Source organism: Plectropomus leopardus, chromosome 23 (genome assembly GCF_008729295.1).
Source record: "Plectropomus leopardus isolate mb chromosome 23, YSFRI_Pleo_2.0, whole genome shotgun sequence".
Lineage (NCBI taxonomy): Eukaryota > Metazoa > Chordata > Actinopteri > Perciformes > Serranidae > Plectropomus > Plectropomus leopardus.
The window spans coordinates 700,405-929,972 of NC_056485.1; the positions used below are offsets into that span (position 1 = coordinate 700,405).

Sequence of the window (229,568 nt, forward strand, 5' to 3'; positions counted from 1 at the left end):
CTCTAAATCTTGGTTGGGAGCTGAACTGCTTTAAAAAATCACTGTAGAGGTTGTTGGAGCTGATGGTGAAAACAGACAGTATAATGAGAGGGTGAGGGCATCCCAAGCTCAGGCAGCAGAGGAGCTGTCAAAGTGTGTATATTTCAGCTCGTTCACATTCCAAGCTTTTTCCTTCGTCAATGTGAGGGTCTAAGGACAGAGGGATGTCGTATGCTGTAAAGCCCTCTGAGGCAAATATTGATTTTTTGATAATGAGCTTTACATAATTATATATTATAAAAATTGACTTGACTTTACAGAACCTGTTGTATCTGCATTAAATTCAGCAGGTCAGCATCAGGTTGAAACACTTCTAGTAAAAGGCTATTTAGAAAACATTGCTTTGGACACCCAGACCTAATGATGAAACTGGAGGGGACACAGAATGACGATGAAGAACAGAGGAACACACACACACAAACACACACACACACACACAGTTTAAAACATCAAAATACGCAGAGCAAATCTTTCATTAGAGCGACATCACCCTCGAGGATTATTATCCAGTGTGGGCCAAACAAACATACAGGAAACTATCCTTCTACTCTGAGCTGTGACCCACTCTGCAGCATAATGTGATGAGAGGAGTACAGGCTGTTAGCAGCAACTTGTAGGGTAAGGTGCAGGTTGTTAGAAGTCTATGTTTAAAAGTATTCGGTTGCCACAAAGTTGTGCTGTAGTTGCTGCAGTAACCACACATTCTCTTAAAGCACCGAAAGACAGAAAAAAAGCTTTCCCAACTTCAGCTCTGTATTCACAAAACTCTAAAGTATTCCTTGGTTTATGTCCTTGATGTGACATGATAGTATAAGTCAGCATCCTCCGCTCAGATGTCTTTATGACAGGCTGCTTTTCCACATGCTCAGAATGGAACCAACCCAAAACACACACAAGCACACAATACAGATCCAGTGGCCAGTTCAAACAGGAGCAGATGTGAAATTATGTCGCGTAACCACACACAAAAACAAACACACACACACACCATGACTTCTGACAGGCCACATGGCTCAGTGAGGGATGAATGTAGAGGGAAAGAAGGGTGGATGAAGGAGGATGGAATCAAGGGAGGCAAGGCTAATGAAACAAATAACTCCTATTTAGTCTGTGGTACAAAACATATTTCCTGATTTTACTAATAGAAGGCACTTTGGGCGTCATTCTGTCTTCATCGCTTCTGCATATTTCAATTTGACTTTTTTCCCAATTTGTGTGTGTATACTTGTTGGTATTACACCTCACACAGTGGTTGCCAACTGTTGGGACTTTACCTCGAAAAGGGTCACCAATTGTTAATAAAACAATAATTTCTTAAAAAAGAAATAATTATAATTTTTTTTATATAAATAAATTATAAAAAATAAAAATAATAAATTAATTATTTGTTTGTATGTTAAGTAATGTGACAATTTACATTAAATCACTTCATTGGGCACCATTTCCAAAAGGTTAAAATGATATCCAAGGAGGCTGGCTAGTCCTGGTGTCCTTACAGAGACAGAGCTCGGTGTCACGTCTGCTCCACTGCAGCCTCCTTCATCCACCTGCGGTGCCTCCCTCTCTCTCTCCCTCTGCCTGGCTGCACCCTCGTCAGCGGTAATCACCTCCACCTGTTGCTCATTTCCTCTTCCGCTACATAACCTGCCTTGTGTCTCACCCTCATTGCCAGATTGTTTTTTGTGATGAGAGACTATCCAGCGTTCTGTTCCTGCCTGCCTGTTGCCATTTCTGCCTGTCCCCAACTAACCTGCTCTGTCTCTGCCCCGGTGATCCGACCTGCCTTCTGAATCACGACTCCGAGTTTGATCTGCGCCTTCCTCCTTCCTGCTTCCCGAGAAGAGGAGGAACTCAGCGAGCCTGCTCTCCAGCAAGATCCGCCATTGTTGGAGTGGACTCGGCTGCTCTGCTCAACTCACCTGCTCTGCTCTTCCAGTGGGTTCCCTGGCTGCCAAACCACGCCATTGGTTCAGCCCGCTCTGAGGTTCAGCTCGGTGGATCACCGAAGTGGACATTCATCCTTGTTGACATTGTTGAGACTGAGAATTGCTCCGTTTGTGCTAATAAGCCTCTGAAAGACTCTGTCCGGTCCCTGTGTTCCTTTTGGGTCCTACAACTAGCCCTGACAGTTTGGTGCTTACTCGGTTATAATCTCCTTGTTGTTGAGAAGTTAGTTTGCAGGCTTTCTAACTTATTCAAGGTCTCTGTAGGCTTGAGAGTAGAGCTAAGGCCAGGCTGCAGCTTCTGCTGTGAGCTTAGGTCTGAGAGTGGGGTAAAGGGGGTAGCAGGTCCTCCAGGAACCACTTGCAGGGACTTGCAGGGTAGCATCTCTTCTAGCTTCGTGGACTTGCAGTAGTAAGCCAATCATGTTTCAAGATGGGTCCATGGGACGGAACTCACACTAAGGTGCAAAAGATAAGCACCCCTGGGAGTTGAAGGCACATGGCTGTACTTTTGTTCCAGAGAACAGAGGACACGCAGTCTCAGCCACCATTTCCAATGGAGCTGAACTTACATGAGATGCCTTCACATGTTGGGCGGCACGGTGGCTTTGTGGTTAGCACTGTTGCCTCACAGCAAGAGGGTCCCTGGTTCGAATCCTGGTTGGAACAGGGTTCCGGTCTGGGTTTGCATGTTCTCCCCGTGTCTGCGTGGGTTCTCTCCGGGGTCTCCGGCTTCCTCCCACAGTCCAAAGACATGCAGCTCAGGTTAATTGGTTACTCTGAATTGCCCTTAGGTGTGACTGTGAGTGCGTATGGTTGTTTGTCTATATGTGTCGACCCCGCCTTCCGCCCGATGACAGCTGGGATTGGCTCCAGCCCCCCCCACGACCCTTACCAGGTCGTGGTACAGAAAATGCGGTTACAGAAAATGACTGACTGGCCTTCACATGTTTAAGTGGCACACATGAACAAATGATCTGTGCACTCCCATGAATCCCAGCATATTACATATTAGGGATCGACCAATTATCGGCTTGGCCGATAATATCGTCCAATATTCGGCATTTTTGCGTTCATCGGCATCGGCCGTTTTTTTTTTCACCGATAACCGATAAAATTAATTAATGTGTAAAGCGCATTTTATGTATTTTAAAATGCGCTCCTTCGCTCCTTCTCTGCCTGAAGTCACCACTCTCTTGGTTGTGTAAAAATGTCCCGCCCACATCCCTCACTGATTGGCTACTTGGCACAAGTGAGCCAGTGACAGCCAATCAATCAACACTGAAGCCTCTACATGCAGTGCCACAGACACAGAGGAGAAACAGAGGACTGCTTCGGTGGCTGATCCAGCAGAAAAGGTAAGGCAGTGTCAGTCGAAGTTTCAAAGCCCTTAGGATGATTTTAAAAATACCACAACCTTGATCAATATTAGTGATAACATGCAGGCCCAGAGTCGACATTTCACCAACCTATTTGTCTAGTCACATCAAGCATACGACTTTGCAAGATAGGACTAGTATCACTCACGACAAAAAAAAAAAAAAAAAAAAAAAAGAGATGTGAGTGAAGATGACCTGAAGTCCCTTGCTTAATTAAATAAAAATATGACCATAGGTAGGCTGTAGCAAGTATAAGGGAGGAAAACCTGCAGTTTGGCTGTTGAGATTAAACTTTTCACAACTTCAACATGGGGTAGGCTATTTAATGATGGCTCACCGCTACATTATAATTGACACGACCAGCCGCTTTAGAGCTGGGGCCAGACGCACAATAATAATAGGAGACACTTATGGTTATCATTACTTTGTGGGAATAATTAATCTCCTAACGTGTCTCAGCCTGTGGGGCAGCTCCTGGTTTGTCAATAAACAACACGAGGCGATTATAGCCTATAAGTTTAACACCACACGCTAACGTGTCCTTGTTTGTTTATAGTCGCCTCTCCCTCAGCGCTCATGCTGTCACTACACAATGATCACACAGAATAGATGTTAAATATTCGTCTTTTTGCCGGTCACTCGTTAAGTCCAGGGAAATGATGGGCCATTTCAATGAGTCAAGCAGAGAGCACACGTCGAGTTTTTTCAATCAATAAATTTACCGTCGCGTTTAGAACCCACTTGTGTAAAGTAGCCTTTATTGTTTGCATTTACAATTGCCAAGTGCCTTATTCTTATGTAATATGACATACACTTCTAAGCACAATAGTGTACATTTAATGCCAGAAGGCCCCTGCACTTTGTTTTAATATAATTAAATGGCATTTCAATTTATAAAGCCCATTATCACAAAACACAGTTTCCCTTAGAGGGCTTTACAGCATATGATAGCCCATTTTTCCCCCCAAAAAAACCCTGTAACGGGGGGAAAAAATGGTAGAAACCTCAGGAAGAGTGACTGAGGAGGGATCCCTGTTCCAGAATGGAAAGACTTGCAATAGATGTTGTAAATAACAATCAAAATACAGTAATGACTTAAAGGAAGCAGAAAGAGAGAGGGGAAGGGAGAGGGAGAGAGATGCGGAGCAATAATGGTAGGCACAGCAATAACTGTCACTAACTAACTGTTGTCAAATTGTTTTCCTCTCTGCTGCTGTCAATTCAGGATAAACAAATGTGACCCTTCTCCCCATTCACCTCCAGTCTTCAGCACATCAGCTGCTCAGTCCTGGTCCTCATTCGATCATCCTCATCTGTCAGCATCTCTCTCTCCACCCCCACCATCTGGGGAAATGTTCCTAAATTACCCACAGCATCTCTACCCCCTAAATATACACACCATGATGGGGTCTAATCATCAACTTTTCACTATTCATCCAACATATTCTAATACTCGTCAACTCGTCACATGGCGCCGCCTTGTCATCTGCGTCCATATATGACATTTTAGTTTTCCTTCTTCGTCAGCTGTTTATTCTCCAGGATGGCACTAATGTGATGTCAACGACTGGACATGGTGGATTTATGCTGCACATATAAACTATGTATGTATGTATGTATGTATAAACAACATGACCACATGGCAACCAAAGCGGACCATCAATAAAAAACATGCAGGCACGGATGGTTAGGTTTAGGAATAGGAGGCACCTCGTAAGATGCAGAAAAAAAGCCTCACATTCAGACTGGATGCGTACACCAGACTCCCATGTGAAAGTCAGTTGTTTGTTGTTGTCGTTTCAGTTGTTTGTTCAACCTCTCCTGCCCACCCCATAAACGCCCTCGCAATCCTTATGTTGTTGCCGGCAGTGTTTCAACCTGACTCCATCCTTCCATGTTTCATAATTATTATTATGTTATAAATATAAAAATAGTGTTTTTTTTATAAAAACAATGAATTTTGATTTGAAAGTGCAAACTTGATCTGGGCTTGGCTAGCTGTTTAGCACCCTCATTTACTTCTAGCCTTTGAACCCATTTTTAATGCCTGTGAAATACTATAATAAAACCAACGACAGAAGTAATGAATCATCTGAGTAAATAATCAAAAAGTAACCAACTTAAATATAGTCATGTTAGACAAATTAATTTCTTCATCCACCTATCCCTTAAACACAACAAAGACTATTACTTTACAGGGCTAAATATACAATGAGTCAGAGTTTTTTGTGTGCGTTTATTTCACAAGTTGAGTTTGCAGTTTAAAGCAAAAGAATCAAACCTGAACTTTCACCCAGGGAGAAAAAAAGACTCAGATCCTGAAGAAATGCAGATGAGAAAGAGCTGGTAAACATAAAGATGCCATATCTGTTGTGTGGGCACAATACAGGACAAACAGTGCTACATGTATCGGAGACAGGCAGGTGAGCTGGACGTCAAGTCAGCAGTAAAACATGAAGCTAATGGTGAATCTTTGGTGTGAGCTACAGTTTGTTTCTGCTAGACTGCTGAAACTATTTTCGTGTCCCGTAGAGAATGTTTGCATGTTTTGTGTAATCTGCCCGCCTTTTTCAATTAGCCTTTACAGAGACCAATGATCTAACTACTTAAACAAATGTTGAGTTTTCACCCTGCTCACACACACACACAAAAACAAGAAAATAAATACAAATTAAGGCCACAGAGCAACACTATAAGCATATAAGCCCATGTTCACTGTCCCTAGACAGGATCAATACAGAGGTTGAATTTTTTTCACACAGAAATGAAGATTATTTTCAAGGCAATCCTTAGATCCTGATTCAGTGCAGTAGTACTAATGTTTGAAGATTTGGGCATCCCTTCTCTTTTGTACACACTACAGCTTTCTTTCTTGCTCGTCCAAGAATTACTGAGAAAATGAAACACCAGTTTAAAGCTAAAAATCTAACCTTAGACACCATACAGCTACTGCGATCAACAAGAACACAAAAGAGAGCTAAAAAACCCAACCCACAACAGAGCTGGGACCATGTAAGACCAAATCAGGACACATGATTCATGTTAGGAAAACCAAGCGTGTTCAGCCCTGAAACACTATCTGATCAATAGCTTCAACTCCTTTACTTCTTGCTATTACTGAAACCTCACTAAGGCTCTTCTCCTTCTAAATTACAGAAAAAAAAGCTATATGAAGGGATTGACTAAAGAGTTATTTCAGTAATTCAAAACATGTCTTCCTCTCACACAATATTTGGGTGGTGTATGGGAACATACATTCTTTTCAGACACACAACCCCTCATACATTAGTGGAGTAGGAGAATAGATTCAATGTGTTGTTGCAGTGGGTATGCCAATGAAGAAGAAAAGCACTGTCAGACAGCAACACAGTTCAGATTGGTTTAATTTATACCACAATACAGCTCTACACTTGACAAATAAGTATATGCAAGAGTGCATTTCATGGTGCATGGTGGATTAGGGTTACACAGGTACACACACACACACACACATATATATCACACATGTATATATGTGTACAACATACAGATGAATTCTTTAGCAGCTGAAAGAGAGTGGCAGGACATGAGAATAAATGCACACCTTAAGGGGAACAGGCGTACAGTAGTTACTTCTGAGATGACTACATCCACCAAGAAGCCTGCAATGAAAAGAAAGAACCCCAAAACTTGTTATCTGATCAGAGGCAATTAAGTCTGCAGGAATACTTTTCAGTTTCTTATGGGATGAGTTTTCATTAACGTCCAAGTTATCTACGTTAAGTTAGAGTTCATTCAAAGTCACATACAGGGATTACAAACTGTTTTTCATGCTTAAGGCTATCTTTTAATAATCCACTGTGAGTTTCAGTCATGTCCAAGTTATCTAGCTAGCTAGCTCAGTATTGTCATTTTAAAATGCAATGATGCGTATTTTGAAACTGTGAGCATCTGCTATTTATTTGAATTTATTATTATTTGAACACACCAACCTGATAATGTGCTTGAATAATGTGTGAATAACACACCCATGGGTACATAAATAAAGTATTGACTGTCCTGTGGGTTAACAGATGTCACTGATAGCTAGACCAGTAGGGGGTTGGATTTATGTAAATGTAATGCAAATGAGCAACCACTGTTACCTGGCTCCCCAGGTAGGTGAGAGTCTTTCAGAAACTTTGAGGCTGGATTTCTCACAAAACTAGTTTGAGGAGTGCCTACATTAAAATGGCCACATCTTCTTTAAATATTTTCAGATTTCCATGTGTTAGACATCATTGGAAAGCTTAGAAACTACACTTTCAGAAACTGTAAATAACTCAAAATGCCCCTTTGGCGACTTGTTCCTGGTTTTTGCTTGACTGTACACATATGTCTGCTGTTATGTGCATTAGTTGATTTCAACTAATGCACATGGTGGGATGACACTGCACTTGGTTATGTTTTGAATACTCATGCTGGCAGGGATGGTTAGGTTAAGGCAAAAGGGCACATGGTAAGATACAGAAAAAAACACCACATCCATAAGGGGAGGAAACATCTGACTCTCACATGAAAATCCATGGTTTATTGGATCCATCCACCACCCCATAAAGGGACCTTTGTGCTCCTTATATTATGTTGTTATCGCTAGCATTTCTACCTGACGTCATCTGACGGTGTATCATGATGAAACAGCAGGTACCATCCAGCCATTCACTGGGTATGGCAACACTGTAAACAGTTCGGTTTGGCCACATTCTCAGCTGATGACATCCAGCAGCATATCATGCAGACGCAAAAGGTGACTTTTGGTGTCGGGATCTTACACCAAAAGCACTGCAAAAGTAGCGGTATATGACGACTTTGGATTGAGAAAGAGCTGGCCATTGGCATGCTGACTGCAGGAGCGTCCACCAGAGCTGTTGACTGTGAACTGAATGAGCAAAAGCGTCCTTTTTTTCTCTGTTTTCTCAGGCCAATTTTAAAAGTATTTGTGTCTTTCTACTGCATATAGCCTTGTTTTATTAAACGGCCATCTTCAAGCAATGAAACACCATTTTAAAGATATTTTCTTAACATAATCACCCATGGCAGCACAAAAGAAAGGTGCATTTTTACAGATGCCAGTCGTGACTGAATTATGAAGTAAAGCATTGTGAGGATAAGGGATGAGCAGCTGAGAACAAGGAATGGACTCATACAGATGGCTGGTGAAATTTAATGAGTGACTCAGCGCAGCAGGACGTGACATAAATCTGTCACAAGCCATTTCCTCTCATGGTCACCAATGACCCATTGGGTTTAAACAGCCTTGAGTGAAAATTTCCCCTTTTCCTTCCTTCTCTTCCTCACCCAAAGTTATATTGCTTTCATTTAAAGCAGAACATTTGGTTTTTGGTTTTGAAAATTATGTTCAATAGTGTTTAATAATATTTCACCAATTTCATGCAAAACAAAAGACAAGTAATGAAGTTTCCATCCCCCCAAATATGAAGAATACAATAAATGACAGAAAAAAGGAAGAATATCAAGAGAAAGAGACATGCTACACTGCTAGTAGCTACAGAAAAGAAATTCCAGTATGAACTGGATATGAGACATGTACACACACCACACGCATGCACGCACATACACACAAACACACACACCAATGGACAGCTGGACAGGGCAAACCTAAATAAGTTGGTGTGCGCATAGGTAGAAATGTCAAAAAAGAAGAAAATGTTGGACAGAGAAAGATAAAAGAAGAGAAATCTGAGAAAAGGAAAATCTGAGGTTCTGAAGACCTGAAGTTACAATAAACACCTGCGTCTCACACACACACTTTTATACACACACCCAGAGAAATTCAGGCCGGCCTTTTATTCCCATAAAGCAGTGGGCAGGAAGAGTTTCTGACCACAGCATGAATGTGCCTCATCACATTCCATCCAGTCAGTGTAGCTGCAGCCTTTACAGAAACTTCTATTCTGGTGTGAAGGAATGCACAGGCAGTAGGTATGAGCTGAGCTTTGTGTGTGTGTGTGTGTGTGTGTGTGTGTGTGTGTGTGTGTGTGTGTGTGTGTGTGTTTGTGTGTGTGTATGAGTGTGTGTGTGCGCGCGCGTGTGTGTGTGCGTCTTGTCCCGGGCTGGCTGTGTGTTGCTTTGTCTCCCTGGGTGTTATTAGGGTTAAAAGTCTTTCTGTGTGGGGGAGTGATGCTTGCTTCTGGTGTCTTCACCCTGCAGGCTTTTTAATAAACAGCCTTTATCTGTGATCAGACTAAAACAACAAGGCAGAGCTGCCGTATATCCCTTATAGAATCCCACTGGCAGTGGAGCAAGACAATGAGGCAAACCACTGAACAAAAGATCTAAGTGAAGGAAAATCAAAGGAACCCCATATGAGGACAAAACTAATCAAATTATATAGTATGTTTAGAATCTGTGTGGTTTAGGGATAAATATACAGTCTGCCTGTACCTCAAAGTTGAATTAGCCAATATTTTTTAGATCAATGATAAATACAATTATTAAATCTAATGTGAAAGGTGTCCTACAAGGTGCCAAACCAACACATTCTCATCCCAGTCATAAGCTATCGCTGCTTTGACTTTTACATCTACATATGATATGCCCGGTATCTCTAGCATCTGCTAGTTACGCTCCGTGACAGCATGTCAATTTATGCCTGTAATATGTATTGTGACTTTTCAAAATACACTTCAGTTTTCACAGGAGTTATACAGTTTCCCCTCTTTAGATTCATCCAATCTCATTCAAAATAAACATACATCGGTAAAACACCTTGTATTTACGTTTATTTCCTTGTTCAACAACAGGACAATATTAGTTTTAGAAACAAGCATCATAGTTTGGCCCTACATTAATAAGTGAAGTGAACACCAGGCTCCCAGGTGAAAAAAAACTGCCTTTGTTTCACTTTGTAACAGCAGTGGAATACACAAACTACTCTCACACCCAACTGGAGCCTCTGATCACCTGAAAAATCAATATTATTTCTAAAACACCCTCTCCCAGTCAAAAGGGAGCTTTGGAGCTGTTGGGTGAGGGGAAGCAGATGTTGTTTGGAGTGAGGCATTCAAGGACCTTATAGTGTGCCTGTTAACAAGTCTAGGCCAGTGGTCTGACCTACATTGATGCATTTGTGTGGCTGCGAGGAGACAGGAGAGGGGTGACTGAAGGGTCAGATGATGCCTCTACTTTTTATTATCTACATTCTTTATTTTACAGTTTAGGAGGCAACTTCTGTTTGTGTATGTGTGTGTGTGTCTGTGTCTGTGTGTCTGTGTGTGCGTGTATGTTTGCATTAGCACGTGTGCATGTGTGCGTGTGTGCGTGTGTGATATGTACACTGAACACCCAAAGAGAATAACAGCTGTGTATGAGGCAGCGCAGAAAAAATGTGATGACACAATGTAAATCTAACACCTTCCACGTCTATCAGCCTTTTAGACTGTGACTTCAGGCTGAGATGTGCAAGGTACAAGGAGGATTCATTAGGCATTTTTTAAAACAAAGTTTAAATTCCTGCAGTGCATTTTTTTGAATTAGCATGATCATCTTGCATCTTGTGTCCTGTTGGCTCTGAACAAGGTCTGCCCATCCATTGCAACAGCTTGATCCGGGATAGTAGGGGCTAACCATGTCTCTGTGATGATATGCACAAAGCATTACCTGATCTCCTGTTGTTAAGTGAGCCTCAATCACATCTCTATTCTCCTGCGACCAGACATTAGCCAAAAGAAGGCTTGGTAGAGGAACAGCTCTTCGTCCCAGTCGGGTTAGCCTCACCCTGTTGCAGGCTTTCCTCCCTCTCTCCGTCCGGCACTTTCGGTTTCATTTCTCCCCTCTGGTCTGACTGGCCGCTCAGCATATGCGGATGCTGGAGATCCTCTAGCGGTCTGCTGCATTCAGTCCAAACCCACACAACTTTTCCCAATTTTTATAAGTGCTTCTTTGTCGTAGAGTTGTGTGTCAAATTAAATTAAAGAAAAAAAAAATAAATAAATAAATTATAGCAACGTAGCAATGTAGCCTAGTGGAGCGACACATCACACGTGAGCAGATTTTGCACTTTGTTTCCGACATTGACTCAGCAGATACAAATCTCTAAAATAATGTAGTCCACTTTGATGAAATTAATTTTATTGGTTGGGGTGACTGAAGAGCTGGTTGGTTTGTTAGTTTGCTGGTTAGTTGATTACTTAACATTAGTTAATCAGTCAGTCAGTTTGTTAGTTAGTTTATTAGGATATTTTGGCAATTTTTGTTAGTTTTGCTGAATGGGTAGGCACTGTTGGGTAGCAACAGCTTTAATAGTGATGCTTTTTTGTTCCTGCAGTGTCAGATTAAGAAAAAAAAATCCAAATTAAAGCTGTAAGCAGCGATGGATGGGCCCTCGCACCTCGCGCATGTCGAGGCTACTGGCAGGACGTCAAGTGATGCGACCATGTCTCTCTGAGAAAGGGGAACACTGCACGTAGTAGTGAATTAGTGTTGCCTCCATGTAGTGCTGCGGGTGGAGATGTGCTAAGACACTTTAGCAGGTGTGTGTGTGTGTGTGTGTGTGTGTGTGTGTGTGTTGTGATCTGCCACTTACAGCGCTGATCTGCGGTTACTGACAGCAACAAGCATGGGAAAAAAATTACAGAATATTTCTCCTTTTACCCTGATGATCTAAATAAATTTAAAAAAATAATTAGTAAATTAAACAATCGGTCTGGCTCTACTAGAAAGAGAAAGAAATTGCACTAAAATTTAAAATTGTTTGACTTTCTTTTGGGTTTAGGGCATGGCTCCAAGAGGCTTTTCTGTAGGTCTTGGTGTGTTACACATGCCTCCCAAGATTCATAGCTCTAGGTTAAACAGTCCGTGGGGGCTGCTTCGTTGAAAATTAGTAGGGGGTGCTACATTTTGGCACATCAAAACAAAAAAGATCATATCAAATATCACATTTCAGGACTTTTGATGTGTATGCCAAGTTTCGTGAGCTTTTAAGCATCCTTAGCCCCTCAAACACAACTTACTGTTTTATGGTGAAGATTGTCAGAACAGCAACAGCTTTTGATGAAATCTAAAATGGCTCTCAATTTAACATCACCAACTTTAGGAAATACTGCTGTCAGATGAAATCTGTAGGAGAAGTAGGTTAAGATACAAAGGTTAAAATTACAAAAAAATATGAATTCAAAATTTAAAATGGCGGACTTTCTGTTGGGTTTAGTGCATGGCTCCAAGAGGCTTTTTTGGAGGTCTTGGGGTGTTATGTAACAGACGTGGCTAAGGCACATATGAAGGCTGACACAGGGACTGGTTTCCAGAATTTAATTTGGTCTGCAGAAGACACAAAACACACAATTTGCCCTCTGTTGATCTGTCTGCACCTCAGCTCCCTCATCAATGCGAAGCAGCATTGTCTTTGTCTATTAACGATATATACATATGCAATAAAATTACATATAAATATGTCATTATTATAACAAACAAATTGCTTATTAAATTATTTGCGAAGCCAGGCCAAATATGACTGAAAACCATGAATTTTCTAATTAATTATTTTAACAAATCACCCAAAAACATTTAAGAGTATATTCATGAAACAAACAGTGACACCTGGTGGACAAGGTAAAAATGCACAGATGAAGGGGGGGACTAAACAGAAACAACAGAAAATACAACATAAATCAAACAAAAACATATCTGCAGAAGACACAAAACACACAATTTGCCCTCTGTTGATCTGTCTGCACCTCAGCTCCTAAACAACAAATTTTTAACAATGAATAAGGTGGAAAATCTCCTGCTCTACATTAGGATGTGACTTCTGGCGGTACACAGTATTGCAACGGTTACTATAACGGCAATAACGGTTACATGAAAACATCGTGCAAACTGCTAATAAAACTGTTCTGAACAGTACAAATCGGCTGTATATCATTATATTAACAACTGTTAACACCACACACCAAGGGTTACGGATTATATAGCTCATTTTAACATGTAAATAGCAAAATAATGTTGGAGCATTTTCTCACACAACTTACCCTCATCAATGCGAAGCAGCATTGTGAGGGCAGAGAGGAGGAGCTACGGAAGCTCAGGAGGTACAGTAGCCATGAAGGGCAAAAAGAGGCAGTTTCTACAGGAAAATTACAATAACAACAAATAAAAACAACTAATTGAGATAAAATTCACAAACACCCAATAAAATGTTTAAATAAAATAATTAAAAATTTTCAAATATAGATTGAAAATATATATTGAGAATGAAGTGCATTTTTAACTTCGTTACATCTACACATGCCTCCCAAGTTCCGTAGCTCTAAGTGAAACAGTCCGCTGGGGCTGCTTCATTGAAATTTTGTATGGGGTGCTACAGAGCACATTCTAGCACATCAATGCAAAAAAATCATAGCAGATATCACAATTAAAGACTTCTGATGTCTCTTTTGCCACACTTGGTGAGTTTTGGTGCATGCCATGGCCCTCAAAAGTGCTTCCTGTTTTATGGCGATTAATGCGTTACCATGGCAATGATGAAAATTCTTTTGATATCTGTGTATCATGAAGGTCTTTGCAATATACAAAGTGAATTTGAGGTTGTTGGGGTTATCCTGCTACAGGGGAAAAATCGAAGTGTAAAAAAAGTTACTTCCTGTTACCACTAGGTGGCGCTATGATTTTGATTCAAAATTGTACTGCAGATGTCTTCAGGCCCAGACTCTCATCAAATGAGTGAAATTTGGTTAAGATCTGACCATCTGGGGTCAAGTTATGGCACTTTTTTATGTAATGTTGCAGCATCAAAATTTGCCGTGGCATCACAGGAACACCATTTAACTCACATGATTCATTTTTAAGCATCAACTTCTTAAAGACTTTTTGACACAATTTTGAGATCAATCAAATCAACCTGCTAGGAGCTGGACCTCTTAGTTTAAAACTTTAAAACTTTCCTGTGCCAATAGGTGGCACTCTCACTATAGCTTAAAATGATCATGTAGATGTGTTCAAGGCGGGACTCTCATCAAGCATGTGAAGTTTGATGCAGATTGGATCATGTACAACGGGGTTAAAAACTACTTCCTGTTTGGTAGCGAAACATAACTTCATGACCTAATAAAGTCCACACTATTAAACGAAAACTCAAATGATTCACAAACTAGGGTCGCCCCCACCTGAAGATAGGATTTACAAATTTTGATGTCAATCCAGCAAAAGCTGTAGGAGAAGCTCAATCAGAAAAAAATTATTTGTCATGTGATGCTTCAGACACCTCCCAATTTTTGTATCTCTACATGAAACATACCGGACTCCTTTGTTGAAGTCTTCTAGGGGGCGCTCTTGAGGCATTTTGCAAATTTTGGTGCGTTTTTGAGTATGTTAAAGCCCTGAAAAAAGCAATTCAAAGAGAAGAATTCCTTCAATTTCAATAGGGTCCTCGCACCAGTCGGTGCTGGGGCCCTAATTACTTACTTTATTCCTCACTTACTTTAGAGGCAAAAACTGCTACAAAAATAATATATATAAATCATGTAACTAGTTAAATCTTTCAACCAACATCAGTTAGTCAGATTGTATATTCATTCATTATCAGAATTTTAACCCTTTAATTATCAGTTTTTCACATGATGCCTGTTAACTTGGTCCATGTAAAATGTTCATTATAAGGGTTAAAGCTGGAAAGGCTCCTACCTGATCGAGTTTGTGCCGGTTTGTTATTATTATTTGTTCCTAAAAAACCATCATGCTCTAGGGGAAAGTATAGTGTCATATTTATTGGTACAAGTGGGCGTGGCCTATAATATTTTAGCTCATAACTCAAGATCACTTCAACCAATCCTGAAGAAACTCACTGGAGACGTGTAAAGATGTTCAAACAGACCTGTCAAGTTTCCTTAGAATCCAATGGATGCTGCTCAAATTGCATAAGTTTGAAAGTGTGATTGTTGGGAGAAGTATGTGATTAATGTCACTTTCTCATCCAGAATTGAGCTAGTTGAAGTTACTTTCCCCCACTTTGTTTATAACTACTAATTGCTGCTTGCGGCTACATTTGCTTTTTTAATTATACCTATTACCTATTACCTATTACTTAATGTGTGTTTTGGCTTGTTTGATTTGTATATAATCCAAATATTGGTCGAGTTAGACTTTGATGCTTTGGTAAAATTGTTTTTTAAAGCTCTCATGCCAATAAAGCCTTTAAATGGAAAAAAAGAAGTTGAGTTGATGTACATGTAGTCAAGTTGAACGGGCACAGTTGACAATGGCATCTGTATCAACAAAACTGTATCAATTCCTATCCTTACTGAGCATGTGTGAATCATTCAGCACAGCCGCTTTGAGCAGGAGCTGGTGAACACCACCCTAACTGCTGGCATCACACTGCTCCTTCAAGATAAGTAAAGAAAAAAACCCATCCGCTTTTCTTTAAATCTATCTACTTTGGATGAAACCCAAGCCACACCAATTTTCTCTCTTTGCTTTTCCTTGGATGTGGCTGAGGCCATCCATTGCTCTCTCATCTCTCTATCTCCATCTCCTCATCCCTTACTCCCAATCGCTTACATGTGGGAGAGGCTTAGTGGTCAGGTTTGTGGTGTGTGTATGAGTGTGCGTGTGAGTGTGCGTGTGTGTGAGCATGTGTGTGAGTGTGTGTTTTAGCCCAGATTTTGGATAATTCTGTCTCTAATCATGACTTTATAGTGTTGTATCTCCCTGTGAGAACAGAATGCAGGAGAGATAAAGAGAGGAGAACACATGGCGATAAGAGGTGACACTGTGTATCAGCAACTGCTGCTGCTGTGTAACTATAACAAGTTATTTCTGTTGCTGCAGTTAAACGACAGACTGTGGGGTTCAGTTTGTGCCTGAGTGCTCCCTGCTATTTAGTGTGAATTTTTAGAAACCGTCTGTAGGGACGATGGACAGACATATTTTATAGAGTGGATGAGAAAGACAGAGGAAGAGTGAGACAAAGACTCCCCTGTGAACCTGTGAACACCTAAGCAAGCAGCTCATACCCCCTCAGACAGTGACTCACATCACAGGGGATTCATCTGTTACATCTCTTGACATGATCGGCCTTTACACACACTTCTACTCTCACTTCTATCTATCTATCTATCTATCTATCTAGCTATCTATCTGTCTATCTGTCTATCTATCTATCTATCTATCTATCTATCTATCTATCTATCTATCTATCTATCTATCTATCTATCTATCTGTCTTTTCCAGTGAGTTAGTGTTGATGTTGTTGTTGTTTGTGCATGTGTGTGTGTGTATGTACATGTACAATTATGACATAAATAAATATATTAATATATTACCGTAGTTGTATATCCTTCTTGTGTGGTGATAATAATTTACTGCCTGTACACTCTTAAAATAAAGGTTCAAGTTAGAACCATTAACCCATTTTTTTTAAGCTGTTTAGGTTCATTGTGGAACCTTAAAACGTTCTTCTTTTTAGGTTCAACAAAGAACCTTTTGTCTAGAGGTTTTCTAAAGCACTTTGGTGCTTTAGATAAATTCCTGCTATTAACTGAAATGAAACAGCACATAAACAACCATGATACTACAATCATCAGCTTTAAGAAGATGTCTTTAAAAACACCTTGTTAAACATCAAAGTGTTCTTCAAAGTGCTGAAGTGCTGAGGTGTGACTTTAAGAACAAATTGTTTTGCATTCAGTTCTCCAAAGAACTTTAGACAACAAGAAAAGGTCTAAAAAAGTTCTCCAGAGCACTTAAAATGTTTTTCCTAGAGTGTAGGCCATATCACTGAATCTTTTTAGGAATTCTACATAAAAAATATTGCTTAATGTTTTTTTAGCCATTTAGAATACCAAAGACAGTCGTATCCTCATTTCAGGCAAATGAAAAACTAAAATAATCGACTGTAAAACATATACACACTTCTGAGACTATCTTGCAGAGAGAGAACAGGCGGAATGTCACAACATTTTCTTCAACCTTCTGCGAGGTACATTGAGAAGCATCCGATCTCTGTACAGTTACAAGAACATACACAATCACTCTGCACCACCATGTTACCTTAGAGCACGAGTCCTCATCTGTCTAATGATTTCTGCTCTGTGTGTCTTGTTGAAGAAGTGGAGGATCACAACAAGCAGCCAGTGCCAACACACTCCAGTCATACATAACAGCTTTTAGGTTCCTGTTATATCATGTTTTCATCTCCTGAGGGGTATATGTGGTGTTAGGTGTAGGGCCTAGGGATGTGTTTGTGTCTGTACACACACTCTATGTTATGTGTATTAATATGGGCTTGGTTGAGCTTGTTTGGGTTCTTTAAAAGTATTTTAAAAATGACAAATACAAATACTACAATTACTCTCCAGTAGAGGTCAAGATTAGCCGCCATATAACTGAAATGCTAAATGATTGCTACTGACAGGTTACTGGTTATTGTTATTGTATAGTAAATGCTGCCAACATAAATCTTGTATGTCAGACAAGTCAGTTTATGTCGAAACTGCTGTGTTTTGCGATGCCGGCATGCTGTCTAAAATCACATACTGGAGGAGCTTGATATCGCTGTTGTTTGGTTCTGTGTAAAAAAAACCCACAAAAATGGCACAAAGACGGGACCTTGTAAACTTATAGCCCCATCTCTGTGGAAAAAGGGGATACTGACAATGGTATGAATGAATAATATAGTGGGATATCAGCGACTCAACTAGTATAAATTAGCTTACAGTGAAGGGTAATAAGGAAGAGTCTCCTCAAACTGAAAGTCCAATGCAAGCTTTTCCTTTGTAAACTGAAATGATTTACTAGATCCTCAACTTACTTTCTAACTTAAATGAACTCTCCTTTCCCTTTTTATCTGGGTGTAGAGTGTGTCTGATTTATGCCTCGTCAGAGTAAATAAATAAAAACTGAAGTTTGATACTCCCTGAGAGAGGGCAGAGTGTGAGCTAAAGAAAGGAACTGATGGTTTGCTGAACTTGTATTGACAGACGCTAAACTATCCAAACATATTAGCTGTGCACTGCAGATGCCAGCCGTGTCCCGACTTGAAGTTCAGAACCTCGGCTTGGTAACACAGGCATTGCAATCATGCATTTCGTCTGTCTCCTTACAAGCTCTGACAGGCAAAAAGAGAGAAATCCAGACACAGCATTCACATACAGCCTGTCTGTTCACAGGGACCGTATCAGGCCAAGACTTACTCAGCTATGTAACTGAAATTTAGAAGCAGACTTCATCATTATGTTTGACCTCTGATGTCAGATCGTCTGTGAACTCTGCGCAGTTATTTCATCACAGCTGAAGAAGCAGCTGTGTGGCAGGAACAGACAAGATGCAGCAAGAATATGATGACTTCCCTCAGTGCACAGCATGATGAAACCTTTGTCTGTTAAAACTAAGAAAAACAAGGAAAATCCAAAGTTAACAAAATAAAACAGGAAGTGCAGAGTCCATGGTGGATTGTTACAATGTGCTCTGAGTGCACATTTATATGAGTTAAGTTAGTTTTGTGTAATACACGTTAATACTTTTCATTTTCATTATCCAGTCATGCTGACATCAGAATATCATAGCATGTGTCCCATATCATGTGCCATGATAATTAGGATGAAATTTACTGGCTAGCTAATGATAGACACATATAATATGGGATCTGTTTATTTAAAGGTGCATTATGTAAGATCTGGACATAATTTTAGTTAAAAACATTCAAAAAATTAACTAACCCTATCAACAGTGGGAGAAGTCACACATTTAACGTTATGTCCAACATGCCTATGTATTGTACTGCAGAGATCTCTCTGCTAAACAGCCAGAGACAGGCCCTCCCAATCTGTAATAATACCTCCTGGCCTGAGGGACGATAGTGACTCACTGTAGCCTCTAGTGTGCTGCAGGAGAGGATGAACAAGTTGAGCCAGTGTTGTGACAAAATGTGTCCCCCTGTCAAATACTGCCTCCTCCCTGTTAATGCATAGCATCCCCTTTGGTGGTCAAAGTTAGGGCTAAGAGTCTGGGTCAAGTTTAGATGGAGTGGTAACACATATCGACAGGGAAGCAGTCCTGGCACAACACCAGAGTCAATGATTGAAGTTACAGTCTCAGTGAATAAGTGTGTAAGAAATACAACGATGGCAGAAGCTCCAGGAAAACGAGCGTTCTCCCCATCACTAGCAGCTAACCAAAAGAAGCAACAATCCTCGGCAAAGAAAAGAAGCGACATAGTAAGTAAATATTGGTGTGGCTTCCAATGCTGGAGACAGCTCTTGGAGAGTAACAAAAGTTACTACTTGATGCTGAACTCACAACGTTTCTTTAGACTGGTAAGTAACATCTAACGTTTGCTATCTACCAAAACATCTTTAGTGTAACGAATGACAACACAAGTAAGTCACATAAAAACACCAATAGGTATAAGTGCATGTGCCAATGTAAATCAGACACACACACTCACATACGCACACCACAACCAACTACCCAAATGAGTTCTCCTCCTTCATGACTTCTGACTATACAGGCAGTGTCGTCACCTGCAGGCAAACACCTGGGCCTGTGACAGTAGAGAGAGGTTTGCACACAATGAGAGAGTGGGAAACAGAGAGAAACAGAGACAAAACAGAGAGACGAAGAAAAAGAGAGAAAGAGAGTGAGAGCGAGAGAGGGGGAGGATATTGACTGGAGACAGACAGCAGGTGGGGAATTTTGGCCTAAAGGGAGCCACAGAGGGAAACAAATACAGTATGAAGGAGAGGGGGGAGAGGAAAACAGAGACAAAAGGAAAGTGGAGAGTCAGTTTGAGTGGATGAACACTGAGCTGGAGGGTGGGGCAGACAAAGGGAGGAGATGAACAAAAGGAAGACGATGGGGATGGTGAGGGAAAAAAGAAGCTATGAAATCTGCCCCATGAAATCTGCTTTAATTTTTTAAATATCAGCTTATCTCTTGCTTATCCATTTTTTTTTATTTAAGATTATTTTTTTTGGCATTTTAGCCTTTTTATTAGACAGGACAGATCAATAGTGTGAAAGGGGGAGAGAGAGTGGGGATGACATGCAGCAAAGGGCCTTGAGTGCCTTCATTCATGGGGCTCCTGCTTTATCCACTCAGCCATCAGCACCCCAGCTTATTCAATTTTGACATTTCGCTAGAAAGTATGATAATATAATATAGAAATCTCTGCAGTGTGAAAAGTTGGTCAGAGGAGGGGCAGTCCTGAAAACAAAGAGTTTTTCGGATTTTGCCGATATCCGATATGCTGTTATGTAACAACTCATTTGGCAGATAACAGATACAGATATCAATATATATCCAGTTTTTCCCCACCTAATGTTACTGATCATCAGGTCTCTTCTGTTGTGGAATTAAAATCATGTTCTGCATACTCTTATGAAGATGGCCCACTAGCAGATGGAGACATGAAATACAATGCTTTCCACTACAGTATATGTAATATCAATTCACTGTGCAAAATAAAAAAAAATACTTTAAGTTGGAGTTAATGTTTTGTACATGTTCACTTTAACAATAACTATGAAAACAAACAAACAACAAAAAAACAAAAACAATCAGAAATCAGAATGTCGGTTCCAAAAGCCAATATCTGCTGATACGACGTTCTGATATTATAATGCATCCCCCAATACTTTATGTATGTCACCATATACCTGTCGATCGGTGTATGTCATATAACACACCAGTGCAGTATTTTTATCTAAGTGCTTCAATATAATTATTAAACAAAACACCTTAAAACATACTTTTTTTTAATCAAGGCCTTTGCATCTGAGCTTCATAATCAGTCTGCTCTGGATTTAGCTGCTAGTGCTGACTACCTCACTTTTGTCGATGACTTAGCATCTCAGAGGGCCTCTTCTACATATCTGCGGGGTTTATCAGTGACCTTCATTGTCAGGAGTTTTTGTCCAGCAAACCAACATCAAAGAATAAAGTCATTTCCCTCACAAATTAGTGGGATTTCAGAATCATAAGGGACACATTGGATGAATGGATGGATTTTTCCCCCCACTTTATCTAGCACTGGGCTGATTATATTTACTGGCTTTAAATAACCATTGTAACGGGTGTATGGAGGACCCAGATGCAGTACAGTACACTTCACTGGCAGTTGGTAATAACTTTTATTAAAACCAACACGAATGGAAAACAGGATACAGACTGAGAGTTCGTTCTTCGAGCTGTGAGCCCTAGCTATGTCTCTGGGAATCACACGAAGCGAAGACACGAAGCTTGTACCCACTGTGGCTGGTGACGAGGAAACCCCGTAGCTCCGTGAGCCGACAACACGTGTGTGAGCGTTGTCGGGGATCGAGCGGAGAGGTGGTCGAGGGCAGGCAGGGGTTCGGTTACCGGGAAGTCCGTCCACGGAAACAACAGTACCAGCAGGGATCAGGCAGGAGAATCGTCGAAGCAGAGCAGAAGGTCTTTACCAGGGAATCCGTCAGATTTCCGGAATGCCGAAACTGAGCACGTGGTTCGGGGACAGAAGGCAGGTAGGTTCACGAGGAGTCAGGTGAGGAGAGCAGGTCGGGGACAGGCAGAGTCGGCAACGGATGATCTGTTTGGAGAGTGCTGGAAAGACATGCATGCTGCAGAGGACGATCTGGCAATGAGTGTGTGGGCTGGAGTGTCTTAAATACCGGGTAGATTGCTGATGAGCTGCAGCTGTGTGGAGAGCAGGCTGCAGCAGTGGGCGGGGCTAGCAGGTAGAGCAGGTCAGAGGAAGGTGAGTGGAAAGTTACTGGCAGGGAGGGGGAGGAGGAGAATGCAGGAATCATGACAGACCCCCCCCCTCAAGGGACGGCCCATGACGTCCCAAACCAAGGACACCGAAACCGGGCGGGGGGAGGGGGCCAGGAGGAGGGCTAGAACTCCTCGGACCTCATGGAAACAACGTCGCCGCCGTCGTCGTCGTCGTCGTCATCGTCCGAGGACGGAACAACCCTCATCGGCGAGTCGGGACCCCTCGTGCAGGACCCCAAACCAGATGGACCGGGAACTGGAGAAGGAGGAGGAGAAGAGACAGAAGACCCACCTCCAGGAGCGGCACGGGAGGGCTGATCAGGATGGCGACGGTGGAAGTCCTCAATCAGCTGGTCGTCCAGGATCTGCCGAGCCGGGACCCAGGACCGCTCCTCCAGGCCGTATCCCTCCCAGTCCACCAGGTATTGCAGGCCACGTCCCCGGCGACGAGAGCGAAGAAGGCGCCGAACGGTGAATGCTAGGGGCGCCATCGATGAGACGAGGAGGAGGAGGCCGGGCGGCGGGCTGCAGAGCGCTCTCCCTGACAGGCTTGAGCTTGGAGACGTGGAAGGTCGGGTGAATGCGCATGGAGCGGGGCAGCTTGAGACGGACTGCGACCTCATTCACCACCTTCTCGACCGGGAAGGGACCAACAAACTTGGGAGCCAGCTTCCGGACTCCACCCTCAGGGGAAGATCTTTGGTGGAGAGCCATACTTTCTGTCCCACCTGATATGGAGGTGCCTGGGAGCGGCGACGGTTGGCAGAGGAGGTGTAACGGGCGGCGGTTTTCAGGAGTGCAGACCGGGCTTGGGACCAGGTTCGGCGACAGCGGCAGATGAAGTTATCCACTGACGGGTAAGCAGTCTCAATTTCTTGGGCCGGGAACAGGGGAGGCTGGAAGCCATAAGCACACTGGAATGGTGTGAGTCCGGTGGCAGAACTGACCAACGAGTTGTGGGCGTATTCCACCCAAAGGAGCTGGGAGGACCAGGAAGTGGGTTGGTTGGATGCCCTGCAGCGAAGAGTGGTCTCCATATGCTGGTTCATTCGCTCTGTCTGGCCGTTGGACTGGGGGTGGTATCCGGATGACAGGCTGGTGGACGCCCCCAGTAGGTGGCAGAACTCCTTCCAGAATGCAGACGTAAACTGAGGCCCTCGATCCAACACCACGTCAGTAGGCAGGCCATGCAGACGGAAGACGTGGAGCAGCATCAATTCTGCAGTCTCTTTAGCGGAGGGGAGCTTGGGCAGAGCGATGAAGTGAGCCATCTTGCTAAACCGGTCCACCACCGTCAGGATGGCAGTGTTGCCGTCTGACAGTGGCAGACCGGTGACAAAGTCCAAGGAGAGATGGGACCAGGGGCGATGAGGGACCGGGAGAGGTTTCAGGAGGCCTGCAGGAGCTTGGCGAGGCGTTTTGCTCTGGTTGCAGACCGGGCAGGCATTTACAAAGTTCTTGGTGTCTTGATCCAGAGTAGCCCACCAAAAGCGTCGCTGCAGGACCTCCCTAGTCCGAGCGACCCCTGGGTGACAGGTCAGACGGGATGTGTGGGCCCACTGCAGAACCTCAGACCTGAATTCCTGTGGCACAAACAGCCGGTTCTGTGGACAGGAGCTGGGACCCGGTTGTTCTTCCAGTGCTGTCTTGATCCGCTCCTCCAACTCCCAGGTGAGAGCGGCCAGGAGACGGGAAGCAGGGAGAATGCTGTCGGAACGGGAAACCTCCTCATCCTCCCCCACCAGGAACTGCCGGGACAGCGCATCCGGTTTGACGTTCCGGGAACCAGGTCTGTAGGAGAGCGTGAAGAGGAACCGGGCAAAGAACAGGGCCCACCGGACCTGGCGGGAATTCAGTCTCTTGGCCGACTTGATGTATTCCAGGTTCTTGTGGTCAGTCCAAACCAAGAACAGAACCTGGGTACCCTCCAGCCAGTGGCGCCACTCCTCCAGGGCCAGCTTCACCGCCAGCAGCTCCTGGTTCCCGATGTCATAGTTCCGCTCAGCCGGGGATAGACGTCTTGAGAAGAAGGCACAGGGATGCAACTTCCCGTCGTCGGCCGAGCGTTGAGAAAGGACGGCCCCCACACCAACGTCTGAGGCGTCGACTTCCACCACGAACTGCTTCTCGGGTCAGGGATGAGGAGGATAGGTGCCGAGCTGAAGCGTTTTTTCAGATGCAGGAAAGCTTCGTTAGCGGCCGGGGACCAGCGAAACGGGATCTTGGGTGAGGTGAGTGCAGAGAGAGGCGCTGCCACAGTGCTGTAGCACAGGTGTATCCTGACAGGGGGAGAGACTGGAGGACATGCAGCAAAGGGCTGTGGGCTAGAATCAAACCTGTGGCCGCTGCGGCGAGGACATAGCCTTTTTCCATGGGGTATTTATTTATTTTTTTAAGAGTTTTGGGGGCTTTTTATTGCCTTTATTTGATAGCACAGGTGTATCCTGACAGGGGGAGAGACTGGAGGACATGCAGCAAAGGGCTGTGGGCTAGAATCAAACCTGTGGCCGCTGCGGCAAGGACATAGCCTTTTTACATGGGGTGCACGCTCTATCAGGTGAGCTACTGCACCCCAGGATTAAATAAATTTAGCCTCAATCAATAAGCAGAGCACTAGACTGGAAGTTAGATATTTGGCTAACAAAAGTTAGCCATTATGCACTGCAGTGCTTGGGCATCAAAAGTCTCTGGTGCGCCTGCTCCATGGGCCCGCATAGTGCAGGAGTAGTACCAGTCATCCCTGCATCATCTGGGTACTTTTATATGCAGCAGTTTAACCACTCTGACTTCATGCGCCCCTGACCAACTCACATTTCAAAGAACAGCGCCCTGTATCCAATGCTCTATCCAGTTCTCTAAACACATCCATGCAACACAAGCAGAGGACAAAATTTTGTCAATAAAGTGCTGTCTGTGTTTTTTGCACCCCAGAAATCCTCGTGCCCTTTGCTACAGTGAAAATAGAAACGTTCCGTAATACCAATTATTTATGTTAGGACTTTGACAATAACACCACAGTGCTACAACTTGAGAACTAGGCTATAAAATAATCCCTCTTTCTGTATGATGGAACTCAGAATATTTTGGGCAGCAGCTGTTAAGTGAACACATCATGGGCTACACTGACAATGGGACTGTGCATGAAACCTAAGCTCACATTATTACCATAACATCTCAACACACACACATTGGAGCCAGATGTCCAGTGGTGATGATGTCATCAGCAAGGCCAAATGTATTGACAGGTTTAGAATAATGCAACCAGCTGTCAGAACTCAAAGCTTATGTAACATACTCAGAGCCTGTGGCTGTAAATACAGAGTTTTGCAAGACCAAATATTTCATGTTGATTTATCGATAAAAATTTGTTGTTACTCAAAGTGAGATTTTCCCCCATCTGAACTCTGATATAACCAAGGTCACTTCAGCAGCATGTTTGTGAGTGTATGGTGGGTTATCTTAGATCTATAGAGAAAAATAGATTTACAGGGAGATTATCAGATGGTCCAGAGAATACAAGTGAATACAAACAAAAACCTAATTATATATTAGACGAATTAGTACAATGTTGTTCAACAGGCTTGGGTGGTATCACAGTATCATGGTATACCAGATTATTTAGAATTCCCAAAGGTATGTTTCTCAATTCCATTATAAATGCAGGCACTCCTCTTTTTATCAAACTCATTGTATGTAGTGCACAGCAGGCACCACCGAAACTCAGTCTGTGGTTTCTACTGGTGGAACAGGCAGCTGAGCTGAAAGACACAGTGACACCTAGTGGTGGAGGAGAAGTTACAGAACTGTAAACAGCTGGCGGCCAGCAGGCAGATAGACTGTGGGGAATAACAGCATGTTTTTTTACATTTAACTTGGTAAATTAAGGATTTATTTAAACCAAACCGCAGCTGGTGATTGTTGGAACAGTGGACTTCCTAACTAGATTACTAGCGAGAGTTACCAAGACAGTTTAGATAACTTTCGTTTTGTTTTTGCCGAGTTTGAATGAAGTGTGTTTTATGATGAGTTAATGAAGCGATTAATCCTCATCCGTCTTCTGTGACTGAGAGAAAGTTGAATTCAAAGGTGTAGAGTTGTATTTCTCTGTTTAATAAGGAAAATAGCATATTACTTTCCATAACATTTTATGGGTTTCTATTGTGTATTTATTTGTCCAAAAAGATGAAAGTCAGTAATGTACTCAAAGTAAGGGGGGTAAAGGGTAGCGCTGCACCCTGTGAAATTTCAGTAAGGTATGAAGGTATAAAATATTATATCCAGGCCTACTGTTCAACATGCTATGGATGAAATATTTCTCTGTTCAAAATAAACACAACTGTATTCAGTCCAAGTAGTACAGTTAAATGGGATTGTCCTGACAACTCACACTGTTGATTTTGCACTTTATTTATTTGTCTGTTAGCAGCATGCTGTCCGCTGTGAGTTTAATATTTAGATGACTAAGCACTTAGTTAATTTCTGCATGTTGTTGTTACATTGATAATGTTGACATATTTGAGGTTGACCAGATCTGATATACAGTAAATTAGCATGTTTATATGTTGTTTTGTTTTTGTATGGTGAAATGGTGATTTTGGTGATTTGCCTGCTCAACAAAGCTGTCTAATGTTAGAGATTCCCAAACTTTAAATATGCTTCAGTGTTAAATGATCACCTGTTTTTTCTGCTATGATATCAACATTAAAGGGACACCACCTAAATGAAGATTTCCAATATGTTAGTTCTATGACCTAGGAGAGTTAAGTCAATATGTGTGAACGTGAACTACTTGATCTCAAAGCCAGAAACCAAAGCAGGAACTCTCAAACTTGTGATGTCATCTAGTATTTAGTGTGGAGCTGCTCCATAGACAAAGGAAGGAAGGCTGATTTTGTGGACCCACAGAATGCTTGTTTTCTTTTTTTTAATACTTAAATGATTTTTTTTTCCGTTATGTGTTCTCAGGTCTGAAACAGAAGATGTTCCCATGCACTCCGGGTATTCCCCAATCTGCTCTCAGGATCACCCAGAACATCTCTCACCATTCATTGTCTATTGAGCAGCTCCACACGTTTTACCTGATAACATAGTTTTTGGATTTGGAAAAGAGTTGTCCACATTTACTAATATTTTTTGTCCATCGAAGACTATAGGAAACATAAAACCATAACGTATAAACTATTCTACATGATCCGTGTGCACACAAAAATACAGTATATCACTAATCTCACTTTATGCCAGACAGGATGGAAAAAACAAAAACATCATTTGAACTACAAAGTGTCCACTGAACCTTTGGTCTCAGCCTATCTCTTTCCTGTCTGGCTTGGAGCTCCTCTCTCCTCTGTGTGTCTGCAGGTCACACTGCTGGCTCACAGCTCTGTTTTCTCTGCAAGCCACCAGGATGTATATAATCTGTCTGCCTGCTATTGTCCATTGTCACGTACTGAGTGGCTGTGGTGAAACTGGCCTGGCCTTCCAAGCAACCAGGAAATACCTCAGCGACACACACACACACACACACACACACACACACACACACACACACACAATAAAGGAGGAATATTAAAAGACAAAAGGCTGAACAAGTAAATAGTTCTTAGAATTCATATTGAGGGCAGAGCCAAATCAGCTAAGGTATATGACAAGTGGAGACTATGGAACATATACCATCCAAAAAGTATTCTACAAAACTAAATCATTATCCAAAAGGTTTTTTCCTGCATAGTAATTTTGGAGACAGCTGCCACCGCCAATTTCAAGGCCACCACCACTTAAAATGGTCAATATCGGCAAAGACTCAAGTAATTGCGGAGTATGCAGACGACACCACCATCATTGGCCGTATTATAAACAACGCTGAGAGTTCATACTGGAAAGAAATCAACAATCTTGCAGAGTGGTGCACAGAGAACAACCTACTGTTCAATGTCAGTAAAACCAAGGAGCTGATTGTTAATTTTAGAAAGAAGGAGCAGAAGACACACACCCCTGTCTACATCAGTGGAGCTAAGGGGGAACAGGTGAACAGCTATAGGTTCCTTGGAATTACTATCACTATCACCATCAAGGTTAAAAAAGCACAAAAAAGGCTCTACTTCCTAAAGAAATTTAGGAAGGCTAAATTACAGAGCAAGATCCTGGTTAACTTCTACAGAGGAGCAATAGAAAGCACACTGACTGGAAACAACACAAACTGGCACGGTTTGTGTATGGTCCAGGACAGAAAGGCCCTTACAGCAGGTGATTACAACTGTCTAGAACATCACTGGTTCCCATCTACAGAGCATCAGTGACCTCGGTGAAATGAGGTGTCTGCACATAGCCCAAAGGATAGCAGCCACCCCAGCCACAGTCTGTCCACCCTTCTGCCATCTGGGAAAAGAAAGAAAGAAAGAAAGTATCTACTGCAGATCCACCAGACTACAGAGCAGCTTTTTTCCCCAGGCTGTGAGACTCAACTCCTCCTTCAATGCCAAAAAGATGTAGCAGGATTTGGGATCAACTTTAATTTAATTTCTTCTTAAATTACGTTTAAGAAAAATGACAAAAATCTACCTTGTACCTTGTACCTTGCAATACAGACATTCCACATCAATTTTCTTTTAAATGCAATGACCGCAGTTGTCCATTGCGGCGCTGTCGCAGTGTCTGACTATGTCTGCACAGACTTAAAGCAGAGGAAGAAAATAAACTTCACCACTTCCTGCCCTCCAATAAACTTTAATTTTCCTTGACGAATATACTTCCAGTCTATCGTCAGGCATCCTGATATTGTAACAGGTGAATATTGTTTCTTTTGCATTTCTTAAAATGATTGCCTAAACTATATCATTTCATCATTATATCAATAAGTGATTGCCTAAATTATAGATGATCAGTGATGATATGATATATAATATAAAGTCTTGGTAGTTGGTAGCTTCAGCTGACAGCGAATTAATGTTTTTGAAGATTCAGTCCTACCACAAACATAACAAGGAATTGTATTTTCTGGACGTTGTTTAGATGTCTGTTCTGGACATCATATAGATGTCTGTTCTGGACGTCGTATAAATGGCTTTTCTAGAAAGTGTTTACATGTAATTTCTAGTGTAATGTCATTTCTGGACAATGTATACATGTCATTTCTAGGCAACATATGGATGTCATTTCTGGACGTATAGATTTTTGTTCTGGACGTCACATAGATGTCTTTTCTGTACATCACATACATGTCCTTTCTGTACATCACATAGATGTCTTTTCTGTCCATAGTATAGATATCTTTTGCAGACATCATATAGTCTTTTCTGGACATTTGCAGGAAATTTTGTATAACATTTGTTGTCGGAAACTACTACATTTGTGGGAAATTTATTACCTTTATGGGATTATTACAATAAAAGCTGCAGATTTGTATTACATTTGTGGTTTCTTACGTTTTCTGGCTCTTATTATGTTTACGGATGTTACAACCCCTACATATACAGTATAAACTCGTCAGTTAATTGCCAACCTTCATATACGATGGGATGCACACTTTAATTTCTCATTTTAAGTTTTCTGGCATTTCATAGAACAAATGATTCACTGTTTAATGAAGAAAATAACTGGCACTTAATGAAAATCATTGATGGTGCTAATGCTGCAGAAGTCATTTTCATTGTCTTATTTTTTTGATTGCTATCAACAGTTTCAGTCTAATTACTCTGCATCCCATGCTTTTGCTGTTGGCTTGTTCTATTGTATTTGACTAATTGGATTTGAGCTGTTGGCACACCCTCCTCCATCCACAGTCTGTTGCATTAAATCAAGGGGGGGTGGGGTGTTGCTTGGCTCACTCAAAGGCTTGGCAAACCCTCACAAATTGTCATTAAGTCCTAAAAATGAAGATATCCATAATGACTCAATACATTCAATGTGTTTATTTTTCCCAATTCCTCTCAATAAAGACCTTGTGCACTGTTGTGTGGGGGTCACAGAGGACACAGCAGGAGGAGCAGACAGAGATCCAGCTCTCAGCTGCCTGCCTCCCCCTCCTTTTGCAGGCCAGCTGATGCTGGGAGCAGCCTGCAGTCTCCAGCCCAGGGCTTCACACACCCTCTGGTTGCCAATTAATCACACTCCTCTTCCTCCTCCTGTCCTCTCCTCTCCTACAACATGGTCCTTTGTACCACTTAGAGTCCCCTTCTCAGCACTGACACGTCTGTATTTTGGACTGACTTATACTGACTGTCTACTTAGTCTGTACTCTCCAACTGCATCTGATCAACACAATTTTGAGTCAGATGCATGAACACAATATCATGAAATGAAACAGCCTGGTTATGGTCATTAGGTGTTGTAGTGATATTGTAGTAATAGAATCATGCTATTAACATACACAGACAATATTTTCACCATAAAAGTCGCAAAATAAAACCCACACAGACCTTCTGAAGACCTGTAATCACACCATGGGGTTATTAATGAGACCAATAAAAATACCAAATTACACTAAGGGGACTATAAACCATTGCAGACTAGCTCTTCACGCACAAGTCCCCACAAGAATATAATGTATGCAAGATAGGCCAGTGTTTACATTTGGACATGAAATAAAAGCCAACATGCATCCTCTCCATCCCTTAACTGAGTCAGCACACACACACACACACACACACACACACACACAAACACACAAGGACGGGCCAAAAGCTCTTCAACAACAAACCACACTAAAAACCAACAAACAGACAACCTCAGAGTCAAACGTGAAGCAGTAAAATGAATCTCAAAGCAGCAGCAGCAGCTTACCTTTGTCGTCGGCCTTTTTCTTTTCCATGTTGAATAAATATTCCTCTCGCGCCGGTGACAATAGAGGCAGGGCGGGTGCGCCTGTCAGCCCCCAGCAGTGACTGACGCCTAAGTCAACTAATATGAGGCGGCGCTTCAGGAGGCGGGTCTTGTCTGGTTCAGAGCTATGAGGGACCCTCTGCCTTCATTCATGATGTAGTATTTCCAACTTCCCCACCTTCACACGCCTGTCCTGTACAGTTTCAGTCCAAATTATCATAGATCAACCATGGCATAAATCATCAGAAAATGATTTTATATGGATATTAAATTACCTATTTTCTTTTCTTTTTTTCTTTTTTTTAGTTGAAACTAATCAAGAATTGCCGCAAAGGCTTTATGGGGTGGATCAAAAACTTTATTCAGGTGAATATTGGAATCAGTGGTTTTATCAAATTACCTGTCTATCTATAGATGAATTACAAGGTCTCCATATTGTTCTAAAAACTGAGTCAGGTGTGGTACCAGAGTATCAGGATGTTGAGCCTGTCACCTGTAACAATGGGATTGTCCATTAATGTTGTTTACACATGGACTGCATTAGTTGAAGCACGGCAGATGCGCAGTTGATGTACCTCATGGATTTATTATAAGGAAGTCTGGATACAGCCGTGTGGGTGGGGCCTCATTCATTTCTATGAGGGCTGCTCAGTGGCGCATGAAGCAGAGAAAACTCGTTTTCCAGGTTTAGAAAAGTGTAAAATTCCCGGATCTACAGGCCCATAGAGCATGCGTAGAAGTGATTAACGACAGCCGAACACGGCCGAGTGTACCCGAGCATTGACTCCGACTCACTGGCTCGCTCACACAGATGACCTGAGTGGTCTAAGTGAACAGCGCCGGTGCAGGCTTATTCCTCTCCTAGTAGCTTAGCTTATTAGCAACAGCAGCTAATCAGCGGTATAATGACAGCGGTGCTGTCTGTTTTAATATTTATGTGATTATCAGATAATAGTATATTTATCTCTCTTTACACACACACACACATATACATACAACTCATCAGGGAATCATATTGTAATCTCGGCCGGAGAAATCAAATTAACAGAATCGGAATGTGTTGTGCCCATAAAAAGGTAATAAAAGATGGTGCCTTGTAATGTTGCCCCGTGTTGTATTACACAGCTCAGCTTTAAAAAAAATACTACATTCAGTACCTTTTAGTAACTGTCACTAGAGCTCCGCACTGCTCACTGATTACTGGTAGTTTGAATACAGACTGTAGACTGTATATACGGTCTCTGATACAGACATGGTAAGACATCCATATTACAGGCTTTACAGCCAACAGCGTATGGATGTGTTGTAAAATCTTAAAAATGATTAATTGTGATAAAAAAATAATGAATTACAGCAAAAATATCCATTACTACGGCCGGTACAAAGCCTGTGCTGTCAGAAACTCTTAGAGTTACACGCGCATGTCCGATGTGCATTCATTTTATGTCTGGAGAAACACACTTAATTTTTTTAATAATGGCTATAAAAAAATGTGTTCTAAAAAGTCAACATGTCTCAAAAAAAATTATCCAGTGATTTAAGGAGGTCTCTTTCCCAATGTTAACAAATGGGGAAAAGTCTTTCTGGGCCAGTGTGCATCCCATGAGGCAGTAGTTCCACTTTCGGCCACTATATAAATTTTGCTTCAGGGGGTGGCGCACTTCCTGGGGGCTTGGTGTACCTGCTATAAGAAAGATTGTATTATAAGAGTGAGTTGCAGAGAGTGAATAAAGTTCCCTGTGAGTAAGGGTAATACTCAACCGTCCAGTTTGTATAGTCTGGAAGAGGCAGAGCAAAGTGAAAAATGGTGGCAGCGGTCCAGCTGACGAACAGCTGATTTACAGCGTGAAACACCGTAACTATGGAGGCGCGGTCCAGACGAGAGTGTGGAATAAGACACACGTGTTCACGAGCGAGACATGGAGGGATTAAAACCGCCTGCACAGTGAGATATGGACACAAACAACCTGGCGAAATCTTGGAAATTATGGATGGAAATTATGGAGAGGAGCTTACTCTTTACATGGGACTAGCAATGCCAGACGTGGACGAGACTGCCAGAGTGATGCTATTTCACTACCTCATCGGGGAATGTGGGAGAGAGCTCTGCAAAATGCTAATGAGCGGTGTGAGTACAGCAAACAGGACTGTGGATCTTATGATGGCAAGGTTTGATGAACATTGCACACCTAAAATCAATGAGACTATGGAAAGATAACGCTTTTTTTTTTTGGCAGAAATCAAGGTCGTTTGTGGCACACACAGTTCGAGTTGGAGAGAAAGACTGCTCAGAGAGGATGGTTTGACTCTGGATAAATGCCTACAGGTGTGTACAGCTATGGAAATCTCCCATGAGCACAGCAAGACTATAGAGGGACAAGTGGTGGAGGTGGTTCATGCTTTCCAGCGGGAGTTCAAGGATGTGTTCACAGGGGATGGATGTTTGGGAGGAGAGTACAAAATAGACACTGACTCCACTGTCGAACCTGCGAAACTCCCAAAGCGAAGAGTCCTTGTAGAAATGATGAAACCCCTACGAGAAGAACTACAGAGTCTTCTAGGCAGAGAGATTATTGCACCATTTGACTGCAGTACAGATTGGATAAGTGGCATGGTATCTGTGCAGAAACCAAATGGAAAGCCCAGAATGTGCATCAACCCAAGACCCTTAAACAGGGCTCTGAAACGAAACCATTTCCCATTGCCTACTATAGATGATATTTTGCCACACATGTAAAGGGCACAAGTTTTCACTGTTTGTGATGTAAAACATGAATTCCGGCATATGAAGCTAGCAGCAGAATCAAGCTACTTTACTACTTTTGCCACACCTTTTGGGAGATATAGATGGCTCAGGCTGCCAATTGGTATCAGCCCAGCGCCAGAGGTTTTTCAAGGCAAGCTGGTGCTAGCACTGGAAGGCTTGCCAGGCATCCACATCATAGCGGATGATGTTCTCATGACAGGAGAAGGTGAAACAGTGCAGAGTGTGAGTCTTAGACCATGACAACAAACTCAGACAGTTCCTTCAGAGAAGCAGAGAGAGGAACATCAAGAAAGCAGGAGGTGCCTTACATCGGACACCTTCTCACAGCTGAGGGTTTGAAAACCGATCCTGAGAAGGTTTGAGCCATCACAGACATGCCACCACCTACAGATGTTAAAGGCGTCCAGAGACTGGTTGGGATGGTGAACTATTTAGCCAAGTTTTATGAACAGACGACTGCGAGATACTGAGGCAGCTCACACACAAGGAGAGTCTGTGGGAGTAGTCTGATGTGCAGGAGAGTGCATTCAAGAGATTAAAAGACAAAATAACACTGGTCTTAAAATACTATGAGCCAGAGATGGAGCTGACACTGCAGTGCGACGCCAGTGGAACCGGGCTGGGAGCAGCTTTGACACAAAATGGCAGGCCTGTGGCATATGGGAGCAGGGCACTAACACCAACAGAAAGGGGTTATGACCAGATTGAAAAAGAGTGCCTCGCTGTAGTATTTGGAATGGAAAAGTTCCATCAGTATACATATGGCCGACCTGTTAATGCACAATCAGATGACAAACCACTTGCAAATAACATCAAAAAACCACTGTGGAATACATCGAAACAACTTCAGAGAATGTTGTTGAGACTGCAAAAATATGACCTAAATGTCACCTACGTTCCAGGTCATGACATGCTACTGGCCAACACATTGAGCAGAGCATGATGGCTTTTGTACTAATCTTAGCAGAGAGGCTGAGTGATGTACATGCTGCAACACAGACAGACAGAAAGCTGCAGACCCTGATCAACACCATACAGAAAGGGTGGGAACAAAACAAGAAAGATGTACCTGTTGGCATAATACATTACTTTTCCTTTCAGGATGAACTGAGCACCCAGGATGGACTTGTTTTCAGGGGAGAGAGAGTTGTCATCCCTGAATCACTACAGGCGGACATCATCCAATGGATTCCCTCATTACATCTGGGGATTGAAAAATGCTTGAAAAGGGCAAGAGAATGCATTTATTGGCCAGGCATGAATGAACGCATGAAATCATTTGCGACAATGTGTGACATATGCAGGTCAGTAGATCGTAAGCAGCAGAAAGAGACAAAGTGGGTACTGACCTCTTTAGTGTTGAAGGCAGAGACTATCTGATAACAGTGGACTACTTTTCCAACTTTTGAGAAATTGATTACCTCCCAGACACAATGTCCAGCACAGTTATGGCACACTTTGCCAGACAGGGGGTTCCAGATGTTGTCATTTTTTAAAATGGGCCCCAGTATTCGTCCAGAGAGTTAACAAAAATTCAGCCAAAATTGGGAATTCACTCACATTACGTCCTCACCTGGCTACCCGTAAAGTAACGGGAAGGCAGAATCAGCTGTGAAGACAGCCAAGCAGCTCATGAAGAAGACAAAAATGTCTGGACAGGATCCATACCGGTCCATACTGGAACATAGGAACACCCCAACACAAGGGCTGAATGCAAGTCTAGCACAGAGGCTCTTAAGTAGAAGGACAAGGCCTCTGCTGCCCATCAGAGAGAGTTTTTTGAGGCCAAAGGTGATGGACATTAAAGCAGCACTCATACATAACCAACAGAGACAAGCAAAGTACTACAATCGTACAGCAAAGGACATGGACACACTAAGAACTGGAGACTGTGTGTGAGTTCAGCCACTTGAGCCAAACACAACCTTGATGAAAGCAACGTGTTGGAGTTTCCCGAAGAAATAGTACATCCAGTTTAGATTTACTGTAATTAGATAAAACAAGTTCATGAAAATGTGGTTATTAGGATTTTAAAGCAGGATATTATGAAAGAGAAACAAATTAAGCCTTGAAAGTAACCAGTTGCATCGAGAGAACATGACGAGAAAACATTTCATAATAGTAATAGTAATATTTTTGAATAATATTTCTGTGGATTTACATGTGTTCTTAATTCATTTTCTGATCATTATTTAAATGACAATCCTACAAGAAAGGTCATTCCAGCCAAAATATATCATATGAGAGTCAACACTAAATTTTAGAATTATAACAAGACAAACATATTTCTGCAACTTAGAAACAAATCAGCCATAAAAACTAAAATCATTTACTAGACCACTGTCTAGACACTGTGCTTTGTTTTTGCTTATTGATAATAAATGTCAAATGATTACAGAAATATATTTCAAGACCACAGATCTAAAGACAAAAACTTTCATTAATGTGGTTTTGTGACATGTACATTCATTCTTCTACAATTACCATATATTTTATTATATTATGCACTCTGTCCCTGTGAAGGTTAAAGAACTACACTCTGTGAATGTTACAGTACAGAGTGTGAGCGGTGTCTACATGTCTCAGGGTCAGAGGCCTGTTTGCCTTCACAGATGAAAGGTCTCTCTGCCTGTGTCATCCAGTCTGGGTGGGTTGTCCTTCACAACCCACTGTAATGTAGCATCGCATTAGCTACATTCCCACTGTGGGCTTTGCTGTATAGAAACACATCTGTAGCATGGCAGATTTTCTAATGACAGTTTTAAACATGTTTGAACAAGCTCAGACTGGGTTTTACAGACTCTCTTAACTTAAAACTTTGGTGTATGGGTTTTATTTTTGTTGTCTGACCATTGGATATCAGTGATGTAACACTGTGCTCACCAAAGCAATTGCTGACATCTGGAAACATGGCAACATTGCTAAAAATAGGTCCATTGATTAAGAACCAGACAGTCAGACACACATGTTGCAGAGAGGTCAGTAGGTTGTCCTGATACGTTTCTACTTTATTTAGTCCATTGAGATCCCCCTTTCATTCCAATGGTCATACATTTTCTAGGATCTGACTCCACCCAAATGCACAGACTTATTTGATGGGATATCTGTAAGCTAATTATAGTGTTCTACATCATCCACAGTGGACTTCAGGAGAGACACTGCCCCTTTATTAACAAGCATGGCCAACCATGAGAAAAGGAGGAAATGCAAGGCAGAGTCTATAAATTATATTGCTAAAGTACATCACTTTTGTTTAGTGTGTTGAACATAAACTTGAGATATTCTATCAATGACACATATTTAATATCACAGATTAAGATTTATAGCTTTTACTCAGGATTTCTCAAAAATATGCGTCCATAGGAATGGGCATTTTAAAATGCAACTTATTGATTACGGCTGTTTGAGTGTTTTAAGTGCTTTTAATTATACTTCTTCTATCTATACTTCATACTACTTCTACACCATAAAAATATGTTATGCTGTAGTTTTATTTTTAGCTGTTTTGTTTGTTTGTTGTTTTGTATGATTTTATTTCTATTTTAACTGCTATTTGTTTGCATGTGGATTGTTTTTAATGTCTTTGTTCATGCTCAGCATAATTGAAAATAAGGGTGTCCCTCTGTTGATTTCCCAAGTTGTATATAAAGATTTGAATGAATTATGCTCACAGAATAGTCATCAGTGGAGGTTTTCAACATAATGTTTCCCAAAAATACTTCAGAGATTTAGGATATTTTGATTTGCAATAACAAATACATGCAATGTGTTTCAAAGCATCACTTTATTAATTGGTATGAGTTAACCATATAAATAATCTCACATTATTTTGTTGATAAAAGGTCTGTTCAGACCATTTTTTGTCATTTTTTATATTTGATTTTTATTTGATTTGGAGAAAAAATCCTACATAATAAAGTCCCTTAATATTAAAAAAGAAAGATTTATGAGTGTATTTAGAGTAGAAATCCATTATTAATCTGTGTGTGTGTTTGGAACATAATATCTCTACAATCAGCACAGTTTTAAGGTGGACACCCAAGACTAGTCACAAAGTCAGTAACTGACCAGATGTCTTCTCTTCTGTTTCTGAGATGTACATTTTAGGAATGGCAGGAAAACAAAAAATGTTTTGCAGAACATTATGATGTCACACTTGACCTTTGACCCTTTTGTGTACGAAATGTAAGAACTTCATCATTATATCGTACAGGATATTTGTGTGAAATTTAATTGAATTAATTCTTGAGTTAGGGCCAAAAACATATTTTATAAAGTCTTGGTGACCTTTGACCACCAGATTTGGATAAGTTTGTTCTTGGGGTTTAGTGGACATTTGTGCTACATTTTAGGAAACTTACTCACAGCTATCTTCAGATATTGCCTTCAAGACAATGAGACGGATGCAAGGTCACCATGACCTTGACCTTGGAACACCAAATTCTAATCAGTTCATCCTTAAGTCCACTTGAACGTATGTGCCAAATTTGAAGAAATTCCCTCAAGGTTCCCTTGAGAAATCCTGTTCACAAGAATAAGATAGGTGAGGTCACAGTGACCTTCTTAGTCAAAGCATTTTAAAGCTATCGCATTCATGAGAATTGGCTGGATGGACAGACATACAGAGGAACAACCAAAAACACTCTGCCTCAAGCCTCCAGCCTCCAGCCTCCAGCCTCAGCTATCTCCGCTACAGAGACATACACATATCCACACACCTCTATGTTACACACTTTGATTGAATGTATTGTCATTTCATCAGTAATAAATACTTGACATTCATCGAACAAAGTCAAACACTCCAGGCCGTAGTGACTCAGTATTTTGGATAAAGCACTTTAATAGCAGATGAATATTAGAAAGAGGACATGACGCTTTATAACAACAGTTAGTGTGTTACTTACAGGAGTAAAATTGACACTCAGATTAAACTCAAAATTTGATATGTTTCTCTTCAAAAGCTCTCTTCTCTGTGATACTAGTCACTGAACTACACCCTTATGTTTTCAAAATAAAATCCCATCCTTAATGCTATTAAATAAATATCTAACACAGGTTAATGTAAGCAGCTGACCCAGGCATTTCATTTGATTCAGTTTAACCACAAAATAATCACTCAAACCACACTGATGATAACATTTTCATACATTTCTGATCTGAGGTCAGTGGACAAACCCCATTTTCCAAACCTCATGCATGCCCAAAGAGTTATACACCATGGCTTGTACACAGACAGATATATCTGCTATATGTCCAGTATATGCTCACACACATCTTGCAGTATGTAGGTTGGCAAACTGATCCATGTACGGTTCAGGAATCATCGAGCAAAGCTGATGGACTTCAGCTTAAGTGGAGCTTTTACTGTACGCAGCAATGCTCTCATATAACAGACACAGAAAGAGTTAAATCTCTGTCCGAGAGGATATGACACACCTAGAGAGTAATGAGGTTGAAGTCAAGCAAGACCCCACTTGTTATGCTTAAGTGCCGCTGCAGGTCTGTGAAGCTTAACAAAGTATGCTTGGGCTTTTCTTTCTGCCAACTAAATCATGATGTCTCTCAGCTGCATCTCATGATTTGTTTAACGCTTTGAAATCTGAGCAAACTGGCTTGATTTTTGTCAAAAACATGAAAAGAAGGAAATTAGCAATGGAAAACGAAATGACCCAAAAAATAGTAAGAAATCAGTAAAAAGTAAGTTAAAAAAATTACCTGAATTTAGAAAAAAAAAGGCACAAACTTGGAAAAAGTGCTAAAAAATGATAATAATTCTGCAACATAATTTTAAATTTGTAATTATGATGATTATATTTTTCCCCTAGCTTTTTTATAATTTTCTGAATTTACTAATTTCTTGCAATTTGTGGAACATTTCTTACCAAGTTGCTCATTGCCTTCATTTTCCATTTTTACAAAGAAATTGCACCAATTTGCTCAGAAGTAAAAAGGTTCAAATTTATGAAAGCATCTGAACACAGCACAAGAAAAGTTATGTTGCTCCAGCTTTCAAAGGGTTAACGATCCTTTCCAGAAGTCAAAAATAGCTTATAAAAATAATTTAATTTGTTGGTTGATGTGAGTGCATGTCACACTGGCAGTCCTGCATGTTTGACATCTTTGCACACCCTGAAACCCTGAAACTGTATACTTTGTGCAGGGACCCTCCTTATCCTCCCCTCCCATGTGTGATTCACTGCCATGTTGTGGCCCCTATCCAGCCTGTGCTCTGCTATCTGTGCTGATTTACGAGATGCTTGTGGAAGATATGGAACCGCGTATCAAAACAACCCGGCTAGTCTTTCCCAACTTCTCTGATAGAAAAGAACATGAAGGAAAACTGAAAACAAAAGTGTATGATGAGGTGCTTTTTGACAGTTTTTGCAAACAAAGATCACAGCTGGAGTTGTTTCCTATCCCATTCTTTGGCCTTGACATGCCTGAACAGTAAGTGTGTACAAGCCTGCAGTTTCTTCACTGTCCTTATGTAATGGCAGGGCTTTCAATAAAATTAACTGGCTTCAGTCAATGCAGGGAGGAAAACATAAAATGATGTAGAGACAGCAAGAGAGAAAATCGGAGCAGCAAACAGATGATATATAGAGACCAGTCAGATCATAAAAACAAACTAATGAAAAACTCAGAGATAGAGAGAGGTGAGATAAGAATAACAGAGTAGGAAAAGGCGCACAGAAACCAGTCAGAGGCACAGAGCTATGGGCGAAGGACTGCATGAAAATTTGCTTGTAATTCGTAAGCAACTGTTTTGCCACAATGTGAAATCTGACATGTTGATCGTACTTTAAATAATCTTTACAAAAGGAAAAAAAGAAAAGCTATTAATTCTAATTTATGTTAACTTTATATTTAATTGTTAAATACAACTGTGTTTACTTAATATTGTGAAGTTGTTGCAAGTGAAATTAACTTGTTCTTTGTAAGTGTTTGCAACTTCAGTAAACCAAATTAGTGTGACTTAAGCTTATCCTGACAAAGAGGATTTTGCCAATAATGAAGTTAGGAGCTCTACAAGTTTTACTCTAAGTTTTTCTCTACAAATTTGAGTTTGCAGCCAGAAGAATATAATATAAGGCACAGTAAACTTGGTTTACTGAAGTTGCTAAAACTTAGAAAGATTAATTTAATTAAACTTTTCATTTTGAAGTTCACAAAATTAATTAAATCACTTTTTAAGTAAACTTAAAAAAGTTAACATAAATTAAGACGACTAGTTATAGTTAGTTGCATTTTTTTGCAGCAATCAGTTTCATAGATTTAAAAGTAAAATCAAGCTGTCAGATTTTACAGTGCAGGGTGTATGAAAGCATTGGAATGGGTGGGGGAGGATGCAGAAACCACACGGAAGGCAAGGAGTATCAATACAGGCCATGCAAACGCAACTCCTCGTCCTCTTCTGTAAAGGTTGTCAGTCAACAGTGTGAAAATGTTCCCAAACGGAGTGCCTCTCCGTGGCATCACAGGCAGATGGCATGGCGTTTTACAGGTGGAAAGTAGGGTTATCATGGTGCTGCATATATAGATATGTCAAATGGGTTGGTTTTTTTTATCTGCTTCCTCCCAGACAGGACGGATGCTTGTTGAGATGCTTTTTTTTTCGGTCTAAAATAGGCGTGCCTTCTTCTTCAAGTCGTTCTTCTTCCAGAGAGCCAGACGGTCAAACTGCTCCAGGGTCATGCCGAAAACCTGCTGGAAATCCTCAGGAGATAGGTGTCTCTGACAAAGCAAAACACAGCAGGAAAATATACTCAGTGCAAAAGTCCTACATTAAACATAAAGCAGGTCCTAATTTTAAGAAACTGTCCTCACTGCTTGTTTGGTGTTTGGTGATGGTGTTTACACCACTATCAATTAGACTTTAGGGTGGATGGATGGTTCCACTTTGAGATTGGAGACCAGGATTAACACACTGCTTTCTACCAGCAGTCAAGATTAGTGTCTTCCTGCCACGATGGTGATCCTTCTCTTAACTTAACAATGCGGTTTTCGTCCTGGTCGTGGAACTGTGGACCAGCTCTGAACCCTTGGCAGGATCCTTGAGGGTGCATGGGAGTTTGCCCAACCAGTCCACATGCGCTTGTGGACTTGGAGAAGGCATTCAACAGTGTCCCTCGGGGAGTCCTGTGAGGGGTACTCCGGGAATATGGGGTATCGGACCCCCTGATACGGGCTGTCCGTTCCCTGTACGACTGGTGCCAGAGCTTGGTCCGCACTCGTTTACAGTTAGGGTTGGACTCTGTCAGGGCTGCCCTTTGTCCCCGACTCTGTTCATAACTTTTATGGACAGAATTTCTATCAGGGTGTTGAGGGGGTCCGGTTTGGTGACCTCAGGATTGGGTCACTGCGAGTGTGAAGCGGCCGGGATGAGAAGCAGCACCTCAAAATCCGAGGCCATGGTTCTCAGCTAGAAAAGAGTGGAGTGCCCTCTCCAGATTGGGGAGGAGATCCTGCATTAAGTGAAGGAGTTTAAGTACCTTGGGGTCTTGTTCAAGAGTTGGGGAAGGATGGAGCGGGAGATCGACAGATGGATCGGTGCAGCATCTGCAGTAATGCGGACTCTGCGTCAATCTGTCGTGGTGAAGAGAGAGCTGAGCCGAAAGACAAAGCTCTCGATTTACCAGTCGTTCTTCGTTCCTACCCTCACCTATGGTCACGAGTTTTGGGTAGTGACCAAAGGAACAAGATTGCGGGTACAAGCGGCCGAAATGAGCTTCCTCCGTAGAGTGGCTGGGCTCTCCCTTAGAGATAGGGTGAGGAGCTCGGTCATCCGGGAGGAGCTCAGAGTAGAGCCACTGCTCCTCTGCGTTGAGAAGTGCCAGATTAGGTGGCTTGGGCATCTTATTAGGATGCCTCCCGGACACCTCTCCGGTGAGGTGTTCAGGGCCCGTCCCACCGGTATGAGACCCTGCAGAAGACCCAGAACACACTGGAGAGTCTATGTCTCTCAGCTGGCCTTGGAATACCTCGGGATCCCCTGGGAGAGTGGCAGGGGAGAGGGAAGTCTGAGCTTCCCTGCTTAGGCTGCTGCCCTACCCAACCCCGGATAAGCAGAAGAAAATGGATGGATGGATGGATGGATGGATGGACGTCTGCTGTTCGGTAAATCAGTAGCAGCTTACCCTTACATTGAACTCACATTGAAGAAATTAATCTTAAGATCATGTTTGTGTTCACAAACAAAAGCAGGCGTTATAGTGCATTCTCTACTGAGGTTTAAAACACCAAACTCTGTGCCTCAGAAGTTCTTCCAAACAAAACTGTTATCCAAAGCCCAGCTTGGCTCATGTTGAAAACATAACTCCTCTGTAAATGTCAGAAACATACCATGGAACAAAACATGCATGGGACTGATTAAGACCCAGAACAAAAGCAGTTGGCACGTTATTGTAAAGCTTAAGTTGCACTGTGCACAGTAGTTGTGCGTTGCTATGATAATAGTGATAGAGGCAGGTTACTGCTGTGTGGTAGCCAATCACCTGGTTTCCATTCTGACCAACAGAGGAAGGAATGTGAAGTGAAAAACATCCATAACTCTTTCATTTGTTACCTGCCATGCTGACAGGATAATAACGTGAGTAAAATGACAGAATACAATATATAATACTGCTAAATTTAGATTTCTTTTAAAGTGTTACACAACAAAGTTATTATAACTAGAATTTTTGTCTTTCCTTTCTATCTGATCTACTCTTATTGTTTTAGTCTTTACTTAGGCAGGGTAAAGTATAACTCAACCCTCAGTAAACCTGTGATTGTTAAACCACTGCTACACTGCTCATATCACTTTAAACTTTCAAGGATGCGGCACTTGCGGCCACACTGAGTGTGGCCAGAGGTGGAACAGGCTGAGATTGAACCCAAAGACAGCTCGAAAAGCAGCTTTAGTGACCCAAGACATCTTATGTGCATGCTTTAGTCTTTTGGAGCATTCATATTGTAGGTTACATTACTGACAGGGCAACTCACTGAATGATCATCAGCCATTTAAATATCATCCTCACGGTTCACTAACATATTACATGAAGAATGTCTGGGAACCTGCAAATTGGGCAATTAGTGGTCTCTTTCCTCGGCAGGAACTGTGGAACATTTTCTCACACTTTGTATGGGTTTGGTTATAGTTTCTGCTCTACAACAGGTTCCTGCTCCAGAGGCCAGACTTTGTGATGACCCAGAAACTCTTAAAGTGGACTCTGCAGTACTGATATTGCAGCGTTTGGACTGTAAGCTAGCACTCTTAGTTGCTTGTATCTTTATTAGGACTTGGGACAGGAATTTTTGTTGATGTCATCAACACTCATTTGTCAGATATGTTGCTGATTTCCCAGCAACTCAAAAGGAGCAGGAAAAGAGAGGACCTGAATAAGCAAAAACAGAAGTGGTTTTTAATATCTTGCCAAGTGTCTGTCTCTCTGTCTGTGGGCAGATTTTGTCACTGCGATCGTGTCACAACCGTGTAAGAACTTTATAGGTGTTTGGCTGAGGCTAGCTGACTGTATTTCTATTTGTATTTTTGTATTTATTCATTTTGCACGGTTTAAAACATACAGAGAAAAAAATAACAAGAAGAAGGAGGGGATGGGAGGTATGGAAGGGCCCATTGCCACCTAAATTCTACACTCTTATTTTAGGTCGCAGATTGCTGTAACATGGCCGTGATCCTATTGCAAGATGTTCTCTGGTTATATTTTGTGTCTGGACTCACTTTTGACATAGAACTGCTCAGACTCATGATGTTACATGTTACATGATGTTAGGAAAAAGCAAATTATTATGTTAGCCTGACTAAAACTAGACCTTTAAAATACATGTAAACATGCTAGTCCGCCTGAAATTGTACTAAACAAATTTCTTGAAGATGGACTAACACACCTAGATAATGGTTGACGGTGGATTCACTTTTTCATGTGTACGCCTCGACTGAACTGGCCTATATGCCCCCTAGTCCCCCCCGCCAGGCAATAGCAAAAATTCTTAGAAGAAAGCTGAGAAAAACAAAAGAAGAAGAAGAAAGGAAGAAAACAAAACAAGATGAAGGTACAAGTAAAGCTTATAGTACATAAGAAATGTACAGTGCCAAAAAGTTAAAAAGTCCATATTTTACTGTTGGACATGTAACCTTTTTGCTGCTTGCTAACTGCTTGTCAACAGTAAGAAGGTCTAATTGCAACTAGCTGAAAGGGGACATACCTCCACCTCACACGGAAAAAAGGAGCACACTCCCAAGCGCAACTGAAAAACTCTTCCAGGTACATGACACAAAAAGCAATGTACAACAAAACTGACTGACAGTCTTCAAGAAGACTGTTGGTTCAAACGCATTCGTCATGTGGCTGTCACAGGCCCAGAATTAAAATCATCTAAAAAGGATATTGTTGTTTGACTGATGGTCAGTTTTGTTGGACATATCTCCAACTGCCATGGTGGAGTCAGACATACTTTGATTAATAACTGGATTCTTTGCTTGTATACTGGGACAAGGAGCTACAACCGAAGCTCCACTAAACTGTGCATGGAAACAAACTGACTGCGCCCTTTAGAGGCCTACCTAATTAAAATCATGAAAGACAGCTCGAAACAAAATGTTAACTAAAAACATCCCTGTCCACATACCTACTTTTAAATGAACTTCTTAAATTAAATTTCACCTCCCTATGCTTTGGATAGTACTTTAATCCTATGTGGCTTGGCTGTGTGGCTGCTTTACCCAAACTGCACAACTCTGATTGAGGTCACTCAACACAATGCTTTTTAGTGCCTTGTGGTCAGAGAAGGGAAACAACAGAGCAGAAGATGAGAGCTTACCTCCAGTCTGGTGCGATCCACTTCTCTGGGAAGCTTCACTTTCACTCTATGTGTCACTGCCAGAAGTTCATAAGGGTAGATCTGGCACACACAAAGTAAGCATTGTGGGGATATACAATTATAATCCATTGTTTAAACAAAGCTGCCAAGAGTATTATTTGTAAAGCATTAACAAATGAGGGAAATTTTACCTTGTATTCTGAGAGGGAGGAAAGAAGAGAAAGAGAGAATTAATGTGGTGGAACAACATGTTTTTATTAAAATAGCAGACCTATTATGAAAACTACCACGAGAGCCTGAAAATAAACCACACCTTGTGGACTCAAACCTCCTCAGAAATATTGGGTTTCAAAGATTCAAAAGCATTACAAATACCACACACACACACACACGTACACACACACACACACACACACACACACACACACACACACACACATACACACACACACACAAACACACAGTTATGAGGCTGGCATCCTTTCAACTCTGTGTCTGCCTATGAAACAGCTGGCACTGTACACACACACACACACACACACACACACTTGTAAACATATGCCAATAATTTTGCAGCTGGAAAAATGACATCACCGCTCTACACTGTTACCGCCGGTACTGTAACTGATCTGGAGCCAGAACTGCAGGGCTCTGCAGGCCTGCTCACAATGTAATCAGGGATTGTAAACTGACCTTAGATCTGTAATTAAAGGAAGGACGACACGGGCCGTCTCACGTTAGTTTGGGATTTTCGCTAATACTATTAACTAGAGATAGATAATCTCTTTTGGGATTGAATTTGTGACCCATTACACCAGTATAGTTGTCAAGTTATTCTAGTGTTATTTTGAAGTAAGAGAGCTGTTTTCTTCTGTATGGACAACTTTTGGTGACTAACGCCAGAGCTCATCTGAGACTTGGAGGGAAATTAACTGCTCCTGGTTGATTCATCTGTACAAAAGATGATTAATATATCTGGTTCTTTGTTAAAAAAAAAAAAAATCATAGGTACAAAATCATGCACATAGAACCTAGATAACAAAAGCTGTGGTTGGGGAAACCAAGTTCATTTACTCAAGTGCTACAATTAAGCATGAATTTGAGGAACTTTTACTTTACTCAAGTCTATTGTTTTCCCACCAATTTATACTTGTACTCCACAAAATTTCAGAGGGATATATTGAACTTTTTACTTCACAACAATAAACTCAAAGCTTTGGTTTACAAATTAAGATTTTTGCATTTAAAAAACACAAGAGTTTATAAATTTGATGTTTTGTTAAAAATTAAATGACCAAACAGTTTATAGCACAGCTGAAATGATTAGTCAGTCAACCAATCTGCCAAATGTTTGAAAATTAATTGGCAATTTAAATAATTTTGAATCTTTTTGTGAGTTTTTTTTTTTTTTTTTTACCTACATGCTTTACCTGAGTCTAATTTTCAATGCAGAACTTTTACATATAACAGAGTATTTTCACAGTTTGGTATTAGTACTTTTGGTATTAGTAAAGGATCTGAATACTTCCATGACCACTGAACAAAAGTAACTTTGACTTCTGCATAGCATTTTCAAGAAAAACATCCATAACTAGATTAAATGTGAATAAAGTGTGAAATAAGTACAGCACAGTCTGATTCTACAACTTGTAATAAGAAAAGTGTCAAGTTTGGTTTGGACTTGGTTCCAGTGAAGGGGGCCAAGATCTTTACAATGACATCCAAACCTCATTCCCTCCAAGTGGAAAGTTGTTAAACCAGTGCCATACTGAGGGAATCTCTGATGTTTTCCAGAGCTGAAGAAGAACTTTCTTTGGAATAACAAGGCCAGAATCAAAAACTGTCTTTGTGGCTTCCATAATGTGCTGAGTGCCTCTGCTGTGCCAAGGATAATCAACCTAGGCTAAGGACACAATGTAAGACCAAGCACTTTGGTAAAGATGCTCTCCTCAGTATGAAACAGCAGGTCAAACTATGAAACACTGTGCACACAAAATTGTAGTCTTTTTTTGTGTGTGTGTGGGGGAGGGGGTTCCTGCCCACTGAAAGTGTCTGGGCAGCAGATAGTCAAAGATATGATGAACATTGAGTTGTAAAGCTTAAAGTCAGAACTTTAACATCTGACGTTCGTATCCAAAGTGCTGGAGTAGAGCCAACAGGCTAAGAATGTCTCGCTGTCCAAATATCTGCAGACTGCATTGTATGTATTTTTGGCAATTAGCTGATGCGTCTTTCAACACTGAAAAAGCTTGCAAACCACTAAATTTAGCTTAAACAGCACAAAGACAAGAGATAAACACATTTAATTAATTTTCAGTCCCACCTCTCATCCCTCCCCAGCTCTGGGAGTCTGGGTCCACTTCATCCTCCACCATCTCAGGAGCCTATAGGAGCACAAACACATGTAAACACAGAGCAGCTAGATCATTCTTCATATGTCCTGCTCCATTTTGCCAAGAACAGTCCTCATTAAAGCCAAGATACATCTGAAACTTTTGGTCGCTGCTTTGCCCTTCGTTTGCTCCTATTCTTTTAGGCTGACAAATATAAATGTGAGTGTGACACATCACTTTGATAGTGAGTTTACGTCACTTAGAGCCCCATTACTGCTTAAATGTCGAATAATCTTGGCATAAAGTAATGCACAACGGGCAAAGGGATTGCATTTATTACCTTAAAGGTGGAGTCTATGATGCTAGTGACAGACTACTGATAATTAAGGTCAAAATTATAACAGACACTCATGCTCGTTCTGAGGATCTGCCCCAAAACTCATGGATATGTGGGGGGAGAGACACTAACTTTCAGTCATCTGCTGTAGTGACTCACATCCCTGTGGATGTTTGTTATGTAGCTCATTCAAAAATCCATTGTGCAAAACAGGACCTTTATGGCATTGCATCACCACGTGCCGAATGCCAAGGCCTGAGCCCCTTTTGGAGGAAAGAAGCATTCTGTCACATTAGATGAGAAACAGGAAAATGCAGAAAAGCTTTTTTGCTGTTTATTAACCAATGCTTTACACAGAGATTTCAGGCATATGACATGTGAGTATTCACTGTCAGTGTGGTAAATGGCTAAATGATACTGCTTAAAGTTACAACTAATAGATAGCTGCTGTACTACAGTGTAGGGTTGGACTGGTTGGTTTGATATTAACACTGGACCAGAGTGGTTTACAGCATTTTATCAGATTTCCTACTTGATTTAGCAGCTGCTTCTCAGTATAACATAATGATTCTGAGTGACACCTGGTAAAATTCTGTAAACCGGTCAAGTGTTTGGCTTAATATCAAACCGCTTTAAAAATGTTAACACCGTACTGCAGCTTAGCATCCAGCTTCTCCAGAGATGTATTTCAGCTCCTAGCTTCTTTAGGTACAGTGCCAGCCTCACATGTTAACTTCCAGGTTTTTCAGCAGTGAACTGCAATGCATTTGGGCTTTTATATTTTTCATGAAATTCATCTCACATTTCTGTATTTTTAGCAATATTGCAATGTATATTAGCACCCAGTATTCACATGCATTTTCTGCAGGTAGTGTATTTTCTAGTTCTGCATATGAGTAATGTGCTTGCACAAAAAGATAAAGTGTATTGCATGTATAATGTTACTTAGCTCCACATTTGACCAAAAAAAAATCGCCCTTCCCTACATTCATCTACATACATCATGGCTCCTGAGCTTTAATTTCCTTTTCTATTCTGTTTTGTCTGCCTGTCCTTCCCTGTGAAATATGATACTCAAACTGTGAGAGAACAGCTTGGTGAAGGTGTTTTTCTTTTTCAATGGAGGGAAACTTTGAAACTTTGAAACTAACTAACTTTGAAACTAACTTTGAAACTAATGCCCCCTAGCCAGGGGGCATTAGGACAGTTTCTGGGCTGGTGGATGTGCAGGGGAGTAAAGTGTGGTCTAAACATACACTATCAGGATGAAGGCTGGTTTATGTAGTTTAGCAGGGTTGGTGAGAGCTGGAATAAGGAACAGCACCGCCCGGTGGTCTCAAACACGACATCAGACCCTCCATACAGCTCAATCAATGACAGCTCTCACTGATGAAGCAGCCAAATATTTAAAGCTCCTCTAATCAGTGGCTGTGCTGGGTTTGGTGATGGGCACACCCCATTCCCCACAATAAATTACATAGGGAAAACTCTAGAAACTCTTTGAGTATATAGAACGACTTTACTGTTACACATGTCGGTGTTCATTGGGGTCAGTCAGTATGATTTGATGAACAGTTAAGTGGAGCTACAGTTAATCAGCGATTTAATTGGGCTTCTATCCTTGTCCCAGTATACAAGCATTGGGAAAGAATCCATCTGTTGACAGAAGTATGTCCAACTCTGCCACGACAGGTGGAGATATGCCCCCTTTCAGCTAGTTGCTATTGGACCTTCTTTAGGTTGACCTATTATGTCACACACCAAACAAGGTAGCCAATGGCAAAAAGGTTCCATGGGCGAAGAGTAAAACATGTCTTGTTTAGTTTCTTTTCCCCGTCTTCTTCTTCTTTTTCTTCTTCTTCTGTTTTTCCTGGCTTTCTTCTATGAATTAATGCTGTTTGACTTCCAGGTCAAAGCATAGCTCGGGGACTATGGAGCATGCCCAAAACACCTAGGCCAGTTCAGGTCCGATCAAGGTGTATACATGAAAAAGTAAATTTCCCCCAACTGTATTATCTAAGTCAGTCAGACTAACACAATAATTTGATTTTTTACCAACATCATATAAATGAGTGTTTAACCTCATTTTTGCCGTCTGCAAGCACCTTGGAAGGAGCTGAGGTTGGCCTGGTGGAAATATGTATATCCTGATGCCAGGTAGGATTTTCACAGGTTTAGATTACAATTTGTATATGGTAAAAGATGGGTTTTGAAAAAAATATGGTTCATTACAGTTGTGATTTATATTAATAGCTCTGATCAGTGTTCCTTTTAGTTTGGATAATCTTTTAACTACTTCCTAAGATCTCAAAATGCAGGAAAAATAAGTCAAAAGGGTCAAATGATGAGACAGATTAGTAAAGCCCCTAAATTAGTCAAATTTTTTTGGAAGAGAAAACAAAAGCAAACAAATTGTGTGTGATAAACATCATCCAAAGTTGAACCACTTCTCTACTTATCTTAGTTGTGAGCACATTGTTGTGGTTGAGATAATCAGGGGCAAACTGACAGCTCACCTTGTATATGCCATTCCTTCCATAGCCGGGTAAGGATGCAGACTTATTGTAGGGGAAATCTGCCAAGATAATTGAAAAAAAAATCTTTATCCATTCTCATGTTATGCTTGTGAACACTGAACCTGTGATTTGCAACTCACTAGGCTGGGAGGTGTCAGTAGGCAGACTGCAGGTGGATTTACGGGGGTCCAGGTCTTCTGGACCCATCTGTCCGTCAATCTCACTCTTTAAGATCATCCAACTGGTCCTCTATATAGAGACAGAGCAAGAGAGACAGACAGACAGACAGATAGAGAGAAGGACAGACAGAAATATGGAAAGAAGTGATGGATGATGGCAAAGTACGAGTTAGTTTATTAGTAAATGGATGTACAGTATTTGTAAAGGTCATGAAAGTTACTTGATAAGAGACAGATAAAGACACACACACGCACACACACACACACGCACACACACACACACACACACACACACACACACACACACACACACACACACACACACAGACCCACCTTGCTATCCTCCCCATCCTGCCAGGAAGTTCTAGAAGCTGTAAAACAGTCAGATATTAACGTGCTGGATCATGTGCACTGTAGTATTAACTGGACAAAAAAATCACAACGGACCATGACGTCATCAGCTGCAAACGCTATCTACTGCGAACATTTGTGTCAACATTGTACTCTGAAGGCTGCACTGACATTTAAGGAGTCTGACCCATTGGTCACCAGAGCAAGATATCTTAACCCTTTGAAAGCAGGATCAACATCAATTTCAATTTGCTGCATTCATATGCCTTTTTTCAGGCATTTAAACCTTTGAAACCTCAGTAAATCAATTTGATTTCTTTAAAAAATGTGGCAAAAAAAGGCAGTTATCAATATGGCATAAAATTAAAATCAATAAACAAAAAGAAATTGTAAAAGGTAACTTGAATATGGCCTGAAAATTAGCTTAAAAAAAGAGAAACAGTGAGCGGGAGAATAATATATTTTTTAAATAAATTAATAAACTATATTTATAGTTGCTAAAATTAAATATTTAAATTAGGTTAGGAAAAATATATTTTTTTTTTATCAAAATGTTCTTGCCCTTTTTTTAGGTCATTTCCTGTTTTTGTTCTTTGACATTTCATTCTTTTTTGTTGCTAATCTCTGGTAATTTTCTTGTAACTTTTAACTAATTTCTTACTAATATTTGGGTATAGTGTTAATTTGCTTATTGCCAGCTTTCTATGCTTTCTATTTCTAAGAAATCAAGCTAATATTCTTAGGGTTTAAAGGGTTAACTAAATGATCACCGAACATACTGCATGTTAAAGCATTAGCATGTACAGCGCATACTAAATAGGAGCATAACTTCAGTGAAGTCTGTCTTATCATGGAACACATAACTTGACCAAAGGGCCACATTGCCACAAAAGACAGCGCAGTCCATTCCTTAGCTCCAGGGTGACACTGTTAGAAATGCTCTATACTTGAAATAAACTAGATTTTTTTCTCCCTTTTTTTGTGAAAGACAGCACACACCTTGTCATGCTGACAGCCAGTTTATCTGTAGGAAGATGCAATATGCAGCTGATTGACTTGTCATATTCCATAAAGATAAATATTTCTCTGGATGATATCAGTGATAAAAATTGCTTGGAATCATCTGTGATGTGTTTAGGTGACCCTGTCACGCACACCCTGAGGGCAACTACAGTGAAAACCATGCACCAAGTTACAACACGCAGACAACAGTTAGGGAGAAGACACTGAAACTGTGATCTGTAAAACACAGCCACCATACAAAGTGAATCATATACCCAAACACTCACAGTGGACACAGTCACAGCATCACTACTACAGAAAAACAAGTGAGCTGGTGAGATGAGTGCAGACATGCAGCAACCAGGTGGGTTAATGAACAACTGAGAGCCCAAAATCCAACAGCTGGTCCCAAATGGGTTGGATTATAACAATGAATAGTCCCAGTGTTGCTGTGTTGCATTGTCACATCAGATACTAAAATAACATTAGAGGGAAGAGCTCTCTTTTCTAGCAACACCCCAGTCAGTAATGTCACAGAGTCACCTAATGAAAAGCATCACTGATAGGGTGTGGTTAGAAATGCAACCAAGTGAAATGTTTGAGCCTGCAGAGGCTCAATGCTCTGCTGTCCTAGATCAAAACTTTTGTGTTGAAAAATTCTGTTTTATTTTTTTAGTTTGTTTTATCATAATGTTGCCCACAATCTTAAAGGGATAGTTCAGATCTTTTGAGGGAGAGTTGTATGATCCATAGTCAGTTTATGACAGACATTAAGTGTCAGTCAGTTGTTAAGAGAAGCAGGCTGTACTATGGTGGATGGGTCACCAACAAAACATACTTCTGTAGTATAGCACTACTAGAGCAGTGATCCACCCAGCTTATCATATATATCATATCGGGCCCCTGATAGGGTGGCCTCCAAACATTTTTCTTATTCACAATAAGAATAAAGTGACTTATACTGACAATTTTTATGTACTTTTGGTATACATACGGTGCCAGAATCCATAGAACAGCACTGAAATAGAGCTTGTTTATCAGTGAAATAAACAACAAGCAAATATAAAAGTGGAAGTGGAGGTTCCCCCACACCCACCGACAGAGGTCCTAGCTAAGCCCCTAATGCCCTAAAATTGTAGAGATGTCCTCATTTCCTAGAAATGTCCAAAAATCATAGAAATATCCTAAACATCTAGAAATGTCCTAAAATCCTAGAAATATCCTAAAATCCAAGAAATATCCTAAAATCCTAGCGATCTCCTAAAATCCTAGCTATATCCTAAAATCCTACCGATGTCCTAAAATTCAAGAAGCAAACTAAAATCCTAGAAATTAACTAAAATCCGAGAAACATGTATGGGGCTGCTGTGACTGGCCCCTGGCCTCCTGTCATTTTGCAAAAGTGGCTCACAAGCAATGCAATTTAAGTATCCCTGCTCTAACAGCTACCTGGTTGGAGTGGGTTTCTCTGAAGGTAAGGTAAAGCCCTGACAATACTCTTGATATTGTGCATATTGAAACTGTTGACTTCTTTAGGTGGCTAATAAATGTTGTTACTGACCCCTCCACAGCAGTACAATGCTGAGCTTCCATGTCAGGCCCCAACCTGCTTCTCTAAACTAGGGTCTACTGACTGACATCTATCGGGGCGGCTGTGGCTCAGAGGTAGAGCTGGTCATCCTCTAATCAAAAGGTCAGTGGTTCGATCCCTGGCTCCTCCGTGCAACATGTCTAGGTATCCTTGGGCTGAACCCCAAATTGCTCCCGATGCCGCGTCATTGGAGAGTGAGTCCATGTGAATGATTACTGAGTAGCAGGTAGCACCCTGTGTGTGTGTGAATGGGTGAATGTGACAGTGTAGTGTGAAAGCACTTTGAGTGGTCAATAAGACTAAAGAGCGCTATACAAGTACAGTCCATTTACGGTAATTGATATACTGACTATGGATAAGTAACCCATACAACCACACTTCAAAAAATCTAAACTATTTCGTCAATGTTCAACCTTGATAGACTGAGCACTTGTCTGGGTTGTAACATAGAATGGGTGCAGTACTCTTGAGATGACAGACAGGCAACATGCAACACATCGTGCAGAGACCAGACCAGAGTGGGAAGTGTTAACAGGAAGTAGACTGTACCATGCTGTTTGTAGATGGGGGGTTTTCTATAGATATTATCTTTGACCAGAGTCTCTGAAGATGTGAACAGTAGCAGAGGGAAGAAAATGGAAGAAGCCAACATGGGAGGGAGAGAAAGAAAGAGAGAGAATGGGAAAAAATAAGCATGAGTTAGCAGTTATTGAGGGATGAGATATTTTGAAGAAGCAAAACGGGGCTGCAGTATAGTTTGATTCAACACAAGACATTTTTCATTTTTAATATTGCACAGCAGAAACATCAGCACTTTGATATTATTCATGCAATATAGTCCAAATATATCAATGAATTGTTCTTTGTTGAAGTGTGGGGGGGGGGGGGGGGCGTTATTTGGTGCAGAACAATTCAATGACGGTCGAAGAATAATATCAGAAACCGCACGATCATCTTGTATTAATATTCTTAAGTGATTTTCAATCACTAAAGAATATTTTTAGCAGTGCGATTGATAGATTAAGGTCCAAATGTTGACATTTGAGAGCAAATTATTAAGATTATACATATTGTGTATAAATATGCACCTTGGCTGCCCTCTAAAGGTTTATACCTGCTTTTGTAATTGAATTTTGCTATTGCCTGATCCTGACAGCAGGAGTATGCCCTCATCGCCGCCCGACCCCCCTGTCGCCACCCTGTCACTACCCCCTCACCAGCTGACTACTTATTGTGAGTGGGGGGCAGGAAGGTGCTGAGGATCGATAGGTGGCACAACTGGGTGACTGGGTGTGTCTTGGCCCCCTCCCAGCCCTGCCCATTTTTGAGATTTTCTTCACATTCCAGGAAGGAGGCACTCAAGCCAGAAGTGGGGGGTTGAGTTACTATTAGGTAACAAGTGGCACATATTAAACCACAGCACAAACATGACTCATAATAAAACCACCCATGTGGGGAACTTTCCTGGCCTGTTCCAGATTTTCCTCTGTGGGAATGAATGTCATGAGGGATATACTTTTGTCAACACCTGTCTCAATGCAGTGTCATTCTAATTCTAAATTATTCATTTCATGACAGATCATTAATGTGACAAGAAGACATGCTTTAAAAAAGTAGGGATACTGAGAATAAAAGAGTCCTAAAGACATATAGAATACAATCCATAAAATTAATGAGAACAAATTAGTGATTAAGCAAATTCAGAATATGTACACTCATATTCTCTAACTCAGAATTACGCTCATAGGTATGACTAATTCTAGTCCTGACTTGAACAAGTCATGTGCAAAAGTCTGTCTCTATCAAAAGCGGAAAAATAAACTCTGACAAGACCTGACCCCTTCTTAGGTCCCGCCCCTTGAACACTGACTGGCCCATCATAACGTAGCACCGGCCAGCTCCGACAAATCTTACCTTGTAAATCACCTTCGTATCACTGGTGACAGCCAGTCACTAACTATGTGTACAGATGTAGAAAAAATTTAAAGTTGAGCTTCAAGCAAAGCTCTGCGGTTATAGCCTACCTGGTACGTGGAAATGGCGGGGAGCAGCCACGTATGTAGAAGTAGAGGAAGGGGATTTGCCATCAGAATAGGTGGATAAGCTGGGGGTACTCCGACCACTTTCACTACCTCCAGTGGGGGATGGAGTTGGGTACATTAGGTATGAAAGGCAGAAGGGAAAGGGTTTGGGAGGAAACAGTGGGTGTTGGGGGGTAAAAAGTCAGTGTTATGGTAAGCATATTGATAACACTCAAATATCAAGCTGTGATTATTACACTGATGCAGGTGACTTGATAACCCAGCCATTCACTGTGATTATATTTACTTTGCTGAAACATATTCACTGATTTTCTGGTAAAGAATACTGCCGGACTAAAGGAAGACAACAGGAGCTCTTCTGGTGTCCCTTAAACCACTGGTGCAATGGACCCTGAAGAAGGTGCGAGCTGATACACGTTGGTGTAATTGTAACGTTTCTAGCCCTATTAATTAAAGGCATTTTCTGCTTTTGAAACCATCCTGAGTGCCTAGACCTGGTTCTTTTACACTCCAGTTTTTGGTTACAAGTTCTTACCTTTTTTTAATCTTATTGGACTACTGGAGTTCAGTGATGAGACACAAAAAATCATCCTGTAGAATCTTGAACGCTACCACTTTTATATAATGTTACATTATAGACGTCATGCCTCTTTTGCTTCCAAAACATCAACATGCTTCTTAAAAGTCACAACTGGGGCAGCATTCTTGTTAAACTGGTATCTCAAGAACACCTTCAGGGAATTCACTCATATTTGGCACAAACTTCCACTTGGACTCAAGAAAGTATTGGTTGGAATTTTGTTGTTGAAGGTCAAAGGTCAAGATCACTGTTACCACACGAGACATGTTTTTGGCCATAACAGTAGGAACTCAATCACTAGTTATGACAAAGTTCACACAAAAGTCTAATAGGATAAAATGAGAGAGAGAGATGACATCTAATATGTCATGTTCGTGGTAACACTAGGTCTAGAGCAATGAGTTATCTGGAAGAGATGGATGATCCTGGATATTCTAATCAAATAAAAGTTTACACTACAAAGTCACAGTCTTTCTGATTTTTTAAATTTTTATTATTATAATCTTATTTTGTTATTATATGAGGGAGCGGCTATGGCTCAGAGGTAGAGCGGTCGTCCTCTGATCAATGGGTCAGTGGTTTGATACCCAGCTCCTCCAGGCAACATGTTGAAGTATCCTTGGGCAAGATGCTGCCTAAAATTGCTCCCAATGCTGCATCATTGGAGTGTGAGTGCATTTGAATGGTTACTGAGTAGCAGGTGGCACCTTGTACGGTAGACTCGGCCACCAGTGTGTGAATCTGTGTGTGAATGGGTGAATGTGACATGTAGTGTGAAAGCACTTTGAGTGGTCAAAGAGATTAGAAAAGCGCTACACAAGTGCAGTCCATTTATTAAGTGTTGGTATCAATGTAATTTGACAAAAAGTGACCTGTTATCCTGTCTAAGGCTTACATTACATGTGTCCTGTTTGGATGTGTTTGCTGTGTGTGAGTTTGCTGGCTGCATGCATGTGTGTGTTGTATATCTATGATCACAACTAGGGTCCACCCTATTGTGTTACATCACAGGCAGGCTGGGTGATGGAGTCACTGACACCATAAGGGCCAAAAGCGATAAATGCTCTACATCCAGAGATTGGAGGAAGAAACAAGAGTGTTAGCTGATTGAACACACACTCTCCTCCCTTCAGACACAGAGGAACCATTGGCAGTGAACTGGGAGCAAGGGGATGAGATCACTGACATACAGAGCAGTGCTGTTAGTGCTGGTCTGAGTGATCTCCTACACAAACACACAATCACACACACATGCCCACACACCTACACAACGAAGTAGTGTAAGTGTAGGTCTAAATGTAGGGCAGGTACTCCATCAAACATCTGGAGCTAAAGGAGGAATTGTTGAAAGCTTGGGGAGTTTAGGGAGGAGATGGCTTATAATTCATGTCAACATATTATACATTCAACAAAAGGTGGAGGGCAATCATTCATCAAAAACCACTGACAAAACAAGATATAACAGACGAAACACATGCATTATTAATCTTTGGTCCTTTCTCAAACTTTCCCTCAACACAAGTATTAGGGAACACATCTAAGTAATGTCTTCCTACCAAAGTGACTTTTCTGAGGAAACCTGATAGCTCATTAAAGCAAGAGTCTGTTGCATGTAAACAAATAGTCCTCTTCACGGTGTGTTAGGAACCACTAGGGCCTAAACCAGTCCAGTGGCACACTGCCTTTCATGCCACTGCAACTGGCAGCCAGACCCCAAATTACTACTCGGCCTGCTCTGGCTATTTCATTCCTCTGTCCTCTCTTCTCTTTCATCTTCCCCATTGGAGAACTCCCCTCTGAGCCTCTCCACCCTGCAAAACCCTGCACCGCGTGTTCATAATTTTCTGTGCAAATGTTGGGAGTGGAAGCTCATGCTGTTTCCCTCTCTACCTCTTCCTTTTAACCAGCAAAGATCCAAGCAGGCATATGTTAGAAAAATGTGTTCCTACTGTAAGGTAGAGTACATAAATGAAATGTCTTTCCAGGCAAAAGTTCTCACCTTACATAAGAACTTTGTTGGTACTAGGAACGGTTTCACTCTCTGAATTAGGGCTCTTACTTTTTATCCAAGATTTAAAATACCACACTGTAAAAACAGAAATCAAACAAACAAAAGAAAAAAAGTAAATTCCAAATGTAAGGACCTGTTTCAATTCAAAATGTAGCATCTGAATGCAATGGGCCTTGCTTTGTACAGTCTTGTGTGATAAGATAATTGCTTGCCCTTTTACCCTGTCCATAACTAAAGCTGTGCTCACTTACACAATGGGGAAAACTAATGAGCTGCACTAAACGGGTAACCGTGCCATAAACTAAAGTAATGTGAGGAAACATCTTTGTTTGGACAGTACAGGTGGAAAAATGATCAGTAAAGGAAAGACAAATTTTAAGGTTAAAGCCCTACTTCAAATGTTTGACATTTAAAAGTAGACTTAAGACTTTCCTCTTTGATAAAGCCTATAGTTAGGGCTTGCCTTGGAACAGCACCTAGTTAAGCTGAAATAGGCCTAAACTGTGTCCCAATTAATGGACTGCATCCTTCGGAAGCTGCATTCGAAGGCCAATTACGTCACAATGCTACACGAAGGCTGTCCGAATTCGAAGGCTCCTTCAAATGTAGTCCACAAATGCAGCCTTCTTTTACCTCTGTTTGGAGGATACATCGCTACTATCCTTCGTGGCCTTCAATTTCACAAAATTCACAGATTTAACTCAGAATTTTTTTTATAATATGTGACGTTAGTATTACTAACATGTAATCACCTAGCATACTAGCTATGGAAATATAGAGACAGCTCGGTGCCACACTGTGCTGCCAGGAGTGCTCTACCCGCTGAGCGAGGCTCTGCTGCCCGGAGATAAATCAGCTGCTGAAGCCAACAGAGGTGCTTCTCCTTCTCCTCCAGCGAAATATAAATTCAAAAAATAAAAGCAACAGTTCTGGCTCCATCATTTCTTTCTTTTGTTGGTTTTAGTGCTTTTTTCCCCTCTTTCTTTCTCTCTCGCTGTCTCTCTCTCTCTCTTTCTCTCTCTCTCTGGCAAGCCTTGACAGCAAAAATCAATTGTGACATGAGGGTAAGGGCGGGAACCACTGTTGCCAACTCCTCTGTAAGGACAGTCGCTATTGGCTCTCCCAAAAGTTGCTAGAAGCAGCTAGATGACATCATCAACTAATTTGCATAATATGAAATTCTGAGAGAGGCAAAATTAATAGCAAAGGCTGACCAGGTAGTTTACAAACTATTACTACTATGTATTTACAAGCTTGTTTCTTTTGCCATATAACTATAATGCTAGCTTTTTTTTTTTTTTTTAGTGACCTAATGAATGCAGAGCAAAACAAAAACGTGGTCTTGTAGCTTATATTTGGCCAGAGGAGGAGGGGGACAAGAAACTGACTGAGTGTGTGAGTGAGACTTACTGAGACAGAGTGAACTGTGTGATGGATTTTGGGGTGTGAAACTAAAAAAAAAAGAATATTTAAACAAAAAAATAACGTCTCTGCTGTAACTGTACAAAATCTTCATCTGTGATTGGTCGTAAGCTGTACATGCGTGATTCATTTGCAGGGCTGGCAGCTCTCGGTCAGAGCGGTCACGGAATCTGGTGCAGGTTGGGACTGTGGGGCTGCTGGTCAGACTGGCTGCATGAGTGCTGTGTGAGTGGAGAGAAGGAGACGGCAGCCGCCCTTGCTGTACTTGGCTCTCGTGAGCTTGGTTGTAATGTGAAACGTGGAGCAGGATGTGTTAGATGCTTTTTGCTGTAACTTTGTCAATACAAGTCGTTATATTTGCTTTGTCAACACAATCATTCTCCAAATTACCAGAAAAAAGTCACTCGATTTTTCGCTGGTCGCTTTTTACAAATTAAGTCGCCAAGGGGGTTTGGAAAGTCGTTAGATATAGCGTTAAAGTTGCCAAGTTGGCAAAACTGGCAGGAACCAAGCCCCCAGGAAGTGCACCACCCCTTGAAGCAAAATTTACATAGTGGCCAAAAGTGGAACTACAGCGTCACGTGATGCACACTGGCCCAGAAAGACTTCTCCCCATTTGTTAACATTGGGAAAGAGACCTCCTTAAATCACTGGATCATTTTTTTTGAGACATGTTGACTTTTCAGAACGCATTTTTTATAGCCATTATTAAAAACATTAAGTCCTAAAGGTGTAAAAAAAGACTTGGAATTCTGTGTTTCTCCAGACATAAAATGAATGCGCATCGGACCTGTGGGACTCCACCATGAGAACGCACATGTAACTCTAAGAGTTTCTGACACAGCACAGGCTTCGTATCAGCCGTAGTAATGGCTATTTTTGCTGTAATTCGTCATTTTTACCATCTTACAACACATCCATACGCTGTTGGCTGTAAAGCCTGTAATATGGATGTCTTACCGTGTCTGTATCAGAGACTGTATATACAGTCTGCGGTCTGTATTCAAACTACCAGTAATCAGTGAGCAGCGCGGAGCACTAGTGACAGTTACTAAAAGGTACTGAACGTAGTATTTACTTAAAGCTGAGCTGTGTATTAATACACGGGGCATTTTTCCAAGGCACCACCTTTTATTACCTTTTTATGTGCACAACACGTTCTGATTCTGTTAATTTGATTTCTCCAGTCATGATTACGATATGATTCCCTGATGAGTTGTATGTATATGTGTTTGTATGTGTGTGTGTGTGTGTAGAGAGAGAGAGAGATAAATATACCATTATCTGATAATCACGTAAAGATTAAAACCGACAGCGCTGTCGTTATACCGCCGATTAGCTGCTGTTGCTAATAAGCTAAGCTACTACGAGAGCAATGCTCGTGCACCGGCGCTGTTCGCTTCGAGCACTCGGGTCATCTGTCTGAGTGAGCCAGTGAGTCAGAGTCAATGCTCAGGTACACTCAGCCGTGTTCGGCTGTCGTTAATCACTTCTACGCATGCTCTACGGGCCAGTAGATCCGGGTATTTTACACTTTTCTAAAGACGGAAAAAGAGTTTTCTCTGCTTCATGCGCCACTGAGCAGCTCTCATAGGAATTAATGAGGCCCTGCCCACACGGCTGTATCCAGACTTCCTTATAATAAATCCATGGCGGGAACATCAGGTGACGCAACCAGGAAATTCTCCGAAGGCTAGACTGTCCTGTTTAACAACTGTTGATGCGGTGCCTCCGTAGACCACATAGACTACGTCCTCCAAAGGATGCAGACCTTGAATTGGGACACAGCTCTAGTCTGCCGGGGACTTCCTATGCACTTCCTACACTGAGCTCCTCTCTATTTGCAAACATTTATGTCCTATTTCTCAGCTATAACTCAGCTTGTTCTCTGGGGTCTTTGTGCTTCCTTGTCTCGCAGGTGTCTACAGATCATGGCTGCCCCTGGATTTTGGGTCGTGGTTATGCTGGTGCCGTGGTCCTGCCTGATGCCTATACACAAAATCTATTGGATTTCTCTCCATTCTGGAAAAGGTATCCCTCCTTACTTGCTCTTCCTACCATTTTTTTCCTCCTGTCAAAGTTGTTTTGTGGGAAGTTTTTCCTTATACATTGTGATGGTCTAAGGACAGAGGGATGTCATATGCTATACATCGCTTTGAGGCAAACTGTTATTTGTGATAATGGGTTTTATTCATAAAATTGAGTTTAACTGATTTAAGAAATAGATCAAATAATCAAAAATTGTTTTTAAAGCCACGCTTACAAAACATCACAGGGTTTTTAGAGTTTGTTTGGTCATTTAAAGAACTTATTTACAAATTTAGTTATAAGAATAAAATTTTATAGTTTCCTCTAAATTGTGTCATTATGTATTTTTACTAATTCTACTGTTGTACAATTAGTGATGATGACATTTGTAAATGGCTTGTGTTCAAGGTTCACAGTCTCTGTAATGTGTTTCCAATCCCTGCATCTTATCTCCTCGGTTCGCAGTTAAAATAATACATTTTTTTCCAAGGAATGCCTTAACTGATAATGTACTCACTTGTAGTTCTGCCAAAGCAACAGACTTAACCAATCATTGTCATCATCTTGCCTGAAAATCTCAATGTGTCTTTTTATCAGTCATCAAACACAAATCCTGCCCTCTCCTTCGGATTCACATCAAGGACCAGACAAGGTTAACAGCAAAGAAAAAAAGGTCAAACAAGCAATCATTCAGGAGAAACAGCAGGGCAGATTAAATGTCAAAGGCAGGCAAACACTTATGTCAACAATTGGAACAAACAAGCACAAAAATTAAACCCTAACCTTTGTCCTAATACCAGATGTATCAGGGTCGAGTTAAACCATGCACAACAACAACCACGTCCACAAACACATCTGGACAGGGCAGGCAGAATGAGAACTCTGAGTGGTCCTGCCAATGTTCCTTGATGCACCCCATGAAACCTGACAACACCACGATACCGGACAACATCACAAAACCTGTTAACCATTCCACTAGGGGAGGGAAGACACAGAGAAGAAAAGGACTACTGGTGGTTTTACCGTTAGGAGGAGGTAAACTGAGATGCAGGGATGTCCTAGGTTTAAGGTCAGGTAGGGGGTCCTGTTTGAACCCTGAGGGGTGAGGGAGATCAGGGGATGGGGAGAAGATGAAGTACCGGATAAGCCTTTTATTGAAAGCAAGGGGAATGTGCACTGTACTGGTTTGTGATGTTGATTTCAGGAACGTGTGGTATCGTGAACAGCATCAGCATTTTCATGGCTTTGGTTCAGGAATTAAGGAAAATAAATCTTCACAAGTGATCAAACAGTAGTTACAGACTAAAATGTGGCACGCACCAAGTCAGGCGTTCTGTTTCCCATTATGACGCATTGGTCTATGGTGAACCCAGAGACCCAGAGTGTGAGTTTCTAACACATGGTTAATTTGGTGCTTCACCACAGCCCATGTCAAGTGAGGTCAGTTCAGTGGTTGTATCACAGCAATCCATTCTTTAGGACCTTTGGTCTCAGTCAAATACAGAAGACCGGCACTTTGCTGCTGTGGAGAAACCTGTTTCATAATGGTTTTGATCCTACATTCAATTTTGTATGCATCTATTCTGTGTCAATTCTGTTCTATGTACACATTGGAAATCAACTTTTGGGGCACTTTGACTCTCCTTTCAAATACAAGCTTTTTGGTAGTTTTTGAAAAGGCGAACAACTAAGGTTTGGCAGCAGCAATGATTCCAGCCACACAGTCGTCCACTGTCTGTATTGGACCAAGTATCAGTCTCAGTGTGCTTTGATACCTCTGAAGTACGGGATGTAGTTGTGCTGTTGCAACATGGCCAGGGTGGTGGGGTTAAGTTGATAAGACAAGCCTGCACTGCCACCTACTGGTGTGGGTGAGCACTTGCCACCACCACCACTGCCCCCTTCAGCTCCAGCAGAATAGTACACAGGGAGGGACGATAAGTCCCTGGCCCAGATTGAGGGGTGCTTATTGGACCCCATGAGGGTTGGAGGTAAAGAGTTGGAACTGGAGTCACGGGCCTGGCTGCTGGGTCTACTGCCAAGGTATACCTCTGGCCCTGAATGTCCAATCAAATCACAAGAAACATGCTAAGTGAATGGATACAATTGTAAAGGCAGCCTACTATTCAAATGGCACATTTAGAAATATGAAATTTATGATATGCATTGATTTTTGCATACTATTGCTGCACACATAACCTAGATAATTCACCACATTTGCATATACAGTATAAGTAAAGCCTACAAAAATGTTCTCATTTTTGTGTTAATTTCCCCTTTAAACATTTGCCAGTAAAACAGATAACAGAATAACTTCTACTCTGTGGTTTAGTATGTCATAAAGCAGCTTTGTCACCTCCTGTCCCAGAAACATCCTCCTTTCTGCCGACAAATCTGTGCGGGAAGCTTCATCATTAACTATAAAGTCCTTGAATGTAGCAAAATGTTTGTAAGTCTAGGTCAGTTCAGTTTTTAGAAGTGTTTCTGAGACACTTGAGAAATTACCAAAAACATAATTTTAATTTAAGCAATGATAGGTGAATGTTTTTTTAGTACTTGTACACAATGTATCAAACAAGAATGAACATAATTATCAGATCATGGCTTTTGGCAGTGTAATGCAAGAGTTGCCATAGAGGACCATACCAATTAATGTCTGGTTTTGGGTTTGGTCACTGGCAGGAAATACTCTCAAAATACAGGAAGTAGTAAATCATTTGGAATGTTTGCAGCACATGTTTTGTCCTAAATACAGTAAGCAACCATTTTTTTTCCCAAAACCATCTTGTTCCCTATTCTCCACTAACTACCCCTTTTCCAATAACGTGGAACTGGTTTTGTTCTGGTTCCTGCAACTAATTTTGAACCATTCTGAGCTTTTCAACCAAAAATAAATATGTTCTTAGCTGGAACCAAAATACAGCAGCTTTTCATTGACCTGAAGTGCGAATCCTGATGACCTCAGTGAACGGGTCATATTCTGCAGGTTGGAAATAGAAGATGAAGAGGGCAACTATAAAGACATTATGTGAGAAATCATCAGAAAAAGAAAAAAGTGTTTTGTGGTCTCATTAAGAGTTGGTTCATGCTTGCTTTAGGATAAAACCAATAACGACAGAACAAAAGTTTGTGGGTAATGTTGAGAACTGTGTATCTTCCTCCGTTGATGATACATCCTTGATAAAATTGGTTCTCTTCAAAACTGAAGGAAATGCAGGCTGATTGCAATACAGCACCACGGTTACAAGAATCCTGAATCAGTTCAAGAACCAGAGCTAATTTGGTGGAAAAGAGGTATTAGAGGAAAAAGAAGAGAGAGTATGCATGGAAGATGATGTGATCCCTCAAACATTATGGGATACAAACTCAAACTTGGAGGTATTTCACACAAGAACAGCAAAATATGGATATTAAGTCATATGTGTATGAGGCTAATACCTGGTCGGCTGTAGTTCTGGGGGGATCGGCATGGGGTGTAACGTCCATAGCCACCCAGGGAGCTGTTCGAGCTGGGGCTGGAGGGCCTCCGCTGACGGGGTGACTTCTCCCCATCACCCTAAACACATAAACACATAAAGTAAAGAAAAAAAGTCAGACTGTTTCCAAACATGAGTTAACACAGTTTTTGAAGCCAGTAGGCTGTTTTCCATTACAGATTTTCGAAAAACTTTTCAAAGTGATATTTTCAAAGTGATATTTTCAAAATGCGATAAAATTGAAAATACAATTGTGAGATGACTGTGCACCATTGAGTGATGTTCTGCGACTTCTCCTCTGGTGATAACATCCCAAAAAGGAATGTGATTTATGTTCAAAACATTAGCAGCTTTATTTCTATTGCTATTACTAGCTGTCATTATTTCCAATCCAAGGCCACATAGGCGTGTTATGGAGTGATAATGGAAAGGTGAGCTTCTTATACATGGGAGTGGCCATATATGAGGGATTTCTGGGAGGTGATAGTCCACGATTTCACAGAGGAATTGTGGATTCAAAACTTTCGGATGATCTGCTCAACTTTTGAAGAATTATGCGATGCTATAACACCTCTTGTAGTGCTTGCTGCATCATGCCCGAGGGAGCCAGTTCCTGCTGACAAGCACATAGCCTGGTGACCTATAAAAGGTCCTTTGCAATTTTGCGAAATATGGCTTTTTCTATTTGCCTGAAATACCACCTCACCTTGCATGAATTTTTTCTGCAACAAACGGGAGTAATTTCAAAATTGACATGTTTCCATTAGGCATATTTTATATTCACGATTTCAATTTGTGCAATTTGAGAGTTAGTGGAAACCTAGTGATGAACAGTGGGTTTACTAAACTGACTGTTAATTGAAACAGAATCTTCTGTACGGGGCATTAAAACACAGATCAAACCTGTAAGAGCTCTTCATTCCCCTGAACAAGCCCCTAATTCAAACAAGTGTTCCCAAATATAACAACACAACAACAACACAATAACACACACAACCACACACACACACACACAGAAGGCATGTTACACTGATGGAGGGTGTGTTACACTGACAGTGAGACACGGTGCATCATAATACCTCAGTAGGAGTAGGAGAAAGAAGCTGGGGGGACTGCAAATAAAGAGGGGGAGAGAGCCAATGATTAAGACAAACTCATATGAGAGCTTATGAGTTAACCATGAGAGTGATCACTTAGCGTCAGTGAGTCAGCACATCCACTGTGAGGTCATCCCTGACAGATGGATGACCTGAATTAAGTGAGCCTAAAGTACACTGTTGACTATGCAGACTCAGGGCTGTGAGAGTGTGACTGCACTGCACAGGAATGACTGTGTCTGTGAGACAGAATGAAGCACAGGGTTGATGAATGACTGTAACTGACTTCGTTGTTAGAGTGGGGGTCAATGATGGAGGGATGGCAAGATGAGACAATGAAAAGTAAAATGCAACAAAAGCAGACAAAAGGGAGTTCACTCAGTTGAGTCAGGTTTCCATATGCGCCAGAAAGAAAAGTGTTGAAACCTGAGAAATGTCTTTTGATCAATCAAACCATTTGGAAAAACAGACATTACCATCACGCTGATTTCAACACATAATGTATAAACAAACGAGAATATATGTTGGATGTAGTCAAATGAGTTATATATTAAAATAGCTGCTACGGGCCAGAATTAGATCATTAGCCAAGTGCAGATATTTGGTATGAATACTGTTGCATGCTAATTAAAAACAGAAAGTGTTGATACAGAAATCCCAAAGATGTGTTTGAGGTCATTTAAATTTAAATGTTTTACATTAAATGACTTAATTTTTTGTTAAGCTGTTTCTAAATGTCCTTTTTGTGTGGTTCAAGGTTCAGATTTGAGGGGCCCTGATCAAAAAAAGTTTGCTTTTCAAGGTACGAGGTAGATCTATTTGTCATTTTTTAAGAGTAGTTTAAAAAATCAGAATACATTTGAAATTCGTCCCTTAATCCTGCTACATCTTTTGGCATTTTACATCTTTTCACTGCTTTTATATACAATTTACAAAGTGGCCATCCAGCATAATGAGTTTAGCACACAGTAGGGAAAATGCAATGCAGCGCCACATTGGGTGCCCTTCTTTATGCAGCCTGTTCCCCTCGCACAGCCTCAGTCTGCCACTGTTTAGCTGACAACACTTGTGCTTTGACAAGTTCTGAATGCAAGACATAATAGAGCATCTCTACATGGTGGTTTTGCAATTCTCACCTAACTAATAAATATGACTTCTTCCATCACTTTTCACATTTGCCCTTGTATAATATATAAATATGGTATGCACACATGCTTCTAAAAATGTAGAGACAAAGAAAGTACTGGAATTCTGAGAGCTGTGAGGCTCTACCTCTCCATAGTGCCTCTCCTCAGACGGGTAGCTGACGTATGGAGAGTAGGACAGCATGTCAGGCCTGTCGATGTTATAGATGGCCTTGGTCTTTGGAAGGGCTGCCAGGTCCTTGTAGTCTAGCATCTCCTCTCCTAGTTTGGCCTGGTAGCGGAGAGAAGATTCATCATTTATGCATAACCTTGTGGTTTTCAACACATGCTCTTGTACAAAACTGTATAAAACAACTACTCCTGATCATTTGTATAGAGAAGGCTGCTGAAAAAGCTGAACTATGTGCTGCTGCCCCTGATGGTGAATATAGGTGTTGCAGTCTTACATAGATGACTCTGCTGGGAGAGCCTGAGGCGCTGGATGCTGGCATTGAGGTGATGCTCTCAGATGAAGTCCGGGTCACCTGAAACACACACACATACACCATAATGCCTCAATATATTGGATCAACACAGGTTTAGGGAGGTGACAGAGATGACAGAGAGCAAGAGAGAGAGAAGTTAGTACATATTAATTGTTCATCTATTTCAGGTCATGCCTTGTGTGAAGAATTATGTGGTTCTGATTTTCATTTCAAATCCACTTTTTTCTTTAAGTGACCACATTAAACACCTTCCAGTGCTGCATGTTCATTGGTTAGTTATTTTTTTGTCATGCATTAACTCTTTCACTATAATTTTAAATTTACAAATTAGATTTTTTTTGTCCACAAAATACCACAAAAAAATTAAACTAGAATTATTGCCTTGTGATTGTACACCTTTGTGAACCATTCAAGTTGCACAAGTTTGGCAGAATATTATGATGTCATAGTGAAAGTATACAACTATAATAGCATTATTTCACCATATTTATCTGTTCATATTCTTGAGTTATGGCCATAAACATATTTATGAGGTCAATAACCTTGATCTTTGACATTTAGACCAGCAAATTCTAATCAGTTCATTATTGAGCCCAAGTGGATGTTTGTGCCAAATCTGAGGAAACTCCCTCAAGTCCCTTTTAAGATATTTCATTCATGAAAATGAGAAAGATGCAAGGTCACAGTGACCCTTGAAGTTTTTCTATCAAATTCTAATCAGTTTGTTGTTAAATCTAAGTGGATGTTTGTGTCCAATTGAGGAAACTCCCTCAAAGTGCTCTTTAGCTATCGCATTTACAAGGAGATGGGGCAACGTCACAGTGACCCTCATCTTTGACCTTTGATCAACAAATTCTAATCAGTTCATTGTTGAGTCCAAGTGGATGTTTGTGCCAAATTTAAAGAAATTACATGAAGGTATTCTTTGGATAATGTGTTTACGAAGAGATAGACAATGTCACAGTGACCTTAACCTTTGACCATTGCTCATAAAATTCTAATAGGTTCATTCTTGATTACAAGAGAAGATTTGTGCCAAATTTGAGGAAACTTAAGTGTTCTTTAGATATTGAGTTCATGAGGAGACAGACAACATCTCTGTGACCTTGACCTTTGACCACCAAATTCTACTCAGTTCATTGCTGAGTTCAAGTGGACGTTTGTGCCAAAGTTAAAGACATTCCCTCAAGGTGTTCTGAAGATACTGCATTCACGATACTAACTTCAGATGCAACGTCACAGCGACAGCAATAGTGTTGTTTTGTTCACCAGAGAGCAAATTGATTTGATCAAGTTTAAACAGCACACAGGTCTCACACAGTGTTGCTATTAGTGAAGCTGTGCCAGACGTGGACCATCAGCACCGGTCAGCTACTGTTTAAGCACACAATTTGAAGACAGAGTGGACTTTCCCCTTCAGAATAAAACACTGTGACTTTGATCTTCAACGTGCTGCATTATCATCAGTAACATCCGCTGTGTCTGTCAAATTGTGTGTGTGTGTGTGTGTTCCCCTCTTCAGAGACATCTAATATATCCTGCAGATGCAAGTGCTGACACACATCACTCATCTCTATTTGTTGCAGGATCCCTGAGCATGCACAGACTGATGATCAGCATCATCAGTCACTGACCAATCACAGGTCCTTATTGCAGGTGGCCTGTGGGTGCGGCTGCTGTTCAGTATGAAGCAAATATAGTAGTATGGTGTCAACGGTTAAGATCAACCCATGCAGCAGATGGTTGTGGGCTGAGTGGGGTTCAAGGGGTGCAGGGATGTACAGGAGCACCAACCTGTTGCTCTGAGCCATCATTGAGCTGTATCCGCACCTGCTTCTGGGAGGGAGAGGGGTTATGATGAGGAATGAGGATTTGAGATGGAGGAAGGGCAGATACTGGATGTGAGGCTGCAGCGTTCTGGTGCAATGGTAAGACAATTATTTGTCCCGAACTGTCAAGTAAAGTCCTTCTCTTCATCATGATTGGTTAATCACATCCTCCTTGTAGGGACTGATTTAGCTTAAGGATTGACATACTGAACATATCATAGTTGAAATAATCTGGTGACTTTTTTGGTAAATATTCCAAATACCAACACGTCACTGCTTGCATTACTGGTCCAATACTGTTTTATGCTATGCAGAATCCAGAGGACGGCTGCAGAAGTGTCCGTGTGAGAGAGGCTCAGGGGTCACCAATTTCTAGTCCAGATATGATAAAAGCTGTCAGAAAAATGTCTAAAAGCATCCTTAAACTAAAACTTCTTGGTGGTATGAAACAATATATTGCTTTCTGGTACAGTGCAAGAACTGCAAGCCAGTACACTCTCCTCACCTTGCTCTTCTCCTCCTGCTTGGCTGCTTGTCTGCATGGAGGATGCCAGATAGAAGATCCTGAAGACACAGAGACAAAAACAGAAAGTGTCACACTGTGATTGTTTCCAACATTTCACATCCATTCAGAAGTGGGGATGAGCGAGTGTACCATTATCTATATCTGTTTAACCAATCACATTATTTATAAGCCTTTCCTCAAAATGAGATGAACAAAACTCCAAATTACATGCATGACTCATTTCAACATTTCTTGCACTGACATTTTGTCATGATTATATAAAGCTATCTTCATTACTAAATCTATTCAATTACAGTGGCAAGTGAAGCTAGCAGTTTAACAACATTTAAACTAAAAAGAGCACTCATGGCAGAGCACCAGCTGTTTTGTTGACTCACGCACACATGTATGAGGGGCCGTGTGGAACATTATTCAGAATTACCTTGCACATTCACATATGAAACCAATATCATGCACACACACAACTGAAAACCACACACACACACAAGTGAAAAACACACATGCACACAAGTGAAAACCACACAGGCACATATGTGAAAACCACACACACACAACTGAAAACCACACACGAACACAACTGAAAAAAACCCACAGATGCACATAACTAAAACCCCTCCAGCACACAAGTGAAAACCACACGTGCACACACTGAAAAACCATACACGCACACAAGTGAAAACATACATGCACACAACTGAAAACCACACACACACACACACAACTGAAAACCATACATGCACACAACTGAAAACATACATGCACACAACTGAAAACCACACACACACACACACACACACACAACTGAAAATCATACACGCACACAACTGAAAACCATTCACACACAGAACTGAAAACCATGCATGCACACAACTGAAAACCATACATGCACACAGCTGAAAACCACACAGACACACAACTGAAAACCACACACACAACTGAAAACCATACATGCCCACAAGTGAAAACCACACGCACACAAGTGAAAACCACACACGTACACAACTGAAAACCATACACACACACACAACTGAAAACCACACATGCACACAAGTGAAAACCTTACACACACACACACACACACACACACACAAATACAACTGAAAACCACACACGCACACAAGTGAAAACCTCTCTCTCACACACACACACACACACACACACACACACACACTGGTGAAATGCTCCCATAAAAACAGTGGAAATTTTCATTTAAAACGGAACACATTTCAGTAGAAACCGGAAGGCTGAGTAATACCAGGAAGTGTAAGTGGGGGGAAACTGTACAGATGTCTTCCCAACAACCTACAAATAATCTTGTTGAGGCAGCGACTTTAGTCAACATCATTTTGGCCCCGCTGAGACCATAAGATCATTGACAAATGCGACAACAGTCGGATAGCAACCAGTCGTTGCAACTCCGAGTGCGGACACGCTGGATAGCCACCTGGCATCCCTCTTTTTGCCACGACTTAAATTACAGCATGACAGAGAATAAACCACTGTACAATAATTGTGCGGACATTTCAAACATTTCCCCAGATGAGCTGAATGACTCGTTTCTCTGTGCTGACCTGTGTCGTCAGTGTGCCGCCAATTGTTTCACTGCGAGGTTTTCAGTTATATATCCTATTTTTTTCTTTTTTTATTGCATGGGATAATGGACGTGTGGCTTGAGTATCATTTGCATTGCGGGAAGGATTTAAAGAAGGCTTTTTTCTAAAGTGTTAAGATAGGCTACTACATATACATGCATGCTCCTCATGAAAGCCCTGTACTGTTTGCTGGTGACGTGAATAGCCCTGATAAGTGTAAGGAATTCTGAGGGGCTATCTTCCTCTAGCATGGCACAGCAATATCAATGATCTCAGATCTTCTGACACCAAGAGAAAAAGTTATAAAATAGTCAGAGTTTGAAATCATCAATCAATCAATCAATATTTCCGTGCCACCGTCATAAAGTGCTGCATGGGCTGTGGCCCTCACTGTCAGATACAGATGCACCATGCACTCTTAAGCCTTTGAAGACTGAGATTTTTGCAGTCTTAAAAGTTTAGTGCAGCTCCACTGTGAGACATGGAACTTAATAAACTTGATTACAACATCAAGTTTGACGTATGCAGACTGTGTAATGACAAGTTCTACTGAATCCATCATGTCATGCTGCATCTCTGTTGGTTGGTTGGTAAGTATTTGCAGATCCAGGCTGTCATTGACAATAGCTGAACCTCTCTCACTGTGTGACCTAGAACCACCGTTTTAGAGCTACGACCAAAGATATCAGCATGTTTCTATCACAATGGTCATCTTTTGTCTGAGATAGCCCAAAATCACATGATGTATACACAGTGGGCTTTACACTAAAACCAATGCAAACCCATCCATGTTATTGTTAGATGGTCAGAGCAACAGACACAGTATAAAGACCGAGAAAGTCCAATAGGGGCAGGTAGAAGGGTCGGTAGATAGGTTCAAGCACTGGACTTTGCACCAGCAGACCAGTGTTTGTGTCCCATGACACACTAATAGCAAGTGTAGAGGTAATCGGTACATCAGAGATTAGTCAATTGTTAATCACACAAAGTCACTGAAATATCTTACAGATAGAGAACAGACTTGAAGGGATTTGAAGTGCTTTTACCTTGCAGGTACATTTCTTCTCCCTCTGCAAACATCTGCTCACAGCGGGCACAGCGGGCACATGTGGGGTGGTAGTGCTTCTCTCCAGCCTGTTGAGTAGGAAAAAAGAACATTTTATGACCATGTAGCATACATTTTGGTGTTTTTAGGGCTGCTCATGCATTTAAGCATTATACTTCGATAAAGTCGGGAAACTTACAAGGGAAAGGTAAAAAAGAAAGGTTAGAGTTGAAACAAAAGAGCCCAGATATCTGGACTTTTAATCCCTAGTATAAAAATAGTGTCATACACTTCCAAAAATGCAAACAACTCGAATGCATCATTTCATAAGGCATTCCGTGCCAGGGAAAGGCTTATATTTTTCAAACTCCACACCACAAGTTTGTGTTTTTTGTTTTTGTGCTAAATTTCTCTAGTCTTCTAGTCCAATAACCCTGGTGACATCATCTGAGAATATTTGATCAGACTTGACAAAGCTCCTCCAGTTTCACAGAAGACTGTCAGACTCCAAGGGATCCATAAATTTCCACACTATCATTCATAGCCTAACTGAATCATTAGCAGTTCTTTGAGAATCATAGAAATTTAATGTACCTGCATATGTAAGGACAAACCAATGTAACACAGACAACACATGTAGACACACATACATAACCTTACTCCGTGCGTCTGAAGGCACAGTCCTACAGAAGTCATAATTAGCTTATTAAAATGCTGATGCAGCATGAATAATCAGACCACAGAAGTGCTGACTGTAATTTAGAGTCCAATTAGCAGAACTTGATTCAAGTGCCACCAGCTACTGACGACACCACACAAAGGTTGTGTGTTGTTTAGCCACAAGGTGGAGCACTTGTGATGAATAAGGAATACTGCAGGTGCATCCAGTGCAGAGAGTGGTGCAAGAGTGAGGAGGGTATCAAAGCATTCCAACTAACTTGATATTAAATGGCTTGACATTTAGGAGCTAGAGGGCTCTGATATGTTATCTAGAGTTTGAGTAAGAAGCCACGAGGCAGCATGAGGCGAGGACGGATGTGTCGGTAATACACGGTTCATATGTGATCATCACTGATACTCTCGCCTGGTCCAACTATCCTGATTATGTGAGCTCAACATTGTGTTTCTCTCTCTGTATCAGTCCCATACCCAACATGGGACAAGAGTTGGTCCAAAGTGCTGCTGCCAGTGTTACTATGCTCTCTCTTTTATATTAGGGACTGTGTCAGTCTAATAATCCTCGAGTCTGTTCAGGTCTGCATCGGGCGTTCCTCTGTATTGTATTTCTTTGTTTTTGAACAGTTATTTTCTGAATGCTTGTCGGCTTTTGGTAACCTTTGGGTTTAAGCTAGGGATCCAGCACTTTGAACTCATGAAGACCTGAACAACAATGAGCAATCATCCAAGTGCCTTATTCAAGGGCACCTCTGCTGTTGCAGTTGGGTTGAGATACTATTTTTCTTGACCAGATTTTTTTATCTAGTCCAGGGACCGAGTTTTTCCTTGGTTGCTGTGAGGTTGTAAGGACAGAGCAATGTACTGTTGCTCTCTGAGGCAAACTGTGATTTGTGATAATGGGCATAAATAAAATAGACTTGACTTGACTAACAAATCTTTCGTCCAAAACTAGATATTCTTCCCCAAACCACTCCTTTTTAACCCTTGAAACCTGAGCAAATTGGGTTGATTTCTTTCAGAAACATGGGAAGAAGGTAATGAGAAAAAGAGAAAAAGAAAAAAAGGTAATAATAAAATATTTTTTCCCTTTCTTTTTCAAAAATATTTTTCTATTTACTTGTTGCTTACAAAAACATTGGTAATGCAGTTGCACATTGCCTTTTTCCCATGTTTCTGAAAGGAAACACACTAATTTGCTCAGGGTTCAAAGGTCTTAATACTTGTGAAGGCATCTTAAAGAAGTCCAAGAAGAGTGATGCCACTGCAGGCTTCAAAGGGTTAACAATTCTATCAGTCTGTTGGGCTATCTGAATACCATTCCAGTTTCTCAGTGGTAATACTCTAAATACTAATATTCTGTTTTGTGCTGTGTTATGTATCACTGGAATGAAGTAGAATTATCAAACTCTGTTGGCAGATTTTCTTGTTTAAAACTTGTGTGATTTATGGACTTGATAATTCACTAAATGACTCAAGATGAATGGTTTTTGCAAAGAAGTCATTAATTTTTTCTTGCAAAACAGTCACGTGATATCTGTTGATCTCTGCCTCCCAAAAATCATCCCATCTCTTTCCAATAGCGGCCTGATTACGCACCATTCCTCAGAGGTCCCTCCACTTTGCTGCTTCATTTCAATATGGAATACTACCAGAGAACAGGACGTCAACACCCTATTTCTTCAATAACAACCCTGTGTTATGTTTATTTGGACCAGATGGAGCAAGGGAGCAACCAGAGACATGTAGAACTGACCACTGACCGGAGAGATTCCAGTTCCAGGTATTATTGGGAGAAAAACAGAGGTCATGTGCTTGAAAACTGGCAGCATGTTGTGGAGGCCATGCCAAAAGAATAAGGTAGATTTATTAGTCATTCTTTAAACAAAGTGAAACTGAACAGAGACAGGTATGATTGACAGAGACTCAGAGAAAAGAGGAAGTTGACTTAGAAATATTGAGTCCTTGTGTAAAAAGGCTGGAACTGAATTGAAATTAAAACATGGAAAGTATGAGAGGGCCGGAAAAGAGATAGCACCACAATCAGATCCTTCCTTTGTCACAATCCAAGGCTGTGTGAGGGAAAATAATTGTATTCGATGTCCTGAGGGACTGATAAGTCAAGGAAGAGGAGGGGCTGAGGATGATTATAGCGGGGGGTGAACTTGAAAGCTGGTCATTGGAAGTTTTACTGGGGAGGTAAACCCTGGCTGACCAGCTGTAGCTGTACGAGGTTTGTGGCTGAGACTCTTGCAGAGTTTGGGGTTTTTGAAACAGCTGTGATAAAGAGCTTGGAGAGCCAAGTGATGGAGCGGCAGGTGAGGTTGCAATGAGCTGTCAGGCTTTTGCTCCCTCTTTATTTATCCAATAACATACAGAGCATCTGCTCACATTTAAAATGACTTTTCTCTAATGCCTTGTCAATATGCTCAGCTTGTAAATGCAGAAACAGCCAGGTGAGATGGGTGATCCATTTGGAAGATTGGAATGGATTTTGGAGATCCAGGCATGGCTACCACACACGTGTGCACACACACACACACACACACACACACACAAAGAAAATCCGTTATGCTTTTCATAGACTTGGCCAGTCTTTCATCAAGACAAGTGAACCTTCATCAAATTCTGTTTGGGACATTTTCTAATATGAAATAAAATGGAAAATAAACAATAAATCTTTCCATTACCTGATTCACCGGCTAATCCAACAAAACAGAAACTCAGTCCATATCCAGTTCAAGCTTTTATATTACCTGGTACTTGTACTGTTAAACATACCCAGGCTATTCTCATGCACTATTTCTACATAAAGTAAAACAGCAAAATTTGTACGTGTCCAATGTAATTATGAGCCAGTAATTTGTACATTACCGACATATTTTGGATGGTTACTGTCACATGACCAATGTTGGGGTGGTGGAGTCATAAAAGTCATAAAAAACACAGGACTTTCCCTAATTGACCACTCACTCGGAGGAAAGTGAGTGAGGAGGTCTGGTAAGTTGACAAAACATTTCTCTTTTTTACAGCAATTGGTTGTACTATCAAGTTAGCACAACCCAAAAAAACAGCCATTAACAGTAGCCTTTTAAATTCACAAAACAGTTAATTAGTGGTGCATAACTTGTGTATGAAGTGAGTCAAAACAAAGCATTCTAGCATTACTCTCGAGAGTAATGCAAATTTTATTGCCACGTCCGATGAGAACACATGGTTATGATCTGACAAGCACTTTGCTTCCAGCATAAAAAGAAAAAATTCTCTTCCTGGCGATACTGAATTGTCCAGCAGCTACCAACAGCCATTAAAGCCTGCCACAAAACACAAATGGGATTCTGAAAGTTTTCTGAATTAGTTGTTAATATCTTAAAGGTGTTTTTAAACATCATTGAACCATCTTGTAATTGAACATTCAGACTAACAAGCTTCACATTTGCAGCTTATCTAGAACAATCATAAGAACTATGTAGTTAGCTTTTTTTAGGTCTATGACACAAAGTAATCAGAGGTACCTACACATGATCAACTTTGCAACAACATGAGCTGCTTTCTCACGGAGATAGTGAAAACACTGAACAGTGTTCAAGCCAGTGTTATCTTAGATCTTAGATTTTATGTCTGTCTCAAAGTTCAATAAGTTTCAACTTTGAGCACATTTGCCACTGATCTTGTCAAGTGCAAAGTGAGTTCACAGTGGTGTGTATTGTAAGATAACATGAGCATTCATGGACAATGCCTCAAACCTCTTTTTATTGTTGGGATCTTACTTATCTTGTCCTACAGAGAACAATCATTTCCATCATTCTGTTATATGAAACTGAGAGTCTTTGCTCAGCCTGTTGTTTAAATTTCTTGGCTCTCATTGCTGATGTAAACCACTGTGCTCTGCAATCAACCTTTTGGCAAGTTAACCCCATAATGCCGGTACAGTGCAGTGAGCCTAACAGCACATCCAAAGAAAGAGACACCACAGCACCTCCTAATACTAACTGACTGACAGGTGATATCTGGAAACAGCAATAAATAAATGCCACAGCGATGAGCCACAGAGCCAGAGATGGAGGCACAAACAGCAAAGCTTCAATTCAACCTCCTCCACCACTGCCAGCTCCAGACGACTGACTCCATACATCCACACAAAGCACATTCTTTGATCTCAACCAAATGTCATGACATTTTGAATGTTCAGTCTCACTGTTAGTGTGTCCAAGTGCAGCCCAGCACAGAATCTCTCACAGGAATTACACCGTAGAAAGCTTGATTTAATGTTTTTATGAGTTTGCATGAAGTTTCATTTAATATCATCAAAATAAACTCGAAACCCATCTTTCTTTTTTTTAAGGGTTGAGGTAATGACAGGAGAATAGAAGCAGAATACTCAGCACACACACGCGCGCGCTTTAAAGGTACAGGTGCTTTTAGTGCTGCTTGATGGACTTTGTGCTGTAGACATTATAGGGACAAGTATAGAACAGACAGTTCTGGTTCTTGATTATGATTGCATTACTCAAATTCCAAGACGTTGTGAAATACTCACCTACTGTCATATGGGATGCTGGGTTAAAGAGAGCAATGGCCATTAATTATTTATCACCCACCAGGACCAGACCAGTCAGAAATATGCAATGCTGATTTTCAACGAATGAAAAAAAAAAAAAAAAAAAAAAATGTTGGTGACAGAAACAAAGAAAGCCTTACATGGCAGAAGAATGATCATTTGTTGCCAATAAATTATTGCATTTTGTTGTTGTCGCTGTGTGTTTATTTTATGAAAAAATGACAGGTATATGTAGTAACATATTATAACAGAAATAAGCCACTTGAGGCTTTACAGCAGTGGCTCCCAACCTTTTTCCTTAAAAAGGGACCCCTTTTCTATTATTGAGAAAAGGAACAAGCCCTGACTAAGTGATATATTTTGTGGATATTTCATATCATATTTAATGCAGAACAAAAACAGTACAGAACAACTGATAAACTGTATGAAGAACTCAATTAGTAAACACAACAACTGAAGGAAGTCTGTGTAAAACAAGTGATGAATTTTAAGCTGATTATTTCCTGTCAGTCCTGCTTCACAGATGGGTTTCCCTGATAATCTAATTATATACAATAATTATTATTATATACAATAATACATACTCAATAGTTTTCTTTGTTTTTGACATATTCAGTGTTTTCTTCTCCCTGATGCTTGGCCATTGTTCTGTTAGCTATTTGGGTGTGTAGCTGTGTTATTTTCTAATGCAGGATGAGGCTGTTTAAAGAGTAAGGGCTCTGTGAAAATAGTTCATTTTAAGGTGCCCTTAACCTGCAAGATTTTTATAAAGTTTGTATCTTAGAAGAAAAAAAGACTTTAATAATAACAATGTCATTTAGTTTTCTTTACAAAAATAAATGGCTTGCTGGGATGAAGGCTAACTGTATATACACACATATATATACATTTTTTTTTTTTTAAGTTTGCAGGACTTTTTTTAAGTCCTACATATTGCTTAAGTATACATCTGATAGCCTGACAGAACACTGTAAGTAACACAAATGGAGGATGTTATTCACACACAAACACAGCAGTGAGAGCAACTTGTGTCTCATTTCTTGCGTTTGTGTTTCTGTGCAGACAGAGGAACCTGAGAGAAGATTATGAAAGGAGAGAGCAGGAGAGAGTGCCATGTAATGAAAGAAGGAGAGAGGGTGAGAGAGTGGGATTGTTGTTTGTTCCCATAGTGCAGCTCTGTTGTTCCCAGGTCACTATAGGAGCTTCCAAGACCCCCTATCTAAAAGCTTTCTTCTCTTCCTTCTCTCATCCCTCTTTCCTCCCAAAGAGAGTATCCCGTGTCAGTCCCTCCATCCCTCCATCCCTGCAGAACAACAAACTGCTTCTCTCAGAAACATTCCACTGCACTGACTCCTACCTGTCTCACACTTCCTCAGTTTTATTGTGCCTTTTTTAACCACTCACCAATCATACCTGACTGCTTTCACTTTTATTTACTAACCTTATAGGTTGAACTGAAGCACATAAGTCTGTAGTGTGTGGTACATTGTAGCTATGGGCATTATTTGAATGGTAAATATAAATGTGACTAGGCGCAATTGTATCACAGAACACAGATAAGTGGGTTTGTACACTATATTTGGGCCTCAACTAGTGAAAAAAAAAGACGTCATCATTCCTAGTGGTTCACAACATGCACAACAATACTGAGTTTTTATAGTTACAACTAAGCAGAGCAACATATTTATGTATTACTAAAAACACTTCTCACTGCTTACCATGATAAGAATGTCAATAAACATTTTCATACAACCAATTCGAAACAGGACTTCTAACAGACAAAGATATTACAGGTGACCATACAAACATGAGACTTATAAACACGAGAAATGACGATCACATCTCCATATCTGATTTTGATTTCTGACAAAGAATGGTTCAGTGTAATCTGTCACACCTTTACTCTTGTGTGTAATATGCACGCATAACACTAACTGAGCACTATGTCAACAGCCATAAACCATTCTAGATGGGACTTGTAATGAAATGTAAGTTGCAAGGGTTTTATGGATGCTCTGACTACTTATAAACTAGAGGTTGAATGCTGGGGCTTACATTGCATTATAAATACTTATACTTTCCTATACACTCATCAACAATCAGCTGTAGTAAGGACTCAAAGTGTGCTTTAACAGCCCATGCAGTATCATAAGTTATCATTGTATGTGTTTAATAAAGTGAGGTACATATTAATGCATTTATAATAATTTATGCTTCGTCATATTTGTTACATTGTTGGGGTTAAGCAAAGTGTAATCATTTTCATGCATTTTTAAGAATCTATGCTGCATCATAAGTGATTAATACCCTCTGTTGATGTGTGTATAAATATACACACATCGACAGCCATGTAGCCATGCCCCTTTGACGTATTTTAATCCCCGCCCCAGTTACACATTTAAAAGCTCCGCCTTTCTTACATAATTTAAGCCCCGCCCCTGTAACGTCTTGTAAGCCCTGCCCTTGATAAACTGTTATAGCCGCACCCCTTACAATTATTAGGACCATGCCCCTATTACACGTTTACAAGCCCCACCCCTGCTTCTTATATATTGTAAGAATATATGACGCATATTCTTACAATATTACGTCATATGTCACATATGTTAAACCCCGCCCTCTGTGAACATTAATCTACGCCCCTGTAACGTGTATTAGGCCAGCCCTGCTTCTGATTGTTCTCCTGCTTATCTCAAGATTTTATTGTGATATGACTCATATGGGTATTTCGAAGCTCCTGTGATCTTGACTGTGTCCAGACTGTCTGCAAACAAGCTATATACAAAAGCCTCACATGAAGATCATAAGATAGCAGCCTTATATTTTAAAAATCTAATTATGATCATTACGTATATAGTTTTCTGTACATTTCTCCCAAGCTTTTTTGAACACAAAAACTGTGTTCAAAAAAGTTAAAGAGCTAAATCAACTAATTTCTTGCAGTTTAAAAGTTTAAATTCCTGTGAAAGGTGTGTGAATGCAGCACAACAAAACTGATATCTAGATTTCAAGGGTTAAAAAAAAGTAAAGCAGTGGACACTGATGTGTTCCAAAGAGACAGCTGAGTGTGCAATCTCTCCTGTAGCTGTAGATGTTTTCTACAACAAGAGGACAGGAAGCTGTGTGGCTTTGTTTTCAGCACACAGAGATGGAGTGCTACCTCAGAGAGTGACACTGAGCAGGTGACCTGCCCGAGGGAAAGAGCAGGACAGAAAGCAAGGAGAGGTAAAATGTATGTGTGCAGAGAAGAGTGAGGCCAAAGCTATTATCCCACAGCCGGAGAGAGAGAGAGAGACAGACAGACAAACAGAGAGAGAGAGAGGAACAGAGAGAGATTGTGCTGAATATCCAGCAGGCCCAGCAGCAGAGCAGGCTGTGTTTGGCTGCTTGTCCCCTGTGGACTGACGCACAGCTGGCTACAGAGGGACGAATGGTTGATCTGAGCAGAGCTCCCCCTGTTAGCCTTGCGGAGCTGCCCTCTGCACCACTCTTTTCATACTCAGAGGGAAAATATGTTCCTGATGATGTCAATGCAGAGCTGGGCTGCAAATTCTAGAAACATTTCATGTATCTGCATTAGTAGTGCATAAGATGTGATGAAATTTTAATGTTCACTTTGGGGAAATAGGGTCAGCGCTGGAATCTGCTCAGTCGAAATGTGAGAAGGAGAAATATGAAGAATGTCAAATAACAACATACATTCTGCGAAATTACGCAGAATTGGTAGAGCCCAGAAAGAACTACATTCAGAGGGGCACGCCTACAATTTAATGCTGCACTTCCATAAAGTTGGCTCTGACAAGTCTGACAGTCTGAAACTAGAGTTACTGCCTCACATTTGCATGCCACACATCAATGTGCACAAGTTCTGCTTAAAGTTTACATCCATGTCTGTGGTAACATGGATGCTTCACACACATCTTCCCTCTGTGCACAATCTAAATCCAAAATCTCCCTTTCTCTATGTTCCTATGCCAGATTTAAAGAAATTCCCCCAAAGTGTGTACTTAAGAAATTGTGATCCTCATAATGAGATGGGTGCAAGGTCACAGTGACCCTTGACCTCTGACCACCAAAATCTTATCAGTTCATCACTGAGTCAAAATGAATGTTTGTGCCAAATTTGAGTACAATTCCACAAGCTGTTTCTTGAGATATAATTTTCAAAAGAATGGACACACAAGGTCACAGTGACCTTGACCTATGACCACCAAATTCTTATCAGCTCATCTTTGAGTCCAGGTGGATGTTTGTGCCAAATTTGAAGAAATTCCCTCAAGGCGTTCTTGAGACAACATCTTCACAAGAACAGGATGTATGGACGGACAACCTGAAAAAATCATGCCTCCAGCTCCGCCTATCGCCAGTGTGGAAGCATCCAAAGAAAACCAAAGCAGAACTATGAGATATCCTGACTTTGAGTCCTCAGTGTTGGTAAGGACCTTGTCCTCTCATGATAACATTCAACAGCATCTTGTGTCTTTCTTCAGACCCTTTCAGCTGGTAAACACACGTCTTTTCAGCTGAATGTGCTGACTTAGTAACAAAGCTAAAATGAATGTAGAATGTCAGCCATCAGTGGTGTGATGTTACCTCCAGGACTTTGCCAGTGATGTACTTCTTGCAGCTCTCACACTGGATGCCAAACATGGCGTGGTAGTCCATCTCACAGTAGGGGATTCCATCCCTGACAGAACAACACAGGACACACATCTGTCAGAAGAGTCCTCTGTGCAGTGTGTTACAGCTGACAGCACTCAGCAGCACTCCAAATATGATAACAACATTATATTTTCATCATCTGACAACATGTATGGCAGCCATACTGACTTACTTGCTGATGTACTCAGCGTTGAGCACCTTGTTGCAGACTTTACATTTGAAGCAGCCCAGGTGCCAGTGCTTGTCCAACGCTACCAGAGACTGTTCATTCTTGAACTCCTTCCCACAGCCGCAGCAGTCTGCAGAGGAAGGACGGGACATACTGAGATTTAATGAGACTTGACTTTCTCTGTGTGGAAGAGTTTCCTCTACAATGCAAAAAATAAAAAATAAAGATGAACTGAACACTGGACATTTGGTTTTCTGAAAGTGGAATTACATAATTTTAGAAAGATGCCAACTTAAGGGATGAAACAAAAAATTATGACAAAGAGCCTTGTGATAAATCATACTGTACATGATGCAAAAGTCCACTTTTGAGACACAGTCAAAGAGAGACAGACAGAAATAGAGTACTGACTATGGACAGCCTGTATGGGTGCGGGGCTGTTGGCAGGGAGAGGCTCGGTACACTTTTGGCAGATACACTCCTTCCCATTAAATGTCACCCGGTCACCAGCGGGGAACGGCTGTCTGCAAACAGAAAACAGACAGATTGTTAGAGCATTAGAGGATGCTGACTGATGTGCTCTGTGCTCTCAAAGCTTACAAAGTTATTCTACACCTCTGAAACAACATGTAGACTATCACTGGACACAGCTGTCTCAGGTGGATCAGCAGCTTTGTAAGGCCAAGGGAACCAGTTCCTACTGACAAGCACATAGCCATAGCATCATGTGAGCTACAAAAGACAAAAAAAGTTTCCATTTTTTTCGAAATTGACATGTTTCCATTGGGCGTTTTTTATATCCGCAATTTCAATTTGAGGGTTAATGGAAATCCACCTAAAGACAGGTTTTTAGCACTCTGTGAATTGATTATGTGTCCAATCACCGCTATAGCGTCACAACTGTGCAAGATGAGGTCACAAATCTTTACAGGTGTGTAGTTGAGATCAGAGAAGAGAGGGTTGGTCTGAGCGAGGCCACCAGAAGTAGGGGGTAGGAAGTAATGAAGAGGCCGTTTCCCTTCCACTGTCTCTAGTTCATCGTTTTTTTAATCACCTGCAAAATCCCTTAAGAGACAAATGCCATTACACTGTTGAGAGGGACATTACAATGACACAATGTCTTGTGGCTGTTTGTCTGTGCTGCTGCATAGCTGCTGTCACCAAGTCAAGTAGATAAGGAGTGAAGATGTGTTGGCAGAGCAGCGCTCTGACTGGCTGCCACGTGCTGCTTCCTGCTGCTCGCTAATATGATATTAGAGCTACTGTCATGCTGATGTCACGGCCAGCTACTGACAGAGGAAGACATCCAGGCAGACTGGGCTCGGATTATAGGTTCATCATGTAAAACAGTCAAAAAGTCAGGTTTTAAGCTTTCTAACTTCCTCTGCCTTATTTATGTGCAATAAAAACAAAACGACAATGTGTGGGATTTCTAAATTGATGTTATGACATTTTGTACATGTGACATTGACTGTGACCAGAGGATGATTCCCATGACTTCAGTAATCCACTGACTTTTTAAGGGCCACCTTAAGCCTACAGGTAATGTTCAGACTGAAATATCTCAAACACTAGATAGAATGCTGAATAGAAATTTGGTTCAGATATTTGTGCTTCCTTCCGGATGAGTTTTGAAACTGTGGCAATCCCTTTAAATTGAGTGCTATTGCTATTATCAGGTCAGAGAACCTGCAAAACCTCTTACAGTCCCATCAGCCTCAGCAGTATTTTAGGGTTAGTGTTAATCTGAAACTTATTTGAATTCACTTTATTGTATGTAAACTTGATATCACCTTCTTTCCCCCCCTTTTTTTTTCTTCTTTTCCTCACTAAAAGCCTAACTAGGGACAGGAGTTGGGAACTAGCAATATACGTGAGGCATCAGTTACTACAGCTTTTTTCTAGCAGGCTGAAGTTGTACTATGTTTATTCACATAGTCCCTATCAAATAAACGTTATAAATAAATAAATATTTAGTGTTTAAATAAACTATTTTGAACTGAAGCATAAAATGCCTAAGATGGTGAACATGGTGAACATTATATGCTAATCACCAGCATGTTATCAGTGTCACTGTGGAGAGGCATGGATGTATGGAGCAGAAAGAAATGAAAATATAAAACAACAAATCATAGAAATCCAGCCACATATCAGCCAATGGAGCGCACTTAAATGAGCTGACATGACCATGTATCCCAAATCAGGCCAATCACATTCCCAAACTGGCAGAGAGGTATGGAGTGTGTCCAATAAACCACATTGGTGACATCATATTTGGTCAGGAGAAGTGTATTTTAGGGGCAACACCCAGACTTATGTGTAAAGGAAGTCTCAACTCAAAAAGTGCATCTGTATTGTTACATAATATTTAGTTGAAACTGATTCGACTGTGTTTTAGATGTGTTTTGTTGTGATACCTCACTGTATCGGCATGGATGAAAGTTCATCCAGTTTTAGGTCCTAAAAGTCATAATGTGCTCTTAAACAAATGTAATGCCAATGTTAAATTTACAAAAATCATGAATGCTTTTTAAAATGTGTATTTGTCATCATGAGCTCACTAACTATATGTTTACCCTTTCAAACCTGAGGCCTGATTTCTCTCAAAAATGTGGGAAGAATGCAATGACAACGAAAGAAGAAATCACTCAAAAATTAGAAAAAAATAGTAAAAAGCACACAAAAATTACTTGAACATTATTTAAGAAAAAAACTGAAAGCTGGTGTAACATTACTTTTCTCGTGCTGGTTTCAGATGCCTTTCCCCCATGAGCAACTTTGTGTTTTTAAATAAAAATATATTTTACTCTTTGGGTTAAGGAGATGGTGTCAAGTACTGTCAAGTCAAAAGGCTCAAGTGCAAGTGAAGGCACAAGTCAGTGGTGTAAAAGTTCAAGACCAGTTGCAGGTCTTTTTTGATTTTGTCAGGTAAAGACAAAATGCAAACAAGTCTGTGACTCAAGTATACATCATGTGATTCCAGTTCACTCCACTAAGGTAAATACATGTATAGTTGCAATTTTAGTTGAATTGTCAGGTAGCACTTGCATATCAGAGGCTACATACACACCACACACCCACACAAACACACACACACACACACACACACGCACACACACACGCACACACACACGCACACGCACACACACACACACACACACACACACACAGTTGAGGGCAGCATTGCTCTCTTTCTCTCAGCCCTATTTTAATAGTCTGGACAATAAGCCTGTGTGTTTTCCACCACAAAAGCAATATTTTTTATAAGAGGAATGCTGTAGTTTGATGATCACGTTATAGACCTCCAATGCTGCACTGGAACATTCTGATCTCAGGTTCAGTGTGGGGATCACAGAGGTATGATTACACACACACCCACAGAAAACCCAGCCCCAGTTCAAAAGACACTTAACACTGGCTGTGGGACTGGGCTAAGTGGCTGCACTGACTGACCACACGCTTAGAATTCCTGCCTGAGAGAGACTCTCATTACCTTTCCAGGCCTGAGAAACAACACTGATCATACTCACATATACACATGTTAGGTTGTGTGTGTGAGTTTAATTTAATTAGTGATACATAAACAAAAAGTCAGCCAACTTCAGCCCATAAAGAATGTTGCTGCTAGGATCCTCAAAAAAATGAAGCAAACTAAGCTTTAGAGAGAGGATTTTTCTTGCCTCCACGCAGCTGACTAATCACTGAGTGAAGTGGACGGGATCATCAGATTTATTCAAACAGCCCCCACAATTCTGATGTTTAAATGAAAATTAAATGCTGTTTCACAAGCTGAGAAGCACATAGTTTGAGGCATACTGAGACCTTTACTATGCACCAAAAAACTGGAGCAATATCATAATCGTCATTCCCAACCTTCACATATCACTGCTTGGTCAGTAGATTTTTGACGTATACATGTGATGCGTTAGGTATCCTGGGTGCATCTGTTGTTGATGTTCTGGGATGCCGTGTCAATTTACACCTGTTACATGTGTTGTGTCTTTTCAAAACACAGTTTCATTTTCTCATAGCAAATGTACAGTTTCTGCTTGTTAGGTGCTTAGAGTCTTTTGCAGTATAAATGTACAACATTTGCAAAAACACCTCGTGATCAATTCTCGTGCAACAAAAGCACATGAATAGGCTTGAAAAAAAAAACCATCATGGTTTGGCTCAACATGCACAACATCTGGCAGTATTTCAAACCATCACTGTCCTGTACTGTTATCAATTGACGCCGTCCAGAGGCTTATAATACTGTCCTGAAAGGTTGGCTTTTTTAGTTGATGTCTGACAAGGATAACAATGACCAAACAACGGTATTTGACACTTTGGAATGAGAATAGTTTGGGAGAAACCCTTAGAAGGCATACTGGTTCCACTGACTTTTAGTATGTTTATATATAGGTAAAAAAAAGACCAACTATGTTCTCCACTGTATTATTGACCTCCCACTCACACCCTACGCTTCATTATAACATCAAATTCATAATACCTGTATGTCGACTTGAGGTCAACCCTGTCACAAGTCACTGCTGTAAAAGTCAAAGATAACTTGCATGTCTTATGAGTGAAGAAGCAGCTAAACTCATGAATGCAATAAATCCCATATCCCTGTTTCTTACTTGCAGGAGGCACAGACAAAGCAACGGGGGTGGTAGGTCTTCCCCAGAGCAGACACCACCTCCCCCTCGATGAAGTCCTGGCAGCTGAAGCAGCGGGTCCCGTACAGTCGCTGGTAGTCCAGAGTACAGATGTATTCACCCTGCCGCACAAAGAAGCCTCCCTGGGCCAGTTCAGAACCACATACTGTATAAAAAGAAGGGAAGAACAGGGGGAAGGAGGGAGGATGAAGTCGTATCGTAAGGAGAGGGAAAAGAGAATGAGAAAAGAGATTGATGGACAGAAGAAGGGAAGGAAGGACAGTGAGGACGGATCATTAAATTTCATAAGTGAACATGTTTAAAAAATAAACCTAGAAAATTCAAATTCCTCCAGTGCAACAATGACTTCAAGCTAATTCCAAAATCAAAGCCATTGTGCAAAACGTGACCACAATGAGGAGAGGCATCTTGGGCCATATTCACAAAGCTTCCTGCTGCAAAGAGTTGACAAAATGACAAAAAATCTGAGAAAATTCTTAAAATTATCACATTTTATTAGAATTTCTCCTGAAAGTTAAGACTAGATCATAGTAAAAAGTTAAGGTCATTCACACAGTGTCTTAGGAGTAAAGAGGGGGACTTTTAAGTGGCTTAAGACTTTCTTAATCAAAGGGAAAAAAGGTGAAAAGACAAAGAGGAAACATTATAGAGAATAGTTTTTGCAGAATATATTTAAAAATATTCTTGAAACACTGGAAGAGAATGACTTAATGAAATGCCACAGATTAGAGGGTACAGGGAGAATGTTTGTGGTTGATCTCACTAGAGATGCGCTCACATCTGCCAACCAACAAAGTAACAATATGATGCCAAAAATGAATCAATCAATGAGAGATTTGCAACTTTAAAAATGTTGCAGTTCTGTAGTTTGATCACACAAAAAGCCCTTTCAGTCTCATATAGTGATGCAGTTCATTTTATTTACACTGGGTGTCCACACCTTGAGGGCTCACAAAGAGGCGTGTCTGTGACAACCAATCACATCTTTAAAAGAATGCATCATACCAAGCAACCACATCAACCACATCTCTGAGTTGTTGTGAGAATTTCCGTAAATGACTCCTGAGCTAGGACTCCTTTTGAGAAGTTTTTAGATTGAGTTTGGAGCTCTGTCACACATAGATCAACTAAAATTAGTTTATTAGTGACAATAAAACAAGTTGCTGCAAAACTACACTGCATGTTGCCATTGCCAGCATCATCTTCCAAAAAGGAGGTGTTTTATGAGTTCTTAAATAATTCTCATTGTCTTCCTTTTGTGTTTTTATGATGTTTGTATCTTACTAGTGAATATAAGGTGAATGCACCACTGTATCAAAGTGCAGCCTCCCAGAGCTGCTAGCACACAGACTCTTAGAATGCTCTTTAGGCATGATTGTTTCATATGCTGCCCAAGAATAAACGCCCCCCTGACATATTGTCCCCTTTTTTCCTTACACAAACCATTGCCATGCTGTATGTGCGGAGACCTGATATATATACCTGCATATACTATTTGCTGTTTTCTTGTTAATGTAAAATTTTATCTTGTCCACATCAGACTATAGTCCCCAATAATTTATGTGGATTTTTTTTTTTAAACAAATACATTCAACATTGTAAAATATACTTTTTTTCAAAGGTTGTGAACTTTTAATGTTTTTTCTGTTTACTGAGGTACGATGGCTAAGCAGTCTCCCTCTTGTGGTGTTTGTAGTTATTGTCCCTCTTCTTTGTTGTTCAGCAGTTGATAATAGTTTTGGCTGATTGCCGCCCACACTCGAAAGATCTTGAGGGAGATCTTGTAGATCGAAACAATGCATTGTGAAAAAAATAAAAATTGCCCATTGGGTTTAACAGTGTGTCAACCTTTTTCTATTTTTATGCAGTAAATACATGTTTTGTCCTGCACCTGTGTGTATTTTGACTGGATATGCACACATTAGTGTCTCTTTTCTTCTAAAGTAAAATCTGTAGTGGTATGTTTATTAGACTGTGCTTAAATGACAACATGAATTCCATACTATCCAATACTGAAAAGCAGTAAAAAGAAGAGGAGGCTCTTTAGTAAGCAGAGCCAATCTGACATGTTTGACTGTTTTTCGAGCATGTTAACACAGTCTACAGCATCACACTTTTTATAATGGATGCATTATTATACAAGCATGCATGTGGGTGTGCATATGCATGTGTGTGTAAAGACTGCACTGTGTCTATTGTCTGGCTCTTCACAATACATGACAGGAACCCTAGATCATCGTCTCCTGAACACATAATGTGTACATGCAGTAACCATTGGCAACCACATGACATCACAGACCAGCCATGCCCTCAGGGGAAGTCTCTATATTTTTCCACTCCTTTAGCAAAAACATTACCACTCCTCTTCCCTCCATTTTTTAAATGGAAAACACAACAGCAAAGATAAATGAGAGGTGTTTGCATTAGTTGGTATTGTGCTCCATAACTGCTCAGTGAACCACACACACACACACACACACACACACACACACACACACACACACATACACACAGTCCCCTGCAGGGGTGTGTGAGGGTATGAGGTAAGAGACATTTGTGGCTTGTGGGTGAGATCACACACATTACATATGCTTTTCAGAACACACACACACAAACACACACATTTGCAGGAATGTGAGAAGGTATGAGGAGACACGTGTACAAAACATGGATGAAATCATGCACAGCCCTGACACATACTGCAGGATGTGCACACATTCCGAAGAACAGGCTCAGACACACCCAGGCACTGTTACAGGCAGAGTGAAGGAGGGTTTCGCAGATCTCAGAAAGCTTTCGGTGTGAATTGTTGTCCATGATGCTGCCACATAACTCAACTCAACAATTCAACACAAAATGAAAGCTACAACCAGCAGTGCAACCGAGGCCCACTTTCTGCCCAGTGAAACAAAGTAAATGATGTACTGCTGCTACTGCTACTGACCGCAGAAATGTTGACAGTAAAGACACTAAATAGCAAGTTAAAAAAAAAAACACTATTGTATCTGTCAGTAAAAAAGGATGAAGGATGCTTCACACACATCTTCCACCAGCAGCACAGAAGATCTCCACAGTCATGTTCAAGGTGGACATCTAAGATCAGTGTCACAAATTCAATATCTGACCAAATGTCTTTCCTTCAGGTCCTGAGATATGACATTGCATAATGGCCAGAAAAGTGTTTTTTCAGTACTTTATTATGTCACAGTGAAGATGATCTTTGACCTCTTGGATATAAAATGTCAGAACATCATAATTATATGTAATTCCACATTTTTGTAAAATTTTAGTCTATGAATTCTTGAGTTATGGCTAAAAATTTGTTTTATGAGGTCATGAGGTATGGCTTTCACCTTTGACCTTCAAACATATTATTCTAATCAGTTCGCAAGATAGACACAAGGTCACAGTTACCTTGACCTTTGACCACCATAGTCCAATCAATTAATTGTTGACAGTAAGTAAACAATTGTGACAAATTTAAAAACATTCCCTCAAGGTGTTCTTGAGATATGTCATTCACCAGAATAAGACAGATGCAAGGACACAGAACTGGACCTGGCGTGAAAGTCAAGAGTAATCACTCTGCAGCAAAGTCTGCCAAAACGTCCCTAGAAGTACACTGCATACCATGTTGACTCGCAAATAAAAACCCCAAAACAAAAGAACAACCGCTCAACTTAAAACTATCTCAGTCGACTGAGATTCCACCCCATGGCTAGGTTTGAAGCTCTGTAAGACTCTACCAATGTACAACAGTGCTATGAGCTAAAGACAATGCCTGCCCCCCTCTGAAAAACACTGCACTATTACTATTATGAGCGTCACTGTGAATGTTTCCACAAAGGGTCTTTCCTGTCTTTACCATGTGCAGTGCACTGTGTTATAAGGCCTGGGTCACCGAGGTTGCATCAAGGTTCACCTCACTAAACTCCTCCAACATCCTCATTCTGTATCATTACTAAGCACTTTACAAATCACACACTGTGCCGCGCTGACTCACCTGAGCCAGTCTAAGTTTCTACAAGCTGCAAAGGTCTTCGTATGAAAACTGGATGCATTTTGCTGATTTGAGTAGGCTACTGTGTAGGCCACCATGACAATAACTTCACTGACTTCTCACAGTCCCTCTTCATTATCATGACACCAGGCTCATTTTATATAATTTACTTCATTATTTTTACTTTTTACACAATTAGAATTAAATATAAACAAACTGACAGCCATTCACAATTTAATGTGGTTCAAATATTGGCCATCACAAAGTATATTGTTTGTTGCTGGATGTCTTTGTTTCAGTCAGTTTTGTTAACAGTAAATAGAACAGCTCTAAATCTGTTATGTTTCTGTACAGGAGGTATAAAGCCTGAAGTGATGGGCAGCTTTTCAATTTGTCTAGCAGTAAAGGCAATTTCTTGCGGTTATGCCATACAACTGCCTATTTCAAGTGGTGTAAGGTCAACTTTTGGCCGAAATATTCTGTATTCTGACTAAAATGTCAACATTTTCCCAATAGTTGTGTAATATTCCAATTCTCCCACCCCTTGATCTGGTTAAAAACTTTAACCAACTTGTTGGACAACCAGGATGTTGACCATTTCACTTTTTAATCAAGCCCTGGAAGGGGTTACAGCATGCTAATAAAACAACCACAACAATACGAGCAGGAATGTTTTCTCAGGAAGTGGACAACATACTTTCCAGTGGCTGCTATCGGCTCCCTTACATCCGGTCTAGATGTCTGGCAACCTGTCTACGAAAAGATAATTCTCTGTGCTGATGGAGTAAACACCAGCAGGGTGGAAAGCTGGATGGATAAGATACATGAGTTAAAAAATGGGCCCAAAACGGGCACATTGTCATTACCTCTTTGGTCATTGTCAAAATGAGAAATAAAAGGTTAAATTCATGACATTTTTAAGTTTAAAAGCACTACATTTATCACCTGTTTAACATGGAACCACCTGAATGTAGTTCATGATAGAACCTTCCTCAAACCCTCTTTACAAAGATGGTTAGCCAAATACCCAGAGAGAGAGGCAGATTCAGATGCCAAATAGAACTCTTTGGTCTTGAAAGACTTGAAATCTCACTTGACAAGTTTTGACGGCCTTAGGACTTGACTTTGACTTTTGTTGGATGAGTGGGGATATGACTTGGGATTTTCTCTGACAGACATTAGGCTTGACTTGTGTCCTCAAATTATTCAAATTATTTGAAACTTATTAGACTTATTTTGAATTACTAGAGAAGATTGCCATCTGAGTTGCTCTGATAGACTACAGTCTTGACTTGATTTGAGTTGTCTAAAGTTGTTTTTTTTGGACGACGTGCTGACGTACTGCGGGTAAGCGTGTTACATCATCTTGTCTGTGCCTCTGGTAGCGTCTCTGAGCTGCTCCTACGAGCGATTCACAGCTAATCTTCTAAACTTGTTCCTTACTTTGACTGCTTTTATCTATGTGTGACTGAAAACTCACATAAGTTTTACTTAATCACTCACAGCTGTCTCCTCCTTTCAGCGGTTTTCCCCTGTGTATTCACAACCACTCTCTCACTGTTAGCCGGTTAGCTTCATTAGCATTAGCTCTGGTTAGCGATGGCTTCTCCTTGCTCCTCTCCCTCTTCTGCTGCTCTCTCCTGCTCAGTGTGTCAGATGTTTAGTTACTCCTCTGCCTCCTTCAGTGTTAGTGGTACCTGTAACAAGTGTAGTTTATTTGTTGGGCTTCGTTAATAATTGGCACTCCTTTTGGGGGAAACCTGGTCTTATCCGGAGGGACGGCATCCATCCCACTTTGGATGGAGCCGCTCTACTCTCTAAGAATCTGACCGATTTTATTAGAGGCCCAAAGCCATGACAAACCAGAGTTGGGACCAGGTTTCAGAGTCGCAGTCTTACACGCTTCTCTGAGCTTCTAGCACAGTCACACACCCATAATCTAAATGTTATAAAAAACGGTGCCTGTCCCCCAACCACTTCATTTGTTTAAAGCTAAAATAAACAAAAGGCGAGTTGTACAAGAAAATCTCATAAAAATTAACTAATCTCCTGTCAAACAGCATCATAACAGGAGAATTAAATGCGGACTCTTGAACGTTAGATCCTTATCAACCAAGGGTCATTTAGTCACTGATTTAATATTGGATAATCATATTGATTTATTATGCCTCACTGAGACCTGGCTTTGTCCTGAAGAGTATGTTAGCCTGAATGAATCCACTCCTGGTCATATAAATAGTCACGTTGCACGGGACACTGGCTGAGGAGGGGGAGTCACTGCTATTTTTGATTCAAGCTTAGCAATTCACACTAAGGCTAAGCTAAACTATAATTCATTTGAAAGCCTTTTTCTTAGTCTTTCTCACCCATCCTGGAAAACTCTTCAGCCAATTCTATTTGTCATAGTGTACCGTGCCCCCGGCCCATACTCTGAATTTCTATGTGAATTCTCTGAGCTTATATCAAGTTTAGTGGTTTAGTGCTCAAATCAGACAAAATTATTATTGTAGGGGATTTTAACATTCACATGGATGTTAATAGTGATAGCCTTAGTTCTGCTTTCTCCACGCTTTTGGATTTTAATAGGCTTCAGTCAGTGTGTACATAAACCCACCCACCGTTACAATCACACCCTCGATCTAGTCCTTGCATACGGTATCGATATTAGAGATTTATTAGTCTTTCCTGAGATTCCTGCTCTGTCAGACCATTATTTAATAACTTTCAATTTTTTATTACTCGACTACAAGCCTCTCAGTAAGAGCTACTATTCTAGATGTCTATCTGTTTCAGCAGTGGCTAAATTTAAGAAACTAATTCCTTCTGCTTTGACATCATTACCATGTCTTACAGCGACTGAGAACACTACTACTAACTTAAGTCATTCTCAAATTGACTGTCTCATCGATAATGCTACTGGCTCACTGCGATCAGCTCTCGACACTGTTGCACCCTTCAAGAAGAAAATAATGAAACAAAGAAAATTAGCTCCATGGTTTAACCTCCAGATTCGCAAATTGAAACAAACATCGCGAAAATTTGAAAGACATTGGCGTTCTACCAAACTGGAAGAGTCCCGTTCAGTCTGGCTGGACAGTTTTAAAGTGTATAAGAAGGCCCTCCGCCATGCCAGGGCAAACTATTCATCATTAATTGAGGAAAACAAAAACAATCCCAGGTTTCTTTTCAACACTGTAGCCAGGCTGACTCAGAGTCACAGCTCCATAGAGCCTTGTATTCCTTCGGCCCTAAGCAGTGACGACTTTATGAATTTCTTTAATAATAAAATTGTAACTATTCGAGATAAAATCCATCACCTCTTGCCCTCAACTGACCTGACCCTGGACTCAGATAGCCTGGATATGGCAGCAAGGCCTGAAATTTATCTGGACCATTTCTCCCCTAATTACCTTCATCAACTCTATACTTTGATTTCTGCATCTAATCCATCAACATGCCTGCTAGACCCCATCCCAGCTAAGCTCCTTAAGGAAGTTTTGCCCTTATTAGACAACTTTTTATTAGATATAATCAATGCGTCTTTATTAACAGGCCATGTACCTCAGTCTTTTAAAGTAGCTGTCATTAAACCTCTTCTAAAGAAGCCCACTCTTGATCCTGAGATTTTAGCTAACTATAGACCGATAACTAATCTCCCCTTCATTTCTAAAATCCTTGAGAGAGTGGTTGCTCATCAGCTCTGTGACTTTCTCCAAGACAACAGTTTATTCGAGGACTTTCAGTCAGGCTTCAGAGTTCATCATAGTACAGAGACGGCACTAGTAAAAATTAATAATGACTTATTTCTGACACGGGTCTGGTCTCTGTTTTAATCCTATTAGATCTCAGTGCCGCATTTGACACCATTGACCATCAAATCTTACTGCACAGACTTGAAAACTTAATTGGCCTTAAAGGAACGTCACTAGCCTGGTTTAAGTCATACTTATCAGACTGTTCCCAATTTGTTCACGTCAATGATCAACCCTCCGCACATACAAAGGTCTGCTTTGGAGTGCCACAAGGTTCGGTGCTTGGACCAATCCTTTTCACTTTATATATGCTTCCTCTAGGCAACATAATTAGAAAACACTCTATAAATTTCCATTGTTATGCTGATGATACGCAATTATATCTATCTATGAAACCAGATGAAACTGATCAGCTATCTAGACTTCAAACATGTCTTAAGGGTGTAAAAGCCTGGATGAGCCGTAATTTCCTGATGTTGAATTCAGACAAAACTAAAGTTATTGTTCTTGGCCCAAAACACCTCAGAAGCTCATTTTCCAACAATGTAATTTCTCTAGATGGCATTACCTTGGCTTCTAGCACAACTGTAAGGAACCTTGGAGTTTTTATTTGATCAGGATTTATCCTTTGCCTCCCATATAAAACAAACTTCAAGGACGGCTTTCTTTCACTTGCGTAACATCGCAAAAATTAGACATATCCTTTCCCAAACAGATGCTGAAAAATTAGTACATGCATTTGTCACCTCTAGACTGGATTACTGTAACTCCCTATTATTTGGTTGCCCCAACAAATCTCTTAGGTCTCTCCAACTGGTGCAGAACGCTGCTGCTCGTGTTTTAGCGGGAAGCAAGAAAAGGGATCATATTTCTCCTGTTTTAGCTTCTCTGCACTGGCTCCCTGTGAAATCCAGGATTGAATTTAAAATCCTCCTCCTTACTTACAAAGCTCTAAATGGTCAGGCTCCATCCTATCTGTCACAGCTCATAGTTCCTTACCAACCCTCAAGATCACTGCACTCTGGGAACCACAAGTAACCATGCTTTTTCAAAGTTTCCAAAATTAGGATAGGAACCAGAGCCTTCAGCTACCACGCTCCTCTCCTATGGAACCATCTTCCAGTTTCGGTCAGGGAGGCAGACACCATTCTAACTTTTAAGGGTAGACTTAAGGCCATTCTCTTTGATAAAGCTTATAATTAGGGCTGGCTCAGGCTGCCTGGACCAGCCCATAGTTAGGCTGACATAGGTTTAACCTGCCGGGGGACTTCCTCTGATACGCTGAGCTCCTTTTCCTTCTCTCAATGCCGCCATCGGAAATCATGCATGTCTGTTAACTGCATTGCCATTTGCAAGCTTAGCTTAGCTCTGTGATAGCGATGTGGTACTCTCACTACCTGGGGCTCGCGATTACAGAGCCTGGGTCTGTTGAATTGCACTACGCTAATCCTGTTTCCTCTCGGGAGCATTCCTGCTCCCCTGTTTCCTTGTTTTCCTGGATCCTGGCCGTAACCTTGACTGTGCCTGACCGTGGTGATAGCTGTGCTGATGCTGTGACCCTGCCTTTGGTTGTGCTCGTGCTGTGGCTGTACTGATACTGTGCCCCCCGCTCGCCCTGATTGTGGTCTGGTCCTGGTTGCGCCGATGCTGTGATCTTGCCTTTGGACACCTCCCTTTCAACATATGCATGAGACTGTTATCATCTCCCTCAACATCATCATAGAGTGCAATTAATAATTTCACACCTATCATTATTGTAATATGACATGCATCTGTTTCTATTATTGCCGTGCCTCTCTCCCCCTCTCTCTATCTCTTTCCTTTTTTGCCATGATTGTATTTCATTTGTTATTTACGACATCTATTGCTCGTCTGTCCGTCCTGGAAGAGGGATCCCTCATCATCCTCTACCGCTCTTCCTGAGGTTTCTTCCTCTTTTTTTTCCCCGTTACAGGGGTTCTTTTTTGGGAGTTTTTCCTTGGGTGATGTGAGGGTCTAAGGGCAGAGGGATGTCGTACACTGTAAAGCCCTCTGAGGCAAACCATATTTTGTGATAATGGGCTCTGTAAATAAAACTGACTTGACTTGACTTGACTAAAAAACCTTGAGGCCATGAATGTTTAGATACTTGAGATTTGACTTGGACTTGAACCAACAGATATAAAAACAGCTCTGCTGTGTGCGGTAGAAAGACAAGCAGAGTTCTGGAGGAGATGGAGAAGATTTTCTCTCAGAGTGCAGCTTCTCATCAGCTCATCTTTCAGTCTCTGCATATCTGTACCTGCGCTGCCAATTGGCACATACACTCCTCTTCTTACTGTATTATAACTTAGTGGAATGGGTGGAACCCATTTGTCATATATAGAGCTAAGCCCAGCAGAAAGCATTACAGACTTTATTATTCTATTCTATTCTGTTTTCATCTGCAGTGTAGCAGTACAGTGCATACACTACAGAGTAAGGCAAAGTCACTGACAAAGTACCTTGTAATGCATATCAACAAGTGCATCTGGGTGCATTACATAAGTGAGAGGAAGACAGAAGACGCTCATTCAGTTTTGTCCTTCATCACTAATGGAGACCATCAAAGTTGTCTTCCTCTCACCCCTTTCTCGTTGCTCTAATCTCTCCTATCTGTCCTTCCCTGATCCCTCATCCATGTGGGACGCGTTGAAAGGCAGGGAGAGGTTGAAGCAATGAAGCAGAGTCGGATTTGGAAGTCAGGTTTAACTGAGAAGTTTGCTCTGGGAGAAACAATTGTTCAACAAATGGCAACCACAGAAACTGATAAATCCCCCACCTCTAATAAATTCTTTCTTTACTCACAGAAATGTTTCTAAGCTTCTACTGTCGAATTAAAGCCCACCTGAAATTAAACTATATTTTTGTTATGTTTTTACCTTGTTGTTTGGTTTTTGAGTTTGTTTTCTTTGTTGCTTAAACATAACCACGTGCAGCATCATCCCACCTTGTGCTTGTGTTGACATCATGACAGAAGCATCCCAGAACGTAAACAGCAGACACAGAAGGATACCTAAAACGTAATATGTAGATATGAGAGTCCTCTGCAAAGTGACAACCTGGGATGAGAACGTGTTGAACATAGAGAGGTTTTGTGTGACCCTTACTGCAGCCAGTCACCACGGGGTAATCTAGATGTTTAGGCTTCACTTTTGGAAAGCTGTCATGTCATCCATTTTATATACAGTCTTTAGAGGACACAGTTGGTGTCCAAAAGGCTTTCAACCCTGACCAGGATACAATCCTCAACGTTAAAGTGACAACTTACAATTCAGCAAAGCAACAGTAAACTTACAGACACACTATCTGTATCCTGTAGTACAAAAGTACTAGGACCTGCTTTGAGCCCTTCTCAAATTCATGTGAATGTTATGTTCAAGAAGTGATTTCATCATTATTTTAAAACAATTTCAAGTCCACGAAAACAGAGGGTGTGTGCTAACATCACACTTGGCATCGTTTGCAAATGAGATCACAATGCATCTAATTGTCGTTTTGTCCAGAAACTCAGTTCATGATAACAGAATGTGTGGACTACACTGCTTCAGTGAGATAAAACGTCCATGAATCCCAGCAGGGTTGGAACTTTTGAACTGTGGGTGTGGGTGGTAGGTAGTGTGTGATTAAACCAATCAGAGTGTGTTTCTGGAGCTCTTTGAAGGCAGGAGACCTTGTGGTTTTCTGTAACAGCCCAGTAGTGTAGATAAGTGGATTCAGAACCAGGAAAATCTTGAAAAAAATAAAGGATCACCTCTAATTCTGCATAATTACAAGCAATGACAGTGCTAAGTGGGGTACTGGTGCTTCTCAAGTTACCACTGTTAAGAAGGTATAAAGGTTACACTGCAGTAGGAACTTGACTACAACATTTTCCAAGGCTGGAAGGCAGATTAGTTCACAGGAAACTGATTACTTCCATCTCTGAAGGCTTATCTCATGCACCATGAAGCCTCTTACATAATGTGAATGCACTCATAGGCTCTCAGAGGAATTCACTGTTCAACTGAATCTGCTTTCTCCGCACTGGAGGATCTGACGGCCAGAGTTTTTACTTTTCAGTTCAGCATGTAGAATTAGTGTGGATGTTACGTGCCTGAATGGATGGATGTGCAACAGATTTGCTCTGGTTTGATTGATAAATAAAATATGTTGCATCTCTTTTACTCATGTACAAACAAGGTCTATGGAGAAAAGAGAAATGGATTCAGTGGTTTGGACATGATGCAAGTAATTTAGCTGAAACTAGAGCTGGGTATCAAGACTAAATACTTTGGCAGCAACCCAAATGTGTGCCGAGCACCAAGCGTCAGATTTGTAATCTTATTTGTTTTACAAAATACTGATTTCTGATGTAATGCTTCACTAATACTGAAAGTGGCTGAATCAGTGGTTTTATATTTTCAAGCACAGTCACATATTCAGTCTCTCAGTTCAGTTCTGTTCAGTTTAAAAGAAAGCCTCCCGCCAAACAACATATTTTCCACAAGTCAATATAATTAGTTGGTTAGTTCATGATCACTGCTCTCGGGCTGACCAACTCCCAACTGGCTGTCGCCATCTTTGTAAGGTGGGATTCATAAAGTTGTAGAGGGCAGGCCTTGAGACAATGAGTGTGCATTGAGTGAACTGATTGTGGAGGAGTAGCCATGTATGAGCTGTGTGGTAAGCTTAGCCATCACAGAACAATTCATCAAATGGCTATGTAAATGCAAAAGGAGTTGTTTGTGGTGTGAGAATTTCTTCAGCTGCAACTCTGTGTCTGATAGATGTGTAAACTGTCAACAGTTTGCTGACATGTTAACTATATCAACTTTACCTCAAATCTGTGAGTTCTGCCTTTACTTGACCAAACAGACATTAAAGACTGAAATGAAAGTTTAGCATTTTTAGGCCATTACCCGCGTGCTTTTGTGAGACTGCTTGCCTTAAGACAACACTAAAAATTTAAGCTCTTTTACTACATTTGAAAATTTAAAAAGTGGTTTTGGAGAGGTTTTGTTAAAAATTATATCATTTAAGTTAGGGTATCAACAAAAAGTGTCATTATACCAAACTAGAACTACCGCCTCACTGTTTTATGTCTTTGTAAACAAGTCAAGTGGCAGTTACATTTGGGGTATCATGTCTGTCCAGACTCATTTGTAGCCATTACAGTTGGCAATGCTTCAAGTATGCATGTTGCTCCAAATAAGCTACAAATTCAAAAATACAGATGCTTCATTTACATCGTCAACCCACCAGCACAGAAAGTCGATATAGTCTGCACAGTTTCAAGATGGACACCCAAGACTAGTGTCACCAATTCACAATCTGACCAGAATTGTCCTCCTTCTGCTCTGTAGTTAAGTCAAGTCAAGTCAAGTCAATTTTATTTATAAAGCCCATTATCACAAAACACGGTTTGCCTCAGAGGGCTTTACAGTGTACAACATCCCTCTGCCCTTAGACCCTGACATAACCTAAGAAAAAACTCACACAAAAGATGACGTTGAGTGATGATAGAAAAGTGTTTTTTGCAAAACATTATGATCAGCAGGGGTGTAACGATCCATCGATCTGTATCAATATATCGATTAAATGAGCAACGATTACCTAACATTGATGCAAAGTGTAAACATCGAGCCATATCATCCTCTTTGAGGCGCACCCTTATTTTGAAAGTCTGTGTCACCATCACACAGCATCCGGCAGATGATGGCGAGTAGCCAAGAGAAAGATGATGAGAATATATTTCTATTATTTACACAGGAATAAATCATCAGTGCGGAAATGTTTCATTTTCAGTGCGCGTCATATGTAAACAAAAGCCGTACTCAGGAAACACAATGTACCTGCCGGCCACTTCACTGACTTTTTGCTAACGTTATGTTACCTACTCTGTTTCAGCAATGTTGACTGAAAAAATGTGCATGTAGACTGAATATCATCCTTGCTGTTCTGTCAGGAACTGCAGGGGCTTAAACCAGCGTTGAGTAGGACAAAGCATAAATAATAGTAAACTGGTTAGTAGAGTTATGAGTAAGGGCAAAGCCCACTAGCTGCTAAGCTAATTTCTGCAATGTAAAATGCCATAGGTTTACGCTACTAATGTTAACATATGAATATGTGGGGGAAATGTGCTCTACAAAAGACAGTTGTTTTGTATATGATCCTACTGAGTTTTATACTTAAGTGAAATAATTTTGTTGTTAATCCACGTTTTGAGGATTTTGGGGAAAGTTTGTCTTCAAACAGAATTAACCAGTTTTAATTATTTCCAGTTATGTATATGTTTTTTGTTATTTTTTCTGGCCAAAAGCAAAGACAGGGGTGGCAGCTTCTCCTGTAATCAACTGTCATAAATGAGAATATAATATCGATCCATACCATTCGCAGGCCCCTAAATCGAATCAAACTGAAATCCTATCGTGGTAAACTTATAATATCTGCAAATATCATATCCTGGTCCAAAGTATAATATGTAAAATATCATATCATGATGAAACCAGTGATTTACACCCTTAATGATCAGTGAAGTTGACCTTTGACCTTTTAGATATAAAACATCAATACTCAAAACAAAACAAAACATAATTTTATCCTATAAGACATTAGTGTGAAGTTTTATCACATTTAGCATATATATTCTTGAGTCTGGGTGAAAACATGTTTTGTGAGGTCACATTGACCATAAAATTTTCACCACTTGATCCTTGAGTCCAAGTGTGGGTGTTTGTGCCAAATTTGAGGAAATTTCCTCAAGGCCTTCTTGTTTTGTCGAATTCACGAGAATTAATCAGAAGCGAGGTCACAGTGACCCTGACTTTTGACCTTTGACCACCAATCTAATCAATCTAATTTACTGTTAAGTCTAAATGTATGTTTTTGCCATATCTAACGAAATTCCCTCAAGGCATTCTTGACATATCGTGTTCACAAGAATGAATAAGGTCACAGTGATCATGACCTTTGAACACTGACCAGCAAAATGTGATTACTTCATCACAAAGTCCAAGTGCACATTTGTGCCAAATTTGAGGATAATAATCAGCCCAGCCCTCTACTGAGGAGAAAAATATAGGAGACAATTTAATTTACATGTAAGGTAAGATAGATGTAATTTTGACAATCTAAATCTAAATCGCAGCACAGGCATGACTGAGAGAGCCTGCCCAGTGATTGTGTGTGTGTGTGTGTATGTGTGTGTGTAAAAGAGAGCCTGAGAAACTGTGTCTCTCAAAAAAAATACACCTACAGAGACACAATTTACAGACAGACATGGTGTCATATAAAATAGAGATGTGCTACGTTCCGTGAGTGTGACCTTGACTCTACCTCATGTTTCACAATGACTTCCACTGTGCACGTGTGTGAGTGTGAGCAGGGTTAAATATACATGTGCTATGTGCTTTCTGCCATGAATGTGCAACCTTGACTGCACCTCATGGTTTACAATGACTCACCATCTATGTGCATGTGTGTGGGGTGGGATGGGGGGTATGTGGGGTGTTGTCATTCACTCGTCTATTCCATGACCTTGACTGTCCAATTTTCAGCCTGTTGGCATCGATCCGACTAGCTATGGGACTGTACATGAAAGAAAAAAATCAAGGTTGATCCTTCTGACAGGTCAAATGGGCTCATGGTGGTCCAGAGTCCTGTTATACTTGAGCTAAATTGCAAGCAGGCCTCCAATGAGGCAACAGGCAGGAGAGGTCTGTCTATTGTCTAAATCAGTGGTCTGCACTATCTTATTAGAAGATGAGTATTTTCAGTGAGAAGTGAATCTTGTGAGGTTTTATGTTTTATGTTCTTCATTTTCATTAGATACTAGTTTGAGTAAACAAGATGAAAGTTTATCCAGATTATTTAAACATCTAATTCGGAGATAAAACCCAAATTGAGCTCATCCCACATTTTTTTTAATAATCCTTTAAAAGACTGAGCATCTAGAAAGAGGGCAACCAATCACACCAACTACCAAAATGTCATGGATAGCACACTAAACTTATTTTCATTCTAGTTCCAGATGTACAGACAATGAGCGCAGACCAGACCATTTGAATCACTGAACAAATTGGGGGGTGAATCAGAGGTCCGGAACCAGTCTGTGGTAAGCTGATTAAACAAATGTTTCTAGGTAGGCCTACTGGTAGAAGTGATACTCATTCAGCCAAAAAGAGCACCTAAACTGTGCAAAGACACCACAGGTAATCTCTGGAAAGGCCCGTGCAAACCACAACAACAACAACAACAAAACTTTAATTTCCATAAACTTTACAAAATAAATAGCAATCATCTACATATATCATGCACAATATGCAATGAATGTAAAACGCCCTTCAACTCATCTCAGGCCTGTGCTGATGCTTTCGTTTCCCCCAAACACGTGTGTGTGAGGTCAACACCCCTGGCCCAATGATGAACACACACATTCCCCCTGGCTCTGCTCTGGTCAGCCGGCTTCCAAGAAGGAGACAATCCAATAGCCAACACCCTACTGAGAACATCACAACCATCTGCTATTATAACATCCCTGATCCAACCATCAGGATCTCAACATGTGGCCAGCAGCGTGTGTTTATTGAGCTGACTTCCATGAAGAAACACACTGAGGCTGGGTAGTTGTACAAAAACAATGCAGTCCATAAATCTGTCAAAACCTCAAATTAATGCCAACTGTTTCAAACAGACAAAGCTGGAATGTCACCTGACATAGTAAAAATCATTCTAACTTTCTCTTCAGGTTCACTGACTCCATGTCTGAAATTTCTTAGAGTTCTACAATACCTCTGTTCAAAGGCAAAATAGCATTGATTGGTAAATTCAATGGCCATAACATGGTTTTGGACCCAAAAACTGTACTTTAAAACATACTTTAAAACATTAAACAACGTGAATGGCAGGTAAAAGCTACATAATGGATCAAATATGTGAGCTTCTCGACTGACAAATCTGGTTAAATCACACAACACTCGCCATTTTTCTAAGAGGTTGATTATGTTTTGCGGATGAATTTTGAGAATGCCATGATTAAACTTTTCTTTAAAAGTATTATACTTATTATTAATCTAGATTTGAACAACATTTCATGGTCTTCATTCAGCAAATAGAAATGGTAAGGTCTCATTGCATAAACTTAATCTGGACATTCACTCACATTTGTAGTATATGGAGGAGAAATAGTCACCACTATCCCTGTTCAAGGATGGTCTTTGACATTATATAAATGGCTGCCTATGGACTACTACTCAATTGTTTTGATCACCCTTATAATCAAAGATGTGACTGGTTTTGGTCTGGTGTTTTGCTTCCGCAGTTCTCTTGCTAAAAGTCCTCGCAATTTCAGAGCGCAATATTTAAAATGACTCCATTGCGAACATCAAGTGTCACATCGTTTTTATATGCCACCAGCATTTTGGTTCTCTTGCTCTCTCCTACAGCTCTCTGCCTGTCACAGACACATACACAAAGCAGGGCTTTTGCAGAGCTCGAGACTATGATTATTTAGTCACATTCTGCCACCATGGAGCACTACTGCGATTTGCAAACACTATTAATATATGAACTGGAGAGCTGTAAATTTAATGACTGGTAGTGTAAGCAGGTGAGGTGTGTGTCTATATTTGCAGAGTTCCAATGGCAATTATTTAGTCGCATTTTGTGACCACAAAGCACCAGTGCGACTTATAGTAAGTCAAAATGTAGTATAGTATAGTATAGTATAGTATGGCAAATATCAGTAATGTATGAACTGGGAAGCTGTTGGTTTGTTGCTTGCTTCAAGTCTGAAGCGTGGACACTGAGCTCTGTTGGTGCGAACTATGCCCTATATAGAAAGAAGAGTGCCTGCATTTATAACAGTACTGAACATACCTTCAGGATTTCTGAATCCTGAGCCAAATTCCGAGTAACATTTACTGTCTCAAGGCAGAGATGAACTATTTCTATAAGCAGAAAGCTTGTTTTCCCAAAAGATGTGCATCTGTCTTCTGTTTTTCTAGCTTGGCAAACTACACCTAGTTTATGAATAAAACCATTTTCAGCTTTAAAGAAAAGCAAGTAGAGTGCAATAAAAGATAACACTCCTGTTTGTGAGGGTGTGTTGTGAATGTGGTCAGAGGGAGAGTGTGTCTGATATGGAGGAGTCTTTCAGCATCACCAGTCCAACTCTTACACTCTATATTCATTGTTTTCAGGCAGGCTTGATGACATTCGGGTGTGACAACATATTTTCACATTTGAGTATTCCAGTGCTATGTGGATGATGTGATGGTTCTTCATCAGCAGCAAAGCAAAAGCAGATTATAAATCAAAGTCTGTCTAGGTTGTTTTGCTAGTGGTTTTGTCAGCAGCTGTCTGCTAGTGATGGTGTCAGCTTAAAGCAGACATAACAGGATACATGGAGACATGGTGGGGACCTAAATAACTCACACTTCCTTAACCGCACATCGTGCTGTTGACAGCAGCTAACATGAAAACAGCAATTAGTGTTCATCAAATGCTCCAAAGTTTAAAGAAGCAATGTAGGATTATTTTTAAATACATCACACAATGGTGACTGGGTAACAGTAAGATAACCATAATTCAGTTACACTGGAAAAAAATGGACATTTTGTAATATGGTATGGCAAATGAGCAAAGTCCATCAGCTGATAAAGACCATGTAATATGAACAAAAGGTCCATGCCCCCGGGTGACACCTCAAAATTCTTGAAAATCAATGAAATATTACAGTAATAATATAAAAACAATAATAAAACACCATCATTTCTAAAATATATAACTATATAACTATACAAATAAAAAAAAAAGTTTCCTTGACATTTTTTTCTATCAATATGTTTTTCTGTAACATACCTTTTAAATATAAAAGTAGTATAATTATAATTCTAAATATAGTTTTCTTGGCAATTTTCTTTTAGTTTTTGATATTTTCTCTGATTATATAAAACAATTTCAGGTCATGATCTTGTCACCCTTTTATTAATTTCTTTCTGTTCCGACATTTCTTGTCATGATGCTTATTGCCTTCTCCTCCATGTTTTCGAAGAAATCAAACCAATTTGCTTAGGTTTCAAAAATTTAAATAACTTGTGAAAAGCATCCGAGTCAGCACAAAAAACAGATGTTGATTCAGGTTTCAGAGGCTTAAAAATTTCAGCTAACTGTGTGTGTGGCTACAAACTGAGGTTGTGTTTCCTATTAGCAGAGCAGAGCTACCTTGATATGAGGCCAGTGCTAAAGAGGCTAACATTAACTCGTATGAATCCAGCCCTCCTCTCTGCCCGGTGTTAATTACAGGAGCCTCAGAGCTGGCAATGTTAGCCTGCTGGCTAACACCCAGACTGGTAGTAATTGGCAGTAATACAGTAGTTTAGTGAGAGGTCATTGACTTGATTCTCTTCCAGGTTAATGTTAAGATCTCTGATAGAGTGCAGTGGGGAAAAGGTGAGCTACACCCTCACACGGTGTGTGTGTTTATGGGCTGTAAAGGGGAAGATATTTCACCTGATTTTATTAACATCTGACATCCATAAAGACTGTGTTGAAAAAAAAACACTACAGTGTGTTGGAGTTGGCTGCTGACTATGGGTCAGATGTCTTTTCATGTCTTTGATGTTCAGGTCTGAAATGCAGATAGGGCCATCTAAGCAGATTTATCTTATTTCCATCCCGCACTTTTAGATTCCCATCAGTCCACATCTGGATGTTTTAATAGCAGACTCCCCACCCTGGCCTTGGGTAATCAGGATAATAACCCAGATCAGTTTGATTTTCAATTAATGCACTCATGCTTTGGATTAATGGACAAGAGGAATGGCCAGGCATGTTCTGTGTAAAGTGGGTGGAGTGAGCAGCAGCCATGCAGTGCGCAGCTCCTCTGACTGTTTACATCTCCTGAATGGCTGACATAAAATGATCCAGCCCTACGCCTCTTAATTAGTCTCTTTAGAAGACCAGCCAAGCAACTTTTCCCACAGAAGAAAACTGCTCTGTGTTCCTTTAATCATGACCTCAAGCAACTGCGAAATAATGACTGTAAACTATCAACACCTAATGACTTTGAATGAGTAATTTGTAACTGAGGTGTGTAATCACCATAATTTGCTTATTTCTTCTTAAGTTAAAGATAAAAGCTCAGTGTGAAGACTCAAACTATAGAATCACGATGAGAGTATAACTGACATTCCTATTCTATTCGGCATAGCAGGATGGTCAGAGCAGCAGCCATTTTTACGGGTATTGTTTTCATTGCAATGCACTGAGACAGTTGTAGCATGCTAACTTCTGTATATTCAAACTGATTCAAGGCAAGCTGCAAACTCACTGAGGTGGGGTTTCGCAGTAACAACCAAACGAGCAGTGGGGTGGTATGAAGTAAGGAGAGACATCTTTTGTACACTATATGTGTTGCCTTGCTGCCAGAGACCCGTTAAGGATTGCTTGATTTATTTATTTCATATTACTATACGGATGCCAAAGTAGTGAGTGTGACACACTTTAGGGCCCCATGTACATGTGTTTTCACCTAACTAACAATCATGGCTAATTTTTAAAGAAACAAAGTTATGCCGATTTTTTCTGCATGCCGCGTAATGTCATCAGCAAAAAAAAAACTGTGCCTCTTTCTACTACAGTTCAAAATGTCTTTATCTGTCACAGAGATGAAGAAATACAAATATATCCGTTTTACTCAACCTTTCCTGTTTCCATTTCAAAATAAAAGCATTCTGACAATGTTGCTGTCAACAGAATCCCTTCAGTTGTTGAAACAAGACATTTTAGTGTAAAATATTTTCAGGACTGCGTTGCTGACAATGCAGTGTCTGCAAAGCTTCATAAATGAGTGAAGTTTGTGCTCTTTATTGTAAAAATACAGTAGTTACAGCAGCTCTGCAGCAGCGCCACAGCAACAATGGTGCCAGTGTAAACACCACAAGCTTACACTCCACAGCACTTGAGCGATATTGCCCCCATGTGCTGCTTGCACATACAGTGTAGCCCAGGCATTAGAGTCCCATTCCTTAATAGCTGCATAATATTAAACCACAACGCACTGTCAAGTCATGTAAAGTTAGGTATTTTCTTCCCATCAGGCCTCTTTAATGAGCAGTGACAAATTAAAAATAAGCTGATTATTGTGAAACATTGTTGGCTGTATCTTAAAACAAAATAGTTGCATGTATTACTGTCTTGAACAGTGTGTTTTTTCATAACCACTGAGGACAATTTACCATGGAGGAGACTAAAAACAGACATTTTCAAATTCCATATATAGTGGCTTTAAAGTAATAGTCTGTTGGATTTGGGAAGACTTAGTGGCTTCTAGCAGATAGGACTACAGACTACAGCCAGCTGAAACCTCTCCTGGTTAGAATTTCTTCAGTGTTCATTGTTCAGGAGGTTTTTATTGGGCACTGAATTACGTATCCACAGGAATAATTCCAAAACCAACAGACCAGATGATTAAACCTGATTGGATCACTGTATACAGCATGTGCACATTACAAGTTGTCATTCTAAGGTCACGATCACAACCACTTTTATTTTTGCATGATTATACATGAAAGAAAACATACTTATTATATTAAATTCCATTTCTGCCATTCCTCCCCCAAAATCCAGCACACTGGACCTTCAAGTCAGATTCCATAAAACAGACATAAAGTTCTGGTACAGTTGTATACAGGTACAGAACAGAACGTTCCACCTCTGGGGATGGCTCACAACATAAGCTCTCTTCACCTGTATGAGCTGTTTTCTAATAGCTAGCTGACCAAGCAACCTCTTGTTTCTCTCTTCTCCAAGAGTTAAGAGCAGCTGTTCTACTAAGGAGCTCCTACAGTTAAAGGGTCATTCCATTTTGTTACAAGCTGGGCTTAAACTCAGGCCTGTCTGAGGAGGAGGAGGAGGAGGAGGAGGAGGAGGACTGTACAGACAGAGAGTCTGCTGGTCAGTTTAAGAGTAAAGGCCATAAAGTCAGGAAGCTGCCGACGCTGTAGCGACACTAGCCGTAGTCTAGCAACGGGAGTATGTTTTGACAACAACAGTGGTCTGACACAAGGCTTGTGCTGAGAGCCAGGGCTGGGAGGAGCTCAAACACACACGCCAATAAAGCACAGTCACATGTAGAGAGCAGAAAAATCCAGCACCCCCACGCCCAGTCATTTCAACCATCTGACACTTGCAGCCACCCAACCAGAAATAAACACTCACACACCAACACCCTCTCTCAAACATACTCATTCATACACACAAACACATAATACACACACACACACACACACACAAAATGTAATCCACACCACTCTCTGTAACTAATCAGACCTGACTGACCCATCAGTGTTTTCTCTCTTGCTCTTAAGGCCAAACTATCAATAATAATATATTTAGACTTTACAAATGATTTAACAATAATGGACCACTACTTGGCAAAAATAGCTGCTTGTGTTTTGGACTCTTCAGCTTTCTGTCCGCTCAAAATTAGCACATTGCCCAATGGTGTACAGCTACATGTCAAAAATCCAGCCTGTTCTAATTTTTGGCATAATATACCGACATCAAAAGCCACCTTTCATGGTGGTATGATGCTGTCAGGCGGCATCGGTTTGTAACACAGCTAGACAGAACCATTTGAGTTTTAATAAGCCCCTGGCCAGAAGCTACCGAGCAAGGCGATGTCAGTTGTCAGTTGGAGGCGGCTGTGGCTCAGAGGTAGAGTGGGTTGTCCTCAAATCGGAAGGTCATGTCATGTCAAAGTATCCTTGTTCATTGAAGCATTGCACATGTCAAAGTATCCTTGGGCAAGATACTGAACCCTGAATTACTAATTCCAACCGGTCCTAATTCCTATAGGGCCGGTTGGAGGGCTAGTGGATGGGTCCGACAAACCCCAGACTTTTGCCCAGGAGTTTGGTGTTCCTCTGTAGAGCCAAACCATTAAGTTTCTTTTCCCTAAACCTAACTATGTCCGTCTGTTACCTAAACCTAACCATCCATGCCTTTGAAGCCTAATTTAGCCATGTGATTTTGGGTGACATTGGTTGCCGTGTGCTTTTGTTGCCTAATCATGTGCTTTTGTTGACGTCCTGACATTGGTTGGCATGTGCATAAATAGCAAACGAAGAAGGATACCTAGAGCATAATATGTAGATGTGCAGGTCCACTGACAAAGCAGCGAAAGGTGACGACTTGGGATGATGATGTTTCAAAAATCACAAAAAAATTAAACTCAATGCCAAAGAAATGTGCAGGTGCAGTTTGCGATGCTGCCTCTGTCAGCCCTTTCTCGTGCATGTCACTGTTTTCAGGGTAGCAAGTAGAGACGGCCTAACATTGTCTCCATCAGTTTACAGGACTTTGCAAGCAAGCTCTTCATTGATGTTTGTACTTGTATTGTTGGAGGAAGTGAGGAGGAATCCTAGAGCTTTTCTGGAAACTTTCTGACCCATCATTCTTTTCTTTGTTAAGAGTTTTATCGCCCGTTAAACTGAAATTTTTCAACTTTTGAAACATCCACTTCCTTACACTGCTAAACAATTCTGCACTGCCTAATGTCCTTAAATGCCTTGAGTTACCACATGCTTTCTGTAAAAGATATATTCTTATTGTTATTCTTACTTATGTATATCTGTGTTGTTCATTGTAGCATTGCACATATATTTGCACAATTTTTTATATTTTTAACTTACATACGAGTTTTATACTTTGCATTGAAGCATATATATTATATATTCATATTTTACACATTTCACACACTTGGCACATTATCTATATTATAATTTAAATATTCATATGCTACTCACATATCAATGCCAATTGTCTATTATTGTATTTCTTTATGTTTATACTTTATTTTATTCTTTACATATAAGTTTAATTTCTGTTAATCGTTAACTAATTATTTTTTACTATACTACTTACTATATTTCTATTTCATATTTAATATTCTTAATACTTGTGCTCTTACTTATTTCTACTTGCTGTAATTTTCTATGCTGGCATCAGAGCGACTGTACCGAACTCCACACGTTTAGAGGGAATCAGGTCTCCACTGCATGCAGGTCATGCTAGTAGCTGCACTCTTTTACTATAAAGCCATGTTGTTGGAATACGTGAACAATGTGTCTCATTGTCTGGCTGCGATAAGCAGGGATGTCCCCGAAAAAGTAAATAATGTCATTATTTGCATTTTACACAGCGTCTCAACGTTTTTATAATTGGCATTGTATATCTTTTTCCACTTCTTTTGTCTGCTTCAAAAGCTTCATATTAGTACCTTCTCTTTTACAATGAAATATCTTCATTAATGTCGTTTAAAAAAAAAAAGAAAAAACTGAATCCCCTTTTCCCCACTTGTACAATATCTACTTTAGTGTCTTTTTTTCTGTCAAAAAAGTTTACATCTCTTTGATTTTTCCTTAATGGCCCATGTTAAGGTTAATTTACTTCTTTAAGTAATTTGTCTGATGTACAAAAATACAGATATTGATACTTTTCAGCTGAACATTCACAAAGGATCCATAATTACCTATTGTCCCATGCATCCTTAAAAAGTGCTGATCTCCCTCAGAGGGTATGTTTACTACTTTACAACCTAAATCTCAGACAGTCTGTGTCTATTCTGAGCTGGTGAGAGTTGAGCGCCGTGGGGTGAGAGTGCAGGGGTGAGAGGTGATAGCTAGCTCTTACATACCTTTACAGGCAAAGCATTTGATGTGGAAGTGTTTGTTCTGGACCCGCAGCGCCTCCCCTTTACATGGCTTCCCACAGTTCTGACAGGGGATAGGTCCTCCTCCTCCTCCTCCTCCTTGCTTCTGCTTCTGCTGCTCCAGAGGGCTGTGGACAGCCTGCTGCTGAAACACTGCAGGAGGCAGATGGAGACGGGGAGAGGTCCATTTTAGACCTTATTCTCGTAACAGGCATATATTTCAGGAGGACATCGAGTCACAAACAATGACAAGAACAGCCAAAGTGACATTTGGATTTGTTGAATTTGGTGATAAATCTTTAAAGTATCTACTGGACAGTTTGGTCAGCTTTAGACATTATAAATCATTTTTTTCTCAGTTGCTCCTTCATCTTCATCCTCCCCCTCCCTTTCCATGAGCCAGTCATTCAGATGCAGACCTACCAGAACTGTAAAGGCTACTGATGCAAAGTTAAAGTGGATAAAATCTGCTATTACATAATACAAGTTTAACACAACATTAAAGGTGCCAATATTTTCAGTCTTGATACATGATGCTGAATCTGATGAGTACATTGAGTTATATCCTGTTTCAGGGTTCCCTCATATCCATGTTTTATGATGGGCCACTCCAAACTAAATATTCAAGAGGAAAGTTAAAGTGCTACAATTTACATGATGTTTGTGAAGATTCTCAGTCATCCAGGTCATGATGATTGAGATGAGAAATATCTTCAAGAAACTCAAGCTAGTGAAGTTGTCTACAAAATAGCACTTAGAATTGACATGATCTACGAACGTAAATCAGCAATTAAATTCACATATTCTAAAAGCTATTCCACTATGAAAAGAAAATAATGGCTGGGAAAACACAGGATATTTTGAGGGGGATATTTTTGTCATTGAAATATCTGACACCTAAATTTCCTGTGTGTAGCTTTAATCCAAAAATAACTGCATCAGCTCCGGCTCTCCAAACACTTATTTGTGACCCTTTTATTTATACAGAATGTTTGTCCTCAATTGAATCTTTAGGTTTCAAACACTATCTTTATACTTTTCAGTACAAAAAAGCATTACTTTAATCCAAATATATCCAGGTCATCACTTGGGATATCAACTCGGAAAAAGTTTTTTATTTGTTTGACTCACATGCACACACACACTTAAGGGGACAGTGCAGTTTCTTAAATTCATTAATTCACCATAACCGACCTACCCCTACCCTACCCCTACCCCTTCCCCCTAACCCCCTAACCCCTAATGCCTAACCCAGGCCTTCTAACCCTAACCCCCATAACCTTAAGCACGACATGCCTAACCCTAACATTAGCTTTTAAATCAGTCACGCTACCTCTGTGAGCAGGCTGCTCTCATGAACTGTCTGTACATTTTTCTACATAAAGTTATGCAACCATATTATGTATTTTGAAAGCTGCGATTGACTTATGTTCTGATGAGAGTAAAAAAAGAGGCAGTCCTGAGCAGCCATATAAGGAAGTAGAAAAAATTCTTGACTTTCCCCTGGAGACGTGTTTGGAACAATGTGAACTTTGAGTTAAATATGAATAATTTTAAAGCTACATCCTCACCATGTTTGTTTTCCTAAACCTAACCTCCATAAATGTACATTAAGGACACAATGTCATTCTTAGGATGCTAATTTGTGTGATATCATAAAAACTGTTGTGTGTGTAGGATATCATACAAACCATTCTATGAAAATATGTTGCTGTGTATGTTTCGAAATCCGAGCTTCTCTGTGGTTTGTTGTTGTGTGTATTCCACTGGCTAGCTCATCTCTGTCTCTTTGCATTGCACTCATACAATAGAAATGTTGATATCAGGACAGCATGTTGTGGAAACTTCCCACCAACACTCCATCCCCCTGGTTAACTTTGTTCAATCTATCAATCAATCTATCAATCAATTAATCAACACAGACACATCATCACAGTGAGGGGACTATTAAAATGCCACTGCGAGAGGGCTCATAAGATAAAAGCAGATTGGAGAAAATAATTAGGACCAAAACCATTAAGGCCTCTTGGATCTCCCTGCCCTGTTGCCGTTGGTCAGCATTGTTTATGGAGTTAGTGTTGTTAGCTGCTAGCCACCGGCTCAGCCACCGGCATGTTGAAAAAGTCCAGATAACTCACATGCTCTGATTTTCACAGAGTGCATTTAAACCTAGTCTTAACTGTAAAATTTAATGATTTAAGTTGTGAGGACCAACTTTGGAAAGTCCCCACTATATGACTGAGTAGACAGGTTTGTGTGTGAGTATGGATGTCTAACTAAACAAACACACACACACTTATATGCATGCATACACACAGAGTGGACAGCCTAGAAAGTCGAATATTGATGTTGTATAAATGTTATCACCTTGACAAGTTCACAGTCCCTTTCTGAGCATTCACTCTGGTGTTTCTTTAGAGGAAGGCGAGTTTGTGCCAAGAAAAGTGATAACATCGTCAATGAAAAACCCACAGAGCACAATGACATTTCTTAAGGGAAATCACACAAATGTAAGGGCCTCACATCTCCATCCGAACAGAATGATCAGAAAATCTCTCCTTTTTCCCCCTCCATCATAACCCTGGCAGAATACGCTCACACACTGACAACCCAATAAAAGGCTTTTTGTGTTCTCAGGAAACATTTGCGTCATCAGACTTGTTTCATCAGGCCTCATGGTTACTGGTAATTAGGCTCAAAAGAGGGGAGTTAATCAAATGAATTGATTTAGTGTGTGTGTGTGTGTGTGTGTGTGTGTGTGTGTGTGTGTGTGCGTGCGTGTATCTGTCAATATGGTAAAATGTGGTCCGAGTAGATGAACCACCGCAGAGGGGGTACATTCCAGGGGGTATCCAAGGGGTATCCCTCCTTGACTCCTCCATCCTCTATCCTTGATCACTTGACCCGGAAACCGATCAAGATCCAAGGACATAAGGACATGCCAATTTCTCAATAAATAATTTCCAGTGTTACAAAGACACCATGATCATATTCTGGGCTGTAAAATAACTAGTTTAAGATCAGAATATCAATAGAGACATATGCATATGCACACACACACACACACACACACACATATATAATATATATATATATACATCAGAAGTTTGTACATCTGTTAATAAAGCTAACAGACAACTGATCCAGCTGTGATCAGCTGCCGCTGTCATCAGAAACAGACATCACTTCACGTGACGCTCCAGAGAAAAGGACATCTCGTTTGTCTAAAGATACATCTCTCCCTCACATCTCCTCCTCAGCTCCTCCGCTCACATCTCCTGTGGTTGGACTAAGACATAAGGAAGAGACGTGAGTGAGGGAAACATGGATGCGAGATAAGGAAATGGGATGATGTACCCAAGTTGTTTTGAGTATTTTTGTAGGCCTATTTATGTTTGTCTGTGTCTGTCTGTCTGTCTGTGGACAGATATTGGCAGTTGACACCAAACTGAAGGCCTAATTGTGTGTGCGTGTTTGTGTTACCATGGCAAAATGTGGTCCCAGAGAAACACAGAAGCCACTTTAAGTACTTTGTCAGGTGTTTGTGTCTGTCTGTAGACAACACAATAACGTTTCAACACCATAATGTCTCAACCATGCAAGATGCAGTCTTGCAACTTTACAGCGTGTGGTTGAGAACAAAATAAAGGCTGAGTCTAGACATGGGTGTGGTCTGAGCATGGAGGCCGACCACTGGGCCCCAAACTTTACAACTCTGACACACATTTGCTCTAAGTTGCAGATTGCTATATTATAGCTACAGTCATCCAATCCCAAGATGGTACTAATTATTTTTTGTGTAGTTTCTCCAATTTTCATCTGTTTATTGAGGGCCAGGTCACCGGTGCAGCAGGCTGAGCTAAGTACCCCAGACATCCCTCTCCCCAGCAACACTCTCCAGCTCCTCCTGATCCAGATATATAATCCCTCCAGCATGTTCTGGGTCTGCCCTGGGAAAAACTACCAGTTGGATGTGCCCAAAACACCTTTAACGCAAGTGGCCAAGAAAGCAGCCTGATCAGATGCCCGAACTGGCCTCTTTCAATACAAAGGAGAAGCGGCTCTACTTCCGTGCTTCCGCAGCATATAAGAGTTCCTCACCCTATCGCTCAGGCTGAACCCAGCCACACTGTAATTTCATCCACTTGAAATCACAATCTAATTGTTTTGGTCACAACCAAAAACTTGTAACCATTGGTCAAGTCAAGTCAATTTAATTTATAGAGCCCATTATCACAAAACATGGTTTGCCTCAGAGGGCTTTACAGTGTACGACATCCCTCTGCCCTTAGACCCTCACATCACCCAAGGAAAAACGAAAAAGAGCCCCTGTAACTGGGATAAAAAAAAGGAAGAAACCTCAGGAAGAGCGGCAGAGGATGATGAGAGATCCCTCTTCCAGGACGGACAGATGTGCAATAGATGTCGTAAATAACAAATAAAATACAACTGGGCAAAAAGGAAAGAGAAAGAGAGAGGGTGAGAGAGGCACAGCAATAGTGGAAACATACACATGTCATATTACAATGACGATAGGTGTGAAATTATCAAATGCACTCTATGATGATATTGTGAGTGATGATAAGATTCTCATGCGTATATTGATAGGGAGGTGTCCAAAGGCATGATCATGGCATCGGCGCAACCAGGAACAAGACCACGATGGGCAAGCGTGGGGTACAGTATCAGTGCAGCCACAGCACAAGCACAACCAAAGGCAGGGTTACAGCGCCAGCACAGATTTCACCACGTTCAGGCACAGCCAGGGTTGCAGCCAGGATCTGGGAAAGTTAGGAAACAAGGGAGCAAGAATGCCCCGGAGAGGCAACGGGATTAGCGTAGTGCAGTTCAACAGATCCAAGGTGGTGAGCAGTAAAAAGGATAAGCACTCAATGAGGATCCTAGAGTCACTGATTAGCAATTACGACTTAAATATGAGAGCAGAAATAGAAAAGAAAGAAAAGAAAGAAAGCGAGAGGAAGCAGGGAGGGTTGGCACACGGATGATCCAGTAAATCAATAGCTTTGCTTTCCTGCTCAGGCTACCCTTCACCCCAATCATCCTACGTGCGTCACTGCTGACATTGCGCTAAACCGCCTGTCAATCTCACGCTCCATTTAATATTCTTGAGTCGTGTTCTATAATAGAATTAGGATTCTAATTCTCCCAAAGTGCTTCCACAGAAGCACTTGCCTATGTGTGACCTGCCTGGCTGGGGGTTACTGACAGGAGAGTAAAAACAGCCAGCAGCATATCCGGGGCTACATGAGCAACACATTCCTCAGTAAGTTTTACAAGAACCTCTCATCAACCGTGGGGAACAAAGCCATGTTTCAGCTTTATAGCCTGTGTATCCAAAACAGACACAGCCTCCCAAACCCCCCTTAGATCTCTTTAGGATGATAAGCTTCCATCATTGTATTTGTCTTATGCCGCTGATTTTTAAAAGTCTAATTCTGTAATCTGATTTTGATTCAAACAGAAAGTGAAAAATGTCCCTTGTTGATGCTGAACATTCTTGAGTTTAACAATCATAATCAAAATATATTCATGAACTTTTCTTTGGGTGATGCTAAATCCACAAAGATACTTTATCCAATCCATATGTCTTGATTACAATCTGATCTCTGGCTTAAAAATGTGCTGACTTTCACATTGAATTAGGACAAGAATAGGAATTTTGGACATTTTTGCCTATAGATTCGATTGTGGGTAGGAGGTGGGCCTTTATTGAGCGGATATGTGAGCATGCTAACCAATAAAGACAAGAATTTAGGAGGGGAAAGTCTTGAGTTCTCTTAAAAAAGGCCTGCGGCTGGGTTGGTTGCAACCATCTGGAAAAGACAACAGTCCAGAATGGAGAAAGGGTGGGGAGGAGGGTGGCAGCAGGGGTTGGTATTCCCAGGAGAGCAGGGAGGGGCTCTGCCTTCTGATCTGGCCCAGCGTGCATTGCTGTACTCTTGCACCTGTTGTGGGGGATCCAGTGTCTTTACTTCCTCTTCAAACAGCAAACAGAAGAGGAGGGTGGGGTTGAGATGGAGACAGGAGATGGTCTTTTGGACCATATGTAGAAGTCCAGTCCAGTGTCCAGTGAGTTGTTCCAGATATTCTGGCTGCAAGTAACCATGACTTCTGTGGTGGTCTGTGATAAGGCACCAATAATCTGTCAGAGGGTATGGGTTAGTGTTGAGCAGTTTGCTGTTCATATTTGATACAATTAGCTGACTAAATTAATAATGAGTGCACTGCACGAACCATGTCTACTTGCTGCTCCCATGTCTCTCTCAAGCAGCAACTTCCATGGCTGAAAAGCCAACGCTGCTGTTGCTCCAATGTCCACTTGAGGCTGACTCCACACTCGCCACAGATCCCATGTTAAAATGCCCAACTTAACAGCAAAAATAAACATGTTAACAGCCTGGTAAAAAAAACGTTTTGGTCTCTGTGGCTAATTTTCTGCCATTCATGAAAACTGTCCAGTTGTTTAGTTACATATATTTAGGGGCTAGGCAGCTATGAGTGACAGGCTGTCTGCAAGGCAGTGCTACCATGAATGCATAGAGTGGTGAAGTAATGAGTCCTAAAACGCGGAAGTCCGTTAACCTTGAGCACTTCCCTCATCTTAAAGTCTTTGGGTTTTTTGAATGGGTTTTCAGTAAAATGCGTTAAATAACGTCTGTAGTTAACACATGCTAAATATATTTAGAAGTTTTGTTCTGCAACATAAAATATGTCCACTTAAACCCATTTTTTAAAAATTTTTTAAGATCTTACTCTTCTTAAAAAAGGTGGTTAATGACAAGTGGCTAAATGGGACATTAGACATCATCATAATGGACACAGAAACTTATTAAACCCACTTGTCTGCCTTTACAGCTTTATATAGTCACACTCAAATTTGTAGATTTAGTATATGTTTATAATATTTTTCAATCATGTTTTAACGTCTTTTTACAGTGTTTGTAGTGGTGACGTTGGAGTCGTGCAACCAGGATGTAGTTCATGTATAGCCTAACAATAGCTTTTTGCTTATGGCAATTTCATTTACGCTTCAGATACACAAAAGTGTTTTTCATCTGCAAGGATTATCATGTTGAACAAAACTTGTAAGTATCATAAACTTATCATAAAGCGTGTTCGTCACAGAGCTTACTTTTGGCAATAATTGAAAAAATCCCATTCAAAAATCCCATAAAGGTTTTTGAACCAGTGCAATGCCAACTTCCTGGTTGGCCTACAAAAATACGTCATCCCTTCACGACTCTATTACAGTGAGGTCTGGATACAGCCATGGGGGCGGGGCCTTGTTCACTCTTATGAGCTCTGCTCATTGGTGCATGAAGCAGAAAACGTCTTTTTCTGGGTGTAGAATTGTTTAAAATACCCAGATATACTGGCGCATACAGCATGCACTCTAGAGACTCACCGCATCCAAACACACCGAGTGTGCCAGAGCAGGTAACTTCCACCAGTAGTGCCACCGACTTGGCTAGCTTGAATTGCAGTCTAGAAGAATTAATCTTGCTGGTCTTTTAGACTTTCCAAATATTATCGAACTGGATGGTTAAAATCTAGATAGTGATAGTAGTCATTTCATGGGGGGGTTTGACACTCACAAAAAAATATTTACTGATTTATAGATGTCTCTTTCCCGATGTATGTCAATGGGGGGAAGTCTTTCTGGACAAGTGGGCATCACATGACCGACCCCGACTGTGTAATTCCACTTTTGGCCACTATGTAAAATTTGCATCAACACCTGGCACACTTCCTGGGGGCTTGGTTGCAATAGTCTTTTAGTCAGATCCACTTCTCACTCTTCCACAGCTCAAGAACTTCTGTTTCAAAAATCAAGATGACGACCGGCGAAATGCTAAACTCAAAGTTTTAAAACGGAAGTCCACAAACAAATGGGTGACATCACAGTAGCTACATGCATTATTAATGTAGTCAATGGTCCTTTCTGGGTTTTTGGCTGGGCAGAGATTTGCATGTGGCAAGGGCCTATGTCCACCTAATGTTTTTTTCTCAGTGCCAGAGTCTTCTTTTTTTTCAATTGTTCCCTATGGGGAGTTGGCGTCTGCACCCTGCATCTTTTTTTTCAGAGCAGCCTGCCAAGTTTGTGGCGCCACTCTCTGCACTGCTAGTTTAAAGGTTCTTAACTTTTCAGAAAGGCACTGGTGTTGTCATTGCCCTTTTTTTTCAGAATCAGAATCAGAAAAAAGAATCTTTTAGCCAGGCTACTGTCATAAAAACAACTGAAAAGCTCATCTGAGGAAGCAGATCAGCCGGTGGACATTGAATGTTGTTGGTAAGTGTTGTCCTTTTATCACCGTACCATAAGCTTGTTCACTGTGTAGTCAACCATCTGTTAATGTAGTGTCACCTTAGCTTTCTAGCTAATGTTAATGCTGACATATTGTCATTGAAACAAAACCTACATGCAGCGCATCATAAAGAAAGGGTGCCATTATGAAGCACGCAAGAAAAAATCTATTATGGAATTGTGTGTGAATACAAAAGTGCACTCCTCCATATCAGAGGCACATTATGATCAATGGATGTCTGCCCTTTCAGAAACTAGTAGCATGAAGGTCAAAGTTTAAACCCTAAATGCCTTATCATTTCTGTGCTTACAAAGAATGAAGACAGTTTTGATGAAAAAGATGAAGTCAAGGAGGTCAAGGAAACAGGGAGTGCAAATAATTCAGTTGGACATAGGTGATGAATGCAGGTAATGTGTTTCCTCTCTATGATGTAGGAAAGAGAGTGACAGTGCTGTGCGCAGCAGCATGGAGTCCTCTCTCTTCCCAACCCCTTTACCCATGTCGGTGCCCTGTCTTCTCCAGGACCAGTTGTCCATATCATCAATCAGCCTTGCTGGTGTCTGTTCTCTGGCTGACAGCCACTACTGATTTTGTTGTACCAAAGGTCGGAGCCAGGCAGGGAGCTATCTGAGCAATGCAACACTACATGTCTGTGCTGCATACAGTCACACCACTGGAAGCCTCTGGGAACACACACTGACCAGGTTGTCACAGGTTTGCAGTTTACCACCTGCACACACATACCATACAACTGCACAAACATAGACATGCGGCATCTCTCTGTGATTCACCATTAGAAAGAACCTATACATTTATTCAACTCAATGACCAACAATTATTGAGAAAGGCTAAAAAACATCTTCAACAGAACATGTGTTTGCTGCTGGGATTGAAGTTGAGAACCTCCTAAAAACCTCCCATGACAGCTAAACTAATTGAGAAACAAAGTTCTACAGTATCTCTTGCAACAGCTTTGTTGGTAATTAAACATAAATAGTCTTTTAAGGTACATGTAAAAAGTAACCATAGGCCACAAAACAGTGAAACACACATGCAGTTATATGTCAAATGCCATTTCAAGAGGCCATGCAATAGCACCTCCTAAAAATAGAGTGCTCCCTCAACTCACGGGGATCCCATGGTTCTCTGCAGCATTCCTGCTGTGAACCATCTGCAGAGGCAATTGGAGTGGGTGAGGTATCCAAATGTTCACATTACCACAGCATGAGTACTTCATGGCGGCTGAGCTGTTGACCTTGGGGATTGTCACTTTCTTATAAGTAAACACATGAAAACAAATGAAGAAAATAACTTTCTATCACTGCTTTCTAATTTGTGTTGAAATGCACTGAGGCTAGCCCAATAAAATTGGCATGGATTACTAATACTAATACGTGAAGCTAATTAGCAAAGACTTAGCCCTCACACATATATCACAGACTAAACTTTCTGTAAATGACATTCAAAACATGAATAGCAGCAAACCCTTATTTGCTATTTAAAAATATAGTGGAGTAGTGGAGTCCTGAGCAGTGAATGAAGTCACGCTTCCTCTGTGTGTTGTTATCTGAGCTTCTCTGTGGTTTGTTGTGGTAAACCACAGAGAAGCTGGTGTATTCATGTTAGCACATGTGTATATCCCACCAGCTAGCTCATCACTGCCGTTTTACACTGCACTCCTACAGCAGTTAGTCTGCTGCTGATATCAAGATGGCAGTGTCTCAGTAGTGTAGCACCCATGCCCCAGCCCCCCCACCCCAGTTGAGATGTTAGCTTTGTAAGCACTGATGCCGTTATTTAGCACTGTTTCTGGAGTTAGCACTATGCTAGCCAATCACCTCCATGTTGAATACCATCTCCAGACAACTCATACACTCTGAATTTTGCATCAAGCCCCTGTTCAACATTTGTCTTGCTAGCTTACTAACTACTGTATTGAACATTATGCTGTGTGTTGTCTTTTTGTAATGTTTCAGAAGGAGAATTTCTTTCGGAGTCACATGCAGGCAGAACTATTGAGTGACTCAAGGCCCCCAGGAAGCGTGCCAGGCGTTGAAGCAAATTTTCGTGAAGGCAAAATAGTGCAATTACAACTCTCAAGTTCATCACATGATGCTATTGGGCCTAAATATTTACATAGGCAGTGGATAAATCTTTTTGAGCGTCACAACCCCCCCTAGAATTACTTGTTTCACTATCAGGATTTGGGCCATTTGGTCCGATAGCATTAAGAATCACAAGATTTAATCAGTTTATCCCCATTAACGTTAGCAGAAGTGGCTGGCTCAGTTGGTGGAAGTCTCTAGTGCATATGCTCGATGGATCCAGTGACGCAGAAGCAGCGCTGATCATCCAGGTAATTTCATCGCATAGAAGTAGAGCTGTGCTGGCTTCCACTGAGCAACTTTCATAGACGTGAATGGGGCCCGCTTTTAACCCTGTATCCAGGGCTCCTAATACATTCACCTGTGGCTCTTGGACTATACACCATATGCTACATATACTAGCCACCTTTGCAACATACTGAATCCACTAAAAACTAAGAAGGTAGAAGGTGGATTTATTATAAAATTACATTTGTCTTTGATCCTGCTACATCTTCCGAGTTGAAGGATGAGGATTTTTTTAAAGATTTTTTTTTAGGGGCTTTTATTGCCTTTAATGTACAGGACAGCTTGAGTGTGAAAGGCGGAGAGAGAGCCACCAGGTGCCCCAAAGGATGAGTTGATTAGAAACAAAACTAGGTCATGCACTTTTTTATTTAATTTCTCAATGAATAAAAAGTTGGCAAAGAAATTATCAAAAAAAAAAACCTATAGTATATTTCCGTTTTTTCCCATTGTAAATTGGAAAATTTGCTTTTACGTTGTTGATGCTAATATCTGGATTTAACATTGCTTAGCTATATGGCTTGGACTTATGTAATGACATAACTTTCCTCTTTATATAATGTCTGCAACTTCCATTAAGTTTTGAGGTTCTTTCAAGTCAAGCTACTATAATATCAAATTTATCCCCAAAGAGGCAAAGAAACAAAGTGCATGGATGGCAGATATTAGCCCAGGAACATTTTAAAGGCCTATTAACTACATTTAAGAGTAAAAACTCTTTTACTGGTTGTATTCACATCCTGTCCAGGTCTTGCACCTAGATAATATGATTAACCTGTTGCGTTTTTAAGAGCCTGCTGAAACCTGGCCCTGCCTTTATACAGCCATTACTTCACTGATGAGGAGTTTCCTGTCTGACAGCCCACCAGAAAACTCACTCCATTATCACACATTTTGTAGATGCCAAGTAAAAGACATGAAGTGAGCCTAAAAGCCCAGTTCACTGAATACAGGTCCAACAGCACTTTAGATACACACAGAATAAACATTAACCTCAAAGACATCCATCTGTGCAGTCACACCTGCAATCTGAGCTTAACAGCATTTGATCTCTGACCCTAAGGTCAAGCACTACAGAAAGCTGACCTCTGACCTCCGTGGTAAATGACACCAGTGCACCCTTGTTGGTTCAGTCCTTATAAAGACAAGAGCATGCCGCATAAACAGAGAGATGTGGGACCAAGTAAACTCACTTACTACCAAGAAAGTTGTAGTAGTAACTACTAAGCATGTTTTGAAACTGGATACACTAATACTGCTGGTGCTACTGCTAAAAAAATACTACTTATACAATATTATTTATTATAACAGTAACCAGAATAGTAACTGCAACATGATTAAATTGGTCATAATTTTCAATAATGGCCCAAAGTGAAACAAGACATGAAAACTGGTGTGCTTTCTAATGAATGTGCTCTTTGTGTTAAAACATATGATTCCTGCCACTAGTGTGACAGATGACTCAGTGAAAACTTGTTCCACATGGATGTCAAACACAGCCCACAGATATGAGCCCACGTGTTGTACTGCAGCTGTTCTACTAGAACATTTCCATAGAGCTGCCTCAAGTCAAACACTATGAGGTCCAATCAGAATAATACCATATTATTCCTCTTTTGATTTCAGATAGTAAATTGGATTAGCATCTCTGCTGTGTCTTAACCCCAGTTGGATCCTCTCTATATGACCTAAAATATGGAAATACAAAGCTCCTGTACCCAGAGCTAACCCTAGAAAGAGATGTGCTTTTTGGTGTGGTGTAGAAGTAGGGCTGAAAATTTCTGGTCGGTTGTTTGATTGGCTAGTCAATATGCTCTTGTCCAACCAAATTCTTATTGGTCAAACAATCACTGGTGTTAAGGCTGTGTGTCCACTAAAGCTTTCTTTTCCCAGCTGGTAAACAGCTGTTGTTTTTCAACACTTGTTTCACATTTTCCAACCCTTATTTTTAATCAGAAAATGGATACATTGGATGGATTTATCACAAAGTCTCCTAAAAGATACTGCAGTTGAAGATTTTATTCTAAAGCCTCTGAAAGGGATACTATTGCACCAGAGCTCTTGTTGGAGTGGCAGGATGGCTAATGTTAGCTCCTGCACTGAAAATAGTTTGCTTCTCTCTTGCATGTAGACCAACACAGATATATAAGATTAGGAACATTATGATGGCATCATCAACCCCAGAGTTACCTTCTATAGTGTCAAGTATGTTTGGGCATTACCACAGTATAACAGTATATTTAGAAATTCCAAAGGTATGTTTTTCAATACAGTCATAAATAACAAAAAGTCATTGTATGTGGTGAACCACATGCCCCACCACAGCACAGTCTCCAATCTTTACTGGTGGGACAGGCAGCTGAGCTGAAAGACACAGTGACACCTAGTGGTGGAGGGAGAAGCTCCAGGACTGAAAACAGCCGGAGGACAGCAGGCAGAGAGAAACCATGGGGAATAACAGCACGTTTTTTACATCTAACGTGGTGAATTAAGGATACATTTGGTACACACTGGAGCTGGTGATTGTTGGAACAGTGGTCTTACTGACTAGATTACTAGGAAGAGTAACTAAAACAGTTTAGGTGTGTTTTATGTGTTTTATTTTGTTTCTGTCAAGTAGGAATGGAGTGTGTTTTATGATGACTAAACAAGACAATTAAGCCTCAGTCTTCTGTGACCGAGAGAAAGTTGAATTCAAAAGGTGTACAGTTGTATTTTTCTGTTTATTTAAGAAAACAGGGGTGAGAATATTACTTCGCTTAACATTTTATGGGTTTCTATTAGTTTGAATAGCTAAAAGTAAGCAGTGTAGTCACCTTCCAGGAATCAGATTTTATCTCTTCAGTCCTGTTCCACCCTTAGTGGTGAGACGGAGTGACACACGCAGCTCAGGTGTAAAATTGTACAGTGAGTAGTTTATTTTTACATTGGTGATCACATTTATTTCACACTCAAAGCATTCCACTTATTCCACTTGCCCAAATGCAGGGTTTACTCACCTTGTGCAAATGCTAATGTTGTACCCAGCGAGAGGAAAAAAAATGCTTTGATGGACACACAACCCTCTCAGGAAGAGTGAACTCAGTGCATTGTGTTCACCTAGAGATAACGGGCAAATTTTTTTTAAATCTCACATCAACCGATTGGTTCAAAAGAAGGCGGAATTTCAATCGAGATCAATCAAGATATTCTTGGGTTAAATACAGCCCTAAGAACTTCATTGGCATGCACAGAACCTTGACCTAAACCCTGTCCAACGCAGCAGACTGAGATCCAGGACTATTGCTGATGCTGTGGCTGAATCAGAGAAAATCCCAAACCCCCCTACCCATTAACTTACTTAATTGGGAGTTTGTGACTCCCAGCATAACAAAAATGTCGATTTACAGAACCTTTTTCTTATGTGATTATGTTAGCTGGCACACTGAGATTTGGCACAGAGAGAGAGAGAGAGAGAGAGAGAGAGAGACAGAAACAAGCACAAGAGCAAAAAGAAGTACTTCAGAATGAGCCTGGGGACTGAAGTAATTTTTAGACAAGGATGGAGACAGAGACAATGACATGGCAAAACATCTTTTTATAAAAAGGAAACAAAAAAGAGAAAGTGGATACGATGCTGTCATGATGAACCTGTCTGTCTGATAGTGCTGTATGACAGTGTGATGCAGCAGAACCAGTGAACAGCTGAGCATGTTACAGTGCATATGTGTTTGCTCGCCTGTATAAATGTGTGAAGGATGCAGTGCTAATCTAATAACTGCTCATCAGCAACACAGCTGATTGGGAGGAACACAAAGGCCAGTGTAGGAAGGAATGAAAGAGTTGTAAAAAAAAAAAACAGCATGATGTATCAATAGAGGCTGTCTGTAGAAAGCATTGTGTCAGCTGTTTGAGCATAGCTGGTGTGCAAACCGCCGCATATGCCTTTGCAGGTTTTGCACCTAGGGGAGAGAGGCCAGTGCAACACACACACCATTATCAACAACCACAGGACATTAAAGTGCACAAAGAGACATTATGCAGTGGACACACAGAGACCCCATTACTCACACTGCTGAATGTTTCATCTGCTACTGCAGAGAGAGTAGTAAATTAAACCTTTGAAAGCTGGAACGACAGCACTTTTCTTGTGCTGCATTTAGACACCTTTCATAAGTATTTAAAGTTTTAAACCTTGAGCTTGCTTCACTTCTTTCAAAAACATGCACAAAGGCAATGAGCAGCTTGGTGAGAAATTTTCCAGGAATTGCAATAAATAAATATGACTAATGTAACAAAGAGCAATATAACACATTTTGATTTCAGTGTTTTGAAAGCTAAAATGTGAGCAGGGTAATGTTAGTACAGTGACGAGGACACACACATGGTTTGTTTACTGGCAGGTCCAGAATAGTGACGGGCGTCGCTTTGACTGCTGACAGCCAGCCAGCCATGACATCACACAGCCAGGATGCACTGTCCTTGGCTGAGACTGATACACAGCCAAACGCTTAAAGCAGCATGTGTTTGTTTGTGTGCACTGATTCAATGTCTCGACTATATACCTGTACATGTGTACGTGCACAGCAGCATATTTAAAGACAAAATATTTAAATAGAAAGCAAAGCGCCCCATGTTGAAGCATGTGTTGCTGTCCAGTATGTCAATGTACAGCGTGTGTGTTTTTTAGTATGGAACCACGTGGCCCGTGTGTGTGTGTTTGTATGTGTACGTGCGGGTGAGTCAGTGTGTCGCTGATATGTCCTCATCACCAAACTTTACAAGCTTCATCACATTGTGAAGGCAGCAATCACACGCCTGTCTGCTCCGAACAAAATCCTGTCATGGCCCCACATTTCGACACCAACACACAGCCACAAACTTCACATTGGATCAGCTTTAACAAGGACAAGTCTCTGGAGAGGAGAGGCCATGTTTGTGATATGTTTATTGGAACCAACAGAGGTGCTACTTTTCATAAGCAAGTGTGTAAGGGTCAACAGTAGTAAATACAAGTATTTAAAAAAATACTTCATCACAAAATGACCATTTGTATATCAGGTACTCACCCTGTGTTATGAAGTCTCATTTATTCAATCACATGCTCAGTGCTTTCCACACACAGCATTTTCACTATAACGTCACAATTTAAAACACATCAGTACAAACAGTCTCATGCAAAGCCGAACACCTTTGATCTCCGCCCAAGTGAAGCTCAAACACACTTGTGTGCTCAGGAATGCTCAGGGTGCTCTATTTGTAGGCAGAAGTGTTTTATATCATAACATTTTAACAAAAGTGCATGTGTTTGGAAAGCATTGATCATACAATTGGATAAATAAAACTTGGATCATACTGTACAAATTGTTTGTAAACCAATGTTTTACATATATTTTGGTGTTTAATACAATTCATGAAGAATGTTCACCCTCACAATGCAAAGGTGTGAGAAAATCAGTTTTCTTCATGATTTCAAGGTAACATGGTCATTTTGCAGGTAAGGGGTTTTTTAAGCCTAGTTTTGTTCAGGGAAAATTATCTTGTTTTTTTACTTCACTACAACTAGTACAAGACATACTGTTAACGTGAATTTTTCATGGTTTTAACAAAAATTTACAACAATTAACTTGCTAACATACAAAAAAACTTCAAAATATTTTCTAATGTAATTTGACCAAAATTATAATAATAGAAAATGTTCCAAAATGTCTCAAATGGTCTCAGCATTTAACCCTCCCCCCGCCATGCTATTGTTAATAAAATGTCTGAATCAACTGTAGCATTTCCATGCTTCTGTTAACTTGTCTCGTTCTGGCAATGTTCAATCCACAGAGGCCCCCAAAAACTGAAATATTAAATAAATAACGACATTACCAAATTAAAAGAAAAAAATGCTATGACTGTGGATACAAATTGAATGGACTGTTGAAGAAGGTTGGATTCCAAGGTTGGATTTAGCAATAAGCATCATTACAAAAGTTAATTGAAGTGAAATTGGGTTTTCTTAATTCTGTTCTCACCTTGGCCCTCTGTAGAGTTACGTTAATACAAAAAAATAAAAACTTGGGGTGTCCAGTGGCTGAGTGGATAAAGCGGGTGCCCCATGAATGAAGGCAGTGTCCTTGCCGCAGCGGCAACGCGTTTGAGTCTGGCTCGTGGCCTTTTGCTGCATGTCATCCCCTTTCTCTCCCCCTTTCACACTGTTAATCTGTCCTATCTAATAAAGGCAAAAATGCCCCAAAAAATACAAATAAAAACTTAGCTGAACATAGTTATAAAAAAAAAAAGATATACTTTATTTATCTGGCAAGGGGAAGTTTGACTTTTTACTACTGTTGAGTATTCACATGCACAAACAGGATGCACTTTTCAAATCCTTGGATGGTGAAGGAATGACCCACCTTGCACTACCTTACTCTGCCTCAGACTGGTTTACCCTGATATTCTTACCCTAACCAATCCCACTCCTACTGCCTAAACCAACCACTAAAGGCAACAAGTTGTAGCCAATCACAGGGAGAGTAAGGCGGGTCATTCCTTCACCATCATTTGATTCAATAATTTGCAAACAGGACCTGTACACATTCATTATGTATGGAGAGATGTGAGAGTGAGGTGCAGGCTCACAGGATGTCGCCCCACCTTTTGGGGTTGGTGTCTTACAGAGCACCTTAGCAGTGCCCAGAAGCGAGCTGCCACCTCTCCAGCTCCTAGTCCACACTCCATAATTTGTTAATGCGAAGAGTTGAAGCAGAGATCGTCCAGGTTCTGAAGCAGAGTCCCCAAAGACTCAGCCACCACTGCCCTAACAAACACTCCCTACATCTGACTTTACCTAATTTTTAATGCAGGACTTTTACTTCAATTATGTAGTATTTTACATTCTAGTAGTACTTCAAAATACTCCCACCACTGGCAGGGGATCTGTAAACAGTGCATGCCAAACTGTGTATGGGTGCCAGCATTTTTGTCTTAAATCACAAACAAATTCTGTTCTCTGTCACATTAAATACACCCATGTTTACACTATTTTAAACCAAAAAATATGACCAATGTAGTACATCCTCAACATCAAAGCCTATCTTCACCCTGAAACCTATAAATTACTATAAAAATATATATTATGGAAATAGGCTTAGAGGAAATTAAAAGACACGAAAGCCCTTAAAGGTCACTACAACTGCATTATGCAACAGCAAAGACACACTGTGAATCATTGAAGGAATATCATAGTGATTTCTTCTTAGCAACTAGCCCTCACCCTTTTGTAAGCAGCCCAGATGGCTGAGCTCCCAGTATTAGAGATGCAGGCAGGCGACCAAGACAACACTTATGTTGCCAGGGATGTTGCAGTCAGGCAGGCAGCACATCAATCTGCAGCATAAGCATTCAGTCTGCTACCGCACGCTTGTTGTTGTCCTTCACATTCACACACCACATTCAAACAGAAAGTGCTGTACACTTCTGACTGCCGTTACATAATAGGAGGCCTGTTTGGCTGCAGGTAAAGTACGACTTATAAAGACACACATTCATGCTGTAACCACAAACACACTCATGATGATTTCCATATTTTTGAGTTGTGAGAAGATTATAGTTAACTATCATTTACTGTGGTAAAGGAGTCTACAGAAGACAGGGCTGAAATGGTTATAGGTAAGTCCTGGTTCACACAAGCAAATCCTTCGCTCCAGACTCTCCTCAGGCAGGTGGGTTAACACACCAAAAATAGCCTATTAAAGGTTATTAAAGGTCACCATTACCTTTCTCCTCTGGCATTGTCACTCAGCTGTTTTCCCAAATGTGATATGTTGTTATGTCCTTCAGTGATAGTTATTATTGACAATACTCCAAAAATCTGTTCAGAGTCCTCTGATGGTGTTTCAACGCATCCCTGACACGCTCTGCAGCTCTGCTGTAAGAACAGATGGGAGCTCAGAGTGAGCGCTCTGTCCACCACTATCTCTGGAATGAGCTGCAGGTCATATGACTCCCAAAGTCTCTCTCTCTCTCTCTCTCTCCCTCGCTCTCTCTCTCCCACCTCTTGGTTGTTTCAGCTATCTGTTAAAAATAGCAGCATGTGCAGCTCAAAGAGAATGACACCTCCTCCTGATAGTCTATCTCTGGGCGTGTCCCAGTCAACTTTCTCATTTGAGTGACAACCAAACAAGGGCTCAGTATGTTCAAAATTAGTTTGATGTAAAACTTTGATGTTGATACAGTATTTTGTGTTGTCTTTGCTTTTAGTGTTATATTGTGTCATCAGGGACCATGGAATTTTTTTACTCATTTTAAAGATTAAAGCTCCTCTAATCAATACTTTCAACATAAACAATGGTTCAGATTAGTATGTGTAAATCTTACAATCATTTCAAAAGAGAAAAGTATGCATGAGGTAGCGTGTTACTCTAAAATGTAATTTCAATAAAGGTCCTTGGAGAACTTAAAGCACTTAAAATCAAGTATTTTGAAGCCTGGTTTAATGGATGGTAAATGGCAATTGTTTAGTGCTTGTCTAGTTGTTCCACCACTCAAAGAGCTTTGGCATTATGTAATATTTCATACCTGCATACTAACCTTAAGTTTCACCAAGATATACGGTATGTGTCAATGTAAGTAAATAAAAGTAAGTAAAATGTTAATAAAAGTTAATAATTTTCTCACATCTATTTTCCTTATTAAACTTAGAAATACAACTGTACAACTTTTGAACTGAGCTGTCTGACGAGGCTTTATTGCCTTGTTAACTCATTATAAAGCACACTTCATTCACATGCAACAGAAGCAAAACTCAACCAAACCATCTTGGTTGCTATTGCTCGTAATCTCCACTGTTGCAAAAACCACCAACTCCAGTTGGTTAAAAAAAATAATCTCTCTCTGCCTGCTGGTGTCTGGCTGTTTACAACCCTGTTCTCTTCCAACACTAGGTATTTCTGTGGCTTTCAGCTCAGCTGCCTGTTCCACAAGTAGAGACCAGAGACTGAGCTCTAGTGGTGCGTGCTGTGCATTACATATAATGAGTTTAATAGAAAGAGGGGTATCTGTATTTATGTTGGTATTTGAAAACAGACCCTCGGGTGGCTGAGGTGCTACCTGCTTTTCAGTTTTTCTAAATCACACATCACATGTAACAGGAGCAATTTGGGGTTCAGTATTTTGCTCAAGGATACTTTGAAACAGCCTTGAGGATCTGGGGATCGACTCGTCAATATTCAGATTATTGGATGACCTGCTCTACCTCCTGAGCCACAGGATTTTTGAACCTCCTCAGAAGGAGCAGCAGGAGCCTCCTACAGTTTTCTTCGCCAACTTAAATTTTACGTAACTCAATTAAAATGTTTGTCTGAGTTTGACTAAGGCTACACCAGGACATTAGCCCCCTAGATTAGCAACTATAACTAACTGAGGAGAGATGAACTTTGGGGCCAGAGACCACTGGATTGAATAAACTACCTGTAGTGACGAACCCACATTATCTCTGCTGTTCCCCTTTAGCTAGCATTTTAGCCTCTATTAGCTCATCATTTTGGTTTTCTGTCCCACAAAGTCCGCTCTTATGTCCGCATGAGTAGGATAGATTTCCTACAGTAACAAAAATTTTCATTGAGGTCACTGTCATCAGTAACTCTGTGATGTTGTGAGTCACATCATAATGTGCCTCAGTATTTCAAAGGTTTGGGACTGAATGAGGACTACATATCCCATGGCTGTCCATCAGAGAAGTATAGCTTGCTAAACCATGAGCTACAGGAAGTTACAAAGGAAGCTTGCTATACTGAGCCATTGTACAACCTTTGGTGCCTTTGTGAGGCTAAAACTGAGATGGAGAGTGATGGATCTGAAAGTTTGTTTTTGGTTTCCTTAAATAATGCTGTAATAATGCAACATGATGGCTTAAAAGACTTTCATAATTTATAATGTAGTGTGACTTGACTCCTCAACAGTTGGGGGTGTTTCATGAGAAAGTCCCCACTCAAACTGTTTCTATGGCCAAAGCATACAGCAAGTGGTTGCGTGTTGTGTCCGAACACTGTATGTACAGTGTAGCGAAACAATGAGGTCATTCTTCATTCAGCTGGTGTGGGATCACCTTAGGGTAATGGTAATGATGTTGGACCTTCTCCATCTTCTGGGCCCCAGTAAAACAATGGCCACTTCCACAGTGGTGAAATAGCCGGCACATTTATTAGGCGCTACGCCAAGCTGTCAAACCATAACTGAAACAGACGGCCTGAGGGGGAAAATTCTGCCATAAAGATGAAATAAGTGACCACATCATAGTAGATCAGCCTGCATATTACTCCTCATTACTTTTACTAGCCATGCAGGGCTCTAAGTATTGCAATGTCAGCTGGTTGGGGCCACCACTTAGAATAGGCGTTCAGGGGTCAGGCCCATCCTGGATGACCTCTGTGCCCCCACTGCTGCATTTTCACCCCAACCCCCTCCAGTTTCTGCCTGATAATGAATAACATAAATGGCTGTTAGTGGTTAGTGGCACAGTCATTCAAATATTACTTAAAAAAAAACTTTAGGAATCGTTACATGTCAACATCCAGAACCAAAGGGGCCACGTGTTAACGTAAGAATGCAGGCTGTTGGAGGCAATGCCACGTGTGCTGACGGTGCTAAAATACACACCGATGGGGCCAGCACTGAGCTGAGAACTCTATTAAACACTCAGCATTCAACATTTTCACAGACCAACGACCCAGCATGCCTCAAAGAAGCAAAGCCCACCTAATATAGCTGTCATCTAAAAAGAACCTGAAGAGATAATCCAGAGATATCACAAGTTCTGCATATGTCTGCATATGCAAGCAGAATTTGTATGCAGTAGTACAAGATTTTGGTATTGAAAGCATCTTGTTTAAACATGTAATTGTTACATGGAATTATACAAGATAAAACTCCAATGAAAAGACTTTCTATTAGTATGTCAGTATGGTGAAACTAGCAGGTAGTTCAAATTGTGACTTATTGTGACATACACTTACAGCCTCCCATACGCCTTTTCTACAAAATTAGACCTGGCTCCAGAATTGGTTCCATTCATTATTCCTGGAACCTTGGTGCCATCTAGTAAACCGGCCCACATTTCCACCAGTTTTGAGTGGAGCCAATGTCATCAAGATTGTACCATCCATGGAAGGCATTGCACAATGCATAACAATCACAGCAAAATTACGGATTACATCGATCATCTATGAACTTTTGCTCTATTAAGTACAGATTTTTTTTTTTTTTTATCACAAAACAAGTATGGACCAACCAGCCCATTTTTATTATGAAGTTGGCCGCTTCCATGTTGATGGAAAAGGAGTATCAGAGCTGCTTTCATGGCTGTAGACTCATAATCTTCCAGATCACTATATCAGCTTTTGGAGCTTTCAGGATTGGCCTTGAAATAAAGGATGTCCCTTGACCTCTGGCATATAGAGGACAGGCATAGCATGAGCTTCATTCAAAGCCACAGAGAAGTGTATATAAACTGAGCTGATTGTGAGTGAGACACATTCCAGTGGGACTGAGCAGTGGCCTCATTTCATCTCTGACACGGTCCCCTTCTTTCTCACATATCCTCAGTTCCTCTCTTCTTCCTTCCCCTGTCGTCTGAGGCTGTCAGGGATCAGCACTGGAACATTAACCTGAGAAAGTGCTCAGTAAATGGTGGGAAGCTTCAGGGGAACAGCATGCATGGTAGACTGAGCCATGTGACTCAGCAGCAGGCACTGCTCATTTGTTTGTGTGTGTGAGGGAAAGAAAAAACACAGGATCTGCATTGCAAATCATCCAGCACCAGAGCTGCCAATTGGCGTCCACAGCAAATCCAAAAGTGGGACCAAAACACAGTGTTCCGCTTCCAGCCGAACCAAAATAATAAAGCCACGACACAGTTTACAGCTGCATGATGAAATATACCAACATCAGAATGCCAAAAATGATCATAAAAATGTCACTTTGGGCTTTTATCATAGAAAGCTACTCTGGATTTTTGTGCATTTTGGATAAATACCATTCGTTTTTGAAACGAAAAACAATGACTCGGCTTTCTCCCTCTGACTGCGATCAATGCCAGTGGTTTAGTTTCACAATAATCCGGCAGCAACTTTCAGCACTGTTCTCCAGAGGAGCAGGTCTTGTATGGCACTGATATTAATGTTGAAAAAGCGACAGCATCTGCCAGACAACAAACACAGTAACAAGGCAAAAACTGAAACAGCTCAGCTTGTCTCATCTTTTCTTGCTTTGGAAGGATAGAGTTTTGAGAAGCAGGAGAACAGATATCTGCGGAGCTTTAATTCAGCCTAAAAACATCTTCAGTCACAGAGTGAATATGATTTTCTTTTCCTTTTCCTCTTCTCCTCTCTCAGAGAGAGAGACAGAGAGCCTGTGTTTCCATCAGTTTGCTTTGGGTGATTTCACCTTTAACCCATATTTCTCTTTGCTCCAGGGATCCAAACAAACAACCAGCCTGATTTCATAACTTTTGAGAAGCATCTACCATCTACCACCATTGAATCATGTGGGATATTGTTGAAAATAAAAGTGAGACAGATCTAAGTACCTCAATCACCAACAGTTCTTAGGAAGAAATGTCTTCTTAAAACCCACTTATGCAGTTTTAGTGACAATTCTGACATTCATCAATGTTTTCTTATTCGGGATTTGTTCTTAGGTAACAATAGAATCTACATACAAAAAAGAACACTTTTATGCACATTGTGTATTAACATGTATGTGCAGAATAATGAGATAGTGTGTTTAAGGCAGATTCGGTGACTTCTTTTAAATCACTTCTTAAAACCCATTTTTATAGACTTGCCTTTATGTGATGTCGTCTTTTAATTCTTTCTATTTGTATTTTTATTAATCTTTTATTTTTTATTGTGTCCTTTAGCTCTTCTTTTAATTTTAGCTTCTAATTTATCTTTTTACTTTCTCTGCCCTGAGCCTGCTCATTATTACTATCGTTACTACTCATTACTGTTACTGTATTTTTCTAATATGTCCCTGCCTCAAACCTCCTACTTAATTCTGCCCTCACTCTTGTCTACCTTTTCTCGGCATTATTGCATTACTTTAATTGTTTTCATTTCTGGGGCTTATAGCCTTGGCGTTGCCTTGTTTGTCAAAGCACTTTGTAAACTGTGTTTTTAAAGGTGCTATATAAATAAAGTTATTATTATTATTATTATTATTATTATTATTATTGTTATTTTCTACAGCTGTATAATATTGTCAGATTTATATTACAATAATGTTTTTTATCATTTATAAGATTTCATCATTATTTTCATTATTTAAAAAAAGCATCATGGCCTTTTTAAATAAACACAACACAAACACCTCAGTTAAGTTATATAAATGGGAACCATGCTGTCTAATAGTTAGTGATTGATTATGTTAGAAAATATCATGGGTGGTTCTCATGGGCAAGGCAGAGTAACAAAGTAGCGCTCAGAGAAAGTTATTAATATCTTATAGACACACTGCCTGACATTGTCTGCCTTCATCCTCTCTTCCTCTCTCTGTATACCTCTCAATACACACACACGTACGTCATAGACAACTCTGTGGTGCTCGTCTCTGTCCTCAGCTGTGCTGCTGTAATGCAGAAAGTTTGCAGTTTGCAGGTCGGGTGGTTCATTAACGTGTATTTTTAGCAACTCAGGCATCTTCTTGTGTGATTTCATATCTGCTCCTGATGCTACTAAATGTGACAGCTGATTTGGTATTCACTTCCTGCAGGAGCACCTCTATTACAGAACAAAATGTGCTTCCTTTTTTTTTTCTTTTCGGAGTGCAGTGCTTTATCCTCTGCAGACTTTCAACTTTTCTTCATCTCAGGTCTCTGAGTGTGCACACAGCACTGCAGTCTCATGGTCTTTAATGGGGATCTGTAGAGCGTTAATGCTAATTAGGATGAAGTGGCATGCATTGTCAACTTACAAGGACAGTGGGATCCATTGTTATAGGAACACAGGTGAGGTTTAAGAAAATATAATGAGGGGCACCCAGTGGCTCATCTGGTAGAGCGGGCGCTCCTTGTACAAAGGCTGAGTCCTCGCCACAGTGGCTGCAGGTTCGATCGCACCCTCGGTTCTTTGCTGCATGTCTTCGCCTCTCTCTCCCTTTCACACTAATATATGTATCTGTCCTATCAAATCAATGGAAAATCCCCCAAAAAGGCTTTAAAAAAACACACACATCATGTAACATGTAGACTTTTCTTAAGAACAAATTTCAGAAAAAAACTTTTGAAGATGTGAATGAGGCCCATTGTTCCGAATAGCAGTCGAAAGTTCAAATTCTTCATGCTTTTTTCTTTTAGTATGTATATTATCAAGGCGACTGTTTGTGTGACATCATACAAATTGGCAACCCACAAATGACAGAACATACCTTAAATGAAGTCATACACATAAGGTAAAGTCATAGAGGTCAGGTTAAAATGGTAAATGGACTGCACTTGTATAGTACTTTTCTTTCAACCTTTTCATGCTTTCACACTACATGTCACATTCATTGATTCACACACACATGCACACACTGGTGGCTAAGGCTACTGTACAAGGTGCCACCTGCTATTAAGGAACCACTCATACATACTCGCACTCAGATGGCCCAGCATCTGGAGCAATATTTGGGTTTGAGTATCTTGCCCAAGGATACTTTGACATGTTGCCTGGGGGTGCCGGGAATCAAACCTAATCTACCTGTGAGTCACAGTCGCAAGTCAAGTTTCTGTGATGAGGTTTAGAAAATGAAACATGGTGACAACATATGCTCAAATGACACTCAGGTTCACACAATACCAAACACTGGGCTCCCGGGGTCAATCCCATGTTTTGTTAACAATGTATCACCCCACCCTTCTTCCTTCTGACACCGCTTCCTCCTTTATTTTCTTCTTCCATCAGCACATTGGTCACCTCATTGCAGGCTTCAAAAATATGATTCTGATTCTGACACAGGATTTCTTTCTCAGCTGAACTGAGGTGTTTTTTGGGCAGTTCCTAAAAAGCTCTGGGTGCATCACCATCACTCTCTGGACTGGAGTACAGGTAGAGCTACACATTATTTATTTGATTTTAATCATTTTGTTGACTTAAGTTCAAAGGTCATTCATGTATTCTAAGCTCAGTGATTACATCACTATAAATACTGCTGTGGCATTCAGCACATATTCTGATGGCTCTTCTTTCAGTTGGTATTTATGCATTGCTGTTTCAAACCATTACATTCATTTCAATATAAAACTATACACGTAAAAAACTATACATGTAAAACAGACACAGCACTGGTGTTGCACTGCTAAACACTACTTATTCTGTCAGGAACTGTAGACTGTAAACTGGAGAAAGGCCGACCCACATTTGCATCCAGCACAGCAGAGTTACAGGACAAGTCTGTGTGACAAAACATCACATTCAGAAGGGAAGCAAACACCAGACTCATGCATGAAAGTTTGGGGTTTGTTCGATTCACCTTCTCTCCTACCTGTCCAGCCCGTTCTCAGCCCGCTTTCGGCATGAGAGCACAATGCCAAAAGGCACCTTTCATGTGCACATGAAACGTTGCTGGATGGCGTCAAGTGAGTCGCAATGTTATTACACACCAGTGAACAGATCCTACGACAAAACCACTGCAAAAGCAGTGGTATTTGACGACTTTGAAATGAGAGCAGGCTGTTATGACAGGATGTCCATGATCATCCCAACAGATGGAGCTTGTTCATGGCTACAAAGAGTACACAGTAGTAGAAACAAAGCAGTAACAGTACAACAGGAGTTTGGAGCCTTGATGTCGGAAGGAACTAGTTAAAGGATGAACGAGGAAGTGAGTCTGTCTACAACATACAGACGTTATATTTCTTTTTAAAGGAGTTTTTCTTGCCTGAGCACAGCAATGAACTTGGCGAGCACAACAGTAATATTACGGAATTATGGCCAAATCCATGAAGAAAATATAGCCTAAGATGTTACAAAACAAACAAACAATTCAAATTACTGGATAAATATATAGGAAGAGAGAAGAGAAAGAGAGAACCATTATACTGCCCTCATGATATTATCTATATCACCTTCCACTCCCAGCATGTCCCTACAGTTTTGCCAAAAAAGTCACCTATGCACAAGCATTCTGGATTTGATCAATGGCACCCTGCAGTGTTGTGGCTCTAATCGGAAACCATGGGTCATTACACAGCAGGTTAATGCATGACAAACCTGCAGCACTAAAGTGGACAAGGCTGTCGTAAAGAGCTTTGCTTCAAAGGCTTAGATGACCACATCACTACTGGGAGTACTGGTGGGGTGAATAATGGTGCAGGAAATGAGATGGGAGCCAGAAAGCCCAGAGAGGAATCAAAAAGGCTGGCGTTATGGGTCTTTCCACCTTTGTTTGTGTGTGAGCATACGTGTGTGTGTGCCTCTGCAATGCACCATTGATCCCAATCCCAAGTCCAGGTTATAAACTGGGTTCAAAGGACATTAGACTATAGGTGGGACTGTGTGTGTGAGTGTGTGTGAATGTCAAACCCTGGGTAAAAGCAGCTTACCTGCAGACCGCAAAAGAAGTCAGCTAAAAAAAGCTACTGAATACAAAAAGTTTCATATTCATATCTCCATTTCACTATTGTACGTTCAGAAATGTAGGTCTTATTCACAGTGTGATGAAAGCTGGGATGCACTGGTGTACTAAATCTGCTATAACTGCATAGTGGTTGCAGAAACAGCCTGATAACATGAATTCTCAAATAAACTTCGAATGATAAAGTCTCAAATAATAGACAATCATCAAATTATAGTTGCTGTGCAATATAAACCATAAGGAAAGCAGGAAGTGTTAATTTCCACTGGCTGTTGCTTACATAAAACGATTTAGGATAAACTTCAATTTCATTTCTCTTTAAACCATAATTAAGCAATATGACAATAAATTGAAAAGAGAAGAAAGGAGGGAAAATAGAGTTATGATGAGAGGAGACAAAGAAGGATAGGAAAGGAGAAAAGAAGAGCAGAGACGCAAAAGTAAAAGGAAGAAATGAGAAGGGGAAGAGCAGCAAGGGAGAACTAATGAAAAACAGAGATGAACAGAAGATTGCAAAGAAGCGAGGAGTGGAAGAAGTGGTTGACTGTCTTTACTGAAGAAATACAACAAAAGAATCAATGTGGTCATAGGAAAGAGGGTGCGTTTCAAGCTTAACTAGCCATGGACACAAGACACAGCAGCTTGTAGGACACTGGACAGTCTCAGATAACAATCCAGTCCCCAGGAATGATCACACACAATAACACACACACACACACACACACACACACACACACACACACACAGTCAGGAGAAAGTGAATTGATGAATAATTCACTCATTGATCTTTGTGTCTCTCTCTGTCTCTTCACATCGCAGTAATCTGATCCAGGTGTTAAGTGCAGAGTTAGCTCTCAACATAGCCGCACACATTCCCATGATGCATTTGAAAAACACAAAGGACAACATGTCCTGTTTCCTCTGTGTCTACAAATAGCTCCAGTGGACACATGTTCATCACATTAAAATAGCAGCTTAGTTATATAGGGACACATCACATCCTAAACAGCAGGCCCAGGAAGACCACAGTTCATTACTGCCAAGTACAAAGACAGAGCCAATGTGAAATACATTTTGACAGTAAAAGATTGATAGCTAGAACCATTCAGGCTTTTCTCATTCTGTCCATACATTTTCCTATGACAAGTAATCAAAGTACCAAATTTCTTACATATCCTAAGTAAACTTGAGCCAGGAATTGGCTGCACTCTTGTGACCTATGCGCTGATGGGAGTAAAGAATAACCGGAACAGTTTGATCTTTGAGTCATTTTAAGGTAAATCGTCACCATGTTTCTTTTTCTAAACCGAACCTCCATAACTTGGAACTAAGTGTAGAGCTTTACATTAAGTATGTGATGTCATTTGTGGGGAGCTAATTCATAGAATATCATAAAAAACATTGTTTTTACATTTTTGTAGAATATCACATGAGCCATTGTATAAGAACACTTTGAACTATTATTGGCTTTAACCATCACCACTAACAATGTGTTCATTATTGACTAGCCTTTGGTATGTTTTCCTGTATTATATTATTTTATTACTATATTATTTTTATTGTCTTCTTTATTGGCTTTTCCTCTTCAATTTTCTTGATTGATTAATTCAGTTTTCTAACTGCTGTTTGAGATCTGCCAGCCCTATCACTTTTATTCCTGCTAGTGCTCTACTGTTGTTGACCTTTTGTATACACTTTTTGGCTTCTTTGACTGTTTTGGCCCTTTCTCTATTTGACGTGTTTGTCTATGTTTATTTTATTGTTCCCCGAGTTGCTGCCTTTGCTTTGTTTGTCAAAGCACTTTGTAAACAACTGTTTTTAAAGGTGCTATATAAATAAAGTTATTATTGCTATTATTATTATTATTCAGCCAGTCAGTCATTTTCTGTAACCGCTTGTCCTCGTAAGGGTCGCGGGGGCTGGAGCCAATCCCAGTTGTCATCAGACGGAAGGCGGGGTACACCCTGGACAGTTCGCCAGACCATCGCAGGGCTGACACATATAGACAGACAACCATACACGCTCACAGTCTCACAGTCACACCTAAGGGCAATTTAGAGTCACCAATCAACCTGAGCTGCATGTCTTTGGACTGTGGGAGGAAGCCGGAGACCCCGGAGAGAACCCACGCAGACACGGGGAGAACATGCAAACTCCGCACAGAAGGGCCCCCCGCCTGGACCGAACCCTGTTCCAACCGGGATTTGAACCACGGACCCTCTTGCTGTGAGGCAACAGTGCTACAAAGCCACCGTGCTGCCCTATTAATTATTATTATTATTATTATTATTATTATTATTATTATTATTATTATCATGTGGTATTTTAGTTATCGGGGTTTTGCTACCTTCACTAACTTGGCATTATTCATGAGACATATGTCTACCATTGATTCTTGTCTCATACCAAACTGCAAACCATGCCTCTGTGGAGTAGCTCATTCTCCATCTGAGCAAAAATGCCCCCACTTTAGGTCTTCTTTCTCTGACCACATCCATCTTTAAACTCTGCCTTAAGTGTGATCTCAACCACACACCTGTTAAGTTTCATGACTCCATCTTGCAGGTTTGCAATGTTACAGACGCAAACAGACAGACATTAACTCCTGGCTAAGTACTTAAAACTGCTTCTGTGGTAATTCCCACTACAACTTGTATCACAAGGGCCACATTTTGCCATGATCACAGACACACACACACGCATACAAACACACACACACACACACACAAATAACAAACACACACACACACACACACACACACACACACACACACACACACACAAACAGACTCACTAAGTGAAAATTATACCAGCCATCGCAGCTGGTAAAGACAGCATTGTCCATTATATTGATATCTTATATTTAAACTTTTTTTTCCCTGCTTAGGCTGCTGCCCCCGCGACCCGACCCCGGATAAGCNATGCACACACACACACACACACACACACACACACACACACACACACACAAACAGACTCACTAAGTGAAAATTATACCAGCCATCGCAGCTGGTAAAGACAGCATTGTCCATTATATTGATATCTTATATTTAAACTTTTTTTTCCCTGCTTAGGCTGCTGCCCCCGCGACCCGACCCCGGATAAGCGGAAGAAAATGGATGGATGGATGGATATTTAAACTTTCAAAAATATATATCATCCTCAGTAATCCAATAATAGTCAGAATCCACTTAAGGTCATCTTCAAGAATCCTGTTGTTTTCAACAATATCTTGTAAAACAATAGGACACAATGACCATGCATTCACACAGTGAGAAAGACAACTAGTCTAATCTACTCCTGCCAAGGTAAGCTCAAATCCATCACAATTTTGGCAGAACAGGCCCTTGGATTTTCCAGTTTAAGAATTGGAAGCATCTGAAATAATTTAGGGAAAAGAAGTTCAGGTACCTCAAGGACACAACAAACAAGAAACTGACATTGTGGATTGGTGTACAGGACTGCTGTGATAGAGAGGGAACTGAGCTTTAATACAAAGTTCTCAGTGGACCTGTGGCTCCACTTTCTAAACTATAACCTTGGTCATGAAAGATTAGAAAGTTAAAAGGAGTTTCTGTCAGAGTGTCTCAGCTCAGGTCAGGTTGAGGAATCTGTAAATCAAAAGGAGAAGAACATCTGCTCCTTTCTTCCTTCATACTGAAAGTAGTTAGTTGAGGTCATTCAGCATTTGATCCCTATAGGATTTCCCAGGATGACCCCAGGACGCCTCCCTGAGGAGGTATTCTAAGCATGTCTAACAGAAAGAAGACCCCTGGGAAAACTCAGACACACTGGATGGTATACATATCTAATATGGTTTGGGGCCATTTCAAACAGATCCCATGAAAATCACAGGTGTATGTGACTGAAGACAAGGACATCATGTCTGTACTTTGCCTTATCTCTGGCCTCCCAGATATGGAGAAATGATAAACTGGATTTTAACTTGCATTTGAAGAGCACTTTTCTAGTCCTCTAGTCCTCAAAGTGCGTTTACTTTACAGAGTCACAATCACACGCACATTCATACACTGTTGGCCAAGGCTACCATACAAGATGCCACCTGCCCACCAAAACAATCACAAGTACTCACACATCAGCGGCCATCAGGAGCAATTTGGGGTTCAGCATCTTGCCCAAGGAACTTCATGGGAACTGAAGAAGTTGGAGCATGAAGTGCCAATCCTCCAATTATTAGATAATCAACTCTACCTATTTTGTCATATTGCAGCTGAGAGAACAGACTTCCAGAAATACAGGTAAAGACTGTGAAGAGCTTTAGTATCCATTAGATCAATTACTAAATTTAAGTCTTCAGATTTTGGTTAGCCAGGTTCATTAAGCACTGTGTGGTGGTGAGAATTCCGATTTAAATTGATCTATTGGTAAAGGGTACTTATTAATGGTGAGTGTATATTACCCTCTGCTGTGAATTGTGAACTCTGTATATAGATTTGTAAGATTTCTGGATCATTTCTCCACTGAAAACAGAAACATTCTAACAGAAAAATGTAGGTACTGTAAAAGTTACACATGCATAACACTGACATTGTGAGCATGTTAGCACATTGATGTTAGCATTTAGCTCAAGGCCCTGCTGTACTTCAGTACAGGGATGGAGACAGACATCAAAACTACATCTAATAATATCACATACACACACAGGATATGTAAGTTAATGACGATAAAATAACTCAAGCTTTCTGTTGGTGCACAGCTAACTCAGCTGATATGTAAGCAATCAGATATACATCCCATCCTGTAAAGAATTACAGCTCCCTTATAATGACAGCTCATTTAACTCCTGCAGTAATTTTATCAAAATGCTCTAGCAGCTGGAACACAGCCTTTAACATCAGCTATCTCTGTGGACTGTATCATAAACCTTCCTGCTAAATGCACAGCTGACCTTGATGGCTGCTGTCACACACTCAGCATGTTCTGCACACAGGTCTCAATTAATACTGCATAGTGGAGCTGCGAGGTACGCAGAGAGGAATGAATAAAGTCTGACTCAATGTATACTACAGATCTTTGGAGAAAAGTGGTCTGTAACAGCAGAGCCTGAGGGGGCTCATTTCTCTGGCAGTTTATGCTGTAATTCACTTGTAATATATCAAGGCTCCTTCTGTGCTTTTGATCAGCTTGGTGCGCAGTTTCCCTGCTTCTGGTTTTAAAGCTGAGCAAGGCTAAACACACCAATATATCTGCTCTCCACAGACAAGTAACTGATATTGAATGTCTCCTTTGACTAAATGGAAAATGTGTATATTGTTAATGTTGACATAAAAAAAACACTTTTACTTCTGGGTTAGTGTCCAGTGATGATGTCAATGCAATAATAAAAAAATGCAATCAATTAATATCCCCGGCTATCATTTGCTTAAATCATTGAATTCAGCTAGCTTACATTTGGAACAGGCATCTCCAGGCATCTCCAGTATATAGATGCCTTTTATTTCCTTTCACACAAAACTATTATTCAGCAAAGACGGGTAGGGAATGTTAGCTCCAGCTGGTCACTAATAACCCAGTTTTATACATCCAAAGAATTTCTATGAAAATGATCTGCATGGCAACCAGAAAGTTCTTAATGCAATCTTGAACTTTTAAGGTTATTACGCATCTTAAAAAAGGCAGTTGCTAACAAATGGCTAAATCGGACTACAGTGTTTGTCAGGGACATCAGACGTCATCACATCGGACACAGACACTCATTACACTCACTCGCTGCCTTTACAGCTTTACAGCAACAGTCACACACCAAATTGTACATTTATTTGTTTATAATATTTTTCAATTGTGTTTTAACATGTTTTGTCATAAACTTGTGCTCATCACAAATGTTACTTTTGATAATGAAATAATCAAAAATCCTATTCGAAAATCCTATAAGGTTTTTGACGATGCTTACTTCCTGGTTGGCCTACAAAAATATGTCATCCCTTCACCACTCTATTGAGACAGACCTTTATTTGTCAAAATGTGTAGTCACACAAGGCTAGTAAAAGGGAGCAGGCTTTTAATTGGGAATGGGGGTGTAAATTAATGGTTTCATCATGATACAATATTACATCTATATTTTGGACAACAATAAGATATTCGTCGATATCACAAATGCTTTGTCTTACTCACAGCTGGTTTAAGTCCCTGCATCTCCTGACAAAACAGCACGGATGATTTTCAGTCTACATGCATGTTTTTTCAGTCAACATTTGAAAAAGAGCAGCTAACGTAACATTAGCAAGAAGTCACAGAAGTGGCCTGGGAGTCATGTGTTTCCTCAGTACGGCTTTTGTTTACATATGATGTGCAGCGTCTGTTTCTCGCAGTTTCTCCGAAAACAAAACATTTGCCCACTGACAATTTATTCCCGAGTAAGTAATAGTAATATATCCTCATCATCTTTCTCTTGGCTGCTCAACATCATCTGCCTCACGCTGTGTGATGGTGACACAGAACTTCAAAAAAAGAGCACATCTAAAGAGGATGATATGGATCGTTGTTTACACTCTGCATCAATGTTACGTGATCGTGCTAATTTTATCAATATATCGATGCAGATCGATGGATCATTGCACCTAATTGGGACTAGGCTGTTTTTTGTGGTGTAGTTTTACGGTCCATTCATTGAAAACTGTGATATGACCAAACTGCTCACTTCATGCAGTCACCAAGAATAAACAAGCCATTCCTGTCCTAAGGAAAGACCCAAGTCAAACAGCACACTGCTGGGAAATGTCACAAGCCTACACCACATTGCAGACTTATTGCTGTGTGTGCGCAGGGGGGTTTATACCTGGTACTGTTTTTTTAGGAGAATGTTAGCTTAGCTGTAAAAAGTCAACTGTAAATATTGTAACTGTAGGCAAACAGGGCAAATTTAAAAAAAAAAAAAAAGATGACCTGTTGCTGATAATAATACGTATTACATACATTCCTATGGGAACAGCATCTCTCACACGCATGTATTGTGTCCAGATCGCTACATATTACTGCAGATGTATTTTCCCTCTCTCTCTTACTCTGTCTTCATCCCTCTACAAACTTTCATCATGCACAAACTGCACATGTGTAAACACACACTGTAGATCCTTATTCCTGAAAGAGAACACACAGCGAAGCACACACACACACCCTGGAGGTGCATGCCTTTCAGTGCAAAACTCCTGCTCGCTCCTGCTACAGATAACTTGTGACACACATTATTTAACAGCCAGAGGGATCAGTCTGACGCAACACTACTGTCACAACTGCCAGAAGATAATCATACATGTGTGTCTTTGTGGGTGGGTGAAAATGCTCACTAGCTTGTACTTTAGCAGGAGTCCTGGTTCACAGCTGGTGCTAATGTTAGTATTTCTCCTGGAAAAGGATTTTGAAACTTGTGACTAAAAACATGGTGCTAAATGTTCGTCCTGAGAAAGAATCAGATGGATTTGTTGGGCAAATCTTGGGCCTTTAGTTAAATCTAATTTCTAATAAATATAAAGCCAAATTATATAGTTTTGACCTAAAGACACAAGTACCGACAGGGTTCGAGTCTCAGGTTTTGATGCATGCCAAACTCAGGGTTCACAGCATTTCAACCATACACCAACAGACAGAAAACAGTGTGAGAATCCATATTGATCAAACCTCTTCTTGTGTGACTCGCGGCAGCAACCTGAGCTGGAATTAACAGGCTATCCTACCACCATCCATCCCTATGAGACACTGATCATTATCCCCTGTGGTGAGGGGGATCAGGGCTGTCAATGTGTCTCAGCTGAGGAGGTACCAGGAATAAACACAAACTAAAGTGTAATTCCATTTTTTGTGGAATTGGAAGAATGCAAACTGGCCTACAGGTTGATTTCTCTCTGGGCGTGTTCAAGCCAAGCCTGTTCTCAAAGGTTTATTTAAACTGGAGTGCACCACTGCTGTGGTTGGCGCAGGTAAACAGTGTCAAACAAAGGTTGCACGAAACAGCCACACTGAGACGCCTGTAAATAAAGATGTCATCTTTTTTCTCAAAGGGCGAAGTCACTTTTGCCTTTTTAGAAAAACAAATCTGAACTGAGATGTGACCTTGTGATTTTGTGATTTTAGCATTGGGATGATTCAGAAAAAGCAGATTGCAGTCTCATGAAATCTGCAGTGCGATTTTTGTTGAGACATAATGTCAACTAGAGGCCTCACATTGGATCAGTTATTCTGGTAGGATAGCAGGACAATTCCATCAGACTTTGCAGAAGACACTGGAATAAATAATACCTGCAATCGTTTCTACATGCCAAAATCATTTCACCATGCACTGATACAAGGTACAAGGTAGATTTATTAGTAGATTTATCAGAAATGGGACTAGTGATGGGACTGGGAAATCTTGTTAGGATTTTTTTTTTTTTTTGTGCACACTGCTCTTGAGCAGAACTTGTCAGGCGTGTCTAAGCTGCGACTCAGTTGCAGCACATCTAAAGAAACGGTGGCTCGCCAATTTTTTTCGCATGATGCGCGTTTTTCAGCAGAAATAGACTGTGAAGATGGTGTTTTGATGATTGTATTGACTCTATACCACTTTTTACTGCAGTTTAAAAGTCTCTCACCACCACAGAGATGAGAAAATACAAAGGCGTCTGTTTTACTCTGTTGGGGCGGCTGTGGCTCAGAGATAATCAGAGGGTCAGCGGTTCGATCCCCAGCTCTACTGGACAACATGTCGAGGTATCCTTGGGTAAGATACTGAACCCCAAATTGCTCCTGATGCTGCGTCATCGGAGTGTGAGTGTGTGTGAATGATTACTGAGTAGCAGGTGGCATCTTGTACAGTAGCCTCAGCCACCAGTGTCTGAATGGGTGAATGTGACATGTAGTGTTAAAGTGCTTTGAGTGGTCAATAAGACTAGAAAAGCACTATACAAGTATAGTCCATTTACCATTTACCATTTTACTCCAACTTCCCTGCTTCCCTTTCAAAACAAAAGCAGGGAGCAAAAGCTGGTAGCAAAAGCTGGGAGTTCCTGTGTGTCAAGAACTCACAGGCAGGCGGACATAGTAATGCAGCAGCACTGAGGGCATCAGCTTGGTGTGTCCAATCTGCATGGGCTCGGGGGTGTCAATCTGGGACCTCTTCAGGGAGGATGGTTCTGAGGGAACCACTTTTGGTCAGTGAGTAGCAGGTAGCGGATGGTCAACCGTCTCGTTGTGCTGGCGTCCCCTCTGTCGCTCCATTTGTAGCTTGTTGATCCGCGCCATAAGGGAGACGAAGGCGTCTAGCTCTGAGGGGAGATCTAGAGGGGCCATGTGGTCCTTTAAAATGTCTGACAGCCCATTGTAGAAGGCGTCTACAAGAGCAGGCTGATTCTAACTGCTGTCTGCAGCCAGCCAGGGTGCGAAATTCATTCGCATAGTCATTAACTGACCGTCTGCCCTGCTTCAGTGCATGCAGGGTTTTAGCAGATTCTCTACCTGGCATCACAGAATGGAAGATCTGCTTGAAAGTGTCTAGGAACAGGGGCAGAGAGTTACATACCACCGACCTGCGGCTCCATTCTGCAGTTGCCCAGGCTCTGACTCGTCCAGAGAGGTTGGAGATGATGTAGGCAACTTTGACGCGATCAGATGGGAAAGCCGTCGCCTGGAACTTGAAGTGGAGCTAACACTGGGAAAGGAAGGGGCAACAATCTGCAGATTCGTCGGAGAATCTCTCTGGGCTGGACAGGCGGAGTGTACGGGGAGATCCTGGGGATGAGGCGATCTCTCTAGACCGTGGAGTTGACTGATGATGTAGTTCAGCTGGGCTGGCACAGGTGGACTCGGTGTGACTCGACGCCTCAGCAACCTCCCGACGGACCTGAGAGAGCTGGTCCTCATGGCTCAGGATCCTCTGTCCTTTTGCTTCCAGGGCGGTCTGCAATGATTCGTGCTCCGCTGTGTCCATCTTGGCCAGTTCGTTTTGTCAAGAACTCGCAGGCAGGCGGACACAGTAATGCAGCAACACTCAGAGGATTAGGCAGAAAAGTGGTCTTTATAGCAGTCCAAAGTCGGTACACAGGAATCAAATACTCACAGCAACAGTACAAAGGGATCAGGCAAAGCTCACAGGTCTGGAAATTGGTCACGAAGGTCATACACAAGGATTCAATGTTCAAAAATGCTGGGACATTTGCTCACAGGGAAGACAAGACGAACTGGCACAGAGGGAAGGGAGAGCTTGGTTTATACACACACAAGGGAGGGGCAGAACGAGACACAGGTGAGGCAAATGAGGGTAATCACCAGTGGCGGGAAAGGGAACAAAGGGAGGAAGTAAATTCAGAGACAACACAGGGGATGGGGAAAATACAAAATAAAACAGGAAGTGACGGACAGAAACCTCAAACCCTGATACTGTGGAGCAGCCCTCTGAGAGCATCTCTGTGGACAGAGTCCCCTCTGTTGCTGATACAAGCCATTTTATTCCTAAAATATTCACAGGACCGTGTTGTCGGCAATGCAGGAGCTTGTACGACTTCATAAATGAGTGGAATTTGTGCTTATTAATGCAGAAATACAGTACTAATATCTGCGTGCCATGAGCTCTCCTCCTCCTCACTTTCACTTCGTTTTAGATGCTCCATCAACATCGTGCTCACGTGTACGAAAAGTCCTCTCTGCCTCTGCCATGCCTCTTCAAAACCATCAATTTGTTGTTGCAGCCCTATAGTTAAATCATCATTATTTACTCAGATGGAAACAAATGTGTTAAAAAAAAAGTAAATAGTTTGAGGCAGGAGATGGTCAAAGGAGCAGTGAACTCCGGAACCTGTCATGTAATACCATTGGGCCCAAAAATACTTTTTCCATAATACTTTTTAGAAGTTTGTGAATCACTGAATGAATTGTTTTGAGCATCACAACCACCGAGAAATATAGGGCTGTACTCCGCTCAGAGTTATATCAATCTATTCAGATTTGGCTCTTCAGTACAAGTATTCAATGATTTGTTTTTATTCCGTATCAAGTTTAAAGATTGATGGGTCTAGCGGGACGTTCAGTGTGACAGCAGCATTCATGTAAACAAACTAATAGCAATAGCAGATTGGATATGCGCAACAACATTTCTCTACAACACTAGATATCAAGCAAAAAGCCAGAAACTGTATTGTATTACATTGCTGTGAGATTAAAATTCACCACTTTTAAGCAGAAGAGAGAAGATAATGTTATCTTGGAGCCCAAGGTGCAGAATGTCTTCCTCCTCTGTGATGCTGCATCATGGACACAGCTGCTTGTAACAAAGAGTAGAGCGAAAGTCAAGAGAGTTAACTCCGCAGCAAAAACCCCAGAGTACACTGCACAGCACACTGACTAAAAAAACAAAAAAAAAAAAACAATAACTGCTCAACTTGAAGCAATCTCAGTCGACTGACATTTGGAAACTCTTGAAGAACCACATCATTAAATAACTATCACACAGCAGTTGGATAATTTTGGCTTCATTGAGCAGCTTTTCATAGAAATTCACAGGGTCCCATCTCCAACACTGTATCAGTTCTCTTTTACATCAGTGGTCAGGACTGGAAAGAATTGGAATTGCCCAACCCAATGAGATGATCAATGACCAAAATAGATTGCTAAGGTTACTCAAAAGTCAATGTAACTTTTGATCATAGTAAAGTCAGCTATTTTACTGTGATTTGTAGTGAAGAAGACAAACTCCACATGGGCACCCCCCCCCACACAAGGTGATGCCCACATGGCTTCAAAATTAGATTACAGATAGACAGCTTTATTACTATCTTTGTGTAAACACACCCACACACACAAACACGCATACCAAAAGCAAGGGTTATGCTCAAAGTAATGTCCCAGGCACGAGGTTCACGCACCAAAAACAAAAACAAGATGTCAGCTTATCATTGGCATCAAGCTCCCAGGCTCCAAAGCTGTCAGGTGCTTGGTCATGTACCTCTGAATACTTGTGACCAGATGCCCAATGCATGCACTGTGCTTCACAGTTTAACATGCATGCTTTCAAGGGAAGACTGGCTAAGCAGATTCCCCTATAAAGACATCTCTACAACTCTTAATTAAAAGACCACAGAGACAGTCAAATGGCCTTAAATTCTCTGAGAATATACCCTAAGACACAGAAGGAAAAGTGGCTGGCTCTGGAAAAACAAGAGAGATCACTGTAAAAGTTAAAAACAGCCTTAATAAAGAGTGGTGACCCAGAGGGATACAAAGAAGCGCAAAATGATTTTGACTTCAAGGTAAGCAACAGTTACAGAACACAAATGCAATGTTTGGTGTTATGTCTCTGTTAACTGTTGCCAGGCAGCGAACTTTTACAATACCATTCTTATGGTAACACATCTTGATTTCTTGCTTTTCCACAGACTGTTTTGTTTGTACGCCTCATCGCATTTCGAAGCATATTGCACCGAACAATGCTTTGAGCATAAACACCACTTTGCATGCTCATTGCTCACACACCATCAAGGTTTATGCCACGTTGCCTCATGCCACTATGAACAGCTTTATACTATTACTGTCCTCATACACAGGTAGAGATCTTAAAGTAATTTACTGCTCGTGTCCACTCAAATATCCAGATGACATTCTTAAAGAGTTAAAAGGTGAAATATCTAAAAGACACCACAAAGAAGGAAGACAAAGTTTGTCTCCTTGGCTTGCAGTTTACAGCAGTGTGCTAATGAATTTCTTCTGTCTGGACTCCCAGACGGACTGCAGTGTTCTCATTAACAGCCCCAGCAGTGCTGCACAGCATCGACTGGTCTGCTTATTAAAACCAAAGTCCATCCAAGCTCTCTGTTTTAAAGACCTGGATTCATTAATGGTCTCCAGTCTCTGTCCTTAGTAATTTCTTAGCATTAAGCATCAACATGACAAGAACTGAAAAACATAATATACATACAGTCCAAGATGATGACAAACATTGGTTGCCTTTTATTCATGCTTAATTAGCTTCTGTATTTTTGTTGCTGCTAGAGAGCGCTGCAGGGAAGAAGTGTTTTTGCGGATCGACATGGAAGTTAGTGTTGCCCTGGTTCGCGCACCTAAAAGCCAATGGGATTTTTCCAGAGATTTTGGATTCTTGCAGAAAATAAGCTCTGTGACAAACAAACAATTATAATACGCATTTTGTTCATCAAGATAATCTTCACAAATGAACAATAGTTTTATGATTTTTGAAGCCTAAATGCAATTGTCAGAGGTAAAAAGTTAACATTAACTTCACCACAATCACATGACTTAAAGTCGCCAATGAGGCTGTAAAGCCTTGTTCGGTGTGATGACAATATGTAGTGTCATATCGTCACTTGTTAGCCACTGCCCTTTTTTAAGACAAGTAGTAGCTTCAAAATTAAAGAGTGGGGTATTTACTGGCATATATTATGTTGTAGAACAAAACATGAAATTCTCTGAAACTTATGTTAACCACAGGCCTTATTTAAGGCCTCTAACAAAAAAACAGACCAAAAAACATTTAAATAGCCTATCGAGACAAGCTGAACTTTCGATGCTGTGTTACTATTGATATCTAATGCTTGCTTTGAAAGCACTGCAGTGGAATAGGACTACCTGATTCATTAAGTTGAAATGAGGAATTATTTACATAAAAAACCTCCTTATTTCAAAAACCCTGTTTGGCTTATGTCAAACCGCTTTGAACGTTTTCACCAGGCTAACAAGTGATGAAGGTTCAAGGGTTGAAAATTCAGAGCTAACTTTCCAGCTTCAAACTATGACTTAAAAAGACAAATGTTTACATTTCCTCTTGGAGGTAAATATCTGAATTTCTAATTTTCTGTCATCTGTCATCTATCCACCCAGTCTGGTCATTAGTTCTGATGTGGTGTTCTCTAAGAGACCTTGAAAGGGCCCTGGGGAGTCCTTATCAAAATTAAAAGGTTATATGTGATTAGTATTAAGTTGCTTGAGTCATAGACCAGACTTTGTTGTTACTCCAGTAGTCACACTTGCAAACCATGTCTACAACTTGATTTTAACCTTTAACATAATTCTTTATGACATCTTACTTGGGCCTACACCCCAAACTCTGATCATGCTTAATATTAAGAAGTTGTGGAACCTCATTGGCTGAGCATTAACTACATGTTATTTACACATGAAGAACAGACAGTGCAGTACTGCTTCTGCAGGACTGACAGCACACAGACTTCATATGTAGACCAGCCTTGTGTTTGATTTGTTATATCCCCCTCAGGGACAAAGCCAGGTGTGACAGCAGCCCACCAGCAGTCAAGGGCCAAGTCCACTGAGTGCATTCTACATCCTGTTTAATTAGGCCATGTGACACTCATTTTCACAAGTACACATCTGAAACTGTATCTTCACATCAATGTCAGCTGGAGCATCGTATATATGGGTGCACCCTGATGCTGCAGGAGAACATGATGTACAGTAGTTCCCAATGTTAAATGAATAATATACACCTTTTAAAACAAGGGAATATTATTGTGCCGCTAAAGCAGGAGACCGATTGTGTAAATGAGGACAGAGCTGCCACAGACTCAGAATTGGAAACCCTGCCAAATATATATGTATGTCATGTGGGACTGTTCCAAGTTACTGGGATTATAACAAGAAGTGTCCCTGTGCACGAGGAAAACCAGTGCAATCTACGATCAAAATGGTCTCACCAGTGCTGCTCATGGTGCCAGGCAGACGTGTTCTCCAGTCAGATGATGCACAGTAAAGAAGCCACTCCACATTGACAGTACATGGATGATGCCAGCAGCCGCAGAGCGCACGAGCCTCAGTTCCAGTCAGCAGGATGAATGAAGGGAAATGTTTCCAGGGAGTGACGCACAGAGGCCGGTCGTTCGTGACTGCTGAGGCCGCAGAGAGCTCCACAAACAGCCGCACTGAGGAGATAACGTCCCTCAGACACTGCAGGGCTGCGCTGGCTCTCTGTACAGTCACAGCGCAGGTTGGGTGTGGGCGTACGGTGGAGAAACGCGACTGCTGTCAAGTTGCATCAAAAAGTCAAGAGTTTCCGGTGTGAAACATCACAATAAAGGTCTTCCAGAGGGTTTATACTTAGCGATTACAGAAGTCCCCGTATCCTGTCAGAATATTGTTGGCAGCAGAACAGCTCAACTTATTTATTGTTTGAATAAAAACAGTCTGGTCAACACTATAAAATATAACAAAAGTCAATAAGTCTGTCGCCCAGGTCAGTTTAGGACTGTTAAATAAAGTAGAAATAAGGAATATACTAATGAACACAAATAATAGTAAGATAAGATAAGATAAGATACTCCTTTATTTGTCCCACAAGGGGAAAAATTCAATATTTCAGCTGCAAAGGGATAGTGCTAACAGTTAGCATCATCTGAAAAAACGCACAAGGCCATATAATAAGTATGTATCAGTAAAAAAAAAAAAAAAGAAAGACAGAAAAAGCCCTACACTGTATATTATCACTATAATAAGTAAACGGTAACAAATCCAATGCAATATAAGTTATGTTAAAAAAAATCAGCAATAAACAAAGATAGATATTGTACAGTTTACATACACTAGCATTGCACCTGAGTGATGATTGTAAACAATAAAATATAAAAGCAAGATATGATAAATAGAAAGGCTGAGTGGCCACAGTTGATAATGTTGACATTGCACATGCATGATGATTGAATGTCAGAAGTCAATTATTCTATGTGTGTGTTGATTATAGAGTAAGGTAAGGTAAGGTAGATTTATTGGTCATTTTTTAAACAAAGTTTAAAAAAATGTCATTGTTCCTTGATCCTGCTACATCTTTGAGTTGAAAGTTGAGTTGGTTAAAATCAGCAGTTACTATGAAGATTCCATTTCAATAGTCTGACATCAGCAGGAAGAAAGAGGCTGCTGTATCTCTCCTTCACATGTCAATTACTATGAATAAGACAGAAACAAAATGTAATCATTATTTTTTTAAAAAAGAAGAAATCAGAAATGAAAAAAATGCTAAATATTTATATAGAGAAACCTTCAATGAAGCAGAAATGTTTCAGTGCAATATTTTTGGGTAGGCCTTTGCTCACTACTTTCTAGGACCTTTTATGCTTTTACTTTGAAAGAATAAATCTAAGACTTCCTGTCTGATGTTGGGTAACAGTGCGCACCTCGCCTGTGCTTTTCTTCAGCATCCAGCAGTCTGCTCCTCAGCAGCATCCTCAGGCTCACAGCGCCACTGCGCTGCTACCGCGATGCAACATGGGAGCTGTGGTCTCCGTGAAGGAAAAAGCCCATTGTACCGAGCGGCCTGCTGCTGGTTGTGGACTACAAGCCTATTCAGCGTAAACAAACTGCACTGTCAAAGGGACTGGCATTGTCAAAACTGCATTTTCATTTATAGAATACGATGGCATCTAGTTTGGAAGCCATGGTTAGGTCCAGCTGTTCATGCAGTGTGTTCACTGACTGATTTTAATGTGTTAGAGCACAGAAAGTGTTAAACATCATCATCTTTGCTCTTTTTGTGTATGGGTGCTCTTTGTCTGTTCTGTTGGGCCTACAAGTAACTGGGTCAGTGATTTATTAAAAGCATTTGGGAACAACTGAGGAGGAGGCTGGAGGGAGATGACAGCGCTGAATTAGCCAGATCAAGGGATCACATCTTTTATGAAAAATAATCTACATAAACAGCCTACAGAACACATCACTGCGCTATTATATCCTTTTGTTTAAGCAGTTCATCAGATGGATTAAATAATGATTTTCTGTTGAAATTTGACAAAACTGCATTTAGGAGTAAGGTGACATTCCAGACAAGTTTTTTAATTAAACACATATTTTTTATATAATTCAGCAACTAAAGGTTGTTTAGTTTTTCACACAACCATCATTTAAAGTTTGATTAGGCCTACCTTATATATAGCCTCAGTAATAATAATATATTTTAACTATAACTGTGAAAACATCCACAGCCTAAAGGATAAATAAGTAAATGAAGATGTAAACAAATGATGATACGAAAAACGTATGAAAAAGGTTAAGGTCCAGTTAGCAACCTGAGCTACCAGGAGAATGATAAAATGAGTAAATTAATCTTACAACTACATAACACTTCAAAAAGATGTTCATCATCAACCCAGAAGAATTCTACATAAATGCATTCACTGAATAAATGTCTAAATATTCCTCTGCCAGTATTACAGAACACACAGGATTCAGATAGATCATTTCTGTTTTTTCTCCTTTTTTTTAAGTGATTTGTTGGATAGATTGAGTGTTTTATTTTAAATTACATCTAACTTATTGTTGACAAAATATACATTACAGTAACTCCAGATTAATTTCAAATTATTTTTTTCAAAGTGACTCCAACAAATGAGCTATAAGTTTAAATGGCTTTTTTAGAGTCACCCTTTTGGCTAATTAGCTGTTTTACTGCACAAAACACTATAGTAAATGCACTGCTCAACTGGCATATCCTTATCAACTCAAATATATATGATAATATCGCTATAGCCAGTTACAGCATTACTGTGGATGTAATCTTCACTTCTGCCAAAAAAGAAGCTTACTGAACCATTTTCTTTATTTTCTGAGCCTAAAAGAGCTCTCTGTTCAACAAAGAGTTGAAAGTACCTAGACTTACCTTTCCTTGAGCCTTTTTCTTTAAACCAAGAGAGCCATCTAGTTGGTTCAGAAAATAGAGACAGTGATTCATGAGACTTCATTTGGCCATCACTAGTAACATTAGGACATTTATTTTTTCATTGTGTGCATTTGACATTCTTCTGGACTGACCTTCAGTTGAATGTCCAAAGACATTTTGGCAATGATATTTCCTTTAAAGAACCTGTTTTGTTAATAATTTTCAAAACTCAAAATTTCTCCAAGAATGAACAGCATATTATTAATTTGCTCATTATTTAAGCAAAACTTTATATTCAAAAAACATCTAAATAAATATCTTTAAAAAATATCGAACTTAAAAATACTTTAATAAAGAATAATCAAAACTATTAATTTATCCAAGTCTTAAATCGTTATAACTAATTAGGAAAAGCCCTGTCTGTGTTCATACTTATGTCTGTTTTGTTTATTTTTTGTAATAATAATAATAATAATACTTTTGCCACTGTGTTACATTGATTGGCGGGCCACCCCCCAAACAAAAAACGTACTACTTTCACTTGTGAATTTTGGTCTTTACTTATGACATTTTATAAAAACAGAATGTACTGTTTCGAAACTGTTACTTGGGAAAAAAAAATGTTTTACGCATGGTTTCACTGCGACATTCATAGGCGACAACATGCGCATGACATCAAATGTATGCGACTTCGACTTCCTCATAATACATCCATGGCTTCCATAGCTTCCTCAGACTGAACTCGTGTGTTAGAAAATTGAACGTAAAGTTAAATTGGACTGTGTAACGTTAACGGCATGGATGTGACGGAGGCGAACGAGGAGAGTTTTGCAGTAGATGTTATCCTTCCAGAGGGCGGCAAGACAGCGCCGTGTTGTCCTCATGGTAAGTCTCCGTGCACAGGACTGCCACTGCGGACTGAAGCCTTGCACCAAACCGCGTTAAAAAATTCTTTGTATCTAATGTGCTTTGCTTTGTCACGTAATAACACACTTTGAACACTGTGACATAATATAAATGAATGTTCGAATGAATCCGGCATATGGATACAACAGGAAAAGGCTCGCATAGCCATCATTACCATCATACCATCATTGTGTGACGTCGACGTTATTTTGACTGAAATCATGTGAGTAGCATGTACTTAATGTTTTGAGATGTTGTATCTAAACACACCCCACCTCTATAATGTAAAATGTATACAAAATCCGGCGTGAGTGTTTTGTGGAGCCTTATGCCTTATCCTCCTCTCTCCTTGAAGTCATGATTTCTTAAAAACAACAAACAAACAAAAAAAAACTGGTGATTTTTCTTTTCTTTCCAAAGTTTTTCTTTTTTTTTATTTTATTTTTCTACAGAAAAAGGTGATTTAAATTGTATTTTATAAGATATTGGGTGATATTTGTTTTCTTAAAATCTTTCCCAGAGTCACTCAGTGAGGCTCTGTAACAAAAACATTTGAAGCTCTGGGGAGGGCTAAAAAAACATCCACCCCCTTCTCTAATAAACAAAGAACAGTCCATTAGGCCTGCTCTTATTTTTGAAACTCAATGTTTACACCCGGGGCTATTTATAAAACATTTGGGGCTGAAGCCTCAGACACCCAGACTTAATGAAGCCACTAAGTCACACCTTACAGAATAACAACCATGTCTCGTGTGTTCTGCCAGGTCCAGCTCTGCTCTTTGAGAAAGTCAGCAAAGGAGGAGAGAAAGGCAGGAGGTTTTTTGCCTGCTCAGCCTGCAGAGACAGGAAAGACTGCAACTTTTTCCAGTGGGAGGATGAAAAGGTAGTCTCACTGCAACTGTCAAAGAAAACAACATGTCTGACACCTGACTGATCCAATAAACCCTCTTTTATATGAACTCATTTCCTGAAGGTGTCAGAGGCCAGGCTTCTGGCCAGAGAAGCAGAGAACCAGTCAAAGAGACCTCCGTTCACCCAGCAGGAGTACTGCAGCAGGTAACAAGGCAACCGTCTGTGTATATTATGTGAAATGGCCCTGCAGGGCTCTTTTCTATAACTTTTACATTTCAGTCCTGGATGTTAGAAAATTTTCCATTGCTACCTACAGCCTCTGAAAGAAACTCTGTCATGCAGCTGTAAAGTCACAGAAAACATGTATTGTTTTTAAAGAGGAAGCTCTTTTTCTCACTGTTGTGGTCAATAACACCTTAAAGGGATAGTTCAGATTTTTTGAAGTGAGGTTGTAGTATGTGGTATTTATCCATAGTCAGTATATTACTAACAGTAGATGTCAGTCAGCACAGCCCCAGTTTGGAGAAGCAGCCTGGCGTCAGACATGGAAGCTCAGCATGTGCCGCTGTGGAGGGCTCAGCAACAAAATCTTAATAAAGCCCTGCCTGAAAAAATCAATATCAGTTTAACTGTATGCTATACTTAAAATATTGCTTAACCTTGATGTCTGACAGTGATTTTCAATGGGAAAATGAAGCCGTTATATTGCTCTCTTCAGAGCTAGACTCCACTGAGAAATACAGTGATTTAGCGTGACTGAACACAGATGCTGCTGGTCTGCTACTGCCTCCATCAGTTTGCTGTTTAAAAAGGGTTCATTTGGATTTACCAAAGTCACACAATAACACAAACTTAATTATCTGATGGAAGCAGACGTAGACCAGCAGCTCTTGTGCTCAGCCAGCTAAAATGACGATGAGTTGGTGGAATGCCAGAGAGCATGGATGGGGAACTGAAACTGTTAGCGGCTTCTTGGTCAAAATGGCCTGTCTGACAGAAAGGTAAAGCGCTGAGAATACTTTCGAAAAACGTACTCTTGAAATGATATTGAATTTTTTTACTTGCTGACTGGCCGGCAGCAGTAGATTACTTAGCTGCCTTGTCTTCTATGACCCCAGCCTGCTTCTTTAAACTTAGGGCATGACTGACATCTACTTAAGCAATATCACATGAGAGGGAATGATGTTGTGCTTGTATATCATCACGGCTGTGATTCGGTGGTAGGCACAAGGCAGCAGGCCGTTATGATATACAGCACAACACACAACCTCGAGTGTGATATTGCTTTTATACAACAGTTCTACAAGCATCTTTTATTTGTTAATAGTAACTAACGTCAACAGATTATGATTTATTTGTTTAATTAATGATTTAATTAATGACACAAATAGTTCCGCAACCGGAACTATTTTCCTGCACACTGCTTGCTAATCTGTGTTAGCTCGGTCTTCATGTTATGCACAGACCAGATGCTTAGTATCATGAACATTTATATCTGTGTTTTCAGTGAAATAAGAGTCTGTTAACAGACACTTTGGCAGCCTGTGTGATTCAGATGAGGTGGTTTGATCAGACAGTTCATCACTACAGCATGTGTCTGCTCGCTGCCGTGGTCTCCGTCACCTCAAGTCCGGTATCAGACTTGTGGTTAGTGTCAGACAAGTGTTTCCCTGTCTCACTGCACATCCTTGTAACTGACAGCTACGTGAACAGCGCCAGCTAGCTGTTTGAATCTAACGGGTTTTGACGGCTGTGAAGCGGAGTGATACATGCAGAGTTAAAAGTTAACAGTCCCAGTGATGTTGTACTCATACATCAGCACTCATGGAATGCCTCTCGACCAATCAAATTGCTTGGTTGGAACTAAATGTTGTATAATGTTTGTTATATACTGACTATGGAGAAGTGCCCAAAACAAGCCCACTTCAAAAAATCTGAACTATCTCTTTAAGCAGAAGTCTCAGTGCTGCCTGTGGAGGCTAGAAACTAGAGAGGCACAGTCATTTTTTTTTCATTCTCATACTGATATGCTCTAGGTATCAGTTGACGATGTAATAGCAGCATTTCACTAACCAGCTGTATGCCTCACTGTTAGAGCCATTTTTTGGGTTATGTGTATTTGTGTTTATTTTTTTTGTTTGTCTGGAAGCCACAGTAGGTGGCGCTCTGCACTGTGTGGGCAGGAATGATTAAATAGAGCAAGACGTAATTACTCAGCAGGTGTGCTGCTGAATGAGAGAGCAAACAGTTTTTTGACCGTCACGTCACGTCACGTCACGTCACGTCGGATCGTGGTCGTCGACTTTATTTATGCGTTGTGGCAAATATGTGAGCCTTTTTGTTTGTATGTGCAGTTCAATTATCGGCGCATTGTGTCAAGAGCGTTTATAAATAAATGTGGATGATTACAAGAAGTGTTGGATTCATTGGACCCGGAAGACGACGGACGCGTCAATTATCAATCTCAGCAGGTAGCAGCAGCCCCTCAGTGGCTTAGGTTCGTTTTGTTGTTTTTGTTAAGAACAAGTCACTATACTCACTGTGTAGAAGGGACTGGGATCATTCTTCTATATGTCAGGCAACTTCAGGCTAGACTTAAACACTGCTCTACTAACATTGTACACATTTTAATACATAGATATGTTATTACCAAATTGCTATTTCTCATCAAAATAATGCATTGTGCACCAGTAACATTAAAATTACCAAGAATTACAAATCAAGTGTAAACCTTGTAAATGCAGCAACCAACTGGAAATAAGTCACAAACTTAAATATACAGGACTCATCATTCTTTGTTAAGTTCACATAGTAATAAACTGTATATTCCAATAGAAAATAAAAAAAACAATCCAGCAAAGGCACCATCAGCATTCACAGCAGGGTTTGAAATTATCACCAGCCACCAGCCAAATCATTGTAAAATGTGCAAGTGGCTGCTAGATTTGCTTCAGTCCCAAGCCAAAAAAAGCCCAAATGGCAATCTATGCTGTGGCTGGTAGATATTGGAATCTACCAGCCACAGTGGCAGGTGGACCAAAAAGTTAATTTCCAACACTGATTCACACCCAAGTGACTCGGCAGTAGTCACAGGTATTTATCAATTTCGACTCTGATCGACACTAATGGAGCTAATGGACAGTAACTGGGTGAACATGCTAATTTTAACTCCTTGAACTGGCGAGATGCAATGACAAGCCGCCACTAAATACCGTCTGTCTCCGCCCGAGTAGCACTCAAACTCTGATCCAAATTAGTCGGCACTGTGTTTTAAAAAGAGACTGAATAAGTAAGAGATGAATAACCAACGTAACATTCTCACAGATCTCCATCCATGTTGCTCTTTATTGTTTTCTAACTATTTCCTGTTTTCCTGCCTGTCTGTGACGTATTGAACAAGACACACCAAAAAAAACTAACAAACACAAAAAACAAGATACACAGAAAAGCATACTCAATTGCTGCAGAGCTATGTATGCAGCTCTGCTCTACTGGTAATCGGAAAGCAGTCTATAGCCTATTTTTTAGGAGGTTAACCTGTGTTTATCAAACCCGTGTACACAAGCTAATTTTTTGGGAACAGTGGTTTTAGAAAACATGCACAAACTTTGAACTGAATTGAACAAAATGGGTCAAATCACAAAAAGTTTACTTTTATTGTGAATAGACAATAAAAGTAAACTATGTCAATAATCTGTGTGGCCTTACTTATCTCTAATTATTGATAAGTAAGGCCACACAGATTATTGACATAGTTTACTTTTATTGTCTGTTCACAGCATTTAAAGCTTGAATTAATGCAGGCTGACTTCTGACAGGGGTTAAATGGCTATGATGTAAACTTGACATGACCAAATTCACAAAAAGGTGCAATCATATTAATCGACATTATATAAAACGTGTGTACTTTGTCCCTCAGGTTCAGAAAGTTTGCCTCCCTCCCTCTTGATGAGAAGAAGTTCTGTCAGGATTGTCAGATTCTGCTCCTACCAAGAGACCACGAGGCCCACACCTCGCACAGGTCCACGGCTGTCACGGCAGCTCAGCTAAGAAGGCCCAGCGTGCTGCTGCGTCCTCTGGACAACAAGAAGAGCAATGCCCAGTACCTGTTCACCGACCGCAGTTCCCACTTCCTGCTGGACACCCTGGCTGCGCTGGGATACAGGAAGGTGCTGTGTGTGGGCACACCCAGGTCAGGGACATCATTTAGGTTTGACATGTGCACATACTTGAATGCTTGTTTAAATAATGGTTGGCCATTCTCTATGAATCTGCCAGTTCAGCCAAATTACACAAACAATCTAGTCTCGAGTACTGTCTGAACAAGAAGTTCTGTTTTTCTGTAGGGGTCTATGTTTATAATATCATGTGTACTGCTTAAAGAATTAAAAAATAACACACCATGGCCTATTGTATAAATGATGCATACCTTACATGTGCAATGGCCCTAGGTACATGATTCTAGGTACATGTCCATGCATGTCATGTCCCTCTCTCTCTCCCCTCTTTCTGTTTTCCCTTCACATCTGGGTCATTCCATGCCAACTCACCCAAAATCCAGACCTTTACCCAGTTCATGTCATGGATTTTCTTGCAAAAAATCATGTAGAAACTGCTTATAAATCCATGAGACTCTGCAATATCTCATAACTATACACTAAATACTGTTGAAGTTAAGATTTTTTTAAGTTTGGCTCTCAGAGCTAAATTTCAGCACTTTTGTGATTCTCTGTATTTGTATTCTAAACCTCACCAATCGCTAAGTTTTCACTTGATTGGGTTGAAATTTGTTCTAAACATCCACAAGATCCTAAGGAAACTTGGCAACGTGTTTTCATTTCAATAGTTGTTACTGAATGGTTACAGTAATCAAATTGATAACAGGAAGTTGCTTTTTACCAGAACTAAGAATCTGTCCATTTCAAAAATTCATATTTCCACAAGTTTTTAATTTGTTGCAGCATGCCAAGAGACACAAAATTGTAAAAAGACTGATATTAGAACACTGTTGGAAATTAGTTCTTACTTAATTTGTAGTCAATAATATGTTGTTTGTTCCAGACTTCAGGAGCTGATCAAGCTGCGAAACCTGGAGCAGAAACATGAGCCGATCAAGAGTCTGCTGTTGGACATTGACTTCAGGTGAGTCTGTCTCACATGTTATCATGTATCCTTGTGTGTTCTACGGTACAGCTGCTCTGAGGTAACTCTATACAGATATGGACGGAAAACACTGGACACATCATCAGTCAGATAGTCTCTCTCAGTGTCTGTGGAGTTTAGGCTGCAGGATCATGGAGTGCTGAAGTGAGAGAGCTCAAGGTGGTTTGGCCACAGCTGGTTCTCTGGTGGTCTCAGGAAGCGTATGGCGGGGTACAGAGGCTCGGTGAACTGGTGGTGAGCCCTGTCGAACACGGGCGTCACAGCTGCTGAGAACCTCTGCAGGACAACCATGGTGTCTGCGTCATAAAACATCAGCTGGCCCTTGTCATAATTCACCCACACCCCAATCTTCCCCAGCGGCGTTTGCCCCACGCCCTGGCACGCTATGTGGCAGTCATTGTGCCACGCAGAAAGACGGTTGTTGCGAAGCTCCACGCACCAGGAGTTCCTGTTTCGACCCAGTTTGGCGCCCTTGTTGCGGCCCTTCCTCTCCAGGCTGGTGTAGGTGGCGCCCACAGCCCAGGCAGAGCAGCAGCGCACATCCACCTCCCAGTAAGTCTGCCCGCCTGTGACTGGAGATGAGCCCAGAGCACAGCACACTTTGTCAAACCGAAGGGGGTGCTCCGGAGTGGAAGGGGCGGTGCCTGAGAAATACATGCCCCGCCCCTCTGAGGTCACTGTGATTAGGCTATGGCAGGTCTGCCTGTCAATCACCATGGGGGAGGCATCTAAAAATCAATCAGAATGTGGAGATTTGTTATAAGAGAATGTTTTCCGTTTTTAAACATTAATGTCATCTATTCAGGTTGGGGTTATATGTGACATATTTCAATTTAAAGTCAATTCAGTTTTATTTATAAAGCCCATCATCACAAATCTTATTTTGCCTCAGAGGGCTTTACAGCAGATGACATCCCTCCGTCCTCAAGACCCTCACAGCGGGAACCCGTCCTCCAGGACAGATGGCAATAGATACTTAAAAAGCAATAAAATAACAGTAGATGACAAAATGATACAAAGGAAAGAGAGAGAGGAGGGAGAGGTGTAAAGATTCAGAGCAACAATAATAGTAAGAATAACATAACATATAACAATAGTGATAGACATACGAATAAATGTGATTTATGAAAGCATGTATTATTACACGACAATACTGTAGTTTATGTATGTGGCACTAACAGTCATGTATAAAATAATAGAGGAGGAATGACTAATAGTAAAGGTATAGCAACATATTTTCTTATAGTGTTCGCTGTGTCTCTGGAGGCTGCTTTTAAATCTGCTGTACTTCCCCAAATCATTGATGTCAGTGGTGCTCAGAAGAACTACGAGCTATTTCAGCTTATATTTCCGACCGACCATGACGGTTTAGTGGAGTTTTATTTTGTATCTGAGTTTTAATGAATGAAGTCTTGATAGTGTACAGCCTATATTGCAAATTGCCCATTTGTTGAGCTAACTGTAGCCAGTTGTTGAGCCATTGCTGAGCAGTTTTTACAGTGTGTTGTGGTGCATTGTCCTGCCAGCGGGCCACTGCTATCGGGGAGTTCTGTTGTCATGAGAGGAGGTACTTGGTCTGCCGCGGACTTTGGGTGAGTGGAGCATGTCAGGTAGCACCCACATGAATACCAGGACCAAGGTTTTCCCAGCAGAATGTTGCATTGTAAGGAGATGAGCAATGGTTTTCATTTCACCTGATCAGAGTATATTAATATTGAAATATAAAATGGAATTTAGTGGCAGAGGTTCTTATCCATGCCTCATGCAGGGAAAAACATTTTGGGGACAGAGTCAAAGTAAATTTATATCCACAAAACCTTCTCTCATTTCATTTAGCCACTCATGTAGAAATAGAAGCCGCTGACTTTATTCTCACCTGCCATAATAAACCAGACATCACTCACTACAGCCCCCTGCTGCCCTGAATGTGTTAGCTTGTGTAATGGATTGATCTAACATAGAAATAACAGTGTTAGTACCTAACAGGAGAGTCTTCCTCTGCAGCTGAGCTCTCAGCTGTTTGGAGATGGAGGATAATGTCTTTAGGAGCCTTTCAAATCTCTCCTCATTCAGTCGAATTTCCTTCTCAGAGGCATCGGGCTTCTTAGCACTGTGAGAGTGATCACAGAGATTTTGGTGAGATAGAAAGGTCTGATGTAGAGCCGTACACTTAAAATCTAACGGTGCAGTGTTTTACCTCAGATTGTCAGACTGACCCTTGAGATGAGACAAACAGAAAAAATGATTAAAAAACCTTCAGTTACTACATTTTGAAACGGTGATAGTGTTTAGCACACGAATCAGACCTTTCCATCGTCCTCTGGCTGGGGGCTGTTGCTCAGTGCTCTCTGGATACTGCTGATGCCTTTAATCACCTGGTCCTGGTGCTGTTCCCAGGTCTTCAGAACTTGGTCCAGTCTGGTCCTAGTCCGTCTCAGGTCCATCTCCAGAGAGTCCCTCACAGCCTGCTCATCCTGGTTCAGAGCAAACCGCATGTTCTCGAAGCGTTCTCGAACCTGCTGCTTCATTACCTCTGTGCTGCTCTACAGGGAGGAACATGGAGAATCAATACACACCAGAGGATTTTACATGTTATCAAACCATGTGCAGTTTGTTGTGTCGATGGTCTCATATGTGTGTGTGCAGACATGTTTTAAGAATGAAGAGCCTCTAGCTTGGTACTTGGTTCTCACAGAGAGATCTGCCTTGCGTTTCTTCAGAGACTGGATGTGCGCCTCAGTCTTAGACTTCTCTCCCTGCAGCTCCTCTAGACGTCTGGACAGCTCCTCCTGCACAGTTACAGACACTTACAGGTTTTGCATAGAAGTGTTTTAAACTGTGATAAGCTCACTTGTTTACACAGTGGGGACTAAAAAATATACTGGTCACAACAGTCTGCTGACGATATGAATTAGTCCTACAACTAATTCTCTGACAAGTGGTGAATGATTTTATTCCTCTGTGCTGTGGCCGGAGGCATTATGTTTTCGGGTTGTCTGTACGTCCATGGGTCTCATTGTTGTGAGTCTAAAGCCTTGAGGGAATTTCCTCAAATTTAGCACCAGCTTCCATGTGGACTCAAGGATGAACTGATTAGTGTGTGGTGGTCAAAGGTCACGGTGACCTTGTGTTTGTCTCATTCTCTGGAACCCAGTGTCTTAAGAAGATCCTGGGAGAATTTCTTTTAAATTTGGCGCAAATGGCTACATGGACTAAGATAAAATGAATTAGAATTGAATGGTCAAAAGTCACTGTGACCTTAAAAAACATGTTTTTGGCCATAACTCAAAAAGACCATAATGCAAACTTTCACACAAACTTTCCAATAGAATGAAATGATGAAGAAATGAAATCCAAAAAAGTCAAAGGTCAACTTTATAGTGACATAATGTTCTGCAAAAAAGTCTTTCCTGGCCATTACTCGGTGTCATATCTCAGGAACTCAGATACTGATTTGGTGACACTAATCTTGAAACTGTGCAGATTGTAGAGATCTTTTATGATTCTCGAGGGAAGATGTGTTTGAAGCAACCATGTTTTAGGATTTGCAGCCTCTTTACTGCAACATCTATATTTTAAGCATTGTTAGCTGTGATGGCTATATATGAGTCTGAACTGACATGGACATAAACTGTAACTGTAACTTTACTGGACAAGAGGCATACAGCTGCAAGGCTGTAATTGTAGTTGTTTTATAGATGTCATAAAACAGTTAAAAATGGCCATCACAATTCCCTCAAGCTCAAGTTCAAAAGTCTTGCTTTATCCAACCACCAGTCAGAAACCCAAAGATAAAAAACATCGATTTCTCTCATTTGAGAAGTTGAAACCATCAAAAGTTTAGTACTTTAACTGCCAAATAAAAACATAAACAACTAATTCATGATCAAAATATTTTCTGATTAATTATTTGTTGATAAAATAATCAAATAATCATTTCTTTTCGCAAGTTAAGAAAACAACAGCAACACATATGAATATGGAAACCCCACAACTTGTACTCAACAGAAAATAAATTTCTGGAGACACTGAAAACTGATGAACAGTTAGTTAACAGCTAGTTAAAGCATTTTATCTGCCTATTGTTTGCTAATTTAAGCTTGACGGTATGGTGAAAATCAATCATCACAATACTTTTGATCAAGTACGTCAATATTGCTATTGTGACGTTATTGTAGGTTTGACCTTTGGTGCTCTTACAAAAGATTCAGATCAGCAATAGAAACAAGTTACTGAAAAGCACCAACATTTCTTCCAAAACAGTTGTTACCCCCACTCCCAACCGGCCAGCTTTTATTAACGCTCCCACCACTCGCAGACCACTGTCCATAGCACACGACCCCTACCACCGCCTTAACCCATGCTTCATCCTCCTTCCCTCTGGCTGTCAATACAGGCAGCCAGTATGCAATAAAAGCGGATTTGGGAAGAGATTCGTGCCCTCAGCCATAAGAGCTCTAAATAGTTTTAGCACTCTTGAATGACTTGTGTTTCTTTGTAATGTCTGTGATTGTTGTTGTGAATGTGTACAGACTGTGAAGACAAATGAATCTAAATTTGAATCTGAAATCTAATCATCATCAGTAATGTGGATATAATAGCATTTTAGTTTCTTAGGACCAGAATATTTTCTTCCATATCTTTGGATAATCTCCTATCTGATTAACCTTGCCTGACTAACTCAAGTACTAAAATTGAACTTTCTTTTTTATTGAACTCTTCCATAAAGCCCAGCTCTGTGGAGTGTACAGCTCAAAATAGAAGGTAGATTTTTCAGTCATTTTTTAAATAAAGTTTAAAAAACAAAATTACATTTGGTCTTACTGACAGATAGTCCAGTCTCTGCTGTGGATTTTTTCAGCTCCTTCTGGGTTATCTTTGCTCTCTTTGTTGTCTGTCTGTGTTTAATGTGCTTCTTGCCTGGTCCTTAAGTTTTGTGGGCAGCCCTTTCTTGGCAGGTTTGTTGTGGTGCTGTATTTCTAACATTCTGTAATAATGAATTCAATGGTGCTCAGTGGGATATTCAAAGTTTCAGATTTTTTTTCAGAACCCAGCCTTGATCTGTACTAATCTAGAACTACCCGGCATGTCTGAAGAGCTCTTTGGTCTATATGGTGCCATTTGCGTCGTGGGAAACCTTGCTCAGAGGTGCTGCAGATGCTGGGGCCTTAGGCTGCACCTAACAATTTTTTTTTATCAATAAATCTATTGATTATTTTTTTGATCAGTGGATTTTTTTTTTATTGATTGAACTATTGTTTTTTTTATTTCTTGATTAGTATAGCAATGACTTTACTGAAAATAACATTTTAAAACTTGTCATAAATTTAAATATTTTATTCAATCATCTTCAGTCATTACAGGGTATACACTGCAGGGCATTATATTCCCCAACAAAAAATAGCCCTGACTTAACTGGTAATCTGTGTTTTACAGTCTGAGGTTCTTTTTTGGGAGTTTTTCCTTAGGTGATGTGAGGGTCTAAGGGCAGAGGGATGTCATATGCTGTAAAGCCCTCTGACGCAAACCATGTTTTGTGAGTATGGGCTTTATAAATAAAACGGACTTGACTTGACTTGACTTGACTTGATATAAAATAAAAATAAAAATAAAAAATAAAATTAATGCAAGAGCTTGTTCCATTCAAGTAAAAGGGATGTAGTGTAGCAAAATAAATAAAAGTAATGTAAAATTCAAGTCAATTTTAGGAGGAGTAACAAAACAGTTACTCTTTGTTACAGTAATGAACCTCAAATCTAGCAGTCCAACAAAACATCTTACAGTAAAATTGGTGCAATTTGAATAACACTATAACTTTCCTCTAACAGAAATAATTATAACTAGTACATTCTTCCTGCATCAAAATAATCCAGCCTTAACTGGGCCTTAGGCCCGTTTCACACAGCGGGCGTCAGGAGAGCGTGAGCAGCGCAGAGCGTGTTTATTTATTTCGGCCATGTTATCAAATGAGAGCATGCACACACTGACGCTGAGCAGCGCTTGTCAAGCGCATCTCAGCTGCGTGTCAGCTGCAGCACATCTAGAGAAAGGGTGGCTAGCCTATTTTTTATGTGTGACACACGTGTTTGTCAGCAGGAATAGACATTGAAAATTATGTTTTGATGATTTTATTGACTCTATACCACTTTTTACTGCAGTTTAAAAGTCACTCTCCGTCACAGAGATGAGGAAATAGAAAGACGGCTGTTTTCCCTCTCAAAACAAAAACCCTCTGACAGTGTCTCTGTAGACAGAATCCCATTAATTTCTCATACAAGACATAATAATAATTATTTTGAAACGTTTACAGGACCAGGTTGTCAGCTGTGCAGGAGCTTGCACAACTTCATAAATGAGTGTAATTTGTGGTTGTAAATACAGAAAAACAGCGCTCATAGCAGCAGGCAGCAGCACAGCAGCCATGTTACAACAATGCTTTATGTGTAAACACCACACACGATACACGCTGCTCGGCTCGGCTAGGCTGATGTCTCGCAGTCATGCCGCTGTGTGAAACGGGCCTTACATCCCACTTGGAGGCACCAACACGCGTTACTTAAATCGACGTATGTACGTTATCGATTACGTCAGCGCGTCGCTCCAGCCCTAATACAAACTAAGATCACGTGACACTAAGATTGCTTACTTTATTTAACAAATTATGTGACTTTTAAAGGTGATTGGAAGCTCCAGGTCTTATTTAGGGGCGTCATAGCAAAGGGGGTAAAAACATAACAATGTGCCATTTTAGTTATTTTATTTTTCAGAATTTTTTTAAAAGATTTTTTATTTTTCGAGTCACTCCCCCAGTTTTAACTATTCTGTGTAGGTCCATTACAAAAAATCCAATACAAATATATTCTAATTATACATTGTAATACAACAAAATAGGAAAAACGCCAAGGGGCGAGAATACTTATTGCAAGGCGCTATACATACAGAACGGCAAGGCAGCATAATAGCATGATATTCTCTCAAAACAGGCAGTGTAAATGCAGCTATTCTCTTGGTGGAATAAGCAGGGACGTCCCTGAAAAAGTCGTCATCTAGATGGCAGCATGTTGCTCCAAAACCTTTATGTACCATTCAGCATTAATGGTGCCTTTACAGATGTGCAAGTTACCCGTAATGCCATGGGCAAACACCCCCATCACAGATGCTTTGAACTTTTAACTGGCAATTATCTGGATGGTCGTTTTCCTCTTTACCCCGGAGGACACAACGTCCATGACTTCCAAAAACAATATGAAATGTGGACTCGTCAGACCACAGCACACTTTTCCACTTTGTGTCTGTACGTCTCAGATGAGCTCAGAGAAGTCGGCTGTGTTTCTGGATGTTGTTGATATCTGGCTTTCACTTTGCATGATAGAGTCTGAACTTGCATTTGTAGATGCAGAGATGAACTTTGTTTACTGACAAAGTGTTCCTGAGCCGATGTAGTGATATTATTTATTTATACAGTCATGTTGGTTTTTAATGCAGTGCAGTCCAAGGGGTCCAAGTCACAGGCATTCATGCTGGTTTTCAGCTTTGCTTTTAAATGCAGAGATTTTTCCAGATTCTCTAAATTTTTTGATGATATTAAGGATTGTAGACTGTGAAATCTTTGAATTCCTGCAATTATGCTTTGAGAAATGTTTTAACTATTGGACTGTTCACAAAGTAATCAACCTCACGTGATCCTTGCTTGTGAAGACTTAGCTTTTCAAGGCTGCCCCTTTCATACTCAGTCATGATGCCTTAATCTGCTACCAACTAACTTGTTTATCTGAAGAATGTTCCAGACTGGTGTTTTTTGAGCATTCTTTTGTTGCTCCTGTCCCAACTTCTTTGGAACATATTATAGGCTTCAAAATCTGAGTAAATGTATATATACAAAAATTAAGTTCATCATTTTGAACATTAAATAGCTTGTCTTTGTATGGATTTGGAAATCATTGCATTTTGTTTTATATACATTTAACACAATGTCCAAACTTTTTTGGAATTGGAGATGTATATCATTTTAATTTTTAAATTCCTCTATAGATAAAGATGTACAACAGAGTGCTTCATCACATGTTTACCTGAGAGGGCTGTCCAGCTTTGGCTATCTTCTTCTGTAACTTGGGGGATCGTGGGAAAGGCTGAACAGTCCTGTCCTCATTTGAGTCGAGTGGAGTGAAGCTCAGTCCATCCTGCAGTACACTGTGGCTGCCTGCAGAGCGAGCCGGGAGACCACTCTGTCCTGATTGAGCCACTGCTGACTCTCCATTCCCAGCACAGAATGCCTTTTTCTCTGCCATTTCTGAACAAAACAACAAACACGTATTAAACCTCCAGCTGACAGATTTTCTCCTGTTGTTCCTTCAAAAGCATTCTGTATATTTGCTTTCGCTGTGTTTGCAGAGTAAACCAGTTCTTCAGGTTTTTGGGAAAATCTGTGAGAACCTGTCTGTTCTGGGTCCATGCCAAGCTTTTTGCAAATACCCGTCGAGGACATGGTCCCATTTTCTCTGTAGATTTACCAAAAACGAACCAATGAATAAGAAAGTCATTCTCACCGCTCTCTGTATGTTTAGCATTCAGTGTCGCATAAGATTTATAGAACAGCTGCCAAATAACCTTTTTCAGTTTGCTGCTTACTGTGGAATCAACCTTTAGACCTCTACATACTTGCTGTAGCTGCATTATACAAAATGTATGACCAAATACAGTTTATATTACGTACTTTTAGCATTCTAAAAAAATGTTTTTAGTGTTTCTTACCCCAGGTCTCTGTGTGCGCTCTCTGCTGTCTGTAAAGAATGTGAGGAGTAGAGGTGCAGAGAGGGTGTGTTCCTGTGTACAAGCTTCAGCCTGCAGTTCGCACACGCGCGCGCACACACACACACACACACACCTTATTGTTACCTGAATATACACGTGTGTTTGCTGACTTTGTGTGTACAGTAGATAAGTTGAGACTTGTTCTTATTTTCAGGCTGCTGTGATCAAACAAATGAAACAGAACTTAAAGAAAGTTATTTGAGTGTTGAATCTTTAGTAACATACATAATGTTCCATCATGTTTCAGATATGCTCAGTTCTACAGCCGGGATGAATTCTGTCACTACAACATGTTCAACCATCACTTTTTTGATGGAGAGGTAAGAGTTGAACACACTTGTGTCTTTTTGTATGTTTGATTTCCAGTTAAATGTAAAGCTTCGTCTCTCATCAGGCCTCCAGCAATGTCCTGCAGTCCTTCCTCTCAGAGTGTGACGGGCAGAAGGTGGTGATGGTGGCTGACCCTCCTTTTGGTGGCCTTGTGAAGCCTCTGGCCAACAGTTTCTCTCTGATCTCACAGACATGGAGGAAGCTGCAAAGTTCTGGTCAGTGTCACTATGGAGTTTTGTGTATATTCTTTTATTTTCTTTTTTTTTTTTTAAATGCCTTTATTAAAAAAGAAAAAGCAGAATATATGTATATATATGTGTGTGTGTGTGTGTGTGTGTATACATATATGTATATATATTCAGTGATTTTCTTTTGTGAGTGACATATAAACATATAGCACAGAACAAGTGGCCAACAGATTCTGCAATAAAAGTGATAAACATGAAAGCAAACAAAACAAGACAGTGGGCTGAACTAGACTCCAACAAAGTGAAACAGTTGGCTTAGATTGTTTGTGAGTGTGTGCGTGTAGGTAAATGGAGTTTACCACAGTAAGGGAGCGTTGCTCTCTTTCCACACTTAATCTGTGAAAATATTCGCTTCTGTTACATCATACAAACAAACCACAAAGGCTACCTATCAGCTGTGCACTTGACTGGAGATGAAACCACTTAAAAGATGGACAAGTACTTGCTTTCTTTTGATGATTGTACATTTTATAACAGAAATAACACATTTTATGTTCTGATATTTACTAAAAAGTACATGCAAGTAACTTGTTTTAAACGTTACCAGAAACTTCTTCTTTGTGATCTTCCTCTGGCCAGCTGACACCTTGTGTATGTTTTGTAATGCAAGAGTGTTGCGCAGATAACTCCACATTTCAACTTCACAAATCAGTCGTTCTTTGTCATTGTAGAGCTTTCAAAGTGAGCAACAGGAATAAATAGAATCACATCATTTGACAAAAGTTCAGTTTGAAGTGGCAGCGCTGCATTGCTCAAGCCAGATGGAACACTGAAGTAGAAAACAGTGCAGTCAAACTGACGCTTGCTGTGTCCGATTCAAGTAATCTATTTTTGCAGACACCAAGTGTTTTTAGAATACCACCAATTAAAACTGTAACTGAGTACACTTACTCATTTTTTATTTCAAATACATAACTTAATTACTTGTAAATTTTATATTTATGTTATGTGATGGCCTTACACAGCACATACTGTCTTCTGTCTGTGATAAACATTATATGAATCAATGTCTTTTTCTTTGACTTACTTATTTACTCATCAGGCAGAGATAAATGAATATTAGCATGGTGTTGGAGTCATGTTCTTTGAGCTACACTCTGCTGTTAGTGCTGAGCAGGTGATCAGTTTCATGCTGCTGCTGGAAACAACACTGATGAGATCAGTGAACCAAAGTAAAATGTTCTTAAAACAAAATGAAAGAGTCTCAAACCCTCTGTAGAGATGAATGTCACTGGGGAGTTGGGTGTGTACATGTGACCACTTTCCCACTACACACACTCATTTGATCTATTGTCCATATAAAGTTATGCACCAGTGCAGCTTTAACTGTCTCATACCAACACACACCATCGAAAAAATAAAACGTTTGATTATGATACTGTGCGTCTATGTGAAAGGAAGACCCAGTGTTGCAGTGTTTGAAGCTAACATCAGTGTTTGTTTGTGTGAAGACGGCAGTGATGCTGACATGCCCATGATGTGGATCTTCCCATATTTCTTTGAGCCTCGAATCCTGGAGTGTCTGCCCTTATTCACCATGCTGGACTACCAGGTACACTGAGTTTCTATTTACAAAAAAACAAGCTTATCAGTTAGAACATTAAACATCCTGTCTTTGTACTGTATGCAATTGACCCTTCATTAAACCCTGCTCCTTTGTGATGTCCTTTGTGATTAGTTTTGTTATTAGTTAGTTGCAGTGTGAGCACTAGGCTCACACTGCAACTAATGGCACTCTGAAGAAATATCTCATTTTGGGGAGAATGAAAAAGCAGTTCCACAGAGAAGCAGACAAAAGGGTCTGCAATATGTGTTGAAAGGATATATCCAGGAGGTCAGACTCATTCAGCAGCAAAAACAGGTGGAAAAGAGAACGTTAGATGCTAAAGGCTAATGCAAAGATTGCAGTCTAAAAAATGAACCACCACATCACCTGGAGTTTAAGACAGAAGAAATGAAATAAACTTAAACTTCAGTAATATTCAGCCTGCTGTGTGAAGCTGTGTGTCATCACAGTGTGTGTAGATGATCAGCTTCTTCCCGTGCTGGCGGGAGCTTCAGGGGAGGACCGGGCAGCACGAGGAGAAGCTGGTTATCTAGACACACTGATAAAGCATAGTTGGTGTCTCTGATTCCCCCCACTGTCCCTGTGAAGCAGTTTAGCTCTTTATTCACTGGTATAATCATAAAAACAATCAAGCTAGCTGATGTTAGCTGGCTAACCCAACACTTTTAAAGGTTCAATTTTGGTTTAGCTCGTAATCCACCAAACCAGCCTTAAGATGAAAAAAAATCTGAAACGACCACATGAGAGTGTATGGAGCACAGCCGCAAAGTTGATGGACCCTTGTCAGAGCAGGCTGATGCTGTGCTATGATTGGCTAGCCTGTGTCTTAGGGCGGGACTTGAAGGGTCAATTGAATTTAGGTCGCAAAAGATTCCCAAATCATGGTATTCTGCTTTAAGTTCAGTTTTAAACAGTGTCCCAACTTATTTGAAGTCAGGGTTGCACATATTATTTCACAAAGTAACTATTCTTTGTTTCCAGGTAGACTATGACAACCATCCTTTATATAAACATGGGAAGACGGGCAGGAAGCAGTCTCCTGTCAGATTTTTTACCAACATCTCACCAAAGGATGTGGTCCTGCCCCAAGACGAGGGCTACAGGTATCAACTCACCTAATGCTGGCTGCTAGAATGTCATCACACATAGATCACAGTCAGTGTGGACCATCTCAGAGCCCCTTAGCCATCAGTCTGATGATCACAAGCTTTCAGGGCCAACAGCCAGCATTTCAGGAGATCTGCTTTAGCCAGTGGGTATCAGGGCCAAGACTTCCTCCTCGGTGTGCCGCTCATTTCAGCACACCTCTGTTAACACATTTCTGCATATGAATACACTTTTTTTAAAAAGCTAATATAACATGTAATTAATTAAATATATCTTTTAAATCACTTCTAAAACCTATTTTTATAGATTTGCTTTTATGTGATGTCATATTTTTATTTAACTTTTTTTTCCTTTGATTTTGTGGTTTAATTTCTTGAATTGCTTTTTTAAATTTGTATTATTTTTTACACTTTGCATTCTGCATCTGCATTTTTTGTCCCCTTGTTTAAATTTTATCTGAAGTCTAGTTTTGTCTGACTCGTGTTCAGTGGGGTTGTTTGACTCCATTGTTGCATTGCCTTAGAACACCTTATTGTTCCATTTGTGCTTCTGCTTTGCTTGTGAAAAAACTATTATTATAATTATTAATATCATCTAAGCTAAATCATTGTCAGATGATAGCCTGATGGGTTCCAAGACTGCATTGCTGTTAAGGATCATGCAGTTCGTATTAATTGTGACGAAGCTGTGTTTCTCCTCTTGTCTTCCTCCTGTTAGGTTTTGCTCTGTTTGTCAGAGATTTGTCTCTTCCCTCAACAATCACTGTTCTAAATGCAACATCTGCCCATCCAAGGTACACAAGCACAGCAAGCATCATATTCACTGATAAAAGCATATATTACTACTTCTGCTTTCATTCTGTCTCCAGGATGGCAGAGAATGGAAGCATTGCTCTGCATGTCAGAAGTGTGTGAAACCATGTAAGTAAATGTCTACAGGATCACAGCAGAAGCACAAGTGATTCACACATGTACATGTCAAGGCTGGCAGGACTCTTCACTGCTTTACCTTTTGTCTTGTGTGAATGTGTGTATTTTTTTTCAATTTCTGTCTGTGTCAGCGTGGAAACACTGCCAGCCGTGCGGCCGCTGCGCCCTCCTAGACCACCCATGTGGTCAGGGTCAGGGAAAGGAGGGCTGCTTCAACTGTGGCAGCCTGGGGCACAAACACAAAGGCTGCCCTCTCAAAGACACACACAGGAACAGCAGGTGAGATCACACTGCTGCAGCCTTTCAACTCCATCTCTGCACCAATAACAGTCTATATTTGCACGTCTTAATTTGTTCTACTGCATCTGTGCATCTGTCTACTCTGCCCCTGCAGGCATCGCTCCAATGCCAAGAGTGGAGGCAAACAGGTATCCCATCATCCCCTGTCAAAGCATAAAGCTAAGAGGAAGTCTGGAGCAGCTCGTAGGGCCAAGAAGATCGCAGCTTTATCAAAGTGATGTTCATGCACTATCCTGTCAGAAATCACAGCTCACCTCAGACCACTGTTCTAACACTGTTGGCAATGGCAGCAGAATAAAAAGGAACATAAAGAGAATTTGCCCGTATTTTCTATTAAAAGTTGGTATGTATTCTGTATATGGCAGCCTTTTTAATCTTCTCTTATTGTGTCTTTAACCCTTAGGGCTCGCTTTAATATCCCATACACTCTGTACACAAAATGAGCTTTTACAAATCAAGCTTAAAAATAATTATACATTAATACTATTTTATACTAGCATTGACTAATTTTATTTAACCAGCATCAGTCCTTATCATTAATATCAAATAGTCATTAATTTTCTGAATTTTAACCCCTTAAATGCAAGGTTTTTGTCATGATGCCTCTGTGGTTGTAGATCTTATATATATATTCATTCAATATACTACATGCTAAGTAGATTTTGTTGCTGCTGACAGCCTGGGATATGTCAATGATTAGCAACACCAGTGATTGTGACAGTGCACCTAGTGGAATAGCATGCATTTTCTCAATTTACCCAATATGGTAAAAATGATATAATTGGGTAGAAAATAGTCAAAATGACAAATTCCAAGCCAAATTTAGTTTCCACAGTGTTTTTTAAACTTATGTAGGAGCTGAGCTGAAAATTCACCGATACAACAAAAGAAAAATATGGCCAAAAGTGTATATGCATGACCATAGCCAAAATTATCTAAAAATGACGAATGAAGAGTGCGTAAAATGCGCCAAACAGTCCCTGTTAAATATCAAGCCATTCATTTGTAGAATACTTTTTTGGACGGAAGTACATGAATGAATCTTCAAGTTAAAAGAGGAACTAGTTTATATATCAGAGCCAGTCGCAGCAGCACTATACATGTTTCTAGGATTTTAGGATGTGTTGAGGATTTGAGCATGTTTAAGGATTTTAGGACACTTAAACACTATAGGATGTTTCTAGGTTTTTGGACGATTCAGTTTTCCTTCAGTGTTGGTTATTGTAAAATTAGCATTGAGTGAGGAACATTTTTAATCTGTATTAAAAAAAGTATTAAATCTTAAATCTGTCTGGCCTGAGGCTGGATGAACTCTAATGAGCCATCGGTCAAAAACAGCATCTGGAGTTGTGTCATGATGACACAGAGTGAGATTAGAGAGCTTTGGCCATGTGATGGCACTGTTGTTCAGGTAAACTCTGCTGTCTCAGGAGCTCCCATAGAGCTGGCAGGAGTGTGACAGATAACCTGTTTTTAACAGTTACTTCTTTTACCTGAAGCCATACATGAGCTACAGGTTGAGCTGAAAACACAACAAATTATCCAAAGTGTAACATTGTAAATATTGTGGGTGTTGATAAAAGTCTCATGTGTATACTGATAGTGGAGGCGTGGCTCAAAATAATGGCAGTGGAAGGTCACATCAGGTAGGATCACAGCATCAGTACAGCACGAGCAGGACCAAAGGCAGGGTCACAGCACCAACACAGCTATCACCATGATCAAGCGCATCCAGAATTGCAGCTGTGGCGTGGTGAGGCGTGTTCACTAAGTAATGTGAGGGGGAAGAACCGAAGAATTGCGCCCCAGGAAATACCTCAAAATATTAAAGTTTGGAAGATCAGTAAGGCACACAGATTTGTTTCTGAAACAGGACAGATGTATTTTCCAAATAAATCAAATATTTATTTGATAATCAAAATAAACAGGCAGGGCTGGAACTGCAAAGGAAGAGGGAAAAATTAACTAGTCAAATAAACTGAATCAATAAACAATATTAAAGGGATTAAAAATATTTTTATTACAAAGTCGTCTATAAAAAAAAAAAAAAAAAAAAAGGCCTGAACAACTACAATCTAAAAACCAGAGATGTGGTAAAATATCAAAAAAACTCAGCCCAACATAACCTAAATAAAAGAGTGAGCAGAGGCCATCAGTGGGGACGGCAGACTACTATGGAGGGGTGCCTAAAGTTGCCACCACTACTCACCTCAGTGAAACACAGCAATCCTCACAGCAATCTAAAGAACAGCAATCGTGCCCCAGTGCCTTTACTCACATGCAATGTGTAGGAACCTCACCCGGGGTGCCTAGCCTCCCCAGCAAAATGGTGCTCCACTTCACTAAAAGAAAAATACTAATAGCAAAATTAACAAATGCAGCAACCCAATAGTTTCAATATATTCAAAGAAAGAAGAAAGAATACAGCAAAACTAAGAGCAAAATGCAAAGAGCAAAACAGGAAACCAAACAACAAAACAGAAGCAAAACGAGGGCAAAACAGCAGTAAATCGCGTGAACCACCTGGATTACCAGACCACTACAGCAGGAAGGCTCAGACACCACTGCTACCTCCAGCCTACCAGAGAGAAAAAAAGGGGGTTTTAAATAAAGTACAGGGAAGAAATAAAACATGACAACTAAACTGAAAAGGGCTCCCGTACCTACCAGTGCAGCAAACGGCAGCCACCACACACAGGAACCAGCAGCCAAAAAGAAGGAGCATGTGCTCACTGGTCCCTTATATAGGCTGGCTGTGATTAAGGGAGTGGCTACTGAGGAGTGGAGTCTGGAGGTGCATTCACAAGCGCTACTCAACTGTCAGGTGCTATACCTAACGACACAGCCAAGATCTAGTAAAACTAGGAAACAAGGGAATACAAATGCTCCAGAGAGGCAACAGAGTTAGTATAATGCAGTAAAGAGACATGAGCATTTGCAGATGCAGATGCAGAGAGCAAGAGAAGGAAAAAGGAGCTCAGTGTATCATAGAAAGTCCCACTGCAGATTAAACCTATGTCAGCCTAACTAGGAGCTGGTCTAGGCAACCTGAGCCAGCCGTAATTATAGGCTTTATCAAAGTAAAAGGAAGGTCCTAAGTCTACCCTTAAAAGTGGAAACGGTGTCTGCCTCCCTGACCAAAACTGGAAGATGGTTCCTTAAAAGAGGAGCGTGGTAATATGAAAATATTGATATTGATAAATATATATTTTGAAGCTTTTGAGTTATTTCTCATGAGAAAAAAAACCTGGCCCCAGCGTCTAAAATTCAAGGATTGTGATTTGGGGTGGCTTGGTGGTGTGGTGGTTAGCATTAATGCCTCACAGCAATAGGGTACCTGGTTCAAATCCAGGATGGGACAAAGTTCAGATCTTGGGGTGCCCAAGAGAGGGTGGACTTTGCATGTAGGTCTCTCCATGTAGGTGTGCATGCAAGTGTGACTGGTTGTCTGTCTATATGTGTCAGCCCTGTGATAGTCTGGAAACCTGTCCAGGGTGTACCCTGCCTGTCACCCAATGACAGCTTGGATAGGCTCCCTGCAACCCTTATGAGGACAAGTGTTTACAGACAATGAATGAATATTTTTATTCGGCATATTTATTTAAATGTTCCAGCATTGAGTGTTTTTGCTTTTAATATTAATACTTTGCCTTCAATACATTTTCCTGATTGTACTTATATATTTTTACTTCACTGACATTTTGAATGCAGGACAGTGTGGTATTAGTACTTTTACTTAAGTAAAGACTTCATTTTCTGTAATGAATGAATGAATGTTTGCACACAACACAAAACCTGTCCTTATACAGTGTTTAGGGGGCGAGACCTGTGCAAACAGGTGACTTATGATCGATGGGATTCATCATTGAGCACACCTGGTCAGAGCAGATATGGATTATAAGAACATCTGGTGCATGTGGAGTTGAATTCCTTTATTTTTTTCAGAATATTAAGAGAAAATCCAAGAGAATGTTGCATGAGGCCCACAGTTGCTCTGTGTCTGCTGGATGTGCTTATGGGCAGCAGAAGCTCCCATGTTCTCCTCAACAACTTCATCAGGTGATTTGTCACATGACATTGCTGTGTTTGCAGCTTGTTCTGCTGGCCCACAGTGATCAAAAACATCAATCAGCACAGCTTGATGCTACACACGCTTCTTAAAGAAGCGACTGTTACTGAAGTCATTGCATTGTGACACCAATTTGGAGCAGCTTTAAGTTTTACAGACATCAGACAATTTAGGAATTAAGCAAAGAAATCAAGAAAAATGAAAGTAAGAAGGAATACCAAGGGAAACAAAAATGAGGACTAAAACTAAAGCATCAACTTCAGTCAGAGAGGGCACAGAGACCATCAGAGCGTTAAAAGAAGCTGAGCACTGATGTGTGATTCAAATGCTAAGCAGACAGAGAAAGATCCAAATCTGTCAGCCGTCCTCTATGAAATGGAAATGAGCATGGAGAGATGGAGAACAGGGAACAAATCGACAGAGATATCAGATAAAATGTGGAAGAATGGAGCTTATTCTTCCCGCTCCACTGCATTCTATATTCACAGATCAAAACAGCAGAGCAATGTGGAGGGGTAATACAGGTGATGGGCAGGGCAGGGGAGGGTTTAAAGAGATGAAAAGAGACAAACAAGTGAGGGCCGCATGTGTGTGCGCACACACACACACTAAAACTTGAATCCTATCGCTTCCTTTTTCAAACATAAACCAATGAATACTGTGTAATGTAATGAATGATGTCATAAAATAAAATGATAGCCAGTGATTGATCTTCTTTTCATCCCAGATGTCATTAACAAGCAGAGTTAAATCTTGGATTTCACACACACACACACACACACACACACACACACACACACACACACACACACACACAAAGAGTCAGACATGAAGGCAAGGCAAGGCAAGTTTATTTGTATAGCACATTTCAGCAACAAGGCAATTCAAGGTGCTTCACACAGAACATTGAAATACAACAACAGGGGGAAAGGAAACACATTTAAAACATTATAAAAGAAGCATGTAAAAGGTGATTAAAAACAGCAAGTAGGAAAACAACAGATAAAACCCAAAAATATAAAAACACATATATTAAAATAAGAGTTGCAGTGCAGAGTTTCGAAGTAAAATATAAAATTTAAAAAGTAAAAAGCCTTTTAGTCAAAGGCAGCAGTGAACAGGTGAGTCTTTAACCTTGACTTAAAAGAACTCAGACTCTCAGCAGACCTGATATTTTCTGGTAGTTTGTTCCAGATATACAGAGCATAGAAACTGAATGCTGATTCTCCATGTTTAGTTCTGACTTTTGGAACACAGAGCAGACCTGCACCAGATGACCTGAGTAGTCTTGATGGTTCATACTGGACTAGAAGGTCTTTGATGTATTTTGGGCCTAAACCATTCAGTGCTTTATGAAATTGACCTTTTGATTTTTAAATCCTGCTCATGGCTCTGTGAGACTGTTCTTAATAACAGTGGGGCTCACAGTGACAATGCATTTCATTTCATTTCACTGCATGTCATTTCAGAAGTACTGTATTTGGCCACAGATCAAACTTGTGTACAAAGTTAAAAGCGAGTCACCAAAGACGACCCAGTGTTTGCATTCTTGGATGCAATAAAAATGTGATTGGGTGCCCCCTAAGCTGCTGTTTCAACCTGCTCTCATTCACAGGGCATCAAATACTGTCGCTTTGTCACACCCTTCAGAGTGTGATATTAAGGCTAAAGTCAGCCTTTAAAGCTGAGATACTCAACTTGCTTTGCTTGGGGCCCACTTTTGCAAAATGAAAGGAGGGCCAGATTTGCCTCGTGGATTGTAAATTGAGTATCAGTGCTTTAGAGTCTTTACGAGACACACCAGGTTTTCATCAGACTCCATTGTAAAACCATCTGTGTGTAAAATTTTTTTTGCCATAAATGGGAGTTTTCTCTAAATTGATATGTTTCCATAAGACGTATTTCATATTCGCAATTTGGATTTGTGCAGTTTGAGGGTAAATGGAAACCCACCTACTCTCAGCACCTGACATATTCAAGGAGTGAGAAACATGATCTTTTTGTTTTACTCCATATTCAGCAAACCGTAGAGGTTTTCAAAATGGCACTGTGCTCTCCTAGCGACTATGCAGTGGTGTAAACAGAAAGTGTGTGGAAGGAAAGTGTGTGTATGAGCGACAGTTTCGCTTGGACATCCGTAACAAGGTCTACTATGCCGCGCGGGCACGAGAGAGTCCACGGCTGCACCTGCAGTAACACCGGTGAGAAAACACTGTAAGCGATATAACAGGACGCGGTTCAGGAGCATCTGCTGCAGATCCAGCAGAATGCTGAACAGCTTCTTCCAACAGGCTTAGGATTGTCAAAAGATTTTGCCCCCCACCCACTCACACACTCATGCTCACATCCAGCCCCCCTCCATCAATACAGATTCAGCTTGACAGCTGATCACAAACAGCAGTTGACAGTTGATTAGAAACAGCAGCTACTACGAAGATTCCATCCAGTTGCTGGGGCCACTGGTGCATGTGTAGGACACATATGCTGTCCGTAGTGCTAAAACAACACTGAGGAGTTAATAACCTGCCTGCTACCCAATCTGTTTTTTGCTTTTGGGTCCTCCTCTCGCTCACAGTTCACCAAACCGTAACTGAACAATCTGGCCAAGAATGGACCCAGCGAATCCAGACTCCATCAAGGACACACTTTCAGGCCAAGGAGCCCTCCTAGCTGTCATCGGGCGGAAGGCGGGGTACACCCTGGATAGGTTGTCAGACTATTGCAGGGCCGACACATATTGACAGACAACCATACACGCTCACAATCACACCTGCATGTCTTTGGACTGTGGGAGGAAGCCGAAGACCTCGGAGAAAACCCTGAATTAATTTATTAATTAAAAGAAGAATTGGCATCCCGTGATGAGCCCACATCACTTAAAAATCTGATTTCTCTCGCCATTAAAATTGACAATCGCCTCAGAGAAAGAAATAGACAGAGTAGTGAGATTCTGTAGATCTGCCCCACCTACCACTTTACATGCTGTGCCCGGCTTACCCCCATGGAACGTCAACATCGGCTGGATAAATACCTGTGCATCTACTGTGGCCAAGCTGGACACTACATGGCTAACTGCCCGTCATTGCTAAAAGGCAAGGCTCATTCGTAAAGGAGAGTGCACTGGTGAGCCAAACTTGATCCTCCTCTAGCTCTCCCCTTAGCATTTCCCTGCTCGCCAATATCCAGTGTCTCACTCACTCCATTCAAACACAGATTGACTGATTCTCGGGTGGACAACAATTTTATTGATAACACTGGTTAGTAAATGTGGCATTTCCCTCAAGCCACTGATACTCCCAAGAAGGTTACCACCCTCGACGGTAGATTAATAGCATCTGTGACACATCGTACCTTCCCCATTTCCCTCTGTATTTCTGGTAACCATCATGAGACTATCCAACTCTTTGTAATCCCCTCCCCCCTCACTCCCGTGGTTATGGGATTACCTTGGCTCAAAACTCACAACCCCCAAATAGACTGGAAAACCTCAACAATCTGTTTTTGGAATCTTCATTGCCATTCCCTCTGTCTACGCTCTGCGTCACCAGTCCATAACCAATCAGCCCCCCCTCCTCCTGCTCCTCCTGATTTGTCCTCAGTGCCACCTGAATATCATGATCTCACCACAGTCTTCAGCAAGTATCTTGCGTTGTCCTTATCCCCCTCACCACCCCTATGACTCTTTACAACCTTTCCCGTCCTGAGAGAGAGGCTATGGAAAATTACATCCAGGATTCCATGAATGCAGGTCTCAGTCACCCTTCCTCCACCCTTTTGGGTGCTGGTTTCTTCTTTGTGAAAAAGAAAGATACATCTTTATGCCCTTGTATTGCTTTCTATGTTCTCAATGATATTACTGTTAAGAATAAGTACCCCCTTCCTCTTATTGACCCCTCCTTCCTTTGTCACACCCAAGTTTTCTGCAAATTGGACTTACAAAACGCTTACCACCTCATTCGCATCAAGGAGGGTGATGAATGGAGGACCACCTTTAATATGCCCCTCGGCCATTTTGAATATTTGGTCATGCCATTTGGTCTCACAAATGCTCCCGCAGTTTTTCAGGCACTCATGAACGACGTTCTGAGGGACATGCTCAACCGTTTTGTTTTTGTCTACCCCAACGACAACTTGATCTTCTCTTGCACCTTGGAGGAACACGGACGTCACGTGAGGCTGGTGTTGCAGAGGCTGCTGGAGAACAGACTCTACGTGAAACCAGAGAAATGTGACTTCCATTCCCCCTCAGTCAGTTTCTTGGGCTACATAATTGCTAAGGGTCAACTTCAACCTGATCCCTCCAAAATACAGGCAGTTATGGAGTGGCCCACTCCTACCTCCTGTAAAGAGTTGCAATGGTTCCTGGGGTTTGCCAATTTCTATCACTGTTTCATTGTGACTACAGCAAGGTGGCCACCCCTTTTACCCGTCTAACCTCTGTCAATGCCCCTGGTCCGCTGGACGAGTGAGGCAGAGCTTACTTTTGCTCAATTCAAGTCCCTATTCACCAGCGCACCTGTGCTCATCCACCCCAATCCTTCCCTGCAGTTTGTGGTGGAGGTTGACGCCTCGGACACTGAGTAGGGGCGGTCCTTTCTCGACTCGAGTACCCAGAAATTCCATTCCTGTGTGTTTTTCTCTCGCCGCCTTTCACCTGCAGAAAGAAATTATGATGTTGGGAATAGAAAATTGCTGGATGTGGTCCTGGCGCTGCAGGAATGGAGGCATTGAAACTGAGATCCCCTTTATCATTTGGACCGACCACAAAACCTCGCTTATCTCTGCTTGGCAAAATGTCTGAACCCCCGACAAGCCCGCTGGTCCCTGTTCCTCAGTTGTTTTGTTTCACTCTCTCCTATTGTCCTGGAACCCGCAACACCAAGCCGGACTCCCTTTCACGAATCCATTCCCCTCTCTCCAGTTCTGGCGACACGGACCTCATCATCCCTGCCTCCTGTGTTGTGGGGGCCACCTCGTGGGAGATCGAAACTGTGGTGAGACAGGCTCAATTGAATCAACCGGATCCAGGAGGTGGACCTCCCAACTGTCTGTTTGTCCCTGAGATCGCTCGTTCTTATGTCCTCCAGTAAAGGCATTCATCTAAATTCACCTGCCATCCTGGAGCCAACAGAACCCTCCTCCTCCTTCCTGAGTAAACAAGTTTGTGGCCGCCTGCTCTGTTTGTGCTAGAGGAAAGGCGTCACATCGACCTCCTGCTGGCTTGCTGCACCCCCTACCCATCCCCAGTTTTGCAAGTCCGTGGGCAAAGCAGCCAGCCTTTCCTCGGGTTACCACCCATAAACCAATGGCCAGACAGAGTTTCCTGGAGTATCTTCTTGCCATGCATCGAATATGCCCATAACTCTCTCTCTCCTGCTTGGTCACAGATATGTCGCCTTTCATGGCTTGTTTTCCATATCAACCTGTTTTTGTTTTCTGATCAGGAAGAGGCTGTGGCGGTCCGTGCAGTGGCTGACCATTTTCGGCGAATCAGGGGAGTGTGGCCGATGATCTGTGCAGCTCTCTGCCTTTTCACAGAGAGGAACAAGCAGTTGGCGGATCTCCATTGCTCTCCTGCCCCCGATTATCGCTTGGGACAACAAGCTCTTGCCCCACTTTGTTGGTCCGTTCAAGGTTATCATGACTAGCTCTATGAATATTCACCCTGTGTTTCATGTGTCTTTGCTTAAACCTGTGTCCTCCAGTGACCTAAGCCCTCCGGAAATGAAATATTTGTTGAAGCGCATCAGGAGAAGATGCTGAAAGTGTCCATCACCAAGACAGTTACGTTTTGGAGTGAGAACCAGACTCCTGAGACTGAAAAGTCTTTCTACTGGTGCGCTGGATGGTGTTGGTGCATTATAACAGAGTGCGATTTTTTTAGTTCTTGAAAACAGATGGAGGCTTTCCATCACAGGGGCAGAATTCAGGTAAGACGTTACTTCTGTTTCCACTGACATAGGTGCATCAGCTGAAACACTGACCTGTTCATTAAAGGAGAAAAAGTCCTCCTCGCTTGGAGCAACAGCAGCAGGTTGAGAGGCATCAGGCATCAGGGCTGCAAGCTCTCCGGTAGGGAGCGGCACTCCGTTGTAAAGAGGAAAGTGATGTGGTTTCTTCTGGTTTCCTCTTTTACCCAGTGCAGCTTAAACTTGGGTAGTGAGACGGAAGCCAGTAGCACAGCCTTGGAATCAATTGTAGCAGCAAATTGAGTTTTGAATGCTCCCACAATAACTTCAGGCAACCCAGTGGTCATTGGTGATAGACCAGTTTTCATTGCTAAGGTTTTGGCCATTAGAACCTTTAGTGTTGGTTGAAGCGTCCTCACCCTGCAGGATTTCCAGTGTGACTGTAAAAGGCTTCATTATTGCACAGTATTCTCTGATAAACTGGTATTCCCTGTCATTCATACATTTCATCTGAAACTGTGTGCAGAGATTATTTATGTCAGTGAGGGGCATTTCTGAAATTCCTGCATAGGCATCATAGAATGAGTTCCACTGTGTAATTGTGGGGACAATAAACTTTTTCTCACCAACCTCTTCCAAGCAATCTGATGCAACTGTGGAGCAACTTGTCTTTGTCCACAGCACTGAACATTTGGCTGTAGCACTACGGTGCACTGCTCTTGATTCTGGATTGGTTGCCAGCCATTTCTCAAACTCAGTGTTTGCAATCAGATTAAGTGTATGGGCTGTGCATCTATGGTGGGGAGGCAGTACACATAGCCCAGCCTGGGCATCTTCGTCTTCAGCAGTAAGCAGCACACTGTGAAGGTCTGTAAACTCCACTTGTCCTTCCCCCCCCGTCCTCCTTCTCCTCCTCTTCCTCCTCTTCAGACTCAACATACTGATACTCCTTGAAACATTTCACAAAGTCTGGACAGGTGGTAAAGACTCAAAAAATAGGGAGCAAAAACATCATCAGCACACTTCAATATTTACACGCTTTTGCACCCACACACGTACACACACACACACACACACACACACACACACTGAGAACTTTGTGGAGGTATTAAAGTCGCCTCAATGCACGCTTTTTATCTGCTTTCTTCTTCCCTGCTACATTGTTAGTGCTACTACTATTGTTGCTATTGCTGCTCACAAAATTTTTTCTGTGTTATAGGTGACACGTAGTAAATTTGTCGCGAGTAAGTCCATATTCCGAGAAAATGTCATCGATCTCAGTGGCAATTTTATCAAATGTATGCTGACCCCTGAATCGTTTACAGGCTATTGCTGCCTTCCTCCGTTTTAAAAGTTTCACCATCGATCCAGTGCACAGTCACACCGAGGTGGCTTCTGTTATGTGCACTCCAAATATGCGGTGGTAGACACATGGTGCTGTCCTTTAATGGTCTTTTTAAGTTCTTTTGCCATGATAGCATACGCCTTATCCAGGTCCTTTGTGAAGGTCTTTTTGTTTGGCAGTACATGCTCAGAATATAAGAAAACAGACAGATATCAAACTCAAATGGAAGTATTTACTAATTGAATATTAATTAAGGGATGTAGAATTACTATCATTACAGTACAAGAACCACATTTTGACAAATATATGTAAACATGAGTTAGGTGGTCACTGGTCAGTAACTTTACTCTCATAACAGTGCAGAGGTGGGTAGAGTAGCCAAAAGTCGTAGTCAAGTAAGAGTACTGTTACTTTAGAATAACATGACTCAAGTAAAAGTAAACAGTAGTCATCTAAATAAGAGAGTAATAAAGTATTTAGTGAAAAAAACTTCTCAAGTACTGAGTAACTGTTGAGTAATTTGTGATTTATTTATTTTAATAATCAGGGCATGAATGTCAAATAGACAAAAAGCTAAAATAGGAATGTGAAAATTCAGATATTGCCCATGTAACCAAGTTAAGACTGATGAGGGACTTCTGGTGTTAGCAAAACAACCCCACAACCCTACCTTAGGACTCTCACCCAAAGAATGTTAATATATCTCTTTAATACCTGACCCTTCAACAGAGGGTTTCCCCTTTAAGAAAATACAGGTAGGACCACAAATGAATACAAAGGCGTGTGTTTAGAAAAATATAAACACGATCTTTATTTATTTTTTTTTATTCCCATCAAAAACAGTTTTTAAAACAATAATCTTTATTAATTTAGTTTAATAATGACTTGACATGTGCAAAACAGTTGGAGGTCACATGAGGTGGAAAGGAACACCGCCACGTACTTAGCAGGATTATCATTTCAAACCTAGAAACAAAAATAGCCTCTCACGACACATCTACTGAAATACAGAAGGCACATCTAATGAAAAATAAAAAGACAAAGCCTGACCAAATAATCCATGCAGCTACAGCCACAGCCTCCTACACAGCCTGGACAGGAGTCCTCCAAACTGTTCCTGAGCAGAGTTTTAGTTCAAACGTTTACTGAGCAGAGACTTTCACTTCAAACTATTACTGAGCAGTCTTTTAGTTCAAACGTTTACTAAGCAGAGTCTTTTAGTTCAAACTGTTACTGAGCAGAGTCTTTTAGTTCAAACTGTTGTGTTTCTAACCAAAAACAAAACTATGGATGTAAAGCTAACAAAAAAAGAAGAAAAGAACAAAACAACAACAAAAGGCAGGCAAAAAGACAAGGCAAAAGTGGCCAACTGTTACGAAAACATAGTGTATTAGTCACCAATAAATAACAAATATCACACAACAGTAATGATAAAAGTAACAAACAATTCAGTTACCTTGGCTGTTCACGACCTCACGACAGCATTATTCCGTGCTCGTAATCCTCAAACCACGTACCCTCTGCACACTAGACACACCTACATGCACGCACACTGCAACAACGAGCGCCGCCCTGGAATGAAAAGTAAGGTTAATAGCACATCAAATGCAACAAACGCAGCATAACATGCAACACTGCTCATACCTGCTCCTGACCCGGAAGTCCTAAGAGACCGAGGGGAGCTCCCGCAGGTAATTTATTTTAAGCCCGGAACCAATAGGGTTAATGATTATTGGTTCCCCCACCAGCTGTGGGGCATAACCAGCTAATCAGCCGGTTACACCCAATATCACTTTAACTTAAACAATAATGAATAATATATTTCTAAAATAACATAATTTAAGGCAAATTAACTCGTGGAACAGCATATTAAACTCAGAAGACAGAGATTTATATAGAAAAACATGAACTGAAATCAGCTGAGATACCAACAGCTTTAGACACAGATGACAGCGCGTGACATAACTGTTCTGCTTTTTGTTCTGTGAGGTAAAACAGATTAAATGTGAGGCCAGAGGTGTACTGCCACTGATAAGCACGCCGCTGTTTCCTCCATTGTTTGTGCCATGCTTAGTGTCAATTTGCTTCTGTGTGGTGCCACAGAGATTTTGTGTGCGGTCATGTGACTGCCTGGCTCCGTTTGATTGGTGCAGTAGTCTCTCTGACAAACCAAAATAAACAGATCGTGCACTGAATAACAGATGCAGTTGACCAATCACTCCTCGACCCTCTACACGCGGGCGCACACACACACTGGCAGAGTCGCCCCCTCTTAATCTTTTCAACATGAAATTAAAAGGAAGTCTGCAACTTTGCAGGTCACACATGAGTTTTGTATGCTTTATCTTGATACAGACTGACGTGATACAGATTGAGGTTATGTCGCTGTTCTGGTGGCTATTTATATAATAGCCAATATGGCCCAGTAGTAACCTGTTAAGTCAATTATAGCTTACCTTGTCAATGTTACCCTGGACGGGGATCTTGTCCACAAGTCGTCTAAAAGTCGGAGAATCTGCAGTTGAAATTGGCAGCATATCTTCCACCCCATACTCTGCCTCCAGTCTCCTCACTTCTCGAGGTTCAAGCATCGCAGGATGGGAGAATGTTAGTTTTACCCGCTCAGTTTTTTCTCCACTCTCATCCTCAGTTTGCTTTCTTTTGGTTACAAGCTTAATGTGTAGAGTGGCACCGCTCTAGATGTTTTGTTAGATTACTCGTGCTATTGCGCGAGGTAGATAAATCTTTTGGTTTCAAACACAAATTGCACTTAACTATAATGTTTTTTGCATCCTTATCTCTGATGAACTGAAAATAATCAGTGTATGCCCATCTCTCGAATAAAGAGTCCAACTCCTCTGCTGCTGCAGTCATCTTCTCCTCAGTAGTTTTCCAGAACTAACAGGAATTAAACATTTGCTAATCTTGCGGTGTTGGCAAGTCTGTATAAAAACAACACACCACTTAATTTCGTTACTGAAATTTGTACTGCGTAGAATATTTTTTTTTGTAATGCCTTACATTACCACGTTACAGCAAAAAGTAATGCATTACAGTAAGGCATTACTTTTGTAATGTGTTGCTCCCAATACTGCAGGTATTACACCCTGCCCCTTTAAAAGTCATGTGTGGTCTCCATGTTTTGTCCTTCCTTGAGCTGGATCATGACACATGGTACAGGAGAACTAACCCCCTGAAACCTGAAATGACATCACTTTTCTTTCTGACAACTTTCACAAGTATTTCAACCTTAAAACCCTGTACAAATTGTTGTGGTGGGAAAAGGGTAAGAAGCAACTTGCCAGACATTTTTCATAGATTGCAAGAAATAAGCAGATTTAGAAAATTATTTTAATCCTTTAACAGGCATTGTAACCACACAGTTGACATTTTTTTTGCCTTGTTGTTTACTGATGTTTTTATAAGAGGCATGTTATCCATCCATCCATCCATTTTCTTCCGCTTATCGGGCAGTGGATTTTACTATTTTGATTATACTGTAATTCTATTCAATTTTATTTGATTATGCAAATTTGACTATTTGTTGTTTTCTACTACACATTTTAAACAGATTTTGTTACTAGGTTCATTATTGTTTGAATTTATTTGTATTTGTTTATTTTTATTTGTATTTTATTTGTTTATTTTATAAAGTTACCTTTATCTTTAGATTTTAAATATATAATATTTATGATTTGATTTTTTACCATAAATGTTTACAAATTTCTTTTTTTTACTGGATTCTTTTTTATTTGCATCTATTTATTTTTGTTTATTTACTTTTATATATTTAGTGTATAAAGTTACTTTAACTTTCAGATTTCTATTATAATACATTAACCATTTCACGTTTTACAATGTATTAATTATACTGGGATTTTTTTTTTTAAATAAATGTATGCATTTTGTTACAATTTTCGAAGGTCTATAATGTATAATTTTTTTCACAAGGTTATTTCTCAGTGTGACTGTTCAAGGGTTAAAAAAGCTAGGGAAAAAATTCTAGGGCAAAAAGACAAGAGCTAGAGAGGAGAAAGAAATTTATAATTATTGTAATTACATATTAAAAAATATCTTATCTCCCTTTCTTTTTCCTTTTTTTTGTTAGTTCTTTTTATTTTATTTTTATTATTACTTTTACTAATTTCTTGCTTTTTTTTGTGGAGGGGCAGGGGGGGGGGGGGGGGGGGGTATTTTTCCTTCTGTTGCTCATTGACATGTTTTTGAAAGAAATCAGGAAAGTTTGCTCAGGTTTCAAAGGGTTCTTTCAACTTCTTAGCTTACTGTTAAATGCAGTATATATGGATGGTCCAAATAGATGCAATGCTGCATGTGAAGACCTTAAAGGCCAACATTTAGGAAGTATAAGTTAAACTGTTGCAACAATGTTTAACTGTTTTTGTCATCAACAGTCCCAGATGGTCCAACTGCAAAATTTAAGCAGCTCAATGAATGCCCAGCACGCGACTTATTATTCAGCCCAGTGGAAAAATAATCAGGAAATATGCTGATATATCATATGATAATCTCTCAATCTGACCCATCCAAAAGAGATGTGAAACTTTAAACAGGACAACACACATTCAGTGTTTCAAAACTGCTCAATACAGATTATTATAGAAGTCGAGTCAAAGAGAGCAGCTGTTTAATCCATGCTGAACTGTATAAGTGTTTGGTAAATAAGCTAAAAAGAGCCGCGCTGAAATAGGTTTCTGTTGGTTCTGTTTCCCTCCTGTCTGAACCTTCAGTGACATTTAAAGCAGCATTTTGTTCAGCTGCTTTAAATCTGCTGAGAACAAAGACTGAGTGTACCAAGCTATCCACAGCAGGTGGCCACACACACACACACACACACACACACACACACACGCACACACACACACACACACACTTGAAAGCAGGAGTAGATGTATGCACATCAAAAACGGACATGCTTATATCCCTGCCACTCCATCACACACACACACACACACTTGAAAGCAGGAGTAGATGTATGCACATCAAAAACGGACATGCTTATATCCCTGCCACTCCATCACACATGCACGCACGCACACACACACACACACACACACACACACACACACACACACACACATAAACACAGTGTAAAGAGACAGAGAGCTGAGCATGCATTGCAATGTTTTGAGTCTGTCACAGGACCTGACTCCTGAAAGAAATATCTGTCTCCTAGTCATTAAATGCTCTACCATGATCACCTGCTTGTCTATAAAACCTTGTTTAAACTTGCAGTAGGCAATGTGGTGCTGGCCCTCACAGATGGATGCAAGCTACAAGCACACAGAAAGGCATAGCTCACCATGTTGTTCATTGCAGCATTCTCCAGAACATTAGTTGGTGTCCTAATCAAGTATTAGGACAGTAGTATTTTGGTAAGACGCAAGGGGTCACCAGTTGTTAGTTAAAGAACATCATTGACCATGCAACTCCTCAATGTTGAGGAGGAATTGTAAATAAGTGTAAACTCAATTAGTCATACTTTATTTCCTTTGGAGTCTAATATTTGTAAAACAAATGTATTCTACCAAAATGGAGGCTGAGAGGTTGAATATCTTGTAAACTACTTGACTCAACCGCAAAATATGAACTCAAATATTAATTTTAAAAATCTCCTGGTTTTAAAGCATTCAAAAACAAATTGGTTGTCCATTCTAACATTAATTAATTATTATAATGACTCAATATTCGTGGCAGTTATGTCTGAAATTCCCACACTGCCATTTACAAACATTTTGAGGTGTGAAGAGCACCAGAACAACTGAAGCCTTTGCACTTTATTTAAGATACATAATGACATCATTTTTGTCATGGGTACTCTGCTGCCAGGGACACTACAGCAACATAAACCTTAAACCGCAAATGTGTCCACCGCTGTTTGGTGCTGGGCAGGTGGTGTGCTCTGGGTTGATCAGAGTTTAGCAAAGTACAATGAACCAAAGAGACCTGAAAATGTACTGAAAGATGCTAGAAGCCCAAAGAGCTGAGAAGAACTGTGGAGTTGGTAATAACTCTCTACTCTATAGCTACATTATAGTGTGTTTTAACCAATTTATTCAATGTTTATGCAGCTTATAAATGATAACAGTGGTGTAATGGTAGCTGAAGAGGTGGGTGTGCTCAACATGTTTTCATTCCAAGTCTTCAGTGGTACAAATACATAATTTAAAATCATTTGTGAACTTTTTTTCTTGTCAGTGTCGTTGTTTCTTAAGTAGCAATGATGTGCAGACAATGAAGAAACCTCCGCTGACACTGACTTGGTTGCATAAGAATCAATTTATTACAACAAAGTTCAGCATCCACCAGGCACCATGGTCTGCCTGGGAGAGGATTCAGGACCAATGCGAATCTCTCTATCTTACAGCTCATGCATGTGTCTTATATAGGTACAAGCATCTACACATCTATCAGTAAACATTCCTTCACCTATTGTGTTCAATCACACAAACCCCAAGGGGACACATTCCATATAATTTAAGCCAGGTGCCAGTACTCCAGACATCAGACCCCAAGGCCTAACCATCCCTTAACCTCTGATCTCAAGATAAGACCCATATAAACAGAGCATAATACACCTCAGTAGCAACCAGGCAAATGAGCTGACAGGTTCACATCCTGCTGTGTCATGGCTGTGATATTGTTTTCATTTCAGTACCTGAGGTTTTTTTTTACCTCTTCATGTTTTAGATCTAGTCATGTAATTTAAGACTGTTGTACACCTGGGATACAAGGATCAATCTACAATCTCAGCGTTCTTGTAAAAAATAATGTATCAGAGCTTCATGACAAGTCAGACAAAGTCATGCAAGTATCCAAGTAAGTATCCAAAATCAGAAATCAGAAATTAAGAAAGTGGGAGAACAGGGGTTTCCCAGTCCAGACAGTGTCCCTTCAGGCCTGCACAGTCTCCAAGCTGGAGAGAGGGAGGAGGAGGAGGAGGAGGGAGGGAAAAAGAGGGATGACTGTAGAGAGAGTGCTGTATCACTGGAGGCTGGTAGGGTCCCTGGTGTAGAACTCACGGAGCAATTTTTATGATCCGGTCTCTGCTTCCCTTACTCAATTTCTAACACTCCTTTTATTTTTTTCTTCCTCCTCCAGTTCCAAAAAAAGGATACCGTTAAAGCTAGGGACAGGAGGGTTAGAGGTAATAACAGAGGGGAGAAACCAAAGGAGGAAACCCCCTCGTTTTACCTCCATCAGAGCATGTACATGAGTGCGTATGTTGAGGCTGGAGAGCTTGCTTGGCAGAGCCAGAAGGACTTCTTTCTAACGCCATGGGGTGAGTGTCATACTCGAGGATGAGGTCTGCTGAATACACAGACCACAACCACAACTATGCTTAAGTTACTTGTATGTGTGTTTGTTTCCTGTGTGTGAGAGAGAGTGATGAAGCCTGGAAAGTTTCATGATTTTTCAAGGGGGAGGAAGAGTGTCTGTGATACTGGACTGTATTGAAGCTAAGTGCCCAGAGGAATGTACTAAGGAATTTAAAAGTCCCAAAAGTATGTTTTTCGATATGGTCATACCATACCACCATACCACACCACAATACCACCAAAGCTCAATCTCCAGTCTCTACTGGTGAAACAGGCAGCTGAGCTAAAAGACATAGTGACACCTAGTGGTGGAGGGACAAGTTACAGGACTGTAAACAGCTGGCAGCTAGCTGGCAGAGTATTTATCAAGTATTTATCTCAACTAAACCAGAGCTGGTGATAGCTGGAACAATGGACTTATAACTAGATTACTAGTAAGAGTAACTAAGATGGTTTTGATGTTTTATGATGTATTATCAAGGCAGCTAAGCCTCATCAGTCTTATGTGACATAGACAAAGTTTAATTCAAAAGGTGTACAGTTGGATTTCACTGTTTAATAAGGAAAATAGCTGTGAGAATTTTACAATCTAGCTGTAATTTCTTCTGAGTGAGACTTTTACACTGCACTAAAAGAAAAGTGGTGCTGGCTTGTAAAAAAAACACAACTTAAGGACTGATGCTCTAATGCGACAGGGGGAATTTGAAGTCCTGGCACAAAGTTCGAAGCCGGCCTTTTTCCCTCCATTTGTGTCCAAACTGTTTATCCTCTAGTGGTATGGCTTCATTACATAAATGTGAACTAAGCGTGTCTACTCTCACACTTTGACAGTCCCTCCCCTCTTTTTCCATGTGTCATCATTTCTGCCCACAGAGGCATAAATAAACACATGCCGTGACTTAAAAAAAAAAAAAAAAGTCGCCGCAGATCCCACAGTCCGACACAGCACAGCAAAGAGGTCATGGGACTGGTGGGCTGAATCTGAACCGCTTCCAGGAATTTGGGGATGATGCTTGAAAGCTGCAGCCAGAAAATTTCACCTCTGACCCCCTTTTTGAGTGTGTATTGTGATTGGCCGGGTCAGCTAAGGGAAGCAGAGACTTTGACTTGTTGACTGGTCAGTTTTTCTTTCAGATTGTGCTTGTTATTGTATTCTGTCTTTTGTCCTGTGTGCTTTCATTTCTTTTGTTTCTTTTCAAGATCAAACTCTCTCTCTCTCTTTCTCTTACACAACTTTGCTCACTTAAATGCCACATTAAACATCTAATTTTTCCCATTTTCCCCTCGTTTTTCTCCACTGAGCTCAGAATTCTTTAAATGTTTTCTCCTATCTTTTAGAAACAGCTCATCAGCTCTCGTGGCTTATCTCTGAGCCTTGGAGAGGTCAGCATCCAGAGTGGCTGGCTACCTGAGCCCCCGGATGAGTTTGTTCTTACTATATAAGGCCTCTTTGTCTCCTCTCCTCTGGTCTTGCTCCTCATTTTGCAATCTGGCCTCCTTTACAGTGGAAATATCTCAAGGGGTCTATTTTCTTTGTTTTCACTGCGAGGGATCAGAGATGTTTATCTGCAGAATTCTTTTTAAATGATGTGGGAGGTGGATGGGAGTTAGCTCGTAGGTCTTGTTTAGCTTGAAGCCTTGATGTGTGCATGGTGGACCAATTATAGTTTTGGTAAGAAATTAGGCAAAGTGGAAGGTGTCCTAGCTGCTTGGACCTGTTGCTTCTAACCCAACTCTTTGGCATTTTTCAGCTACTTGTTTAGAGACCAGCAATGTTGGTGATAATTCTCTGTTGGTTTATCACTACTTGTACAACTTTCCCATGTACAGTATAGTGTAAGTAGTCCTTTCATCAATTATTAATGATGAAATTTTGATAAGATCAGCTTTAACTGTTCTGGTGTACAGTCTTTTCTGTTTTTTACAAGGACATTTGTATCACACCTTTCTAGTCTTAAATCACTGCATGCGGCATTTATGCACTGTTAAGGGTACTTGAATGTAGAGTGATAAGCTTGGGTATGATGGTGTAACAGTGTACCAAGGTATTGAGAAATCGGGATGTTGTGATTTTTGTTACCATCAAATATATGGACTCTCATCTTTCTATTCACTTCATCTTTTCCCCTGTTACAGGGTTTTTTGGGGGGTGTTTATCCTTAGTTGATGTGATGGTCTATGGACAGAGGGATGTTGTATGCTGTAAAGCTGATGCCAAAATTGTGATTTGTGAAAATGGGCTTTATACATGAAATTGACTTGACTTGACCTGACTTGACATACTGGGATTAATGAAGATTAATGGCTGTAATAAGGATGTTTTGCATGCAGTGCGCATCACTTGCCACTACAGGTCAGTGTGGTGCAAAAGGCAGCCGAGCTGACAGCCAGTAATGAAGAGAACATTACAAAACTGTAAACAGCTGGTTATCGCCACACACTTATACCATAATATACTGTATACCCCAGTAAAATCCTGGTAACTAGGAGACTGGGTAAGCATACCGGAGGAACCATAAGTCGAACCGCCAATCTTCCAATATGAAGACAACCTGCTCCATTTCCTGTGACCTAATGTAGAATACAATTCTGGTGAAGAAATCCTGCATCCTGTATTTACTTCAGTCTCTCCAGGACTTTGTGATGTTTTGAACTCAACAGTTAATGCAAATTGCAATTTGTGCAACATGTGCAACACCACATGTTGCAACTTTGCAACATGTGGTGGCTGGTGGTTTTAACTTTCTTTATACATATTACAAGTTAGGTATCCTTCTGTGTCTGCTGTTTATGTACCATGATGTTAAGACATGCACATGGTGGGATGACATGGCACGTGGTTGTGTTTACACAACAACAGCACATGGCAACCAATGGCAGAATGTCAACAAATGCACATGCTGACACGGATAGTTAGGATTATCATCAGAGTCACTGATAACTAGGTTCAGTGCAAGGAGGCACATGTGTAGGGGTGGAAAAAAACATCAAACTCAGAAGGGACAGAAAACTCCAGACTCCCATAGTCCAGATTTGAGCTCCTTATATTATGTCATTTCTAGCAGCGTTTTCACCTGACGCCATCCTGCTGCTTTACATGCACATGTGCCGCACATGTGCTGCACATGCGCGCGTCATGTGAACATGGCTAGTGCAGTCCACTGGCGTATAATAACACCAACCAGCTGATGCTAGCTGATGCTAGCTGATGCTGTCTGGCTTCATTTCACGTATATGCAAAAGGTGCCTTTTGGCGTTACACACTCACACTAAAAGGAACTGACAAAGCAGTGCTATTTTACAAGTTTGAAAAGAGAATTGGCGAGTCATTTGGTAGTTTGGTAGAAGTGAAATTTACCACTTGGTGTTGAAGAGCAGGGATGCTCTTCAACACCAAGACTGAGAAAAGACTTCTGATGGGAATGGTCTTTTAATGCCTTCAGCTGCCCCCTAATCCCACATCAACCATTACAAATAAATTCTAATCCTCTAAAAAAACATTTTTTTTTTAATTCATTGGCAGTTTTATTACATAAAGACACCTATAAACAATTTTAGAATAAGCTTCTGTGAAACACAGCCTTTCTGGCCACAGCAATCACAAAAACAGCATGCAAAATCCTAGAGGGACTGTTTTTTGTTTCAACTGTTTCAACTTCAAAAGTCATCCCTTTGATGAGTGAGCAAATTAGCTTAATTTGAAAAAACTACTTGACTAACTACTTGAAAAAAGTAGCATAAACTTTATCTGAAAATAAGCACAAAAAGACAAGATAAGACATGCATAAAAGAACTTACCTCAATATAGTGCTAGAAAAAATGAATATTTTGTTCTTTTTTTCTGTAACATGATTTAAATGTATAATTAAGAGGATAGTAAATATAGTTTTCTAGACATTTTCCCCCATTTCATTTGTTTTGCAGTTTGTGGAACATAGGTTTAAATGCTAATGAAGAAAACTGATGGTGATCCTGTTGTCAAAGGACTCATTTATGTAGTTTAGAATTACTGTACCAGTTAAACATCAACCAAAAGTATGTTTTAATTGTAGAATGTGAACTTCCCCAGGTGGCCAGATTCACCTCGGTAAAAATACTGAGGAACTGGCTCCTTTGTTCTCAGTGGTGTTAGGTGCTTGCTTGCATGTTGCTGGATGTGTAAATAGACAACTGTTTGCTAACACATCAGCCATAACAACTTTATATGGTAATAACATAATACAGGACATATTTTCAGGTTGTTTTGCTGCCCCCTGGGGTACAAAAATCTGTGCATGCAGCTTTAAACTGATGGCAAGGTTTGTAGTTACTGAAAAAGGTTACCCTGGCATGTCAAACATTCACCCATTATAAAAACACAGATCTGTTTCTACAGTGACTGAGACTGTGTTACATTTCTAAGCCCTGATTGGATATAAACACTGTGGACAGTCATGTCTGTTTATAGAGACATATATCTGCTCCAGCGGGAGAAAACCCTCTTGGGTGTAGCTGTATGATCAATGGCCCTGCTCTTCAACTAGATTTGGGCTAGGCATGCGAGCACCGCTTGGAAGTTATTACTTTATAATGGGAGCATGTAAGCAAAAGGCCATGTGCTTTTCATCACTTCTGGGACGACAGTTGCATAATGACAACAAAAGATAAAAGTAAGATCAAAGATGAACAAACAGTGTGTGATGTTTGAAGATAAGCAAGTGTCAGCATCAATCAGAGTTTTGTTGTTTGGTTCACATTCCCTGTGTGCTCTCTCACCCCCCTGCTTTCTTTCGTCTTTTGGTGTGACTGCAGTCTTTTCTGTTGAGGTTACATGAGTCACTTATTCCCTCTGAGGGTGACAGTGATGGAGCCAAGTTCCCATTGTGTTCATCCCAAACTTCCATTTCAGGATGAGAGCTATTCCAAGCCATACTTGGTTAAAAATAACCTCAAAAAATGAGATGAGACATAGGAGAGAAATGGTGATGCAGGCAGAGAGGGAGGAATGAGGCACACAGATGAGGACAAGCTGTTCTACGCTTCGTTTAGCTCATATCGATATCTGCCCAGTATGGCAGACTGAATGCGAAACCAGTCATAAAGTACTGATTTACATCTGCAACCTGAAATCGATACTGAGGAGGACATAGATCTTGTTTTCATGCCTCTGATTCACACCTTCAGACCTCCGGCTAGTTTGGACATCACCTCCAGAAAAAGCTTGGCTCTCAAATATGATGTACACTGAACAGTGTTCTCCATGGAGCTGTAATAGCAGAACAAATCCTGACCAGCTGGCTAATGTGTAGAATCAAGGACATGTTTCCGCTGCAGAGGTGAAGTGTCAGAAAGCCGGCGCCTCAGCGTTTATTTGAGCCAGGAACTGTATTCAAAAAAAATTGTGAATGAGCCACATTATACAGAATCAGGTCAGCAAGAGAAAAGTAAAAAAAAAAAAGTTTGCTTATTGTGACCATTACCAGAGCCGTCTCTTAAATGTTTAGTTACTTCTGCTGTATATTACTAATAATGATGTAGCCCTGTGAACCAGTCAAGTTTCAGGTACATTACAGCTCTCGCAGCACGTTCTCATCCCAAATCATAATATGTTGCAGCTTTGCAGTAGACTTTGGCCTCTACATATTGTGCTAGGTGTCTGTGGTGTTTGCACAAGCACATGGTGGGATGACACTGCATATGGTTATGTTTCAACAAACGTACATGCTGGAACTGATTGTTAGGATTAGTGGAAGGAGGCTCATGGCTAGGTGTAGCAAAATAACATTGCAGTGTTTAATCCTGCTGCATGTCATGCGGATGTGACACGTGCCGTCCGGCATAAAACCACTGCGACTGGTTCTGTCCCGCTTCATTCTCACCTGATGCCGTACAGTAGCGCATCATGTGGATGCAAAAGGTGGCTTTTAGTGTTGGGATCTTGTGCTTAAAGCACTGAAGAAAGCAGCAGTATTTGACAAATGAGAAGTCAGCACAGAAGACATATACAATCACTCAGTTTCAAGGTGGACGCTCAAGTTTAGTTTCACCAGTTCAGGCAAATGTTTTTCCTTCTGATCCTGAGTTATGACATTGAGTAATGGCCAGAAAAGTATTTTTCCAAAAAATTATGATGTCACAGTGAAGTTGACCTGTCCTTTTCATCCTCACTGATCTTGCCAGCAAGTTTTTTACTATCCACTGTTGACTTCATGTTGAAAGCATACGACTCGGGGCCCCCATAGCTGACACCTTGTCAATGCTGAACATCCTCCTCAGGACATAAAATGTCAACATCATTTTATCCTATTAGATATTTATGTGAAATCTTGTCATTTTTAGCGTATGACTTCATAAATTAACCAAAAACATGTTTTATGAGGTCATGAGTGACCTTGATCTCTGAACTTTGACCACCAGTTTTTAATCAGTTTACTCTTGACATTTGTGCCAAGTTTGAAAAAATACCTTAAGACAGGCATGTCAAACTGGTCCACAGGGGGGCCGGTGTGGCTGCAGGTTTTGTTTCCAACCAAGTAGCAGCACACCAGACTTGACTCATTTAATCAACTGATCTCCGTCTTCAGACAGTTGATTGGTCAAACTGTGTGCTCTTGGTTGGTTGGCACAAAAACCTGCAGCCACACCCTCCCCCTGTGGATCAGTTTGACATGCCTGCCTTAAGACCTTCATGAGATATCCATCGTGGTCACAATAATGAGATGGACACAAGGTCACAGTGATGTTTGAACTTTGACCACAAAATCCTAATCAGTTCATCCCTGACTTACAGTTGATGTTTGTACCAAATTGAAGAAATTGAGTTCACAATAATGGGACGTAGGGAGAGACAACCCACAACCATAGTGCCTCTGGCCTTAGCCATCACTGGTGCAGGGTCATAATAAGTGTATTCACAGTAGACATAAGAGAAGAAGGTATACTTAATTAGTCCTTCTTGGGGAGATTCAGGTTTTGCCAGTCTGGTGTCAAAGTTCTATCAAATTGTTGCAGTTACATGAGATCAACATCATGAGTTCATCTGATTTTCTTTTGGTCACCTCAGGGCAGAACTCTACACCAAGCTAAAAATCACATGCATGACATAATATGACTGTACAGCTGATACACAAGCAACAGTGTTAAACAACATACATTTAGAGTTGTGTTTCTGTTCATCTGACAGTTGTTGGTGTTGGGGAATAACTATTATATGTAACTAGTTATATACATTTATATCACAAAATAAATATAACAGTAATTAGTTACAGTTACTGGAAAAAAAATGTAATCAAATTACAGTAACTAACCAAAATGCTAGTGATGACAAAAGGGTTACATCCATTCTGATGCTCTCCACAGTGCCACATTATACTTTTCTTTAAATTAATGATGAACAATTATTGTCTTTTTGCTCTATCCCACATGAAACCATCTCTCATCTTAAAATTGTGTATCCACCTCCTTTTTATAGGATCTCTTTGAGTTAGGTGGTAGAGCTACTAGGGGCTGCTTCTTCTTTATTTACACTTCAAAATAACATGGGTAGTCTGACATATAGTTTATCAATCTTTGGATTTGCTTAAGCCTTAAAAACAGCTCCTGGTTAACAGCTTTTGTCATCTCTGAAGTCAAGTTGTTTTTGACCTAACCTTGTGCTTATTCGCTTTTATTTTATGTCCAGACAAACAGCTAAGTAGTTGGCCCAGCACACAAACAAGACAAATCTCATATCTGCAAAACACTCAGAACCATTTAAATGATGCCCAGATGTACAAATTAAAATGTGAGGGTTTAAAAAATGGTTTGATGTTAAAGTTTGTGTTTCTGTTGACCAGCCCATCACACAGGTCCAGCCGCACAGTTTATTGACTCTGTGGCAGAGCTGTTAATGTGAGCCGGAGTCAGCTGAGCCTCCCAACATAGCAACTACCCCTGTTAGAGGACAAATTCACAGCAGTGGAATTACCCACTAAACATTCCCTCTCCACAGGGTTATGAACAGTTATGATGCAGTATGTGATTTAGGCATAGGCATGACTGAACACCTATAAGTCTGATAGTAATGTACCTCAAAGTTCAGCACAAACTGCCAGTGCACTGGCGGGTATAATACAAAGCCAGTTCTACAGAACCAGGCTCTTTTTGACTAAGCTGGCTCGACAAACCCTGCAGCCTCGGTCAGAGCTAACAGAGTACCACAAAGGTGATTAACAACTTTCTTAACTTCTTAACTCAGGCTTTCTGCTTCAAACTCTGTAAGTGTAGCCACAGAAAACAAGTCAAATGACGCATTCAGCACCTCATTTGACTCTTAAAAACAATTGATCGTGCGCCACCTTCTTCCACCCTTTGAAGAATATTAAAAAATATTACAGCAAAGTGACACTGTCGCTTCAATAAAGTCGAGAGCTGACAGAAAATAATGTATGGTGAATACACAAGTTAATGTAGGTGATCTATTTAGGTGATATATCATGCCGTTATTTCTAACGTGTCAGCTGCTCATTTTACAGCTCTGAAACTTTCAACATGATGCAGCGAATTTATGTATTATAATCAAGAACTATATTCAGGTCTGACACTGTCCCATAATGAAGGAGACTATAAATCACTTGAGTTTTTAGACAAATCAAAGTCAAATGAATTTTACAGATTGAATAATATATGTGATAAATATTAACAGACTAATCTATCAGCTGTATAATAACATCAGTATTAAAATAGACATCAGTAAATCAGAACTAAGCATATGAACAGAAGTGGAATTGGTATGTATGATTGTTGCGTGCCGCCCGGTTGTGTATGTAAATTCAGACTGTGTTGTTGCCGTTGCTGCGGTTGCTGTCCTCCTCTCCCCGTGTGCTCCCTCCACCCTCTTTCCTGAGCACCTGTTGCCAATTCCTTCATTCAGGAAGACGGGTAAGGGGGTGTGAAGTAGGTGAAGTGGCAACAAGAAAACTGTCTTCACTGAAAACCTCCTGGAGGTTGAGATAGTCAGGAGGAACGGATGTCAGGTCTATGGGCTTAGGTTGCAGAGTATGTGAGCAGACACAGGAGGGGGTAGCTGAGTGTAGGCAGTGAGAATGACAAAAAGTAATCCATTTAGTGATTGTACACATGGACCAATCAATATAGGGGTTATGCAGCTTTAACCATGGAAGACCGAGGACCACTGGAGAGGTTGGTGAGGGGATTACAAACAGTGACATTACTCCATGATGGATGATACCAGAGAGCTCGAGGGACAAAGGTTTGGTGCAATGAGTTACACAAGCGAGTAATTTCTCATACAGGGCAAAAACCTCCTTAGCTTCAGGTAATTCCTTTGTGGGCAAATTTGCTAGAGTACACAGTTCACTATTTATAAAATTGTCATCAGCCCCTGAATCAATGGGCACTAAAAGGGGAAAAGAGTTCCAGAGCAAATAAGGAAGTTGAATTCGGCAAGATGTGGAGGACAAGGTGGATCGGCTCATCAGCGCCCTCTGGAGGCTGATGAGCCTGTTCTTTTGGCAGTTGGGGACAGGCTGCGAGGAAGTGGCTGGGCTGACCACAGAAGATGCAGAGCTTCTGGCGTAGTCTGCGTTGTCACTCTGACTTAGACATCTTCATTCTTCCCAGCTGCATGGGCTCCTCCGTACAGTGGAGGAGGGTGCTGCAGATGGAGCTGGCGGAGCTGCAGGAGCTGAAAGAGACGAGGGATCACTGGAAGGAACCAAGCAGGTGATTCGAGTGACGACTTGATCCATATGACCGCCAAGCTGGGAGACGCTGGTGGCAAGGTTTTGGAGAGTGTCCATGATCTTGTGGATAGCTTGTTCGTGTTGTCCAACTCGGACGCCTTGAGAGCAGAGTGAAAGGAGTCTGTCTGTCTCAACAGGGTCCATACTTGGCCAGATCACTCTGTGAAGGTTGTTTGTATGGAGGTCCCAAAACCTGGAGACAAAGATGAAAAAAGGTATAATAGAGTGTATTGCTGATGATCAGGAAAGAAAGAACAAACAAAGGCTGGTGGCGTAAGCAGAAGCTGGCTGGCTGCTGGCCAGTGTGGCAGACCGAGGCAGGTGAGTAGTCAGGCTGGAGAGTCGACGTGGCACAGGTGAAGCTCACTGAAGACAAGCACAGGGTAGAAATAAAAAATAATAAGAAACAAAAAATCACTGCACAAGGGCAGGCAAAAATACATGAGAGAGCAAAGATGAATCTAGTAACAAGCAAGCTATCACAACATAGAGTTACCGACTACAACGGAGTGATCTGGCACTGGAGCACAGTCTCAGCCAGGCACTTTATTAATTTAAAAACTCTTTAAAAACTGCCAAGATAATTAAATAATCAAACAGCCTGGTGGGCCAGGAGGCCTCTGCTGCATCCGCCTGATACACACATGGGCAGCATCACTCATACTCATTTCGTGGTAAAAATCAATTAGGAGGGGGTGCCGCTAGGATGCCGCTACCATGATGTCAACAAAAGCACATGGTGGCATTATTCTGCATGTGGTTATGTTTAGCCAGCAACAGCACGTGGCAACCAATGCCGGGATGTCAACCAAAGCACACGCTAGTATTGGACTAGGGAAAGGATGCACATGGTAAGGTGTAGAACCCCCTCCCCCAACACATTCAGACAGTAAGTGAATACTGGACTCTAGGCCTACTTCGCAGTGGCAAAAAAAAAATCATCAAGATTATTTTGATATTGAAATCCTGATTATTTAACACTGAAAGCTTTGTGGTGCAGACTGTGTAACACATCTTGCAAATGATTGTTGTTTGTTCACTGTAGCGGTTTAAATAGGGGATTTATTAATTAGTTAGCAATTACTTAAAATTACTAATTGATTAATAAATGGATTCCAAAATACATGACTATAACTCATAATGCAAAATTATGACTCAGAAACATGAATTGGTAAAAAGATGAAGTGGAGTAATGGGACTGAACTTCGGCAATCAGGAACAAGAAGTTTACATTGAAAATTAGAGTTTAAAAACCTCGGAGCACCACCCATTAAAATATAAAGGTTGATAGCCCATTTTACCTTATAAATTAATCTAGTCTCATAATTTGAAGTTTGCTACAGAGTTATTTTTCCAGGTGTACAGGGTCAAGTGTCTTTATGAATGAAGGTTTTATTAAACTACTCACTACACAGAAAAACTACTCCTAAAACTACAAATGAATGAGTTTAAGAATAAGTATGGATAAATGATGAAACAGTGAATACAGCAAAGACACAAAGTGAACAAAATTACTAAATGAACAACAAACTCATAAATGAAGCAGCAAAAACAATGAGGGGATGAAAACCAGTGAGGAACTGAATTAGATTGACATCTGGACTTGATCAGGTGCACTGAAGTAGTGGAAGATGATCAAGCAGATGAAAAGTTAAGATTAAAGAAAAGGCAATGTGAAGCATTGATCAACAGCAGAGAGGCAACCTATCCCATAAAACATTAAAGGACAAGATAAAGAAGAGGCCTGATCAGAGAATAACCCATAATTGTATTAATGAGAGGTCCTAAACAAGGTCTAACACTTCTTATGTTTCCCTATCATTTAAGAGCATCACCCCCCAAAAAGCACAGGAAAGATTGTTTCACCTTCCTCAGAAATCTCGATGCCGGGGAAAAGGTTCACTCTGGAAAGTTGTAGTGTGGCCTTTGTGAGGACACTGGAAGGGCAGCTAGGTTACGTTCGTGCGGTTCCGGTGGCTGGCCTCGGTCGGTTTGAACATTGCAAACTCGGCTTTAGTTTGATTCGTCCATCTCTCTCTCTCTACATGAACAGCTGGGTCATCTTCTGACACCTCGTGGCTGAGATGAGATCACGATGACAGCTTATCAGGCTTTGTCTCATTTGAAGTCTCTCTTTATCTCACAGTCTCTCTTATGCAAAGTCCTCTGGTTCTAAATCATCATTTAGAACACGTGTAGCACCGGCTGTTTCCAAAGTTCTCTCAAGGTTGATAAACAGCACCTCACAGCATCTCAGCATAAGAAGGCATCACCCCCTTAGGCAAAAGGCCTAAGAGCCAAAAGCGCAGAACCCAAATCCTTCGACTGAAGGTCTTTTGGCTGGGTTATAACTCCTATGAAAAAAAGGGGTGTGGTGCTTGACCTTTAAAACAGGAAAATTACACTCCTCCCTTCTATCACTTCTACTGTTTTAACTGTCTGGATCTAATTTCTTCCTAAAGTGTTGATACAACAGTACACTACAGGCCTTCAAATCTTCAATATTTGAAACCATGACGCTCTCCTCTGCTGATATTTGGCAGATCATTAACTAAGTAAAACTGTATTAACCACATTTAGTGTAATACTATGGTGTCAAAACACTATATATATAATTAAAGGTTGTTAAAGATCCTATTTAAGTAAAGATATACAAGTATGAAAGTACTTAATATGACCAAAGGTCTATCAACAAAACCTATAATAAGAAAATCACAAATTGCATGATTACAAAACAATATAGCATCTGTACATAACAGTGTAAAGGAAGGATAATTAAGACACAGATAGAGGAGATGCATACCAAATGCAAGTCTGTACTAAGAGTCTTCCTATTCAGTGTGTAGCACGCTGCTGGCAGTGGGTTACGAAAGGTTACACCCCTCCGCACACACACCCTCCGCACACACACACAGGCACAGCTTGTGTTTGTGAGTTTGGCCTCAAAATCGGCAGGTAAGCAAAGTTTCAGTTCTGTAGGTATGAGACCTCCACACATTTCAAAGTATGTTTTACTTTGAATACGAAAATCAGTTAATGTGGTCCTCTCTTACAGTTTTATGATGTAGAGATCTCCTGATGTCTTCTTGAGTCTTTGCAGGAGCTCAGTTGACAGCTACTTGCCCCAAATGTACCATAAGTTAACCCAAACTTTCGGTCGGGCAATTAAATCTGTCGTAATTTAGTTCTGCTTAAAAGAGTCGTTAAGTTCAACAAGGCAGTTAGGTCCATTATCTGACCCCCAGGTTCATCTAAGGAATCTCCAAAAGAAGTTTCAGTTTTGGATAGGCATTTGAATATCTTCTTATCAAGAGTTGTCCTCATCATCCACTACATCACATTCACATAATAAATAAAACCTTACCAAACTACAGAAATTTGACATAACTGTAACAATATTAACAGCACAAATCATTTTGAGATGGGATCAACAATTGTTTCCCTAAGTCAGTAGGCATTTCTTTATTAACTGGGAAGGAGAAAAGCTGGTCCATCTTAACAGTCCACCTTAAGTAAGCTTGGTCAGTTTCCAATGGGAGGCTAACTTAGCTTGTTAACTTTGGGGCTTTAATCAGATGATGACAAGCAGGCCATGGGAACTTGTTTTAGGTCTTGAGGAGCTGTAGCACTTATTTACTGTCAAACAGCCTCAAGTGTTCACACACTGCACTGTGCTCTGGTCGCTGCAGCATTGCACCATCACTGGCACTCACACATTTGCTCTCCCCGTACTCTTTATCGCTTGCGTGTTTTCTATCGCTGAGCACACAATTTGTAACCAAAAAAAGGCTATGCATTGTGACTTGTTGTTTTCTGCTTTGGGGGTGGGGCCCGGCACACCCACTAGGAAAGGGACGAACCCAGAGCAACATGGGTAGATTTATCACGCGGCACAAAATTGTTCTATCTCAATTATCTTGTTTTGAAAATAGAGGGAAACAGAGGTTGTAATTCAAACTACAATTCAAATAATCACCCAGCCCTACCAGACTCAGGCATGAAAGTCTGGGGTTTGTTGGATTGTTCCTCTACCCCTACCGCCTGCCCTACAGGCACCCTCACGCCTCTTATATTACGTCGATAATGGCAACGTTTTAACCTGATGTTGTCCTGCTGCATATCATGCACACGCGACGGGTCCCACCTGGCAGCATTCTCAGTGACTAGACCGCCTGCGTGTCATACTGGCACAGCAGGTGCCTTCCGGCCAACTGTTGGTGTATAAAAATACTGCGATCGATTCTGTCCAGCCACATTCTTACCCAATGTGGCTGACCAGTGGTGAATCATGTGGATGCAAAAGGTGACTTTTGGTGTGAGGATTCAATGCCAAAAGCATGTCAAACTGCCATTATTTAACGTCTTTGGAATGAGAATGGGCTGTTTTATTATAGCAACCACCATAGCAACGAGAGAAAACAGTGAATTCCAATAACTGCCTGGTGAGAACTAAAAGATCAATATACATTTACTGTAGAAAGATATAAAATGCACATTAATGAGAAATGCTATCAAAGCATGTTAATACCAAAACTATCTGAAAATATTGCATTTTTTCCTGGGAATACAAAGAATATCTGCCTTTTTTGTTGTTGTTTTCACAGAAAAGATGCTTGGCAGTCGTGTGACATGAAAAACAATGGAACCGAAAACAATAGGAAAAAACTTACCAAAACACTAGGCATCTCACAATTTTAGAGATGTTATTGTGAAACCACAATTTTTGTGCTGTGGACCAATGTAGCTATTACACATTTGGATGTGAGACTGAGTTGTCCACAGCCACAGGTCTGTGCCACCCGGCTGAGCATCAGGATCCAGAGCAGACCTCCCTGGCAGGTGATGATTATGATGGATGCTCAGGACCGGCTCTCCCGCACATGTTACCTAACACCTATGCTGGCTATTCATCAGCAGGCGGCCTCACTGGGCCTAATCCAGTTAGCAGAGCAGACATAGAGCACAGGAGCCCACTGAGGGAACAGAGTGCATGGGTGTAAATTTTCATCTAATAAAATGCCACAGATATGTGGTTATGCTGATTTATTCCCTTTGTGACCAGTGTTGAACTTTCTCATCATAGCAACATCTTACACATTTTTAATTTAAAAATATTAAGGTGTCACTTTTCATATGGAACCTGAAGTGTGCCACTAAAATAAACATGTTAAGTGTACTCAATTAATGAATGTATCTACTAAAAAATACAGAACCATTGCACTGGCTGAACTAGTGCAATGAGACACTGTCAACATTATGAATGTGCTAGCTATTGCGCTTTGCTACTTGGATGGAACCCAACAAAAAGCGACATGCAACAAACATTTGACTTCACATGGCTAGCATGTTATTAAATTACTGCCTTTGTAAACATCCAGGCACTATGAAGATTTGTATTCATTTGGATTTACTTTTCTTTCATATATGAGTCCAATGTGCACAGTCCTTTCACATTGTACAGCTTAAGGCATTTTCACACCACAGGAACATTTTCATACTTCCAAGAACCTAGTTCTAATAACAGCCTTTTTTGTTGTGTCTGCACCCCAAGCACTAGGTACAATTGTAGTACATAGAATCCCACTTTTAGCTCCCTTTTATAGGCACTTTCTCAGCACAAGAGGAACACAAAGTGTATGGTGACTGGTTCAGATGTGAACCAGTCACATAGATTGGTCAAACAAAGCCAATGCTGAACTGGAAAGTGCCATTTTCAAAAATGTGGAACATGGAACACAAGTAACACCTTGTAATGGAAAAATGGAGGAAATCACAGACAAATGGACCGATGGTGAAATCCAGGCTGACAACGTGATTGTCAAAATTGATGGTACTATACCCGACGCAGTCTGCCTTACAGTACACCTCTTCCAGTCATCCATTTTCATCCACTTTTCTGGGCTTCTCCAGAGTTCTTTGCTCAGGCTGAGCAAAGCACACAAGAAGTCCCTTTCCCAAGCAACCCCTTCCAGCTCCTCTTGGGTGATCCTAAAAGTGCTCCCAGGCCAGATGAGACATAAAATCCCTCCAGCCTGTTGTGGGTCTACTCCATGGATGGTCTACCCTAGGGCAAACTATTGGCTGGACATGCCTGGAACACCTCTTACAGGAGGAGCCCAGGAAGCATTCTGATCAGATGCTTAAACCACCTCAACTGGCCCCTTATAACGTAAAGGAGCAGCGGCTCCAGATCTATGAGCTCCTTACCCAAACATCTGGCAGAGGAAACCCATTTTGGCTGCTTGTGTCCGCGATCTAATTCTTGCAGTCACTACCCAAAGCTCATACCATAGATGAGGGTTGGGACGCAGGTGGACAAGTAAATCAGGAGCTTTGCATTCCAGTTCAGTGTGTCACTTCAAAATACTCTTTTTTTTAATCATTTTACTGAGATGCTTTCAATTATTTGCACAGAATTTGACTGTGTTGTCATCATGGGTAATTTTAATATACACATGGATAATGTCTGTGAGAAAAATGCCACACAGCTTTCTGCAATACTTGAAACATTTGATCTTTGTCAACGTGTGAGAGAGCCGACCCAAAATAGAGGACACACTCTATATGTAGTCATCACTAAAGGTGTTTATATTTAAATGTCATTGTGCTGGATGTTGCTCTGTCAGACCATTTCTGTGTATTTTTTGATCTGTCAGTAACTCCTAAAACTGTCCACGGATCAACAAATGTTGAAAAAAGATATTTCAGTGAGAATGCCAGAACACTTTTCATGGAATCCATGAAATTCAAAAGTCAAAAGTCAAAGCTTCACGTTTATTAACGTATGCATTTTTAATTTGACCTTGAGAAGTGCAAGGCAGTCATTTTTCTCTGAGATCATCACCAGAAACAGTAACAATTCACGTGTGTTATTTGCTACCATGGACAGATTAACTAACTAACCAATAACTCCAGAACTAGTTTCCACCAGCAAATGTAATGAGTTTGCAGATTTTTTAACAGCAAGATTCAAGGCATCAGACTTGCAATTAACTCTTCAATGCCAAGTAATAATGTGCCATCACTGCTTCCCATGATAACTTACTAAGTATAGAACAATTTAAGGCCATCAGTGACAAATCACTGGAAGAAATTATCTCCACCCTCAGTTCCTCCATCTGCTGCCTTGATGTTTTACCCACTAGCTTCCTTAAAACTGTTCTGAGAAGTTTGGTAAAACAACTCACTCTTATAGTTAATTTGTCTCTCCAATCTGGCACTTTTCCAAATGCTTTGAAAACTGCAGTCATCAAGCCTCGCCTAAAGAAGAGCTGCCTGGATGCCACTGTGCTGAACAATTATCGGACGATTTCAAACTTACCATTTTTTAGTAAAGTTATTGAAAAAGTTGTCCACCAACAATGTAGCAGCTTTTTAAAATGAAACAATGGCTGTGATAACTTTCAGTCAGGTTTTCAGTCCCATCACAGCACTGAGACTGCACTCATAAAGGTAAATGACATCCGCCTTAACACAGATTCCGGCAAAGTCTTTATTTTAGTGCTCCTGGATCTAAGTGCTGCCTTTGACACAGTGGACCACACAATTTTATTAGAAAGTCGAGAAAACTGGGTCGGACTCTCTGGCACTGTCCCTAAATGGTTCAAGTCATATCTTTATGACAGGAAGTACTTTGTCTCAATAGGAAACTGTAAGTCAAATAAGATGACTATGACATGTGGGGTTCCACAGGGGTCCATTTTGGGACCCGTTTTGTTTAATCTCTATATGCTTCTTTTAGGCCAGATTATGCAAAATAACAAAGTAGCCTACCATTGGAGAAAATTGACTTTAAAATGTCACTGCTTGTCTATAAATCAATCTGTGGCCAAAATATATCTCTGACATGCTTATGAACCCTCAGGGACCCTCAGACCATCAGGGCCAGCCTACTGAACATCCCAAGAGTCGGAACTAAACATGGTGAAGCAGCATTTTGTTATTATGCAGCATAAACCTGGAATAACATCCCAGATGAGGTTCGACAAGCCCAGACTCTGATTACTTTTAAGGCAAAGCTAAACACATTCCTTTTTCACACTGCCTACTCAACCTGCTGACTACAAACTTATTTTTAAATTTGATTTAAAATCATTTTAAATTATTTTTTTCTCTTTGCACCTCTTGTCTGCATTTTTTTTCTAGTAATTTAGTAATTGATTTCAACTTGTTTATCTTATCTCTTTCTCTTTTATTGTAAATCTGTATCTTTTATTATGTTTTTATATTGTATTACTCTGTAAAGCACTTTGAATTGCTTTTGTATGAAATTGTATGAAATGTGCTATACAAATAAAGCTGCCTTGCCTTGCCTTCCTTCAGCTCTTCCTATTGGCAGTGCCAATGCAAGAAGAAAAAGCCCTTGAAAGTATGTAGTTCTCAGGGAAGCTACCCAGTGGGAAGTTCTTAGGGAGTTCCCAGAAGATTTTGGTCTAAAAAACAGCCTTAGAAGCCTCAAAGTCAAGCCTCTTCAGTTAAATTATATAAATTAGATTAGTAATATTTCACTGAAAAGAACAATAGATGTTTGTCATGGTGGACAATTTGGCAGTCAAACACAGGGCTGACACATAGAGACATGCTCACATTCACACTTAACGGCACTTTAGAGTCACCAGTTAACTTAACTACCTTTGGGGAGAAACTGGAGGACACTGAGAACTCCACACAGATAGGCTCAAGCTGTTGCTGTTAGGTGCCAACCACCCTACCATGTTTTTATGTATGTATGTATGTATATATATATATATATATATAAAAAGACCATACCTTAGCATCTAGACTATCATAGGACATGGATGTCCAAACAAATTATTGTGTCACAATTTACACACATTGTAAGTGATCAGTATTAACTCAAGTTGAATGTACCCTATAAGTTAGAGACTAAATCCTAGGTGGTACTTTATTGAAATTCTAGCCTAAAAGTAACCTAATTCCACTTTTCTGACTAAACAAATTCTGCCTACTATTAATTTTGTATGTATTGTATATGTAGTAGTATTTTATAGTGTACTTAAAGTTATTTTGCATAATCTTGGTCAACTAAAAGAGTATTTCTTAATCTTGGTCATTTTTTTTCAACTTGTTGTTTACCTATTTGAGTGGTCTGCCCTAAGGTTAGTTTGCAGTCTGTGATGTCATAACAGTTAGTTCATCAAATTTAGTAACCCCCCCAATGTTGTTTATATATACATGTAAGTGTATAGCAATTGCTTCATATATATGCTTTATAGCCAAAAGTGATGCAAGACAGTGACAGCCAATAAACTGTCTGTGACGTTTGCTAAAATAAGCCAGCTAAACTTCACTGGTGTTATCATCTCTTTTTAAACAATGTCACTGGGGGGGTGCCAAAGTCAGGATTTTAAGAATTCTGCACATAGAAATTTAAATATATCTTTTTATCATTAATCAAGTTCACCAGCAGGTCATCTATCAAAACAATTCTATAATCCCAGTGTTTCTATTTTTATTCAGACCACGTGATTCCTACCTGCACAGTGCCCTTCCACCATGACTCATGTGCTGTAATAATTGACCAGGGAGCATGTGGAGGAGCAGTTTACACTGATCGGGCCTGCGTGGACACAAGTGCATCATGACACAACCAGTGTGTGTGTATAGGTTAGTAACCAAACACCATATGAGCACAACCCTGGGGCATCACACACACACACACACACACACACACACACACACACACACACACACAAACTCATATCACCTTTAATGAGTGTGTTTCCACTCTGCACTGATTTTTTTTCCCCACAGTGTTTCCACAGGTTGATTTTTCCATGCACATGCACACACACACTCATGAAAAATAACACCTGAAATCTCCAGGTAGAAGGAAGAGAAGGTACAACACAAATCTTTTGGTTCTTACGTAAATAATGTGGAATTACTTAATAAAAATTTAATTTGTTTTTTATCTTTTTTTTACTTATTGTTATGTTAAAGCTCACCTTTTTAAATCATGGATCTCCATAGTGAATTTATTTTTCATGAAACACACAAAGGTGTCTTGCCTGAGGGTTACCAGCCTATTCCTGCTGATGATTCATTCTGGTGTGCCATAGCAAGTTTTTTTATCCATAAAAGCTCTAAGCCAAGTAATGTCAAGTCAAGTCAATTTTATTTATAGAGCCCATTATCACAAAACATGGTTTGCCTCAGAGGGCTTTACAACGTACGACATCCCTCTGAATGAATGAACCCGGTTTGTTGAATTAACACTGTTTATTCAGCAGGTTAATGCAGGAACACAGCAAACCACAAGATGCATCAGAGTAGAGCAGGCAGGTATGGCAGGATTCCAAGCCGGGTCTCCCTTGTGGCAGGCAGGCAAGTTACCACAAGACCAGCGGGGCAGGCAGGGAATGCATGGGACTCGTGAGCAGGTAATTGTCCAAAAGTTCTCAAAAGGCTCAATGAGTGTGGTGGAGGGAAAATAGCACAAACTCACGGAAGACTGAAGTTTTCCTGGAAAGTGTTTCAGATGAGGGCTGGGAGTGGATCCTTGAGATGGAGTTGGCGAGGCTGACGCCACCAGACGAGACGAGCTGGCGAGGTGAAGCTGACACAGTGGGTCTTTGGGCTGAGCAGGAACAGGCTGAGTCCCAACCAGCCACAGACAGACAAGGAACCGAAAGCAGGCAGGCAAAACTCGTAGTCAGGGACAGAAGTCTGGTGGATTTACCGGGGTGTGAAGCAAAAGGACAGAGGCGAGTCGGGTCGATACCATGTAAGCAGTGCTGAAGAGTCAGGCATGAGAGCGAAGACAATCTGGCAAAGAGTGAGCAGAGTGAAGCTGCATACATACTGGCTTGATTGGAGATGGTGAGCAGGTGACAGAAGCAGGTGGAAGCAGTAAAGCTGATGAGGGGTGTGGCTGAGCAGCAGATCAGGAGAGGGGGAGAACAGACTGTGACACCCTCTGCCCTTAGACCCTCACATCATCCATAAAAAAATCTCCAGAAAAAGAATCCCTGTAATGGGGGGGACCTCAGGAAGAGCAGCAGAGGATGATGAGGGTGTTGATAAGTCCAGTGCGTATATTGATAGGGAGGTGTCCAAAGGCATGATCATGGCATCTGCGCAACCAGGACCAAGACCGCGATCAGGGCGAGCAGGGGGTACAGTATCAGTGCAGCCACAGCACGAGCACAACCAAAGGCAGGGTCGCAGCACCAGCACAGCTATCACCATGATCAGGCACAGCCAAGGTTGCGGCCAGGACTCGGGAAGACTAGGAAACAAGGGAGCAGGAATACTCCGGAGAGGCAACAGGATTAGCGTAGTGCAGTTCACTAGACCCAGGCTCCGTAATTGCGAGCCCTAGGTAGTGACAGTACCACATGGCTATCACAGATGCAAGGCTAAGCGCAACTAATGAGGTTGAGCTAAGCTGAGGTGTTTATGTGTTTTGAGGTGAAATATTGGTCTACATAAACACCTGAGGTGTTTACCTGAGGTGTTTATGTGTTCTGAGGTGAGATATTGGTCTATAGTTAGTTAAAATCTCAGGATCGAGAGTAGGCTTCTTTAGAAGGGGTTTAATGACAGCTACTTTAAAGGACTGTGGTACATAGCCCATTAATAAAGACGCATTGATCATATCAAATAAAGAATTGTCTAATAAGGGTAAAGCTTCCTTAAGTAGCCTAGTTGGGATGGGGTCTAGCAGGCATGTTGATGGCTTGGATGCAGAAATCAAAGTAGAGAGTCGGCGAAGGTCAATAGGGGAAAAATGGCCAAAATAAATTCCACGCCTTGGTGCCATATCCAAGCTACCTGTGTCTGGGGTCAGGTCAGCTAAGGGCGAGAGGTGATGGATTTCATCTCAAATAGTTTTAATTTTATCATTAAAGAAACTCATAAAGTCATCACTGCTTAGGGCCGAAGGAATACAAGGCTCTATGGAGCTGTGACTCTGAGTCAACCTGGCTACAGTGTTGAAAAGAAACCGGGGATTGTTTTTATTTTCCTCAATTAATGATGAGAAATAACTTAATGGGCATGGCAGATGGCCTTGTTATACATGTTAAGACTATCCAGCCAGACTAAACGGGACTCTTCCAGATTGGTTGAATGACAATTTCTTTTAAATTTTCGCAATGTTTGTTTCAATTTGAGGATCTGGAGGTTAAACCATGGAGCTAATTTTCTTTGATTCATTATTTTTTTCTTGAAAGGTACAACAGAGTCGAGAGCTGATCCCAGTGAGCCAGTAGCGCTATCAACAAGACCACTAATTTGAGAATGACTTAAGTTACTAAGAGTATTCATAGTCACTGTGAGAAATGGTAATGAGGTCAAATGCAGAAGGAATCAATTTCTTAAATTTAGCCACTGCTGAATCTAGAATAGACATCTAGAATAGTAACTCTTGCTGAGAGGCTTGTAGTCGAGTGATAAAAAATTCAAAGTTATTAAATAATGGTCTGACAGAGCGGGATTCTTGGGGAAGACTAATAAATCTTCAATATCGATGCCATATGCAAGGACAAGATCTAGGGTGTGGTTGTAGCAGTGGGTGGGTTTATGTACACACTGACTGAAGCCAATTGAATGTAAAAGTTTTTTTTGGTGAGGACTCAGTTTTACAGTGACAGATCTTTCCCAGGGATTTTGTAGCATTTATTTGAAATTGGATTTTTAGTATTGAATGTACTTATGGATCCCTTAATAAATGTAAGATTTAGAAACATTTGCAAATTACAAAAATTGATTATCTAAAATTTAGATATCACTTTCTTTTGGCTAGGAACACTGAGACAGCAGTTTTCAGAAGAAGCCAAATAATACTGACAGTGTATTACAACCTGAAAATAAAATGTAAAGTAAGAGTGAAATATTGATTAGTACGAAAATAACAGGTGCAGATGATTTGCTGTTAGGTTTATTTAATTGAAACTATTAAAATGAGAGGACTATGGGTGGCAGTGGCTCAGGAGATAAAGGTATTTGGGCAAGATACTGAACCCCAATTTGCTCCTGATGGCTCTGCTATGGGTGCTGAATGGTTAAAAACTGGTAGCAGGTAGCAACTTGTAAAGTAGCCTTGGCCATCAGTGTATGAATGTGTCTTGTAGTGTGACGTTACTGGCAGCGTTTCAACCTGACACCATCCTCCCCCGATTCATGCGTGAGCAACAGCTTCCATCCGGCAGTGTTCTCAGGCAATGTGGCAGGTGCGGTCCAGCCATTTGCCAGCATATAGCACTGCAATGGGATCTGTCTGGCCATGTTCTCACCTGACATCATCCTGACACATTTCATGCACAAACAAAAGTGACCTTGGCATCATGAACTTCAACAAAACCACAGTCAAAGTGGTAGTATTTTACAAATGTAGAAGGCGAACTGGCTATACGAGTTTGTTATGAGAACGTGCTGCACTTCTCTAACAAAAAAGCATAGAGAGATAAAGGGTTTGAAAAGAGATTTGTTAGCAAATCCAGGTATTTTGCCATAGCTGCCTCTACTTATCCCCAACATTTTTAATATTTCATTATCATTTCAGCTACTTTGGGTTGAAATCAGTCATTGTGTGTATATGAATGTTTCTAAGGACAGCCACAGCAGAGGTGAACCTCACACCTTCGGTCCGTGCTCACTTCAGTAACCACAGCTGCCAGGATGAATCATGGATCTTAGTTACTTCTCTCATCTTCTCCTAGGACATTACAGCACTGCATAGCTAGATTACCACCAGAAAACAAACCATCATGAAATGAAATATCTTGCAGCCAAATTAGGACAGGAGTTGGTGTGACAGCTCCTCTCCACTATCACCTAACAAATATATAGTTCAGAATGAGGTCACTGACTAATAATGTAGAAAATATGGGGGGAAATCTATACGCATTACCTTGCAAACTGATAGATGCATTCCAGCTGAGTTATTGGGGCCATTATGACTGTGGAAACTGCCATAAATCTGAAAAGTAATTGAGATCAGAACAAGCATCTTTCATGTGAGATAGATGATCGTGGAACTGAAAGCATTCCCAGGCATGACATAAAAACTTAAACTTGTCTTCTTAGAGACAAACAATACAGAGCAAGGGCATTGTTTCTTCACATATTTGTGGTACAAACTCAAATATGTTTGGTTTGTGGTTCATGCTGTATAATATGCTTTAAAGCCAAGGAATCCAAAGGCAACAATGCTTTTCATGAACTTTAAATTAAATTGTTCCAGCCAAAAGAGAAGTCAGATCCAACTGCCTCAGCAATGCTGACCTCTCTTAGCTTTCACCCGAGATGACCGAAATGTTTGTTCTCTGTTTCACTCCAGGAATCTCTGACCCTTTTACCTGATGTCAAAGTAATGAAAAGTGCTGTATGTTCCCCGAGCTGGGATCTCACATCATTACCATTTAAAGCATTCAAGGTGACACAAATTTTCTTTCCAGCTGGAGCGTAGAATTTAACCTTTTTTTTTCATTGCCTTGTCTGATTTTCCAGAGAAGACATTGGCGATGTAGAGTTTTTTAAACAATGTGCTTGAAACCAGGCTGCAGGTTTTCCTCATATGGCCTCTCTTTTCTCTTCAGTTACTCAAAGTTTGAATGTGACGATGCTTACAACAGAAGTGTCCTTTTGGACCCATCTGATAATAAATAAGCAGTGTCAGCTCTCTAAGCAGTTACTGCTAACTCCTCTGTTGATTTGTGACATTTTTTTCTGTGAAAGAATTGTTTGGGTATAGATTTATCTTCAGTCATGCCTTTCACTGCTCAGACACACGTTAGTCCTTCAATATGAACATGGGTAATGCAGCTGTGATAGCAAATCCCTTCTCATAAAAATTACTTCAACTTTCATCACTAACACTCATTAAGAGGCTAAGAGACCATGCAAATTAATAATAATGTTCAGCCAGGTGCCATCATAAACAATTTCTCTTCTGTGGGTGTTGAGAGATAATTAATTAAGGCCTAATGCAAAAACTCAGATGACTGAGAAAAAGATGCAATCTTCACAGCTGAAACCTACGCACAAAAGTGAATCCGTCAATATACACCCACTACTTTGACCATTGTGAGGTTTTAATGGCAGATGGCATTTTCTTTCCGAAATATCAATTAAAGCTGCAAGCAGCGATGAAGGGGCCCTCGCACCCCCACATATGTCAGGATTCTGGTGGGACTCTTGCTAATGTGCTACATTTCCGTGAAAGTCAGATAATATGTGCAAAAAGTTTAGACCCTACAGTGAGCTACTTCACATGGTGTAGTACTTCCAGCAGCCACTAGGTGGCAGTGGAGGAGAGACAAATTCCATGTTGTGTTTGTGTACATCATGTGTTGACCAAACCAAGTAAATATCATGTAAATCAGATGATAATTGTCCCTCAAGGCTTACTTCCTGTTGCCAGTAGGTGGTGCTATTATGACTAGTAAATATTGTCATACAGATGTCATACATACAGTGTTCAGGGTGGGACCCTAGTAAAACCTATGAGGTTTTAGGCAGATTGGACATTGCACACCAAAGTTACAACAATGTCCTATTTTCTTGCGAAAATTCAAAATTGTACGCCAGATAACAGGAAAAGCTTAAAAGTTTTGCATGGACCATTAATAACTTTCAGTTGGGAGGGTCTTAAGATCATACAGATAAAATTTCAACTGGATCCCAGTAATTGTATAATCTAAGATGATAAAAGTATTTTTAAAAAATTATTTCTTGTGGCCACTAGGTGGCGCTATCATGGCTATTGAATATTGTTATACAGATGTGTTCAGGGTGGGACCCTTATCAAGCCTATGAAGTTTCAGGCAAATCGGACTATGTACACCAAAGTTACAACAATCTCCTGTTGTATGGCGAGACATCAAAATTGTACACCACGTAACGGGAAAACCATAAAAGTTTTGCACAGACCTGTGATAACTTTTCATCACCAAGGGGTTAAGAACAGACACACCAATTATGATGTCAATCAGATGAATCCTGTAGGACAAGATGGCAAAAGTAAGAGGCCCAAAATTGCCAAAAATCAGCACAAAATTTTCAAAATGGTTGACTTCCTGTTGGGTTTGGGGGGTGGGTCCAAGAGGCTTTTTTTGTGCATCTGGGCATGATACATACAAATGCCAAATTTCGTAATTGTAGGTCAAACCAGCCATTGGGGCTACACGTTAGGGGGCACTCTGGAGCTATTTTGCGAATTTTTTCACCAGGCTGGACAAGCGTACCAATTTTCATGAGTTTGTGAGCATATTTAGACCTCCAAAAATGCGATTCATTGAAGAGAAAAATAATAATAATTCCTTGCATTCCAAGAGGATATATATATATATAGCGGATATATATATATATATAGAGGATATATATATATATATATATATATATATATATATATATATATATATGGATAATATATATATATATATATACATATATATGGATAAAATAGTTAATATATAAATAATTATAATAATAGTTTTCTGGACCATATTTTTTTTTAAATTATTAACGAACTTAATAATTTCTTCCTCCATCTCTCTCTGTTTAAAAATAATTATAAATAATAAAAAAAATATTTTCAGGTCATTTTCTTGTCACTGTTTCCTAATTTCTTGCAGTTTGTGGGATATACCAAGTTACTCATTGGCTTTTTAGTCATGTTTTGAAAAGAAATTAAACCAATTGGCTCAGGTGTCAAAAATTCAAATGCACGTGAAAGGCATCTGAATGCAGCACAAGAAAAATTATGTCTTTCCATGCTTCAAGGGGTTAAACTAGTTTAGTATTGTGATGTACTAGAAACACAGATGAATGTGCACACCTCCATGAAGTGATTTATAAATGTATCTGCACAAAAAAAGCATAACATCTAGGTCTCTCTGTCGCTCTCCTCTGCTGAGCTTTATCCCTGTTGTCCCCACTCTGTGTGACATTGAGCAGACACGTCTGCATTTTCTCAAACATTTGCTGGATGGAAGGAAGCCATTAAACTTAGTTCTGCTCACAAACAGCCCTGTTTTCAGGACCTGAGTTGATGCTGAAAAGAAGGCTTTTATCTCCTCAGCTGAATACTTTGGATGCATACTGCCTCTGGCAGGACTCACTTAGATTCTACTGGGCTGCAGAAAAGTCACTCTTGGGTCTTTGACTGCAGCTTGAATTAAAAAGTAAAAGAAAGATGTATGTTGGCATAGAGTGTTTGTTTTGTTATTGTTTCATCAGCAAGGATGGAATCTGTCAGTAATAAGTTTTAACATGAGAAAGGGTTTTCTCTGACAAGAGGATCCAAGCATTGTAAGCAAGCAGAGTCTGGTTAAGGTATGGCTGATGGCCTGCTCAGGTTTTTATTTCCCTCCTTAGTGTTGCTGACTTGTTTACTGAGCAGCTCAAGATGGAAAAATCTGAGGTCAAAGTCCAATGACACGCAGCAAAGAAAGAGGATTATGCCCACCCTTTGTTTTTGTTCACTGTGCACTTGTGTAACGCCTGATTCATAAGTGTGCTTTGTTATTTGTATTTGATACAGTAGCTTAGGCACATTATTTTGTTACTGAATATATGACTGTGTGTGATCAGGCTGTCCTCATGCAAAAGTAATCCACCAATATTCACACATAATCATGATCCAGTAATACATGTATTATCCACTTATTTGGTATGGCAGCGATCATGTGACCAATGTAGTAGTAGTAAAGAAGGAAGCAGAGCATGGATGTATTAAGATACCTGGATACAGCATTCAAGACTGGGGGCCATACATTCCTATGAAAGTTGCCCAATGGCGCATGAAACCAAAAAAGATCTATTTCTGCCGTAAATAGGATTTACAAATCATGTCCACCAGCAGCAGAAGACAACCCGCTAATTTGACAGTTAGTTGAACTCTGCTACAATGAGTCTTAGTGACTAAATATGCAACACGTTTTCATCCCAACTAATTCCATGGTGTTGCTCTGCCAGTGACCTTCTGCATCTATTTATGATGTTTAAGGTTCCCTTTGCGTCAGCTGTTTATGCTATGGGATGCCATTACGGTGATGTCAACAAATGCACATGGTGGGATGAAGCGGCACAGTCACTGCATTTACACAACAGCACAGACTGTCACGATGGTTAGGAGTAGGCAACAAAGTTACTAATGGTTAGGTGTGGGCAAAAGACGCACTTGGTAAGATGTAAAAAAGAAAAAAAAAAACAACAACAAGCAAACAAAAAAAACCCCACATATCAACAAGGGAAGCAAACTCTGGACTCCCGCACAAAAGTCAATTGCACCTAAGTGCACTTGTGGTCCTCATATTACATGGTTATTGGCAGCGTTATTGAGGCCTGAGGCTCTCCTTCAGTGTTTCATGTGCACGCTTACCCTTAGCCTATCCTAACCTTTGTAGTCTTTATTTTTACCTAAATCATCATAGCTAGCTAAACGCTAACTTAGCATTCATTCATTCTTCTGCCGGCCAAGTGGGCTATTTCAGGCTTAGCGTTCTTCTAACTTAGAAGTCTGTGAAATGAATTAATTGTCTGACTCTTCCAGACTTTCCAAATCTTACGAGACTAGATTAAGTCCTGATTGTGAAACAAGTCATTTTGCAGGGGTTGTGTTGCTTAGAAATATATCTACTAATTTATAGATGTCTCTTTCCCAATGTAAGTCAATGGGAGCAAGTCTTTTGGGCCCAGTGGCATCACATTACAGGTCCAGTCAAAACACAAGCCTTTCCTATGGAGACCAGTGTTGAAGTGTGTGAACTTTGATCAAACTTTGAATAATTTTTTGGTTCATCATCTTCATTTTTCTATTTCTTAACCTAACCACAGAAACTTAACTTGCCTAAACACATTCTCTGCAACTTTAGATTAATTATGTAATTTGTGTGGATCTAATCTGTAGGATATCATACGAACCATTGTGTCTATATTTTCATAGAATATCAGTTTAACATTTGTATGAGAATACGTTGGTGTGATTCGTGTATGTACTGTATGTGGATTTGATACAGTATTTTTGATTTCAGTAAGGTGTAAGCACTTACTATATACTATACTGAGTATGTACTGTATGCATGTGTGTTATTGTGTGTGCTTCCCACTAAATAATTGAGTGAGAAATTTGTATTTGATGCTTTTGATCTTGAGGTCTCTAAAATGATACATATTACTGTGGTTGGTTGGTTGGTTGGCTGGTTGGTATGGGACACCTTCAGCAGTCAGCAGGGCTCTACCTTCCTTAGTGCCGCATCTGTTGGGATTGACTGAAATTTTCCATATTGGAAATCCAAACTGGAACTGTGTGATGACTTTTCAGCCCACTGTTACCCGCTTTGTCTCTTTCAGATTTTTGATAGTCCCTCCAGACCTATTCTGAAATGACCTGACCATTGTGTTGTTGTCACTGTTAGAAATACCAAAATTCCCCAATCTAAGCCATGTTATAAGGGTTGACATGAAGCATTTTACAGAACAAAGGTTTTTTTTATGACCAGTTTCACTTTGATTGGAGGAAAATTAATATATTGTTGAAGTCAAAAATGCCTGGAAATCCTTTAATAATGTTTGTACTGAAATTATTGACAAGCATGCTCCCCATTGAAAGTACAAAATAAAAACGCCAAAACAATGCATGGTTCACCATAGATTGCCATCGCTGCCTTTCCAACGCCCCCAAACTCTTTAGCACTCATATCAACATACAAACATGCATCTGGACCTCTATACGGTCTATGATCTGGACTAGACACACTCTTTTGCAAACTGCAAATCCTCCTTAACAACATGTTCTCATCCCAAGTTGTCACATATTGCTGCTTCGCAGTGAACTTCCATGTCTACATATTATGCTCTTTAAACCTGGTTTTCAAAAATGAAATCAAAATTTGTCTTTAAATCCTGCTACATATTTTTGAGTGGCAGGATGAGATCAGGAGTCTTACAGCCTGGGAAAAGAAGCTGCTCTGTAGTCTGGTGGTTCAGCAGTGGATACTTCTGTATCTTTTCTGACATGGCAGCAGGAAGAACAGACTGTGGCTGGGGTGGCTGCTGTCTTTAAGTATCCTTTGGGCTCTGTGCAGGCACCTCACTCCACTGAGGTCACTGATTCTCTGTGGATGGATACCAGCGATGTTCTGGGCAGTTCTGATCACCCGCTGTAGAGCCTCCCTGTCCTTGGCTGTGCACGAGCCATGGTAAGGTGTAAAAAAAAAAAACATCAGCTGGAGGGGAAGTGAACAACAAAGATGCAGCAGAATTAAAGACAATTTTTTAAGGTAATTAATCTACCTTGTACCTTGTGCCTTCATGCTCCTTATATTACACTGTTACCAGAGTGTTTTAACCTGATGTGAGTGGCGTATCATGCAGACACAACAGGTTCTGTCAGGCCAAGTTCATTAATACTTCACATCCTCATATTAGGCTGCCGCGGAATGTGCTCTCTGGCTGTGTGGCCTTCCAAACATCCAGCCATCCAGCTGTCCATTGGTTTAACATAACACCACAGACGATTTTGTCTGACCACGTTCCAGCTGATTCCGCCCAAGGGCATGTCATACTGCCATAAAAGGTGACTTTTGGCATTGGGATCTTGGGCATATGCATCTTATGCAGCATTTGACAATTTCAAAAGAGAGAATAGGCTACATTCTTTTAAACTGCACATGTTCTTGAGCATTCAGTCCGACCAGTTGTGAGAGAAAGCCTTTCAATTATGTCAGCTCTAATCCGAGCACGGGGAACGGACAAAGAGCAGTGGAGGGGACTGTGGGATATGAGAGTCCAACTTTCTAAAGGCATTTCCTTTTAGATGCTGCATTCTGCTTTTAGTGTAGTATCTTGGGGCAAGATTTCTGTATATTCACCACTTTCAAAGATATGATATGACAGATATACTGTAGATGTTTTATCCGTTGTGGTCATTGTTCAGACAGAGGTGAAGGTGAAGTGAGAAAAGTTCAGTGGTGAAGACAAGTTGTGACCAGCTCTTCTCAGAAACACATTAAAAGGAACTTCAGGAGTCAAAGAGCCTGAGGGGCTTTACTTTGTGTGTGTATGTGTGTGTGTTACATGAGTGCAGATGCCTGAAGTGACCTTTATTCACCTTTTTATTTATGGAAGATAATGTTTCACATTCTAAATCTGTAAATGTAAAGATGTAACATATTTAAGATGTAAATCTTAATGAATCGGGATGTCAACTCAGACTTAGTCTAAACTCATGGAAAATAATTCCTTTTACAAGGTCAAGAAAATGTCTGGAAAAATGTTGTCTCGCCTTTAAGCTAGCAAGAGAGGAAGTAACATTACCAAAACAAAGTCTGTGTTAAGGTCACAGCTGTGCGTGTGAGCGATTTAAAAAGCAGCCAGCAGCAGTTAGTAATAAGGTCCAGGAGCTCTTTTACTTCCCAAGCAGAGGCTGCCACTATATATAGAGAAGGTAAATGATTGTTATTAACATGTTATGTCAGTGTTATTGTTTAGAAAGAGCTACCGATGCATATGCTGTATGTAACTCTACAGGCTTTAGCTGTTGTGTTAAATGTCACACCTATCACGCCTCTTTTGCTTCCATGATGCTGGCATGCTGTCTATAATCAGAGTGGAATATTTGGTTCTGTGTAAAAATTCAAATGCAATGTAGAGAAGGGACTTTGTAGTGGCTCTATAGCATCATCCCTGTGCAAAAAGGTGACTTACTACAGCCTCGCAGAGCTGCTAAGGCTGTTGTAAACTCTTAGTCTTATTCTTTAATAGTTTGCTTTCTTAACCCTTTGAAACCTGAGCGAATTGGCTTGATTTCTTTTAAAAACATGGAAAGAAGGCAACGAGCAGTTTAACAAGAAATTACCCCAAAATTTACAAAATTAAAATAGCAAAAAGTTACAAGAAAAATACATGAAAATCAGCAAACAATGAAAAGTGAAAAACATGACAAAAATGACATGAAAAAAGTGCTCAAAATAAAATATATATATACATACAATAATATAGAGATATGAAATATGTTTCAAATGTATAAAAATCTCTGTTTCTTTAAAAACTTATTTTCACAGTTTCCTTGTCACTTTTAACCAATTTCTTGCACACTTTTCTTTTTTTCATGTTTTTGAAAGAAATTAAACTAATGGTTAAATACTTGTGAAAGGTATCTGAAAGCAGCACAAGAAAACTGATGTTGTTTAAGGTTTCAAAGGGATAAACATTGGAGTTCACCCTTGGCAGCCTCAGTGAGTCTGCTTAACCTAATTTAGTTCATATCTTGTTGGCTGTGCTGAACATATCTCTTACTTTCTTTGGCTCATGCCTTGTGTCTGCTTTCCATTCAAAAAACTAAAGTGATGTAGGAGGGTATTTTGGGACGAGAAGCATACATACAACACAGAAAAGTACAGCAGCAGACAAATATTCACAAGAGCTGAATGTCAGAACATAATACAAAAAGTGACACAGTAGTTGGGTGTCATTCCTCATTTTGTTAACCCTTTGAAACCTGGGCAAATTGGTTTGATTTCTTTCAAAAAAAAAATGGGAAGAAGGCCATGAGCAAAAAATGAAGAATTCACCCCAAAGCATGAAATAAGTGTTAACCTGAAAGTTAACACACAAAATACAAACAGTGCTCCTGTCCCCTTTAAAAAAGTCTTCTCTTTTATTTTTTGACGTGTCTTTTTTCTTCATTTTCTTACTTCCAGGTCTCTATACATTTCTGTTCATATTTGTACTCTGTGATTATATCTTATGTGAATGTCTTGTCTGATAAACTAAACAATCTATATGAATAAAATGTTTACATTTTTTATTAACAATTTTGTAAAAAAAAAAACCAAAAAACATATATAGTTATGATAAATATAGTTCGCTGGACATATTACCCTAGCTTTTTAGAAAAATGTTTTCTAAATCTACTAATTTCTTGGAATTTTTGGGACATTTCTTGTCAAGTTACTCATTGCTCTTTTTCCCATATTTCTGAAATAAATCAAACCAATTTGCTCTTTTTTCAAAGGTTTAAATACTTGTGAACTTCTTCTGAAGGCAGCACAAGAAATGTGATGTCGCTCCAGGTTTTAAAGGGTTTACCAGAAGTATGGTCTGAAAAGCTGCTTTACTGGGTCATAAGAAATAACACAGGACATAACATGTCAGAGCAGAGCAGGATGAACAATGTGATGATCAAACACAGTGTGAAGAAACAATGCAAAGCAACCACAGGTAGACAAGACACAGACCATAATAAGAGCAGACATGATGTGTCCTCCTCTGTCTTTGTTGGCTCTGATTTGCTCTCTGTGCTGTGGGGGGTGCTAGGAGGCTGGGAGGGGGTTGGGATGCTGCTGGTGGGTTCCCCCGGGATGACTAGCCACCATCTGCTGGTAAAGTAACACCACTGGTGGGGGCCAAGTGTCCAGCTGGGGGGGACACTGGAGACCATCAGGGTAAGGACAGACAGAGGCTGAAAGCCATTACACTGCATCAATAACAGGCTGCACTCCTCCAGACATGTCATTTGCAGGATCACTGGAACGTGAATTACTGCTGGGGTTTATCATATTTTTGTTATTTTGAATGAGCACGCTAAGTGAGGTCAAAGGAGATGAAGAAATTATTATAAATTTGTGGAGATTGAGGAGAGCTCTTGCTAAGGAATTCCTTTAATTTATTTCACTTTACCTCTGAATTTTAACTAGTGTCAGCTTCTGAAAGCTGATGGAGCTGACCATTTGTGCTGATATTTAACCCATTGAAACCTGGGCAAATTGGCTTAATTTTTGTCTAAAAACATGGGTAGAAGGAAAGAAGCAACTCAACAAAATGGCCAACAA

At 40.6% G+C, this 229,568-nt stretch overlaps 4 protein-coding genes across 19 annotated transcripts in view; 1 reads left to right on the top strand and 3 right to left on the bottom strand.

The window, feature by feature from the left end:
* Positions 1 to 40,908: 40,908 nt before the first annotated feature.
* On the bottom strand, positions 40,909 to 154,496 carry ablim2 (actin binding LIM protein family, member 2). Of its 16 annotated transcripts, none has more exons than XM_042511927.1 (25): positions 154,225 to 154,496; positions 112,264 to 112,431; positions 87,774 to 87,957; positions 83,560 to 83,672; positions 83,152 to 83,278; positions 82,911 to 83,004; positions 73,083 to 73,170; positions 70,424 to 70,482; positions 69,884 to 69,919; positions 68,051 to 68,128; positions 67,732 to 67,875; positions 66,442 to 66,474; positions 65,325 to 65,442; positions 64,825 to 64,866; positions 63,662 to 63,943; positions 62,910 to 62,981; positions 55,828 to 55,935; positions 54,353 to 54,406; positions 51,193 to 51,230; positions 50,821 to 50,929; positions 50,681 to 50,739; positions 47,818 to 47,878; positions 45,686 to 45,693; positions 45,495 to 45,575; positions 40,909 to 41,405 (listed from the first exon to the last, which is right to left on the bottom strand). In XM_042511927.1, exons 1-25 carry the CDS (start codon positions 154,235 to 154,237, stop codon positions 41,292 to 41,294), a joined length of 2,283 nt encoding a protein of 760 aa, XP_042367861.1. In that variant the 5' UTR covers positions 154,238 to 154,496; the 3' UTR covers positions 40,909 to 41,291. The 16 variants fall into 16 exon arrangements, with proteins under 16 accessions (XP_042367861.1, XP_042367860.1, XP_042367859.1 ...); XM_042511926.1 differs by having other exon boundaries at positions 69,884 to 69,922; XM_042511925.1 differs by having other exon boundaries at positions 69,884 to 69,925.
* Positions 154,497 to 157,854: 3,358 nt separating this feature from the next.
* zcchc4 (zinc finger, CCHC domain containing 4) lies at positions 157,855 to 177,779 on the top strand. Its single transcript, XM_042512241.1, has 13 exons — positions 157,855 to 158,057; positions 158,843 to 158,961; positions 159,052 to 159,134; positions 162,850 to 163,122; positions 163,992 to 164,072; positions 173,152 to 173,224; positions 173,299 to 173,449; positions 174,934 to 175,034; positions 176,031 to 176,152; positions 176,874 to 176,949; positions 177,025 to 177,076; positions 177,217 to 177,364; positions 177,480 to 177,779. Exons 1-13 carry the CDS (start codon positions 157,970 to 157,972, stop codon positions 177,601 to 177,603), a joined length of 1,491 nt encoding a protein of 496 aa, XP_042368175.1. The 5' UTR covers positions 157,855 to 157,969; the 3' UTR covers positions 177,604 to 177,779.
* Positions 164,079 to 172,914, bottom strand: si:dkey-219e21.4 (E3 ubiquitin-protein ligase TRIM62). The gene is made up of 7 exons (XM_042512242.1): positions 172,845 to 172,914; positions 172,163 to 172,383; positions 166,787 to 166,882; positions 166,400 to 166,636; positions 166,291 to 166,310; positions 166,073 to 166,203; positions 164,079 to 164,821 (listed from the first exon to the last, which is right to left on the bottom strand). The coding sequence occupies exons 2-7, from the start codon at positions 172,379 to 172,381 to the stop codon at positions 164,223 to 164,225; spliced, it is 1,302 nt and encodes a 433-aa protein (XP_042368176.1). The 5' UTR covers positions 172,382 to 172,383; positions 172,845 to 172,914; the 3' UTR covers positions 164,079 to 164,222.
* Positions 177,780 to 205,897: 28,118 nt separating the features above from the next.
* Positions 205,898 to 229,568, bottom strand: part of LOC121962381 (cGMP-specific 3',5'-cyclic phosphodiesterase-like) — a 52,967-nt gene continuing 29,296 nt past the window's right edge. Inside the window, exon 8 of the mRNA XM_042512641.1 lies at positions 205,898 to 205,960. Within this exon, the coding sequence (XP_042368575.1) occupies positions 205,898 to 205,960 (63 nt within the window). The remainder of the gene's footprint in view (positions 205,961 to 229,568) is intronic.

Bases quoted from the DNA above. Each gene is read 5' to 3' on its own strand.
- si:dkey-219e21.4 (XM_042512242.1), bottom strand. From the start codon at position 172,381: ATGGCAGAGAAAAAGGCATTCTGTGCTGGGAATGGAGAGTCAGCAGTG. The intron at 166,637-166,786 runs GTGAGAACCAAG...TCCTCCCTGTAG, and splicing joins AACGCAAGGCAGATCTCTCT to AGCAGCACAGAGGTAATGAA. The intron at 166,311-166,399 runs GTCTGATTCGTG...TCTCATCTCAAG, and splicing joins AGCCAGAGGACGATGGAAAG to GGTCAGTCTGACAATCTGAG.
- zcchc4 (XM_042512241.1), top strand. From the start codon at position 157,970: ATGGATGTGACGGAGGCGAACGAGGAGAGTTTTGCAGTAGATGTTATC. The intron at 158,962-159,051 runs GTAGTCTCACTG...CATTTCCTGAAG, and splicing joins TCCAGTGGGAGGATGAAAAG to GTGTCAGAGGCCAGGCTTCT. The intron at 175,035-176,030 runs GTACACTGAGTT...CTTTGTTTCCAG, and splicing joins TCACCATGCTGGACTACCAG to GTAGACTATGACAACCATCC.
- ablim2 (XM_042511925.1), bottom strand. The intron at 51,231-54,352 runs GTACAGTCTACT...ACTGTTTTACAG, and splicing joins CCCCATCTACAAACAGCATG to CTTCTAGAACTTCCTGGCAG. The intron at 50,930-51,192 runs GTGGGTCTGTGT...GTCTCTATATAG, and splicing joins AGGATGGGGAGGATAGCAAG to AGGACCAGTTGGATGATCTT.